This window comes from Bos javanicus, chromosome 8 (genome assembly GCF_032452875.1).
Source record: "Bos javanicus breed banteng chromosome 8, ARS-OSU_banteng_1.0, whole genome shotgun sequence".
NCBI lineage: Eukaryota > Metazoa > Chordata > Mammalia > Artiodactyla > Bovidae > Bos > Bos javanicus.
The window spans coordinates 62476838-62765195 of NC_083875.1; the positions used below are offsets into that span (position 1 = coordinate 62476838).

Genomic DNA, 288358 nt, shown 5'->3' on the forward strand with positions numbered 1-288358 from the left:
CCCTGCTGGAAGTTACGTCAAGATGGCCCTCTGCCTGCCCACCAGAGCCGCTCTGGGAGGGGAGGCACAGCTCAGCTGGGATTGGCCCAGCCTTCGGAAGAGGGCTTTTCACCTCTTTCTTTAGAAGCGCTGCTCTGTGAGCCTGTCTCCTGACAGGCAGGTGGGCCCTCTCTCCCCACAAAGCCTCCTTTCTTTCTGGGCCGCCATCTTGTTCTGGAGGGGCTGCCCAAAAGGCCTTGACTCCTTGGTGCTCAAGGACATTACTGCTGAAGTGGTTGGGGCATTATGGTCAATAATGAAGCCAGCAATGGAGGGAAAGAAAAGGGAAAAAAACCCCAACAGTCCTGTGGCTCTGAGCAACGCAGCCTGTTAGGGGTTGGAGGCTGTGCTCTGAGACAAAATGCTGAGGTGGGATATTGTGTGGCAGGGAGCTTTTTTTTCCCTCTAAGAAATCCAGCTCATTTTCCCCCTCATTAATTGGCAGCAGATGAAAAAAAAAAAAAAAAAGCCAAAACAAAACCCAAACCAACGCCAATAACCTGAATGTGAGTGTTTCTGAAAGGGAAAAGCTGTTTCAATTGTTAGATGTCCAAGAAAACATGAATACACGCCGCCAGAGGAAATGGTCACAATTAGAGGAAGAAGAGGGAGAGGTTCATAAAATTAAGGAAAAAAATTCCTTTTAGTGGCTCCCATCCTGTAAACTGGCTCCTCTGCCGACCTCAGTCCCCAAGGGGAGCTGGAGGTTGGGCCTCCCAGGGAAACTTCAGGAAGATGGAGGCAGGGCCCAGGAATCCCTTAAAAGAGTAAAGGCAAGAACAGAGGATGAAGCAGCCCTGTTTTTCCCTCAGACCATGGGGCAGAGCCTTTTCTGAGGAGAAGTCTGTTCAGTGAGAATGGTCGTGGGCTCCTGTACTACCTGACCTGTGGTTCTTAGGAAGGGCCCTGTAGGAAATCTGGATTTGCTGGTGGAGGAAGGGCTACTGTGAGGTTCATCCCAACGGCCTACTCCGCGGGCTACCTCCCCTGTCTCCAATCTCTAACTGGGTCCTAGGGATCCACTCTCCTTTGGCACCTCTGTTTGGACAAGTGCCAACTTCACTCATTTTCTCACTCACTAGGAAAAAAAAAAAAAAGAGGAAAGCGTGAATCACTTTAGGTACTGTAGTCTCAAAGGATGTTTTGGAAACAGCAAAGGAAAGGTCAGGATTGAGGTGCTGGAGACTAGGCCCAGGTCACAGGCAATGAGGCAACCATGAGGTGGATGGACCTGTGGGATTCATGGATGGGGGGGGCTGGGGCTGCCCGGACTGAGACAAGGACTCAGGAGACTGACCGGGTTGGCTAAACTGGGCAGGAAGCAGATGCTAAGGGAACAGCTTTAGCCATAGCCTGCTAAAATCCACCAGACACCTAAAGGGACACAGCTGGCTTCTAGTCCTGCTTTGCACTGGCTTAACGGGCAACCAGGGCAAGTCCTCTCCTCTCATGAGGCCTCCATCTCCTATCTGAACAGTGAGTCAGGAGCATCTCGAAGGCCTGGCAGGGCTGGTGATGTTCAAGCTGAATTCAGCCCCCTCCTACTTGGGACGATGGTGACCAGACTTCCATTCCTCTTAGCCCACTGGCAGGCTGGACGACATGGGCTTGGTGAAGGTGCTGAGACTCGTGATGTATCTGGACCCCTTGTACCTCCTTCAGGAGGTGAAAGCCATGCCTTTCATGCTATTCCATGAGCTTCTTTTGTTTCTTCCATTGCATTTAACTGTGGTATGGGGGTGGGTGGGTCAGAGGAAAAGGAAAATTAAGAGTAACTGAGCGTCTGCTCTGTCGAGAAGGATCCAGCTCCTGTGAAGGGCAGGGGCAAGATGGCGGTGGAGTGTGGGTGTGTGTGCAGATGTTCCTATCTGTGTGGAGGTAGTGCAGATGACCAAGAGGGCTCCATGTCCCCCGAGAGGTCAGGATTTGCCTTCCTCCAGGAGCAAGGTGGCAGCAAGAGACAAAGAACTGGCCCAAGAGTTTCCTCTGGTTGTGGACTGTGTGAACTTGGACAAATCACTCTCCTTCTCTGAGCCTCCCTTTCCCCACATGTGAAGTGCTCATGGGGTAGCACTGACCCCAGTTAATGGTGAGAGCACTTTATAGACCGCCGGGTGCTGTGCACCTGTGGGGTTAACACAGATTTGCCATCACAGGGTGGCTGTATGCAGAAGAGGGAACGTGGATGCTGGGTCAACATTTGAGGCTACCACTGCTGGAGCCTGAATGCCCCTTCTTGTAGGTTGACTCTCAAGGGGGCAAAGAAAACCCCTCTGCCCTGAGCTGGGGGCTCTGCCTCCTTCCCATGTGCCCAGAGGAGTTGCACCTTGCTCTGGGAATGAAACTCACAGCTAAGGACTTGCCCCCCTCACTGCAATGTATTAAAAAAAAAAAGGGATAAGAATATATATTAAATGACTATTTTATTTACATACCCTATTCATAAATAATTGAATCCTTTTTTGACTGCACAATGATCCCTTGGAGATCTCCTAATGATTACACTGAGTGACTAGAAGTGGATTAGTGGGCTTACATCTGTGTGTGGTCGTGTTCTTCCACCAATATGCTCGCGCGCGCGCGCACACACACACACACACACACACACACACACACACTGACACGCACGCACGCACACACACACACACACACACACACACACACACACACACACACACACACTGACACGCATACACCAGAAGGGAGGTGGGACTCCGGGGCCTTCTGAGCTCTTAAAACACCAGTACTTGGCTCCCAGCACCAGGGGGGCCCCGGTGGGAAAAATTGCGGCCCGGTACACAGGTGTGAATTCCTGACGGCTGGAGAACAAAGAGCCGCGACCCGGGAGCTGCCGCCCCGCCCCTCGGAGCTGCTCTCCTTTGTTCATCCTGGAAGGCATCTCTTTGGATTTGCAAATATTTTAATTCACAGAAACTCGAGGAGGGGGGTGGGGGGTGGGGGCTGGGGTGGCGCACTGGCTGTCCTTCAGTCTTTATCCAGGCCTTCTCCAGCCCCCCGCGAGTGGCGACAGCATTCTAAGACATGCAGTGGTGTGCTAGTACCATACACACGACACAAACTGGACACGGCTGGCAACAGCGGCCGGGGGCCACCGGCTCCACGTCTGCGCCCCGGCTCGGCGGGGCGGGGCTCACAGGGTCCGCACAGCCACGGGGTAGAGGAGGGACAAGTGCTCGGCGCCTTTGATGGGCAGCTTCCTGGTGGTGTAGTAGTGGATGACCTCTGGGACACTGTCGAACGGGGGGCTGTTCTGACCCAGGACGTATTTCTCTTTGGTTTTGGCCAGTTTCATGTGCATGAAGCCTTGGTTGCTCCTGTGAACAAAGCGCAGAGGTTGTTAGGATCCGCAGAATGAGGAAGGCCGAGGCCGCCACGCTGCTCGGGAGGAGGGAGGGGGTGGGAGGGCCGAGGGTCCCTCAGGAGAGCAGTTCCCAGAGAGCCTCTCGCTTCTGCTCTGAACCAGTTTGTCATGAATTCACACTCATTACCCGAGAGAGCTCTCCCTCTGGCCAACCTCCTGTTGAGGTGTGGAAGACTCCTTGCTGCCTGGGACAGACAAGAAACAGCCCTGAGCTGCCCCGCTCCCAGCCAGGAATGGGGCCCAGGCCCAGCTGAAATGTGGCCTCACCCGAGAGCCTTTCAATCCTAGCAGCAGACACGGCTGCAGGAGAGTCGTCAAAACTCAGAAGATTCGAGGGACTTCCTCAGGAAAACAAGCAAACCCCCAAACTTGGCTCCTCTCCCTATTACTGTGCAGAGAATTTAAGCCTTGCCTGGCAGGCACCGTGCTTAAATCCCCAATGCCCTGACAAGTGGGCAGGGCAGCGGTTAGCACCCCCAGTTTACAGTGTGGCAGGATGACAGGTGAATTGTTTACAATCTCCCTTCAGTAATAGGGAACTGTCAGCAGGAAGGGGCTGCTCAGCCTGAGACTACATTTCCCAGCCTCCCTTGCATCCACTGCTGTCATGTGACTAGTTGTAGCCAATGGAATGTGGGGAGAACGTGTGCTCCCCAGCTTTGCCCCAACACTGGCAGTCTCCTCTTGGTGCTTCCTCTCTCTGCTCAGTAAACCCTGCCTGCCTCCTCCAAGGCCCAGCCTGAATGTCTCCTCTGCCAGGAAGTCTTCCAAGTTCCCGCTGGCAGAGCACCTTCCTTCCTCCAACTGCACCGAGGATATAATGCCTCCATCAGCACTTGCCTTCCTGAACTGTAATTACTTATCCATCTTCTCGATTCCCTTGGGAGCTCCAGAGCAGGGTGCAGGCTCTGTGCCCACCGTGCTTGGCATCTGCTGAAACGGGCAGTGGGTGGGTTCCTCGGAGATCAAAGCAGAGCCCTGAGCCTGTGACATGCATGCTGGGTGGGGCGCCACTTCCGCCTGGCCCAAGTGGACTTCTCCCACCTCCCACTGAGGACTCTGACCACATCGGGTCACTAACCCCCAGTCAACCCACCTTTGCTCAGACTGCCCTTTCCCTGCTCACTCAGCTCCAAGCCTGGCCTAGCCACCACACCTGTGGGTGCCTGGTTTCCAAAACGGTCTAAATTTACTGTGTCGCTTAGTGAGAAAGCTGGGGCTCTGACCTCCTGCGCCTTCTCCAGAGCCCATCCTTTGTGAGCAGCCCTAGGGGCCGGCTTCCAGGAGACCGAGCCCATCCCAGGCGAGGCTGAGAGCGCTGTGTGGACGCAGGTGTGCAGCCTCCAGCCCTTCTGAGCTTTGGTTCTCGTTTCAGCTGCTCCCACATCTCTTCCATCCAGGACTGGGTTCTCCTCCCTTACCGGTGCCTGCTCTATTAATGCATCAATTTGGACTCCAGGACCATTTTCAAATGGGCAGAGCAAATGCTTAATGAAGTGCAGGCACTGAGTAATACATCTGCTCATAATAATGTATTTAGAGATGTCACCCTCAGCTTAAAGGAAATCGTTCGGAGAGCAATTATGTTTCAAGAGAGAATAATTCCTGTAAAGAACTGAAATTTAAATCAAGATTTTTTAAGGCTGACAATGTTCTAATTACAGAGCCTGTGGCAAGCTTTGCTCCTCAGTGAAGGGTCATTTCACTGGAGAATTACCTCATCTGAGAAGCAGGAGGCGCACTTGCTTAAGCCGGCGCATGCTTTAAAATACGAGCAACTCCCTCTGAGCCCAAGACTCAGCTACCTGCTACCCACCTCCGTGGAGAGACGGCAAATCTGTGCTGGCCTAGAAGAGTCTGTAACTGCTTGAATTCAGGGCCGAAATTGTATGGCTAATAAAACTAGGGACAGTTAAGAAGCCTTGTAGTCTTGGAGGCCACGTGCTCAGTTTTACCTGGAGAAGGGGTGGGTGGGTATGGGGGCAACAGGGCTGGAGCAGAGGTGAGTGACCTGGGTGGGTGGGTGTGGCCTCAGACACGTCATGCCCTCTGCCTGGGTGATATTTTGGGCTTTACAGCTGGTGCTGCAAAGCACAGGATGTGTTAGATCTCAACAACTAGCTGTGAGCTGGCCTGAACGCCAAAGCTTTCATGGCATTGTGGGTATGAGGTCGCTAGGGGAACTGATTTAGTATCTAAGGAGGTTAAAGAAAATAACTCATATGGGTTAACAGGATATTTTCACACCAGTTGTTGTGAAAACATTCAGTGAGGGAAGTGGGCAGGGATGCTGGCAACAGGACAGAGCCAGAGAAGGAAGCTGAAGCTCTTCTGTTCCCAGATCGAAGGCTCTCAAGGTTACCACATACTAGGAACTCCACACTGATGTCTCCATCTCAACAGACATGGGCAGGCACTGGGACCTCCCTGCAGTCCTTCCTGACTCTCCAGGCCCACTGGTTTTTCCTCTGATGCTGGTATTTCAGTACATACTAGTTTATAACCCTGAGCTGGGCTATGCTGAGGGGGCAGGCGGTCACAAAGTTCAGAGCTCAAGGCAGAGAACTCAGGCCTGTGACCCTGGAATCCAGGGCCTGACTATCCCCCGCAGAGGGAGAAAGGCCCACGAGCTGGCCCTCAGGCTGGAGTTCTTGCAGGAACGGCCCTTCCCCTTGGGCTCATGCACTGCACCCTCTATTTCTCTGGACCTCAGGCTCTCCTTGGGCCCTACTGGGCTGTCTCTACCCACACTGGACCCACGGTAAGGCTAACTGCATGGCCTCTGAGGGCGCTTCTAGACTTAAGGTCCTAGATTCCACGTCTATGAGCATCATCTGCTGCCCATGAGGTGAGGGCTTCCTGCAGGAAGGGATCAAGTCAGCCTCATGCCCCCTCCACTGCTGCTCTTGGCCTCCAGTCCCACTCTCACAGGGCGTTGGCCTGGATGGCTCTCAGGGCTGATGTTTCCTGGGCACTTCCTGTGAGCCAGGCCATGTGCCCAGCACTGAAGCTCCAGACGGGAGGTAGCTGACTGGGGGTCACGTAGCCATCAGCTGCTGTTGCTTCCCTCCCTGGGGGCCTTTCCCAGAACCCATGCTCCTGACCTCAGCGCCATAAGCTCCAAGAGAGGGCCCAACCTAGTCCCCAACACTCCCCATGAGGCCAGCCGGGGGCGGGTGAGAGACATCAGACTCTGAGCAGGTGACTTCTTGACTGCCAGCCTCAGTTCCCACGGCACCCACCCTGCCGGTAACAGTGGATCAGAGCAGCACAGGGGCTGGCAGTAAATGGCCGTCCCGGGGACCAGGGATGGTGTGTCCTGACCGGTGGAGTCCCCCGCCCGGAGGGACCACCATAGAGTTGGTGGGCCCCGAGAGGTGAGCGGGGCTTTCTTTCTGAGACAATCTGTCAAATCCCAACTTAACACAAACGATGGGCGGAGCCTTGTCAACACACAGGCAGGAGGTGTGCTGCAGAGATATATCCTGATCGGTCACAAGGTCCCTACGAGTGAGATGCCACCTAACGACAGCTAAAGATTTAAAAACGGCTGCCAGGGATGATTTTAATAACTGCCAACTCAGAGGAGGAAACCCAGCACAAGATTAAAATTTTCAGAGAATGGAGGGTACATCAGATACCCAGCATGCACAGGGATGTGTGGGGCTTTAGGAGCAAGAAGTAGCCTAGGGACCACGCATCCAGGGCCAGGTTCCAGGCCTGGCCACCTCCCCGTCATGGCTTCTGAGAAAGCATGGGTCCCCGGGGAGCTCAGACAGGCTGCCACCTCCTGCCAAGCTCCTGCGTCAGTCCTGTCTCCTTTGATAGGACATCCTGCGAGAGCTAAGTCACAATTAGGGGTGTCTCCAGTGGGTGACCTGTCTAATGAGTCTTGTAAGGCTGGTGGAGGCTGGGGATGCTGGGGCTGTCAGGGTGTTCAGATCGCTCATTACCATCACAAAAAGCACCTCCTTGTAACCGGGATTATCAAACGTGCCTGGCGCGTCAGGCCTAATAACAGGCCCCACCTCGTCTCATAATCATGGGCTTTAATAAAACATCACTCAGCCCGCAGCTGCTGGCCCGAGCAGGGTGCGAGGCCTCACCTCACGCTTTTAGACCTAATTGCTTGATGCATATTTCATGAAGAATCTTGGGTAATAGTTATGTTAAATCGCTTCTTTTCATGATGAAATGACTTAAAAAATACTTGATATAATATTTATGTGGGAGAAGTCGAGGAAATTGTCCTTTGGGATTAGTGTGTAGGACCTGGTTACAGGAATCCACGCTCAGAGGTGTGATCTTAGGTCTACCTCTTTTGAAAGGTAGTTGGGGAGATGCTCTCTTCATGGAGATGCTCCAGCACATTGTCCCTCAGCTCAAGACCATCCAGGGCTGTCCTTGGGACCCTGCAGAATAAAGGCTGAACCCCACCGTGCACCGATCTGCTGCTACCGGCTATCTCATTTAAGCCTGCAGCAAGGCTGACACTTTGCTCGGTGTAACTACCGTTGTTGACAGATGGGGAAACCAAGGCTGAAGGAGGCTGTGTGCCTCGATGGGCACCTTGGGGCTCACAAGACAGGTACTTCCTGTGGCAATGCTGCCTCCACAAGCAGATGGCTCTGATTCAGCACATCTGCTCTCTGACCTCCAGGGAGATGTCTACAGAGAAAAGTGTCTACAGAGAAGACGTTTTTCCTCCTCATCACACCTCTGAGCAAGCCTCTCCAGAAACACTTGTGAGTGTCTGCAGAGAAGCATGCTCCAAGGAGCTGCTGTGGGAGAAATCACCCAGACCTCCAGTGATGGGGGCCTTCAGGGGAAAGGCACTGGGGTGACATCTCCTGAGGACTTTGCCCGTGCAGGCTGGATCTGCACAAGCTTTGAACTTCCCTCTTGGGGCCTGGGAGCCTGGCAGAACAAATGTGCACAACATGATTGCCACTGCTGCCCTTGGTTGGTGACTGGACCAACCTGTGGCTTCACAAAGAAGCTGGGAGGGCTGACATTATCTGCAAGAACCCCAAGGGCCAGAGGGAGAAGCAATCTGCCTGAATCGCAGGGAGAGGACACCAGGGCTTTCTGAGTCCTTACAGCCATGTGGTGGGGTTCTCCAGCTGTGCCATGCATGGGTGGGGGGCATGAAGGCCCCTTCCAGCTGAGACGTTGTAGGGGTCGAGGGAGCTGGGGGAAGGGGTTTACAAGGTCACACGCCTTCTGAAATCGCCTTCATAGGGACAAGCCAAAGACACATGCACCAAGTTATAGAGCACAAACATCTAAATGTGAACACTGCTGAGCCAAATGACTTGATTTACAACCAAATAATCAGACTTTCAATAAATGCATTGGCAGCGACTAGCCTCCCCAAGAAGCCCAGGCATTTCTCAAGCTCTAAGTTGGTGGCTCAGGGTGAGATCTTCAGTAAATCATGATGAAAAGCCATCTCCAGGGGGAAGGAGCGGAGAAGGCAATGGCACCCCACTCCAGGACTCTCGCCTGGAAAATCCCATGGATGGAGGAGCCTGGTGGGCTACAGGCCATGGGGTCACTAAGAGTCGGACATGACTGAGCGACTTCACTTTCACTTTCATGCATTGGAGAAGGAAATGGCAACCCACTCCAGTATTCTTGCCTGGAGAATCCCAGGGACGGGGGAGCCTGGTGGGCTACCGTCTATGGGGTCGCACAGAGTTGGACACGACTGAAGTGACTTAGCACCAGCAGCAGCAGGGGGAAGGAGAGCTGGCCGATGCCTTTTGCAGCAAGGGTTGTTTTGTGCCACAAAATGCAGCAGGTGGGTCAGAACGAACGCATCGGGGGCAATTTTCTCAGGAGTAGACTAACAAAGTGTCAGACAGGAGGACTGCAATGATCCAGACAGCTGAGGAAGTGAGCCTCACATCGCTGGAGGTGTGTGACTGGGACGGTAATGTGCTTGATGACTTTTGTAATTCTTCTGGTTGGTGTCCCTACATAAGCTTCAGCAAGAGCACACGAAAACTACAAGGGGAGATGTGCATGCAGAGCGAAGGGTGACATGTGAAATGTTTCAGAGCTTTAGGAAGAGGAAAGAGGACTTTCCTAGGAATACGAAGACCCTTTTGTGTTTGAAGCTCATGGGGTTGATGGTGATGGCTGGACTGAAGTCAGATGCCTGGGTCCAAACTCTGACCCCACTTATGTCATTGGCTGGGCAGGTCCCCTCTCCCTGGGCCTCAGCATGCTTGTCTGGAAAAGGTAGAGGGGGTTCCTCCAGCGCTGAAGTTCTCAAGCCAGTGAGAGACGTCATAGGGGCATGGGAGCTGCAGCAGCACTGCCAGTGGGACTGGTATACTCACACAGGGATAGCCAGTTTCCGGGCTTGGGGACAGCACAGTGGCAAAAGCAGGCTTTTTAGCATCTGTGCCAATGGGATGGATGCCAATGGCCTGGGGGGTTGGGGGGGGTGTCTCCTTCTACAGGACAAGCCCCTCCCTACCCATACTCTCCTTGGGGCACTGATTATCAACGGGGCAAGTTTACCTCCTTCCTGGGGACACTTGACAATGTCTGGAGACAGGGGAGCCGCTGGCATCTCTAGGTGGAGGTCAAGCATGCTGCAGAGGACAGAGCCACAGCATAGAATAACCCAGCCCAAACTTCAACAGCGGCAACTCACGGGTCACCAGTGCCTCAAATCCTTCATGTGTGAAGTGGGACTAACAAGAATAGATGTGAGGCAGAAGCGAGAATGTGTCTGTGAAGGAAGCAAGAACACCTGATAAAGGTTAGTTGTCCGGCTCCTCATTCAAGGGCTGAAGATGTGGCACAGAATTTGCCAAAGGGATGCACAGGCTCCAGGCTGTTTGCAAGGACCAAGCGCCCCCCAACCCCCCGTCACTCCAACCAGCAGGTGCAGGGGGAACATGAAGCACCTGAAGGAGGGTCCAGAACAGGGGTCGGGCAGGTGCTGGACAAAGGCAGTTGTTGAGGCAAGCACCAGCTGCTGCGGAGAGGACTTGGAGGGCACAGTGGTTTTCATAGGCAAAAGGGGAGCTGGAAACCTGAGGCCGAGCCAGGTGATGTGGAGAGGGAGATGAGGGGAGCACTCCGGGGTGAGGAAGGTCAGACGACGGCAAAGGGATCACTGCCTGCAGGTCCAGAGGGACCCAGACCTGAGTCTCCCAGGTCTGAGAGTCTCCCAGACTGCCACTTCTGAACTGTGCCTCTCTGAGCCTCAGTTTCCTCAACTGGAGCTTTCACTGCCCACGCGCAAGGACTGTCCTGAGGTCCCAGCTGGGTGGGACATGGCTTTGTTTGCACCCACACACTGCAGGAGCCCTCATAGAAGGTGCTGCCCAGGCTGAGCACTAAGTGTGCCCCCGCTCTGCCTGGTCTGCCTTCGTGGCCGTGTTGGCGGCAGGCCCACCTCCTGTATCGGGGCAGCCTGCCTGGCTGAAGGGGGAGGTCTGGGTTCTGGCCCCAGCTCTGTCACCAGATGACAGTGGGCATGGTGTTTACATCCCTGAGATAGATTTTCCCAAACATCGAGTGGTATTTCTCAACACTCTCAAAAGCTCATTGTTATACACCGGGGTCCATGTGAAAACAGAATGGGAATGATGAGGAAAGAGCCTTCTCTCCTTAAAAAATGCTGGTCTAAGGCAGTACTGTGGGTAGTGCTTTGCAGTCAACATTTCTGATGGACACAAGATGCCAAGCAGAGGCTTTTGAGGCCATGTCTTTCCCTGACTTTACTTTACAGATGACATGAGACCCAGAAAGGGGTGGAGGTTTGCTCCCATTCTCCAGTGAACCCAATATGACCCCCACCTTGTGCCATCAGCCATAGGGCACTACCCATAGCCTCTGTATGCTCTGAGAAGGCAGTGATGCTATACAAGGTGCAGGGTGGAAGTGGGCATGCAGAGAGCGGGAGAGACAGCAATCCACCTATACCCCAGTTCTCACCTTCGTCCTTAAAGCAAGGTGCTTACCCTCATTATCCTATGGACCCAACTCCTTTCCTGGTGGGGCTTTCCTCACTGAGCAACTGATTCATTAGCACAGCAAAGAAGGGGACTCGCCCACAAAGCATCTGATCCAACTCACAGTTTTACTTAAAAAAACAAAAACAAGTAAAGAAGGAAAATCCAGAAGGGTCTTTAAAAACTGCAGACTAAAACAGATCTATTTGCTCAGCAGCCCTGCCTCTAAGCTGAGGATCCATTCTTTCTCCCTGGAATTTCAAAGGCACACACGTGACTCTAAGCCAACGTGGCCCTGGCCAAAAGCCTTTTGCAAATCATGTGAAAGACAGTGATCGGTGGTTTTCAGTGGAAAAGCTCCCAATAAGCCTTGGGGATCTGGGCCACAGTCTCTTCATCTGTGAAATGGGGAGATCTTTATGACGTTCCCTAACCTCACTGAGAGCAAGGGAAAAGAGCCCTGAGCAGTAAGTCGAGACCTGGTCCCACCCCTGCTTCTCGCCCTCTTGGGCCTTGGTTTTCCCATCTACACAACAAAGGGAGAGGCCGAGGTGATCACTGAGGTCCCACAAACTTATAAAACTTTGAAACTTAGCACATAGAAGATGCTCACACCATGCGGTCAGGAAAGAATGACTTCAGATATTAAACAAAACGATTGACCTTCACTGCAGATGCCCCAAGAGTTCCAGGGCTGGAAGAGAAGTGCAGGTTTCTCAAACACAGAGTTTCTTCAAATGTGCCCCGGAATGCCTACATCAAGGTCCCCAGGGATTTTGCTAAGCCTGTGGCTTCCTGGGCTTCTCTGGAACTAGAATCAGCCTTTAACACGCTCTTCAAGAGATTCTGATGCACATTCAAGTTTGAGAACCACCATTCTAGTCCTTATCTGGTGATGCAAAGTCCACATTCACATCTCACATCCAGCATTTTCTTTTTGCTCACCTACAGTGCTGGGCTAGCTCACTCCTTGCAGGGACAACCTTTTTCAACCTTTGATGGCTCTCCCCATGAGAAAGTCCTTCTATGTTCTGAGCTGAATTGTGACTTAGCACAGTCCTGCAGGCCATAGCTGCTCCACCTGCCCTGGGAAGGCTCGCCTGAAGAGCGGGGTATAGAGCAGGTACAGACCTGAGGCTGCTCCTCTCTCCAGCTGTCCTCAGAGGGCAGAAGCTCCTATCCTTTCCCATTCTGGTTCCCCCTGCTGCTCACAATCTCTCACATGCTGGGGCTGCAACTGGACAGTGTCTCCCGTGGGTCTATCCCACTTGGCCGTTAGTCCCACTGTCTGGACACGATTCCATCACCACATGCACACCCCAAGCCTTCGCTGCACTTCCTTCTGGTGTCTACTGACCTCCAGAGTCCACTCTGTCTTCCTCCTCCTCCTGATCCCAAAAGACAGGATCTCATTGGCTTTAGAGTGTTAGTGGGTCAGACAACATGCACCTCTTGACCCAAACCAAAAAGGGCACCAGCCCAAGAACACAAAGAAGCAAATGCCCACTGGCTGTAGCCACACTTGGAAGGTTTGCAAATGTAATTTTGAAAGGTCACTGTCAGCCCTTCGTAATTTGGGCTCTGGAGGGCGAATCCTCTCATGTTGGGCATCCATTCTGGCAGCTTCTCGACAACCTCTGTCCACAGGGTAGAGCGTTCTCTCAAAATTAAATTGCTGGCTCTTTGCTCCCTAATGAAATTGATTTCTGCCTTGATACACAACAAAGCTTTCATTTTATTATTTGGCTAGGGTTTGACCACATTAATTACAGTTTTTTTTCAGCATGGCTGCAAGTAATTGAGTTCCCAAAAGTGACTGACTATTGGAACTGATGGCTTTTTAAAAGCATAACTACCACAGAAGTCAAACGGTCAACTCTCATTTTGTCACAGAAGATTTCTGGGGGGTAAGATTGGAACAATTCAGGACAGGAAGAAGCATTTTTCTGGTTTGAAAATCTGAACTCAAAATGGGATTATGCTCACATTTGGAGACTGCTTTTGAGATGCGGGTGTGCCCGACACATACTACCTCACACATTTGCTGCCTCAGTGGTTTGATCATCACTTGTGTCAGAACTCATAAATTGCCCCAAGTTTTTAATCATTGTTATTGGCACAAGTCTACCTACCTTAGAGGATACGCTGTGGAAGCCTCTTCGAATCAGTTTCTAACACCAGGTACCAGGGATTGCAAAGTGCCTACCTGGTCCTGTGTAAATGCGTTTTCCCCTGGGAGGCTGTGTTCAGCCAGGGCGGGCTATACACCTTAGTGTCAGGTGGAAATGATGGGCACACAGCTACTCTGAGCAAGTTGAGGGGTGGGAAAGAATTGTACAAGACAGAAAGGACCAGAAATGCAGAAAGCTGCGGGGAGAAAGAAAGAGAGCTGACCAGGACTTCAGAGTTTATAAGGCGCATCTTTGTCCACCTGGGCCAAATGTTTAGTCGCCTTGGCCAAGGGGGGCTGACATGGTGGGGACAACTGAAAACTCAAGTTGGCACCACAGGAAGAGGGGACACTGCAGAGACCTCTCCTCTAATGCCAAACCTAATCATCCTTCTCTCTTGCTGTTACTTCCCAGTACGTTATCATCCTTCTAGGCCCTGCTCACACGCCACCTCCTCCAGGAAGCCTTCCAAGATGCCACCAGTCAGACTCACTTTCTTCTTCCCTTATTTATTCCCTGCCACACTTCCCTCTACCACAGCCCTCACCTATTCTTGTCCCTCTGTCTCCCTATCCAGCTGGAGGCCTGGTGCCCAGCGGGAATGCAGCAGTGACACCTAGGCTGCTGACCTGTCACCCCTGCCCTGAAAGTCTGTGCTGAGAATGTGACAGGCTGATCCCCAAACCGCCTGGAGCTGTGAGCAGCGTGTGGATTTTCAAAAGGAAAATAGCAAAAAAAAAAAAAAAAGTTCTAATTAAAGCATTTCTAATAAGCCAGCTTTGCCAAAACCAATTGTTTCTTATATTCCTCCTGGGTGAAGCGATCCTTTTTTTAAAAAGGCATTTATAGTGGCAGAAAGCACCCTAGGCTGGAAGGAGGTCGGCGGCTGCTCACTGTTGGGGGGTGGGGTGTGCTCAGCAAAGGACGGGTTTGAGGCACAAAACGTGTGCATATGTGAGTGTGACACACACTCAGACACAGCAAAACATCATTTTTATAGCTTTAGAATTTGAACTGTGGGAGCAAAGATGAGAGCTATAAAATCTGACATCCCATTTTATAAATCTGCCGCAAATACCAAGAACGTTTATGGAGAAAATGAGAGAAGAAAATATAGTGCTATGGGGCTTCAGAAGGGTAATAACCCTGGATGGGAGTCGAGACATCTGGGCTCCACCAGCAACTCGCTGCGGGACCTTGGGAAGGTCCTTTTCTCTTCCTGCGCCTGTTTCTCTCATCCGAAAGCCAGGGTTTTGACCTGGATGATTCAAGACTCTTCTGGTTGCAAGGGCCTGAGGGTGTGGGGAACAGGAAACCTTGAGATTTTACTGAATGAAGCTGGGTGCTTCAAGCCCCACCAGATGCCTCAAGGAGAGAGCTGGTTATATTTCCTCTGGGGAACATCCAGCTATTTACTTAGCTATTAGCAAAGTAAGACCCCCAGTTCTTCCCTGGGGAAGGCACAAGTTTCTATAAATAACCCCACCTGCATTTATACAGCCACTCGGGAATTTACAAAGAGATCTCCCTTCCACTGTGTCCCTGAGCCTCAGGGGTGAGGCTCAGAGACATGAAATAATTCGCTGGGTGACCCCCACAGCCGGTGGAAGCAGTGGGATTCAGGCCCTGGTCCCCTGGCCCCTGACTGAGTCCTTCTCCATGTTTCTGTCCCTTCTCTGATGGCAGGTACGAGGTCTGTAATCTGTCACCACGGCCTGGGCCTGTAGTACCCACGTGTCCTCCCAAGTTCCCAAACAAGCCATTCCCAGATGGCTTTTGCAAAAATATTGTTAAATAAATCCTATTAACAAGATGTTAGAAATGTGACTGGAAAGAAATGTTTTTCACATTTTGAGACCAGTGCTTCAGAAAGGAAGCTGTCCCAGGGCATGAGAGGCTTCCTGGCAATGAATGGGCATTTGGAACCGCCCCCCACCCCAACCCCGCTCCCCCTCTGCCACCCGGCAGGCGAGCCACACAGGCAGATTTATGTGGCTGATACAAGATAATTAAAAACCAGCTGGAAATGTAATCGGGGTGGCTCAGACACTGCATTAGGGAGCTCTCGGGGGAGTAAAGGGCAATGCTGTGTGCCTGGCTGGGAGGGGAGACGTGGCAGGTCAGGAAGGGAAACCCCAACCCATCAGTGGGCACCTTGGGCGCTGCCAGGCTGGCAGGTGCTCTGGACAACGGGCTGGCAGTGTGAGTGCAGGCACCTCTTGCCTCTGGGTTTGGGGCAGCAATTGGGGCAGGGATGAAAACTCGTCTTGAGTTATGATGAGTTTCCTGGGTTTTTCAAAACTGAGAGTTCCAGGTCTGTGTTGCAGCTGGCGGAGCCACCACTTACCGGCCGTTCAGAAATCGGAACGAGGCCCCAGGCTCCTTGCTTTCTCATCCTCTTCGATTCTACCAAGACATGACCTCTGTTTACTCCCACTGCCTGAGTCCTTCGCCGAACTGTTGCAGCCTCCTCAGCAGCCAGCCCTCCATCCTGACCTGCCTTCCAGATTCAGCGACCATCAGTTGGGGCTTCTGAAAACCTCTATCTCTAAAGTTCACTATTTTCATTTCATCTCCTACACAGAACGTTTGAGGAGCCTCTTGTTTTGCCTACAGCAGTAGCTCCTAATTGCACCATTTCCTTTAAACCTTTTAGAGAAGGCGAAAACATGCTGTCCACTAATTGAGCAGAAAGTTCATTTTCCCTCCATCAGCCCTGAAAGGATGTGAAACCCTCCGTGTAGCAAGAGCAAAGATGCAGACACTCCCCTCCCCTGCTTGCTCTTTGTCTCAGGCTGACACAAATGCTGCCAAATCTCAGGGCCTGGCTGAGAAGCTAGGAGGCAGACAAGCGTCTTCCCCTCTCTGGCCTTAGTTCTGCATGCCTGTTGAGGTGGTCATCATCCTCTGGCCTTAGTTCTGCATGCCTGTTGAGGTGGTCATCATCTTCAGGAGCTGATGAGGAACTGGCAGATCAGAGAGGTTAAGTGACTTACTCAAGGTCACACAGTCATCAAGAGGGCAGCCTGGATTTAACATGAGCTCTCAGCTCTCAGTGATTTGTCTCAGTCATAGTAGTGCAGGATTTTCTCCAGTGGCAGCCTGTATGAACTCTGAGATCCTATCACCGTAAAGGGGAGTGGATGTGGGCATGGACAGTCAGGGCAGGGGACTGAACCACACCCAGCTCTTTTCTCAATAACCTATGGCTGTAACAAAGTCTGTAACAAAGACAGTGAGCTACCACTAACTTACTGCCTGCTGGGCACAGGCCAAGCACTTCACATATATCGTCTCTTCATGAATACCTCTGTAAAACCCATTTTAATAGATGAGGAAACCGAGGCTCAGAGATGTTAAGTCCCTTTGTCCAAGACCATCCTGCTAGTAAGTGGCAGAGCTGAGGTTCAAAAGCCCATGCCAGACTGATCCAGAGCTCATGTCTTCTGCTACACTGAGCTGCCTCTATTCTGGGGAGATGGGGAGGATGTTAGTGATTGGATCTACTGAAAACTGGGTTGCAAAGTAGGCAGCTTCTCTCCTCCTGGTCTGCTGTTTCCTCAGCATGGGCAGCTCCTTACTCTGCCCACTCCCAACTGTCTCAGCCCTCCTCATTCCCCAAGGCCCAGGTCAAAGCCCTTCCTTACCCCACCCTCTCCTGCCATCACTGTCTGCCTGGAATCAGCCAGCTACCTTGTGCCAGTTTGCCTGACCCCCGCCTCTCTTTCTTTGGTATCCCCCCTCCTCCAGCCCTCACACCCACCTGGCAGCTCAGAGAGGTACAAAGTAAGGGGGGCATGGGGGCAAACAGCCAGGAAACTAAGGCCCCGGTCATCGGAGCTGGGCAGTGCCCCGGGCGGTACATACCTGCCTTTCTTGAAGCCCTCAAGGGCAGGCTGGGGAGGAGGGCAAGTGGGTAGGGAAGCCTACCTGTGGGGCAAGAGTCCCACATTCTGGGGCAGGAGGTCATGCTGGGTAGGGAAGCCCACGATGGCTTGGAAGCCTCCACTGTGGTCTGGGAGACCACTCTGGGGGCTCACCCATGGGAGCAGCCATTGTGGAGCTAAGAGGACAAAGCCTCAGACGCCCACTCAATAAGGGGTGCTCAGATGGCAGAAGGAACTGGAGTCCGTGCTCCCTCTGATGATCGAAGGGCGAGCAGTCTTTCCGCGTTCCCCCACCTCTCCCCACCCCACAAACTGTTATTATTTCTTGCTCCTGGCTGTCAGCAGCAACAAACTAAGATTAATCACTTGCTCGCCTGCCTAGACCCAGACATGCCTACTGTTTGAAAACTCTCTCCTTTACCATATAAATCAATGAAGGGAGAGGAGAAGGAAAAACAACCCTAACAGAAATGCGCCCCCCGCACCCCTGAAACACAGCCCATCGTCTCCTCTGGCCCCGCCACATGCACCACCCTCCCAGGAAGCATCTGTTGGGTGAAGACTGGCTGCCCAGCAGTCAGCACAACCTCCCAGCTCCAGGTGGGAACCTGAAGGGCCTCGTTTGGCAATCAGACCAGGAGGCATTTTCTTGATAAATCGTTCCGCCCCCTCCTCCCCACCTGAAGAAGGAGGTGGGGCCTTCCCACTGTCCTTAGGACGGAGCAGAAAGAGAAGCTTGTCCTGACCATGGCGACCTTGACCCGGAAGCAAATTTATGAATCAAACGCTGGACCCTCTTTCTATGGGCACTGGGGGTGGGGACAAAGACACCGGCACAAGTCATCCAGAGGCAGCCACAGCCCAGACACACCCCCAGGGTGTGTGACCCGGTGCAGCCTCGTCCACCATGCTGGCTCTGTGGCAATTTCTAAAGGCTCTGGGAAAGCTGGGAGGAGTGGAGACTGCATATACCGAGTACTTGCTGTCGGTCGGGCCTGCTAGGCTGCGTTAATTTTTATAAGAAGTTCATGAGAGTGGCCTACATAGCTTTCCAAGTGATGATCAGGGAGGTAAATTCATGTGGCTAGAATCACACAGCAGTTAAGAGTGGAGCAAGGATTCGAATCCATGTATCTCACTGGTTGCAGAGCCCATGCTTTTCACTCTTATATCTTTACTTTTTTAAAAAAACAAATTTTGGCCACACTATGCAGCATGTGGGATCTTAGTTTCCGACCAGGGATTGAACCCGAGCCCTTGCATTGGAGGTGCAGAATCTTAACCACTGGACTGCTAGGGAAGTCCCTCCCTCTACATCTTTAAAAGTGATCTCCCACGGGACTCCTGCCCACTTCTTGGACTGTGCTAGCTTTGGTGGCATGTCTGTGGACATGCGAGGGCACAGGGAAGCAGAGTGATGTTCCACCCAGTTCATGAATGGTTCTAGAGCACAGCTCTGGGGACATGACTGCAACCCTGCTCAAAACCCTCAGGAATGCTCCCTGATGTACAGGATAGAGCCCCAATTCCTCAGCTGGATGACCAGTGCCACCTTTCTCCTTGGCTCCTGCCAATGTTACTTGTTATTCTCACACAAGCTCTGCATTTTCCTGTCTCTGTGCCATCTTCTCTGCCTGGCTGTCCTCTCTGCCCTGTCCACAGGGCAGCCTTCCAACACCCTCTCTTCTGGTTCCTTCCCTTTTTCACGGACCTGAGCACTTTCTGCCTTGAAAAGTGAAAAAGTGAAAGTGTTAGTCACTCAGTCATGTCTGACTCTTTGCAACCTTATGGACTGTAGCCCACCAGGCTCCTCTGCCCATGGAATTCTCCAGGCAAGAATACTGGAGTGGGTAGCCATTCCCTTCTCCAGGGGGTCTTCCAGACCCAGGGATTGAGCCCAGGTCTCCTGTCATCTGAGCCATCAGGGGAAGCCCACTTTCTGCCTTAGGTAGCCTTAAACATGTTCTGTGAGTATCTGAGTTACCAGTATAAATGCCACTTCTTCCCCACTTGGGCTATGAACTCCTGGAGACTGGAGCCCAGTATTTGACAAGAAACTGAAGGGACAGAGCTTATGGGCTGAGGAAGACTCTTGAGAGATTGGGGCTGAGTTGCAATCTGATGGAAAGGTCAGAAATGTCTCTTGAGGTCAGAATCTGGGCCACATTTGCAAGGTTGTTGCGCAGTTTGCCTGTGGGGATTTGAAAGCTGAAGGCACCTTTCGAGGCCTCCCTGGGGCTGTGTACCCTATTGGGGATGGCAGCTCAGGGCCTAAAGAGAGCTGGGCTGGGCCCAGGTCAAAGCAGCAGGGGCATCTCTGCTGAGGCCAGGAGGGTCACTCTGTCTGTCCCTGTTCCCAAGCATAAGAGGAGGCCCTGGTGCTCTCCTACGTCCCAGCTGTAAACCCTCCAGTCTTTGAAGTCCTGTTTCCCTCATCTTGTCCAGATTCCTTTGTAAAAACTCATGAAACTAGAACTTGCAAAGAGTCATTCATAGTCCAAAGTGCCTAAAGAACCCTTTTAATGAGTTTTTCTTTTTTTTTTTTTTTAAATCCCTTTCTCCCACTGCTGGCCTTTCCAGACAGGAAACTGTGTAAGAGGGTGATGTTTTCTTGCCAACTTCTAAGAGCTCAACCTTTTGCTTTCCTGAGGCTAGAGTGAGTGTACCAGGGGTCAGTGGTGTGTGCTGGCGGCCAGTGGCCCAGTGCCCTGCTGGGTCAGGCTGGAGATGGGAAGACGGAGAGGTCTGCAGAAGGGGTTGAGGACAGTGTTGAAAAGTGACAAGGCAGGACCTCTGTGAGACTGCTTCATGGTGGGGGCCGCTGCCACGGAGGGATGTGAGAAACTGAGGAAGGCAGGCACAGTCTTGGATTACCATTGGTGCAGGGAAAAGCTTTTGGTGAAGGGGCAGGTGGGTGGCTGCTTGGCCTGGTCCAGGGATCTGACTGGTCCCCACAGTGGGATGCAGACATCATCTCTATTGTCTGTGTGGTCACTTGCAGCTGGGTAGCTGGGTCAGTCGTGAGTCCCCTCTGGGTCTTGGCCTCCTTGGCCACAAAGCCAAGGGACTGGACCAGCTGGGCATCTAAGGTCACTAGAGGCTCGACACTGATGATGAGGGTGGTGATGTCTGCCCTGACCACCCCATAGGGCTGTCCCGACATCAATATGCAGGTTTTCTAAAACTGTGAAGTACTGCGAGTACTCAGGGTGGAAGTGAGGTTTAAGCACATGGCTGGATGCCTGAGGGTGGCCCCATCACTAAGAATTGAGTATCAGCTCCTCTGTGGGGCTTGAGCCCTGCCTAGGCTCTTCTGCATCTCCAGGGCTTTGCCTGGTGTGTCCCCTCTACCTGAGATGCCCACCAACTGTCCCTTCCCAGGGAATACCTACCCTCTCCTTAAGGTTCAATGTACCTCTGCCCTGCCGCTTCTCCAGACCCTCCCACCCTTATGCCAGCTCCGGCCCCCAAGCCCTCTGCAAGCAACAAGGCCCAGACTGGGAGCTCTGCTGCCTAGGCCAGACTGTCCTCACCTCTGCTCCCGCCTCTGCACAGCCTTGTGCCTGGTACCCAGGGCTCTGATAAATATCTGCCAAGGGACAGATGGATGAGCTCTGTCCTCTGGCGTGGAGGGGTGGAGAGCCCTGTCCTCTGGGGCCACAGACCCCAAACTCTCTCTCTTCCCCAGAACACCTTCACAGCAGGACCCAAGGCTCACATGATAACATAGCCAGAATTCCAATGTCAATATGCACTGCAATCCTGATAATGCCACTCCCCACCCCGCCCCTGCCAGGCAGCCTTCGGCATCAGAGAGACCCCAAACCTCCATGGTGGCTGGCAAAGCTGGCACCTGCCCCAAGCAGCTGGGACATTCAGTACCAGGGCAGTTCCATTTGGGGTTGAGGTGATGAATGCCAGGTGTCTCTCCCGGGTTGGCAGCCTGGCTGGTTACTAGGGCTGCTCTGGAAAACAAGCCCAACTTCCCTTAGTAGGTTGCCCTGGCCCAACCCTCCTCCCCAGCCTCCTTTGAGGGAAAGCTGACCAGGTGAGACCACCCCTCTGGCGTTTGGGATCTAATGGCTCTAGACAAGCATGCAAAACTAAACCCTCTACCTTGGCATCTGTGGGCAGAGACCAGTCATCCAGACTGCACTTCCTGATAATGAGAACAGACAGGATGGGTGCAGGAAGACAAACCCGGGCTTGATGGCAGAGTGCTCTGGTCGGGGTCCCAGCACAGGCCCCCCCTGAGCTGTGCCCCCCACCTTCTCCCCTTGCCCGGGAGGTGCAGGGGATCCGGCTACAGTAAGCCAGGGGAAATCTGGAGAGCCAGGGACACTGATGGGCCTCTCTGTCTATATGGAGAACAGCATTGCCTCTCGTGCACAGGTGAGGACACAGGCTCAGAAAGGTGACACGGCTGCCGAGGCCACGAGGTCAGGGAATGGGAAAGCCCGGCCCCTGGACTGTAAGCCTGTGACAGAGCAGGAGGGTCGGGGAAGGGAGCAAACCTGGGACGAAAAGGGAACTACGGCCTTAGAACCTCGACACGCACACTCTTCTGAAGACCCACCTGTGAGCCAGCATTTGCCTCTGTCCGCATGACGGATGGCTCGGGCTCAGGATGCTGGGGAGTGGACCCTGCGGGCCCTGCTGGTGTGAGTAGTTCCCACCCCTGGTTCAAGATCCCTCGTGTGCTCCCAGTGAATAAACAGAGGCGCGATGGGTCCCTGCCACGTGCAGGAATGACTGGGCTGGAGTGGGGCACTCCCACCCCCTCCTCTATGCCTTCAGCCAGTTCTCTAGGGAAGACGCCTCTGGCCTGGTCCCAGATGACGGAATTCCAGGAAGAGTGAAATACACTGAGGAACTCAGAGACGGCCAGTGTGATGAGCGTGTGGAAGACCAGGGAGTGGGCAGTCTATCCGGGTCAGCAAGGAAGGATGGATGGTGATATGGAGTCCCATCTCTGATGTCACTCACCTCTCTCACCTCCTGCAGCCCAGAAAGGCACAGTTCACCTTGAGGCAGGAAGGTGAAGATCTGGAAGCATCATTCATGGGCACCCGGGTTGCTAGGTTACCTCGAACAGTGGGGGCGGGAAGAGGCAGCATGGAGCAGTAGGGAGTTCAAGACCCCTGACCCTGGCAGCACAGCAGCTGTGTGCACCTCTCCCTGCTGTTGCCCTCTCCACTAGGCAGGGACAGCCCTTTGACTTTGGCCGCCATCAGCCCAGCTACAGTTTAGCATACTGAATTCTCCTTGGCTGTAATAAAACCGGCCTGATTCTAAGCTGTCAGGCCTGATGGTGGACAATGAAGTATCCATGTGTCGCTTGCTCTGAGTGCCCTCCCAGAGGCTCAGAAATCCCCTCGACATCCTCCCTGGCAAAGCAGTTGTCCAGCTCCTGGTTGCACATCCCCAGTGATGAGACACTCACCACCTTCTGAGGCAGCTCTGATTCCTGATAGGCTTGAAGGGTTAGAGAACCGTACCTCTTGCTGACCTGGAATCCACCTGCCCATAACGCCCCATCTACCACTTCTGCCCTGATGTCCTTGAGAGACCTGTGGTTCCTCCATGTCCCCACACATCCTCCCTTCTCCAGGCAGACTTCCGGTGCCTCTGTTTCCTGCCCAGGCTCCGCTCTGCAGTTTGTCACGGTCCCTTGCAGGTGGGGTCAGTCATGAGCAGAGAGCCCAGGCCAGTCTCTCTCTGCTTGTGTGCACCGACCCTACTGACCTCATAGCTGGCCTGCACAGGGCTCTCCTGATGCGTCCTGGCAGTTCTCTCTGCATCACCTGGCCTCGAATGACAGCAAGCTGAGTAGAAAGAAAGCAGGCAGCTGCTTGCTTTCTGGTGGTCTGTGCTGGCTGACCATTGCTCCCAGTGGTCTGTGCTGGCTGAAGGACCTGGGTTTATATCTCAGTTCTGTCATTAACTCTTTAAATCCCTCCTCTCTCCCAGTCTCACTTTTCCTATCTGTAAAATGGGTTTTAGTCAATATGTTGGCTTCCATCCAGCAATAGCACTGAAGGATGAAACCCTCAATCAAAAAACCCTTTTCTTATTTCAGGGTCACCTATCCTGAAAGCAACATCTTGTGGATCACAAAGACCCAATAGTTTACAAAGCAACTGCAGGTGATCATGTCAGCAAGATTCTTCCTGGCTCTCTGTGGGGTTCCTTACAACCTTCGTGCGACACATAAAAGAGAGGCTTTCCCAACAGTAGCCAAGAACATAAGGAAAAGGTGGTTCCCACGGGGGCAGCAGGAGCAGTGGGGCGTCAAACACCCAGCCTTGAGTGCTGACCCAGCCCGCCTCGGGTCAGCCCTGGTCCCTCTCTGAGCCTCAGCTTCCTCATCTGCACAATGGGGACAAGATGTTTCTCCTCAAAGGGCTGTTGTGAGGTTTGAAGAAGGGACGAGGCACGCTAAGTGCTTCTACAGTCCCTGGCTCACGGCAGATGTGGAAGCTATTCTTGGATATTTAATATAAATCCTAGGAAAATGCCCCTCCTCTTCAAGGGAGGCAGAAATGGAGAATATAAAAACTTCTCTGTGTCCCAGAAGAATTAGATCAAATTGGAAAAGCAAGGCGTGAAATAACTCATGCTGGCAAGTTTCCCCGGGGGACACTGGCGGGTCTTTCTGCCTCAGACAGCCGGGCCGGATCGCACATCGCGGGAGGCTGCCAAGGGCCAGGGGTGGCCGAGGTTACTCACTTCAGGGAGAGGGAGTAGTCGTGCCTGCTGGTCTGGCTGTTCCGGACAAGGTAGCTACACTCCTTACAGAGGCGCAGCAGGTTCTCAGCGTCGCCCCTGCTGATGGCTCCGTGATACCATCTGCGGAGAAGAGATGGGGTCAGAGTTCAGCAGGGATAGACCCCCACCATTGACATCCTGAAACCCATCTGCCCCGAGGAGGCTCAGCCCCACTGGAGGGTGGCTGTGGCATCCTGGGCCTCGTCACTAGGCCACGTCCCTGTGCGTGCAGATGTCACGTGTGCCTGTGCGCGCGCGTGTTCAGTCACTCATTAGACATGCACAGTGCCTGCTGCATGCAGGTCTTGGGGAGAGTGTGGTACGCAAACCTGGCCTCCACACCGTGAGGCACACAGTCTAGTGTGGATGCCACGAAGGACACGGAGCAGGGTCATCTGGCTTGGAGCTGGCGGGAGGGACTGCTGTCTTAAGCAGCAGCAAGGGAAGCCTTCTGCAGGGGGTGACATTTCAGTATGGGCCTGAAGGAGCTGAGGGAAGATGCCACAAAGGAAGAAGCTGGAAAACAGCCTATTTGGCAGAAGAAAGGCAGCCAAAGCAGGATGCCTGGCATGTTTTGGAAACAACAAGAAGGCCAGTGACGGCTAGAGTGAGACAAAGGGGCGGTGTGGGCGCTGAGGCCTCAGAGGCCCCGTGGCAGGGCTGGGTTGGGGGCCTTGTGTACAAGGGGACTCTGGTCTCTCTGAGAGACACAGAAGCCATCAGAGGGTGCTGACAGGCGGGACACATGCTGGCTCTGCGACATCTGCGGGACAGAGGGCCGGTGCTCGTCACTCAGGAAAGCAGGCGGTGGGGTGGGGTGGCCAAACCAGTGCTCCCGCCAAGTGCATCTGGCATCGACCGGGCACGTGGGAACCCCAGCCGTTCTGCTTCTGGGCAGCACGTGGTGAGTGGCAGAATCTCATGGGAGGGGCGCCATGGCAGATGCCTGGCTAAGGCCCCGAGTGCAAGACCAAAGGGGGACGTGGGTTTTCAAGATTGGAAGAGTTGAACTTTAAGTTTCAGTGGCAGAGTGAAGATCCTAGGACGCTGGTCAGTAGGTGTACTCAGAACAGGTCTCTACTTACTTACATTATGGTCTCTGAGGGATTGGGTCAGTGGGAAGATGGCCAGAGATGTGGTTAGGAAGGGAACCAGAGGTGCCAGTGGTCAAGGATAGATCATGCTTTGGCCGCGGAGGCACAGACCTGGCTCTGCCACTGGCCAGTTGGGAGTCTGGGGCAAGAGGCTAAATCTGAGTGCATCTCAGTTTCCTAACTTAGGGTCACTCTATTCCTGTTTGGGGGTTGTGAGGATTAAACAGAATGATGCACTGAAGGGCTGATGGAGAGCCTGCAATGGGGTGAGTTTCAGCAACTGGCAGCTACCAGCATCAGCCAAAAGAGAAGTGAACTTGCAGACAGCCAAAGGTCACTTCCCCAACTACCAGTATTTCAGGCTGCTGCTGTGTAGACTGCATTTAATTTTATACCTCCCCCAGGTGTATGGCAATGGCACCCCACTCTAGTACTCTTGCCTGGAAAATCCCATGGACAGAGGGGCCTGGTGGGCTACAGTCCATGGGGTCACTAGGAGTCGGACATGACTGAGCGACTTCACTTTCACTTTTCACTTTCATGCACTGGAGAAGGAAATGGCAACCTACTCCAGTGTTCTTGCCTGGAGAATCCCAGGGACGGGGGAGCCTGGTGGGCTGCCGTCTGTGGGGTCGCACAGAGTCAGACACGACTGAAGCGACTTAGCAGCAGCAGCAGCAGCAGGTGTATGGAGGAGCCTGCCTCCGGGACCTGGCCCAGGAGTGCCCTGTGAACAGTACCCGTGAGAGTTCTGGTACAGACGTCCTGTGTGGAGAAAAGCATCACACTGCCTTTCTCTGCACGTTCTGCCATTTATAAGGCAGTGTTCTAAACAGTTAGCAGCAGTGAAGATGACATAATTATAACCTAAAAAAAAAAAACCCAACTCAACCAGCTCTAGGAAAGCAAGGACTGCAGAGTGAGAGAGACGTGAGTATCCCCGTCCAATGAGCTTGTGACAGAGTCACTGATGGCCCAAGAGGTGACCACTCACAGGTCAGACCCGGGGCTGGACATCTGGAGGGGGACTCGCTGAGGGAAAAGGCGAGAGGAAGTGTACACTGCAGACCCACCTTCCTGTCTATACTTAAACAGAAATTAAGAGGATGTGACGCTAGGAACTGCATGGGTTGCCATAATTACAACACTCCCAGAGATGTGACAGGCCAGTGTATGTTTAAGAAAAGATATGTGAGACGTGGTTAGACAAGGATGGAGTTGACTTTAGAGATGAGAGTTAACAGTTTGGCCAAGGTTGTTTTCCAGGAAATTTCACCTGTGTAACACAGCCCCAGTGAGCTGACAAAATGCTGTTCTATTAGCCAAGCAAGTTTCAGCTATTTGAAGCAGAGCCGTCCTCAGGGAAGGCCAAGAAGTAGTCTCCAGGGAGGCGCTGCCTGAGTCCAACTCCCAGAGCACAGGACAAGTGGCTCTAAGAAAGGCGGTGGCAGATGGGCCTCGGGGGTTCTGGATCCTCGTTAAGGGTGATCCCTGGTGGGTAAACAGGATAAGCTGCTGGTTCCTTCCCCAGCTGCTCCAGCCATTCCACATGTAGAGAAAGGCAGGAGACTCGGGGTAGAGGATCAAAGGAGAAACAGGAGGAGTTGGGGAGAGAAGAGGCAAAGGACACTCAACTGGGGGATGGGGAGAGGGCAGACTGTCAGGATGAGGATGGCTACCAGGAGACAGGATGGGCCTGGCTGGCAACCCCTGGGCCCAAGGAGGACCTGCCTGAACTGAAAAGAGAATCCAGGCAGGAGGCCATCTTGGGGATGCACTGGACTTTGTAGAGCTGGCCACTCAGGCCTGAACCATGGGAATTAAGATTAATTAATTAATCTTAATTAATTAATCTCCAATACCCATGAGATCATCCAGTTATTTACTCACCACTTACTATATCCTTGTTCTCAAAGGGCTGATGCAGGCAGATAGAAAGTCAACCAACAGATTCAGGAAACAATTTCAGATAGTGACAACTGCTATATAGGAACTCTGGGTTTGTGATAAGGCAGTGACTGGGGTGAGGGAGGTGCCTACTATGGAATGAATGGACAGGGGGGCAACCCCGAGGAGATGACATTTGACCTGAGAATCTGCACTGAGAAGGAGCCAATCATGTGAAGAGCCAAAGAAAACACGTTCACTGCAGAGGCAGCACCAAGTGCAAAGGTCCAGAAGCAGGAATGAGCTTGGGGTGTTCACAGAGCAAAAAGGTAGCAAGAACAGTTCAGTGCTGTGACTGTGGGAAGTGGGACAGGATGCGGGTGAACAGGAGGCGGGGCCCAGTTCCCCGAGGCCGTGTGGGCCACAGGAAGAAGTCTGATTTCATTGTAAGCATAGGGAAGGCAATGAGAGTTTTAAATAGAGATGTTAAGAGATACTTGCTCTGGACAATTTTACAAAAGGGTAGACAGGCTACCCTGAAGAATGGCCAGAGGGGAAGTGAAGCAGGAGACAGGCGAGGAGGCTTCTGCAGTGGTCCAGATGGGAGGACCTGAGATGACAGGAATGGATGGATTCGGGATGTGTTTGGATGGAAAACTGGAAGTTAGTAACGTACTAGATGCTGGTGTGACACCAATAAAGGAATCACGATGACTTCAGGACTGTGGCTTGGGCAACGTGGTAGATGTGATGCTGTTGGGGTGGGGTGGGGACGGTGGGCAAACTGGGGAGCAGCGGGTGTCCAGGAGATCAGGAGTCCGGTTTTGAACGTGTTAAATTTAAGATGCCCATTCGTCAGCCAAGTGGAGATGCCAAGAAGGCAGCTGGCCGTAGGAGTTAGGAGTTCTGGGAGAGGTGTGGGCTGGGGATGCGAACTGGTGACTCACCACCAGCATCCTGAGGAGACTACCCAGGGAGAGCACGTAGCTGGAAGCCGAGCCCTGGACAGTATAACCTTCAGGTCAGCTTGAGGTGAGGAGCTGGAGGGGGAGGCCGAGCCCTGGACAGTATAACCTTCAGGTCAGCTTGAGGTGAGGAGCTGGCGGGGGAGGCAGAGGAAAACCGGGAGCAGAGAGCGTCTTAGAAGGAGGGAGCCGTCTAATGTGCTGGCTGCCACAGGGGTCAGAAGAGGTCAGCTGGTTACCCGGGCAGAAAAGGGAAGCAGATTGGGGTGGATGAGAGAATGGGAGGTAATGGAAGGGAGAGCGAATGCACTGACTGCTCTGTGGGGACTCTGTTCACCGAGGGGACAGCTACCTATTCACCGAGCACCTATTATGTGCCAGGCACCAATCTAGGCACTGGGCACGCAATGGTGACCCAGACAAGTTCCTGCCCTCATGGAGGTTACATTCCCAACAGGGGCTGGGGTCAGATGGGGATGTCTAGTCAAGATTTATTTATTTATTTGTTTTAAGAAGTTCATAAAGAAGGCTGAGCACCTAAGAATTGATGTTTTAGAACTGTGGTGCTGGAGAAGACTCTTGAAAGTCCCTTGGAGAGCAAGGAGATCAAACCAGTCAATCCTAAAGGAAATCAAGCCTGAATATTCACTGGAAGGACTGATGCTAAACCTGAAGCTCCAAAACTCTGGCCACCTGATGTAAAGAGCTGACTCACTGGAAGAAACCCTAAATGCTGGGAAAGACTGAGGGCAGGAGAAGGGGGTGACAGAAGATGAGATGGTTGGATGGCATCATCGAATCAGTGGACAAGAGTTTGAGCAAGCTCCAGGAAATGGTGAAGAACAGGGAACTCTGGAGTGCTGCAGTCCATGGGGTCACAAAGAGTTGGACATGACTGAGTGACTGAACAATACCACCAAGAAGTTCATGACTAGGACACTTTCAAGTGCTGATGGTAATAATAATGCTGAATGGAGCGGGCGGTGTGCTGCCTCTAGGAGGCTGGGGAGCAGTCAGCCCTTAGTACCTGAGCAGCCTTTCCACTGTCCCAGGAGGGCCAGCGAGTAGTTTGGGTGCCTGGGCAGAAGTGTGACTGCCCATCCCTAACAACCCTCTAAGACTGGGGCACCTGCTCAGTGCGCCTACCTTCCCTCTCCCCTGCACTAGGGTGGGGAGAAGTCGGGAATTGGAAGTGCCTACTAAATTCCGAGGCAGCATCAGCCTGGGTGGGATACAGTGAACCTCTCGGCCTGGGTCCTGGGTCCTGGGTCCTCGGGCTCTGCTGGAAGTGGGATCTTACCTAAGCCCACCACCCTACCTCTTGGGTGATGAGGCAGGCCTCTAGCAAGCTGGAATAATCCCAGGGAGATGAGATTATGGGGAGGAAAAGCCAGCCATGACTCGATTTGGCTGAGGGCCTTTTGGGTGGGAACAGGAAAGGAAAGGCAGACCTGCCCTCACGGGGCTCATGAAGTTCCATCTGGGTGTGGGCAGAGGGGAGGCTGGGCCGCTGACCACAGGCAGACCTGGGTCAGGATGCACGCTGAATAGCTCCCAGGCTTCTCTGGATTATATTTTGTTTGTTGATTAAAAAGCGCACAGTCTGATCAGAAATAAGCAAAACCTGCCACCCAATCTGTGTGGCTGTGAGACGTAAGAGATTAACACGACACCTGCTGGGAGCCTACCCCTCCCCCCTCCCCCCATGTGCTCTGTGCAGCAGGCGCAGGGCTGTCACAAAGGAGGCTGCAGCACACGCTTAAAAAAGGGCACACGAGCGCATGACATCATTCGGAGAACTCTGCATCCTGCTCAGCAAGGGAGCATTTCCTGTGAGGGATGCACTGCCGGCCAGGCGAGACCAGAATCCCCTGGGTGGAGACTAATATAGTGCATGATGCACTCGACAAGGTCTCACAAGGAACCCGCTGGGTGTCAGCTAATCTCCTGGCCTTACTGAGTGCCTACTCTGTGCCGGTCACGTGCTAAGGGTGAGGGAAAATTACATACAAGAGGGAAGTGAGAGGAAGGTGTGGGGTCAAGTCACAGAATTCAAATCCTGCCTCAGCACTCTGAGCCAGGAGATCCTAGCCAAGGCTCCACATCTCTTGGGGTCCTGATTTTCTCATTTTGCAGTAAGATGATAATCCCACTTACCCCACATTTACTTGTGAAGAGGGCGATACACCTGATGGTATGAGCATGGGATCCAGGATGTGCTTTGTTAAGTTCCAGGAGACACTTACTCTAGGGCAGGTATGTGGAACAATTCACAAAGTGAGTGGCAATTCTGGGAGGTGGGATTTTATCCTGGAGGCGATGGGGAACCATGGAAGGTTTCAGAGCAGAGCAGGGACCCAAGACCCCATCAGAGAAAGGAGATGACCATCTCGGTCAAGAGGATGGAGACAACACTGACCAGAATGTTGCAGAGAAGCAGGGGGGCAAGGGGCAGCAGGGATGGGACTCGAATGCTGATTAAAGCTGGGAACTCTCTGGGGGAAACCCAAATCAAGAGTGCCAAGGTCTTGCCCAACTAAGATCAAGCAGATGTGGGGCAAAAAGATCATTCCTGCTATAAACTAAAGCTAATAGGCAGCAGGATTTAGCATGTGTATGTGTTAGTTAGTCGTGCCCAACTCTTTGCAACCCCATGGACTGTAGCCTCTGTCCATGGAATTCTCCAGGCCAGAGTACTGGAGTGGGGAGCTATTCTTTTCTTCAGGGGATCTTCCCAATCCAGGGATCGAACCCAGGTCCTGTATGGCAGGCAGATTCTTTACCACCTGAGCTTCCAGGGATGTGGGGCAAAAACATCACTCCTGCTATAAAATAAAGCTAATATGCAATCAGGCAGGAGGGTTTAATATACATTTAGCTTTTTAAAAGCTCACTTGCTGCATGATGAAACTAGAAAGGAGGATACAAAAGTAAGCAGAACACCATGTGGACGATCCCACTGTCCTTCCTACTAGCCATCCGAAGGCAGGCAGGTGATACAGAGGAGAGAGAGGAAGCACAGGGCCAGGAGTCAGGAGAGGTGTGCTTTAATCCTGGCTGGACAGACTTGACAGCGGCCTCAGCCTTCTATGAGCATCGACAGTGACTCCGTGAACTGGTCACTGAGACTGAGCTTTGCTCCCTGAAGACTTACATTTGCTTCTCCAGTGGCACAGCAGGATCCACTCTCTCTCCCAGGATCCCACAGAACTCAGGGCTCCCATGTTTGATGGGCTTGAAGCCCCCTCCGGGAGCTCGAAGCTGGCGCCGCCGGTCCCGGGAAGGTGAGGGGGATGACTGCCGCTTCTCGCTGCCATTAAACTGGGCTGTGGGGGAGAGAGAAAGAGCACGGTTACCTGGTTACCCAGAGCTCAGCCCAACAAGTCACTGGCGGCACATAGTGGGGCCAGGAAATCAGCACGGTTGGTTGATGATTTACAATTTGCAGGCAGAAGAGCTCCAGGCAATGAACAGACATGGCTCAAAAGTTGTGGGCTTCCCAAACCAGGATGTGAGGAGCCATCACAATCAACTGGTGCAATCGAGGGGCTGGTTGAATCTCCAGAGGCCACTGAGCTCAGCCTTATCCCCAAAGGAACCCTCCCGCAACCTCCATCAAAGGGGCCATGGTACTCCCAGAGGGGGCTCTGCTCCCTAGACAGTTGTCAGGGGCAAAGTTTTTCTTTATTTTGTGCCAAAAACCTGCCTCCAAGTGGCTCCTCTCCTCCTCCATTCTCCTACCTTCCCCCCCGACACAGGGCTACACCGGCCACATCTGCCCCCTTCCTCCTGGGACAACCAGAGAGTTCCAGTTGAGGGGTGTGTTGCATCACAGCCGTCTGCTCCTCTATACTCACCCCACCGTGTGGGCCCTCCACACAGCCAGCCCCGTCCTGGACTAGCCCCCAGGTGAGGCTGGAGTAGTGCCCAGCACAGTGGGATGGGCCCTCCAATGTGCCTTCTTTCCAGCCCTGGACCTGCAGGAGCATCCCTTCACCCCATGGGCTGGGGAGGTACCTTTGGAGGGCAGGACCCTGGAGACACCCCACAAAGAGTGGAAAATACTGAGCTAAAACTGGAGTTACTAGGACATCCCTGGTGGCCCAGTGGTTAAGAATTCACCTTCCAGTGCAGGGGATGCAGGTTTGATCCCTAGTCAGGGAACTAAGCTTCCCACATTCCTCGGGGCAACTAAGCCTGCATTCTGCAACTACTGAGCCCATGTGCTCTGGAGCCCTTGTGCCACAGTGAAAGATCCTGCATACCGCAACTAAATAAATATTTAAAAACCAACAAAATTGGAGTTGCCAGAAGTGTTGGTAGAGACCAGCAGTCCACCTTGCAAGTCATGTCTATGGGCTTCCGGTTGCCTCATCTGAAAACTAGGGATGACAACCGTACCCAACTCGTGGGGCTGTTGTGAAGAGTCTGCCAGGGGATGAACAGCCATCTTAGCAGAGCGCCTGGCGTGTAGCTAGTCTGTGCTCAGTAAATGCTATCATAAAGGGTTGTTTTCATTACTATTATCATGCCTACTCAATATGGACACATACTAAGTACTTCACAGAAGCCTCCGAACTGCCCTAAGTCCCCCTCTGAAGTTGGCCATGACCTGCTGTGTGCCTTGGCTAAGCCACTCCACTTCTCTGAAGCCCTATTTCTTATCATACTGACTGCTGTGGGAATCAGATGAGGGATTACATTTGATTGGCCCAACATATACTGAGTGCTGAGTAAACTGGGCCAGGGCCTGCGGAACCGTGTACCCAAGGCCACGTCCAGCTACAGGCCCACAGACACACAATGCTGGAAATCTCCCCAGCCCCACCCAGCAAGCACGGACGTGGCGAGTCATCCTCCGACCCCAGCTACACAGCAATCAACCTCATGTTCACGGAAGGTGGTGGGAAACTCCTGCCCTGACGGTGGTGATGTGCGGTCTATGGACCACTGAGGATGGTGAATGAACTCGTTGTGCGTCTCAGCCACGGAGCCAGATCATCCATCAGGGCAGCGAAGCATTTCCATCCCTCTGAGACAGGCTGCTCTATTAATCACTACAGAAAACAGCGGGGAGGGGGGTTCCTGCCAACGGAAGGCTCGAGACAGGTTGGACCCACGTGTTTGGTCACTCTCGTGACTGCAGCAGGGTCTGGCAGGCTGTCCCTTCTAGACTCCTGTTCACGTGGGCCAGGCTTAGTTCACAGTTGGGGAAAACAGCACTGAGCAAAACAGAAATCCCCACTTCTGGAGTTCAGGGTCTGAGAGACAACAAGTAAAGTAAGTCAGATCCACAGCATACCGGCTGGGGCTAAGTGCTCAGGAGAAAAGGAAAGCAGGACAAGGCAGGCCTCTCAAAGCACAGCATCTGAACAAATGCCTGGAGGAAGGGGGCAGAGCAGCGTGGACGTCTGGGGGAAGGACATTCTGGGGAGAAGGAAGAACAGATTCAAGGCCCTTGACTTTAGGAATGGGCTGAGGGTGACTGAGAAACAACACAGCCCAGGGCAACTGGAGTGGATTGAACTGGGTGGGATTTGAGCCCCAGGGGAGTGGGAAGGAGCAGGACCACATGGTTGGGGGTTTTGTGGACCCTGAGAAGGACTTTGGTTTTATTCTGAGAAAAATGAAGAGCCATTCTGACTTCTGATGGGGAAAGCTTTCGACCTGGTACTCTTTAACAGGACTGCTGGGCTGAAAAGGGACAGAGAATGTGGGTCTATGGGAACTCTCCATAATTTCATCTCTATTTTGCTGTGAACCTAAGACTACTCTTAAAAAAACAAAAGTTTGTTAAAAAGAGAGAGAGAGTGAGATGGACGAGGAGCAAAGCCAAGCAGTGAGTAAACTCCTGTAGGACGGGCTGGCATTGGAGAGGTGGATGGAAGTGACTGAGAATCGGACTTGTATATGTCTTCAGAATGGAGGGAGAGAGAGACAGAGGGTCAAGGTCACTACTGGCTTTAGGCCTGAGCGTTGGAGGATGGGGCTGGCAAGTCCAGGTGAAGAAGGCTCACAGAAAACCCTAAGCTCTGTGAGAAAACACGACAGAGGCCAAGCCCCAACCTCCAGACGCCCACAGCCTACAATGCCAGGACTGGGGCAGAGTGAGGACCCACCTGGAGGCTCCCTGCCCTCTTCTCTGGCTACAGTTCTGTCCTGTGTCCAACCACGGGGACAGACAGCCAGGTGGCAATGACCTCAAGGCCCTTTTAGGGGACAGGTCCTGCGGTTGGATATCTGAGAAACAAACATCCTCCTCCATCCAGCTGATGAGCTGAGCTTTCACAGTGGTGATAAAGGGGTGATGTTCAGAGCAGGGGCCCCCACACACATGTCACCACGGGCCTTCCCCCGGCTTCCCAGTAGCCCAGCTCCCCAGTCAGAGCTTGCAGGGAGCCACACCAGCCCTCAGGGCAACCGATCAAATGGGGTACCGTCCTGGGAGGGGGTGTGAGAGAGAGGTAAAGCAAGTTCTGACCTGAGCCACCTAACTTGCAAAGCCCTGGATGGGTGACGTTGGGCAGGGGCAAGCACTGGGATCAGGTAGACAGATGAGGGTCTGGTCACCTTTCTAAAGAGCTGGGACTTGATCCTATGAGTGGGTTGAATCAAGGAATGCCATCCTTCAGACTGGGCTTTAAAGACCTCTCTGACTGCTGATGGAGAGAGGGTTGAAGGGTGACCCTGGAGGCAGAGAGATAGGGAAGGTGATGGAGGCTGAATCCCTCAGTGATGACAGGGACATTGGAGATGACTCCAACAGGACTTGACTACTCACGGGGCAAGTTGGGGAAGACTCCTGTGCAATACCGCACTGCGATGGAGATCGGGGCACAGTGGGAGGTGGGGTCAGGGAGAACGGGACCAGTGTGCACTTTCCCATGAAGCCTCCCGTCTGCTAACTTTCTGGTTTGGGGGAATGGAGAGAATGGAGACAGGGACAGTGCAGCAGGCCTCTGGCCCCAAGTGGTGAATGGTGCCCCAGGGGTAGCAGAGTGGGGGTGTGGGAAGGGGTAGGTGGGAGACAAGGTTCTAGGCTTAGTTCTGCCAGAGGCAGATAAGAGTGAGGGACTAGATGAACTGTAAGGCACTTTCACCCAGGACAATCTGGGTGCTCCACTGGCTAAATCGGAATCTGGGAATTTCTGCCAGTATAAAATCCTACTACACACCTCCTGGCCCAGAAGCTAAGAAGAGAGGCATGGAGCATGCAACATGATCATGGAAGGAACGCAGGTTCTCAAGACCAACAACCTGGCAACCTATCTAGTCTCAGGTCTCACCATGCCGCCCTCCAGGCTGTGTTCTTTGTGTGAATCATTAGAACTCTTGCCTTTCTCCTCATCCACCTGACTGACTCCACTTGTTCTTTAGGAGTCACCTCTTCCAGGAAGCCCTCCCTGGCTTCACCCCCTTCCCAGACTCACCTTGATCTCAGCCTCAGTTCAGTTCAGTAGCTCAGTTGTGTCTGACTATTTGTGACCCCATGGACTGCAACATGCCAGGCTTTCCTATGTATCACCAACTCCTGGAGCTTATTCAAACTCATGTCCATTGAGTCGGTGATGCCATCCAACCATCTCATCCTCTATCGACCCCTTCTCCGGCCTTCAATCTTTCCCGGCATCAGGGTCTTTTCCAATGAGTCAGTTCTTTGCATCAGGTGGCCAAAATATTGGAGGTTCAGCTTCAGCATCAGTGCTTCCAACGAATGTTCAGGACTGATTTCCTTTAGGATCAACTGGTTGGATCTCCTTGCAGCACAAGAGACTCTCAACAGTCTTCTCCAACACCACAGTTCAAAAGCATCAATTCTTTAGCGCTCAGCTTTCTTTATAGTCCAACTCTCACATCCATTTATGACTACTGGAAAAACCATAGCTTTGACTAGATGGACCTTTGTTGGCAAAGTAATGTCTCTGCTTTTTAATATGCTGTCTAGGTTGGTCATAGCTTTTCTTCCAAGGAAAAAGTGTCTTTTAATTTCATGTCTGCAGTGATTTGGGAGCCCAAGAAAATAAAGTCTCTCACTGCCATTGTTTCCCCATCTATTTGCCATAAAGTGATGGGACCGAATGCCGTGATCTTAGTTTTCTGATCTCAGCCTATGGTACCCTAATGGCCAGTTTCTTTGTTTGGCTCCCCATGAGCCCCTCAAGAGCAGGGGCTACACCATATTTTCCCCCATTCCCCCAGCCTTAGTACCTGACCACAACATAATAGGTGCTCAAAGAATGACTGAATGAAGAAACTTAATGAGCTGCTGTTTCATTTTACTGGGGGAAAATATCAGTTTTCATACCAGATAAATTGGATAAAACCTAATAACGTCCCAGTCAACACTGCCATTCCCCACTGAATTAATTTATACATTCGCTTGCAAGCTTAATAATATAGGCATATATTTTAGAGGGAACAGGTGGTGATGAATGACAGGCTTAATTAGGCAAATCATTCCACCTAAAATAAAAATATACAAACTCCAAGCGCAGTGATTCAGCAGCACAAGGGAAAAAAAAATGTTAAGAACAAAAGCTCCAAACACAACTGCTTTCATTCCTTCTAATTAAGTTTCTCTTTAATCTGCAATTTTAAAAGGCAATTCTTTTAATTTAGTGATTTTCTGTAAAAGATAAAGGAAGACACAGCCCTCAAAAGAATATCTGCATTTAGAGAAAAAATATACCACCCCTGTGAGTTGTTAGAATGACAATATCTAATTAATTCCACCTATAGGCAATTAGAAACGGAAGTCAGGGTTCTGCTGGAGGGAGGGGAGACTCAGGCGGGCAGGACCAGGCCTCTGGAGCCCTTCGTATTTGGTGCGATGACGGGACCAGAGCCCTGGTGGCAGTGGGAGAGGTGGTCCAGTTAACGGCTCCACCAGCCTCTGTCTCCAAGGCAGGTGAGGTGGCCCTTCATGATGCCCTAGATGTCCTTCCAAAGCTCTGATCTGATGAGATCTTTAAGACCCAGCTCAGATCTCCTGGGAGGCCTTTCCTCCACCCAGGTTAGCCTTTGCTGTTGGTGGTCCCCTCCTACTTGTATTATAGATTTTATATCAATTAGTCCTGAAGTTGGGTCAGTGTTAACAAGCACCCAACTAGCTCTAACCCTCACGACAACCCTGCCATCCTATGGGTGAAGGGAGGGGGTTACCATCTGGGTCTCAGAGCAAAGTGACAGGGACGGCCAGGCAGGCATTACATCTCCCTCATTTAGTCTTTGAAATGACCCCCAACTGTATGATGTCTAGAAGCTTCCAAGGTCTGGCACAAAAGCCTGCCTTCCACAAAACCTCCCCATCCCGCCTTCTGAGAACTTCCCTCCTCCAGTACAGCTCACAGCACTCCACCCTTCTCTTGTAGTTCAGCAAGCCCCCAGCCACTCCTCCCCTGGCAGCCCATGGGGTTCTCTGGGGGACAATACCTATGACTTATTTTCCTCTCCAATATCTTGTCAGCCCCTAAACTGAATACAGTGCTTGGCATAGAGGTGGTACTTAGTAAATGTTTGCTTAGATGAAATAAATATGTTCCTTCTAGATCTGGCTCCTTCCTGTTTATCATTCAGGGCTAGCCAAAGAGATCAGGTTCCCAAATTCCCATAAGCCTGTAAAGCACAGCTCTCTGGGTCCAGAAACCCTTGCTAGCTCCTAGGTCCCCAGGACAGGAAAGGACAGAGAACTCACTCTGGTGCTTGAGGCCCTTGGTGACTTGGTGACAACCCTTCTGGGTTTCACACCCACCCCTCGGCTCCAGTCACAAAGAATAGCTGGTCCCCCATCCCTCATCTCCCTGCTTCCAGGCCTCTGCTCTGCTGTGTCTGCCCTGGAGAATCCCTTTCTTCACTATCTCTGAGTGCAAAAATCCTAGCCATTTTTCAAAGTTCAGCTTTAATGCTGCCTCCTGGGGGCAACTTTTGTCAAGACCACCCAAGGTGGAAGGCTTCCCCTATGGCGCTAGTGGTAAAGAACTTGCCTGCCAATGAAGGAGACAAAAGCAACATGGGTTCGATCCCTGGGTGGGGAAGATCCCCTGGAGGAGGGCATGGCAACCCACTCCAGCATTCTTGCCTGGACAGTCCCATGGACAGAGGAGCCTGGTGTCACAAAGAGTCAGACAGGACTGAAGCAACGTACACGTACGCAGGCCCCGGGAGAAAGGAATGCCTTTCTCCTTTCCTGAACCCCGCCTCCCTGTCTAAGGCATTGTCTGACCCCACCCCAGTCCATATGATACATACATAGGTGTCTTCTCAGAACCAGATGGAGATGAGGCCTCATGCCTTAGCCTCTCCTGAAGTTCTCTGTGCCTGACACGCAGTCCATGGGCTGCAACAAGGCCAGAGGACAGAAGAACCGCAGCAGCTCAGCGTCATGGAGAGGGTATGGACTCTGCAGTTAGGAAGATCCAGCTTTGAATCTTGCCTCTGCCACTACTGTGTGACTTTGGGTAAGTTTTCAAACCTCTCTGAGCCTTAGCTGCCACTTCTATAAAACAGGGCTGACAAGGCCTATACCATAAAGGATTATGGAGGTGATTAGTAAGAGAGGACATACCAAAGCCCAGGCAGGGCCCCTGTACATGGTGGTCCCTTCTCCCCATGGCCACTCCACGCTCAGAGCAGCTCCTTCTCATTTACTCAGGAGGATTGAGTGCCTTGTATCAGAAACCACTTTCTCCAGCCTGCGCTGAAATTCTTAAGGTGGAGGCTCCAAGAAGACAAGACATGTTCTGTTTTTTTAAAGCTGAATTCCCAGTGCCTAGGATAGTGCCTGATGTCAATGCTTAGACTCTATTGAGTGAATGAATCTCCACCCAAATTTATGGTCAGCAGGTCCAAAAAAAAACCTCATTCATCAATCAAGAAAGGAAACTTAGGAGCTGGACTCCCTCCTCAAATCATTTTAAAATAGTTTTGAAAAATGACTTGACCTTTACTGAGCGCTTCCTGTTCACAGGCAGGCATATGTGAGGACCTGATGTGACATTCTCTGACCCTCACAACAAAATGAGGAGGTTGGTGGGATTTTATGTTTTTATGAACGGGGCTTGGACCGGGCAAGTAGACTGCCCAGCAGAGAGGAGCAGGCCATCATGCCAGGCAGGGGGCGCCAGCCCCCAGCCCCTGACGCTGTGCTTTGGGATGAAAGCCCGGGCAGCCTCCCCTCACCTAGGGGTGCTCTAGGAGTGCCTTTCTCTAGGCCAGGCAGGGAGAGAAGACTTGACAGCCTGCCAAACATCCCTGAGTCCTCCGGGCTGACCATGAGTATGGATGTTGGCCCCTAAGGATGATTCACAGGGAATTGGAAGGAAGTGAAGGGGACCTAGGGCCTTGGGTCCCCAGGTGGGGCCTGTGGATCAGTGGCTGCATCTTTTTGGCTGGCCTCCGGCCTCCCCAGTTCTCCAGCACAGGACAGAGTCCCTTACGCAGGGGCAACAAGGATTAGAGAACTGAAAACAAAACTCTGTGCACAGAGCTTTCAGGTGCTGAAGAGGCCTTTTAAGGCCCCATGAGGATGAGGAGGGAACAAATACGGGGCTGACAGGAGAGGCCTGACGGTGTTCCAGGTCTGGTGTTTGTTCATGGATATCCTATTACTTTGAAAACACAAGGGCAGAGAGACCAGAACGAAGGTGCACACAGCACCCTTTCCACACAGTCTAGGGTGCTGATTCCTGCACACTGCTGGCCTTGGCTCTGGCCGGTTTTTGGTAGAGGGCACAGGTGTGGAGTGGGGAGGGCAGGGGTGAAGAGGCATATAAGGGGCTGTAGCCCAGGCAGTCGTGAGCCCCCAAGAGGGGGCAAGGAGGGAGACCCTGCATTGATTTGGGGAGGTGGGGCCCCCATGACCAGAGTCTATGGGAGCTTTCATGACAATGCACAAGCGCTCCTACTTGACTAAAACTCTGTTCCCAACAATGGTCCTCCGCTGCTTCAACTTTCTAAACATATGTTCTGCATCATCTCGCTTGTTCCTCATAGACAAGCATTAGAATTTCCATCTTACAGGTGGAGAAACTAAGGCCCAGAGAGATGAAGCCCCCTTCTCCCCTGCAGTTCAAGAGCAGGCCTCACTCTCTCCTCTCCCCAGGGAGTGAAGGCTGTACCTGCAGATAGGTTGTGAGACAATGGGCAGCTCAGCACATGTTTGGCTGGCTCTTTTAGGATCACCAATAACAGGCCTCTGTGTTCCCCTCACAGGTACATGCAGGCCCCAGGACACCGTGCTGCCATATCTCAAGGGCAGTGCCTGAGAACAGAAGTTCCTTATTATAAGAGGGGGTAGTGGTGACTTCCCGAGAAGCAGGGCATGGGGAAGCCGGTGAGGTAGGCGCCTGGAAGCCGCCTGGGCTCCAGGAATGCCATCTGGGTTCCAGGAATGCTGTCCATGCATGTACACCCAAGCCTGGACTGGGGAAGGAGGGCCTGGCACGAGTGAGCATGCCTTTATCCTCCTAGTCTGCACCCCAAAAGGGAAACATGGATGTGGCTGCCCGGTGCAAAGACCCCACCCCGAGGGCTGCTGCTTGGCTGCAGGAAAAGTAGGGATAAATCCTGATGAAAATGACAAAATGACCTAAATGCAGAGGCCTTTACAGCTGCCAAAGCAAGCCATCTCCACCATCATAACTCATTTTAGAAATGAGAAATGACCAGCTGCGAAAGGGACTGTCCCATGTCAACAGCTAGACTTGAACTTGGAATCCTAGGGGCCTCTAACAAGTTCAGCACAAATCCTATCTACAGTGTAACAGGTTCTCAAAAACAGTAGTGATGATAAAGATACCAAAAGCCAGCGTCCACTGAACACGCACTGTGCCCCCGACTTCTGGCACCAATTCAAATTACCACCTGGTTTTACAGATGACGAAACAGGCCGTTTGACCCAGGTCACCCTGCTAGCAAGTGACAGCCCAGGGGCTTAAATCTAGACCCTGCAGCTCTGCTAGCTCTGGGCTGGGCTCCCTGTCAGATGGAGAATGCCCACTCAGATCTAATGCAGTGTGTCTCCTAACACTTTCACCTGCAGACACCCAGAGACACTTAGAATCAGTCCTGGGGCCTGGGAGAGGGACTTCCCCCATCCACAAGCCTCAGAGGATGTGCAGGAAGCAGGCTGGGTACGTGTAGAAACGAGTCTTCCCTCCCAGGAACCCCCAAACCTCAACCCAGCTGCTCATTATGTTTCTGCTGCTGCCTATCCATAGATGGAATTACAGGAGAGGAACGACAGAAGGGGACAGGTGCCTGGCTCTCAGGGCCCTGCTTGCCACCTACTGACACACCAGTCTACCCACCCACAACCTGGCAGGCAGATTCGCGGGCCAATCCTCCAACATTCAGGGACACACTCTCGGCTTCTAGTTCAGACCAAGGGCAGCAACCACAGCCATCACCAGCCACTCACAAATGCCCCTATTTTGTGCAGGCCCCTCTTCCTCATTTGAAGAGAAGACAGGTGTACAGCTTGAAAAAGTGATGTGAAAACATACCATCTCTGTCTGAGCAGGCTGTGTGATACCCCTCAAGAGAACTTGGGGTTGGTTTTCCTGAGACCTAATTTACTCAATAATTTAATAAATACTTGTGTGTTCGTTACCTGCCAGGCACTGATCTAAGGTGGGGACCTATGTGTCAACAAGGCCCGCCGAGTCTCTGACCTCACAGAACTTAAAACCTCTATCTACATGAAGACCTCTGTCTTGCCAAGCAGAAGAGAGAGCAAAGACATTCTACTAAACCTTTGGGGTTTTTTCCACACAGGAGACAAAGGCACTCGAAGAAGAAACATTTCTATCAACATAATTAGCAGGCAAGCCAAAGCTATGAAACACCAGTGTTTTTCTTTTCTTTTTTTTTTTTTTAAGGTTACTAAATGAATTCATTCATATGTCAAACAGAAAAACCAACTGGAAAAACCTGTCCCTCGGTAACATATCAGCCAAAGGAAGTGAGTGATCCCAGTTCTCTGTTTAAACCCTCCCCCTCCTCTCTGCAGACCTGCTGTTCACACGTGTTAAACATTAATTACAACTGTTACTCATTACATAGCATAAAGCTCGGAGTACCAACACAATTGTTAATTTCCTCCCAGGCCCAAGGCATTCTGGGAAGCTGAGCAGGGGGCAGGAAGCATTGCTGGAGCCCCACTGGGGCCAATGGTGAGGAGGTGGCATGCGCAGGGTGCACCAGGTGAGGGTGGCAGATTCCCCGTGGACTCTTCTGCCGAGGCTGAGCCTGTTTATTCTAAGCACATGAGCATGAGTCACAGCCTTGGTGGGAATAGCGAGCCTGGAGCAGGCGCTGACGCAATCACTGTCACCACCACCACCTTCGGAGCTCTTGTGCTTCACGGTGACAAGTTACCAGCCCAGTACAGAGTGGGTGCAGCGGCTTCTGCCTTAAGAAAAGCCACCTCACCCCAGCACAGGTAAAGGGAAGGTTCAGACCTGCTCGTGACATACTCACAATGTCAATGCAGCAGTGGGGAGAGCGCCTGACTCGACTTCATTAGCTGCGTGGACAGGCTGCTCACCGTCTCTGAGCCCGAATGGTGCCATCTGTGTGATGACAGTGAAACCACACCATCCCTTCCCTTGCAGGACTTCATAGGGTTAACCCACGCCAGCCTCGTAACCGGGGCTCACTGTCTATTAACTTCCTGCCCCTCCTCCATCACCCCCTTACCTTCATGAGATTATCTTAAATTAGCCAACTGAGCTGGCTTAGGGATGACTCACAGATGTTTAGGAAATAGACATACCTGGGACCTTACTTTCCCCTTCCTCTGCCCTTTGAGCCTCACTTGATGAGGCTGGGAAAATGTCAAAACTCAAGAGGGTGCCTGCCAAAGGGGTGACCGACACAGCAATAGCACCCCTTCAGCTGACAGTGACAAGGGAGTACCTGGCTGTTCCAGAATAAACCAGTGCACATCCACAGAGGATGTGGAGGGAGCACAGAGGGGCCCCAGCCCAAACTGGGACGGGGGTGGGGAAGGGAGTCATGTCAAGGGAGGCTTCCTGGGGGAGGTGGCACTGACACACCAAGCCAAGCTGTGATACCCCTTTCCTACCTCCTCCCTGAGCCCAGCGCCTAACATATAGTAAGTACCGAGTGTGCTGTAGGTTCTCAAAGTGGGGTCCCCAGATCAGCAGCCTCAGCAACACCTGGGATCCTGTTTGAGAGGCAGATTCTCCAGCCTCATCCCTGGAACCTACTGGATCAGGAGCTCTGGGGGTGGGACCCTGTAATCTGTTTGACGCTTCTTGCCGGTGACTCTGCCACATGCTCTGAGCAAACCAACCAACGAACGAACATGTCACAGCTAGAATCGAGAGGGGTTTGGGGGAGACTGGCAGTGGGGACCCTCTCATACCTGGGGACCAGTGGTCTAGTCCTCAGGAGGGACTGAATAAAGGATGGAAGAACTGGGTGGTTCACGGTGAGAACTGTTGCTGGAATCGAGAAGGGAGTATCTCCTACAGAAGTGTTGTTTTCCACACTATCCATACCTCTCATTGCCTGCAGTAACTGGGAATGAATTTCATAAATGGGCCCTCTGTGCCCCCAAAGTAGCTTTTTATGCAGTACTGTTTTAATATATAAAATTAAATTTTACTGAATACAGCAAGCCTTCCCTGAGCACCAGTAACCATTCTCTCAGGCATGACCCTTTAGAGTTTATGAAGTCTTTTCAGCCAATCTTCTCCCTTGATCACCACAGAGATCCAGCGTGATAGTTTGTGACAATCCCTGTTTTACAGACAGGAAAACCGAAGCTCAGGAGGCTGAGAGCCTGTCTGAGATCCCACAGCTGGTGAGTGGTGGAGCTGGCATGTAAACTTGGGATTGTCTGACTCCTACTACTGTCCCAGTGGCTCCTGACACCAAGACACTGTGTTGAGCTTTCAAGGGCAGAGAAATTGGCCAAGGAGCTTAGTAAGGAAGACAGATAAGTACTCAAAATAAGTATATTCAGCATTGAGTCATGTCTGTCTTCTCTTTTCGCTAGAAGGCAGGCCCGTTGCTGGCTGAAACCAGGACATTGCTTTAACAGTAACTTCAATGGGGACAAATCTCCAGACAGTGAGTTAAAAACAAAATGCCTCTGTTTCTCTGAAAGATCTTTTTTTTTTTATTTGACTGTGCCAGGTCTTAGCTGCAGCACGTGGATCTTTGATTTTCATTGTGGCATGCAAAATCTTTAGTTGTGGCAAATGGGATCTAGCTCCCTGACCAGGGATCAAACTGGGGCCCCCTGAATTGGGAGCAGGAAGTTTTACCCACTGGACCACCATGGTAGTCCCTCTCTGAAATATCTTAAGGGTGCCCTTCACGCACTCTCTTGCTGCCCAGCACCTTTAGTAAGCACTCTGATCACTTGCTTCTTCTCGGAGGCAATGGCAATCATTAAAAAAGTAGCTTTTAACTGAACCCACTGAATTAAAAAGAAATGTTGATCCATCCTCTGTGTATGGCCCAATTGGCTCTGCCATGAGGTCTCCAGCAGTTCCTGTTCCGTCCCTGGGCCTCAGTTTCCTTGGCTGGACAAGGAGTGGGATGCCGTGGTGTGGGGACCCCTCCCTGTGCAGAGCGGGGGCAGAGGATGACCAACCCATGGGATGGCTCTGGTCATCCCCGTGCAGTCACGAACCTTCTAGAACTTGGGCTGTCACAGGCTCCTCAGCTGGAACCATTTCGAGTGGAAACCTACACCCCAGGCACATATCCTACTCGCTGTAGACACAAGGAGAAATTGGTGATGTTGCCAACAAGGTCATATAGTCAAAGCTATGATTTTTCCAGTAGTCATAAATGAATGTGAGAGTTGGACCATTAAAGAAAGCTGAGCGCTAAAGAATTGATGCTTTTGAACTGTGGTGTTGGAGAAGACACTTGAGCGTCCCTTGGACAGCAAGGAGATCAAACCACTCAATCCTAAAGGAAATCAGTCTTGAATATTCATTGGAAGGACTGATGCTGAAGCTGAAACTCCAAAACTTTGGCCACCTGACGCGAAGAACTGACTCATTTGAAAAAACCCTGATGCTGGGAAAGATTGAAGGTAGGAGGAGAAGGGGACGACAGAGGATGAAATGGTTGGATGGCATCACCAACTTGATGGACGTGAGTTTGAGCAAACTCCAGGAGATGGTTAAGGACAGGGAAGCCTGGTGTGCTGCAGTCCATGGGGTTGGAAAGAGTGGGACACAACTGAGCGACTGAACAACAACCCAGGGGCTCTGGGAGGATGAGGGCTCTAGCACATTACATGCAGTATCTTGCGTGGTGTCAGAGAATTGAGACATCAACAGGGTAAGGGCTTGGATTCTAAGTGGGACTTTATAGGTTCAAATTCTGGCTCTGCAGCTGACTAGCTATAGGATCCTGGGCAACTGTTTCTTCTCTTTGGACTTCAATTTCTGTATCTGTAAAGGGACAAAACTAAGATCCCAGGAGGTGGTTGGGAGGATGAAATGAGATAATACACGCAAAAGTGTTCTGTAAATACCAGCACTACCAGTACAGTGCTCTGTAAGCCTCACCAGGACCCTCTGCAGCAGACACGTTTCCCCAGAGAGAGCACGGAGGCCCCAGGAGAGGTTCTATCCCTGTCCTTCCAGGGGCCCCCACAGATGTGGAGACTCCACATCCATGCCCCTCCCGCCCCCCAGAGCCCAAGTCTGCTTCTCTAGGTTACCCACCCAGTCCTCAGCCCTCTCCCCGTGTGGCCACCTCCTGGGTAGGCTCTGTCCATCTTACAAAGCCCAGGGGCTGGTCAGACCATCTGCACCAAGCTGTGCCACCCGAGACAGCATGGAATCACTCAGGGTACTTCTCTTGCCCCACGCTGGGCAGGGAGTTGCATCAGTGAGGGGTTGGACCTGCTGCCTATAAAGTCTCTGGGGGGTGAGTCAAAGCAGCGGGGGGAACCGAGTCCAGCCAGCTCTGAAGGCAGGGGAGTCTGCTGGGTGGGCAGGGGGCTGACAGCCTGATTGTAAAACTGATAAGGCATCCGTTTTGGAGGTTGGGATCAACCCCCAACCTCAGGCCAGGCATGTATGCTGAGACTCCGGTGCTGGGTGCATGGGGGCAGGGATCCTGGCTGAGGCTATCAGCAGCTTCCCATAGGGAGGGCAGGCAGGAAACCTCCTTCACCTGCTACAGAACTCTGAGCGAAGGGAAGACTATCATTCCCAGGAAGTGAGGACCACCTCAAACCCTGCAATAGCTGTTTTCATGACAACCAGGAAGTGATAATCGAGACTTCCCGAAAGGCTGCCCTGGCTGAGAAGGCCACCTTCTGTGGGAAATGCCGAAGCACCCCTTACAAGAGCCTCCTTTCATGACTGCAATGCAGGACAGTACTGTGAAGGGCAGAAAGCACTTTTGCTTCATAGACTGAATCACAGAGGTAGTTCAAAGGGCTCCCCTTCCCTCAGCCTCCGGCCAGCATGCTGGGGTCCTGATGAAATGAAGCATGGAAGGAGCCTTGAAGTGGGGGGTTGCAGGCAAAGCCCTCCTGATACCAATGCGGCCTCACTCAAGCTTCTGCTGGCCAATTTCAGTGACAGGAAGCTCATGATACACTTTCAGGTGTATCTGAAATTCTTACCACTCACCGGGACCGTATATCCCTATGGCTCCTCCTTGGTAGGCCCACCTCTGCCCTTTGGGGGTGCCCATACTGTACACCTTTGGAAATCTGAAAACACTGCCCGGGTTCCTTCATGCAAGCTAAACAGGCAGAATCAGAATATAAGGGATGGAAAGAGATGATGACAGTTTTGCCCAGTGGATTTTTAGCCCAGTTGCAGATCCTGTCCCCAGGCTCCTGGGGCCCATCACAGCACCCAAGGGCCCAGAGAACTGGGCGGGGCACTTCAAACAGGGGTTGTGAAAAGGAGGACGAGGCCCAGCTCAGCACTGCCTTGCTCCCTGACACCACCAATGACGTGCTAAAGCATGTGCTGCACACTCTACTCATTCAGGCAGGAGGTGGGAGCCACCTTTGTTCCTGAGCAGCCACCCTTCCTGGTTTAGAAATGGGACTCTGGCAGCACTTCAGCAACCCAGTAGAGCTGTTTCCACTCGTTCTGGTTACCCGAGAGGTGGTGCATCCACTTCACTCCACCTACACGGTGGGCTAGGAAACAGGAGGGTGCTCCTCACCTGACAACTTCTGTCTAGATGTGGGGAGGGGATCTGGTCAAAGACTCAAGACTGGTGCTCACAGCATCCCTTCAGCCAAGGGAAACGACTTCCTTCTATGCCCCAGAAATCAGAACTGAGCCAAAAGCTTCTTGGGGAAAGCACAATCAGTATCCAGGGCTTCCCTGGGGGCTAAGCAGTAAATCCACCTGCAATGCAGGAGATTCGATCCCTGGGTCGAATCCTGGGTCGGGAAGATCCCCTGGAGCAGGGCATGGCAACTCACTCCAGTATTCTTGCCTGGAGAAGCCCATGGACAGAGGAGTCTGGTGGGCTACAGTCCATGGGGTCTCAAAGAGTCAGACATGACTGAGTGCCTTAGCACACACCCACAATGAGTATCCACTCCAGAGCAGGACACACAGTTGATGAGGTAAGTGACTTGATGAGACACAGGTGGGGACAGGATTCTGCATCTGCCTCCTAACAGCAGCCTAAGAAGTTGACCTACAATGACACATGTGATAGCAACTCAGCAACAGAAAACCAAATCCAGAATGGAGACCCGTGGCCCAGAAACTTATGTGGGGACCAGTTCTGATCCTTTGTGAAATGTATAGTAGTTCTAAAACCAGCTTTGGGCAGAATTGGGCAAGTTCTGGCCTGAGAGCCTTCTGAAGAGATGATGTCATGTGGGGTAAGTGCTTTTCATTTTAACAAGCCTGAGAATCCCCTGGGGGTCTTTTGAAACTTATTGACTCTGCAGGTCTGGGGGCTTCCCTGATGACTCAGATGGTAAAGAATGTGCTTCCAAAACAGGAGACCCAGGTTTGATCCCTGGGTTGGGAAGGCCTCCTGGAGAAGTGAATGGCTACCTACTGCAGTATTCTTTCTTGGAGAATCCCATGTACAGAGGAACCTAGCAGCTACAGTCCATGAGGTTGCAAAGAGTCAGACATGACTGAGCGACTAACACTTTCACTTTCTGCAGGTCTGGTCTGGGGCCTGAGACTCTGCATTTCTCACCAGTTCCCAGGTGATGTGATGCTGCTGGTCCAGGGACCACATTTTGAGCAGTAAAGCACCAGACTAGACCAAAACATCAGAGGTAACATGACCTGCAAGGTGGTCAGTCCAGGAGAGGGTGAGATGCCACAGCTGCCTGCAGTGTCGTCTCTTGCCATGGCCCCTTGGTGTCTAGAACAGTTGTTACATGAAACGTTTAGCCCTTTAATCAAACTGGTGTTTGCGAAGAGCCACCTCTGGAACAGCATCAGTCCCATTCTAGCTTCTCCCACACCCGGGATCAACCACGCCAGGGGACAGTCCTTGGCTTTCACTGTGCCCAGAGTAGGAAAGGCTGTGAAATGCACTGGAGAGATGTGAGGTGACCAAAGACCTTTCAGTTACCCAATTACTCTCAGCCCTGGCTTTTGGCTGGCACACACCACCTGCCAGACGGGCCCAGCACCCATAGCACTGACTATATGGTGAAAGAACTGCCCCACCAGGGTCACGAGCAGGAAGCTCTGCAGGCCTAGAGAGGCAGCAAGGAAGCCCGTGGGATGCGTGGATGTGCCAGGAGGGCTCAGAGTGATGGCAAAGGAAGTGCAAGACTTTCCCAGATAGGACACAGCTGGGAAGGGCACTTAGCAGAAGGCAGAGATTGCACAGAGTGCTATATCCAGGGAACTGAGCCATACATGCTAGAGTAGTCAGAACCTCAACTGAGGGAATCAAGACAAGTGGAGGGCAGAAGCCTCACTTCTGAACCCCAGAAAGGGAGGAAGGGTCCAGTTGTGCTTGAAAATGGGAGATTCTAAACAAAATGAATGTTAAGAATAAAAACTCTTCCTTTATGACCTTCAATGTGATAAGAGTTAGTCACTCCATGTTTCTTTGTTCATATGCCAAAACTCTTAGAAGCATAGAAATTTTTTGCATCTGACTTTCCCCTTTTAACATTAAACATAAGCATTTTCTGAGGCTGCTATACATAATATACTCTTTGTCAACGTCACTTTGTAGTGGCTGCTCAATATTCCATTTAATCAATGCCCAATGCCGAACATCCAGGTTGTTCCCCATCTCTCATGATCATCATGCCTTTTTCTGTGCTTTCGATCATAAGTTTGGATCCTAAGGACTGAGATTAGGACCAAAGGGTGTGAACATAGCTGAAGACAGGTGACACATATGACATACTGCTTTTCAGAAGGCTGTGGGAGCAGAGAGGCACCTGAATCATTCAAGGGGCTCCGGGCCAGGGGCGAGGTCAGCCCCTGAGGTCAGGACGTGCCCACAGCCTGTGCTCTGTGAACGGGCTTGTGCTGAATGAAGCTGGAACAGGAAATGCAGTGGCCCTGGATGTATGCAGGCCGTCGTAGCTGCACGACAGACTGATTTTCTTCTAGTCTTTAAAATTTCCTTCCAAATTCTTGGCTTCAGTGAACTAGAGCATTACCAACAGGACCAAGACAGAGTCAGACAATGAGATCATCTGGGCTGTCTAGATCCTGGCCTCCAGGATCTTCCTCATCTTTAAAGGGCCCAGCTGCACTAGAAACCCTGTGGCTTACCTGAGCAGGCAGGGACCCATGCACTTACTCCCTTTACACAGGTGAGTGCCATGCAGGTGAGCAGCCTCCTCTGAGTGGGGCCGCTGGCTCCTTACCTGCCAGAGCTGGGATAGTGACCCGGTTCCACTCCCATGGCTGATCGTACTCGTCAGCGGGCCTGTCGTCATCCTGGGGCAGCTTGCTCTCCCGCAGCCGGGGGCTGATCGTGCTCTCTGAGTCCGAGTCCACGCTTTGGCCCTCGGGTTCATAAGGGGTGTCGTATAACTGGATGCCTTTGTGCTGCGACCGGACGCTTTCCTGCCTCTGAAATTCTGCAGTCGAAAAGGAAGGAAGCAGAAATGTAAAGTGTGCACAGCACATGCCTCCTCACCTGGGATCTGCCGGATGATACACATGGGAATTCAGAGCCACCAGCCAGGGAGATGGGGACTGCACAGAACAGACCCCTCAGTGCATTTAACCGCTGCCCTCCCCTTGAGGGCAGTGTCTCTGCTTAATGGCTCAAGGCTTCCTCACAAAGATATCAGGTTCTGGACCAAACAACAGAACCAGAATGCTCCCTGTCACCATCCGCTATCTTCAAGGGCAGAGTCCACACACGAGTGTGATGTCCTGGGTGTGTTCCAACACCAGCCCAGGACACACAGAGCTCTCAGCAACCCCCCGCTTACAGATTGGGGGGTGGTCTTCCCACTAGGGCAGCTCCCTGGTCTCTGGACTTATCATTCTCCGCCTATAAGATGAGGAAAATTAAAGTGAAAGTCGCTCTGTTGTGTCTGACTTTTTGAAACCCCATGGATATACAGTTCATAGGATTCTCCAGGCCAGAATCCTGAAGTGGGTAGCATTTTCCTTCTCCAGGGGGTCTTCCCGACCTAGGAATTGAACCAGGGTCTCCTGCATGGCATAGGCGGATTCTTTACCAGCTGAACTACCAGGGATAAGATGAGGAGACTGGGCCAAATGGCCCTCAAGTTTCCACACAGCTCACATATCCATTTACAGACCTACGAAGCCAAGAACCACCTCCAGAGAACCCAGGGTCGCTGATTTCTCCCCTACAAAGCCCCATGAGTGACCCTTTCCCTGCATTTCTACTTCCCTCAGGGCCTGCCTGTCTCCTAACACGCTGAATACAGCCAAGACACTGGAGAGCAGAGGTCCAGTTTCACTTCTGAATAAGGAAGGAAAGCTCTTAATCTTCTGGAGAGGATGCCAGGGCCCGGCTCCAGTGTGGGCTAGGCAGCGGCCGCCCATCGAGATGAGGCCTCACACAGGGCACGATCCTTTCAGCGACTGCTGACTCCTGAGAGGACAGTGGCGGCTGAATGACAAATGCCAGGATGCTATACTCAGGCTCCTCCTCATCAAAAAAGGGGGCATTTTTCTGGCTTTGATAATAAACACCCCCTGTGTGCAGGGGGACAGGAGGGGTTGCTGAGGCTGCTCTCGGCAAGCAGAGAGGTTTGCTAGTTTAGGCAAACCTAAATTAGCATAATACTGTTTTCAGGAAGGGGTCTCCTGCAGGGCCCGCGAGGGATGAGGCAGGAGAGATGACATTTGAACTGACGGCTCTGACAAGTGGAGGGATAGGACGAGGGACAGGATTCCTTGTGCTAGGACCAGGGCAAGCCCAGGCAGCACAGCTGGAGAAAAGGTGCTCACTACCCACTTTCTTGTTTTATTTGTAAGATATATATATATAGCATTTGCCATTTAACCATTCTTAAGTGTGCAACTCAGTGACATGAAGTACATTCACACTGTCATGCAGCTATCACCACCATCCATCTCCAGAACTTTCTCATCATCCTAAACTGAAACTGTCCCCCACTAACCCCTCCATTCCCCCTCCCCCAGCCCCTGGCAACCACCATTCCCCTTTCTGTCTCTGTGAATCTGACTACCTGGGTACCTCATACAGTGGAGTCATATAAGGTACTTGGCTGGGGACACTTGGTCTTCTTTGACAGTCTTATTTCACTTACCACAATGACACATTGTAGCATGTGTCAGAAGTCCATTTCTTTTTAAGGCTGAATAATAGTGCATTATATGTCTGTTTGGGGCTTCCCAGGGGGCACTAGTGGTAAAGAACCCGCCTGCCAATGCAGGAGACTACGAGAGATGGCAGTTCAATCCCTGGGTCAGGGAGATCCCCTGGAGCACGGTATGGCAACTCACTGCAGTATTTTTGCCTGAAGAATCCCACGACAGAGGAGCCTGATGGGCTACAGTCTGTGGGATCGCAAAGAGTCAGACATGACTAAAGTAACTTAGCATGCATGCAAATGTTTATTTACTGCCTACTTCTGCTGGAGCACCAGGTCCAAGGAGGTGGGAAGAGGGGAGATAGGGCTTGACACAGAAGTGGTGAGGGTTTTGAGAGTGAGCCGTTCAAATGGAGTTATGAGGCGTTCTCCAAATCAGAATTCCAGCACCACAGGGACACAACAGGAACCCAAGGGAGTCACACATCTTGAAGAGCAGTTGACAAAACACATAGATGATGTCAGCCCTTCCTAGGAACAGCATTCTTTAGACTAGGCTTCATGATTCAATACCAGCTCATAGGGCCGACAAAAACTCCACCCTATGCATAGCACCCGATACAACAGAAACTAACTGATGCTGGGCGGTGACCTTTAGTGTTTTAAATTAAACAGCGCTATGGTGATATCTTTCAGTGTCACATCTTCTGGCCTTTTCATACTCATAAAGAAAGCTGAGCACTGGAAAATTGATGCTTTTGAACTGTGGTGTTGGAGAAAACTCTTGAGAGTCCCTTGGACAGCAAGGAGATCAAACCACTCAATCCTAAAGGAAATCAATCCTGAATATTCATTGGAAGGACTGATGTTGAGGCTGAAGCTCCAATACTTTGGCCACCTGATGTGAAGAGCTGACTCACTGGAAAAGACCCAGATGCTGGGAAAGATTGAAGGCAGGAGGATAAGGGGCGATAGAGGATGAGATGGTTGGATGGCATCACTGACTCAATGGACATGAGTTTGAGCAAGCTCTGGGAGATGGTGAAGGACAGGGAAGCCTGGTGTGCTGCAGTCCATGGGGCTGCAAAGAGTTGGACACGACTGAGTGACTGAACAACATCAACACCAGGTGGTATCTCCCAAACTTCACTGAGTTACATCCCAACTTCATGATTTTGCCATTTTCTAGTACCACCTGGGTTATTATTTACCATTTTTATTGATGTTGCCTCATTTTTTAGAGTAAATAAATCCACTTAAAAAGGAAACTTTTAATTACCACCCCATAAACCATAACCTTTTACCAAAAAACAGATGATAAACATAAAAAGAATGAACAAGAACAAAGCCAGCTAGGTAGGTACATCTCCCAAAGCCCAAGGCTTGCTTTCTCTCTGCTGAAAAGGTGAACAGCAAGCACTGGAGAGCTGATGGGGCATGCAAGCAGCAAACCAAGATACCGTCTTTGGCAAATAAGAACAACTTTCTCTTTTTAGAAAGAAAGAAAATGAAAAGTGAAAACCTCACTATGTGGCCACCTAAAATCCTGTCTCCTCTGAGATGTCCCATACTTTGGCAACACATGGCTTTACTGGGTCCCTTGAGTAAAGTGGGATGATTTATTAGTTTTAAGGATGATACTTTCATTTTTATGGGGGAGTAAGAGAGGAAGAGGTTTCCCAGGTGGCGCTAAAGGTAAAGAACTCGCCTGCCAATGCAGGAAACATATGAGACCCGGGTTTGTCCCTGGGTTGGGAAGATCCCCTGGAGAAGGGAATGGTAACCCACTCCAGTATTCTTGCTGGGAGAATCCCACAGACAGAGGAGCCTGGAGGGCTATGGTCCACGGGGTCACAAAGAGTCAGACATGACTGAGCGACTTAGTACACAAGAGGAGAAGAGAAGAGTTATAAGAGGCAGGACTTGGCCACTTTCAGGCAAAAACCAACTGGAAAGTACTGGAGACAACTCTGTAAATTACGAAATCTATCAAGCTATTTGAGCAGTGTTTTGTGGGGTTGTCATTATCCGCATCACTGCCATCCTGGTTCTAAAGACTGCAGTTTCGCTTCCTGTCTTTGGAAAATTCCAAGGGCTTGGGACATTGGGAATGCAGCTGACAGGGACTGACCTAGGAAAACCACCTTCCACTTCGTCTTCTTTCACAAGGAGGATTGACAACCAGTAATATGTGCTCTACAGTATCCAAAGCACTTCGCATGAAAATTCGCCATTTAATCTTGGGCCTCAAAGCAACTCACGGATGCTCTGTGGGCCGCCAGTAATCATGAACATCCTTGCTCATTTTCTGTCTTAGAGTGCAGCTGCAAACAGATATTTCATGAACATGGGTGGGATAAATGAACAACAACTGACAGCCAGAAACTCCTCTTTACCCCAAATTCCAATTAATTTATGAAAGTCTCTGACTGCAGGGTTAAGGTACCTGGAATAACATGAAAAATGAATATAGTCTAGTGTTACACAATATTCAGAAGAGATGGATATTCTACATAAACACCAGCCTAAAAGGAAAACATGTGCAGGGAACAGATTAGCTATTAAATCAGAGGGACTCATGCATACACCTCTCAGACAGGATTTATTGTTCCGAAAGCATCTGTGCCTTACCAAAGCTGGGTTAGTAATGGCATGCAGTCAGGGCAGAGGATGTTAGAATGGTAATCATTAAAACGAGCTTCCCCCTGTATTACATGGTGAATTCAAATTTTCATTAAGGCTCCAACAATAGGGAGCAGTTAAGTAAATTATGGCACGCTAACTGGATGGAATATTAAGCAGCCATTAAAATGATAAATCTGAAGATTATGTAGCTACATGGAAAATTGTGCATGAAATTATGCTAAGTAAAAAAGTGAAATACAAGACTGTTTATGTGTTGAGCAGACCCTATCTCGTGGGTTTTTTAAACAAGTCCTGGGCAATGTGAACAAAGCCCCAAAGGAATTCTACTCCTTGTTTAGGAATTGCTGGATACTGCCATCACACATTTTGCCCATAATATCTAAACTCTGATGACAGCTATGTTGTAAGAACTGATACACGTGAATAAAGTGTGGAAAATCTGATACTGCGTTTAGAGGGAGGAATTATTGCATAATAATTTTTGAAAGTTTTAAATAATGAATAAGGATGCTAGTAAAGAGAAAATGTAATTAAGAGAATCTCACATGAAAGTCAATGTGATTTTAAGCAGGTTGGGTTTATAGGAGCTGTGTGTTTCAGAAGCAGCTGCTTTTGCCTGAGAAAACACCCATGTAGGGAGCATCTCTGCTCCTATTTAGGAAACATCTCCTCTCCTCTTTCCAAGAGTCCCAGGAAGTCAAGTGCTGTGGTACCATGCCAGCCCGTCACTGTCCCCTGCCTAATGACCAGGCCCATCCTCCTTATTACTCTGACTGATCTGTGACGGTCCAGAGACTGATCTGGTAGGGAGCTGTAACCATATGTTTTAACTCACGAGTTATCTGGACATCACCATCTATAAACTCATGAAAATGACCTTTAATATTGGGTGGCAGGCTGTGATTTTATGCCTCTTAGGCAGGGAGCAGAAACATTAAATTGACAGGGCAGGGATTTCTGCTGACCTCTGGAGCAGAAAGGTTTTCAAGTGCAACTACATATGGAGGAAGCACACACACACACAAAGAGCACTTTCTTTAGAATCAGAGACTGTTGAGGAAGGCACCCCGAGCACATTCACCATGGGCATAGAGTCCAGAGGGTGAGGCTGGTGTGCTGGCTAAGAACTGTAGCCCTGAGAGGCAAGGAGGGCCGGGGGTTCATCTGAGTGAGGAGCCTAGGACAGAGCTTGGTGCAAACCAGGGGCCTCCTAACTGGCTCTGAGAGTTTTGAGTTCCCCAAGTCCATGGGCAACAAGTTACACTTTGCTCTGGTGCTCACCACTTCTGTGCCTCCCCCTCACAGCTTTTTGTTTGCATGTTTTTATTTTATTTCCTTTGTCTGTCGGGAAGCTCAGAATTAATTCTGATGCTTAATTGCAATGGCTCGATTAGCTTAGATATGGGTGGATTCGGGTTCACCTGCCCTTCCTTCTAGAATGTGTATCTTGATATCTATTATAGCAGCCTCATTATATACATTTCTTTGTATTACGCACAGCCTCAAATCTGTATTTTGAAAGCAGGTGGATATACATCTAACGAAAAAGACTAGAAGAAAAAAAAATTTCTTTATCTCTTGACCTTCCTTTCAGGAACAGATACAAAAGGGCAGGGCTTGACTTCATCTTTCGGAAACAGTCTAAAAAAATCAGCGCACATTGCTGGTGTACCCAACCTTCTCCAGGAGCATGGATATCCTCCTGTCCTCACACCCAGTCAGGCATCTACTGAATGCCCAGCACGTGAGCAGATCGAGACAAAGCAGAACAGTCCTGGTCTTCAGGACTTGGTCCTCGGGGACAGAGGGTCAGAGCCCCCTACACAGACAGAGGTGGCTTAGTGTCCTCAACAGGGGGCAGATGTGACCCTACAACTTAGTTGGGGGAAATCTGGGAAGGCGTTAACGAATTTAGACATAAGGGCATGCATGGTGGTGTGGCAGGGAAAATGGGTGTTTGATGAAGGACAGAAGCAGGGGCACAGCAGCTGGAACCACGAGGTGAACATGGGGAAGGCGGGCCATCCAGGGGCTCAGGCGGAGAGGAAGCGGAGGCAGGTGGAAGTGGTTCTGGGTGGCCTTGAATGCTGTAGCACGGCACCCCCAGGACTGTCTGAGGAGAGGTGCCCTAGAACCTCTGGGCAGGGTGGAGATGGGTGGGGAGAGGCTGGCACAGACATGCAGAAGCTGAGCTGGAAATGACAGATGCTGGCCTGCAGGCCCCTCATCTCTAATTTTGCCAGCTGGTTTGTCTGAGAATCCACACCAGATCCCAAATCATAGGGTAGCAGAGCTCAACAGAAATATGTGGCCAAGGAGGCCTCCATTCCCAGGCCCCACCATCATCTCTCAGCCCAAGAAACCTCTATTCAGTCAGTGGTGGGCATGCCCGGCCCTCAGGCCTCCATGGTCTAGGACTGTATAATCAGGACAGTGCAACTGCCACTGCCCGGGGCTGCCCCACACCAGCCACCTGGGAGACAAAGTCCAGGCTCCAGATAATGGACAGGTTCAACAGCACAGTGTGCTGGCTGAAACCACGGATCCCCCCAGACGGCTGGGGCTCAAGTTCTGACCCCAGTGGGGGACCCAGAGCAAGCTGCCCCAGTTTCCTCATCTCTGGGGCAGGGGCAATAATATCAGGATGTTATAAGGATTAAACGAATCCATGCACCTTCAGTGTTTAGGACAGTGCCTGGTCCACAGAAGGTGCTCTGGGAATGTTGATTTCATTTCAGTTACCACTACCGGGGCATCTCTGGAATACCATGCCAAGACTCCTCCTTCTCTGAGATCACCCTTCATCCCCCAGAGCCACAGAAGTCCTGCTTACAAACTCTAACAGGCAACCCTACACTGGAAATGGAAGGGTTTCATCACCCACCTATGAACCTTTCCTTTCTGGATTGACAGCTTCCGATTTTAGCTGCTGCTTTGGCAATCTCTTGTTTCCACATGGGAGCTTTGCTCTCAGATCCACTCTTGCACAGAACACAAAACACACAGGGAAAGGCCTGTGCCCAGGAGTCTAATGACTACATTTTAAAACGTCTTTTTATTTTATATTGGAGTATAGCCAACTAACAATGTTGAGATAGTTTCAGGTGGACAGCAACAGGACTTGGCCATACATGCACACGTCTTCTTTCACACCCAAACTCCTCACCCATCCAGGCTGCCACATAACATTGAGCAGAATTCCCTGTGCTATACAGTAGGTCCTTGTTGGTTATCCATTTTAAATATAGCAGTGTGTAAACGTCCATTCTAAACTCCCTAACTATCCCTTCCTCCCATCCTTCCCTTACCGGCAACCACAAGTTCATTCTCCAAGTCTGTGAGTCTGTTTCTGTTTCGTAAATACGTTCTTTTTGTATCATTTCTTTTTTGATTCCCCATATAAGGGATGTCATACGCTATTTCTCCTTCTCTAATGACTACAGTTTATAGATAGGGAACCTGAGGCCTGGGGAAGGCATGAAGCTCTTGGTCCTCTAATTCCTAGACCAGGCTCTTCTTCCTGCCTTTCCTGCTTCCTCACACCTCTTTTATCAGACTGTCTTGGTTGTAATCTTCTGGAGGAAGGGGCAACTTCCTCGGTCAGATCTGAGGTGTTAAAAGTCACACCCAGCACCACAGCCTGAGTGAGGCGTTCCACAGGAGGGGCGGGCGGCTGTTTCCAATTAGACACACAGCCGAAACCCAGCCAAGTTCCGGGCACCACATCAAAGGGAAGGCAGGTGATGCTCTCCTCATCTAAACCGTTACAACATCTGCTAGAGAAAGACCCTCCTCCTAACCAGGGGTCTTCAGGGCTGGGCCTGAATTCAGGGGTCGCCTGGAGACCGAAGTGACAGCATGGGGCAGCAGGGGTCCTCGGGGTGGACGCCACCAGGCAGCAAGGGCAGGGCAGCTGGGAGATGGATCCTGGACGCAAACCCAACACAACGCAGGCAGAGGCCCCGCCTCCTCCTCCATCGAGTCTGGTTTCCGGAGCTGTCGAAAAGCCAGGAGACTGACTAATTGGTGTTCCCTTACCATCTCTTTTCCAGGCATGCACAGAAATACCCCAGAAAAAGGGTGAGCTCTGTGGAGCAGAGGTGTGGAAAAAGAACAATGGTCAAAGCAGCAGGAGCAGTGTGGGCCTGTCACTGCCTGGCGGAACCTGCACTGCCCGCTCTTGGACGCTCAGCCCAAGCTTGAGGGGAAGGCCCTGGTCTGAGTCAGGGAGCTGGGTCTGCTCCCTTCCCCCGGTCATCTGTACAGGGATGGGGGTCTCCCCTGAAGGGCCCTGTTCTGGGGTCCCTGGAGGGAGACAGGCTTGCACACCTGGCGACACCGACTGTGCTTTGCTCACAATTTAAAAGGCCATGCAGGCCTCTCTGCAGGGCTCTCGGGAGCTGCCGGCAATTACGGCTGGCCCCTCAGCCCTGCCCGTCACTCTGTGCTCTTCCGGTGACTGCCTTTGTGTGCAGAGACCTCTTTGAGCTGTATCGCCATCCCCTGTGGAGACTCACTGAGGTGAACTGGCCACTCCGGGGTCCCGGCTGCTCCGGGGCTCAATCAGTACGTGAAGGAGGGCCCATGTAGAGCAGCAGCCTCCTCAGGAGACAGCTCTCTTGCTGCCGTGTCGGCGGAAGATCCACATTCATAAGCAAGCGGGGAACCTGTCTGCTTTTCTTCCTCAGACCCATCATCGAGTCCTCACTGGGTGCCAAGGTGGACCCCAGGCCAGTGCTGAGCACTCACATGGTATGAGACAAGGCCCCTCAACTCCAAAGAACCCATGGCTCAGCAGGAGAACTGGGACACCAGCAACCATAAGCACCGAGTGAAAAACCATGACAAGTTACAGAACGTCTGCTCGTGCCGGGCACCGTCCTGGGTGCTGGCTGCATGGCCTTCCTCAGCCTCATGAGACAAGAGACATGGGCGACTGGCAGCCTCAGAGCCTCCACAGGGGCCAGCCCAGTTCTAGAGTGGTACAGATGCTAGCAGTCCATGGAAGTAGAAAGCAAAGGCAGTCCCAGGGATTTCAAGAATCCTTAGGGAGGAGGTGGCACTTAAGAGGAGCTCAAGTCTTAGTGCAAAGAGGCCCCTCAAGGGCCACAGAAGCCAAGGGACCTCCCTGGGATCACAGACATCAAATGGGGAACCCAGGGAAGAATGTGTGTGTGAGTACTCAGTCGTGTCTGATAGCCTGACTGATAGCCCACCAGGCTCCTCTGTCCATGGGATTCCTTAGGCAAGAATACTGGAGTGGGTTGCCATGCCCTCCTCCTCGGGGATCTTCCCAACCCAGGGATCGAACCCACATCTCCTATGGCTCCTACACTGCAGGTGGATTCTTTACCACTGAACCACTGGGGAAGCCCCTCAGGGAAAAATGTGCTCAAGGAAAGGAGGAAGATTCGGACAGGCGAAGACAGGGCCTCAGGAGAAAGGGCAACGGGGGCAGGGTGAACACAGGCCAAGCCATGGATGGAGCAGAGATGGAGAGATTGTGAGGCAGAATCAGAGACTGTGAGCTATCTGAGCCCAGGGCTCCGGAGGAAAGGATGTGGGGCGTGGCTAGAAAAGGAAACTGGGGCTGGGCTATGGAGGGCCCCGAATGCCAGGAGGAGGGGTAGGAAACTGGAAAATGTGGCCAGCAGTCTTCATCAGGTTTGCGCTTTCAGGGGGAAAAAAAAAAGCCTTTATAGAAGCTGGCAGGAAACACCAGGGCGTGGTCATCAGCTGCTGCTGACCTGAAGGTCTGACCCTCCAAACAATTAGGGCTCTACACGTTCAAAAAGTGGAGGATGCCCAGGGCTCCAGAAGGAAAAATACACTCCAGTGAACAGTTCCCTAAAGGGGAAAAGCAAGCATTTCCACTGGGCTAACAGGCAGAGGTTGGGGTGGAATAAGCACCTTCAGGTCAACCTTGAGGGGCGGGCGTCTGCTGACCCCTGTGCTGTGGACACAGGCTGGGGCCCCCCGGGGACTGCCAGGGGCCTCAGACATTAGCCAGACGTGATCCAGCCATGTGTCTTTTGAGTACTGATGGACTGTACTTACAGAGAGGGCTTGCCAGCCCCTCTGGTGTGATCTTCCAGTCTGCTGGGCATGGCGTGGTCTCAGCTTCTAGAGAGGCCTCAGGCCATAGTCTAATGAGATAAAGCCATGGGGGACAGGCTTTCATGCCAGACCAGCTGGGCTACAGCCCTCACCAAGCACCATCATTTACCCTTTCTCAGGGAACCTCCCAGAGTGAGCCTTGGAGGAGCCATGACCACGCCCAAGCCCCCTCCCTACCTCCCTGATGTGAAATCTGCAACTCAGATAGGCTGTGTGGTTCAGCCAAGGTCTGGGAGACTCAACCCTCAGTAGTATACTTGAAGAGTGCTTAGTGTGTGTGATGTACCAGGGTCTGTGCTAAGTGCGGTGCCTCCAGGTTCTCATTCAATTCTCACACTTCTGTACAGGGGTGATGGCGGTATTACCACTTTACACTTGCTCACACAGCAAGCCAGTGATGGAGGCAGCCTGGCTCCAAAGCTCATGCTTTAACTATGCAGCTATCTATGTCACCTCTCCAACACTAGTTGGTACTCCCTCCCCTCCACCAGGTACAAAATAATACAAACATGTTTGGGTCTGCAGGGGAAGAAAGAAAGCACTGGAAGAAGCGAGTCCTAGCTCCAGCTAACTTGCTCCTGGCTTCACCATGCTGAGTGATGCCAGGCAAGTTACTTCTTCCTTCTGGTTACCAGTTTGCTTTTTAGTCAGGGGGACTCAAGTCATCCTGGATTTTATCTGACAGGTCAACACACAGGTGCCTATAGGAATTGTTAGGAAAGCAAAGGGTAATACCAGGAGGAAGAGAGCTGGCCATTGAGGAGGTATTAATAAACACATTCTAGATCTTTAGAGGGGTGGCCAACACATGCGGCTGGTCCCAGGCTGGCTTGATCTAACCAAGTGGTTACAAACTGGCAATGGTTGCAGGGTGCCAGCCTCCCAGGGCAGAGCCAGGGCCCCCTACCAAGCATGACCCTTCACTCCATCTGTATCTAACAGCCCCTCTTGCCACGTGTCAGGTTTGCAGCCAAATTGGTCAAACCCCACACGCACCCATCTGGTGGAGGCGGCAGTCCTGGGGCTGGTCATAGCTCATGCTGGGGGATGTTGCTGGCGTTGTGCCCCATGCCCAGCACAGCTGTCTGGCCGGAAGCAACTTGCTGAGATCTGGCACACTCTCTGCCCCAGCCTTCCTTGCTTTTGGAACTGCTTCAAGAGAGAAACTAATGTCCCTGGGGACTTGTAGACAACCTCAGCCTTCTGGATGGTGACGATGAGGTTGCCGGCCTAGGACCAGCCGGGCCCTCTGCTCACTGGCTGTGTGACCCTGGTCTACTGCCTCATCCACTGGGGTCTAAGATTTCCTGCAGGTGAGGCAGAAGCCAGTAAAGGAGATGGTCTCGGAGAACTTTTTGCCTCCAGAGTCCTCAGTCTGATTCTATGAAGACTGGATGTTCACACAGGCTTCTTGCTCCACTGCTGTGGCTCCAGCACGTGAAGGAAGAGGGGACATACACAAGAGCACCCATCCTACGGTGGGCAGGTTCCCTGACCTTGGCATCCCAACCACCTTCCAGCAAACCCCTCCCGAATTCAAGCCCAATATGCAGTTAGAATCCTCTGCAGGGAGAAGCTCTACCAACACAAAGTTGTGTTTTCCTGCCTGTGATTAATTTTATGTGTCAACTTGAGTGGGCCACAGGGTACCCAGATACCTGGTCAAACATTATTCTGGGTATTTTGGGAAAGGTCTTTTTGCATGAGATTAACATTTAAATCTCTATGTAAAGCAGATTGCTCTCCCTAACATAGTGGGCCTTGTCCAATCAGTTAATGATCCAAATAGGGAAAGAAAAAAACAAACCAACCAACCCTCTGATGATACAGGGAATTCTTTCTGCCTGACAGCATTTGTACTGAGACATCAACTTTTTTTCTGCATTTAGACTCGTACTGAAATACTGGTTCTGCCTGGGTCTCGAGCCTGTTGGCTTTTGAGACCCAGGAACCACACCATCAGCTCTCCTGCTTCTCAGGCCTTCAGACTTGGACTGGAACTAAACCACTGGTGCTGTGGGGTCTTCAGCTTGCTCACTCACCTTGGGACTTGCCAGCCTCTATAATCACATGAACCAGTTCCTTGTAATAAACCTCTCTTATTGGCCTGATTCTCTGGAGAACCCTAACTTATACCTCTACGAAGAGTCCTTTCTCACATGTCTACCATGTCATCCTAGTACGGGCTGCTTGTCTGCTCCCTTTCTCAAACAGATCCTGCAAAGACTCCGTATCAAAACAGAGAGCCAGGTCCTTATCACAATGCAGAGGGGGCCTGCACTTTTTCTGACCCTGAAGAACTAGGGCGGCAGCCAAGCATCAGCTTCCTAAGAGGAATACGCAGTGCCACGAAATTCCACCCTCAGGAGACCTCACAGTAGCAAAGTCCTCACAAGACTGGTGATCTCGGCAGAGCTCCCTACTTGGCCCAGGAATGACCACCTGCCAAGAGCCAACCCAAACTTAACAAAAAAGACCAACAGCAAGATTCCCTCATTCCATATAGAACTTTCTGATCTGCAAAGCCCTTTGTGCTATTTGGTTCTTATGACCTTCTGACTATAGACAGATTTTAATGGTCAGAGCCAGCATCCGCATTTAACAGGGCAAACAGGAAACCCAGAATCAAAGTGATTTGCCAAAGTCAGAATGAGAAATCTACATGATTCCTACTCTACTCGACTTTTCGACTTTACAATTTCATCTTGTACTTCATGGCACAAAAAAAAAAACCCCAATGAAGTGTTTTTGTTTTGTTTGAAAGAGGAGTGGGGAAGGGGAAAGTGTGTGTGAGGTGCTACATCAGAATTAGGAACCCGAAAGCTACCACCATTGAGAACTGCCTTCAAGCGGCTCTTTCCTGTCGAGAGCTATCACAGATTACGCCATCCATACGACCATCTCAAGAATTTTTGGAAGGAAACATCTGGATAATGAATGCTTCATACCGGGAAATGCAAGAACAGCCCCTCTTGGGGCCCTAAAAAGGTGTCCTGAGGAGACTGCATACTGTGTGAAAGTTGCCATCAACACCTGGAACGCGAGAACAGAGGCGCTGTGTGATGCTGAGCGGAGACAGCCTTCTCCCTGCTGGTGGCCTTTCCCAACCAGCTCCCCGCTGGGAGTCCCCAAGCCCCAGTTCCTAGTTTCTGTTTGGGTTGGGACCCCACGTATTGAACCTTCACTGCGTGTCAGAGAACCCTTACTGTCACTAGCACTTCCCTTCAAGGAGCCAGGAAGGTGCTCATCACTCCCACACGCCCTCAATGTTACTGGTGAGGGTCCCTCAGCCCAGGGACCCTGAGACCCTACCACAGTTCTAGCCATCTGCACACTCAACCCTCACACCCATTGCAGCTTCTGAGGGCTGAGTTCAAGTCCAACCCATCCTGACACATCCTCTGCGGGCCCTTTAACACAGAAGGAGGTTCTACAGACCCTCAGTAAATACCGGTGGAAAGAACAATGTGCAGTCTTTTGCAAATTCAGAATTTAGCACAGTGAAAAATATTTTTAAAACATCTGTTTACCTTAGGAAGGGAACTACACTCATAGACTGTTGGAGGGAGTATAAACTGGAAATGACCTTTCCAGAGGTAAAACTGGTGAATCTGACAGAAATTAAATATCCTTAGGCCTCAAGTTCCACTTCTGAAAATCAATTCTACAGAAATACCCACAAGCAGAAATAAATGCACATGGCTGTTTGCTGCAGAATGTAAGAACAAAAAACTACACGAGTTAAAAGTATATAACTAGGGGAACAACTAAATATGCTGTGTTACAGTCACATTATAGAACCAGTCAAAAGGTTCTAACCAGTCTAAAAGGTTCAGACTAATGATCTTGGACAAGATCTGTGATGCAAAATGATGTCTAGCAGGATAGCATTTGTGTAGGAAAAGAACTGCTGGTACTATGTAGAGATGTGTATTTTTGTAAGCCAGTGGGAAAAGGGCTAAAGGAATACAAAACAAATTATTAATGATAATTCTTGTCTCTGAAGAGACAGTTCAGTTTTTATTTTCTATATGTCTATATGTTTTTCCTACCAGAGCACATGGTTTTTTAATGGAATAGTTAAAAAATCTTTTTAAAGGAAATTTCATGTGCAAACATGGCACTTTATTATTATTGTTTGTGACAGCACTTGCTGAGGGTCTACTTTGAACCAGGCCTGGTACCAGCAGCTTTATGGTAATTGCAGGACAGATGGGGAAACTGAGACTGCACCAGGAAGAACAGGTAAGTGAGGTCAGGGGCGGGACTAGGACTTGTCACATGTGCCTTCATCAGAGTCCATGCACGCTGTCCTTCTCGTTCCCTGCTGTTTCCGGGAAGCACCACATCTGCAGAATTCCTTCACCTCCTACTTAACATTCCTGTGGAACAGGCTTCCAATCAACAGCTTCTGCTTCTGTAACTGTTTTTAAACAATTACCAGTTCGTGTCATGTTTACACATTTGAAGTTTAGGAAATAAGAGTTTGGAGGAGATCATGTTTTGGTTTCTAACACGAAGATGTACATTTTAATTATAACACAGCTCCCAGCTATGCCCCGGTCATCTGGGGAGGCACTCCATGTTTAAAGACACATTCAAGAACTGTAGTTACAGTCTCGGCAACCACAAACAATGAAAGCTTTCCTAAAACACAGCTACAAGGGCAGGCCTGATCACTATTTGGGACCCGTGGTTTCACTGCAAAGGGCCCCCACCCTCTTAGGGGCTTGTTATCTTTTCTTCCAAGTGATGAGTCAAGGTGATAATTCCCTTCAACCAACACTGCTCGGCAAGCGTTGGACCAAAATCAACCTGGGATGTGTGATAGCAAGCAGCTGCCCTTTTTGGGGGAACAGATACTCAGGGAAGCAGGTCTAGACCTCGACGCCCAGCTGCAAAAAGAGGGTGCCTTCTGAAAGATGGCTCCTTGCCAAAGGCATCAGAAGGGATTACAAGCAGCCTGACAAGTGCTTATCCAGAGGAGTGACACAGGATTCCAGCTCCTGCAACACAAGAAAGGTGCTTCGGGAAGTGCAGTGAGATCCTGATAGCAGAAATCCACACGGCAAGTGGGCGAGGGTGAAGGTCTGGACACAACCACCTGCTTCACTGGTTCATTCTTTCACTTGCTCACTCTCCCTACAGAGCCCCTGTGTCACTGGCTGATAGAGAAATGATCAGTCAAGCCTGGTCCTTGTCCTAAAGAAGCTCACAACCTAAAGTACAGTCTTCTCTGGGGTTCTGTAGTTATGTGTCTCACCTGCTAAGTACCACCAGGCTAAGAGGATCACACTTCAGTGGAGAGGCAACGGGGAGCCATCAAAGTCTTCTGAGGCGGCTAAGAGGTGGGCAGAGCCTCAGGTCTGCCCCACCTCACCTTATCCTGTGCCAGGAGGCTGGGCTAGTCAGCCCAGGGGTGTCGTTTCCTCAATGTTAGATTGCATTCTCACTGCTGCCTTGCCACTGCATGCAGGGGGGCATGAACTAAATGATGACAACATATCATATCAACCGTGGGTCCTACTGCAAGTGTTATCTGCGGGGTGCCTATGAGCCAGAATCAAATGCTACAGGTGCCGGAGATGGAAACAGGGTCTGGGGAGCACTACGTGTGTGTGTACTTACATGTACAAATATCCATGCATACACACACGTACACACACATGCACAGTCATGTGCTCACACGCTAGGCCCTCTAGCAGTCCAGCAGGCCCCCACGCCACTCTGGTCAGTAGGTTTTCTCTGCAGAGGTGGGGTGGGGGTGGAGTGCAGAGGTCAAAAGTATTTCCTATCAAGGGCACACGGGGTGAGTGATAGGTGAAGAGACTCTCAATAAAATGACGAGCAGCAGCCCATGTGACAAGAGATATTCTAGGCTTGCTGAAGACTATTCTTCTTCCTTTTTCCTGGAACAAAATAAGGCTTAGCACTTGCTTTTGGATTAAGTCTTAGGACCCAGTGAATGAGCACTGGAGTTGGGGGGTGGAGCCAGAAAGAAAGCCTATTTGAGTGTGTAATAAATTCAAAGAAAAAACAAATTACAGGAAGAAAAATGAACCAAGTTAAAAATAAGATAGTTCCAATGTTATTGCTAGACAGAAAATATAACCCCTGTTAGGCAGGGAAGCCAAAGTGGTATGAAAGAGAAAATATAAAGTTCCCACCTAAAAATAACTGGCAGACTAACACAGACTCACCGTTGAGAAATACAGAATTCCTGAAATGAGCCTGAGATTGCAGTCCCACTCGGTAGGGAGGGGTTGCCACAGTCTGGAATTTAAAGTTCTCTTCCAACTATGAAGCTGGCAATAGAGGACAGACATCAGCTCAAGAGCATTCCTATCTGTTGGCTCAAAGACTCGAAGAAAACTCAGATAAGCTGGTGGGCAAGAGGCAGAACTTGGGCTGAAGGTCAAAAGCCTGGCAGAGCTCATGGCCAGTTAGACCCTGGGCTCCTTGCAGCTTCCACATCTGTAAAGTGACTCAACACTAAGTGCTGACTGACCTCGCTTGTTCATTTATTTACTAAATCACCCCTTTCCATACTGTTCCTTCCTTAAGGCAATGGCACCCCACTCCAGTACTGTTGCCTGGAAAATCCCATGGACAGAGGAGCCTGGTAGGCTGCAGTCCATGGGGTCGAGAAGAGTCGGACACGACTGAGCGACTTCACTTTCACTTTCTTGCATTGGAGAAGGAAATGGCAACCCACTCCAATGTCCTTGCCTGGAGAATCCCAGGGACGGGGGAGCCTGGTGGGCTGCCGTCTATGGGGTCGCACAGAGTCGGACACGACTGAAGCGACTTAGCAGCAGCAGCAGCATGGTTGTATAATAGCAACCCAGTAGCACAGAGAGTAGAAAGCGTCTATGGGATCTGGATGTGACTCTTATGTTCAGGCCACTTCCAAGCTGTGTGCCCTGGTGAGTCTTCCAACCTCTCTTGGCCTCCAGCTCCTCAAGAGCCACAAGACGTCACTCAACCCAATGAGTTACAAGGGAAGAGTACTGTGCGTGAAAACAGTATTGTCTTCCGCCTTCCCTGTCTTCTAGTGTGCTTCAAACCTCGACACTCCTGGAATGAATGCAAATGATTAGCCTCTCACTTCCCGCAACAATGCAGGTGCGTGGTGCATGCATGCTCAGTCATGTCCGACCCTTTGTGATCCCACAGACTGTAGCTCGCCAGCCTTCTCTGTCCGTGGGATTTTCCCAGAAAGAATACTGGAGTGGGTTGCCATTCCCTTCTCCAGGGGATCTTCCTGACCCAGGGCTCGAACCTTCATCTCCTACATTTCAGGCAGATTCTTTACTGTCTGAGCCACTGAAGAAGCCCAATAATGCAGGTACTAAACTCTATGAGACCAACCAGTTGTATCCATTTTGGAACTAGACTGAGCAGTCTTAGGTTCAAGACCTGGTTTTGCCATTTATCAGCTCACAGCCTTTGGGGCTCGACTTGCCCCAGTAGAGCCTCGGCATCCTCTGTTGTGGAGTAGGGAAAATATTAATATCAACTCCACAGGGCTGTTACAAAATAAAACCAGGCAAAGGACATAAAGCCAGCTTATAAACCATAAAACTCTATGCAGACGTTACAGATTAGAGCAGCATATACAGACGTGTGCACACATACACAGCCTTGTTTCTGCCTGACATCTGGTATAAATGACTCGCCATTCCATCAGTTTACATCCACAAGAATACGTCCCATTTCATTTTTCTTTTGTAATTTCAGCCATGTGCCAGGCCTCTCACTGGTGCTGAACAAACAGAATCAACTTCTACCTCACTATTCAATATTTTCCATTTTTATCCCCCAAAGGAAGACCCCTACCATGTGTGGCAAGATTCTGAAATGACATGATCTGATTCCAGGGTTTAGAAACATGACACATTTTTTGGCCTGGCACCTATCACTGAACAATTCAGAAACACTCCAGGGAAAGGAGTGCCTCGATGTTACAGAGAAAGGCCCCAGTAACTGGAACCAACGCTTTCTTCCTGAGTGTTTCATTAAGTACATCATCTGCTCACGTTTGGCGCTTTTCCACTGGCTAGGAACCTACAAAAACTGATGTGGTATGACAGCTGAGTTGGTGCTGCCAGACAAGTTTCCTCACTGGCTCGGAAATGGGGGTGGGGGGGGCGGCGAGAGGGGAAGGAGCTGGGAGGGGTGGGAGTGGCAGCTGTCACATTACACGCTTGCACTTCAGATTTCTCTCACATCCCCCGACAGAAGCACTGGCCACATGACCTCTAGGGCTCCACGCTCATCCATCCCGGAGAGACAAAGAGGCCGTGCCTCACCAGGGATGTCCATCCTCCCGAGGCACTTCTCAGCTCGTCTTCAGGGCAAGCTCTCCTCTAGCTCTGGGCCCGGTACTTCAACCATCTGCCCACCACTGACTCTGAAAAGGTCTGCTGTTCAGTCTTCCTGCCAATTCAGTGGGCTGACCACTGCATCCTTCAGCCGGTTTGTAAAAACGCTCCCATGAAGGCAGTGGTCACTGTGTGTTCCGAGCCTGAGGATCGGCCTCAGCAGGCCTTGTGGATCCTGCTGAGGTGCCTTCGGTTACCTAAGTCCATGTTCTGTCACCCAAGTTCATGAAAATCTCATTCATCCTCACTCAGAGGAAGACTCCGTCCTCCTGGCCTGCTTTCCTCACTGACAAGGTTGGGGACATTAATAGTGGGAGTGACATTGTGGGGGGCAGGGAAGGGGAAACAGAGAGAAGGGTGCTTGAATTTTTCTCATCCGCTCTATAAGGAAGATCGCTGCCATAGGACCCTCCACAGCACTCCCTTACATCTGCCAGAAAGAACGGCTCAAGACCAATTATTCTAAGAGCCAAATCATCATCCCAGGCAGACGTCTTTCAACATCCAACTGGCTCGCGTCCAAAAAGTCTATACAATAGGTCAAATCATTCTGTTTCCTGGGGGTTTAATTTGCAACTAATTCCTCTTGCAGTGTTCACCAGAAAGCTCCCACTGTTTGAAACGAGATGTGCCGGGTACTTTGTGGAGATTGTTCTACGTGGTGGGCAATCTGACATCGCTGTTTTGAAAAATGCCCGAGCTGGAATGACCGCAGCCATTCTGTGTGCCTGCAGCCAGCCATGGCCACAGGTGGGAGCAGACGCAGGGTGGGCCACCTGTCCACAGGCTTGATTGGCTGGCTCAGTTTTCAGGGGGATCTGAAGCCCACCTCTGCCCTCATGCCCTAGAAGAGCTTCCCAGGTTCTTGTCTGCACTGACAGCTTTTGAGCTCAGCTGGGGCTCCCAGGGGAAGTCTGCTCAGGAGGGAGAAGGAGCACGTTGGGAAGAACAGCCTTGAAGGCTAACTAACTGCATGGAGGGTCCCTAACCCAGGCCCCGTGGCCTGGCTGTGTGATTACGTGCATAGGGGCCAAGATGGCAGAAGCCTGCTTTAAGGACTTTAATAGTGCAGCAGTTCTTTAAAAAATATTTGGCACGTCAGCTAACACTTAGGTGAGAGCCTGAAACATTCATTTCTACAAACACCAGCTGGCTCCCCATCCTCTGAACGCTGGGCACGTCCAGAATCACAAAGTTAGCACATGCACTTTGTCAGGCCTGCTCCCTACCCCATGCCCCCAACCAATAATCACCTCTCCTTTAGGCTCCCCGAGGCCTTCCAGACCAGGTTGAGCTCATCTTCTTCAAGTGCTGCCCTTGGATACCTCGGGGAGGCATTCTGCCCCTCTGCTGCCCACTCCGGCACTGATGACCCAGCCTATTCACGCGTCAATCAATGCAAGGCCTCAAGACATTTCTTCCAGCGCTGGTTTTAACTGCCACAGGATTCTGTGTCCCCAGCTTCTTATCCTAGACTTAGTTTTCCGACTTGACCTCAGTTTTAAAGCAGAGGCTCAATGGGCTCAATCTGTGTGCCCCAAGGAGCCCACTGACCACCTGGTCCCAGTAGGTGCTCAACTGATACAGGGGAAAGATAAGCTGATGGCTGGGGGTGGATAAAGGGTGGGTTACAGTTAACTCCCAAAAGTCACTGAGGTAAAGCCCAAACTCCTTTCAGGGGTTCAGAAAGCCTCCTGGAACCTGGCCATCAAGCACCTGCCAGCTGCCCATCTTCCCACATGCTCTCCACAAGCCTTGAAGCTGCAGCCACACCAGCCACTCAGGACTGCTCTCTTCACTCCCAGGGTGGCACAGGCTGTGTCTCCCCCTCCCCCACATAGCACCCACCTCTGAGCTTCCTCAGGGCCCAGCTAAGCACCCATGAAACCACTGGTGGGTCCTCTCCTCCCAGCTGGCTCATCTGTCAAGACTTGGGTCAAGCTTCACCTCTTGGGAAGCCTTTCCTGCCTCTTTCCCTTGGAACCCGAGAGATCGTGCCATCTGGCGAGGACTGCCACCCAACGAAGTGAAGTCCAAGACACGTCGGTGCCTCCCAGGGTCTCATTTATGTCAGTGCTGCTAAATGACTGGTACAAGGACGAAATGCTCCTGAAGTCCTGCCAGCCCCCGCCCCACCCCCCGCCACAGCCATCTTTTTGTGGCTGACCCTAGAGGCCCAGAGGGCAATGTCTGATGCCACCGTCCTTTGGCCCCTCTAAGGCCCACAAGCCCTCAGGATGGTTTCTGCCTGGTATCCACGCAGCATAACAAAACCAACATGGTCAGGAGACAGGGAAGCCATCTTGCCACATTTCACTGGGGCAGAGCTTTTTTCCCTTGTAAAGTGATGCTCCGCTCACCTGCCTTCTTGCAAAGGGAAACATGTAAAGGGGATTTAGTGTTCCTGTTGCTCTGAGATCTCACCACTACGGTTTCAAGGCACTAGTGACCAGCAGCTGGCTGCTCGGTGGGACGAGGAGGCAGTAGGGCCAAGGTCAGACCAGACTGTCACCCCACCAGCCTGGACCTCCAGACCACAAACGGCTCCATAAACTGTAAACTTCCCTGAGCCGCAGACACTCCAGGGACCCGTGATATCTCCCCCAGAGTGAGGCCAACTGTTTTCTGCATCGCCTGTTTTCATATTCAGGAGAGTGTGTGCTCCGACAGCCCCAAAGTCATTATTTGTGTGCGAGTGCTCATTTTTCAGGGACAAACAGGAGCTCTAAGAACCCAACTGACGATTACGTTTGCAGCATCACACCAACTTCAAAGGCAAACCTCAGACGTGTGCAGAGGAAAGGCCTGTTTTCATCCCATTTTGACAAGCTCTTCCCGAGTGCAGGGTCCCACGCCAGACTCTGAGGGATGACTCAGGCCTGGTCCAGGCTGCTGGAGGAAAGAAGGGCTCAGTTGGGACCCAGAGCAAGAATAGGAAAGAGGGAGTGGAGGCACTGTTTGGGTTCCGGGGTTGGGGGGCGGGGGACGTGGGGCAGGGAGCCAGGGGTGGCTCCTGGAAGAAGGAGGTTAAGGTGAGAACTGATGCAGGAGAGCAGAGGTGTTGCCTGGAGTCTGGGGTCCCTGGGAGGGGCTGCGTGCAGAGGGAGGCATGGCTTGTGGAAGACCTGGAAAGCCTGGGTCTGTGGGGCTCAGTCAAGGTGTTTGAACAGGGGAGTAACATCATCGGGCCATGTCCAGGGAAACCATCTGGAGACAGCAAGAAGCAGGGATCTGGGAAGGGTGTGTGGGCAGGCTCGCCTGTGGCCCCTCACTTGATCCTCGACAGGTCCTTCCTCTCCCTGAGAGCTCCCCTGATGTGTGCCCTGGGGACACGTGGGACTCAGGAGCTCAAATGCCCCTCCTCTTTACGGGATGATGTATGTGTAAAATGACAACCTTTTAAAATGTATATTTTAAAAGATTTTTTTAAAAAGTAGGCATGGTGAAATCTGCTCCATTTGGAAGCAGGCTTCTCTGGAAAGATAGCCCCCAGGATCTCTGGTGTGGCTTGAGCTCTGGTCTGCAGGGTGAAACAGGCCATGTGGAGGTCTGGTGGTGACTGGTGACAGAGAACAAAGGCTGCAGCCCTGCCTGCAGTGCCCAGGAGGGCATCTGTGCGGAGTGTCGAGTGCCAGGGCCAGGGGGCTCTGTGGAATTCCACCCTGTCTTATTGCTGCTACTGCCACCACCAATGGAGATTAGCACTTTAATCTCCTCGTGACCAGGTCAGAGCTTTGACTTTAGAGATGGGAAAACTGAGGCCCACAGGGGCAGTGCCTTGCCCATGCTTAAACCAGGCTGTGGAGCTGGGATGAGCTCCAGAGTCCTTCAGCTCACGATCCCCCACCAAACCACAAAACGCCCTCTACCCTGGCCCTGTCTAATCCAGTCACTCACAGATTTCTAGCTCTGTGAAACTAACAGGCTGAGTCTGCAAGGCTGTTCCCCTGCCACTGACAACTGCCAGAGGAGGGGTTTCTGCTCCTCTCTGCAGCTCCCAGTGCTCAGGACTTGCAAGGGGGATGGTGGGGATGTCAATAAGATACCAGAATGGATGTCCATGCCCCTGCAGCAGAGGCAGAAAAAGAAGGAGGCAAGAAGTCAAGGAGCGTAATGCTGCTGGAAGACCAGACCAGAGTGCCAGGAATTGAAAGAGACCTCAGGCTAAAGTGAAGCCTCTCAAACCATGGGACCATCTGTCCCAGAGTCATGGAGCCAGCTATTAAAAGGCAGATTCCTGGGCCCCAGTGAGAGTGTATATTGGTGCAAGGCCTGGGAATCTGCATGTGCAACATCTACCTCCCCTGGCTTCCCCATGTTGACTATGACACAAACTGACGTTGGAAGGCCCTGAACTCACATCTTCAAGGCGGCCTGCCCCTCCTCTTGACCCAGGGTGGCGGGCAGGGTGTTGGACTGACACTCTTCATGTTTCAGAGATCAGCAGAGATGAGGGGCCTCTTGGCCTCCGGAGAGCAGACCTGGGGGCAGAGAGCGTGGGTGGGTGTTCCATGGAGCCTTCATGTTTCCTGCACGCTCCTGCCCTGGTGGACCTGCTCTGAGGCAAGCGGGATGCTGTCTGCAACATAGGGCTAACCTGTCATCTGGGGACTCTAGCAGGGCTTGTCCTCCAGAGTCACTGCAGGCTGCCCTCATCACACCCCTCTAATGTGCAAGGTACTTTGGGCCAGAATGGCTTCTCTTGCCCCGAGTGCCCCAGAGGACCAGGGGTGAAGAAGCTCCTGAAATGAATCATGGAAACTGGACTGTGTGTGCGGAAGCCAGGCTTATGGTCAGGTACTGGGCTCCGGTCCTGGTTTCCTGTGTGTTTTTAGGAAAGTGCCTTAACCTCTCTGAGTCTTCATAGCCCCGCCTACATAACAGGGATAAACACCACATGTCCTGTCCTGTCTACCTCCCCAGGGTGACATGAGAATTAAAGGAGCATGGATATGTGCAGGTCAACAACACAAGGGCTATTGTTAGGTGGTTTTTTGCTATTCTTTTTTTAAGCATTAGGAAAAAGGTGTGTTCTTTTCTTCTAACGCTAGAGATCAAGTCAATGTGAGGTAAGCTGGCATTTTTTTTTTCAGCAGTAGGCTTCCACCTGGCTGGCCACTTTCTCCAGGAAAAGAAACCAGGGCTCCTTGTAGACAACTCTGAATGGGCCTTTCATAATTCTGGAACCCCAAGTGCGTGTGTGCTGTTTATGTCAGTACTTATAAAGGGAAATGGAACCACCCTTGTCAGGAGAGGAGATAATCGTCCAGTATGTCTCCCTGGCAGAGGCACTGTTGTGTAATTAAAGATGATAATTATAGCTCCGCGTCTAGTGTCAAACCCAGGGCTCTTTCCAGACGCAACTGAGCCTCTCCTCGTGCTGTGTGAGCAAAAACACACAGGCTGTGGATGGGAGGGCCCAGGCAGCCCTGTCCCGGAGCCTTGGGCGGCTCCTGTGTGGCCAGTGCTTCCGGTGTGACCTGGAAACTTTGTCCAGGACAGCGGGGTCCTCTGCAGTCCAGCCTCACCGCAGGATGAGAACAGGTGTCTGGGGACATGGTCCCCAGACCTAAGAGCAGGAAGGAGGGCCGGCTGGCTCCAGAGGGAACCCAGGTTGGTTCCCTTGGAGGGCACATACTCACTGGCACAGAGCTCTCCCCTGGTGCCCACCAACAGTCCTCCGAATGCTGCCTTGAGCACTCAGTCTCCTCCTCTGTCCATGGGATTCTCCAGGCAAGAATACTGTTGTGGATTGCCATGCCCTGCTCCAGGGATCGAACCTGGGTCTCCTGCATTGCACGCAGATTATCTGGGCTTCCCAGGTGGCGTTAGTGGTAAAGAACCCACCCACCAATGCAGGAGACACAGAGACTCAGGTTTGGTTGGTTTGGTTGCATGGAACCCTTGGGCTTCACAGCCTCCCCAGGACCTGGTGCCCACAGCCTGGAGTCCATTGGAAGTAGCGCTTCATCTGAAATCTGCCATCCGTTTCTAGCTGACTTTGACCTGAACTCTGCGTGGTGTTATTGGAGACCGAGGTGACTCCTTGGTCTCAGCCTCAGAAAGAGAGTCTGCCCTTCTCCTGGGAATGTTCAGGACTGAGGCAGGGTAAGAGGCTGGGGCCCAGAGGGCAGCCGGCAACTTTCTCTTTGCACTGAGAGCTTCGGGATTTACAGCAAATCTTTGTCCAGATGAAAATTAGTTTCAAGTCTAGGGGGCACACAGGCTGTGTGTATTAATAACAAACAAACCCTTCCTCCTAATTTCTGGGTGCAAATTATGAAAATCATAAGAACATTGCCTAGTTTCCTTTGAGGCTCAACTCAACAAGATTCCTTTGCATGAAAGCCTAGGCAAAGCTTTGGTAGAGGTGGGTTGCTGAGCTGGGGTGGAGGGGGGTTGAAGGCGGGGTAGAGGCTGGGGAGCCAAGAGCCAAGGCGACTGCCTTGGGTGGGTATCTTTCACAATTCAGAGGCCTCCCTGCTGCCTGTGGGCCAGTCCTGCAGCTCCTCCTTCCAGGCCTCCTTGGCACCTGGGCTCAGCCACGCCCCCGCTGCCTCTACTCCCACCACGCTTCCCAGCCCAGCCACCAGGTAGGGGAGTCTGTCCTAACCCATGCCACCCCCCAGCCCAAGCAGACCAGTCCATGCCCTCCTCTGTAGTCGCCAGGGATGCACGTCTATGCCCACATCTCACATCCTCAACCACTGACGCAGTTCCATGGCACGGGCCACCTCCCCCTGGAATGGCCTTCCAGGGGGCAGGCCCAGGTGCCTCCGAACTCCCAGGACTACAGGAGCTCCACAGGTGCTGGGCAAAACCCTCTCCTCAGCTTTACCCTGAAGGGCGGGGCTGCCCCTCCTCTACCTTATCGGTGCTGACACCACCCACCCTACCCTCCAACCAACCCTCCCCCTTCCCCCAAGAGCAGCTGGGCCAGCACTAACCCTTTTCCCAGCAGACTGTCCGCAGAAGCAGCTCTGAGCTAGGGAGTGGGAATAAAGCCCTAGAAGAGGCCAGGGAAGGCGGCGGCGGGGCTGGGAGGTGCGGGGTTGGTGTGGTCCACTGGCTGTTTTTCAGTTCTGCTGGCTTATGCAGTTGTGTCTGGAGCACTGCAGCCCCCACTTTCAGGTGTCTGCTTCTTGTCACTGACGGGGGTGGGAACTGACCCCCACAGATCCATCCAGTCTGACCTGAAAACTGTCGATCCCTCTCCACCAACCTCAGCCCAGGGTCCTCCACCTGCCCCCCACCCCTGCCTGGCTTCTGGAACACAGCTCCCAGGATGCCAGAAATCTCCTTCATGGCCCCTGGTTGTTACTCAAGGTTTTGCTTCTGGGCTTCCTAGCCAGTAAAATGGAAACAGCCCCAGGTACTGCCTCCCTGGGCCTTAGAGAGGGTGAGGAGGGTGCTCTGCAGGACAAGGTTCCTGATGGAAGGCTGACCGGTCAGTTCTGAATTAGAATGAAGCTGGTGGGTGGGATGGGAGGGCTTCGGGGGAGGGCGAGCCTGAGCTGGCAGGCTGGGCTGGGGTCAGAAGGTGAGGCAGAGCATGAGCAAAGCACTGAGTTAGAGTTGGAGCCCAGTGAAGAAAAGACGGACAGGAGCAGACTCTCCCCCATCTGGCACTGTGCCAGGTCCGCTGGCTGGCAGGGTCAGGTGGGTGAGGCCAAAGATGTCCCTGCTTCGGCAAGCAGGATGCTGGTGCTGAAGAAAGGTGTGAGGAAGGCTGGTCATGTGAGGGAGACCAGGGTTCAGACACTCGGGCGCCCAGCTAGACAGGGAGGGGGAGGGGCAGCTGGTGACACCCTGAGCCAAGGGAGGGTGACAAGGGCAGTGCAGAATGAAAGGCCTCCCAATCTGGAGGACACTGCGGTTGGGGCCTGGGGACACAAGTGTCTGTGCTGGTCCCCGCATACAGACCCAAGGCCTGGGAGTGAATCTACAGAGGCACAGGCAGCGGGCTGAGCCCAGTATCAGAGAGAGGGACAGGAGGGGGACCCAGTGACCAGGACCAAGGGGTGAGCTGGCCAGGGCGTGAGACCCAGCTCTGGACCTGGAAGCCTATAAACTTGGAGGGAGAGTTTACCAACTGTTTCACAACATTCCACCCAAACCAGCACATTCTGACCTGGGGACATTCTTCAACAGAAAGTTCCAGGCCAGTATCTCAAGCACTGGGTGCCAATAGTCTGACAACAAGACTTCCAAGCCCTGTGGTCCCTGTGGTCCCTGCCCTCCAGGGGCCCCCAGCCCAGCAGATAAATTACAAAGCAATGTGGTAAGCTCTGTATCAGTGCGATTGCACAAAGAGTGATTGTGGAGCCCACAGAGGGGCTCAGGCCCCAGGAGGTGACCCCTTCTCCAGTACATCACTTTTCAGGTCGCCAGGTACAATTAGAAGCATGCATTCTGGAAAGGAGGGAAACGAGACATTTTATTTATTTGTGCTCACACTGCCAGTTTCAAAAAAGGACCAAAAAGGAGGCAGAGTACCATGAAAACACACAGACCAAGCTAGGTGAGAGTTGAAAGGCAGGATTCCCCAGGACGAAGAAGAAGGGTAAGGAGGTGGAGGAGGAATAGATCTCGGGCACCTGCCAAGTTGTCCCACAGACAGAAAGTTTGCATCAAAAAAAAAATGCAAACCCATTGTTACTCAGCATCCTTCCCTCGAGCGGCCAGGCACTGACCCTGCAGGGAGAGGGGGCCTGGAATTGGGCACAATTCCAGGGAGCCTCCATGACTCAGCTTTCCCATCTGCAAGATGAAAATAATGGCACTGCTTCCTCCCGGGTGCCTTAAGGAGATTCTCGGCATAATCTATAAAAGAGCCCTTTAAATACAGCACTCTGTCACTGTTACAAACTTGCAGAAAGCCAAGCTGAGCCCTAGTTAGAGGAGGGTACAATTAATTAGTCAAATAATAGGGTGTGAGGGCAAATCACTAATCTCCCTCTTCAGGCTTTTGGAGGGGCAGAAACTCCGGTGGGCGGTCTCCTTGGGTAGGCCCTGTCAAGCAGCTCCAAACACATGGAACGCAAAGGTGCCACATCTGAACCCACTGAATCTTCCCCCGAGAAACTTCCTCCCCTTCTTGAATATGACAGTCCCCATTGGGTAACTGACACGTTCATCCTCCCACTCCCCAGGATCCCAGCTCCTCCCTCCCTCTCACCCACTGCACCCGACGGGCAAGCTCTTCTATCCCATCCACCTGCTCCCACCCACAGCACCCCACAGCCCCGGCCCTGGCTCCAGCCTCAGCCCCCTGGCCTGGATGACTGTCGCAGCCACAGGACCAAAGAACCAGTTGCCCTGCCTCTTGCTTCTCTTTGCTCTAATCCATCCTCCGCACCCAGGTGGCGTGACTTCCTAAACGGCTTCCTAACCTGCCCAGGATGGGTGGTGTTTCCCCACAGCCTCCGTGCTCTGCCCACACCCGAGGTGCGCTGCTGGGTGGATAGGGGATGAAGGAGCTTTGCTGCCTGGCGTCTACTTCTGGACAGCACTCCCATCAGTCTCTGTGCCTTCAGATCTTTTAATGTCTCTCTGGAATTCGAAAGGGCAAGAGGCAGGGGTGGGGAGGTGAGCTCCTTAATTTCACATTCCCATTCCTTCATTTCCACCTTTGGGAGGATGCCTATTTCTCTCAGAGCTGCCAGGAGACAGAGAGGAATTAGGTGCTGCGTTCCTCGGGTCTGGAACCTCACACCTATGAGGCTGGTGCCAGCACACAGGATGGGGCTTGCTGCTCTGAGAAAATTCATGACAACCCCTAGAGTTCGTGCTCCTGCCCTGAGGCCAAGAAGAGAGAGGAACACAGCAGCCAGCCCCTGAGCCAGAGCTGTGCCCCTCTAACCCCAAAGACAGCACTGAGACCATCCTGCCTCCTGAAGGTGGCCAGGGCTCTGGAGACAAGTCTCCATTCTGCCCTTGACTCTGAGAAAGCCGTTGAGCTGCAGTGCCCAGAGGCCGCGGAGTGTCTGCGAAACAGACCTCCCAGGACCAGAGTTCCCAGAAATGAGTTTATGGGAATCACGGTTACGTAACACTCCCCTTTGATCCTGCACCCAGAGCGAAAGCTTCACAAGAACAGGGACTCGGCTTGTTCACCACTCAACCCCTAGAGCACAGAATGGTGCCAACGCACAGTGGATGCCTGCAAACATCCATCCAATGAACACACGCATCGCACATGGCTCCCTGACTCAGCCCTTGTGACTTCAGACAGCGGTTTCTTGGCAAAAGAGAAAAAATTGTTTATAGCAAGTAGCTGTTTACTGTTTGCTTTCTTCCCATTCATTGATTCTTCACCTAGACTTGTTTCCTGGGCTCATTCATTCACCTGGTAAATAGGTACTGGGCCCAGAGATGTGAGGATGGGTAACACCCAGTCCTCACCTTCAAAGAGCTCTCAGCCAGGGAGGGAGCAGAGGGAGGAGGCACCACTGGAGACCCCAGGGCGCCCCGCAGCACGGAGACAGAACTGATCTCCAGGGTAGAACAAGGCACCAAGCGTCTCCTGCCCGACTCCCACCCAAGGTCAAGCCAGCTCCTTCTCTGCCGCTCCCCCCCCACCAACTCAGCAACTGGTTAAACTGGGACTTCCAGATCTGTCACCCTTCAAGGAGGATGTGATGTCTCTGGGCTCCTGAGGGGGCCCCAGCATGTCTGTCACCCAGCCCCTCGTCCTTGGAATTAATTAACAGCCTTACACATTCAATGACTATTTACTGAGTCCCAACTTTGTGCCACATACAACTTTAGCTACTGAGGTTACAGCAGGAACATAGCGGACATTTCTGCCCTTGTGAAACCCACATCTTAGTGGCAGACAGACTATAAATGGATGAAGTGTGTTAAATAGCAGAGTTAAGGAACAAAGTCAAGCAGAGAAGGAGAGGCAAGAAGTGTTGCAGATGGGTTGAAATTTAAGGTAAGTGGCCAGGGAAGGCCTCAATGGGAAGACGGTTTCGAGTCAAGATGTCAAATGTGGCTCTGCTTAGCGCCCCCTTGCCGTGCAACCCACCCTGGTCTTCAGGAGCCCTTCCCACCCCTTCCTGTATTCTCTTTTCAGTGTCATTCTGCTTGGCCTGTTTCATACTACAGACACCAGTGTTTGAGTCCTTGTCAAGCTCCCCATGCCACCAGGGGCCCCTGGAGGGCAGGGGCCGGGGTCTGGCACACAGCAGGAATGCCATCAGTGACTGTCAGCTGTCCATGGCCTGTCCCAGTCCTGTCAGAACTTTCCTGAAAAGCTGAACACGCTCAATGTCAAGGGTCAAAAGGGCAAGGGGCACTCGGGGTAAGAGAAGAGGAAGTGACTGCCAGTGTGGGCCTGCTGGTCACCACGGGAACCTGAACTTCCTGCTGTCCTCCTCAGCAGGTCCTCTCCCCACCCGGCCTTCCCAGTCCTGGAGCTCAGCAGGTAAGCAGCACTGGGTGTGTGTGAGCTGTGCTGTTTCTCAAGAACATGAAAGTCATTGGGTGACTAATCCAAAATCTATTTACACTTGATTATCTCTTTCCTGTCTGGTAGGTAAGTCATTCTGGTAAATGATAGACCAGCCAGGGAACTCTGCACAGTCCATGACCAAGCCTTCTATCTGTCAGGCAGGAGAGTGCCTGGGCAGGTTTCCAAACATTTCAAAACCAGGGCAGGAGCCCTGTGTTAGAAGTCAGGAGACCTGCTCTCACACAGCTTGTGGCTATGTGACTCTGGCCAGCTTGTGCCCCTCTCTGGGCCTCATGTGGAAAGAGGATGCTCGGCAGAAAGACTGCTCTTTAAGGGGAGTGCTATCTGCCATCCCCCAGCCGGTGGAGACCTGTGACGCTCCCCCTCCCCAGGACAGGTTGGAGCCTGAGGCAACTAGGAGAGCAGGCAGACGGAAAGGAGCATGGGGCTTGTACCGGGTGAGGGGAACGAAGGGTGTGGAGACTGTTCGGATAGCCGGGCTGTGGAGGAGGCCAGGTGAGAAGGAGAGACGGGTGCACAGACATCCTGGGAGCAGAGTCCACTGCTCCACGGTGCTACAGAGCTAGGAAGGGCCTGGGCTCAGGGGCCCAGACGGAAAGGCCCTTTACTTGCCCACTACTAAAAGGACAGGAAAATGGTGTTGCCTCAGGCTATTATACAGAGAATAGATAAACAACAAGGTCCCACTGTATAGCGTAGGGAACTGTATTCACTACCTTGTGATAAACCATAATGGAAAAGAATATTTAAAAAAGAATGTATAGGTGTGTATAACTGAATCACTTTGCTGTGCAGCAGAACTTAACACGCTGTAAAGCAACTATACTTCAATTAAAAAAAAAAAAAGGGGGGATTGCCTCAAGTGGGAGGGCAGGGACGACAGTGAACATGTAAGGAGGGCAGGAATCTCAGGCAGGAGGCGGCCCCTCTCTCTGATGGCCAGGCAAGACTCAGAGGGCACCTTCTCTGAGAAGCATTTGCTAGTGTTTGGGGATTTCATTCTGGGATTCAAGACTAACAGCTCCAGGAATGGCATCTGGAGGTGGCCATCCAGAGGGTACAGACTTGAAGCTCCTGGGACGGTGCCATGCCAGCTCTTCCTCACAACCTGGCAAGACCTGGGCTGCTGCTACGAGGAGGGCAGTGGCGGCAAGGTGCGGGTGGGGTTGTCAGGCCTGCCCAGGACAGCCAGAGAAGCCCACTGTGACCACAAAGGCAGGAAACCTAAGGGCTTATAAAGACCCTCATTGAGCCTAGGGAAGAAGGCAGCATCTGGTTTTTCAGATGAGGCAACTGAGGCCCAGAGAGGGGAAGCAACCTGCCTCAGGTCACACAGTACACCAGAGCAGAGCCAGGGCTAGAGTCCACATTCCTGCCTCCTCCCTCCAGAAACAGGCCGCCACTGGAATACAGAGACTTGAAAGTGGTACACAACCATCATTCTCTCAGAAAGCACACTGCCACTGGAAGAGGCCACGCCAGAGGATAAGAAGATATGAAAGGATGACCCCACCTGCACCTCCACCTTTAAAATCAGTGACCTCCCTGGCAGTCCAGGGGCCAGACTCCCACACTTCCATTGCAGGGGGCACGGGTTCGATCCCTGGTCCCGAATGCCATGGCCAAAAATAAAAGTAATCAAATCAAATCAGTAACTGGCTTTACCTGGAGAGTGCCCATGAGCACATGGAGTTTAAAAGGGCATAAGGCAAGTCGTGAGCAGCAGGGCTCTGTGTGAAATGGTTTTCTTTTAATTTCCTCTTATTATGCTATAAAGTTGATTTTATAATAAAAACATGCTAAGGACTTTTAAATGTATAATTGCTTACATATTAAAAATTATATGAAATGCTTTCAACTAATGCTTATATGATTCATCCTGTGAGATGACACTTTGAACAATTTTATATAGGATGGGGGGTGGGTGGGGGGAGTCAAACCTCAAAATGAGGCCTAAGTAACTGTAAAATTCCCAGTTATTTTTGCAGACCCTCTGGGAGTCCAGGACAGATGTAAGTGCATTTTAGCTAAAGGCAGGGGCTCCAGGGGGTGCTGCTTTTCCTGGTTCTGCTGCTTACTTAACCTTTCTGAGACTCAGTGCTCTCATCTGTAAAATGGAGATGATAGTAGTACTTAAATCTCATAGGTTCCTTGGGAGGACTAAATGAGCGCGTCAGGGAAAGGGTTTGGAGCAGCGCCTGACACAGAGGAGAGCCCTCTAAAAAAACAAACTCCCACCTTCCTTGTCACCACCATCACCGTGGGCATCTCTGAGAATTCCTGGGGTTGAAGGCCTGGGGAGGAAGGATCCCGGGTGAGAAATATTCTGTGCCTTTAGGGTAACAAGGGCCTGATGATCTCATCCATCTTTACATGCTCTTGCCCCGTGCTTTTCCTATCAGGATCCTATCAGAAGCCTCATCTCCTGCCACTCCTCTCGGGCAGAGAGTTCCCACACCTCCATGCCTTTGTTCAAGCTCTTCCCTCTGCCTGGCTGCCAGGCCCAGCTCTCACCCCCACCATTCTCACCTCCCACCCACCTGGGATGGCCCAACAGGAAGCTGCTGTCTCTGCTCTGAACTCTTGGAGGTTTACAGCTCACCTCCACGCACCAACCAGCCCTGGGGTCCATGTCTGTCTCCATGCTTCACAGATATTCCCAGAGGCAGAGGCAGTATTTGCCTAGGCTACATGGTCCAGATGCCTACACAGCAGGGCTTGGCAAAGGCTCCGGGTACCAAAGTACTGCAGAGGACCTGGGAACCAACTGCTCCAGCGTCCTGCTTGTTTGGCCACCCACTTCCAAATGGGTTGGAGTTAGAAATGCAACCTACTCCAGCATTCTTGCCTGGGAAATCGCATAACAGAGAAGCTTGGCGGGCTACGGTCCATAGCACTGCAGAATCGGACATGACTGAGCAACTGAGTATGCATGCATGCACTCCAAATGGGCAGGGCCCCAATGGGGACTGGTCAGAGAATTCAGCAGCACAGAAAACCACGTGAAGGACCAAACAGGCCCTCTGCCCCCAACATCAACGATCTCAAGCACATGTACGAAGTTTGTTCCTCCACCCAAGACTCACATCAGTGTTACATGCCTTGTTTTACAATGCGGTCCCCAACACGCTAAGCACCCTGGCCCACACAGTCACCCCAGTGGGCCTGACTCAGCCCAACACCCTTCCCTCTGCATCAGTAGGTGTCTCTGTGCATCTGGAGCTCTCAAGTCCCAGCATCAAGCCTCAGGGAAGAAGGAGAGAATGGGCTGCAAAGCAGGGTTTTGGAGAGGGGTGGCATGATTCTACCAGCTCAGTGGGAGGTTTGGCCTGGGGACACTAAAGGTAGACACAGGGGCAGGATGGACATCAAGAAGTGGTATGATCCTTCCTCTTCAGCGCACACATGGAAAAGGTCAAGACCAGAACCTGACCTCAAGGGATGGGCCAAGGAATAAGAAAAGGGGAACCAGGACTGAACAGTTGCTGTGAGTCAGGCTGGCACTGAGAAAGGAAGCTGCCAGCCCTAACCAGATCCTCTCCTATTCAGAGCTGGTCTCAGGTGCTCCCTTTGTGGGACTGGTCCTAGGTGTCTAATGACAGGGCAGGGCACAGTGAATCAGGACACCCTGGAGCTCAGGGCTGGCACAGGCCTAAGAGGTAGCTTGAACCAACCACACATCTGAGACTTCACTACTTTCATGTCCTCTCCCAGTGCTGGTTGTCTTGCCTCTGCTTGGATGCCTCTAGGGATGGGTAACTCAGTACTTCACAAAGTAGCTTCATATTTAACCAGAATGTTTTAAAAAGTCTCAAAAGGATCATGACCTTTTTGAGCTTCAGTTTCCTCACCTATAAAAAGGAAAGCTGGGACTGGGTTACTAGCTTTCCAGGGGGGTTCCATAGAGCCCTAGGTGTTAACTCCTTAACACCTAGGTGTTATCTCCAGAGCTGCTGTTGGGGTGAGAGAGGTGATCAGGACAAAAAGTGAGGTCCAGGCATACATGGATTCTGAGGCTCCATGGAGACCTGACCTCCATCTTGGAGCCACAACCTAAATCCCATGGATGACACTAGGGGAGCCGACGGGAGAGGGTGAGCTGAAGCAGACAAGAGGAAAGTGGGTAAGAGGAGCCCCTGGAAAAACAGGCATGCTTCTCCATGCACTCCATCCTAGCTACAGCCAATGGGGTGGCCTGAGTTCTCCGTTCACCAAATCATACCTCCCACAAGCTCTCTACCGCTTGCTGCGTGGTGCCAAGACTGCGGAGAACAAAACCTTGCCAGTTAATCATAGGCCCCCTACTCCACATGGGCCATGATGAGGAGGCTGAAAATCAAGCTGGACAGACCCTACGTAGCTGTTAAACAGGGTGTTGGCAGACAGCACCCCCAACTGACTACCTGGCTATGTTGCCTTGGAGCAATTACTTAATATCTCTGTGCCTTAGTTTATCAGGGGAATGGGCACCTACACTTCAAAGAGTAATGGTGAAGATCTGACAAGAATTCACACCAAGTGCTATAAACAAGTATGAGAGAACTTGGCAATGGCTGCCACTGCTGCTGCTGTTATTACTGATCTATCCTTCCTTAAACCGGGAAAAACAGAATCACAGAACGTGCCACCCAGGGTCAAAACAGCTAGTTCACAGCCAAAAGCGGCTACAAGTACTAGTGACTGTCCACTCTAAGGCACCTGCTTCTCAGTGAGAAACTGAGGCCCACTTGGTGGCAAGTGACCATCCCAGATCTGCTTGACATCAGCCTGGTCTCCTTTCAGACCAGTATAGAGAGGCACGCCATCTCAGGCACAGAGGCCGTGCTCATCCCAGGAGCATTATTCTTACATAAAGAGACCTGCCCCGTTACTAGAAGCTATGTGCACTCACACACATAAATATTACAGCATCAAAAAAAGAAAGGTCACCCTAAAAGGTCGAACGTAAACTTGTTCTGTGCCACCCCTTGCTGGGCTGCCATCCCTGGCACCCACCTCTGTCACCTCCCCTCCCATGCGAGCTTCACGGCAGCTCAATGAGCTACTTCCTGGAACACTTACACGGTGCTGGCTAACCCAGCCCCCAGCCCCGCCATCAGTCACTGCGGTGATGGTGATGTTACACACAAGGAATTCCAAGTCAAAGGAGCTGCTGCAAGGTCATTACACCCAGAAAATGTCCAGTTTAATCACCTATTTCCTTAAAAACATAAAAACGTGGGTAAATTTGAGCATAGTCTCCAAGGTACGAAGAAAGCACGGAGCAGAAAATAGAAGGATGCTTCTTTGGACAGAGAATGCCTGAGATCTGAACAGGTTTCTGGTAAACTCAAACTGCCCTGCATTGGGCCTTGCCCCTGTGGGTGTGCCTCATTAAAAAGCCAAAGTCCCTCAGGACAATTCCACCTGGCAAATCAGCTCCTCACCGCTGCGGTCCACGACAGCACCCAGGAGGAGCCCGGCTCCACTCCAGAGACGCTGAGCAATTGCAGACTCTCCCCAAAGTCTGGCTCGCAGCAGATGCTCCCACCCACCCTTGTCAGCTCCCCGCCCCCATGTTCTGAAGATGCAGGTCTGGATCTGTAATGCCTTCTCCCTTTTTTGCTGGTGGGACCCCAGGGAAGTGACTTGTCCAGAGCCTCCATCACCTGTGAAATGAGACAACACTTCCTTTGCAAGGACATGGTGAGGCTTAATGAGTATGTATGTCAGAGCGCCCACAAAGGCTCCTCTGCCAAGAGAGATCAGGAAGATGGGAGAGGGCATAAGAGGTGGCCCTCGGGAGTCTGACCAGTTGCTTCCTGACTCAGCCCTTCACAAAGCAGCCTGGTGTTCTGGAGCCTACACAGGTAGCCAGAGAATTGCTTTCCGTGAGCAGGAAGAACATGAGGCAGAGTCCTGGAAGCAGGGCCTGGACTGATACTCAGATTCTTCAACAATTATCCTAGAGGGTCTCCACAGCCCGAGAGAAACATTCAACTCAGGCCCAGCATGTGCTAAGAGCTCAGTAACTGGTGCTTCCTTTCCCTTTCTCCTCCTCCTCCCCCTCCTTCTTCTTCTCTTCAATATGTTCTTTTATTTTTTATTTTACTTTTTGGCCACACCACATGCAGGATCTTAGTTCCCCAATCAGCGGAAGCACAGAGTCTTAACCATTGGACTGCCAGGGAAGTCCCTCCCTTCCTCCTTTAAATTCAGAAGGAATCAGGAGAACGTGCTCAAAAACATGAACACCAAATAAACAATAAGAGGGTCACAGAAGGAGGCACCTGAATCCCAAACCCTAAGACATATGGGGCACCGACTCAACAGGCTCAGAATTCAGGGCCACCTGCCTGTGGTCTGCAGTACATGGTGCCCCTGCTCACATCACTGTCCTGCTCAGGTTAAGAGCAGGCCAACCCACGAGCGTTCTTCCATACCTGGACCATCCTCCTGAACCAGGGGGCCCCTCATGGAGGGGTTCTCCCCTGCTTGTGATCTCCCTACCACCCGCCCATGCCTGGGGTCTGTCAAGATGGCTGCTATCTGATATCTCTTAATTCTTTAAAGATGCTCTGGAACTTCCCTGGTGGTCCAGTGGCTATGATTCTGTGCTCCTCAAGGCAGGCGGCCCAGTTCGATCCTTGGTCTGGGAACTAGATCCCACATGCTGCAACTAAGGATCTCACATGCCGCAACAAAGACTGAAGATCCCGCATGCCACAATTAAGACCCGGTGCAGCCAAATAACCATTTTTTTTTTTTTTAAGATGTTCCAAGTATTATTCTGGTGAAAACAGACCCCCCCAGGATACCACATACCCGGCCACATTCTTCTGGGCCCCACACTGCTGCTCTGACAGGTTTCATTATCAAGGGCCAATAGGAAAACAGTTATAGGAGGAAAGTCTCTGTGTTTCCTATAAACCTGCCACAAAGACCATGGTGCTTTAAGCTGCTTCCTGTCCTAAAACAAAGATTTTCTTGGATGGGGGCAGGGATAACTTTGTCCCTAAAGACCTAGTCTGCCCCCTTCTACTAAGTAATAAAAGCAAGGTAACCCTGCCTGTTTCTCTTATTGCCCTGGATGCTAGGAAGCTCCAAGCTTTCCACCTCAAAAGCTGTATCTTTTTTGAATTAGAAATTCCTAAGGGAAACTCCCCCCACCTCCCCACTTACTTCTTGATGAATTCTTGATGAATTGTACTTAGTACCCTACTATCTCTGGACAGTCACTGTGCCCTGCTGGGTTCTTCCTGAGGTCAGTGAAACCTGAACAGATAACCTGTGGTAAAGATTCAACACAGTGCCACCGCCCCAACCACCACCTCCAAAGTACACATCTTCCCCTGCAGAGGCTGGCTGGTGACCATGTGACCCATCCACCTCCCCGCAGAGTTGCAAGTGTCTGTGCTTACCAGTCATGATCCTCTGGGCCTCATAGGGCTCCATGTAGCCTGCGCTCTCTCCCTTTCCTGTTTTGCTTTTGAGATCATTCTTGGCATCAAAGGGGTCCGAGTAGTCATCAGCGATGGTCACCTGTAGAGAAGATGGCAAGGGTGTGAGTCCACCTGGGGCTTTCTACTTCACTTCTGTTCACAGCCAGGCTTTGCTTCAACAAATATAAACCGAGTCTGTGCCAGGTGGGCAAGGAAGGGGAGGTGGAGGCAGGAGTCTGAACTGGTGCCCACCAGCAGGGAGCTCTGATTCTTGCAGGGGTAACAGGGAACCCACGTTGCTGTGCTCCATCCTAAGGGAGGGTCCTGGGCCTGCACAGGTAGGATGGCTGCTCCAGGCACAGTGAAGTGAGAACAGAAGCACAGAGGCAAGAACCTGGAGGGCGTCTTCGGGGGATGTGACTTGCTTAGAGTAATGGAATGAATGTAGAGGGAGGAAAGTTGGAAAGGAGCTCGCAGAAAGCCCAGAAATGCTGACATGCTCCTGGTGCTGGCTGAGGCATAGAAGAGTTTGTCTCGAGATAATTATGTCCAGCGTTCCACTTTCCCAAATCTGGAACACAACCATGCCTTGGATAATCAGACAACAATTCGGTGAGATCAACGCTCTGCAAAGATGACTGAGGCCCCAGCCGGGCCCAGTGAAAACACAAGAGCAGCTCGGGGATGGCCAGACAGACTGCTAAGGGCAGCGAGGGCCTTGGAAGCCACATATCAGAAGACTCTCCTGTGACAGATGAGGAAACTGAGGTCTAGAGCGGGCGGGGGCTGAACCGAGACCCTTGGCTGGTTCCTCTGCCTCCTTCCTGGACTCCTCATTTGTCTGTATTCCAGAAAACAACGAAAGTTCCACAACAAACAGAGCAGTCACCTGGAGCCAGGTGGTGGGGGCAGCCAGGGGAGTCCCCGAGATCATAAAAAAATCTGAGTTTTGAATACTTCAAAGCTTTCTCTTTTCCCAGGAGAAAGGTAAAAATTCCCAGTTGCATGCTAAAAGCAAACACAGCAACTTTTCTTCTCATTGGAGGTGCCCCTTGGGGCACCCTCACCAGAGGGGAAAGCACAGGTCCCTTTTCAATGCATCCTCGCTCCACCAAAACTCACTGTGACTTGGGCTCCTTTGGTCCCACATCTAGCAAAGGGCACGTCCTCAGCCTCCCAGCCAGGGCCACCCAGCTGCCTCTTTTGGGAGGAGGGGGGCAGGTTAGCCTGTCTCTCAACCCTTGGGGTTTCATGAATTGTTATTTAAATTGTAGGTTTAATTAGAAACCACAGGAGCCTCCACTCTCACCCAGCTCCTGGAATGTAAGGCATTTGAGGGGCCTGTAAACCCAGGGGAAGGGAAAAATCCCCCTTTGTCTGCCGGGTAAGTGGCAGTTTGTGGCAGCAGCCCTGGCCGGGTGAGCAGAGTGACCTCCAGCTGCCCGGAATGTGATGCCCACGTTAGGACCGCGGGCAGCTGCCCTGTCACCAGCATGTGGCCAGGACGGCCGGCGGGAGGCATTGCACACAGCAGTCACTGCTCCCTGAACAAGGGCAGGCTTATCCGTGAAAGACCCAGGGCTGGGGCACCATCTGAGCATGTGCGGGGCCCGCTGCCACCGCTCCGAAGCGGCTGTGGGTCAGGCTCTAGTCCCAGTGGAGGCGCTTCCAGATGCTGACATTGTAATTGTGGCCTTTCTGGGGACTCCCTGAGCTCAAATGACACGGGCAGGGAGAGATGGGGGAGAGGAGTGGTAGGGCCTTTCATGTCTTCCATATGATATTTCTACTCTACCATTTGCAGAACACATTAGGGAGAAAATTAGACACGTGAACCACTGTCCTACAGAACAGCTCAGATGCAGATCTGGGGTGCATAGGGTTTTGTGTCTCAGAATTCAAATGATGAACCTGCTGTGGATGACATGTAATCTCATTTCTCTCGTCCTCGCCTTCCTTGCAGTCTCTTTTCTTCGTGAACACACTCCGACTATTCTGCAACGAGGAAGGGAGCAAATATTTCCCTAAGAGAAAAAAAATCACTTTGGGGGGATTAGCTGGGGAGGGTGCTCGGCTGCGTAATCTAGAAATCAACATTCCAGCTCCTCCCGGAAGTGCTCAGTAATTTGCAAACACGGAGGCAAGAAGGATACAAACCAAATCTTTGTTCGCCCTGGGACGGGAGCTCTGGGAGGCCTTCGGTTCAGCAGGCGCTATCTGTATTTTCTAATTAAAATGAGATCTGAGCTCAGGCTGTCATGGGGGCCCTCAGGCTGCCTGCCCTGCTTGCTTCCGTTTCAATAAGAATTTACAAATCCCGAAACCAGGGAAAGCTCCTGGTCTCTGCTGACATATGGTTCTAGTTATACCTGCTGACAGTTTGAAAATCCTTCCGTTTACAAAAAAACAGTTTAGAATTCTGTTAGTTTAAGAAGCAAATCGGAAGGTTCCTAAAAATGTATAATATTTAATCAATTTCCTTTCAAACTTCAAAGTAAGGTTGGTAGAGGGGAGGGAATTTGAGGTTTAAGCAACGTGAAACTCGGCAAACACTAACTGAGCTGTCTGACCTTTCACAAAATCTTGTCCTGGTTTTTGGAGTAAAAATTTAACCAAGAGTTAGGAGAGTTGAGTAGGGAGCTTAGCCATGCAATGTGCCACCGGCCTCAAGGGTGGCCACTATCCAAGCTGCCCAGGGACACCACGCTTTGCTTTAAAATGCCCCTGTTAGTGGACAAGTACCTTAAATCTAATTAAACAGTTCAAGCAAAAGGGAGCCAACCGGGACCCCTCTGTAGGTCAGGCCACTCAGGTATACAAGAAGCTTTCCGTGATTTTGATCTTGAATAGGCAAACACCCAACAGGGCACTGGACCCTTCAGATGGCCAGTTTGCCTTACACAGGCAGGTGCAGAGCTGAGAGGGGAAGCCAGGCCACTGGGCCCACCACTCCCCAGGGAGGAGAGCAGCAGAAGGACGGCTGTTGAGTGTGGCTGCCTAACTAGATGTGGCTGCCTAACACGTCGTCTTTCATGGTTTTGGCCTCCTGGGATGGGTGTACTGCCTGCCCCTCTCCGAGATAAGAAGCCAGGTATGGCTAAAACCCAGGCAAGCCTTTTCTTGCTTTCAAACAAAATTGGAGAGTCCCAGGTTAGCCAGTGGCCCTGAAGGACTTTCATAGGTTTATAAAGCGGTGAAACTGGAGCGGGGCGGGAGCGAGGTGGGGAGGGTGGGTGCTGTCCTCAAGAGCCCTGTCCCAACCTCCCGTTTTTGTACATGGCCTACAGCAGTCCCTGGCGGCTCAGACAGTAAAGAATCTGCCTGGAGTGTGGGAGACCCAGGTTCGATCCCTGGGTGGGGAAGAATCCCTGGAGAAGGAAATGGCAACCCACTCCAGTATTCTTGTCTGGAAAATCCCATGAACGGAGTCTGGCAGGCTACAGTCCATGGGGTTGTGAAGAGTTGGACACAACTGAGCAACTTCACTTTCCTTGCCTTTCCACAGCAGTCCAGAGGATTCTAGAATCCCAGCACACTCAGTGCCCCTCTGACAGGGCTCTGGAGTTAGCTCCACAGGCCTCCTTTCTGCTTTGCACACACTGCTGGGTGGAACTGGTCCATCCCTGACAGCAGTCTGAAGCCTGGGTTTTCGCGAGGATTTAGTTTCATGATGGGAGGTAGTCTTTCAATTCACCCCCAAAGGGAAGCACTAGAGGAAAGTGGGGGCCTCCACTTGGGCACAGGCCCACGTGCTTTAACGAGACAGTGGCACTTGTATGGAGAACCGGGTCCTCTCTCTCCACAGGCTCTGGGTGGAAAGGTAAATGGTAGAGCCACTGTGAAGGCTAACTTTGGGCAGAATCCACTAAACTCCAAAAAAGCACGTGGTTTGACCCAACAGTTTCACTTCTCTGTATTTATTCCCAAATGTGCACAAGGGAGACTTGGGCAAGGATGTTCACTAAAGCAAGTAATAAAGAGAAACTTCAAGAACCTTCTATGTCCATCAATAGGCGAATTGCTAAATAAACCGTGCCAGTTTCTACTAAGGAATATTATGTTTTAGATTAAAAAAAAAAAAAAAAGCAGTCACTCTAATGCTATTGCACCAACACTGCTCCATGATATAGCTTTGAATGGAAAGAAAGCAGGTTGTAGAATGATAAATACAAGATGATACCTATTTATGAAAATTAAACAGAAACTTGTATCTCTATTTGATGTAACAAAAATGTCTGGGGAGACAGACTCTTCAAACTGACAATTCCTCTGGGAGGAGGGAGGGACTAGGATGGGGTGATGAGAGAAAATAAAAGGAGACTTGTCTGTAATATTAATACATTTTTCAAACAAGAAAAACTTATTACTCAATTATATGAAAAACTAAATTTTCCAAAGCACTCCTCTTCACAGGTTATTTTTGGTAGAGGAGATAAACTACTTCTTAAACTAGCCTGAAGATAGGCGTGGCCTGGAATCCTTGTTTTATAAAACCCAGATTCTTAGCCCTAATAACTTGTATATTTAATAAGTAACCCAGGTGATTCTTATGAGTAAAGTTTGGGAAACCTTAAGTTAGAGCCAGCCCCCTCGCCCACCAATCTAAAGCTAAGCCTCTCGATATGACTTTGGAATTCCACTTTTCCCAGATGTTTCTCAGCCTTGTTCAATAAAGTGAAGCAAGAAGTCAGTGTAAAATGCAGCTCTCTCTTGCTTTCTTCCCTGGGGGTCAAGTGGAGTAAGAGATGATCCAACACGCCTTGATCCATCTCCAGGATCCAAGACGCGGGAGTGATGGCATCCTCTGTGCAATCCTGAGGGCTGGTCAGATTGAGCAACATGCCTGAGCTGGGGGGAGGCCAGATACTGCCCTGCCCCCTGAGGGGAGCCAGGGCTGAGGCTGGGCCTGGCTGTGAAGATGGGCAATGCTCTCTGTTCAAAGCATAGATCCTATCAGAACAAGACTGCTGTTCAAACTCTCCAGGAAGGTTACCTGGCTCCAGGGAGGGCTGGTGGGACTGTGGAGAAGAGCTGAAATGTACAGGTATCCCTGCTAAAAGCACTCAAGCCTACTGAAAAGAAGGGACACGAGACGGGCAGCTCTACCTTCCAGGACGGGGTGGCCTGTGCTGTCCCCACTGACCCACAGGCACCTCCTCCAAGCCATACAGGCACCTCCTATGCTCTGCTGCCTGTGAGAACTGGCAGCATCGGGCTGCCCCAGCTCAGCCACTTGCGGGATGAGGCAAGACCAGTTTCCACCAACCTCCGCTGCTTTCCTCTTCCTGGAAAGTGAGGGGGCGGCAACCCATGAGGCTCTGTGTCCTTTCCAGGCACATGGCTTTTGTCTGCTCTACTCTAAAGCAAACTGCGTGTGAACACACCTGGGAATGTTCTACATGGTCCCAGTTGGACCATTCCTTATCAATTTATTCTTAAAACTGTGCTAGCTTTCTTCATGGTTTGGGGGTCATGGATCTCTTTGGGAATCTGATAACTGATAAAGTTGTTGCTCCCTCCATCACATTCATATATGCCTGCAAAATGTCAGGCACTTCTCAAAAAGGTCAGGAGCCCCAGATTAAATGACTAAGCCTCCCCACTGCCTTTGGACCACTTTAAAGAACAACTAAGGGGCTTCCCTGATGGCTCAGTGGTAAAAAAAATCCGCCTGCCAATGCAGAAGACATGGGTTCGATCCCTGATCTGGGAAGATCCACATGCAACTAAGTCTGTGCCACAACTACTGAGTCTGTTCTCTGGAAGCCTGGGGACAGCAGCTACTGAGCCCATGAGCTGCAACTACTGAAGTCCGAGTGCCCAGGAGCCCGTGCTCTGCCGTAAGATAAGCCACCGCCATGAGAAGCCCGCTTACTGCGACAAAGAGTAGCCCCAACTCGTGGCAATTAAAGAAAAGCCCATGTCGCACAGAAGACCCCAAAAATCAATCAATCAATCAATTTTATTTTATTTATTAATAAAGCCAAAAATAAATAAATAAGAGAGGTTCAACATCCCTGGCTGAAAATACAGGCCAGAGTATGACTGGCCTGCCTTTGGACTGTGCAGGGGCAGAGGGGCCATGGACAGCCTGGGGTTCTGTGTCTTGGCTTTCCAGCTTGAAACCCAGGAGCCACGCGGGCAACCTGGCCCTCCCCTCCACTCTGGGGGTCAGGAGGGCTCCTTGAAGGTAAGTGAACAGCATGCATGGCAGCAGCAGCCAGTGGCTCCCTGTTTATGCCCCCATCAGGGGACTGGCAGGCTGGAGTCCTGGTCTTCCTCTGGGGCCCACCATGACAAGCCTGACATCCTCAAGAGGGAGACTCAGTTGCCATGCTGACCAAGAGATGGCATTAACAGAACAGGGATTTGGGGGCCTGGAGAGGGCTTCCAATGATGAGGGGCTGCCTGGAGAAGAGGAGGTAGACAGGTGCTCCACACAGACCCAGACTATACAGGAGTAAGCTCGATGAGTCAGGAAGGACATCTAACAGCCAGTGAAAGGAACAGCTGCCTGGGAACTGGAGCTCCTGCCATTCAGGTGCCCAAGCAGAAGCTCTAAGGTGGCTGTCTGGTTTGGGTAGAGGTCAGAAAACTGGATACCACCTGTCTGTGCTCTGTTTGTTAGTGCAGCTTCAGCTGCTCCACAGCAGAACACCGGCTTCAAGGAATACCTAGCTGGGTGGCTGTCTGCACAGCCCCAACCATGACCAAGATGGGTGGTATTTCCAAAGCCCCAGCAGCAGGCCAGAACTGTGCAAAAACACAGAAAAACGAGTGGCTCCACAGAAGGGACCCCCACCAAGCAGAAACGTCCCAGACAGAGCATTCTGGCCCGAGCCGACTCTCCTTCACCCTTGCGGGTTAACTTTGACCAAGCTTCTTTTTATCTCTCCAAGCTCCAGCAGTTCTTCCGTGAAACAGGGCAAAACTATTTGCTTTCTCAACTTTATGTGAGTTTCGCGAAGAGCAAATAATATCATGACTTGGGGACATGTCAGTAGTTTATAAAGAATAGGCTATGGTGGCACCTCCTGGGAGCCCGGGATCAAGCTGGGGTCTCTGTCCATGGGAAGCTGAAAATCTAGTCCGAAAGACAAAACAAAGACCCAAGAAGAAACCCCAGAAAAGGCCCCAGTGATGATTACAGAGAGAAAATTGGCTGCAATTAGGCATGACAACAGCTGTCACATTTCTCAACCACAAAAAGAAAAATGTTTGTGAACGATCCTTTTTTTCGCCTTTTATGCTTTGCGGAGGATGCACCTAGTCCAGGGACTTGGTTAAGAGGTAGAGAACCTCCAGGCCACCCTCCATGTGCTGAGATGGCAGCGTGCTCTGGGTCTATGCCCACGCCCAGGGCTCCGAGGGGTCCACAAAACAGGCTGCAACACACACAGGGCTGTGGGGACACCCCGCCCCCATGCGGAGATACAGGCAAGCAGTCCCTGCTCGCCACTCCTTGTCCCTGGCTTTGACCATCATAGACCACCTCTACCTACAGGCACACCAATAAATCATTTCTGACATGGTAAGAAAATTAATTTGGGGAAGATTAATTAGCTACATTCAGGCGTTCAGCTGAAACTCCTGGAAATCAGATGGTGGGGAGAGTGCTTTTCCGCACCGACCTAGGACAGATTCCCTTTCTCTCCTCTAAGGTCTGACTCAGCCACGCAGAGTCATCTCGAAGTGCTAGGCCCCTCTTTCACTGACGGAGGTCAAGGGTTCTGCCCATAAGGCTGCAGGGGCGGGAGCTCACAACCCTACGGTTCAGTCATTCAGGACAGTTGTCACTATCCAAGCAGCCGCCATCCGTTTCTTGGGTGTTTTGTGGTAAACGCTTCTTTACAGACCAGCCAGTTAGCTGGCCCGCAAGTCAGGAGGCGGTGGTCTCCACTGGTCTTTCCAGTCCTGCCCCTCCCAAGGCCACAGCTGCTTGCCTAGACACCTGCAGGCTCCAACCTGTCAGGAAAAATGCATTCCAAATTACAGCCTTCGTCAGCGCCTCTCCAGCCCTGCTTGCTCGCCTCCCCCCTCCTCTCACATGCACACCTCGCCCTCCTTCAGTTTCACCCCATGGAGAAGGCTGTGGGTCCTGGGTGGGAGGTTGTTGGAGTGGAGCCTGGCCTGGCCCTCTGTTCATTTACCCCAGAACCTTGCTGTTATGTGGTAGGGACTGGCTTCTCAGCATCTCTCAAGCAGTGGGAGGTTCTATTTTGAACTCAGAGATAGCTCAGTCTTAGTATTTTTTCATTGCTTTTAGCCAGAACCTACAGACAGAGAATCCAGTGCCTCCCTCCTGAGGACAGAAGCACCTGGGGGTCTGCAGAGTCACTACATGTGGGGTCAGAGTTCAGAGGGCCTCGGGAGACAATCTAGTCCAGTGGGTTTCAAACTTTTATGTGTAAAAATTGTGCAGAGGAAATCTCACACGGAACCCCAACATTTTCTACTTTCCATAGCCTGAAAAGCACGAGTGCACTGGGGAGCAGGAGGTCTTGGGGAACGGGGAGTGAAGGTCAGTGCCAGAAACAGATAACCAAATGTTTCTTCACTCCCAGCTCCACATGATTCCCGTGATACCTGGATGCCTATCTAATTTTTCTCTTAAAGTCTTTCTTAAAAATTTTGGGGCATATTCACCACAATCATGCCCCAGGAAAAACACACTAGCTCCTCTCACAAGAACCTTCATCCATCCCCACAGACAGTTCCTTGTGGGAGGCAGCCCCAGGCCAGGCTCAGTCCACCTGAGGATACCCACTGGGCATCACTTTGTCCTCCCCTGAGCTCTGGCTCAGCACGGCCCAGCCCTCCTGCAAACCCCAACCACCCGCACCCACCTTCCCAGACAGTCCTCTCTCCCAAGCTTCCTGCTCAAGAGGGGACAAGTGCTCCTCCTGGGTTTGGGGCTACTGCCTAGAAAGCACTCTGAGACCAGACCCAGGACAGGAAGGCTAAGATGGGGATTTTCTTCTTCCCTGGCAGGGCTCTCTAGACTTTCCATCATCAGGAGCAGGGACAGGGGACGGTTCTGAAAGTCAGGCACCTCTCGGGGCCTTAGGCCCCTCGTCTATAAAATGACAGCGGGGTGGGGATAAAATGATCCCATCTGCGTGATATACTTACAACGGGGCTGGCACATGGCGAGTCCTGAGAAATGTCAGTTCTGATGATCATCATCTCAACCCATCATCCAGCCTGATGGAGTCCCTCCTCTTACTGAGGAGGAAACTGAGGCCTGGGGAGGGAGGGGAAGGGTCTTGCAAGTCACCTGGATGCCCAGTAACAGAATGCTCATTAGCAGGGTGACAGAACCAGACTCCTGGCAAATCCCAGCCACACAAAAACCTAAGTCGTTTGGTGACCTACATACATATTTATAGCCGCCTGCTTCCAAAATGGGTTTTAGATGGCTGAATTGGAGTCATTTTTTGGTCCCATCCACTGTTCTCTTCCCAAGGAAGGATCAGGCATGCCCGTGGGGCTTTCTCACGGTAACAGGAGGCTGTGTCCAATAAGAACAACTTCTCCAGTGGACTCAGAAGAAAAGTATGTAAAGCAAACGCAGTGTGCAAAGGAAAAGTATGTAAAGTAAAGAAGCCAAGGCCTTTCCCGAGGTCTCTGGCACTTCTGAAAACCCCTGGAAACCAGGCCTCCATGCTCCACGCAGGGCCCAGGAGAAAGCAGGAGTGGAGAACAAGGGGGCTTCTCCCACCAGCCTTTGCTCTGTGCTCACAGCTGGATCAAGGGGAGACGGGGCCCAGCCTGGCACAGCGCATTTCAATAATCAGCAACAGTGGTGCAGGACCGTACTAAGTGAAGGGTCATTCTCTCTGAATGCAGCCCATTAGGATGATTCATGCACTTTTCCAACCTGGGAGCCGCAAGGCAGGCCAGGCCCCAGCGCCTCTAAGATGTGAGCACTAAACAGCGGCCCCTCCGCCACCCCCGAGTCACTGCCTTTTTATGGAGGACATGCAGCATCGGCCATAATTACCACCACCATATTTGCAAGTTTCCAATTATATTCAGCTTAATAATGGGTGCTCAATAAACGGTGATTCACTTTTGAAAACAATGCCATGTTCTCAAATCCTTCAGCAACCAAGCCTCAATTAACTCTTTCTCTCGGGCAGTCCTCTAAGTTAAGCAGCTGTCCCTGAAGCCCAAAGCACTTTTTCTTACATGTACTTGGCCCCTCCTAAGGTATGGGAAAGTTACCAGGGACAGAACATTGCAATGTCATATCTGTCTCTGTTACCCTGTACTCATGATGTGCTCTTTGCTGGGAGGCAGACTCCGGCGGGTCCTTCCATAAGGCAATCAGCCCCTGGGCACAGCAGGGCCCTCACAAGATGCGCTGGGCAGGAGCAAGGGTGGGCGGGGATGTACAGGGCGGTACTGAATTCAGGGACCCGAGCTTCAGTGCTTTCTGGCTTCTCCCCAGGTGTGGCAGTCTGGGCATGTCTCTTCCTCTTCTCTGAGCCTGAGCTCTCGCCCCTTCACTGTGAAAACATCTTCCTCCAGGGGTGGGAAGAAACTGAGTCAACGGACCGAGGGATAACACCATACTGGCATGGGCGAAAGCAGTAGAGAACCGGGAAAGGATGTTGTTCCCACCTGAGATGCCACAGGCCAGGTATTTTAGTCTGGGTTCTCCCAGATGCAGAACCGGAAGCCAGGACTCAGGTGCAAGTGGTATATTTGGGAGCTGACACTTAGGAAGGATGGGGAAACGGGTCAGGGAGGGACAGCAGCAGGAAAGCTGGGTAATCAAGTCAGCTACCAAGGTGGACCACCCAAACTCCACCCAATTTGGAAACTTTTGAACACTGTCTACATAATCCTACTGTTCAGAATCATTTTACCAAGGTGAGGAGGACAGGGGAACCAGACACCAGCTAACTCTGGGAGGGCCCTTTGGAAGCTGTTCTTGAGCCCTGACTTCTGGGCTGCCTCACGAGTGTGGGAAGGATGATCACCCCATTGCAGGTCCTGCACAAAGCCTCGGGGAGAGATGCAGGTACAAGCTAGCTGGAGGAGGCTGGACTGGTGAGCAGGAAGGAGGAGGAGGCTGACAGCATCCACTGCCGGGGGCCAAGAAGAGCCTCACACTTGGTGAGTTTACACGTAGCTGCAGCAACAGGCGGGCCCATCAGATGGCCCCAGACTCCTGTCCCACTTGGCCCCTAGCCTGCCCACACCGCTGTTCTCAGAATTTCAGGTTCCTCATCCACGCAATGGGAAGAAGGATCTCCAGGTCCCATCCCCTCCAAGCATTCTGAGCAGAGAATAATGGCTTTGAAAAGGTGGTGGAAACTGTACAGACTCATGGAAGCAGGCCGTCCCTGGAAGCCAGCTTCCCTAGCACAGGCAGTGTTCCCACACAAAGGCCCTGGGTCATTTTCTCCTGGGCGAGGGCCACCGTTCCAGAGAACAAGTAACCAGCACCTGGACAAAACCAAATGGGGACCATGATGGGCCACTAGTCCCTTCAGAGGCCTGCAAAGTCACCTGACAGCTTGAGGGAGGGCTGAAGCTCCAGTGCAGTGGGTGGGCTGGTAGAACACGTGAGCACCTGGAAAGGCCTTGGGGGCCACAGACCCCAGCAGGGTGAGCCTGTGTGCAGAGGGGCCACAGCCCCCCTTGACTGGCTGATGGAGCACCAGACCACTGCAGGACCCACACTTCATCCACCCTGTAGCTGAGGACGCTGGCAGCCCGTGCCGGCGCCTGACCCCACAGGCAGAGAAGTGAGTGGCCTGCAGTAACACTGTTCTCAGCAGAGTCTAAAAATGCACCTCCTTGGTGCAGACATCTATGGCCCAGACCACAACCAAAAGTGCAGAAGGAGAAAATTCTGAACCGGCAGCTGGAGTTCTGACTTGTTCCTGGATGAGGTGAGCCGCTTGAGGGCCCCTACTATGCAGCCAACAAAAGAGGGTAACAGAATCTTTTCAAAATTTATTTTTGATTGATTTATTTTGGCTGTGCCGGGAGGTCTTAGTGGCAGCATGCGGGATCTTTGATCTTTGTTGCAGCATGCAGGATCCAGTTTCCTGACCAAGGAACCAAGGCACCCTGCATTGGGAGTGTGGAGTCTTAGCCACTGAATACCATGGAAGTCCCCAGAATCTTTACTGGTTAAAAAAAAGCCTTATCCTTGGCACTTCAGCAATTGACAAAAATCTGATTTCAACATAGAAACTAGGAAGATTCAATTTTTCTAAAATATAACACCAAAAAAAAAATAAAAGAGAGAGAGTGAGAGAAAGAAAGACATATATTTAAGTACATTAAAAAAAAAAAAAAGGACTGCAGGACTTCCCTGGCTAGTGGTCCGGTGGTTAAGACTCGAGCTTCCAATGTAAGGAGTACAGGTTTGATTCCTGGTCTGGAACAAAGATCCTACATTCTGTGTGGATCAGCCCCCCAAAAAGGGGGGGGACTGGAAGGAAATACAGTAAAATAAGCACATGTGGGCATTGCACACTTGCTCCCTCCATCCCATCACCCATGGCTCTACAAGACTTCTCTCTGATTAGGCCCTCTAGAGCCCGGGGGGTGGACTCGTGGACTTAGGACCACTGAGCTGTCCAGGCTCATGGACACATTTTCCCCATTCTCTTTGCTCCTGGATCCCCTACCCAGAGGCACCAGATTTGTAAATATGTGAGTGATTTCAGGGAGAAGGCACTGGAACCCCACTCCAGTACTCTTGCCTGGAAAATCCCATGGATGGAGGAGCCTGGTAGGCTGTAGTGCATGGGGCTGCAAAGAGTCGGACATGACTGAGCGACTTCACTTTCACTTTTCACTTTCATGCACTGGAGAAGGAAATGGCAACCCATTACAGTGTTCTTCCCTGGAGAATCCCAGGGACGGAGGAGCCTGGTAGGCTGCTGTCTATGGGGTCGCACAGAGTCGGACATGACTGAAGTGACTTAGCAGCAGCAGCAGAGTGATTTCAGACCTGCAGCCTTTGCCCTGAGAACCCCAAGGTGAAGCCACAGTGCCCAAAGCTTTCAACACAGGGTGGTTCTATTGGCTCTGCCCATCTACATCCCAATGCTCAGTCCCAGCCTGGCATAAAGGGGGCCAAGTAAATGCTAGATGGGTCAATGAGCTAATGAATCGATGGAGGGTTTGTTGGGCCATTCCTCTCCAGGGGGAAGCCTGAGTTCATGCCTATAAGGGGCCCCTTATGCTTAGGGTACTAGAAACAAGCATATTTTCACTCAAGCACCTGTACACTTTCTGGCTGGGCCATCAACAGGCTGCATGACCTTAGGCAAGCTACACAACTTACACTCTGTCCCGAGTTTCCTCATTTATAAAGTGGGAATAATACAAAGATGTACCTTAGGAGATTGTTACAAGAATTGTGTCTTAAATATTTGTCAAATGCTTGGAATCATGCACATAACACAAGGTAGACATCATTTAAGTGTTTAGTAAATAAAATAAGTAAATATATATACACACGCCTAGCATACGCACCTGCACTCAGACGTGAATGTACAGGCATGCCCATAAAGGCACAACGTCCCCAGCCCCCCACATGCTCCAGGAGGCCAAGGACCTCAGTTTTTTGTTTTTTTCCAGATAAGCTGTAAGGGTCAGACGTGCCCTCTACCACAGCCAATGGTCAAAGAGAGAAGGGCTCTGGTCTGCCCTAAACCAAAAAAAAAAAAAATCCAATGAGCAAAGTCCAGTCAGGGTACTGACCGACAGCCGTGGCTGTGAACCTTGACCTTGCATGTCGGCTCAGCTATCTGCCTGAGCCAGCCTCCTGTGACAGGTGACCCCAGCCCCCCTGGTCCTCAGTGATGTACAGTATCTCTCCCTGGAGATATGGCACCACCAGAACAAACACTAGCAGGTGGGATGGCAGGAAAAGCCCTGGTCACCAGTCCACCTGTCCAGCCTTCTTCCTCCAGGTTTATAAGGCATATTTCAGTTTTTTCAACACTGTTTTAAAAAATCAAGCCCTCCTTTGGATTTCAATGGTCTGGGATACATCCGCTACTTAAGGGGGTTTGCTTTTCCCACCACTTACTCCAAGGGCACATTCCAGACCACAGAGACCTGGTCTCTATGAAATGCCAACACGATGCAGGACAGTAACCTCATGAATCAAGCCGGAAGTGGCCTTAATTACTGGTGCACATTGTAAAATCTCCTTCCAAACAAGGTCATAAATCCCTTACTACTGGAAATGTTCTATCCTTAAAGAGAGGCAAAGGTTTCTTGAACAGACTTATCAATTTCAGAATAGTAAACTTTGATCCACTGTGTGAATCAAGCGATCGCGGAGGCTGAGTGCCTCTCTGACAAGGCACCATCAGGAGATATCCCCAACATGATATCCCGCCATCAGCTTTCTCGCTTCGCACACTTCTCTGCCAGGAAGTGAGACCCCGCTCGACTCCCTGGGACGACCGCCTGGAAATGAGGTCTGCTGGTGCCAGGACCTGAGAACCTAAACCAGACCCTCCAAGAGCCTGAGGGTGCTCGAGGGTGAGAACTGTCAAGAGGCTCGGACATGATGCTGAGGATGGAGGGAACACCCACTGTCGGGCAAGACTGAGATTTTAACACTGTCTTATTTCATCCTCCTAATTATATTGTTTTCAGATGAGATAAATCAAAGCCCAGAGAGATTTCCTAGTTTCTCCAAGGCCTCAGAGCACACGAAGTGTTGCAGGTTTCAACTCTGGCCAGCCTCCCTTCCAGTCTTTGGCTCTTCTGTGACACCCACAGCCTGCCGCCTGAGTTTCAAAAATCCTGGGTTCCTTCCCGACAGCAGAACGAAATCTCTGAAGGGAGGTTTGAAAGAAAGAAGAGGAAGCTCTGCCAATTTGGCTCAGATACACACCAAATTGGGCAAGGGCCACCCCGACACTCCCTCATCAGCTGGGTGCTGGAAGTCTCCCTTCCTCTTCCTCGGCCTCCCTGTGACTGGAACACACCTGCAACCTGCCAAGGCCACACCTGGGGAAGCACCGCTTCCGCCTGGAGCCATGCTCTGTGGCGGGCTTCTAGCAATTACTTTCCTCCATTGCTTACTGCCTCCTCCATCCTGCCCAGGATCCCACCTCCTCCTACTCCCCACAACCTACCACCAAAAATAGTGCAGGCATGTCCTTACACTAGAGGCAATGAGCTCCAGCGTTGTTCTGAAGGTGTTCACAGCAGCTGTGAGGCAGTAGAAAGATGGGGTCCCACTTCTGCACACAGAAGCATCAGTCAGCACAGGATGGGGATAAGAGCCAGAAGGTGAACCTGAACACAGGCCCCTGCTTCATTAACAAGAATTAATAAAGGGCTGTATTAACTTTGCCAACAAACGTCTGTCTAGTCAAAGCTATGGTTTTTCCAGTAGTCATGTATGAATGTGAGAGTTGGACTATAAAGAAAGCTGAGCGCCAAAGAATTGATGCTTTTGAACTGTGGTGTTGGAGGAAACTCTCTTAGAGTCCCTTGGACTGCAAGGAGATCAAACCACTCAATCCTAAAGGAAATCACTCCTACATGTTCATTGGAAGGACTGATGCTGAAGCTGAAACTCCAACACTTTGGCCACCTGATGCGAAGAACTGACTCATTAGAAAAGATCCTGATGCTGGGAAAGATTGAAGGCGGAAGGAGAAGGGGACGACAGAGGATGAGATGGCTGGATGGCATCACCAACTCGATGGACATGAGCTTGAGCTAGCTCTAGGAGCTGGTGATGGACAGGGAAGCCTAGGATGCTGCAGTCCATGGGGTCACAAAGAGTTGGACATGACTGAACGATGAACAGTTTGGGGAGAAGGATACGAACCCCAGAAGGATGTACTCCCTGGGGACATTTAAACCATCACCCCAGCCAACCAGCCAATCTGAAAGGGCTCCACTTGAGTGGTGGACCTGAGTGGTCCACCTGAGTGGTCTGGCCCCACTTGCCCTCTCCACAGTTCCGTCATGCCCATCCTCTGATCTGTGAGCAACAGGTCTAAACGGATGGCCCTGAGCTCCCCATCATTCTGGATCCCCTAATTGGAGCTGTCCTGACCTGGCGGCGCTGGCTTAGGGACCAGCTTGAGTGAGCTGCTGCCGCTTTCCCAGCACCCCTGGCCAGCTGTGTCAGCTTGGTGAGTAAGGCAGGGAGGGCCCTCAAAGGCTGCCCACAGCCCCTTCCACCCAAGAAAAAATTTGCTCTAAAATATCGACACCCTCCCCAGAACTGCCTCCCGGATTTAAAAAGGGGAGAGGTTGCTTGGCTTTAAAAAGGAAATTGGATTCCCATTCATGAACTTCCCACACCAGGACACCTAACAGGTAAAACGGGTTCTGCCATTGATTAATGAGCTGGGGTAATAATGGGGCTCACCCTTTTGCCATTAAGAATATTAACCTCGTTCCTGGCCCAGGGATGTCATAAATCCAGGGCCCACGGAGCTCTGTCACAACCACACTACACATCTGCCAGGTGAGGGGGCTGGGTGCATGTCTCTAACCTCCAGGGTAAGCCAGGAAGGGACAGAGCCCTTTGGGAAGCCCACAGACACTCCACCAGGCCAGATGTGGGCAGAAGGAGAAATAATGCCATAACTTGCCATAGATATGCAAGAACCCAGGAGTCTCAGCTGCCTGGGACCTTTATTAAGGTGATGCATGTGCTCGCATGGTCTAATGGCTTCTCAAAAGCCAAGCTGCCCACTGGGGGCATTGACAGTGGTGTGACCTTATGACTTCCACCACCAGGGAGGAACTGTCTCCTTCCATTCTGCACAAATCTGAGGGATGCTGGAAAATCACGTTCAGCTCTGGGCCCTGCACTTTAATTAAGAGCTGCCACCAGGATGATAAAGAGCCCGGACTCCATGTCTCATGAGCATAATTAAAGAGACTGAGAAGTGTGTATGTTCTAGATAAGATTTAGGGGCATGTGTGCGCAGTGCAGGATGGATAGTTAATTCCTGGAACCAGATGTAGACATGTTCTGTGGGGCCAGAGATGACAGAATGAGGACCAACTGGTGGAGGTTACAGAAAAGATTTCAACTCAAGGTTAGGAAGACTGATCAAACACAGCTGTTCAAAATAGCACAGGGTTATTTTAGGAGGCAGTGAGCTGCCTGCCATAGGGATCTCTGGGCAGATCTCTGCGTGAGCCAGCAGGAGGACCTAGACGAAGACCCTCTGCCACTGGAATCTCTGCTCCTTCTGCGATTTTTATGGCACCCCAAAGCAGGGCACTGGGGGTGGCAGAGGCAGCAGTTGGTCCAAGCTTTTAGAAGTATAACCCCTTCTCTCACTTCCTCAAGAAGCCCCCCAGCTTGAGAGCCCAAAGGGTGCTGCTCTGCAGTACAACTGGCTCATTTCCTAAAAGTATGTGAGGGTGGGAAGATACACAAGCCTGCCCGCTGAGAGACAGCGTCACCATCCAGGAAAGAGATGAGACATATCTCCAGATTGGGACCAGGTCACTCAGTGGGGGACGGTCTCAGCCTAAGCTAATCAGTGCCTCTTCTTCCAACTGATGGGCTGGGACTGACCCGGGCCACTTCTGTTTTGGAATTCAGCAATGCCTGTGGTGATCTAGAAGGGGATAGAAGGACAGTGTCTGCCCTCAAAGAGGGGAAGAGTCTAGCGAGAGATGTCAGCAAATTTCTTCTCTAAAGAGCCAAACAGTAGATAATATTTTGATTAGCAGGACATACAGTTTCTGTGGCAACAACTCTACTCAACTGCCACTGTAATGCAAAAGCAGCCATATGTACAACTAAATAAATGTGCACAGCTGGGTGCCAATAAAACTTTATTTCAAAAAATAGGCAGCATTTGGATTTGGCCCAAGGGCTGCAGTGTGCCCACCTCTGGGCTAGTCCTATGGTTCTCAACAGGCTGTGCATTAGAATCCCTTGGGGAGTTTTCACAAAGCACCAATGCCTAGGTTCTGCCCCAAATAACATTGAAATGGTGTAAGGTGGGGTCTGGGGTCAGTGTTCTCTAAAAGCTCCCCCAGATGATGGTACCATGCAGTCAAGACTGAGAATCACTGATCTCTAGCAGAAGAGAAGTACGTGAAATCCCACTATAATCTCACAATAATCCATAGGATTTCACAAACCCAGCCCAGGTGATGTGACTGGCTCAGGCTCATAAGTGAGTCAAGAGGCAAGGAATCCCAGCCCATGAGCTTTCCCCAGCACACAGCACACAGCATGGGCTCACACCCCCAGCCTAGTGCTTGGGATGCAGGTGCTTTCTAGCACACGACCCACAATTCCAGGAAGACAAGACCCTGCAGACAGAAATCAATACCAAACACGTTCGCAAGACACACTCTAATGATGAAACCGGGCCCTCTCCCCAGACCAGCCTTGATGACCTCGGACTAACAGGGGAAGAGAAATTCCCAAACAACTCGTTTGTCTGTTTTTGAGAAGCAGCATTTTAACCAAATTTTAAACAGTTTATTAGCATCTGGGAAGAACAAAAGGGGACTATAAAAACTGTGTTTCCTCAACCCTAACAAGCGCAGCCACAGGAAACTCTTTACCAATGACACCACTGAGGACCTGCCAAAACGTGCTGCCTGCCTGGAGCTCTACCCACGCAGGACTGGGGCACAAGGAACCCCCAGAGCCCTGGGGAATGTTACAAGAGCTTGGATGAGGCTGGGCGGCCACTGGCAGCGATGATCTCAGCATCGACAGTGCAAACGTACTTGGTAGATGGGGCAAACCCAGGCATCCCTGGCCTTGCAACAGCTCTGTGGGTGGCCAGAGAGCCTCTGAGCCCCAGACCTCCCCCTTCCACTGAGTCATGGGGTCAGTCAGGGGCTGGAGACAGCAAGGATGGGACAAGCATGATCATAAGACAATAAATACTGAGAGCAGAGACCAGGGACTATGTGCAGCTCTTCTCATGTTCCCAACAACTCCTGTGGAGCAGATTCACACGTTGTCCCCATTTTGCAGATGGAAAAACTGAGCAACCAAGTAGCTGAGTAATGTGTCCACAGTCACCATGGCAGCAGGTTAGAGTCAGAATTCAAACCCAGCTCCTCTGTCCCAGATTCTGGCTCTCAATGTTATGCTCCAAGGACTTAAAAGAGACTCCACTAAGGCAACTCTTTTCCTGCCGAGGTGATGAATCACAACCAGAGAGAGTAAGGGGCTGGCATGGGGCCAGACATGGGGGCCTGGGGCAAAACCAGTTCCATGTACCACCCTTTCTCTCTGTAGAGAAGGGTCCTGCCAGTTTCTCCGAGGATAGGCTCACTAAGTTGCTGAGGGCCTGCAGAACTGGAGAAAAAGTCAGCTTGAGGGCTCCTGTCTGCCAGCCTGTGTGAAATAAAGCCTGTGAGGAGACCCCACATGACTCAGAATCTTCTGTTCCACCTGCGTGGTACAGAGGCCTGCTTGTCAGCCCCTCACTGTCCACCATCGTCCACACTCAACTGCAGGAGTCACCAGCCAGCTTCCCAGTCATGGCTCTCTGCCCCAGTGCCCTCCAAGGACGCTCCATTCTCCAGTTACTGCACGTTCAAACTCTACCTAGGCTCCAAGGCACAGTCCTGGAGAACATGAGCTCTGGAGTTATAGCTGAGCTCGCATCCTAGCTGTGTCACTTTGGGAAGCTTGTTCAACCTCTCTGGGCCTCAGTTTCTTCATCTAGGAAGTGAGGAGGATAATGGAGCCCACCTCAGGCTCGCAGCAGTTCATCATGGTTCAACCTGCACGTACCTTCCTCCGAGAAACTCCCCCTCCGTGGTTAGACGTGAGCTCGCCCTCCTCTGAGCCCCCTAGTTCTGTCTGTACCCCCACTCAGCCCCCAGGGCTGACTCTGGGGCAGGTCCCGTGCTGGGCTCTGGGACAAGCAGAGTGAGACACTACTTCAGTCCTCCAGGAGTTTGCAGACCAGTCTGGGGGACAGACGCAGGCTCGCAAATAGCTGTGAGGGCTAAGAAGTGACATTTCACATCCTATGACACTGTAACAAGAACTTTTTTTTTTTTTTTAATCTGGCTCACTTCCCACTGACTAAAGGCAGTTTCACTGATGAGCTGTATAAGAGTTTTAAAAAATCAGGTCAAATCACAATTGGAGAATTCCAAATGGCTCCCAGAATTTCCCCCTTCCTTTACTTCACAGTCTGGATTTAGCCATTCAGGTCCCTCCTTCTCCACCTCTGTACCCCCCATATATGTGTGCCCAGGCCCAAGCGTTCTACGCACACTAGGGCTTGGATGCCACAGAACAGGGTGGGTGCGTAGGCACCAGGCTTGAACGGATCTCCAGACTCAAGAGTGGCGTTGTTCTATTATAAAGCAACGGACCCAGGAGCCCCAGTAACCAACACTATTTCTATGTGCACTGCACTTTACAGTACATGGCAGAATGTCACTTGCTCTTCCCACGAAGTCATCTTGCCATGATTACTAAGACCTCCTAAACTGGGGTTCTAGGTCAAGGTTTATGCCTACTTATCTTTCTGGTACCTGTGTTTAACACAGCACCCAGCACATACTAAGGTGCTCAATAAGTAAAAAAAAATTTACAAGCGGGGAAACTGGTTCAGAGAGATTAAGAAACTTGCTCAAGGTCACACAGCAAAGGAAAACAGCCAATCTGCCCAAGGGCAAGGAGAAGCTGAGTGTAACAAAGCAGGACAGTGGGCAAGGGGCCATCCACCAGAGGCGGGTGAATGAAAGGTAGAGTGGAAAAGGCAGATGAAGCTCCAGGAAGGGAGTGTCTGACCAAGAGAGAACAAAGACAGGCCCTGGGAGCAGGATGAGAGGGGCCAGAGGAAGTGAGGGGATGGAAGTTTCTGAGACAGACTGTCAGCCGTGAAGAACAAGTTTCCGAACTCCTGAAGCTTATCAGGCAGGCCGGGCTGACAGGAGGGTGTGACAGCCCTGGACGATACAGCACAGGAAAGGGTTCTTTATAGTTGGCTTTATTCTTTTGAAAAATGTGAATAATTTGTTATTAGAATGATGAAAAGCTATCTTAAGATAAAGTGCTCTATCAAATGTCAGGCCATTTAGACCTCCAATACAGTCCCCAAACCAGGCAATGGGAGTCTTTAAAAATTTCAAAACTATTCCTGGCTTGTCACTGCATCTAAATAAGAAAATGAACAAGCTAGGCTCTTTTACCAAAAAAAAAAAAAAAAAGGTACACTTTAAATGATAAGCCCAAGAGAAAGCCAAGTGCAAGACTTTATTATAGCCCTGGAATCACTCTGTCATCAGCCTATTTGTGCTACTGCAGATATCAAGGCTTTAAGATCCAAAGAAAGGGGGTCATGGCCCCTGGGCCAAAGACTCCATCCTATTTTTGCGGTCCAGAGGTGTGTGAATGAATGGATTCCATGATTCTTGGCTCAAACCTCCTGATTTTACAATCCCCTGTCCCTCCCCCATCTACAGAGCTGAGGTCACAAAGCCACAAAGTTCCCTTGTAATGCTACTTCCTGTAGATGCCCAGTCTGGCTTTCTGAACAACCTCTTTAATTTGACCGTACAACCCACAGTTGTCCAGAAATGACTTTGATACAAGAAACATCTCAGGCAAGCTCAGGCACCTCGCGAGTCCAAGACGTCTCTGGCTTGGGGCCTGCCATCAACCACTCGCCCTGGCAGGGGCTATGCCCATCAACTTGGTTCCAATAGCCCAAGAGCCCCACCCCTCCCCTGCCCAACCCCAGGGTAGCTCAGGGCTGACTGGAGCGGGAGCGAGGGAAGAGGAGGAGGAATTCCACCAGTGGCTTCTGACAGAGGGTCTGGCCTTGCCCTGCTCTCCACAATCCCTGGGCCACCTTCTTACTCTGAGCCAGAAAGGCTGATTGGGGTTCTGAGGTCACGTTGTAATGCTGCACCACAGACAGGAGTGTTGATAGCAGCCTGAGCCTCACAGAGTGATTGTTCTCAGAGGACAAGACTTACTATCTGTCCTCAGAAATTCCACCCTCTCCTCTCCTCCGAGTTCTCTCCTTGGAGGCTTAGCTCCCTCAGAGAAATGCAAAGAGTGACTGAACTTCCAGGTTCCGAAAGGCAGAGAGAGCCAGGAGAGATTGCGGTTCCCACCTGGGCCGCCAGCTGGCAATGTGACTGACCTGGGTGAGGCTCAGCTACTTCTCAGGGAAAACAGAAACCATGGTCACCTGAGGGCTGTCTCAGGTGGGAATGAGACCACGTGTGAAGCCACACAATGATTGGTAAGGCTGTTCTCACCGAACCTGACTGCAGAAGGGTGGCCTGAGACGTGCATTAGCACCTACGGAGTGGGAGGAGGGTGGAGATGGGGATGCAGAGGGTACTTGCCCACAGGCTCCAGCCACTCTGCTTAAGGAGGTGAGATACGGTCACCAGAGGGAGCGGGCAGGCAGGCGGTACTGGTGGGGGTCAGGTGGCCTCCTGGAGGAGGCGCATCTCCTGTGGGCTCAGGCGGGAATGACTGCACTTGAGGTAGGTGGATCAGTGGTAAGGCATCTGGAGGGGGCGTGGAAGTGAGGGAAGGAAGAGTAAAGTGACCAGGCTACACTGCTGAAGAGGTTGTACGGTGGGCGTATAACAAAGACACGTAGAAACGGAGTTTGGGGCGGAGGGGAGTGGATTGAGGGCTCCGCTTTGGGGCTTTACTGTAAACAGAACGTGTTAACATTCTGAAGCAGAGGGGTAACCAGCAAGGGGAGGGGTGATGGAGTGTGCAAGCCGGGAGGGGGATGCAGCTGTCCCAGGGAAAGGAGACAGTTTGATGTAGAAGATTCCTGCTCCACAGGTGCTTAGCGGGCAGTTAACTTCCGGAGGACCTGGCACTTGGGAGACTGGAACAGATGAGAGCCTATGACATTTATCCTCACTCAAAACCTCTCTTAGAACCTCCAGCCAGGGATGAAAGGCCTAAGTCCAGTCATCACCAGGTTCACTGTTTTCTATACAATCAGAAATAAGCCCTTCATGCCTGATACCCAGAAAGCCCTTTTCGCTAATCAGGAACCTTCATTTGCCTTTGTCCACAAAGGCTCTATTTGCACTCTTTCCCCTCACCATGCATACAGGTGAATCCATCACCCAGCCAGGAGCTCTGTACAGGGGAGGGGCAGTCACATCACCACACACTTACCTGTGAGGCAAGTCAGGTCATCACAAGCAAGGCCCAGAAGTATGACCCATGGTGGGGGCTGGGGGGTGGGGGAGCAGAATAAAGAGACCGTGTCCATGTTCTGCCAAGACGCAAGATCTGAGCTGAACCTGTATTTGCCAGATGGGATGGAGTGGTGGGAGGGAAGATGGGCATGCTAGCCTTGGAATAGCCAGGGGCAAAGCTCAGAGGGGTAAAAATTCAGTGAGTTTAGGTAAGGATGTTCCTGGCATATCAGGAAAAGGACTGGGGGACCACCTTGTAGGAGGCCTTGAATGCCAGGTTAAAGCAGCTCCACATTACACCAAAGGCAATGGGAAGCCATTGGAGGTTCTGAGAAGCCAATGACCAGGTAGGAATCGTGCTTTTACTGGAGTGACACAATGTCAGCTGTCCCCCATAACGGGGTGGTAGGTGGGGCTGGTACGGGATGCGCCAAGGACAGCAGAGGAGACAGAGTTATGGCAGGAGCCAGCTAACTGCCAAAACGTAGCCGGCTGAAGTCGGCTTGCAAACATACTTGTTAAAAATAGTGCTTTGGGCCTTAGTGGAAACAACCTCATTCTATACCTATTTCCTTTCTCGTTCTTGAATATTCTCCAGAGTGTCTGAATACGCATCTCATGAGGAAGTCATTAGCAGAAGCTCAGTCTGTTCTAATTATAAAACAGGCAAGGAGTCTGCTGAGGCCAATGAGGGGCTCATGCCCACGTCTGGCCTCACAGAGACACTAGGGCATGGGGTTAGAGCAGGCCCGGGGGTAGCACCATCAGGGCTCAGATGCCACGTCTGTCCTCTGCTGGGTTGTTACGCACGTTACTCAAATTCCTGTGCCTCAGTTTCTACTCACTGGGGATAATAAAAGTACCTACTGGGAACTTCCCTGGTGGCCCACGGTTAAGAATCCACCTGCCAACGCAGCGGACACAGGTTCTATCCCCAGTCAGGGAACTAGATCCCACATGACGCCAAACAACTTAGCCTGTGCTCTGCAACAAGAGAAGACACCGCAATGAGAAGCTTGTGTAACGAAGAGTAGCCCCAGCTTGTAGCAACTAGAGAAAGCCCGCTTGCAGCAACTTGAAGAACCAGCGCAGCCAAAAAAAAAAAAGTACTCACTGACAAGGTTTGTCACAAGAATGAAGCAAAAAAACAAAAAAGCTTAACACAGCACCTGGCACACAGTAGGAACTTAACATGTATTAAGTGAAGCCAAAAATCACCCACCATCTTCAGCTGTCTAACTGCAAACCTCATCTCCTAACTGTGCCAATGCCCTTAAATTACTGAGGACTGTGCTGAGTGGTGAGTAATACGCTGGGCTGGGAGTGGGGAGGCCCAGCCCTATTCGGAGTAGGGTGGGGGGGCCTCCCTGACCTTGGCGGGTGGTGCTTCAAGCAGTTCACTTCCCCATCCCTAAAATGGGCACTGGAAATCCCCATCCCTACCTCCCATGCCCTCTGTCTCCTGGAGCAGCTGAGACAATACCAGTGTGAGGGCCCAGGGCAAACCAAGTGCCCGTGTGAGGGTCAGCACTCCCCTGCTCCACAGGAGTGGCCCTTCCGTCTTGCCCATCTGCTGGCTTGCCTCAGGAGTCACTGTGACAGGCTTTCTCAAGGCCAGCCCAAGCAAGCAGATGTCACAGCCAGAACAGCAGGGGCTCATTTCCAGCCTGGCCAAGCATGGGCTTTCCTGGGGTGAACAGGCCCAGCCTAGATGTCCAATTCCTGCTAATTCTCACCATGGGCCAGGCCCTGGGTTTTCCCTATGTCCCTGAGTGACAGAGACACAGCCAGGGGTCCCTCAAACCCATTACTACAATACAGAACCACCTGGCTAATTCTGGCCAGGCCCTCAGAGCCACTCAGAGGCCCCCATCGACCAGATAACCCACAGCCCTACCTGTTCCAACTGTGTGCTCCAGCCCCATGACTTTCCCACCAGACCCTAGCTGTACTTGCTGACTTCCACGACTTTGGTCAAGCTGTACCTTCTGCCTATAGTTCTTCTCAATCTTCCTGCAGCCACTTTTCAGGGCCAGACTGGAGCCTCCCTCGCACGCCCCCCAGTATCAATGCCCCTGTGACGCTGATAGTTTTGCTGTGTGGTGGAACGCTCTGTGCCTGTGGCCCTGCCCCCCAGCCTCTCTACCTACTCCACAATGCCCTGTTCTGCATACTTCACCATGCCCACACCAGGGGGCTCACCCAGTACACAGGTAGGGACCTGAACCACTGAAACAGCCCGCTATGAACAAGGTAACGGTTCTGCACACTTAGATTTCAGGGACTGATGTCTTTTTTATTTTTTTCAATTGGAGGACAATTGCTTTACAATATTGTGTTGGCCTCTACCACACATCAACATGAATTAGCCACAGGTATACATATGTTCCCTTCCTCCCGAACACCGCCCCACTCATCTGCCTCCCCGCCCTGCCCCTCTAGGTTGTCACAGAGCACTGGGCTGAGCTTCCTGTGTGTGTCACCCAGCAAATTCCCACTTGCTATCTGTTTTACATATGGTAATGTATATGTTTCCACGCTCTTCGGTCAAGTTGTCCCACCCTCTCCTTCCCCCAATGTGTTCACAAGTCTGTTCTTTATGTCTGCAGGACTGATGTCTTAACTGCATTTCCCAAGCTAAAAACAATGAGTTGCATCTTTCCTGGAAAAGTGGTCTCTGGGGGATGAGGGGGTGAGAGCACTTAGCTGTGGGGCCAGCTGCCTTCAGAAGGGAGAAGCCCAAGGTGACCCAGCTTGGGAATCCAGAGCTGGACGAGCAGAAAGAAATCAAGAGGCCATGGTACTCCCTGCTCCCCTGCCACAGGAACCATCAACTGAGTCAGCAAGTCCTAGGAAGAGCCGGTCGGCTGCCTTTAATCCTCCCAGAACACGCTAGCATCAGGGAAAGCTCAGAGGGGCAGACCTTGCGTCAGGGCCGCAGCCCCTGTGCTGGAGCCAGCAAGCCAAGGCGGTGACATGGAGAGGCAGGCAAGTCCTGGCTCCGCCTGGCAGCCCACTTCAACCTGCCACTACCCATGAATTACAGGGAGGAGGCTGTGGCCAACTGGCTTCAAGGCCGGCCCTGCCTCTCAGGCACAAGGAAGCGCTTTGTGCAGCCCAACACCTCATTATCTGGCATCTTGGCCACACCGGAAAGGGCAAATAATGGGGTAAGCGTGACACATGTTGCACAGATGCCCCTCCCTGCACAAACCTGTCTTTGAGTCCCCACTGCCTACAGAGCAAGAGCTCAATTAACTCCTTAGTAAGGCATTTGTGGCCCTTCCATCTGGCCACAACAAATCCTTCCAGAAAAACCTCCTTCTAGTCTAATTCACTTATTCATTCAAAAAATATTTGTTGAGCACCTAGGTGCTGGGCACGATGCTGAAAGAGCTGAAGGATCCCTAAATCCTACCGCCCTGAGCCTGTGCAGATCACATGCAGGTCCCCAGCTGAGAGCTCTGCCTATGGAAGGTGCTCAAGGTTAGCTACCTGTTATGATCATCACCCCTACCTGTCCCTGAGGAGGGAGGAAGCTGCTCTTCCCACATGCCCACCTACCTGCCCTCCAGTGTCACCACCACACCAGAAAGGTGGGCACAAAAGTTACTCTGACTGTTGGAGGCCCACCAGGTGCCATAATTTAGAGTGTGCTGGCTGCTCTGGGGAGCACTGGGCTTTGGGGGTTTCCCTGTGCTGGAGTCACAGGAGGTTGGAGACTCTGAGGGGTTTGGAGCACACTGGATCCTCAATCAACCTCACTGAGGCCACTCATCTGACATGCATTTCTGGGTTCCTCCAGGTCGGGCCCTGTGTAAGGTGCTCCCACTGAGAAGGATGAAGAAGGTAAAGGTTAAAGGTACACAACAGGTGAGGGGCATGGAGGTAAAGTCCTGGTGGAAGGCAAGTGGCTTCCAACCAGCTAGCCAGGAGTCATGGAACAAGAGGGAACCTTTCACAGAGGTAAGGGTCAGCTTGAACATCAAGCTATGAGTAAAGACATGGAAGCTATGGAGACTCTTTAAGCCATGACATGTCTGGAGTCACTTTTGAAAGACAGAAGATGAAGGACTCATCTGGGGCTTCCCAGGCAGCGCTAGTGGTAAAGAACCCTCCTGCCAATGCAGAAGACATAAAGAGATTTGACCCCCGGGTTGGGAAGATCCCTGGAGAAGGAAATGGCAATCCACTCCAGTATTCTTGGCCTGGAAAATCCCATGGACAGAAGAGCTTGGCGGGCTACAGGCCATAGGGTCGCAAAGAGTCAAATACAACTGAAGCGACTTAAAACAAAGGAGTGGCCAGAAAAGTCAAGACTCAAGCACTGTGGAATGTCAGGGATGGAATTTTTCTTCTGACAGCATTTGAAAAACCTGTAAGAGTAAGCAACTGGACACCCCATCAGTTTCTTACATCTTTATAGAGAGCCAGACAATACAACACGAGATCTCACACAGGACTACACAGTTGGAGGGGAAAGTAATACACTTTTAAAAGACATACTTTTTGACATGAGAATGTGGGCTACTTCTGTGCAACTAAATATTGATGAAAGCTCTCATAGCATCTTTAGGTCAGAGACAGCTTGCAAGAAATCCACGAGTATGGGGAGGAGCGGTGGGTGGGGAACTTCCATACAATCAGGAGGTCAAAACATGTACAAAACACAGAAGGAACAAGTCAACATGGGCTGTGATTATGAAGAGATGTGCCTAACATTTTATGCCAGAGGTCGGCAAAGTTTCTCTTTATTTATTTGTTTGACTTCGCTGGGTCTTAGTTGCAACACATGGAATTTTTTATCTTCACTGCAGCAAGTGGAATCTTTTTTTTTTAGTTGTGGCATGGGAGATCTTTTAGTTGAGACATATGGGATGGGATCTAGTTCCCTGACCAGGGATGGAGCCCAGGCTCCCTGCATGGGGAGGAGGTGGAGGGGGTGGCCACTGGACCACCAGGGAAGTCCCTGCAAAGTTTTGTTTTTATGAATACAGTTTTATCGAAACACAGCCATGCCCATTCATTTGTATATTATCTACGGGCACTTTCTAACAAAGAAAAAACTGAGAAGCTGCATGTTGTCCCTCAAGCCTCAAATACTTACCACCTGGCCCTTCACAGAAAGTTTGCTCTGCGTGGGAATGGACACATGCAAGCAAGAACAAGAGCCCCCCACCCCTACCCTGGGAGGAACAACCTTGTCCCCAAAGCCCCTCTGGGCTCCTCTCTGAGTAGGGCCCCTGGTGAAGGCCACACACTTCTTTGAACATCTTAGGGTGGTAAATCTTCCATCCTTTAGAGTGTATTTGATTTTTGGAAACTGCCCAAGGCTTTTCAAACCAATTCAGGTGAAAAGGTGGGTGATCACGCCAAGGAATGAAACACGAGAGCTTGCCAAGGGCAGGACGCGTGCCTTAAACACTGGGTGAAATGAAATGGTAGTGAGAAATGTGGTTTCATTATAAAGTTGCATAACTTTATTTCTTGTGTCTTGTTAATTGGGGACAACAGTCATCTGATGTTCGGGCCTCAGCCAGATAGTAAAAGACCTCTTACAAGACCAACCACATTCCACAGGCATCTGCAGTCTGGGATGGCTGTCCTGAGAAGTCTTTTACTTCTCCTAAAAAGACCAAGCCTGGTAACAGAGAATGCTTGGCCATTACAAATGGAGACACTGTTGCCCAGAGAGGAGATGGGACTTGTCCAAGCCACCCAGCCATGGAGCCTCAAGGTTTAATTCATCCAGAATAGTTAGAGTGCTTCAAGTTCTGAGTTAAAAGTTTAAATCAAAAATGTGTACATGCTGAACCCCTGGTCTCCAATGAGACAGGAATGTCAATAAAAACATGGAAATTTGACAGGCCTTGGCCATGTTCCCTGACCTGAGTCTGTTTTCTTATACAAAAAATGGACAATAATCTCCTTGAAGAGTTCCTGGAAGGATTACAGTTTAGTGATGCACCTAAAACACTCAGCAGAGTACAACATACAACGGGTTCTCAATACAAAGTAGCTCAGAATCTCTGACGCAAGGGCAAGTGCAATGGCAGCAACATTCCACCATCTTTACCCACAGTGGGTGGGCACACACACCCTCCCATACAGCAAACTCCAAGACTGCACAGCTTCAGTGGGCACCTGCCCATGCATGGCCTCATTTGGCTCGCCTCCAGCAAGGCAGTTTACAGGGGGAAACTGCCATCTGCCTCTGGAGGAGCCATGTTCCCAGCTCGAGGGAACCGTCCCCTCTTTCAGGGACTAACTCCCATCAGCAGGACCACAGTTGTAAACACAGCACAGACAAACAGGGACCAAGAAACCAGAGCAGATGAAGAGCAGGTAACTCTGGCTTTTGGAGGAGGCCAGGATCCATGTCTTCTGAAGGGGCAAGGGAAAATCCCCACACCTCCCCTGGTGAAATAATGCCAGTAAATCCCTCCACGCTGGCCTCTCTCCTCACGTGTAACAGCCAAACATGCCAGCGGGAGCGAAGCAAGAGAGGGTATGCATCGCGGCTTCCGGTGCCTGGCTGCGCAGTTCTGATAACAGGGCTCTGCCCAGGCGAGGGCTGTGACCACAGACACAGACAGACGATGTCCTGATCCGGCACCAAGGGCCAGCGCTGGCACCATCCAGCAAGACTGGTGAGCTTATATAACAAAGGGCTTGTCATCACTTCCTGTGAGCCTCATCGCCCACATTCCAACACAATGAGACGCTCTCTCTGCCCTGGCTTTGAAGTTCAACAGCTCATTCACAAGGCTGGGCAGAGCTCTGCTGGGAGGCAGAGAGCCTGCACTGGCTCACCTTCCCATTCCCCTGGCCCTTGCCATGTCGTTAGTTTATCTGGGGAAAAAATGTGCCTTTGTGATTAGTGTTTGTTTTCAAAAACTGAAAAATATCCAACCTTATATGACAACTACTATTCACACTTGGGTCTATTTACTTCTGGCCCTTTTTCTACCTTTGTAAGTGGGAATGGAGTAGAAGAAGAATACAAGTATTTGGTTTTTTAATATCCTACTTTGAAAAAGTCTTCTGTGGTGAGCCTTTCCTCCACAGAAAGGTCTTTGACCCTTTGCAGTTGAGTTACTCAACCCAGCTTTGGATAGCCGCATTCCTTTCCACCATATGCGTGTGCCTTTCCCACAGCTGGATATTTAGGTGATTTCTACTCTTTCGTTTTTCCAAATGCTGTAGGATACTGGTAGCTAAATCACTGTGACTCTCTCCCTAGGGTAAACTCCTAGTGAGGCCACAAAGTAGCAGCTTCTCAGCTTCTCTGTGTTATTCCCTCAGTTTCCCATCACTCTTTCTGACCGGGAACCAAGTCTATAACATTTTTGAGGCAACTATGATTTATAAGGTCCTTGTGTATGTGTGCGCACAGGCTAAGTTGCTTCAGTCATGTCTGACTCTTCTGTGAGCCCACCAGACTCTTCTGTCCATGGGATACTCCAGGCAAGAATACTGGAGTGAGTTGCCATTTCCTCCTCCAGGGGATTTCCCCACCCAAGGATCGCACCTGCATCTCTTACATCTCCTGTATTGGCAGGGCAGTTCTTTACCACTAGTGCCATCCAGGAAGCTCCATAACGTCCTTTTCAGTTCAATTCAGTTCAGTCGCTCAGTTGTGTCTGACTCTTTGCGACCCCATGAATTGCAGCACACCAGGCTTCCCTGTCCATCACCAACTCCTGGACTTCACTCAAACTCATGTCCATCGAGTCAGTGATGCCATCCAGCCATCTCATCCTCTGTCGTCCCCTTCTCCTCCTGCCCCCAATCCCTCCCAGCATCAGAGTCTTTTCCAATAGTCAACTCTTCGCATGAGGTGGCCAAAGTACTGGAGTTTCAGCTTTAGCATCAGTCCTTCCAATGAACACCCAGGACTGATCTCCTTTTGGATGGACTGGTTGGATCTCCTTGCAGTCCAAGGGACTCTCAAGAGTCTTCTCCAACACCACAGTCCTTTTACATTGGGCTTACTGACTGACCTCATGATAGGGATGAACACCCTCATTTAAAGATGGGAAAATGGGCTCAGGGAGATGAAATGACTTGCCCAAGGTCATAGGCCCTCAACTTGAACCCAGACTAAGCCTGAGCAGCCACTGCTCCTTCACTGCTCCACACCACTTCTCTCAGGCCCCCAGGCCAGCGTGACAACAGGCATGACAGGCGTAGTTTACAACTGAGTGCACAGTGATCTACAATACACACAGCTTGCTACAAATCCCAGGGTCCACCTGTCTATGCTTGTCAGTCTTGACCACCCAACCACAGATCAAAGAAGGGAAACATCCATAGTTCTTCGACCACAGGGTTCAAGCGGTCTTTTGTTCAGCAATGGGGAAGGTTCGTTTTTACCACTAAAGAACTAATGAGTAGAAAATGGCTACTAGTGGCTGCAGGGATAAACTTGATAATGGCAATCCAACTCACTTCTTCCTGATTTTCAGCCGTGAATGCAAGATGACCTTAGATTTAACATTCAAACAAATCTTTGAAATTCATAAACACAGATCTTCTAAAGAAGCCTGGCTTCTTCCTAGGAGGGACACTCTGATTTCCCTTCTCAAATTTTCTTAAAGAAAAGTCTGGGGAGCACAGGATGGCATGAATTTATTTCATTTCAGTACCCTTTGCAGATGTAAAATCTCTTTCCTACCTATCTGCAATGTCCCAGACAAAATGATCCTCTGATTGAATGAAGGCATACAACTGATATTTACTTGCAGGATAAGAAACGTTTGAGCACAGACAGAGCTACGTCTGCTGAACTTGAAAAAAATTGCAGTGCTCCAAAGTACCTGCTATGTTGTAGAAAAATAGGTAAAACCAGAAGAAACCATCAAAAGCCACAGGCGTTATGATATTTTCTGGAATAACCATTCCCCAAAGGATCTGACATGTATTTAAAAAAAAGGCATTTCTAGGAGAGGAATTAAATAGTTGTGGTGTTGTTGTTTAGTCACTAAGTCATGTCCTACTCTTTTGTGACAACATGGACTGCAGTCCACCGGGCTCCTCTGTCTATAGGATTTCCCAGGCAAGAATACTGGAGTGGGTTGTCATTTCCTTCTTCAGGGGATGTTCCCAATCAAGGGATCAAATCCTTGTCTCCTGCATTGGCAGGTGGATTCTTTACCACTCAGCCACCAGGGAAGCCCAGTACTTTCCAACAGAAAAAAAACAAAAACATGAAGAATGTTCCCTCACTCCCATCCACTGATTTCTTACTTCCAAACTCCTTATCCAGGGCTCCTCTGTAAGCTGTCACTATGCAATTTCTGCTTTCTCTGGAGGTTTCATGTCTGATCATTTAAAGGACTCTGAATACAAAGGGTTTGCCTGGATGGAAAAGAGTTCCTCAGCTTTTTAAAAATCAGGCTCACTTCTGCCTCAGTCTGTGTGTGATAAAGAACCAGAATCGAGGGTGCAGACAAAATTCGACCCCAGACACAGGCCTGGGGTGGGGCTCTGCACTTTGGCAACGCCAGGCCCAAGGCCTGCACGTCTGATCCGGGCCTTGACAGTGTTGTCAGCTGTCCTGCGGGTGATTCGGAAGTGATGACACCGATTCCCACCATCTTGTCACTTCACAGTCACGCCACAGATGGCTTTCAGACGGATCCTGAGCCCTGCAGAAGCTCAGTGAGCAGGAGCCGAGTGACAGCTGAATTCCCCAAGCGTGTGCCCCAAGCATGTGGCAAGAGCCCCCTGAGCTGGCCTGATGGCACATTATTCCTAGATCTTATTTACAAAGCATCTCTTCGGGAATTGGGAAGCATGCTCTGGGCCAGAGGGGCCCTCAGATTCAGCAGTGAATGAGAGAGGAATTGGCCAGGGATCCTCAGGGGGCCCTTCAACTGAGACCAGCAACATCTTCATCTTCAACAAGGCTAATGTTTCTTCCCCCCAGGAACTCAAAGGCTCCTGAGCACTTACTGCTTCTCAGATCTCCTCCCATGGGGGACGTCCTCTGAAGGTCAGCATCCCAGTGGCAGCCAGAGTGCTGGTGCTCCCGTGTCCCTTTTGCATTCCTTTCTTCTAAAGGCTCTAACTGAACCAGCAGCAGCTTTACTGTGGCTCCTTTGACCTGCTATAGTGTTTGCCTGGACATCCTGGGATGCCTCCAGCTCCCCCCCAACCCCTCCCCTCAGGGGCTGCCATCAGATGGGAGAGCTGAATTTTGGTTTCAAGGTCAGGTGACTATCTCTGCAGTGCCCCAGAACAAACACTGAGCACTCCCCTACCTCCTTCACCATGCACAACTTCCCTCAACAAGTAGCTGAGGTGCTGCCTGGTTCATATAAGATCTCTACCCACCCAACTTTCTGGAAAGGCATGCGTGGAGATGCACCTCTGTTCCTGACCCAGGCCCCGGGACGCATGACCCATTTGACTCTGACAGAATGTGCACAAACACTCTGCTGGCCTGGGTTATTTACAAACTCCACAGAGGGCACATCCCAGCTACTGATGACAGTGATTCAAAGACTCTATTCCCTAGACTCAGTTGATTTCCTTCCATTGACCATTGTCATCTGAGAGCCCCTTGAAGCATCAGTCACAGTAGTTCATGGCTGAAGGATGCAGACTGGGGCCAGGCCCTTGCTGCCTCTGCCTAAAGCATTTGATGTCCTCTTAACAGGGCTTCAGAGAAGGCAATGGCACCCCACTCCAGTACTCTTGCCTGGAAAATCCCATGGATGGAGGAGCCTGGTAGGCTGTAGTCCATGGGGTCGCTAAGAGTTGGACACGACTGAGCGACTTCACTTTCACTTTTCACTTTCATGCATTGGAGAAGGAAATGGCAACCCACTCCAGTGTTCTTGCCTGGAGAATCCCAGGGGCGGGGGAGCCTGGTGGGCTGCCATCTATGGGGTCACACAGAGTCAGACACGACTGAAGCGACTTAGCAGCAGTAACAGGGCTTCCCACCCTTAGACCCCACACTCACCCTCTCTAATCTGTCCTCTCTAATTCATCTTCTTAAGATACGAATGTCACCTCCCTGGCTCAGATGGTAAAGAATCTGCCTGCAATGCAGGAGACCCGGGTTTGATCCCTGGGTCTGGGTTGGGAAGATCCCCTGGAGAAGGGAATGGCTACCCACTCCAGTATTCTTGCCTGGAAGATTCCATGGACAGTGGAGTCTGGTGGGCTACAGTCCATGGGGTTGCAAAGAGTCAGACACGACTGAGCGACTAACACTTTTCAAGAAGCAGACAGATAGGTCTCCCTGAAGCAGAGATCGGATCTTATGCTCCACCATCTTTCACTACCCACAGAGGATAGGCCCAACTCTGCTGCCCGGCCCTTCAGGCTTTCTGACACCTGGCTTCATCTCTCTCTTGTATCTTTTCTGTCTTCTCACAGCCTCTTTTTTATTCACTATGGACCACTCACAAGACCCCTCCCAGGAAGTCCTCACATCCACCAGTCTCTAAATATCCAGATCCTCTGTATCCAAGAAGGCCTGCCTCATGCGCCCCCTCCTCCATGAAGTCTTTCTGATGCTCCTTTGGCAGCATTATCCCGAGAAGACACATGGAGAGTACCTGGCCCAAACCAGATGCTTTATCATCAGTAGAGAGTTACAGCTTTCAAGTGGTCTGGTGTCATGGTTTTGGGACCACCAAATAATACAAGAACTGACCTCTGTCACTGTTCTCTATAACTGTGTAGCACAGAGGTTATGGGCAGACAGAAGCCAGACTAACTTCCTGGGCTGGACACCTCCATCTGCAGCTCTGCCCATTACTAGCTATGCCACCTATGACAAGGTACTTATAAAAAAAAAACAAAAAACACATCTGTTTGCCCCAGTTTCTCCATCTATAAAATGGGACTCCTAATAGAACTTGCATTCTGGGGTGTGTCACGAAGTTCAGTAAGTTAATATTCGTAGGCACTTAGAAAGGAGTGGTAATCCAGGTAGATCCAGGTAGTTATTACTTCTACTGTCCCACTACAGGGAATCATGGGTCAACCACAAACTGACTATCAAGGACAGGGTCACTTTTTGAGGACAACCTCACCAGGCCAGAAAGGGAAGTCCCACTAGCTTGACTGTGGGTGTCGGAAGCCCAGAGTTTGAGGCTGGGCTCAGGTCCAGAACAGTTTGTGGCCCAAAGAATTCATAAAGTTCTTTCCACACGCCAAGCATTGTGCTTAGCCATTTAAACAAATAATTTTATTATGACCTTATGTATTGCCCCTGAACCTTATCTCCAGAATGTTACCTCATCTGTAAAAAGGCGATTCTAATAGGACCACCTCAAAGACCAGCCCTGAGGATCACGCACAGAAACTGTTCCACAGGTGCGAGGCACAGGGTGAGCAGTCAGGAAACACCACCTATTATTATCACACCCACGTCAGGACAGATGGGGCATTCCAGGCCTGAAGAAACTAATCACTTGTCCCAAAGTACTAAGCTTCTGAGACCAGGAGCCACGATTAGCCCAGACTTCTGACCCCACAGCCAGTACTCATTTCACATCGCCACAGCAGACATCACTAGGGTCCTGCAGTGCTTGAATCAACAGCTCTGGGCACCTGTGGTGGGTAGTGTCACTGGTTACCTCCACAAAAGGCGAAGAACCCGGACCAAGAATACTGGGCCCCCAGCACCACCCCACTCTCACCTGGGCAGCTGCTGCTCCGCTTGCTGTTTGCTCAGCACTGAGGTCCTGATGGCAAGATGCCCCTGGCCCCTGCTCCCCGGTAACATACTCCTGCCTGCTGCTTTATTGTTCTCTTTGCCTTAAGAACCACCCCCCACCAACACCCCCGCCCCACTGCCCTGCTCCTAATGCACCTGGGAATCGAATCCAACCATGCTCCACATTCAGTCACACTACGGCATGATTAACTCCTCAGTGTCGACCTCAGCCCACCCACTCAGAACCCGCTCTGCGGCCTGCCACTTCCTGCCCAGGAAGCTCCCAGACTGGGGTCCACCAACGCCCTCCACACTTGTGATGCTAAAGGGTACTGGCCCTCAGCAGTTGGTGTCCTGGCTGGGAATCCGGCTCTGTGGGGAAATAGTACAGCCTGCAGCTTCCGTCTGCCTTTGAAGATACGATCACACATCTGAGGGTCGTCATGTGGAAGACATAAGGTTAGACTGGTTCTGCTTGACCTCAAAGAGCCCAAGTAAAACAATAGCAAAATCCACAGAGAGAAACAAGTCAGCCAGCAGAGTGCCCATAAACACCAGGTACTCAACAAACCTGTACTAAATTGGAGGGGATAGCAGAAAAAACTTGAAGGCCCAGCTGTGCAAAGGAGTGTCTGGTTATGTGACAAATCCTCTCATCACTGCACATTTTCAGGCACAGGTGTAGGAGGGTTGGACTGGGTGATCTCCAAGCTCCCTGGGAACCCCAAACCAAGTCTAGGATAGTAACTTGCAACTTTAGCTCCACGGCAGAATCATTGGGGGACCTTTCAAAACTACTGATGTCCAGGTTCTGTCCCCAGAAACTGTGGGGTCATTAGTTTGGGGTGGAGCCCAAGCGACTAAAACTTTTGAGAAATGCTCTCCCGGTGATTCTAATAGGCTCAGGGCTGGTCTAGGTAGAGCCTGTTGACGTGGTGACACCCAGCATAGTGAATCAGGCCGATACTCTCAGCTCCTTAGAACCATAGAGATGTTATTCCGTGTTCAAAAATCTGCATTTTTTCCCCCCTGATTTATTCACCATGAACGCTCCTGGGTTTAATCTGTTCTGTCAACACCAATACATTAATGTCACAAACCCCAAGGCAGACACTGCAGAATGGATTATCCTGACACTGGCCTGAGCCAGGAAAAGAAGAACGTGCCACAGAGATTGGGAAAGGTTCTCTCACTAACTGAAGACATAAGGACTTCTGGGTTGAGGGGACAGAAAAGGCTGGGGGTGGGGAAAGAACTCTGTAAATTCATGTTACTTGCACTGGAGTTGGGTGGGTGTGAAAAAAAATTTAAATGACTAAAATAATATAGTCCCCCCATGCCACATCTTTAAGTTCTCCCCATCCTTCCAGTGTGAGCTCGGCTACTTAAGGTCTGTGCTAAAAAATGCCTGCTGCATGAATGACTGAATGGTATGCACTTTTCTCACAAACATCACCACTGTGTAAAAGCTGAAACAGACACACTCAAATAAGGCTGCACAGGCAGGGCAGACAGTAAGTGGCTGCCCCAAAATACATCTAGGCAGCCAGCCCCCTGGTCCTTGAGGGGGAAACTGACTCCAACAGAGGTGAGGCGAAGGTTTCCTGGCCTCATCCCAGAAAAGCTCTGGCATCAGATCTGGCATCCAAAGTGAAAGCTCTGGCATCGGATCCAGCACCCAAAGTAAAGTGCTATTACCCGGTTACTTTCCTAAGGTGTCAGGAGTTGAATGTGTAATAAGTGCACGGGTATCTACAGATGAAAAGTGTCATTTTATAAAGACAGGTGAAATCATCATTATCATAATAGTTGATGAGAACATAACACAGTCAGCGTTGAGACGGAGTCAAAATATTGAAATCTAAAAAGGCAACCCGAAGAAATACAGAGAGCTGATAGAGCAAGCACGGAGGAGAGGATGTCCAGACACAGACTGGTCATTCAGAAAAATAAAATTACCTACCTTGTACTCTGAAATCAAACTCCAGATTAAAATGTCAATGTTAAAAAAAGAGAGAAACCATCAAAGTACTAGAAGAAAGTACACTGGAGTACAGAAAACTTCTGTAAGCAGCACACTGGCTACACTGTGTTAAGCATCAAAATGATCCAGGAATAGAAAACAAATAATTCAGTGTAAACAACCAAAGCAATCACTGGATACAGGGCTGAATGGCAAATCACAAACTTGTAAAAAATATCCTGCAATCTAAGTGGCAGGCAAGGGACTGCCATCCTTAATCCACAAAGAGCTCGTATAAATCAATAAAATGATAAACCCTATGGCAGAAACGATGGACAGATAGAAGCACACAGTTTTGGAAAAGAGACACCCGTGGTAAACATGCATATGCACTAGTAACCCAAGAAGCTGCAAATTAAACTAAACTGCATTACAGTAAAGCAGGCAAAACTTGTAAGGCCTTTCTAGAATACAATTTGAAAGCCTGTATCAAAATGTTTATCTTTCTACTCAATTCTCCTCTGGGAATCAATCCCAGGGAAATAATCACAGACTTATTTATGCAAAGAATTAAGTTACAAAGATGTTCATTACAGCACTGTTAAATTAGTGAAAACTAGGAAGAGCCTAAATAGGCAAATAGAATACTATACAGACATTAAATTATTGCTGTTGAATGTTTAAAACAATGTAGACATCTTTCCATGTCATTAAGTGAAAAGTAGATAGATACACACAATATTGATTTTTGTGAAGGAAAATACATACACACATAAAGCACTGAAAAAGGTTAAATGGAAAAACAGTGAAATGTTAAAGCTGTTTCTTTGAATTGTAGAACTGAAGTTGGTTTCTATTTTAGTCTTGCTTATCTGCATTTTCTATACCAAACCTTGTCTTAGTTTTGTTGAAGGGGGAAGAAAAAAGTTAACACAGAGTTAAAACAGTTAACGTTGGTGGTGGTTTAGTCACTAGGTCATGTCCGACTCTTGAGACCCCAGACTCCTCTATCCATGGGATTTCCCAGGCAAGACTACTGGAGTGGGCTGCCATTTCCTTCTCCAGGGGATTGTCCCAACCCAGTGATCGAACCCACGTTCTCCTGCAATGCAGGCGGATTCTTTACTGCTGAGCCACTGAAATTTATTTTAAAAATCCAAGTTTACTGTTCTGAGGAACTGCCCAGAACACAGGCAACTGGCATCTGCCCCCCACAGGAGGGCAGGTAGGGGCCGCATCATTCTGAGAATGCCACGCAGGCCCCAAACCACATGCATGGCTTTGGAATGCACTGGGGGGATTACAAGGCTGTCTGGCTTTCTGAGAGTGCAAGTCCCAGAAAGCAGAGAAGCTTCACTTTGAAGAACTTTTGGGACATTTTTATTTTTAGAATTTAGCCATGGCCTGGAGAAGCCAGGAAAGTTCCATTCCTCCTACTTCTGTTTGCCTCTCCCCGATAGCCCACGTTCTGGTGAGCCCCAGACAAGAAAGAACTTTCCCAGCAATCACAACTACCCTGCATTGAAATGTTCTGCTGAGCAAAACAGGCACGCTCCAGCCTCATATTCACCCTGTCATCCTGCCCTAGTGCCGAGCTCATTGGAGAAGGAAATGGCAACCCACTCCAGTGTTCTTGCCTGGAGAATCCCAGGGACAGGGGAGCCTAGTAGGCTGCCGTCTATGGGGTCGCACAGAGTCGGACACGACTGAAACTACTTCGCAGCAGCAGTGCCGAGCTCAGGCAGACAACACGGCAGGTGGCCTCCTTGTTCAGAGAATTGGGGCAATTTTCAACCAGGAGAGGTGGCCCTTTACACCCAAGCCCCTGCCTCCTCCTTTTATCACGAGCAATTCCACTAGGCAATCTGGAGGCTCTGGTCACAGCTGCTTGAATCCAGCAGGGCTCTCTTCCCTATCTCAGTCACTGCAGACAGGACCCCTTCTGTCTGGGATGCCCCATGTGCACCCTCCTCTGGACCCAGCTCCCAGATGAATTCCTCTTCCTGGTGGTTCTTCCCAGCCACTGACAGAGGCTACTATGCTTCAGAGCATTTATGGCTCTTAATCCCGGACTCACTTGCTGCATCAACTCTGGCTGGACTGTGACTGCACCGCCGGGGTCCTATTCGTCTTGGCTAATGGCAATTCATCCTTCTAAACGCTCAAGTTAAAACCTGGAGTCATCGGCGACTCTCCTCCCCCATCAGATCTCATACTTCCTCTGTCAGGAAACCCTTTAGGACGTGTCCTGAATCCAGTCTCCTCTCATCACCTATCACCAGCGCCCCAGTTCCTGTGGCTGAAGGTCACCTTAGTTGGCCCTCTAGCTGGTCTCCTTCTATCTATTCTCCACGAGGCTGCCAGAGTGATCCTTTTGAACCCCAAAAGCCAGATCATGTCATTGCTCTGTTTAGAACCTCCACTGACTTTCCATCTCACTCAGAGTTAAAGCGAGAAACCCTTTTAGCGCCTCCAAGACCCAAAGCTCTCAGCCTCCCCATCCCAACTCATGTCAGACCTCTCATCTCCCCACTTCCTCCCCACCTGCTCCACTCAGTCATGCGATCTCCCTGAAGCAGCCAGGCGTGCTCCTGCCTTGGACTTGTGCCCTGACTGTTCACTCTGCCTGGAATGTACTTCTCTCTGTGAGCCGTGTGAATCATACCATCACACCCTTTAGCAAAGCCTTCTGAGCATCCATTTGAAGCAGTTCTCCACCCCAAACTCAGGCCCACCCCAGATTTATTCTTCTCTACACTCTACCCGACATACTATATTTGCTTGAATCCTCTCCTGAGAGGGCAAACTCAGGGGAACATGAATGTTTATGTTTTGTCCATACTGTAGCCCCAGCATCTAAATAGAACAATACCCAGCAGGTAACCTACTCTCACGGAGAAGGCGATGGCACCCCACTCCAGTACTCTTGCCTGGAAAATCCCATGGACGGAGGAGCCTGGTAGGCTGCAGTCCATGGGGTCTCGAAGAGTCGGACACGACTGAGCGACTTCACTTTCACTTTTCACTTTCCTACATTGGAGAAGGAAATGGCAACCCACTCCAGTGTTCTTGCCTGGAGAATCCCAGGGACAGGGGAGCCTGGTGGGCTGCTGTCTATGGGGTCGCACAGAGTCGGACACGACTGAAGAAGTGACTTAGCAGCAGCAGCAGCAACCTACTCTCAACAATGTCTGTTGAATGAAGAGAAAGGACCTGACGTGGCCTCTCATGGCCCAGCTGAGGACTTGGAGTCCAGCCTGTAAGTGAAGGCCCAGCAGTGCACCAGAAGTACCCATCTCCCCACCAACCCACCCACCTATCAAATCATTTTTCCACTCACTGGCCTCGGGAAACCCCTTTCTGACCATTACTCTAAAGTTTCGCTTGGAAAACTCAGGGCCTGAGTCATTCTCCAGGGCTCTGACTAATTCTCGCTCCATCCCTTGAACCCACCTCCAAGATCCTCCCTCTACAGCATAATGGGAAATCCAGAGAGTTCCCCTTGGAGAAAATGGAAAGGAACTGAATGATTTAGAGGAAAATTCAATTCTTCCTAGCTCATCAGTTGAGAAAGCGCAAACTCTCAGGAAGCCAGTGCCTCCGAAAGTGAAACATTAATAGAAATATTACTGGAAAATACCAGACAGGAAGAGAAGGAAAATTCCATTGTGGAAGCAAGATCCTCTGTCGACGTTCTTTAATGGTCTCAATAACTTGCTTCAGAATCAAAACAGAAAGAACCGGAAATCCATCAGGCTGTCACCCTTCCTCTGGACTGGAGCTTTGGCCAAAACATCTCCACATCACCCTGGCACAAAGGGCATTAGACTCAGAACACAAGGTCAACAGCCTGGCCGCTGTGTTGGCTAGTACCTGCTGTGAGGCAGGGCAAGCTCCATTCCTTCTGGGACCCTCAATATTCCATCTGTAAAATGGGGGTTACAGCACCTTCCTCAAAGAGTGACTCTGACAATTAAGTTAATTATGGGTGTGAAAGATTCTTTTAAGCTTTGGAATACTTATGCAAATGTAGGAATCTGTAGGTCCTACAATGCTAACAGAGGAGATTTTTATAAGAGTTTAAGTCTAGCCACAAATAAGGCAGAGAAAATTAAGGCATGAGATTGTGCAGCCTGAGGTGCTATGGCACAGTGGTTCAAAACAAAGACCCTAAATCTGGTTTCAAGGCTCACCTCTGCCATTTACTGGCAAGGTGACCTTAGATAAGTTACTTAACCTCTCTGCCTCAGCTCTCTCATATGTAAAAGGGGAATGACAGTAGCATCTACTCAAAGGACTTTGGTGAGCAGTATGACTAATTCTGCTCTTGTGGAACGCTCCTTCAACTCGAGTGACTACTCTTTCATGATTCAAGTGCCTCCTCCTCCAAGAAGCCTTCCCTGCTTCCCTCAGTTGAAATGAACCTCCTCCTGACCCTGCTTCTCCTTTGGTTCCATGGAGTCAAGGCTCTGCTCAGGACAGCTTCTGTGCCAGGATGGCTCCCAGCTCACCCACACCACTCTGTTTACAGATAAACTGCCACACAGAGCTGTGTGGTCCCAGTGTCCTCACCAGAAGATAAGCTACTTGTGGGCAGGCACTACCCCTCCCCTGGCTTGTCCCTGTTACGCACAAAGCTTCTGACAGTGGCCTGCATATGGCAATTTCCCAGTCAACACAAGCCAAGCAAGGTATAAGGCAGGCAGGGTGGCAGACACCACTGGCAGCCTGTCTCCATCCTGCAAGAACAGCCCCTCCGCTCAGAGAGTGGGCGGAGATGCCACCATCAGCCAGCCAGCAACCCAGCTTTCTGCTTCAAAGCCACAAATCCCAATTTATTTTCTAGGGCACCGCCTGACCTCTCCCTTTGCCACAGGCCACTACCACTTGGCTCTCCCATCCCAAGAGGAGAAAGTCAACCCCAAGTGAAACTGTCCAAGGGAGCGCCTGACCACAGGCATGTTCAGCTTTGCTCAAATGACCAGAGGAACGCACACCTTTTCAAGTTTGCCTTTTAACCCCTACTTTATGGGTCAGAAATGCTTTGGGGTTGGGGAGAGGACGATATCAAGGCTTGGGGGTTAAGTCTAGGGAAATCAGTTATGTTCTGAGGTGGTCAGATTAGAAGACAGTCATCTGATTTCCTTCGAGGACACTTAGGTTCTTTGTTGACAAGGGCCAAGGTATTGGGGTTTTGTGGGGGTTTTTTTCCCCTTAAAAGAGCACACATGCAGTCTCACCAATCCTTCAATGAGAAGACATGACAGTTACAAGACACACGTTTTGTGCAGCTGTCCCTTGGGAAGTGCCAACTCTGAGCATGGAATTTCTCTATGAAATAACTCGGGTGCTGCATTAACATCTCATTTAGGGAACTCAGAGTGAGATGAGGGAAGGGGAGAGAAAAGCTGGCTCAGGGGCCCCTTTGGGGACCACCAAAGCCCAGATTGAAAGAGATGGGAATTGGGAGGGGGTGGTATAAGAAGAGGAACATTAAGGGGAAGAGGAGACATACAATGCACATTTAGTAAATATCAGAGCTTTACTATCTCTATCTAAATCACTGAAAGGAGTTGAACAAATTGATAAAAAGCATACAGACTTGTAATTCAGACTGAACAGGTGTAATCCTGGCCCTGTCACTTAGTAGTTTTGTGACATTAAGCAAATCAATACCTCTAAGCCTCAGTTTCTTTATCTGTGAAATGGGGCAATAGTACCTATGGTAGAGCAATAGCACTAAACTCCCTGATTAATGGCCCGCCTGTATCCCTACCCTCTGCCACAGGACTTCACAGCTTCCCTTCTCTCCCTGAATACTGACTGGCCTTATAACTTGCTTTGGTCAACAGAAAGCAGCAGAAGGAACAGTAGGCCAGTTTCTAACTTCAAGAAACTGTATGGGCTTCTGCAATTTCTTGGAACCCTGCCACTATCATATGAACAAGGCTAACTTGCTGGAAGATGAGAGATCACATGGAACAGAGCCGAACTGAGGCAGCCAAGGCCATCCTAAACCAAACACGTAAGACAGCCCAGCTAGGACTGGCAGGGCTACATACCCACTCCACACTGACCATAGATGCCTGAGTGAGCCAACTGAGGCCAGAAAAACTACTCAGTTGACTTGTGGGTTCATGGATAATAATAAAGACTTAACATTTAAATCAGGGGTTGGAAATTGCAGACCACAGGCCAGCTGCCTATTTTTGTTAATAAAGTTTTATTGGAACACAGCTATACTCTTTAGTTTATATATTGTCTGTATGCTTTCAAGCTACAATGGCAGAGTTGAATAGTTGTGATGGGGGCTGTCTGGCCTACAAGCTAAAATTACTCACTAACTGATTCTTTTGCTAACCTCTGGTTTACAACCACCGACTTTGGAGTAACTTGTGATGCAGCAATAGCTAACAGATACAGTACCTAAACCCCTTCTAGGGTGACTGTGAAGATTAAATGATCAATTAAGTGGTCAGCCTGAAGCCTGGAGAATCTATTTCTTTTCTGAGGAATCTATGGGAAAAACTGGATCTGATATGCAGCATTTCTCTCACACTACTTTCAAGGGACAGGACTTCAAAGTGTTCCAAGCCAAACCACAGCTACCAAGCTTGGTCCTTACTTTTTCAATCAATTACCTTCTAAGAACTGGAGAATGTGGCTATTAACCAAATGGAAAATGACTCTCAGCTCATGCTTCACCCTGGCTTCAATGAAGCTACACATCAATGATTTGATGTGAAAAGGACACAAAGACCCCAATTCCCAACTCCTCCAAAAGATACATGAGACATTCTCTTGTTTCGCAGCTCCAACCTCTCTCTACAATTCCCCCACCACACCCACCTTTCAGAGCCTCCATCCATTCTCTTGGCACCAGCTTCTACCTGGAGAAGCTCAAATGCCACCACCTCATGAAAGCCCTCCTTGAATTCATAGACAGAGTTGTAAATTCCTCTCAGCCCTCTGCACACACTGCTGTTCTGGCATGCCTCATGCTGTGACACTGCCTTATTACCCGACTGTCTCCCAGACTAGACCTTAAAAAGCTCATGTTCAACTGCAGACTGAGAAGCTTCCCTCAACTCGCCACCACTTATTCTCTGTGAGGTCCCCCCTGCCTCGTATGCTGCTCAGAAACTGTTCCTGAGTATTTAAAAAAAAAAAAATTTGAACATGATATTATTTATTTCTTTGGAAGCATGTTATTTAACTCAACTCTGTGGATGCTGACAAAATACAAAGTGTTGGTACACATCGGCATGTATTTAAACTTGGGAAACTGATGTCATGGTGCATCTCGACTTTCTCAGTTGCAGTGGAAACATTTACTTAATTATGATAAAAGAAACAAGACCTCAGCAGAAAACCTCAGTGGATAACACTTGTCTGGCTGCACATAAGGAGACCTACCAAGTTACTGGCCTCTTTGTCATCATTATTTTTTTTTATAAAGACAACCTGAGGGAATAATATTTCCACCTACTAAAGTTTTGTATTTTCTTTCCAGGAGCTCAAGTCCTCACTGTCTCTCACTGGGACTATATTGTAATTGCCTCCCAACTCCAAACCCATCAACCCCAGCCTGGGATGCTCCTCAACCATGGCTCTGAGTCTATTCTTTTCCTGATTCAACAGTCTTCCAGGCTTTCCCTGTGGGGTCCAAACTCAGGCCTCCACCTATCTCACACTGTCATCTCTCATTTCCCAAGTGAGGCCCACTGCAAGGAAGCTTTCATTTCCAAAAACACTCTCCACATTAAGGTTTTATATATGTACATGCACACACACACCAACACACAGACATACATGCATGCACACACAGATGCATGTACACAGCACATACACCTAAGGGCTCCCATAGGCTGCAGTCAGCCTTTCCTTGCGCTGAAATTCCACTTCCATCCCTAGATCCAACTCAAAGCTGCCTCCTAGGTGAAGATCTCACTAAATTCCCGAAGACAAAAACACTGGGAAACAAATGATGAAAAGGTGACGGGTGTCAGCAACCTTCAGAGGCTTAGGCCAAAAATTACTGCCAAGTCTTTTTGCAGCCTTTATTCCTTCCTCCTAGCTTGTCCTTGTACTGAGAGATCTCTGAGCGCAAAGTATGTGCTGGGTAAAAGCTGGTTAAATTGAAAACAGACTCTCTCTTCCACGTGATTCTAAAAGGGAAACTACCCTAAACTGGAGACTGGCTGGTAGCAGGGTATATGTAGCCAGGTGTGCATGTGCCCCGGGATTCACCTAGGAGAACAGTGTCAGAAGGGGGCACAGGTACTGAGGGGGGCAGAAGGGCCCCCAAGATAAAGGTGGGTGGGAGGTGGCAATGGAGGCCCTGAAAGGAGGATTTGTGGACACAGCTCCTAGTCCCACGCCACAGTAACTTCCCAACATAGGCCGACATTAAAACACAGGTCCCCACACAGCTGGGGCATTCAACAGCCCTATGGGTACTTGTTCTATTCCCTAACAACTGATAAGAGGAAGCTGGGCCAGAGATTAAGTGGGCTGGAAGTACGTTTTCCTGGATCCATGGGTGAGGGGCAGAAGGCGGACTCTAGTGTGTTCAGGGCTGGACCTGCAGTGTCCCTGGCTTCCAAAAGCTGTCTGGCTGCAAATAATGTGAAAACCAGGCTACTGCCTGGCTGCTTGACCAGGAACACAGGGTAGGTATTGGCCCGGGACTAGGTGGCAGCTCCACAGAGATCAGAGATGAAGAGGGCACCCGGAGTCTCTGCATCCCAAAGCAGCTCCAACCAGAAGACCCAGAGGGAGGGTTATGAAGCCACTGTTGCGTAGGTGTGGTCCCAGGATCAGCTGCAAAAGATCACCTGAGAATTTGTTAAAGATACACCTTCTCAGGCCCGATGTGTTTTAACCAGTCCTCCACGTGCTGGTTTGAGAACCACTGCATAGTATGACCCTCCCTGTTTCTTCCTCTTACTCGCTAGAAAGAATATCTGGCAGTTGCAATCCCTCTGACTCTGAAGATGGCAACAACCTCTTAAAAGATCAAAGGGCTCAAAGTCACAATCTAGTAGGTGAAGTGCACTCCAGAGAGATCTTTTTTAAAGAAACCATATCTGCTCATATGATTCAACAGCTAAATCTCCTTGCTGTGCTTAGGTTACAAGGTTCTCCCCGACCTGGGACCTCCTGCCCCTCTGGGGTCCTGCCCAACTCTAACCTTTCAATTCCTGCCACAAGGCCTTTACCTTCAATCCCCTAAAGCAGGTTCTCTTCTGCAGCCAACCATAACAGTGGTCCTCCCTGGCCACCTCCCATTAAGCTCTGCCATCACAGCACTCATCATGTACACCGCAGCCTGAACCACAGTAGTCACTGGACCCTGCTCCAGGGCCCAGCAGAGGGGAGCAAAGAAGAACTGTAAGAAACATCTGGTGGAACAAAGCCAAGTTTTCAACACACTTAACACTCCAGCTATTAAACTTAGTGTTCCTCAGTATTTGAAATAGTCTTATTTATAGTTAGGAAAAAACATTTACTAAAGTTTTGAAAACCATAAAGAAAGATTCTAGTGAGTAGGCAGAACCACAAGCAGCAGGAGAGAAAGGAGATTTGCCCACCTGGGAGGTGGTCATGGAATAACAAGGGAATGGTGGGATCTCTCTGGAGAGAGGCTAGGCTATCCTTCCATTTCCAGAGACTCCAGGTTCTCCCAGATCAGCACCTAGCCAAGCCTGGGCCACACAGAAGGCAGCAGGGAGCCTCTCTGTTGTTTCCCTTACAGATGGACCACAAACCCATAATCCTGGGGGCTCCCAGGGAAACCTCCTCTGCCCCCAAGGCAGCACCAAGGTGGCCACCCAGCTCCTAGCTCTTGTCATTTAGGTGTGGCACCCCAAGTGCTTAGGAAGCCCAGAGTCCATGCAGATGCATCCCCAGACTGGCCCCAGAGGGAAGTGGAATCCGTAAGTTACCCATGCTGCCTTCAACAGACCCAGCAGGAGGTATGCTAGGGGGACCTGGGACCCTGGGGAGAGGAAGTCAGGCAGAAAAATTCAGGAGGGGCACCAGCTTACTTCTCCTGCCTGGAAAACAAAAAGTTCCCTTCCCAAGCACCATCTGGGAAGTAGGGGCCTGTCTCCCTCCTGTCTGGAAATCCAGTCCTAAAAAAAACGCAAACTCTATCAGTTTCCCCCAGCCCACATCTGGGTGAAAAGTTTACCTTTGGGAGAAAGCAGGGCGGTGCCGGGGAAGGAGAGGGACAGCAGTCTGATAGCCATCACAGGGCACTGGGCCTCAGATGTAATGAAAGCACTGCCTTCCACCAGAAGTAGACAGAACAAGTATTATTTTATGGGGGAAAGGAGGGTGTCACAGGAGTGTGAAGGGGGAGGAGAGGGCCCAGTCTGGCTGTAATTAACTAGACTGCTCCAAAGGTCCGGGGGATCAAGATAGTCTCATCTGTTAGGGAGGAGAGTGTACAAAATCGTCCCCCTCATCCTTGGGGCTATAAAGGGTTAGGTCAGGAAGGAAGATGAGGATGGGAGGGGTGGTCTCCTTCCAGCTGGCCCGGTAGGCGGACCCCTCCCGGGCCAGGCTGGAGGAACTGACAGGTCGAAGTGGAGCGCTCTTGTAGACCAGCGCACTTCAACCGGAAAAGCACGCGTGGGGGTTGGGGGGTGGGGGGCGTGTTTCGCTGTACAGCTCAAGTACAAAAGGCTGCCCCATTTGGAAACCTGGCGCGGGGGGTGGGGCAGGGCAGGGCATTTAGAGGGATTTACATATATCCGTTCAGAGACAGCCGGTCTGGATCTGCCATCGAAAATGTGTAATATCCGGCGGGTCCCTTCCCAGCTCTAGACCTCAGTTCCCATCTATAAAGTCAGGGGCGGGTGGAACGGGGGTAGACAAGAATAAACACTGTTCTAAATACGTGGAGAAGGAAATGGCAACCCACTCCAGTATTCTTGCCTGGAAAATCCCATGGACGGAGGAGCCTGGCGGGCTACAGTCCATGGGGTCGCAGAGTCAGACATGACTGAGCCACTTACACTTTAAATACGTAAGGGCTCTGACTCTCTGACTTTCCTCCTCGAGGGGCTGGTTGGCTGTTTCTTGGACCAGGCTGGGCAGAGAGCTCTCTGGTCAGGATACTTCCAAAGAGGGCACCTGGCTGTGGGTTCAGATTGAGGACCTTCGGGAAGCAGCAGCGTTAAGAGGCTGTGTCAGGAGGCCAATGATTGGGGACAAAGCGCGTGCAAGGAGGCAGAATTTGGTAGCATCGTGGGAGGCCTGACCTCGGGTCCTAGCCCGAAGTGGATGTAGGAACTCGAAACTAGAGCGGTGCCTCAGTTTCCCCGTGCGCACAGTGGCTCTGGAACCTCTACTGAGGCCAAGGGCGCCTTACCTTGTCCTTCTTGCCGGCACCGCTCTCCTCCGCGGCCGAGGCGCCGCACTTGTTGAGCAGTTTCTTGCCTCCGCAGGCCGTTGGGCTCCAGGTACGGCCGCCGGAGCAGGCGCCCCCTGGGGGGTCCCCGGCACAGCCCGCGGCGCTCTCCACCTTAATAAGGCGATGCTTCGGGGAGATGTAGCGCACTTCGGCCGGGGTGGCGGGCCGCCGCTCGCTGCTGCTGCGGTAGAGGTGCGGGGAGCCAGAGGACGAGGACGAGGACGCGGCGGCGCCCGCGCCGGAGGAGGCGCAGCAGCAGCCCGCGGCGCCCGACGCGGACGAAGCGGAAAAGGCGCGCTGGCTCCCACCCGGTTCCCCGCCGCCGCAGTAGTCCAGGCGGCACATGGCGCGCAATTTGCGCAGCGACGAGCCGGGCCCGTTGTAGGGGTCCTCAAAGTCGCGCTCCTTCTGTGCGCGGTAGGCGCGGATCAGGTCGCTCGTGCTACCGCTGTCGTCGGGCAGCGATCCCGACGAGGCCGAGAAGCAGGAGGCGGCGGCGGTACCGCAGGACGCGGAGGCAGCCGCGGGGGCCTGCGGCACGGCCTGGGGGGGCTGCGAGGGCCGCTCGCCTCGGCGTCGCTGCTCGCGGTAGTCGGGCCGCGGCGGTTGCGGGGGGCTCTTGGTCTTGCTGTTGCCCAAGCTGAAGTACTTGTTCAGCCACTTGGCCATGGCGAGAGGCCGCCTAGGGCCGCGGCGCGGGAGCCGGGTCCGCCGCCGCGGCCATTCGGGGGGCAGCGATGCCGCCCAGGTCCCTTGGCGCCCCGGCCCCGGCCCCAGCGAGGGGCGTCCGGGGCGCCCGCTCCCGACGCCAAGTTCAAGTTCTCTCCGCTGCCTCCTGCCGGCCGCTCCCCGGCTCCGGCAGCTGCAGCACCGCCCTCCGCCTCCGCCGCGCGCCGCCGGGGCTTTGGATCTCCTGCCCCTTGCGGGCGCGTCTCATGGGATCCCCGCCGCGGCCCCACGGATAGCGAAAGGCCCGGGCGACCCCCCGCTCCTCAGACGCTCTGGCCGTGCGCTCTGCCACGGAGCGCGCTCCTGTCCCGTCGGAACCGCAGCCTCCGCCTCGGCCGGAATCCGCGGCTGCTGCTGGAACTTGTCGGGGTCCTCGGCACCCCCCCCCCGCCCCGACTTCTTCCTTCCCTTGAGCGCTGGAGCGAGCTCGGCCCTCGGCCGGCGAGCAATCGGGCTGGAGAGCAAGCGAGCGATGGAGGGAGGGAGGCAGCCGGCGCCCGCCCGAGCCCGCGCGCCCGTGCCCGTCCCGGCGGCGCCTGCCGCTGCCGCTGTCGCCGCCTCCCGAACCGCCGCGTGTGTGACACTCGGGCCGCCAGAGCCCGCCCCGCCCCGCGGCCCCGCCCTCTCCGGGCCCGCGCGCGCCCCGCCCCCAGCCCGCCCTCTCAGACCCCGCCCCGCCCACCCCCACGCGCCCGGCGGCCAGACCTCGGCCCTGGCCCCGCCCTCTAGCGCCCCGGTTCTGGACAGCAGCAGCTCTCCCCTTCAGCACGCGCCACCTCCTGCGGCCGCCTCGGCGCCAGCCCCCGGGTCGCGCCTGAGGGCGCCGGGGTCCCGCGGCGCAGCCGGCCCCGCCTCGCTTGCAGCCCGCCACCGCCTTGGGCGAGAGATTGCCAGCCTAAACCTGCAGCGCGTAGAAGCCAAACCTTCCCCACCCCGGCACCCGAGCGTTGTGTTCTCCAGGGATCCCCACTTTAGGGGACAAGGGGCATTTTTAGTCTACGGCGTGACCCTCTTAAAGGAAATGTGGTGCCGAGACCCTTAGGAACAGGGTGTCTATTTTCTGCTTAAACGGACGAAGACTTCGGTTCAACCCTCTGTGCCAGACCATCGGAGGATTATTTATGCAAATGAGCGCTTTAGCCATCCGGACGACGAATGCGACTTGGATCGTCTGCAGGGGCCTGGCCCCTCACCAGTTGGAAAGCCAAGCTAAGGGGAAATCGGAATGTTTGCTTACCTTTTCACCTCTGAGGAAGTCTTGGCTTTTACCCTGATCAGTGTCAACCTGGCAGAGCTAGCTGTGGGAATGTTTAATGCCTAAAATTGTAGGAGCTAGCAACACTCCATTTAATCCAGGGCCCTCATTTGACTGATGGAGAAATTGAGGCTCGGAAGAAGGTCACTCAGGTGGGTCTGGATGTCAGTTCCTGGTCTGGTGGTGCCAAAATTGTGTCATTTCCACTCGTCTCTACTTTGCAATTTAAGATCGTCCTCTGATTATTAAAATGAGGAAACTGAGGCTGAGGGAGGAGCACAGTTCGCTCAGGAAGGCTTTTCCTGAGAGGAGCATATGTTCTGTGGAGACGAAAGAGTTAACTGCCTCTAGAGCCGGTGCTCCTTTGAATTTGGCTGATCAAGCCCCAGACTATGACATACAGTTAAGGTGTAAGACTGAGAAATTCTCAAAGAATGCTGATTTATTAGGGTGATAGTCCAAATCATTATCTCCACTTGCAACCTGCATATTACAGATGGGCTTTGGGGAAATCTGTTTCCTGTATCCTGCAGGAAAAGCAGGACCTTTTAGGGCAGGGAGCAAGGTCAGTGGCTTCTCTGGCCAGGACTGGAGGTGGAGGTCAAACTCGCAGTTTGAGGCTCTTGGGTAGGTAGGGCCTCTTCCCCTGCCTAAGGCCACAGTGGGGAAGTGGCAAAACCAGGAGTCCAACTGGGATCTTACTCTGAAGCCTGAGCTCTGTCCACTCAGCCACCCACAGTAATCCAATGGAATTGACTGCAAACTGTCCCTTCAGGATCAGGCTATTCACTCTTCCCTCTGGTGAGACAGGACTATAATCATCTATGAGCCAGTTAAATTTTACAAACCCAATATATGACACACAGCCATATATTACCAACTACACAGCCCCTTCATTGCCTGAGATCTACTTATTTGGAATTTCATAGGAAATAATCTAGGATGTAGGATGTGTGTGTATGGTGTCTGGGGATGGTGGGAGGACCCAGAAGTTGACCTGGACTAAAATGTTTATTTTAAATGTCCCTAGATTTAACTATCTCAAATTACCCTTTAAATCATTCCTCTACTTTATAAGCACTTAATTATCCCGCAAGTAAGGGAAGCTTGAAGAGAAAACCTGAAAGGTGAGGATATCCTCACTGTGAATCCCAGCTTTCAACCAACCACAAATCCTCTCCTACTCCCTCCCTTCCTATCTCTGCTTCCAGGTTTAGGAAGGAGGAATGGTCAGATGCTGGCAACAGGCCAGGCCACCCTGGGCAAGACAGGCTTCTCCAGGATTTAGAAACTTGTTCCGTGCATGTGGGTTGCATATGGAAGAATTATCTCTGCCTTTTCCAAAAGTTTAGGAAGAGAAGTTATATTTCACAACTTATTTTTTCCATTTCACTTTCAGTGGGCCATGGGGTCAGACCCACTTTTCCATGTGATGTCTCTGCTGGGGTATAATTTGCAAGCCAAAATTATTGTAATGCTATAGTATTATGCCAAAAACTTCCAGAGCACTTGTGTATCTGCTTAGCCCCTACACATTCTGTATATAATTAACCCTCCTCAGCATCCCTACAATCTGGTATTATTCCCAGTTTACAGATGGGGTAACTGGCCTAAAGTAGTATTTATTTCAAGCAGGCAAAAAAACCACATGGGTGTTTTTCTTTGGGAACTAATAGCGACATCTTACAAAACTCAGAGTCAGAAATAATCACTGTGAAAAGAAACAGAAAATTTCCTGAAAGATGATGTTGGAGAAGTACTGTGTCAAATGGCTAGAGGAGAGGGGAACTTGTAAGAAAAGGATCAGAGCACTACAGATGGTTAAGCTAGATAGACTCTTTTTAGAAAGCCAGTGACCCCATTTCACAGGGAGAAACCTGGGACCAATGAAGAGAAGAGATTGAATCAGGAGGCACGACTGGGATTGACACCCAGTCTCTTTGGTATCACAAATTTAACCCTATGCTTGTCATTCTTGTCCTTTTGTCCTTTAAATCCCCCTGCCTGCCTCCTTGTCCCCAATATTCTTATTGGAGGGGTTGGGTATGTTCCTGTTTCTGTTTCTGCCCTGTTTCAATTTCTCAGTTTTCTCTGCACCATCAATATCTGGAGGTGTGCTCTGCCATTGGTAAAGGCCTGGAAAAATGGTGCCACCAACCCAACAGATTCTTCTACTTTTTCAGTTCATTTCATCAAATGTTGCTGTGTACCAGCCCAGGAGTCTGAGCTAGAAGCATGGATTCCAGAGTCATGAATCCTCAGTGAACATCTGAAACAAATCCCTGTCATTCTTGACACCTTTTTTTTTTTTACTCCTGCTCCATCCAACCATCAGCAAAGAATATGCAGAATCCTACCATGTTTTACCACCTCCACTGCTTCCATCCTGGTCCAACTCCTTTATCTCTTGACCGAATCATTTCAAGTATCTCTCACCCATTTCCCTGTTTCTTTCTCAGAACAGCAGCCAGTAATCCCATTAAAAATGAATCTGGGGAGTTCCCTGGTGGCCCATTGGCTAAGACTCCATACTCCCAATGCAGGGAGCCTGGGTTTGATCCCTGGTCAGGGATCCCACATGCAGTAACTAAAAGATCCTGCATGCTGCAACTAAGACTTGGCACAGTCAAATAAGTAAATAAAAATAAATATTAAAATTTAAATATTAAATATTTAAATAAATATTAAAATTTTAAAATGTATAAAAAAATGAATCTGATTATATCTCTCTTCTCTTCAATGAGTAATGAGTTTATGTGCTCAGTCATGTCCAACTCTTTGCAACTCCATGACTGTAGCCCACCAGGCTCCTCTGTCTGTGTGATTTCCCAGGCAAGAATAGTGGAGTGGGTTGCCTTTTCCTTCTCCAGGGGATCTTCCCAACCCAAGGATTAAACCCATGTCTCTTGCATGCAGGCATTCTTGACCCGCTGAGCCATTGGGAAAGTCCTCCCCTCAAACCTCTCATCAAATCCCCATTTCCCTAAGAATAAATGTCAAAATCCTTATAGTGGCCCATAACACCTCAGATGACCTAGTTCTCTTAAATTCCTGACTTCATCTTCTACTGTCCTCTCTCTTGCCCCAAACAGGCAGCCTCTTTGATATTTCTTGAACCTCTCTCAGGTTGAGCCTTTGCACTACATCTCTGCCTGGAATGCTTCCTCCAGCTGGCCCCTGGTTCAACATTTGCTCCCTTCTGGTCTTTATTTAAATGACAGTTGCTGTGAGACCTCGCCTAGGTACCATATCCAGAGTTGTCCCCACTCAACACTTTCTATCCTCATCTCTACTTTACTTTTCTGAGTATTACTCATTCCCTTCTCACATACAACATATTTGATGTACCTTTCTTGTTTATTCTTTATTTTCCCCCACAATGGGGAAGGCATCTTTGCTTTTTGTTCTCTGTATAACTTCCGTGTCCAGAGCAGGGTCTGACACATAGTAGACTTGTGATAAATATTTGTGGAATGAATGAATGAACGTGAGTGGTTGATTGTGGCGGGTAGAATGGCAGAGGGCTAAAAGTACATCATCTCTCTGCCTCAGTCCTGGTGCTCCTGGCTTGGGCTTTGGTCTGGAGGTGGGAGCATGTCTGATTTGCTGCATTTTTAAAGCAAAAATGCTGGAGTGTTCTGTTCGCAGATGATGTCTCCTCCTTGGAGGAAGCAGAACGAGATTCGTCCCTGTTTTCCCAGCATCTGCAGGGGCCTCCAGGAAGGTTGTGGAGTCCAGGTATCCCTTTCCACACAAGTCCCAGTCATCCTGACACACAAGCCTGTCCGTGGTGTCGCTGAGCCGGCTCTGTTGTTCTCTCCACCTCAGGTACAACTAATCTTAGGAATCTCATTCCTGGGTGAAAGATAATCCTCTGTATCTAGATTAAAGGCTGTGTTTTGACCATTACTGCGCATTGAACATTGAGCCGACAGTTTAATTGAGCTGTTTACGCCGCTGCCTTGATCTCTTCCCAGAGAATTTACAACTAATTCCAAATGTCTCTGTGAATTAAGTGGGCCTCTCCCAACATTCTCTGCCTGTTGTTTGCCTGTGCCAAATCCCACTTGTCCTTGTGTTACCCAATTATGGTCTCTCGCTCATAGCTGTATCTGGCCGGGACCACTTCCAGCCCGCTTCCTCCCTGAGATGGCCATTAGTGACATGCCCTGAGAATGACTATACCCCAGGACAGCCTCTGTGGTATCTGCAGCAGTAGAAAGGGGGGTGTAGGTGAAGACTGGGACAGTAGCAGAGAGGACATAAATCAGACTCAACCCTTTGAAGTCACCTCTAGGCAACTGATAATAACCCCCTAACAAGAGAAGGGTGTAAATGTCTTTAGCACAGTTCAGTGTGATGGAAGGAAAAGAATTCTAGATGGAGGTCAAGACTCCTGATTTCTTAGGCTGGCTCTCTTCTGACTTCCTATATGACCTCTGGGGCCTTGGTGTTACTATTTATACAATGGAAGCTGGCAGATCATTGTTTCTCATTCTGTGTCATGGAGCATCTAAGGGCAGAGTTGCCAGAATTAGAAAAAAACAAAATAACAATCGCAAAAATGGACATCTATGCGATATTTGGAATACTCCTATAGTAAAATATTATTTATTGTTTATTTAGAATTAAAATTTAACTGTGAAATGAAAGTCACTCAGTTGTGTCTGAAGACTCTTTGTGATCCCATTGACTGTAACCCACCAGGCTTCTCTGTCCCATGGAATTCCTCAGGCAAGAATATTGAAGTGGGTTGCCATTCCCTTCTCCAGGGGAGCTTCCTGACCCAGGGATTGAACCTGGGTCTCCAGCATTGCAGGCAGATTCTTTACCATCTGAGCCACAGGGGAAGCCCCAAATTTAACTGAGTGTTCTATATTTTATCTGGTGATCTGAGATAAGTGTGCCCACAGAAGATAAAGGGGGCTCCCCATGCCTAGTGCAGCCTCTACTGATGAAATGGACCAGAGCAGACTTCTCAACTCATGCTGAATAGAATCACCTACAAATCTTATACAGTGCCTGATGTCCAATCTGCTGTTGTTTAGTCCCTATGTCGTGTCTGACTCTTTTGCGACCCCATAGACTGTAGCCTGCCAGGCTCTTCTGTCCGTGGGATTTTCCAAACAAAGAATACTGCCATTTCCTTCAGGGAATCTACCCGATTCCTGAATCTATGCTTCTCCCGCTTTACAGGCAAATTCTTTACCACTGAGCCACCAGGGAAGCTCCACTGACAATGTCTATATTTCAGACCAGTTAAATCAGAATTCTGAGGGTGAACTCAGGCATTAGTCTATCTTTTTTTTAACTCCCCAGACGAGTCCAACGTACAACCGAGTTTGAAAACCACTGAACTGGAGCAAGGTTTCTTAAAATGAGGTCCCTGGAGCTTTTCTGGTGGTCCAGTGGTTAAGAATCCACCTTCCAATGCAGCAGAGACATTTTAGATCCCTGGTTAGGGAACTAAGATCCCACATTACACAAGGCAACTAACCCTATGCACTGCAACCAGAGAAAGCCCACGTGCTGCAATAAAGACCCAATGCAGCCAAAAAAAAAAAAAAAAAAGGCTGACGTCCTTGGACCAGCATCAGCCTCACCTGAGAACCTATTAGAAATACAAACTCTGATTTGCAGAACTTCAGAATCAGAAACTGGGTGTTGTGGCACAGCAAGCCCTCCAGGACCTCTGCTGTAACTGAAGTTTTAGAGCCAGTTCAAAAGTTCCTTTGATGACAGTAGGGCACCTGATCAGCAAGTGGGTGCTAGGAAACTGAATTAGTTGACTTGCTTTGCAGTGATGCATCTTAATGGAGAAACTGCCTGAGCTCTGGCAATTGCAGCCTAAATTATGGCGTTTGCAACCTACCAAATACAGTGACTGTTTCAGTCTCAAACTTTGGTATGACAGCAGTCTTGGAGGCTACCACACCTGGCAGCATGTCAGGTTGGGCCAGGAAATGCCATCAGTGGGCCGGAGAAGTCTGAGGGCATAAAATTCTGGGTCAGGGAGAAGAGGCTTGGAGCCTGTGGACAACGAGGAAGCAAAAAGTGTGACAGAAAAGAACCAGACAGGGTCAGAGAGGCCGGAGGTCAGTCCAGGTCCCAGGGAGGCCTTGAGACACAAGGATAGCTCCAGGGCTGGTTAGACTCAGGCACTGCTTCTGCAAGGAGCCTGGGCCAGGGCAGGCCAGAGCTGAGCTCACCCGGAGGAGGTGGGGAAGGACTGCTGGTTTTGCTTTGTTTTAAGAAGCAAGTGATGATTCAGACCAGGACAGCATTTTTCTGCTGCCGGGGAAGACTAAAGTATAGCCCACAAGCCCCGGCAGGCCTTTGTCTCTCTCTGTAGGTCCCGCAGTCCCTGGTTGATCTGTTTTGGGGGTGCCAGGTGTCCAGGATGTGTGACTCTCATGTCCTGGAGAGAATTCTGGAGGGCAAGGAACAGGGGCTGTGCGCAATGTATTGCTGCCCACTCCCAGGGTTCGCTCGGAGAAGGCAATGGCACCCCACTCCAGTATTCTTGCCTGGAAAATCCCATGGACGGAGGAGCCTGGTGGGCTGCAGTCCATGGGGTTGCTAAGAGTTGGACACGACTGAGCGACTTCACTTTCACTTTTCACTTTCATGCATTGGAGAAGGAAATGGCAACCCACTCCAGTGTTCTTGCCTGGAGAATCCCAGGGACGGGGGAGCCTGATGGGCTGCCGTCTATGGGGTCGCGCAGAGTCGGACATGACTGAAGCGACTTAGCAGCAGCAGCAGCAGCCCAGGGTTCGCTGACATCAGGCAAACATTAGGCCCTGAGCAACTGTGTGTGGAATTGAATCCAATAGAGATTCAACAAAGCCGGGGGTCTTAAATATGAATTATCACCTTGGGCCTTAATAAACCACACTGATGAGGAGCCACAGACATCCCACATGCAAAAGGGCACTTGTCACCCCTGGAGTATCATTGCAGACTCTCCTCCCAGCTGGCTGCCTGCCTTTCTCACTTCTCTCTGCTCAGCACCCTTCCTATACGAGGCCCCGCTCCACCACACTGCAGGGAACGTTTGAAAAACAAGGCATACAGGCAGAAAACACTGAAACCGCCCAGGTGACACTTACCTGGGTTCTAATGCCAATGACTTTGTGTGCCAAACTCTAAATCTGAGGTCTTTAATCTGATTCTCCTTATCTCCATAATACACTTTGGAGTTCCTGAAAAGGTACGTGCGTGTGTGCGTGCTAAGTTGCTTCAGTTGTGTCCAACTCTTTGCAACCCCATGGACTGTAAAAGGTATGATGTTACTTTAAGTCCTACAGTTGGGAAAGGGATTTATTTCTTCAGTGTTAAACTGCACACACACATGTTCTTCTGATGCAATTTTCATCCTTTCACTTTGATTGTAATATTTAAAGACAAATTTTAAAAGTCACTTTCTTTCCATGCATAATTTTCTCCTGCTACATTTTATTTTTTTCTGGAATGAAAGCGGTTGCCATGCTGCCGTGTGAGACTTTCCTAGGGGGTGCATTGTTCTTAGCCAGAGCCAAGAAAGAGTTAAAGTTGTAAAGGACAGTCTGTCTTCTGTCTCAGTTTGAGGGTGGGGTGGGGGTGGAGACTACCCAATTGTCTGTCCTTCTTTTCCCCTCCCTGGGGCTGAGTGCAGGATGTTGAATCTCCCAAAATAACTCGGACCCTGTGAGTAAATGCCTGCCCAGAGCCTGCTTGGAATAGAAGATTCTCAGGGTCAGAGAAGAGCTTTCCCAGTTAAATAATCTGATCTCCTGGCTGGAAGAGAGAAGGGCCCAGCACCTTCCAAACCAGATGTCCACTACCAAGTCGTCACTGGACCACAGGAAAACCAGGTGACCGCTGTCAACTCTTTCTCCCAGGTGGCATCCCACAGAGGACTGTCCCCAAGGAGAGGCCTGCAAGGCCAGTGGGAGACGTCCCATCAGATCCTGGGCAGAATCTAAGTGAGCCTCTACATCACTGGAATTCCTGGAGATTTGGGGGTTTACATGACACTGTAGGGTCACCGCTTACTGCACATGCCCAGAAGTGGCAACTGTTGGTTTTTGTGGTTTCCCAGAGTCACAGTGAGTGGACGGGCTCCTTCTGTCCGGGCCTTGAGCCCCCTCTGATCCCTCTCGTCCCAGAGTTCAGACAGTGAAGGACTCAGAACAGCATGTCATTCTTATACTTTGAGTCTGGAGCTAGCAAAGCCCAGAGAGAAACATTGCTTTCCTTAGTGTCCTGCTTTTATCTTTATGCACAACTCCATTCATATTTCCGTTTGTTCCCGTTTGTGGACGTTTTTGTGGCAGACATAAACTTTTAATGTTATTATTAGGCTCTAACCACAGGAATCCACTTCTCCAGTGGATCAATTTAGCTATAAAGTGGCACGTTCACCGTGACCACGATGTGGGTCAGAGGAGCTTAAACTCTTAAATGTGCCTCAGGGTCACCTAGAAACTGTCTTAGAATTAGAATGTGCTCTGGCAACACACTGGCGAGAAGCTGACTCAGAGCCTCAGGGGCCCAAGAATCTGCATTTTTATATGAACCACAGCCGATTCTGCTCAGATGGGCCAACTGTCCCACTTTGAGAAGCTCATGGCTAGTCTCTGAGTTCTGATCCACAGTGTAAACCAGCAAATCGTGGGTAGAGGCATTTTTGACTTTTGTCCCCAAGATGCGATGTTCAGAGGATTGGACTGCCTGTCTCTCATGCAATAAATGTCCCTGCAGGGTGCCATGTCACCTCAACTGTGCATTCTACAGGACACACAGTTGTTCTTATTTATACTGAGCAAATCTCCCTCAGTGGCCAGTATAACGGATTCCAAGAACTGGGGCTTAGGTAGGAGGTAGGGAGGAGAACAAATGTGAACACAGAACACAAGAGGATGCTGTGCCCAGCTGAGGACCTGAGCACTCAGGAGTCCAGGGCCAGTAAGTGCTGGACTCAGGTATGTTTGACTTAAAGCCCTCCTTTTTTCTATTCCTTGGTTGTTGTTGTTGTTTTAACTGAAATGGGTGCATTTTCAAACTTTTTCAACTCTTTTTTGGAAAAATTTCAAACTACAGAAAAATTGCAAGAATAGTACAATCAACTCCACAGACCCTTTAATTGTTAAGATTTTGTTGCATCTGCACTCTATCTACTGTTGACAGAAACACAAAAACCAAAACCACTTGACATGAGAGCTGTAAGTTCAGTTTCATTTGGGGACTTAATGAGGACTATATCCCCGGAGATAGCTTCTCAGATAGTTCTGAGGAACTGCTCTGAAGAGGTTGTTGGTGGTGAGGGGTGTGGGGGGGAGGTCATAGGATTTTGATGAAGAGGATGCATGCAATTGAGGACACATCTCTGCAGAAGGTTGCTGCTGGTCACAAGGAGCAAATGTCTCCATCAAGGATTAGAGTGCTTTTCTAGCTATGAGAAGATGTAGGAAATCAGGTTCATAAAATTTCCTCCTGAAAATATCTCACTCTCTGAAGGCCTGTTCTACCAGTTTTCCAAGATCAGAGTGTCTCATTCCTGATCTCCATGCTGAGCTCCTTTCAGGGTGTGTTAAAGGTCAGTGACTGCAGTGGCTAGTAACTTCATTCTTGTAGAGCCAGATGGTGAGCAACATTTTTTAGTTTTATCTGTCCATGCATCTGTACATCCATCTATCAGTTATGCTAATCCATTTGAGAATGACTTGGAAGTATTTGATTTACTCTCAAATACTTCAGCTCAACTCCAAAGAGCAACGGCATTCTTCCACAAAACTACAATAAAATGATCCCACTTGGGAAGTTTAACATTAACACATTACTATTTGATATCTGGTTTACTTTAACAATTGTTTATAAAATGTGCTTTATAGTATTTTTTTTTTTATTTAAGCATCCAATTCAGGATCATTCATTGTATTGAGCTGTTGCATTTCTTTAGTATCTTCTCGTCTAGAGCTTGGCTTTCCAGTCATTATTTTTTGTCTTTTATAACACTGACATGTTTTAAGAGACCAGGCCAGTTGTTTTGCTGAAATCCCTCCATTTGGATTTGTCACATTGCTTCCTCATGATTATAATCTTCTTAAGGCTTCATGTCAGCGGGACAAAGGCTTTGCCCTTTTGATTATTCTCCACTGCCTCTCACCAGGTGAGGGTCAAAGTTGGCTTTTTGTGCTGTTATAAGGACCAACATTGGAAGAAAAGCAGCATAGTGTGGTGGAAATGAGTGCAGGCCTCGATGAACAATAGAACTGAGTTCAAGTCCTGGTTCTGGCCTCTAGCTGATTTACCTTGACATATCTGTCAATATTCCTGGCCCTTGTTTTTCTCAATTGTAAATAGTTCCTGCCTTGCAGGGTTTTATCTAACATAAATGAAAAATTTAGCAGGTTATCTGATGTATAATGAACTATAATTTTATAAATGGCAGCTATTATTAAGTCCTTAAATGTGACATACCAAAATACCTTATTTCCTTTTTCAACACATCTTTCAGATGCACCTTTTTTGTGCTTTCACCTCTCTCCCATTTTAGGGCATCTCTGTTGTCACTGTCTCCTTTCGGTGCCCACACCCTAACTTGTCCCGTAGATGCCACCACTGCTTGCCCTATAGTGTGGCCCTTGCCCTCATATTCGCCTGACTCCCTGTTCCCTCAGTGCCTGAAGTCTGCATGCCTGGCATTCAGTGCCTCCCATCAGCTCACCTCATTCCACCCACCCGAACTTGCCTCCCACTAGTTTTCACAGGGAAATGTGGCTGCTCTTGATTGCTAGCAAATTCTTCCTCTCCTCTGTCATCAGAGTTATAGATCCTACCCTACGCTCCACCCTTGGGGTGTATGCTTGTATCAGTTAGGATATGGTCATAAACAGGAACTGCTCAAGGTATTTTAAGAAGGAGAGGACTTAATAAAGGACATTAGGTCCTTAAAAAATCATTAGAAAGTCTGGACAAAGGTCAAGGAAGGCCACTAGCTTTTACAGACAGGAATTTGAAGGAGCTCAGGAAACCAGTAGGAATGATCATAGCTGCCTCCCATCTTGAGGCCTGAGATTTTCAGGAAAATACTTAGAGACCACTGCAAAATGTCATGTCTGCCTAAGCCCAAAGTTTGACAGTGCCAGAGGAGGGAAAATCTGGCTTCTGCCTTATTTTGCCTTTCACATCTTGATAAGTGCTTCTTCTTGAAGAACTGCTGTCTCTGAAGGCAGGGATTCTGGGACGTACCCCTCCCAGGCTTCTAGCCCCTTGATAAAGGGAAGAGCATAGAAGGGTCAGGCTTCCCCGGTGGCTCAGCTGGTAAAGAATCCACCTGCAGTATGGGAGACCTGGGTTTGATCCCTGGGTTGGGAAGATCCCCTGGAGAAGGGAATGGCTACCCACTCCAGTATTCTTGCCTGGAGAATCCCATGGACTATATATCCATGGGGTCACAAAGAGTCGGATGGGACTGAGTGGCTTTCACTTCACTTTATAGAAGGGTTATTTCCTCCATCACTGGGCCAATGGAAGTCTCCCCTGGGGACTCTTCTGATGGAACTAGTGGGGAAGACTTCTAGGGTCACAACTAGAAGTGCATGAAACTGGTTACCTTGAAGGCTATTGTCCCTGACTTTTAGAGGAAACCAAGCTACGGAGAAGGCAATGGCACCCCACTCCAGTACTCTTGCCTGGAAAATCCCATGGACAGAGGAGCCTGGTGGGCTGCAGTCCATGGGGTCGAGAAGAGTCGGACACGACTGAGTGACTTCACTTTCACTTTTCACTTTCATGCATTGGAGGAGGAAATGGCAACCCACTCCAGTGTTCTTGCCTGGAGAATCCCAGGGACGGGGAGCCTGTTGGGCTGCCGTCTATGGGGTCTCACAGAGTCGGACATGACTGAAGTGACTTAGCAGCAGCAGCAGCAGCAAGCTACGGTAGAAGAGAATGAAGCCCTCAAAGAGTGGAAACGGAGTGAAAAGTGGAAAACATAGGTGCGGATGGAGGGAGAGGGAGAAGAACAGGAGGAGAGAGGAGAGAGAGCAGTGGCTGCGAAAGCCGATGACACTGGGACACTGTGTCAGCGCTGGGCTTGGCCATACCCTTTGCCACTGCTGTCCATGATCGTCTCAATCATTTCAGTTCAGAAATTTCCTTTTTGTCTAAGCTAATTTATGTTGCTGTTACTTGCAACCAATAGGGTCCTAATGAATAGCAGAAAAGAGATTAGTGAACATTACAGAGTCAGAGGGCAATGTATGCTCTGCAAAGTGGTAGAAAAGTGCTAACAGCACCCAAATAAGATAATAAGAGAGTTTATCTCTCTTTAGTCTTTTATCTTGGAAATATTGTTTTAGCCATAATTTTTTTCTTGGCTGTTACTTCCAGAATACTCTTCTTTTTTTCCTTCTTGTGATGCTATGATTTATAATAAGAAATATATATATATTTGGTCTTTGTCCTGTTCCTGCCACAGAGCTCCTAAAACCCTTGGAATATCTTTAAGTGTTAAGAGCACAAAAGTAAAATGGGTATCTTTTGTTATTCTGAAAAAGCTCCTTTCAACCACATCAGAGTTTATGTTAATGAGGTGACTTTTGAAAAGCTCCTCTGGCTGGGGACTGGTTGCCAGAGGGACTAACCAGGTGATTAGAGCATTGAAATTTTCAGCATCCCCTTCCTGAAAGGTGAGAAGGGCTGGAGGTTGAATTAATTGTCAATGACAAGAAAATGGCAACCCACTTTAGTATTCTTGCCTGGGTAATCCCATGGGCAGAGGAGCCTGGCGGGCTATAGTACATGGGGTTGCAAAAGAGTGGGACACAATTTATTGGCTAAACAACAACAGCAATATTTAATCAGTCGTGCCTATGTAGTGAAAACGCCTTAAAAACTTGAAAGAATAGGGTTTGGAAAGCTTCTGGGTTAGTGAACACATTTGCAAAGGCTAGTGTCCTGGAGAAGGCATGGAAGCTCTGTGCTCCTTCCCACATAGGCACAGTGTCCTGGAGAAGGCATGAAAGCTCTGTGCCCCTTGCCCTATGTCTCTTCCATCTGGCTGTTCCTGAGTTATAATATTCTTTTACAACAAACCAGTAATCTAGTAGCTCCTGAGTTCTATTTGCTGTTTCTAGCAAATTAATCAAACCTGAGGAGGGGTAGTGGGAACCTCCAAGTTATGACTGGTCTGTCAGAAGCACAAGTAACTGGACTTGCAATTGGCCATCTGAAGGGTTGTTCAGTCACTCAGTCATGTCCGCCTCTTTGCCACCCCATGGACCATAGCATGCCAGGCTTCCCTGTCCATCTGAAGGGGGAGGGGTTCAATTTTGTGGGACTAAGCACTTAATTTGTGGGATCTGATGGTGTCTACTGGTAGAGTCAGAACTGAGTTAAATTGCTGGATACCCAGTTGTCACAGAATTGCTTGATGTTTGGAAAACCCACACATCTGGTGCCAGAAGTAGTGTAGTGGTAAAATGAGGTTAAAGGAGACACATAAGAGTATTTTCCTTTATTTTATTTTTGGCTGTACTGTGCAGCTTGCAGGATCTCAGTTCCCCAACCAGGGATTGAACCTGGGCCATGTCAGTGAAAGCCCAGAATCTAAAGCATTAGGCCACTGGGGAACTCCCAGGAGTGTTGTTTCTTTATACTTTTGTTTCTGAAATATTTCCTGTCTTCTAAACATTAGTTCAAATCTGCTATCTCCAGGGAGTCCTCAACTATTCGACCTCATTTCTGAATTCTTGAAGTTCTTGGCACAGAATAGTTGAACATTAAATTATTAAAAATTTTCTGTGTGTTTTGACTCTTTTTATTGATTCTGAACTCCTCAAGGTCATGGGCTACATCTCACATCCATTCTGCAATCCTCCATCTCTAGGCTTATCACCATTGACCTGTGCTCAACTAATACCAGGGAGTTGATGGAGTGATTGGACTGATTGCTCAATGAGGATGCTGAAGTTCCCATGGGCAATAGACTGGAAGAGTAGGCGTGGAGGAGATGAATCCTGTCCAGGTGCCAGCCATCCAGGAATAAACAAGCGTTTCCAGAAAGAGTAATCAAGCTGACTCAAAAGTACTTGGCACACAGGTGTGGACCTTGAGTCCCAAGCAGCGCACCTCTTGTGGTGGCCACAAGGGGGCGGCAGAGGGCACAGTCCAGGTATCAAGCTGTAGATAATGGCGCCTGGTCAGCTAACAGCCCTGCTGGGAAGGAGATATTGGTCTAGGTGATTTGCACAGGATAAAGTGGGCTTCTTATTAGAAGACCTGAAAGCAAGGTGCCTAGACCAAGCTGGGAAAGCCAGAGGATGAAAAAGTGGTTGGCAGACATCAATAACTAAGAATACGAGCTGAATTCTCCAAAATCAAAGCAGTGAGTGATCTTCAAAGATATCTAGATATTCTGCTAAGGATCCAGGGATTACCTCAGTGTTTTGGCAGAGGAAAAAGGACATCCAGGCATGTTATCATGGACAAGAAAAAGTCCAGGGGCAAGGGGAGGTAGTAGAGTCTCATCTCAAAGCCCCTAATTCCTTAGCACCTGGTGAATGCTATTGCTGTGTGACCTATGGGATGATCCACCCCTCTCTGAGCCTCCAGTATCTCTTCCTATACAAAGAAGATTGGTGTCTAGAGATTCAGAGACTGGCCCTGGTTTTGCACTGGTCTCTACCACGGCCAGGGATCCTTCTAGTTTAGATGGTCTCTGGATTTACAAGAACAAAGAAGTTCAGTTGCCTACAAAAACCTTTATTACCGTGTCTGTGGCTACTTGTTCTCTTTAAACATTTTGATGGGCCCCATGGGACCAAGGCTGTTTCAGTACCTTTGTAGGAGCCAAGCAGTCTAACCTTCAGAGGCACCACCCCATGTCATAGTACATACCAAAATTCCCCCAATATTCCACTACGAATGCAATTATTTTGCTTTAAAATAGTCTTGAGGGCATTTTTAATAATTCTGTTTTCAAGATTCTTTTGCCCATTTAATTTTCAGTGACTGTGATTTCTGAGAAATCATTAGGGCAGTTTTAGGGATTCCTTGAAGTAAAATAATCCATTAATTGTTTTCAAATACTGTATAATATTTCTACAGATACCAAGTTGAACAATTTAGGGAGTTGACATAATAACTGTATTTCATGGACATGTAGTTAAATTTCAATTTTGGAATTTTCATTTTGTATCTTGGAGTTGATGAGAATGTTTGTGATGTGCAAGGATTTTTCTAGGGCCTTAAAAGGCTTGCCTGTCCTCAATCCTGTGTCTGTGGCACCTGATGAATAAAACCCTCCTGCCTGCAGCAGCTGAGACAGGGTTGGGGGCAGGGGTGGCTTCTTTCAGTGATTGCGTTTTGTCTTGTGTCTTCTGGCCTGGGAGCCTGAGCACGCTTTGAGTGCCTTGACGAGAAAAGGACGCCTCCTCCCACTTCCCTTTAATCTCAGAAATTTCACTGTTACCGTTTCTTTCAGCCTAGTCAGATAGGCAGGCTCCAAGGTGGCAAAGTCTCCCTGCTCAGGGATTTTTGTAGAGCGGCACCTCCCAGCCCTCCCAGACAGACCACATTCAAGCCAAACACCATCCCCATTGTCAATGCTTCCACAGAAGTAGTTATCTCACAAATGGCAATATCTCGCCAGAGAATTTGTTTTCTCTTGCTGATAATTTCTCTCCATAAACATTTTTGAGAGAGATGAATAGGTGTACCTTTCTGGAACAGTGGGCAGATGCTGGGGCGTGAAATGACTTTGTGAGGCATGTTTTATGGATGAGGGAGGGGACAGTCCTGAGATCCATTTTTGTTTCCCCAGCCTCCAACTTGGTTGCGGATGGCCAGGTTCCTCTTCTGCAGGTGGTGATTCTCTTCGCTCCACTGCTGCGCACCTGAAAATTTAAAGGCCCAGCTTCGGTGGAAGCTACAGAGAGAGACTCCCAAAGTGTTGGCACAAAAGGCCAGTAACACTCTGGGTCCACCATGGAGCCCTCGGTCCTCTTGGGACATTTCACAGCCAGGCGTACAGTCTACAGATACTCTGTTATGCTGGTATTAAAAGTTTTTTCCTGTCTCTTTTTTTTTTTTCTGTCTCTAACAGCAATGAGGGGAATGAATTCTTTTCCATCATAGAGTTAATGAATCTCAAATGAAAAAAAAAAAGAAGACATGATCTCAGAAAAATAAGGAAACTAACATAAAAACAGCAAACCCTGTGACCTTTAACAAAATGAACAAATGTGGGATTTTTCCATCCTCTCTGTCTGGGAGATGGGGAGGGTGATTGTTATTAACAAAGTGGCACCAAATGATTCACCAACAGTTCACCAGAGTCTCGCTGGAGCCCGGAGTCAAGAATGCCAAGTGACTCAGGAAGGTGGCAGACCACACACGGGTGAGGTGGGGACACAGCATACATAGGCCCAGGGCACAGGCTTCCAAAGGGCTTATTTTCTCCCCAGGGTCAGGATGCCAGATTCAGCCAAAATAATATATGGCGCCTAGTTATATTTGAATTTCAGGTAACAAATAGTTTTTTAGTATATTTGTGACATCCTTGTGCTAAAAATTTTAATGTTTATCTGAAATTCAAATTTAACTGAGAATTCTTAGTTTTCCCTGGCAACCCTACCTCAGGGACACAATACTTCTCTTCATTTCCCAAGTACGTACCTATTTCTAGGTTCAAGCTCCGCTAGGAAGAGTCTCTCTCCAGCTCAACATCTTGAATTTTGTGCTGTCTTACAGTGTTCAGTTCAAAGACCACACTTCTATGAAGACTTTCCCGCTAAATCAGCTCCTCCTTCCTCTCTGTCCCCTTGCCCCAGATTTTATTTCCTATTTTGGTTTATTTTTAGTTGCTTGTAAGTCTGTTTCTCCCACTTGATGGGGAACAACTCAAGGGTACTTGGTCTAGATTCTTTTTTCTCATGGCCCCAGTATAAACTTTATATAGTAGGTAGTCTGAATATTTGATGAGTGAACAACCGTACCTAACATACTGTGAGTGCTGACCATACGTGCCGGGCTTGGGTCTCAGCATTTTACATGGACGTAAGTCCTTTTCTCTTTGAGTAGCCCTTTGAAGTAGGCATTATTTTTATTTTTACTTTAGAGATGGAGAACTGGAGGCACAGAGAGGATCATACAGCTAGAAAGGGGCAAAGCTGGGATTTGAACCAAGATTGTATAACTCCAGAGTCTGTGCTTGTAACCTCTACGACATACTGAATGATTAGATGAACAGAAGAATGTGTGGAAGAGCAAGTGAAGGAATGCACAAGCAGAGGCAGCAAACAGGTATTAAAAATCTGGAAGACAGAACAGGTGGGATCAAAGTGGGTGATGAAGAGCAGAGGCTGGAGGGGTTAGAGAGATATCAAGAAACTTCGAACGAACCTCGATGAATCAGTGACTTGCACTCGGAAGGCAGTGTGCAGTCCACAGTGGGTGGAGCTGATTTCTTCCTGTTTCTGCTTTGGAAATCAGTTCTTTCCCATGCCTTCCATATCTCTGCAGGGGCCTGACTGTAAGTCTTTTTCTGCTGCACAGCCCACTTCCCAGCGTGGAACCTACCCTCTTCTGTCTTAGGAGGCTCAGCCCAGACAAGTTCTGAGGCCAATCCTTTCTCCTCCCCCTACCCCACCCCTCCGGGGCTCTCAGCTGGAAGTCAACAGACTCTTCATTCTTGGGCTCCAGTCCCTCCGTGTCTGGTGCACCTCTGCCTGGCTCTTGCCTAAGTGTGGCCTGTGTGTTACACGGAGGAACCGACAATCCAAGAAGGGTGATGGTGAACTCGAATGAGCGCACTGCCCAGGTTATTATAGTGATGTAATAACCTTTCCTCGTCAAGTCTGTGGACACGGTAGATAGTAACTTGCTAATGCCTTCAACCTAGTTATTTATTTATTTTCACAGTGGCTTTTTAAAAATAAAGGTTCTAGTATTTTATTTATTTATTTTTATATATTTTCTTGGCCATGCCACATGGCACATGGGATCTTTGTTCCCTAACTGGAGATCCACCTCCATGCTCCCAGCTTTGGGATACAGAGTCTTAATCACTGGATTTCCAGGGAAGTCCTTAGTCTTTTTCTTTTTCTTTTATTTATTTATTTAATTTCAGCTTTATTTGTTTTTTACTTTACAATATTGTATTGGTTTGGCCATACATTGACATGAATCCGCCATGGGTGTACATGTGTTCCCCATCCTGAACCCCCCTCCCAGTCTTTTTGTCTTTAGTTGTGGTTAAAAAACAACAACACATAACATAAAATTTACCATCTTAACCATTTTTAAGTGTACAGTTCAGTAGTGTTAAATATATTCACACTGATATGAAACTGATCTTTAGAACTTTTTCATCTTGTGAAATTGAAGCTCTATACACATTAAATAACTTTCTTTCTCCCTCTCCCCCCCAGACCCTGTTAACTACCATTTTATTTCTATGTCTATGAAATTTACTTCTCTACATACCTTTTTTTTTAAGATAGCCATTAAAAAAAAAAAGATTGATTTATTTATTTTTTGGCTGTGGTGGTTCTTCACCGCTGGGAATGCTTTCTCTAGCTGTGGTGAGCACAGGCTGCTTTTGCGGGGAGCAGGGCTCTAGCACACACAGGCTTCAGTAGTTTCAGCCCACGGGCTAAGTAGTTGCAGCGCACAGGGTTCGTTTCTCCGAGGCATGTGGGACCTTCCTGGGCCGGGGATTGAGTCATTATCTCTTGCGTTGCAAGGCAGATTCTTAACCATTGGACCATCCGGGAAGCCCTAGATACCTCTTGTAAGTGGAATTGTGCAGAATTTGTCTTTTTGTGACTGGCTTACTTCACTTACAGAATGTCCTCAAGCTTCATCCATGTTGTAGCCTGTGTCTGAATTCCCTTTTTTTGTTTTCAAGGCTGAAGAATATCCCATTGTATGTATAAACCACATTTTGTTTATCCACATATTCTGTTGAAAGGCATTTAGGTTGCTTCTCTATCTTGGCTTTTGTGTATAATAATGAATAATAGGTGTACAAACATTTATTCCAGTCCCTGCTTTCAACTGTTTTAGATATATATCCAGAATTTGGATTGCTGGATCATATCATAGTTCTATTTTTAATTTCTTCAAGAAACTCTATACTGTTTTCCATAGCTGTTGCACCCATCCCATCAACAGGGCTCCAGTTTCTTTAATCTTTATCAACACTTGTTGTTTTCTGTTTTGTTTTTTGATAGTAGCCATCTTAATGGGTACAAGGTTGCCTAGAACCTAGTCTTTATTAGGAGGCTGTGTTTCTGAAGTGCCTGAGGACATTATTCACTGGCACTGAGCAACGGGGAAAACAGCACAGAGCTCTGGGCAGACGACCTGATAACCTGCAGATAGAGCATATCATAAATTCACCAAAGACTTTGTGACTCTGGGAAAGTTATGCAAGCTCTTAATTTCTATCTGCCCACTGGGGACGAGGCTTTCTTGATGACTTAGCCTCCTCCCTCCTTTCCCCAATGTTTGCTCCAGGAAAAGACAGGAAGTGAGAGATGGGAAATGACTCGTAAGATAAGCACCTTCATCTCAGCTGCCGTCACCCTGAGTGCATTTTTTCCTGTCTTTTTTTTATAAAAACAAGTCATAATTATTTTTTTTAAAATTAGCTCAGAAAAGCCTTAGAATCAAGGAAGTATTTATCCATCCCTTCATCACTTGGAGGCAACCCCTGATAATATTTCAATCTGTTTCTTGTGTTTTTTTTTTTCTTAAATTAGGCAAACTTCTTTAATCTTTGAAAGTCCCTCTTTTCCTAGAGATGAGCACCTCATTTTCACAGCAATCAAAAGCGAAGTTAACTGAGCTCTCAATTTCTTAAATATATCTTTCTTTGTGTTATTTCACGTCTTAAATGTGTCACTTTGAGTGAAAGGCAATTAATTACAGTGGAAACGCTGCTTAGAGACGTCTTATGAAATTGTGTTAATACGTGTAGAGAGAGGGAAAGGAAGGGGAGAGGGAGCTGATGGGCAAAATGACTAGTCTAGTTAAATGGATAATTTCCTTCCCTTTCAAGTTTCAGAGTGGAGGGTCTCTTTATTTATGAAAGGATCAGAAAGTTATTACGTTTGTCCCAATTTGTCAAAATCAGTAAAACTCCAGCGGAAAAGCAAAGTTGATCAACCAGTAAAAAGGTAACAAACAACAAAAAATATTTTAAAAAGAACACTATCCGTTCAGGAGAAAAATCTGAAGATATAAAAAAGATGTAGTGTGGGACTTCCCTGGTGGGCCAATGGTTGAGACTCTTCACGTTCAGTGCAGGGGACAAGATTTCAGTCCCTGGCCAGGGAACTAAGTTCCCACATGCCACATGGTGTGGCCAAAAAAAGGAAAAAAAAAAAAGGAAGGAAGGAAAAAGGTGGAATGTGGGAGAGCCTGGAAGGTAAGGCACTTTGTTAGGAATTTTTGACCTCAGGAAATTGTGCTTGAGGATCTTCTGGGCTGGTGTTGTCTAAAGGAATTGGGCTGAGGCACTATAGGAGACCTAGAAGTTCCTATCTTGGTAGCTTGGCCTGCCTGGGACCACTGAGGATCGCAGACCTGACTCCTAGGCTGGTAGAATAATGCGTGAGAGGAGTTCAGTACCAGGCACAGAGGAAGTACTCAAGAACCATTCTGTGTAATTGCTGTTATCTGGGGTGGAGGAGGAAGTGAGCTTTTGGATCTTCTTGGCAATGTGCTAGGGGTCAGAAAGTGTCATACTTGGAAGGCAGGCAATGGTGGCGAGCGGCCTGGTCCTTTATCTTCTTTCTGCATACGTGTGTGTTAAGCTGCTTCAGTCATGTCCGACTCTTTGCGACCCTATGAAATGTAGTCCATCAGGCTCCTCTGTCTGTGGGGATTCTCCAGGCAAGAATACTGGAGTGGGTTGCCATGCCCCCTTCCAGGGGATCTTCCCTACCCAGCAATTGAACTTGCCTCTCTTACATATCCTGCATTGAAAGGCAGGTTCTTTACCACCTGAGCCACCTGGGAAGCTCAACTTCTAATTCCTCTTTAATCTAGGCTTCCGGGTCCTGGTTGGGAAAGGCATGTGTGCATATATGCGTGTGTTGGGCATGTAGGATGAGGAAGGCTCCAGGAAGTGGAAGAGTCAACTAATATAATTAAGCTATACACCAGACACCACATTCTAAGTGTTAAAAAGCCAAAAGGCACCAATCTTGCAAGAGAGGTTAGGTAACTTGACTGCACGTTTGGACCAGGCTCGTCTGTCAGAACCTAAAGCTTGAGCAGAGAGAGACATTCTCTCCATTTTCCATTTTAGAAAGATTTTCTCCACTAAGTTTCAAGAGTTCAAGTTTAACCTTGCCGTGGGTAAGGTTGCAAGAGGCAGAAGTTTTCCCATTTGGGGAAAATCAGATTTGGGGAAATCAGAGGCTCTCCAGCTTGGGATGTTGAGGTTTTCTGCCAGTGACAAGGAACCGCACCATCACTGGCTCCCATTAGCACTGAGGGCCTCTCCCCAAAGGGGCTGAGTGGGCTGTCCTGATACAGGCGTGCCAGAAACCTCCTCCTGGGCCATGTGGGAAACCAGGCAGCCCACAGCCCCTGCCTGGTCTGATGCAAGCCCTGGGTAGGAGGGAAGCAAGCTCCAGCCTGCAGGCCAACCCTGGCACACAGTGGGGCAGTGGGCAAATAGCCATCCTTGGCGCCACTGGAGCCAAATTTCTTGCTAAGTGGGCTTCAGTTTCCACACGCTGGTACAGCATAGGAGCCTGGGAGTGTAACTTTGCCATCAACCATGATGCTGAGCCAAAGAGACCCCAGAGAGTTAGCACAGTGGGTGGAAGGTATGGCACGGACACCGGGCTCTCGGGGACCCAGCCCTTCCTTGGGGAGTGTGTTATACCATCCACCCCCAGGACCTGCTATGATGGGGTATGTCACACGCCATCCCAGGGTGGAGGTGGGCTTTCATCACCTGTGCTACCTGTGAAATCTTAGAATTTAGACTAGGAAGGCTTTTGTAATGATCTCCCATTCTTGTTCAGCCTGAATCAGGAAAGGAGGTGAACTATAATTAATAGATCTTTTTTTTTTTTTTAAGAAACAAGACATTTTATAGTGTGCTTTAGAAAGATTTACATTCAAAATGATTGTAGTTCTTAATTTATATCCAAACCAATGATAATTTTTAATATTTTGGCTAATGGAAATCTTCAGTTATCAGTAAATTTCATTTAAGTGGAATGGAGAGTATCAGATTTTGCTGGGTTAATGGTAAGAGTCACATTTACTGAATGTTTACCATATCTCAGGCCCTACTTTAAATGCTTTACTTGCATTAACTCCTTTGATCCAGGTAATAGCCCTGTGCAATGGTATACATAGTCTTGCTTTACGAAGGAGGAAACTGAAACACAGAGGAGTTTAGTAACTTATTCAAGGTCACACAGCTCATAAGTGGCATACTTGGATTTGAACCCAAGGAGTCTGGCTTCTGAGCCTGTGTTCTTAAAGCACTGTTCTAAAGTGTCCCAAATAATAAAGACTTTTCTTTGGACATTTTACTAAGTGATCATTTACGTAAAGTTTTCATGGGAATTTTCACAGCAACAGTTCAGGGGTCAAAACAAATTGGGAAGACCAGAAACTTGACATCTTAATCCCTTCCTGCCTCCCATGCAATATTACAAATGAGAAAATGAAAGCCCAGAGAGATGTTAGTGACCTATCTAAGACTGTACCATGAAATCTAACTGGAAGTTAGAACTTAACATCCAAGCTGGGTATTTCCCAACATACCATTCTTGGTGATTTTTTTTTTTTGACCCCCCCGACCAGGCACTGAACTTGTGCCCCTTACAGTAGAAGCATGGAGTCCTAATCACTGAAAGCAGGGAACCAACCAGGGAATTCCTTATCGTTCTTCTGAATGATTTCTGTGTCAGTTTCTTAGAGTTCTGAATTCTGCCCCGACCCCCTCTTTTTCTCTCCTCTCTTTCACAGCCCAAGTTCTTGTCAACCAGAAAGTGTCTATGCTTTCCTCTCCTGTACACATAATCCCTGGTTCTGATTCCAATACAAACACTCCTGGGCTCCCCCATGTCTGTCCTGCCTGTTTTGCAGGGGCTGTGTCTGAAGGAAGAATACAGAGTCTATTTTCCTCTTAAAGTCAGGGTTGAAACAGAGTGGCCAGGAAAGGAACTTCAAGCGGTAAGGTCCAGACCACATGATTAGGTGATGGACACCAGGGCCTGGGGACAACGGCCACACCCATCACCCCATCAGCTCCTCCCTCAGCTATTTATCAAATCACTAACTATGCTGAGATGCCCCGGACTCAAAAGTACTATAAGAAACAAAGATTTAAGTGTCATGGCTAGATGTTGGAAATACTGGAAGAGTTCTAAATTAGTAATCAGGAAGCCTGGCTTCCAGGCTTGGCTCTTCCACTAACCAGCGGTGTGGCTTTGGGCAAGTTGACATGCCTCTCTGGGCTTCTTGTTTCTCATATGTTACATGGGTTAATGAGCTGCTTGTCCAACTTCACAGGATTTCTGTGAAGCTAGACTAAGAGAACAACAGTGCTTTGGAGCTGACAATACAGTGTGAAGATGCAAGGAATTATTGTTGTTACACTGAACTAGATCCAAACGGCCCAATGCTCCGGATTCCCTGCCCTGATGAAAAATAGTGGCACGAAAGACTTTATTCACTCTCATCTACCATATAGGGACTCGTTCCCTGGAAGGGATTTGGGAAGTAGAAAAACAGAGCCCAGTCTGGGGTTGCGTCCAACTCCATGGATTAGTTCTTTGGGATACCGTGCCAGGAGTCAGGAGCCAGGGCTCTGGACACCACCTGTGTGCCCCATGAGGCTCTTAGCCTCTCTGTGTCTTGGCTGGTTCTGAAACTCTGATGCTACATTGTCAGTTTGAATTCAGGGAGTTGGATCAACTCTAGGATCTGGGGAAGGAGGAAAATGGAAAAATATGCCTAGTAAGTGCCAGGTCCTTCCCACGTTATCTGTCCCCTTTCATTCACTCAGCCCCTGATTGTGCCAGACTCTGTGCTAGAGGCTGGGATCAGCTGTCAGTAATCAAGACAGACCCAGCTTTCTGGCAATTCTGATGAAGCAAAAGAGACAAGCATAAAGCCAAAGTTCACACAAATATAGAGAGAAAATTGTGAGAAAGGATAAGAAGGAAAATAACTGTTGGGGAGACCAAACCAGCCCATTGTGGAGCTGAACTTGACAGAAAACAAGAAGATGGCCAGCTAGAAGGGGACAAAAGAATATGCCAAGGGAACAGGTGTGAAGGTCCTTAGGTTGAAAGGAGCATGGTATGGCCCAGAGACGGAGGGGCACGGCAAGTGTGACCAAGGAGCAGTGAGCACGGGGTGGACTGTTGTTGGTGTGGATGCTCAGAAGCTGACCAAGCCCTTTCTTATAGGCCATGGTCAGAAGCAGAGGTCTTGATCCAATTTTTGAATGTGAGCTCTGCTGACCTAGGTCTTCTGAATACAATTAGAATTTCTTGTTTTCTGGACAATCTGACTGATCACATTCAACAAATTTAATAAACATTCACTGTCCTGTGCCCTAGAAAGATAGGACAAAACAGAAGCTTTGTCTCTGCCCCTTGTGTTGCCATCTGGAGCTCAGGCTGGGTACAGGGCAGCGGGACAGGGCTACTTTATTAAGTAGCCATAAAGCAAGAGAGTCCGAGATGAGTGCCACAAAGGAGGTGCAAGGTCTAAGGTTCAATGAATAGAGCTGACAGGTACTTGTCATGTTAATGGCCACATCTTTGAAATGCTTGTCACACCCATTGGGAGAGTTTCCAGGAAAAAGTACAATTTCAACTGAGCCTTGGACAATGGTAGGACTTAATATTTTTTTCCAGTTTAAAAATAATATGTACTTCTTAAAGACAATTTGAGAAATGCATAGACGAGTAAAGAAGATAATTATAACCACATTTAATCTGGAGAAACCATTGTTAACGTTTTAGTGAGTAACCTTCAAGGCTTCTTACCTGCGTTTTAACAATGCTGAAAACACCATGTAGCTATAACTTGGCAGCAGTCCCTTTTTTCATTTTATGTGTCGAGTCTTTTCCTATGTCGTTAAATATTCTTCAAAAACATGATATGGAATGGCTGTTCAGTATTCGATTTTTTGGATTTGTGTAACCAATTCATTATCATCGGATATTTTGGTAGTTTCTAAATTTGTTGCTACTATGAATAATGCTGCAGTGAGCATCCTCAAACATGAAACCTATGACAGCACCTGGGTATTCCCTTAGGGCAGATCCTGAGGAATAGAATTCCTGAGGGAAAAGGCTGTGAAGATTTCTCTGGCTTTGGATTCATACTCCCACCAGTAACATAAGAGCTTTCCTATCTCACTGCACATTTGCCAACACTAGTTTCTGATTTAAATCCTTACCATTTTGACTCGGGAGGGAGAGGAGCTGTGTTCTCTTGCTGTTTGAGATGATCCTGACCTTAGCCAGCAGAGGAGGGGGAGTCGAGAGGTGGGGACGAACACGGAACAGTTTGAGGGAAGTCCTGGTAGGTCTCCTCCCCAAGCAGCTCTTCAGAAGCGTCTGGAGTGTAAGGGAATCACACAAAGGTTGCCTTGCTATTAACTCCTCCTCTGCTCTCTGTGGCCCGTGAATCAGGATATTTCACCCAGAGGACAGGTGACTGCCTGAGACACTATTTGTCCCAGGATGCACCCAGAAGGAAGTTCATCTTGCCCATACTGCTCCCCTATAGAACAGATCCCCCACCCCCAAATTTCCCCAGCGAGGGGAGAGTCTACTTTCAATCTCCATAAAAAGTGAAATAAGGTGAGGTGGGATGTGGGAGTAAAATTTTTTTGGCAAATGCCTTCAAATTTAGGACTGTATTTATAGACTCCTAGAGGAGCATAAATTAGTTCAACTCTTTTGGAGAGCAACTTGGTAATCAAATTGTAAAGTATGAGTACTCTTGAACTCAATCATTTTACTTTAAGAATGTGTCTGAGGAAATAAGGGGCTTCCCTGGTGGCTCGGTGGTAAAGAATCTGCCTGAGAATGCAGGAGACATGGGTTTGATACCTGAGTTGGGAAGATTCCCTGGAGAAGGAAAAGGCTACCCACTCCAGTATTCTTGCCTGGAGAATCCCATGGACAGAGGATGGCAGGCTACAGTCCACGGCATTGCAAAAGAGTCGTATCTGTTCAGTTTAGTTTATTTGCTCCGTCGTGTCCGACTCTTTGTGACCCCATGGACTGCAGCATGTCAGGTCTCCCTATCCAACACCAACTCCTGGAGTTTACTCAAACTCATGTCCATTGAGTCGGTAATACTAGCCAACCATCTCATCCTCTGTTGCCCCCTTCTCCTCCCGCCTTCAATCTTTCACAGCATCAGGGTCTTTTTCAATGAGTCGACTCTTCGCATCAGGTGGCCAAAGCATTGGAGTTTCAGCTTCAACATCAGTCCTTCCAATGAACACCCAGGGCTGATCTCCTTTAGGATGGACTGGTTGGGTCTCCTTGCATGCAAGGGACTCTCAAGAGTCTTCTCCAACACCACAATTCAAAAGTATCAGTTCTTTGGTGCTCAACTTTCTCTATAGTCCAACTCTCACATCCATACTTGACCACTGGAAAAACCATAGCTTTGACTAAATGGATCTTTGTTGGCAAAGTAATGTCTCTGCTTTTTAATATGCCATCCAGCTTGGTCATAACTTTTCTTCCAAGGAACAAGTGTCTTTTAATTTCATGACTGCGGTCACCATCTGCAGTGATTTTGGAGCCCCTCAAAATAAAATGTCTCACTGTTTCCACTGTTTCCCCATCTATTTGCCATGAAGTGATGGGACTGGATGCCATAATCTTAGTATTTTTCTGAATGTTGAGTTTTAAGCCAACTTTTTCACTCTCCTCTTTCACTGTCATCAAGAGGCTCTTTAGTTCCTCTTCACTTTCTGCCATAAGGGTGGTGTCATCTGCATATCTGAGGTTACTGATATTTCTCCCAGCAATCTTGATTCCAGCTTGTGCTTCATCCAGTCCAGCATTTCTCATGATGTACTCTGCATATAAGTTAAATAAGCAGGAGTACAGCCTTGATGTACTCCTTTTCCTATTTGGAACCAGTCTGTTGTTCCATGTCCAGTTCTAACTGTTGTTTCTTGAGCTGCATACAGACTTCTCATGAGGCAGGTCAGGTGGCCCAGTTCCCATCTCTTTAAGGATTTTTCACAGTTTGTTGTGATTCGCACAGTCAAAGGCTTTGGCGTAGTCAATAAAGCAGAAGTAGATGTTTTTCTGGAACTCTTTTGCTTTTTTGATGATCCAGTGGATGTTGGCAATTTGATTTCTGATTCCTCTGCCTTTTCTAAATCCAGCTTGAACATCTGGAAGTTCATGGTTCATGCACTGTTGAAGCCTGGCTTGGAGAATTTTGAGCATTACTTTGCTAGCATAAATTTGTGTGGTAGTTTGAGCATTCTTTAGCATTGCCTTTCTTAGGGATTGGAATGAAAACTAACATTTTCCAGTTCTGTGGCCACTGATGAGTTTTCCAAATTTGCTGGCATATTGAATGCAGCACTTTCACAGCATCATCTTTTAGGATTTGAAATAACTCAACTGGAATTCCATCACCTCCACTAGCTTTGTTCGTAGTGATGCTTCCTAAGACGCACTTGACTTTGAATTCCAGGATGTCTGGCTCTAGGTGAGTGATCACACCATCGTGATTATCTGGATTGTGAAGATCTTTTTTGTATAGTTCTTCTCTGTATTCTTGCCACCTCTTCTTAGTATCTTCTGCTTCTGTTAGGTCCATACCATTTCTCTTCTTTATTGTGCCCATCTTTGCATGAAATGTTCCCTTGGTATCTCTAATTTTCTTGAAGAGATCTCTAGTCTTTCCCATTCTGTTGTTTTCCTCTATTTCTTTGCATTGATCACTGAAGAATACTTACTTATCTCTTCTTGCTCTTCTTTGGAACTCTGTATTCAAATGGGTATATCTTTCCTTTTCTCCTCTGCCTTTCACTTCTCTTCTTTTCACAGCTATTTTTAAGGCCTCCTCAGACAACCATTTTGCCTTTTTGCATGTCTTTTTCTTAGGGATGGTCTTGATCACTGCCTTCTGTACAATGTCATGAACCTCCATCCATAGTTCTTCAGGCACTCTGTCTATCAGATCTAATCCCTTGAATCTATTTGTCACTTCCACTGTATAATTGTAAGGGATTTGTTTAGGTTATACCTGAAGGGAATGGCAAACCACTTCAGTATTCTTGCCTTGAGAACCCCATGAAAAGTATGAAAAGAGTTGTATACGGCTTAGCAACTAAACAACTTAACAACAGCAACAACTGAGAAAACAAATAGATAAGAATGCAAAAACGAGTGCATAGGCTTGGGCATGGAAGGAGGTACTGTTGATATTCATGAAAACAACCTGAGTGGGTATCTTCTCCATGCCTAAGAAATAGAGACATTTACGTGAGAAATTTCATGCGAGTCTGAGTTAAAGAAGGGGCTAATGCCAGCTAAGAAAAAAACTATCTGGAGACTATCTGCAGGATCCCCTGCCCAACACCCAGGAGGTGCCCCTCCTCCCAGCATGGCACCTAATACGGTAGTCACACAATTCAGGAAGGGTACCAGGCTGGCTCACTTCAATCTGCGCCCATAAACAGGGAGAATAAGTCATTCTGCCAGGAAGGTGAGGGTCCTGTTAGGCTACAGTCCCTCCCGGTCCCTCTCAAGCTGCTAACATGACCAATAGGAGAGCAGTTTGTTCATCCTGAACTGAAACATTCCAATAGGGAATGGAATACCCCCTTATCAGGTGTCTTTCATGAGGTTAAAAACAATCCTAATCAGGGGACCAATTAGACTAAATGTCTATTCTGGAAAGAGATACATCACAAAGAATAAAAGAAAAAAAAATATTTAACTTCAAACGACATCAGGCTTTGAGAGGACATCATTTATTCATTACAAAAAGCATGCAGGGACCCCCACCCTGTGCTACAGTGAACAAAGCAGGCACAGTCCCTGTCCTCATGGAGCTTGCTTCATGGGGGGCAGTAGGTAACAAACGAAGAAGCAAGACATACGTGGTGGCTATGTGGAGTGCCTGAACAGAGACCTGATGTGACCTGATTGCAGGCAAGGGTGCTGTAGGCAGAGGGCATGAGTCTTGGAACAAAACAGGGGCCAGCGTGGCTTCTGTGCGGGGCAGGGAGAGTAGTGTGGGCTGGGGGTGGGGTAGGGTGGGTCACGAAAGGTCTGATTCAATCTGAAAGCAACTGACAATTATTTGTTCAGCTGCTCAGTCATGTCCAACTCTTTTCGACCCCATGGACTGCAGCACACCAGGCTTCCTTGTCCTTCACTATCTCCCTGAGTTTGCTCAAACCCATGTCCAAGGAATCGGTGATGCTATCCGACCATCTCATCCTCTGTCGCCCCCTTCTCCTGCCCTCAATCTTTTCTAGCATCAGGGTCTTTTCCAATGAGTCAGCTTTTCGAATCAGGTGGCCACAGTATTGGAGCTTCTGCTTCAGCATCAGTCCTTCCAATGAATATTCAGGATTGATTTCTTTTCGGATTGACCAGTTTGACCTCCTTGCTCTCCAGGGGACTCTCAAGAGTCTTCTCCAGCACCACAGTTTGAAAGTATCAATTCTTCAGCACTCAGCCTTCTTTATGGTCCAACTTTCATATCTATACATGACAACTGGAAAAACCATAGCTTTGACTATACAGACTTTTGCCAGCAAAGTAATGTCTCTGCCTTTTAAGACACTGTAGTTGTAAATAGGAGAAGAAACAGATGACTTTTTTTGCTGACCCTTTCCAATTGGGCACAACAAGGGTCTTCCTGTCTGGTGTCATCCAAGCCCATAGAATGAGAGGAAGTTCAGTTCAGATGCAAAATTTTATTCTTTTCTTTTTCAAATTTATCCTTTAATTGAAGGAAAATTGCTTTACAGTGTTGTGGTAGTTTCTGCCATACAAGAATGCAGTTCAGCCATAACTATACGTATATCACCGCCCTCCGCTCAGCACCCCCTCTAGGTCTGCACACAGCTCCAGGCTGAACTCCCTGTGTTATATAGCAACTTCTCACCAGCTATTTGTTCTAGTCAAGTAATGGACAGCTGCAAGCCTATATTCTAGAGTACATGCTTCCCCAACGGGCTGAAAGATGTCTAGGGGACTTTATCAGGTTATCAGTCAGTGGCGAGGGGGTGGAGTTCTCGTGAGGCAAGAGCAGCTATACTCCTCATGCTCCAGGTCTGAGTGCTGGGTGCAGCGTCTCCGCACATGGCTCGCTGCCTCCATTTTGAATTGAGTGTCGTGTGCAACTTCTGCATGTGGTCCTCCGTCGGCACAGCCATTTTGCACTCAGAACTTTGTTCTGAGGCATCAGGTGCAAGGTCTCTGCTGTCATCCTGTGAGCAAGTGAAACTAGACAAAGAACAAAGGAAAAAGGGGTTAGACTTTTTATCCAAATTCTAGGGGTTGTTTTGGACTGTGTTGCTCTGCATATGGGATCTTTGTTCCCCTGCCTGCAGCCACTGCTGCTAAGTCGCTTCAGTCCGACTCTGTGCGACCCCATAGACAGCAGCCCACCAGGCTCCCCCGTCCCTGGGATTCTCCAGGCAAGAACACTGGAGTGGGTTGCCATTTCCTTCTCCAATGCATGAAAGTGAAAAGTGAAAGTGAAGTCGCTCAGTCGTGTCCTACTCTTTGCGACCCCATGGACTGCAGCCTACCAGGCTCTTCCGTCCATGGGATTTTCCAGGCAAGAGTACTGGAGTGGCTTGCCATTGCCTTCTCCTACCAGGTATTAATTAAACCTGGGCCCAGTGCAGTGGGAATGTAGCATCCTAACCACTGGACCACCAAGGAATTTCCTGCAAATTTTATTATTTAATGGGCTTTGCCAGAGATAGTTTATGCTTATTGTTATTGTTGCTTTTTGAGTTTTGTTGTTTGTATTTTTAGTTTACTAAGTATTTTTTAAAAATTAAGATATAATTGATAAACTATAAAATTTACCCTTTAGAGTATAAGCTGGTGCAGCCATGGTGGAAAATAGTATGGAGGTTCCTTGGAAGACTAAAAATAGAATTACCATATGATTTATCAACTCTACCCCTGGGCCATATACGCAGACAAAACTATAATTCAAAAAGGTAAATGCACCCCTATGTTCCATTCACCCCTTTGTTCATAGCAGTACTAGTCACAGTAATCAAGACATGGAAACAAATGTCTATTGACAGAGGAATGAATGAAGAAGATGAGGTTTATATATACAGTAGAATAATATTCAGCCATAAGAAAAGAATGAAATAATGCCATCTGCAGCAACATGGATGCAACTAGAGATTATCATACTAAGTGAAGTAAGTCAGAAAGAGAAAGACAAATACTGTATGATATCACTTACACGTGGAATCTAAATGAACGTATCTACAAAACAGGAACAGACTCACAGATACAGAGAACAGACTTGTGGTTTCCAAGAGGGAAGTGGGAGAGAGAGGGATGGAGGGGGAGTTAGGGGTTAGTAGATACAAGCTATTATATACATTTAGAATGGATAAGCAAGGTCCTCCTGTATAGTACAGGGAATGGCATCCTTTCTCCTGGGATAAATCGTAATAGTAAAGAAAAAACATTTTTTTAAAAGAAATACATATATATATATGTATGTATGTATAATAACTGAGTTACTTTGCTGTACACCAGAAATTAGCACAACATTGTAAATCAACTATACATCAATAAAAATTTTGAAAAATTCACGCTTTAAAAGTGTGCAGATGTTTCTATCGTATCACATATTTGTGAAGCCATCCCCATTGTTTATTTCTAGCACATTTTCATCACCCTGAAAAGAAACTTCATATCCACTCACATAACTCTCAATATCCCACTCCTGTCAGCCTTTAGCAAACACTAATCTACATTTTGTCCCTATGAATTTACCTATTCTGAATATTTCCCAGAAACAGAATGATACAGTATGTGACTTTTCTGACTGGCTTCCTCCATTTAACATGATTCCAAGTTCATCCATGTTGTAGCTCGTATCAGTACTTCATTCCTTTTTATGGTCAAATAATACTGCAGTGTATAGATACACCACATTTCTCCTTTTCTCAATTGATGGATATTTGGGTTGTTTCCACATCTGGGCAGTTATGAAGAATGCTGCTATGAGCATCATGTATGAGTCTTTGAATGAAGAATATATGAACATATGGTTTCCCTGAATAAGTGTTCCTTGGATTGCTGTAAGACTTTGATTAATTTTCAGAGTTCAGAAAAAGTTGATTTTGACAATTTTTGCCAATTTTGACAATTCTGTCAAACTGTGTGTATGGAGAGGATTTTTGGAGATCCTTACTCTGCCATTTTGCCAATGTCACCCTGAATCACTTCATTTTAAACCCTATATTAGTATTTGATGAATCAAAATAAACTGAATTTTAAAGGTAAGTGACCCCAAAGGTTGTCTTCTAAGACCTGCCTCTGTTTTTAAATTTATTGTTTCTGATGGGCCAAATGTTGAGTGAAATAAGAGGCCAACTAAGCGAGTTAGACCTTCAGTCAGCCTCTGGGTAGGGCTTCAGGGCTGGGAACAGTGCAATTGTGTTTCTTGATGAGATGGCCGTTCCCGCAGAGCAAGCTGCTGCCATGGGGGATGAGTGCCCTTGGCCAGTGGGAGGAGGCTGGCTTGTGGCTCTAACTGGCTGTAGGACCTTGTTCCAGGCTTCAAACCCCCAGCTTTATGATTTACTGTGATCGGGGGTCCCCAGAAGCCACAAGGATGCTCCACTCTGGGAAGGCCAAATATTTCCAAGTTTTTATGGCAACTCTTGGGGACTCTTGGTTGTTAAATGGGGACTCTTGGTTGCACATGAGGACACTTTTGCACATCATAACTTCTGTAGAATTTCCTGTTCAGATAGATTGGGGGTATTGTCTGGCAGCAGCAGGATGTATAAGTTGACTTCTGTAAGTTGACCTCTGTTGTTCCTTGGGGATGAGGTATGGTCACTTCTCTTGGGTTGGCAGGAAAGCAGATTATTCATGCCCATATGGAAGATGGAGGAGCTGAGGCCAGAGCAGGGCCAGACTATTTCAGCTGCCCCTCACTTGCCTCGAAGTCCTCAAAAGGGCTTGGCTGGAGCTCTTTGTGTTCCAGTTTCCAACTGGTTTTTCCTGTAGATGGCCCCATGGCAGGGTGGAGTTTATGCAGGTCAATATCAAGTCTTACTCTTGGAGATAAAAGTCCAATTGCAGAATTCTGGCTCAGTAGAGATAAATGAGAGAAGGGCCAGGTGATGGAGTTGATGGAGATGAGTGGGAAATATGAGGGGCTACCCTTGCGGGCCAAGTGGATCTCAGGATGTGCTAATGAAATAATGTCTAGAAGGAGGGATGTTAAATTTCTACATACTCTGGGTTGCATCATACTTCCCTGGGGTTTTGTGTCCTGGTGTATGTCTAAGGTAGCGAGGGCATCCTGGGAACTATATTGTGTTAGAACAAGTGAAGTATTAGAAGCTGTCTAGCTAAAGGACAGATTCAAGGAACATGGTCTGTAGATCTCTAATGGGCTGTCCTGGGGCAGAGAAAGCCAGTTAGAGAGACCCCCTTGAGGCCCAAGTTGGGTTCAATGGGGGAAGTTGCAGGGAGGTAGCCTTAAGCTCAGCATTGAAAAGACCTCTGTAACAGGTTGAGTGTCCACATAGGTAAGCGTGGGTTCAAGTCTGTAGGCAGTAATCCCCCAGTCAGCCCAAAGGGGCCAGAACAAGAGAGTTCTAGAAAGTGTTCTGTACCACATCTGAAATAATGTTCTCTTAAAAACATGTTGTGGAGAAGGCAATGGCACCCAACTCTAGTACTCTTGCCTGGAAAATCCCATGGGCGGAAGAGCCTGGTAGGCTGCAGTCCATGGGGTCGCAAAGAGTCAGAACGACTGAGCGACTTCACTTTCACTTTTCACTTTCATGCATTGGAGAAGGAAATGGCAACCCACTCCAGTGTTCTTGCCTGGAGAATCCCAGGGACGGGGGAGCCTGGTGGGCTGCTGTCTGTGGGGTCGCACAGAGTCAGACACGACTGAAGCTACTTAGCAGCAGCAGCAGCAGCAAAAACATGTTGAAGCTGGGCATGGTCATTGTACCTTCAGATCTAGCCTTCCTACATTCCAGATCTCCAAAGGGATGTCCCTAACCCCTCCCCGCCACCCCCATCCCCCACCAGCTTAGCATCAATCAGAAACCAGGCATTCTCCTAGACTTCTCCCCTTCTCCCACTCATGTCAATAGATCAGTCAATCACCAGATTCTGACAGAGACAACCTCAGGCTAGCTCTTGCATCTGGCCACCTTTCTCTATCCCACTGCTGCTGTCTTAACTCAGATTTTTACCATTTCTTGTCCCGTCCTTTGTTACAGATTCGTATCTGTTCAGGGGTAATCTTAACTGATGATCCTTAAATGCAGTCTGATCATTTTAGCACTTTGAAATATTTACCATCTCTCCATACTCTCAGGATAAAGCATAAACAGTTTAACACGATATTCAACCCACCTTTCTGGGATCACTCTTCTCCAGGTGCTTCATGCTCCAGCCACATGTCATGACCACCCGGCCTTTGTTTATATCAGCTTTTTGTATAAAGTTCTCTTTCCTGGCTTTTTTTTTGCTTGTTTGTTTTTTAGGTTTTCAGAAAGATTGATCAGAAAGTGCAGAGTTCTCACACACACACACAACCCCCTCCAGTTTCCCCTGTTATTTACATCTTGTGTTAGTGTAATATATTTTCCCACAACTAAGGAACCAATGTTGATACATTATTATTAAGTCCATAGTTTACATTAGGGTTCACTCTTTGTGCTGTACATTCTGACAAATGCATGATGACATGTTTTCACTATTACTATATCATACAGAACAATTTCACTGCCCTAAAAAGCCCCTGTACTCTTCCCTTTAATCCCTCAAAACCAGGTCAAAATCTATCCATCTTTTAGGATCTTATGTAGATACTACCTCCTCCAGGAAACTTTCACTAATTCTATCGACTGAAAATATTTACTCTCTTCTCTTAATAATCAGTAGCATATATGGCACATCTTTTCCATCCTGGGTGCTATACCAATCCTCTCTCTCTCTTCCATATACCAACTCTGCTGGATAGATTCTAACTTCCAGATGAAGAAACAGAGGCTCCTTTATTGAAATGACGTGCTTAAGACCTTACAACTAGCAAGTATGAAGACTGAGATGTGAACCCAGGTCTGTTTGTCTCCAGACCTGCCAAGAGGCCTTTTCAAGTCCTTGACCTCATTCACTGTTTGGTTTCCACCCTGGACTGAGAATTTGAGTTCAGGTGCAATCTCTGGGTCCTTAGAATCCAGCATAGAGCCTAAAACAGATCAAGGTTTTAAGGTAAATGTGAACAGATTGAAAAGTATTTTGTTCATCGGAATTCAAAAATCCAGAGTCTTTGGTCTGTCTGCAGGAAAAATTTGCCCCATTCACACCAGCAAATGCTCTGGGCTGAGCCTCTTGAGTGAACCTGTTAATTCCAGTGACAATCACCTGAAGTTGTGTGTGAGTCTGTTAGTGCAGGAGGATCCCTCTCCCCTACTCCTAGGACACTCTTAGGAGGGAAATGGACTCCTTTCATCTCAGCCTGGAGAGGGCTGGAGAGGCCCAGCCTTCCTGCTGGGCTCTGCTGGAGATGGGCCAGGCCCCGAGTGTGCTCACGTGTGTGCACTTGAACTCCAGCATCTTCTCTTCTTCACGATCACACCACCAGATGCGTAGTTCTCTCTGCGAATGCAATTTATATGTCTGAACATGAACGGAGGATTTGTGAGCCTTCAAGGCTGGGGCTTTGGAAATTACCTCGGCAGGCCAGGGCTGCTGGGTAGAGACCTAGGGTTTTAGGAGACTTTGGGGGAATTATTTTCAAAGGTGCTGAGGCTCCTCCTGGTGGGAGGAAGGGCCATCCCCATTCCACATCCTCCCCCAGGCCCTTCCTAGGGTCCGTTTTGAAACAAACCCAATAAGACTTTCTGGTTTAACAGTGATCACGAGGGAGCTACACAACGTGGCAGAACAAAGGCTCATTTAACAGGTCAGCTGGGCAGGGAGTGAGGGGAAACGGGAGCGGGTCGAGCCTGGGCTCCCGTCCAGTATTGGGCACTCACCAGCTGGAAGCGTCAGTAAAGTTTTAAATCTCCGCCTCAGTGCCTACCTGAGGAAGTTGAGAGGGATAAATAATGTACACCAGGAGGCTGTCTCATTTTGCAAAAAGACGCAGGCTTTTGTATCTGCAAAATTTGTATGGTCTCAGGCAAGCTATTTCACCTCTCGGAGTCTCCTTTCTGTTATTTGTAAATTTGGAAATAATAATGGTTACCCTGCAGGGTTGTTTTTTATTATTATTGTATTTAATTTTTCGGCTGCAGCACATGGGATCCTAGTTCCCTGACCAGGAATCACACCTGCACCCTTGTGTTGTAGGTGCAGAGTCTTAATAACCACTGGACCACCAAGGAGGTCCACTGCAGCATTGCTTTGAGGGACTAAATGAGATAGTATGTAGGAAGTGCCCAGAGCAGCGCTGGTACCTAATAAGGGTTCAGCATCAGCTGCCTTCTCTCCCTTTGGCATGTCAGTCACGCTCTCCCACCCACTCCAGGGCCTCAGCCACCACCTCTGTCTGAAGTGCTCCTCACTCACCTAACACAGTGCTCCAACCCCCATCATCTCTCTTGACTGACAATCCTGAGTCGATTTTCTCCCCCTTGCGGGGACCTTATTGCCTTCTGTTCTGCCTACAAAAGGCTCTTTCTGAACCGTTTTGACCATGTCTTTTTCCTGCTTATAAAACCTCTTACGACTTCCCTTTGTCTACACGATAAAACCTAACCTCCTTTCCACCTTTCACCTTTCCAGTCTTGCTTTATCTTGCTTTAAGTAGATGTCATACTGCTGTATCAGGTCCAGTGACTGTGGCTCCCTGTTTTAAGCATCTGTTATCCCTGTTTCTTGGGTGTCATTGATCTTTCTCCCTCCCAAGTTGAGGATGGTTTCTGTACTGAATTTTGAAGATGATGATTTCTTGACCTAGTTTAAGAAAGTATTCTATGGAAAAACAAAATAGCAATTTTTTTCTTTATACCTCAGAAGCCACCTGAGTTTTGCCATGGATTTATTCACTGTTTTCCTATGAGCCAGCTGTAGAAAGATCAGAACATCCCATTTCTTTGTAATTTCCCTGTGCTGAGTAGCAGGCCTGGAAAATGATAGATGCCTAAAATTGATCAGGGTAATCGATGCTACGTGAAGTATTTACACATGATGGATGTATCATCTGCCAGATGTGAGTCTTGGCAACGGCTTGCTTGTTTATAAAACCCCAGAGATCTCATTTGTATTAGTGACTAATGTTTGCACATGGAGCTGTTTGCAGTGTTTTAGAAATGACTATTTATTCGACATGCCCACCTTTCTCCTTTACTTTCCCATTTATCACAAGCCTTGCTGCTCTTTCCTACATAACAAAATTAGGGTTTTCTTCAACCTTCTTTCTCCTTGACCTTGCTGATATATGGGGGTGTTTTCACTTTGCATTTCCAACTGGGCTTCCATTTCCCCTCTCCCTCTAATTAAAAACTTATGTGTTGTTGGTATTATCTCCTGAGGCTCTGACTACTCATTACCCATTACTGTACCTACAAATAAACTCTAACACCCCTCATATGGCATTTAGAATCCTCCCCAACCTGGCCTCTGCTGATCTTTCCAGCTGTATGTCTTACTGAGGATCCCAGCATTGGACAGGGATATTCTTGTAAGTGACAGAAACACAGCCTGCCTGACCAGCTTATTCCCACAGAAGTATTTATTGAAAGATCCCTGTCTATGAAGAAAGATCTGCCTGAATGAGCACAGTTCTGGGAATCTCAAAGACAGGAACCAGGGTCTCCAAGACTGTCATTACCTACCATAACGCCATTTCTGCTTCCTCTCATTTTTGCTTGTCTTACGTGTCATTCTCTCCTGCAGATAGCTTTTCCTATACCTGGCAAGCAATAAGGCCACTGTCAGCTGAACTCCTCAATCGGGAAAGTACACCTTTTCCCAGTTGCCCTGGGGGAGGAACTCTGAGTGGCCTGGCTTGGGCCCCTTATATTCCTGGGTGAGTCTCACTAGCTGGGGCATGAGGGGTGATAACTGGCCCAGCTCGCATTGCTGGCCTGACTCTGAGGCCAGGAGGGCAGTGCTGGCTCCTAGATAAAGGGAGTGGGAGGGTGCACTGGGCACACAGAACTCCATGGCTGCTGTTGCTGCTGCTAAGTCGCTTCAGTCATGTCCGACTCTGTGCGACCCCATAGACGGCAGCCCACCAGGCTCCCCCGTCCCTGGGATTCTCCAGGCAAGAACAGTGGAGTGGGTTGCCATTTCCTTCTCCAATGCATGAAAGTGAAAAGTGAAAGTGAAGTCGCTCAGTCGTGTCCGACCCTCAGCGACCCCATGGACTGCAGCCTTCCAGGCTCCTCCATCCATGGGATTTTCCAGGCAAGAGTACTGGAGTGGGGTGCCTACCATTCCTATTTCCTGGACTAGCCACGGTGTGTGTTCCATTCAGTAACAACCAGCGCTCTGTGCCAGGTTCCTAGCCCTCTGTCACCTGAGCTCACAGTCTGGTGGAGGAAACAAATACTCAACAGGTCATTACAATGCAGAGTGTAGTGTGCGGCGATAGAGACAGACTCAGAATGCTGTCAGAGCACAGGCGGGAGGCCTTGGACTCAACCTGTCTCAGTCAAGGAGAATTCTTTTGGAAGAGTGACAGGAGCCTGAGAATACCAGATTCTTACAGAACAGCAGGAGGCAATGAGGTAATGAGGGAGGGAAGGGCATTCCAGGTGAACAACTGCGTGAGGGCCCAGAAGTAGAAGGGATTCGGAAAGGAGGAGCTGTGGTGATGGTGAGGGGGGCGGGGGTTGGGAAAAGCGGGTAAGGCTCGTAAATGCTCACTTCTGGCTTTGTCTCCCCTTCTCCCCCTGAACTGAACTCCAACTTTCGCCTTCAAGACGAACCTCTAAAGCTGTCCTGTCTTTGAATCTGGAGGTAGTGAACTACAGCTTATCACAGCTTCCTCGGGGACTCTGCAGTGTCTCAGGAGCCTCTCTGCTAGACTTCTGTTCTGCCTCCTTTCAGTCATTTATTTACATATCTGAGGTCCTTTATCGCATCAAAAGACCCTTGGATGCAGTAACCATGCCCTAAATGTCCTTCTCTCTCACACAGCATGGCTTAGCACAGGTCCTTGTTCATTATCCAAAAAATAGTTCTTGAATTGTGATCACTTGGCTAATTGGGCATTTTCCCCCCTTGGGATCAGCTAGCAAAATTCTATTGGCTTCATGTGAGTAGAAAGAATCTTTAAAATTATCTATCAACATTTCATCAGCATAGCCAGTGTTTTTTTCCTTTGCCAAAACAAAAAGAGCTTTATAGATTTTAGTGATTATAAAGTTGATACATATGCATACATATAATGTAAGTAATACATAAAAGCGTTAGAATAAATTTAAAACTACACAAGATTCCATCTCCCAAAGGCAACCACTGTTGATATTTCAGATAACAACTTTCCAGACATTTCTCTATAAATCCAGCTGTAATTAACATATCACTTTGTAAGAAGGTAGTTCAAAATACAACATAAGCTAAGTTTCAGAGTTATAAGTTTAAAATAATTTAATAGTTGAGTAAAATGTTTTTTTCTAGATTATCTAAATGAATTCTTGATGTTCTCTGAGGGATTAAGCAACCACTCAATATTTGTTTTGGAAAGTTCTACCTGCTCTTTCTCATTGAAGTATAATTTACATACCATAACATTCACCCTTTTAAAGTGTATAATTCAGTAGATTTTAGCAGGCTCACAGACTGCACAACTCTCACCAGAACATTTCATCATCCCCTATACCCTTTAGGCCATCACTCTCCATTCATCTCTCGCTTTAGCCCCTGGCAACCACTAGTCTCTCTATCTCTATGGATTTGCCTATTTTGGACATGTCATAGAAATGGAATCCTATAATGTGCTGTACTTGGTGTCTAGTTTCTATCATGTAGCATAAGTGTTCAAGGTTCATTGCGTTCTAACAAGAGTCAGTAATTCAGTCCTTTTTAAGGCTGAACAATATCATATTGTATAGATATACCATATTTTGCTTATCCATTCATCAGTTGATGGACATTTGAGTTGTTTCTACTTTTTGGCTATTATGAATAACATTGTAGTGAACATTCATGTAAAAGTTTTTATCTGAACATATGTTTTCACTTCTCTAGGTAGTATACCCAGGAGTAGAGTATATGGTCATATGGTAACTCTTTGCATAATGATTTAAGAAACTGCCAAACTATTTTCTAAGGCAGTTGTATCCTTTTACATTCCCACTATCTATGTATAAGTTTATGATTTCTCTACACCCTCAACAACAGTTGTTATTGTCTGTCTTTTCTATTATGACCATTCTAGTGGTCATAATAGAAAAGACAGTGGGTATGAGGGGCTTCTCCAGTGGCTCAGCTGGTAAAGAACCTGCCTGCCAAAGCAAGAGATACAAGAGATGTGGGTTTGATTCCTGTGTCAAGAAGATCCCTTGGAGGAGGAAATAGCAACCCACTTCAGTATTCTTGGGGGCTTCCCTGGTGACTCAGTTGGTAAAGAATCTGCCTGCAATGCAGAAGACCTGAGTTCAATCCCTGGGTGGGGAAGATCCCCTGGAGAAGGGAACGGCAACACACTCCACTATTCTTGCCTGGGAAATCCCTGGACAGAGGGGCTTCAGTTCAGTTCAGCTCAGTCACTCAGTCGAGTCCGACTCTTTGCGACCCCATGAATCTCAGCATGCCAGGCCTCCCTGTCCATCACCATCTCCCGGAGTTCACTCAAACTCATGTCCATCGAGTCGGTGATGCCATCCAGCCATCTCATCCTCTGTCGTCCCCCTTTCCTCCTGCCCCCAGTCCCTCCCAGCATCACAGTCTTCTCCAATGAGTTAACTCTTCGCACGAGGTGGCCAAAGTACTGGAGTTTCAGCCTCAGCATCATTCCTTCCAAAGAACACCCAGGGCTGATCTCCTTCAGAACGGACTGGTTGGATCTCCTTGCAGTCCAAGGGACTCTCAAGAGTCTTCTCCAACACCACAGTTCAAAAGCATCAATTCTTCGGTGCTCAGCTTTCTTCACAGTCCAACTCTCTTCACAGTCCATACGTGACCACTGGAAAAACCATAGCCTTGACCAGAGGGGCTTGGCAGGCTACAGTCCATGGGGTTGCAGAGAGTCAACATGATTGAGCCATTAACACCTTCACTTTGGGAGTACTCTGGGGGCTCAGATGGTAAAGAATTTGCCTGCATTGTGGGAGACCCAGGTTTGAACCCTGGGTTGGGAAAATCCCCTGGGGAAGGAATGGCAACCCACTCCAGTATTCTTGCCTTGAGCATTTAATGGACAGAGGAGTTTAGTGGACTACAGTCCATGGGATCGCAAAGAGTCGGACACGACTGAGTAGCTAACACACTCAGTATTCTTGCCTGGAAAATTCCATGGACCAGAGGAGCCTGGCAGGCTACATTCCACCAGGCCACAAAGAGTAGGACACAACTGAATGCACGTGAGTGCTCAAATACACACGCATACACACACACACACACACACACACACACACAGAGTGAGTATGAAGTAGTATTTCACTGTAGTTTTGATTTGCATTTCCCTAATAATTAATAATATTCATGTGTTTATTGGCAATTTATATATTTTCTTTAGAGAAAGGTTTACTTCTTCAAGTCCTTTATCCACTTTTTGTTTGGGATATTTATCTTTTTATTGCTGAGTTTTAAAAGTTCTTTAAAAATTCTGGATACTAGACCTTTATCAGATACAGGATTTGCAAATACTTTCTCCCATTCTGTGGCTTATGTCTTTAGTTTCTTGATACTATCCTTTGAGAAGCAAACATTTTTAAGTTTGATGAATTCTAATTTGATATTTTTCTTTTGTGGCTTGTGTTTTAGGTGCCATTCTAAGCAATCACTATCTAATACAAGGTCATGAAGATATACACCCATATTTTATTATAATTGTTTTATAGTTTTAGCTTTTACATTTAGATATTTAGTCCATTATGAGTTAATTTTTGTATGTGGTATGAGAGAGAGGTCCAACTTCATTCTCTTACATTTGGAGATCTTGTTCGAGGACCATTTGTTGAGAAAACTATTTTTTTCCCCATGGAACTGTCTTGAGGAAAATCAACTGATTATAAATATATGGGTTTATATCTGAACTCTCAATTCTATTCTATTGATCAATAGGTCTACCCTTATACTAGATCCAAGTCGTCTTGATTAGTATAGCTTTGTAATAAATTTTAAAATTAGGAAGTATAAGTCCTCTAACATTTTTCTTCCTTTGCAAAATTGTTTTGTCTGTTCTGGATCTCTTACATTTCTCTATGAATTTAAGGATTAGATAGTTTCTTAAAAACAAACAAACAATCCAGCTAGATTTTGGTAGGGATTGAGTTGAATCTATAGATTAATTTGAAGAATATTGCTATTTTAAGTTCATGAACATGAGATTCTTTGTATTTATTTAGCTCTTAATTTCTTTTAATGATGTTTTAGAATTTCAGTGTGTGGATCTTAAATTTCTGTCTTGAATTTATTCCTAAATGGTTTATTCTTTCAGTACAACTGCACATGGAATTGTTTTCTGAATTTCATTTTTGGATTCTTCATTGCTAGTATACAGAAACAGAACAGTATTTTGTATATCGATCCTGTATCCCACAATCTCGCTGAATTTATTAGTCTAAAAGTGTGTGTCTGTGAATGTCTTAAGATTTTCTTTATATAAGACCAGCCATCTGATAGTTTTACTTCTTTCTTTCCAGTCTGGATGTCTTTTATTTCTTATTCTTGCCTAATCGCCCTGGCTAAAAACTCCATTACAATGCTGGGAAATATTAAGAGAAAATCCTTATTTTGAGAGAAGGCTTTCCGGCTCTCACCATGAAGACTTTTTCTCATTTTAATGTTTGGCAATTTCTTCAGATAAAAATCCTATTTCCTAAAAGTTTTCAGATTATCTGCATTTAAAATGTCTGGAGAGGCGGCTCTCATGGAGGCAGCTAGCGCGAGGCTGTGGAGCTGCCCAAACTAGCAAATAATACAGTCAGGATGGCTAAAGGTGATCCCAAGAAACCAAAGGCAAGATGTCTGCTCATGCCTTCTTTGTGCAGACATGCAGAGAGGAACATAAGAAGAAAAACCCAGAGGTCCCTGTCAATTTTGCTGAATTTTCCAAGAAATGCTCTGAGAGGTGGAAGACCACGTCAGGGAAAGAGAAGTCGAAATTCGATGAAATGGCAAAGGCAGATAAAGTGCGCTATGATCAGGAAATGAAGGATTACAGATCAGCTAAGGGAGGCAGGAAGAAGAAGGACCCTAATGCCCCCAAGAGACCACCGTCTGGATTTTTCCTATTCTGCTCTGAATTCCACCCCAAGATCAAGTCTACAAACCCTGGCTTCTCTATTGGAGATGTGGCAAAGAAGCTGGGTGAGATGTGGAATAACTTAAAGTGACAGTGAGAAGCAGCCATACATCAACAAGGCAGCGGAAGCTGAAGTATGAGAAGGATGTCGCCGACTCTAAGTCTAAAGGGAAGTTTGATGGTGCCAAGGGTCCTGCTAAAGTTGCCCGGAAAAAGGTGGAAGAGGAAGATGAAGAAGAGGAGGAGGAGGGAGAGGGTGAATTAAAACAAACAAACAAACCTGTTGATCTGTCTCCTTGTGAATACCTTAGAGTAGGGAGTGCCTTGATTGACACACTTCTCATCCAAGAGGTGTCTGTTGCCCTCATTATGTTTAATTACCCAGTTGGATCATGATCATTTGTAGTCTCTCAAGGTGCTCTAGCAATTGTCAGTGGTTTACATTAAGTGGCCATGGGTGTCCAGAGCACCTGGAAACTGTTTCAAAGTTGTGCATATTTCCAAACATTTTTAAGGTGAAAAGGCTCTTGTGTTCTCCTCACTCTGTGCACATTGCTGTTGGTGTGACAAGGCATTTAAAGATGTTTCTGGCATTAAAAAAAAAATTTCTAAGGTGGTGTGTTAATTCTATGGTCATTGGCTAGAAATCCCGAGTTCCCAACAGTACATATATATAGTCTGTAAAAAGAACAAAGCAACCGAGACACACTCTTGATGCTCCTTGCTTGGTATGGAGGCTGTGGGGGCAATGCCTTCTGGAGGGGCGGTAGCTCAGGGCCTGCACTGTGGGGCTGGACCTGTGGACACTGCAGTGGGCATCCATTTAGCTTCAGGTTGTCTTGTTTTTGTATACGGTGACATAGCATCCTGCTGCCATTCTTAGCTGTGGAAAAGGTGGGGTGGGGGTGGGGGGTGGGGGGGTGGTGGCGGTGGTCAGCAAGCATGAGAAGTGTTTTGGATCCTTTTTAGTTGAAGTGCGGTAGTTTTAAACTGGTGTGTGTGTGTTTTTTTTAAACAAACTGTAGAGCTGTTCATTGTCAGCAAAGCCAAGAGCCACTGCACCAGTGGAAGTTCAAGAACCTTCTGTACTAAACACGATCTGCAATGTTGTTATTTTTTTTTTTGTATGTTTAGAATGTTGAAATGTTTTTGAAGCTAAATAAACAGTATTGCATTTAAAAATAAATAAATAAATGTCTGGAATCTCGAGGCTATAGCCTTGGTACTGCTGCTGCTCTCGCTCCAGGGTCTGCTTGATGACTGCCTCCTAAGAGCAGTGCCGCCCCCCACCCTGCCCCCGCCGCCGGTCCTTGATGCAGCTCTGTAACTCAATCTGCTGCAGCTCGCTACTGAATCGATTCAGATACCTTTCAGTTAATTCACAAGCATCTCTCTTTGAATATCCCACTTTTTTGAGGTTCAAGATGGTTTTGAAACCACTGCAGTTTTTCACCAATAAGGTTGAGATCCAACACCTTTTCATTCTTCAGTTTTCCCTTTTTTTTCTTGTTTGTGGGCCTTTGAGTTGCTTTTTTACTGTATGTATGGATGACTTTTTTCTTGTCTTACACTTTTTCCCTTTGGTGCTTTAGGCTAAAAGAAATGTAAGTTAAAACTTCTGGATTTATTTGGTGGTTCAGTGATCGAGAATCTGCCTGCCAATGCAGGGACACTGTAAAAATACCTGCTGCAGGAAGATTCTACAGGCCCCGGGGCAACTAAGCCCACAAGTGGCAACTATTTAAGCCTCTGGACCTAGAGCCTGTGCTCGTGGTAAAGTCCTCATGGTGAGGGACCGCTAGATCTCCAACTCACATGCCTGCACTCATCTTCCGTGGCAGCGGCAGTTCACAAGGTGACTCGCTCTTTTTTAATTCACTTTAAAAAAATTTCTCTTCTTCAGTTGAATCATCTCAATTGACCTAACTGCAAGTTTGCTGATTCTTACTTCTGCCTGCTCAATTCCACTGTTGAGTTCCTTTAGTAAATGTTTTTATTTTGGTTATAGTGTTAATACTTTTCAACCTCAAATTTCGATTTGGTGTGTCTTTATAATTTCTATCTCTTTATTGTTATTCTCTATTTGCTGAGACAGTATTCTCATTCTTTTATTTAATTCTTTAGATACTGTTTCTTTGCCTTCTTTGAACATAATTGTGTGTGTGTGTGTTAGTTGCTTAGTCGTGTCCGACTCTTTGCAACCCCATAGACTGTAGCCCACCAGGCCTCTCTGTCCGTGGGATTCTCCAGGCAAGAACACTGGAGTGGGTTGCCATTTCCTTCTCCAAAAGGAACTATAGAAAGAAAGAAAGTCAAGTCGCTCAGTCGTGTCCAACTCTTTGCGACCTCATAGACTGTAGCCTACCAGGCTCCTCCATCCATGGAATTTTCCAGGCAAGAGTACTGGAGTGGGTTGCCATTTCCTTCTCCATGAACATAATTAAAAAGCTAAGTTAAAATAACTGGTTTCCTCAGGTAGAGTTTCTATTGATTGCTTTTCAATTGAAGCATATTGTATCATATGCTTCACTATATGACACAGTCTCTCTTTTTCTTTGCATATCTTCTATTTTTTTGTTGTTATTGAAAACTGGACATACCTAATAAAACAAAAAGCAACTCTGGAAATCAGATTTTCCCCCCATCCTCAGAATTTGTTTCTGCTATTCCCTGGAGTGTGTCAGGGCACATTTCCTGATATGCCTTTGTATATCTGATTGTTTTAGCCCTGCCCTAACTAGAGCTCTCATCTGCATTCTGACTCTCCCTTCTGAGTCTTGCAGGCAACCCAGGCACCTACAAATATTGGGATTTATTGTTACCCAAGATTCCTCTGTGGTCACAGCACATTTTCACACGAGACACTTTGGATTAACTTCAAGATTTGTCTGGACATTTGGCTGAAAACTTCCTCCAGCTTTGGCTTCTGTGACAAAGACTCTATTTATTCTCCCTCTACCTCTTTCTGCTCCTCTTTGACTCTTTACTGGGCTCATCGTCTTGCTTGGGGTTTGCCATACTCTCACTTTTCTCTTTCTCCTCTCTCCAAATGTATCTAGTCTTCTTCAACTCTCTCCTCTCTGTAGCTCTTCCATGATGAAGTTGGAATGCAGTGATAATGAGAGTAAGCTTTGGAGTCAGCCAGACCTGGGTTTGATATCTGGCTTGGACATTTACAAGCTGGGGAATCTTGGACAAGTTTATTTACAGCTCCATTTCTCAGTTTCTCATCTATCCAATAAGGATAATAATTATACTGCCTCAAGGAGTTTCATGAGGCTTAAAACCTTCATGTGCTCATGATAGAGTAAGTGCTCAAAAAATTAGCTTTGGGGTTCTACCGTCACTTAGACTCAGTCTATCCAAACCAAGCTCATAATTTCACTCCAAATAAACCCTTCTGTCTTCCATGCTCTCCAGCCCTCTAGTCTCCTCACTTTGTGAGTCACCTGTAATCTGGACTTGTTCACTAAGATGATGACTTCCCACATGAATCTAATATCACCAGAGCTTTTGAATGCCCAGTTTTTTGCTTTCTTTATTCTTGGAGCATCATTCACTTAATCCTGCTAACTTTTCTTTCAAAATATCCCTCCCCCTATCTTTTCTTTCTGCCTTCACTGACTTTGCTCTAGCTCCACCCTCATTGAACTCTGAGTGGAGTGACACTCCCTGATACCACAGCTTCCTATCTGCCTCACAGGAGCTAGATTCCAGGCAGCTTCCTGTGGTCCCTGTGGCTCTTGTCCTTTTTTCTGGCAAGGTGGAGCCACACACTAGCCAGAGAAACTATGGGAGGGGGTTAACTGTGGGATTTGAAGGCAGGAGTTCTTGATTCTAGACGAAGCTCCGCCATGGACTTACTAGAGAACCCAGGCAAGCCCTTCATGTTCTTTGGATCTTGGTTTCCCAATCCATGCAGTGGGGATGCAGAATTGAACTGTTTTGAGTGCTCCTGCCAGCTCTGATGTATGCTGATTTATCACATGTGATTTCTTTCACACGCCAGGCTCGTTCATGGGGCTTCTGAGATATTGTTCTTCATTCTTTCTCTACTTTGATAGACTTGTCTTCTAAGGCAAACTCTCCTTTGCCAAGTTTTATGCAGACCTCATTTCCTGCCCCTGACTCACTCTTGGCTTCTTCCCCTCCCCTGTAGCCTAGGGTGTGTATGCTGATACACAAATTTACTCTGATTGTTGGCGCAGCTTCTACTTCTGTTGTCACTTGGTCTTTCCAGAGAACCTCTGCATTATGCCTCTCCTATTCCATCCAGCTGCTACACTGATACATACAGGACTTCCCTGGTGGCTCAGACGGTAAAGTGTCTGCCTACAATGCGGGAGACCTGGGTTTGATCCCTGCGTCGGGAAGATCCCCTGGAGTAGGAAATGGCAACCCACTCCAGCATTCTTGCCTGGAAAATCCCATGGACAGAGGAACATGGTAGGCTACGGTCCAAGGGGTTGCAAAGAGTAGGACACGACTGCATGACTTCACTTTCACTTTCGCTACACTCATGGCCTGTGGGCTCTTTCTAAAGCATAAATTGGAACTTGTCACCACCTTGCTGAAAAACCTTCTGTGGCTCCGTACATCCCCAGAATAAAGTTTATTTCCTGAACCTCCTTTCGTAGGTTCCCATGCTCCTCTACAGTCTGAACCCAGCTGTTTCTCTGTTCAGTTGTTTCTGAAGGAATGGTCCTTCCAACTTTTACTCTCTGTTCCCTCTGCCTGGACTGCACCTTTTCCCAATCCAAAGAAGGATTGCATACTTCTTTGTCTGTTGAAATCCTGCTTACCCATCAGGTCTCAGATCAGCTATCACTTTCTTGTGAAGCCTTTCATGATGTCTTTATTCAAAGCAAAGCCCTATTGCTTTCGGATCCCCCCAGGATGTTACTCATCCAGTAGAGAAGAATCACTTTCTTCTTCATATTATAATAAAGGCAAAGACAGTGTCTGTTTTAGGACAGGTGCTTGGCAGATATGGTCTTCACTGGTGACTCAGACAGTAAAGAATTCACCTGCAATGCAGGAGACCTGGGTTCAATCCCTGGTTTGGGAGGATCCCCTGGAGAAGGGAATGGCAACCCACCTCAGTATTCTTGCCTGGAGAATCCCATGGACAGTGAAGCCTGGAGGGCTACAGTCCATGAGGTTAACAAAGAGTAGGAGATGACTGAACAACTAAGCACACACACACTTGGCAGGTAGGTAGTGCTCAGTAAACATTTGTTGAAAAAGTGAATAATTTTTCTCAGGTTATCTGGCTTTAGACTCACTCCCCAATCAGGCTACTTGAGAGGCCACCTCCAATTTGTCTATCATAGAAAGATCTTCCCAAAGGGCAGCTTGGTTTATCTGCTGCCGAACCCAACTCCTGTTCATCCACATTTAAACAAAGGAACAGGAAGAAGCAAGGATTAGTGCAAGATCCGCATCACTGAGTGCAGAGACACCTACTAGCATGGGGAACTCTGGTGGAATTCTCTGCCAGTGTGCACAAAAGCAAGTGGTTGATGATGTCCACAGCCAGGATTTGCATTGGTTGAGCTGGGGAATCTGAACATTTGGATCCTTCCAAATACTAGGTTGTCAGAGCTAGAGCTGGCCTTCGAGATCACCATGTCCAAATAGATGCAGAAGCTAAAGCCCCATGAAGGCTTCCCTAGGTCACACAGCAGGTTGGAGCAGGGCTGAGAAAGAAACCCAGGGCTCTCACTCCTAGGTCTGAGCTCCTCCCTCTCCACCAGGCTGTGAAGTTTTGTAAGAATTGTTGTAACTCCTGAATGTCTTATTTCATGAACAGGGATTTTCTTAGAGCTGGATTAATATGACCTTGAAATGGGCACCAATGCTTTAAATTGCAAGAGCAGAAACACTCATGGATGAGTAAGAGAAAGAGAGAGGGAGAGGGAGAGAGAGAGAGAAGAAGGGTGGGAGAGAAGAGGCAGACAGAGAGAAATACAGAGGGAATGAGACGTGGACAAAGAAAGAGACAGAGACAGAAAGAGAGAGAGATGAAAATGATCAATGATCGACAGGCAAAGAGGCCAAAAGAGAGCCAGAAAGAGACAGTGTGTGTGAGACAGAGGAAGCAGAGATGGTATGCTAACAGAGTCCTCCCTCTATTCTGCCTATCTCCTCCCTCTACCCAGCCCTGGGAAATGCTTCAAAGGTGAATACAGCTGTTTTCACTTTGGGTTCTCTGAGGCTCATAGGATGACATGGCCCCAGACATCCTAAGACTTTTTTATTGGGAGCTGCAGCTTCAGCTCTTTGGGTGGCATATGCATATGAGGTGAGGATTCAAGAAAAGTGTTGGGGTTTATCCAGTAGCTTCTTCCAGGTTTCCTGGGGCTGCAAAAAGAGCTCAGTGGAGCAGGGATGTCAAGAACTCTGGCTCTGGTTTGGGTTTGGCACTGCCTGGCTGGGTGTCTTGAGGTTTTCAACCCAGGCTTTGGACCAGCTGATCCCAGAGGGCTTCTAGTTATAAAATTCATGACTGAGCCTTTGGATTTAAAGATAAATGGTTCTAGCTCTTCTTGGATGCTCAGCCATTACTTTGGAATTGTGTTTGCCATCAAGGATGTGAAAAGAGAAGGATTATACATCTAAGGAGACAGACTCCACATGTTGATACCTCCAACAACAACAATAACAACAACAAAATCTTCTTGGTAGAAATGTTAAGTTACAGACCATCAGAGCTGGAGGAGCACCAGACACATCTTTATTAATTTATTCATTGCTCAGATGGGAGAGAGAGACACAGAAAGCCATTACCGAAGTAGAAGCTACAACTTAGATCTACTGGTTCCCAGCCATGTCCCAGGTGTCAGACTAAATGTTGAGTGGCAGGGGGTGGGGGAGTTGGGAGAACACAACTGGGGTTTCATTGGCAATGAGAATAGCCAAGGTGCCAGAAACATCCCCAGATTTTGGGTTGGGCAGCACTTCTTTACCCTTCCCACTCCACACTCTAAGTTAGGTCGTTATTCAGAACTTGTTGTATAGTCCCACATCATTGCTCTAGGAGCTGAGAGGCAACTGGCTGCACACTTACCCTTCATTCACAAAGTACTCCGACTCGCAGCTCCTCTGTCTCAAAGCCTTGCCAATTGTTTCAGCACTATCTTGGAGGAGGTTGCTTCAAGCTTTGGAGAGTGCTTGACAGTGGCTGAAGAAGGTAGCAGATGGGATAGTTGGGAAGGTGAAAGGGATGTTAAAAAGATGAAGGTCATTAAAACCTTATTTACATTACACACCACAAATCACCAAGTGATGGACCTGACTTCCAAAGGCATGCTGGGGCTATCTTTTTCTTCATTCCCTTACTTATTCATATACTTACTCATTTATTCAGTAACAAACCAACCAGTCATTATTGATGTACATGTCCAGGAGTGTTGATGGTGGTGGAGGTGGGTGGCATTGGTGGTGGTTGGTAGTGGTAAGGGGTGCTTTTACCGGTGGGTGGTATTGTTGAATGTTAGCAATTGTGGAGGCACTGATGTTGTGGTGGTAGTGGGTGGTAGTGATAGGTTGGTAGTGTTGGTAATGATGGGTGCTGGTGATGAGAGATGGGTGTTATTTGTGGGGGTGTGTTGATGGGCAGTGGCGATGGCAGTGTTGTTGATGGGGTAACAGTGGTGGTGCCGAGTGGGTTATGCTGGTGGTGAGGGGGTAGTAGTGACAGGTGTGTTTTAGGATAAAGGTATTTTTAATGGGGGTAATGGTAATAGAGATTTGTTGTTTATGACGATCATGGTTTTGGAGATGGTGATTGTGATGGTGTTTTTTAAAAATAATTTAAAAACCTTGTTTATTTTGGCTGTGCTGGGTCTTCATTGCTGTGCAGGCTTTCCTCTGGTTGTGGTGAGCAGGGGCTACTCTCTAGTTGCCGAGCTTGGGCTTCTCATTGCAGTGGCTTCTCTTGTTGCTGGGCATGGGCTCTTGGGCATGCAGGCTTCAGCCTTTGTGATTTCCAGGCTCTAGAGCACAGGCTCAATAGTTGTAGCACGTGGACTTAACTGCTTCTCAGCATGTGGGGTCTTCCTGGACCAAGGATTGAACCTGTGTCTCCTGAACTGGCAAGTGGATTCTTTACCACTACCAGAGAAGCTACCAGAGAAGCCTTGTGATGGTGTTTTTAATGATGATAATGAGGTGCTGTTTTGAGGGGTAGTGATGGTGTAGGCTGCTGTCCATGGGGTCGCTAAGAGTCAGACACAACTGAGTGACTTCACTTTCACTTTTCACTTTCATGCATTGGAGAAGGACATGGCAACCCACTCCAGTGTTCTTGCCTGGAGAATCCCAGGGACGGGGAAGCCTGGTCGGCTGCCGTCTATGGGGTCGCACAGAGTTGGACACGACTGAAGTGACTTAGCAGCAGCAGCAGCAGCAGATGGTGGGTGAGTGGTTGTGACTGTGGCAGTATTGTTGACGGAGGTTGTATTTTCTACTGCTGTCACAAGTTACCACAAATTTAGTGGCTTCACGCAGCACAGAATTATTGCCATATAGTTTTGTAGGTCAGAAATCCAATGTAGGGCTCCATAGGTTAAAATGAAGGTGTCAGCCAACTGAGTTCCTCTCTGGGGGCTTTGAGGGAAAAAATCTGTTTCTGGCCTTTTCCAGCTCTTAGAGAACACCTGCATTCCTTGGCACATGGCCCCCTTCTTCCCTCTTCAAGGCCAGCAATATCACAGCTCTCCGACCTTCCTTTTATTGTCAATCTCTAACCACAGCCAAGAAAGAGTCTCTGTTTTTATATACTCAGTGGTTAGATTGAACCCACACAGATAACCCAGGATAATTTCCCCATTTCTAGGTCCTTGTCCTTAATCACATCTAGAAAGTTCTTTTGCTATGTAGAGTAATATATTTATAGGTCCCAGGGATTAGGCTGTGGACCTCTTTGGAGAGTAACTGTTCTATCATAGGACTTAGAGTCGTGGGGGTGGTGATGGTGGTAGTGATGATGATGCTGGTGGTGGTAACTCTGGTGGGTTTTGTTGATTGGGGTGTCAGTGATAGTGTAGTAATGGGGGTGGGTGACAGCGGTTGTAGTGATAGGGGAAGAGGTGATGGTGATGATGTTCGTGGGCAGTGGGTGTGATAGTGTGGGCAGGTGGTGGGTGTGATAGTGTATTTTTGAAAAGGGGAATGGTGGTGGTAACAATGGAGATATTGGAGGTGGCAAGCTGGGCAGTGGGGACAAATCACCCAGTTTGGTTCTCAGTGTACTTGTAGTCTGGTTGAGAAGAAGGTGTGACCTGGCTACAACACCGTAACTGCAGATGTACAATGCTCAGGGATGTGGAGAGGGAAATGAAGAGCTCTGGGGCCTTGGAAGAGGTAGAAGTTTGTGCTGGTTAGGGCTTAGGAAGTTATTCCTGGATCCTGAAGTGTAAGTAGCCATAATTAAAGAAGAAATCTACATAAAATAATAGTTTTATTGCTTTTATATTTGTAATGACTGCTAATTCAACAGAACCAAGACATATAGAAAAGTACAAATAAGAAAATTTTAAATTAACCGAAGTCTCACTTCCTAGACATAATGATGGGGGAGACACGTCATTTTCACATTCGGAAATGGAGGTTTAGAGGTTCTGGACTCAGGACATTCCCTTCCAGATGGAAGAAGCAGTATGAGTGATGGCCTGAAAGTGCCAGAAGGTAGGAGTTATTCCAGAGTAGCTGTGCCCATCAGCAGGCATGAGGATCCTGCCTTCCACTGGGGAAGAGAGAAGGCACATGGGGCAATAAAAGTGGACATCCTTCTGACAGAGTTGGACAGGGGTGGCTGGGGTGAGGGTGGAGCAGAATGGGCTCTCCCTCTCCCTGTCCTTCGTCCTGTGACCCGCCTGGGTGAGCAGATAAGCTTTGCGGATCATTGTGTTCTGTGTGTCACTCCCAGGAGCATATTGAAGTGTATCCAAGCAGGTTGCTGCAGCATCCCAGTGAGCAAGGGAGATCTGGAAAGGAACAAGATCGTAGTCCTTTTCTCTGCTCCCTTTGCACCAACCCCTCCGCTTTTGTGCCCATAAACAGAGCCTCCCAGAATCCCTGACATTTCTGTTTATTTGTGGATCTGTATGATGTCAAAGGAACATGCTTAGCAATGACCTTGGGGAAAAAGATCTCTCTGGGTCCTACTGAGATTAAGAGTTACTTGGAAGTTTTCAGTGCGGTTTGAGAGCAAAAATGTGTCAAAATTTTAAGAGCCTTTAAAAAAATTATACATTTCTTTTAAATTATTTTTGAGAGGACAGCATCATGTGGCATGTGGGACCTTAGTTCTCTGGCCAGGGATCAAACCCACATCTCCTGCACAGAGTCTTAACCACTGGACCCCAAGGAAATCCCTTAAGAGCCTTTTAAGGGTGATCAATACCAGATCTTTCCAGCCCTTCCATCCGTGTTATTTTATAAGTTGTGACAACCTTTTGTCAAGCAATATCTTCAGTGAAAATCCAACATGGAGAAGCCTCCAACAGAAAGGAGGCTTCTCTGGTTGAAGCAAAGGAAGAATTTCTTGCCTAGCTGAATCCTCGATCAACTCAACCCCAGCCAAGGATTGAAGTGTGAGATGGGGATGATCACATTTGTCTTTCAGGGCTGTAGGAGGATAGAATGTGATAATGCATGTAAAGCTCCCAGGATGATGTATGTAGAGCTTCTTGGCACTGTTCTAAGGCCTCCGCATGATATCTCATTTGGTGCTCCAAAAACAAACTCTTCCAAGGCAATATTATTATCCTACCATTTTATACATGAGGAAAATATATCACAGAGAGGGTATGATTTGCCCAAGGTCACTCAGGTCCCAAGTAGCAGAGCTGGCATTTGATGCAGGCACCATTGTGCCAAGACCCACAACCAACAGGGCCCTCTCCATTCCTGAAATCTCAGTTGTCACATCTCACTCCCTGGCTACAGCTCCCCTCTGCCCTTGCTCTTCCACCTTAGGGACACTTATAGGTGCTTTTATATCCTTTCCAATTTCACCCCCTTCTATTAGCCCTTCTTATCTTCACTTTATCATCTCAAATGCTTAGATTCATACTGGCAACCTCATCTGCCTCTCTGAGCCCCAGACCTACTACCACATCTGGTGAAAATTCGACTTCACCTATCTGGAATGAGACAAAAATCTCTTTTGAGAGCTAGCTACTTTGGAACCTTAGAAGGACTGTCAAAGTCTTCTTCCAGGTAAAATTGCTCCTTTGCTCAGAGAAGCTCTTTTAAGAGCCTTTAGGTGCGACACAGGGGTGGGTGGAGCTGGGGCTGTTCGGGGAGGTTACTCTCAGGTCAGGCCCTGTGTACCTCTAGGGGCCTACTCACAGTGCTTCTACATAAATGGGACTCAGCACATTGTGGAGCGTGTCCTGCTCCCTCCCGCCACCTGCACCCATAAGAGCCTTATCGGGAGAGATCACAAAGGATGCTTTTCAACACTACCTCTGGAATATGAGAGGAAGTTATACTCTTATCTTAAAATCCTCAACCATCTGTAAAATGGATTCCAGTGTCCTTACTCTGGACTCAAGGTCCTACAAAATCAGGTCCCTGCCTATCCCATAGGATCACACAGCTCCACCCACACCAACTTCCCGTCTCCCCGAAAACACCAAGCATAAGACAGCCTCAGCCTCTGCCTTTGCACCTGTGTCCGCTCTGCTGGGCCACAGACCCCTAGATCCCCAAACAGCCTGCTCCTTGATTTCATTGTCTTTGCTCAAATGTCACCTTCTCAGAAAGGCCTCCCCGACCTGCCTAGCTAAAATTGCATACTGTCACTTTCTAACTCCTCACTCTGCTTATATGTCTCTCAAGCCCTGATCATTATCTGATGTCAAAGTATAATAAGAGTCAAAGACATAACTGTCACACAAGCATCCAGTGGGATGTGCCAGTGATTTATTTAACTCACAGTGAGGGTATCGACAGGATGACAAAATTGGTTCAAAGAAAGTATGAGAAACTGATATACGTGATCAATGGAGAAAGAGAGCTGGAATAAGTTTGCAAAGTTAAGATACTAAGTTGGTTAATGTCCTATAGCACAATGAAACTGCAACCTTCCTCCAGACAGAGGAAAGGGTACTTTCCCATTTGCATCTCTGCTGGACAAAAATCACTTGCTGCTTATCAATCTTCTTTAAGTTAGCATTTTACTTCTTAGAGTCTGGGTCCTAATCAATAGTAAATAGTAAGTCAAACAAAAGTTAATTTCCTAGAGCAGTGCTGTCCAAAAGGACTTTCTATTATGAAGGAAACATTCTGTTCAAAATAACTATGCCACCCAATATGATAGCCTCTCATGGGACTAGTCAGCTCTTGAAATGTGGCTGGTGTGACTGAGAAATAGAATTTTAATATTTAATTAAGTTAAATGAAATATCAATAAATTTAATCAATATATTAAATAAACCTTATGTCTTTGTATATACCAATGTAATATATAATAATGCAATATAAATAAAATATGATATAAATAATTTAATATGATATAAATATAAATTACATGTAAATATGTGATTTATTACATTAAATATATTTCATTAATTAATATAAAGTTAACAAGTTAAAATTAAATTTAGATGTCCACCATAAATTTTAGTGGCTACCCTATTGCCCAATTGGACAGCACATCCCTGAAAAGTCAGATGACATCTTGTTAGACAATGCTGTAGCTGAAAGGGAGTTATTTTTGTACTTTGAATAATTTTTATTAATTTTGACATCATATATTTGCTTTTGTCTTCTGTCCCTACTAGAAAGTAAGCTTCAAAATAGTGGGCACTTAGTGCTATTTTCTGCATGTCCCCAGTACATAGGAGGGGTGCCCAGAGCATGGAAGTCAAGTAAATAAGTAAATGTAAGGAGGCTGGAGTCTTACCAGAAGCTGAAGCAATAAGGGACTCCCCATAGTATGTCTGGCTGATAAACTTTAGCAAGAGCGATGCCTGATGTTTAATTTTAAATTGTCTTCTTATTCCATAAAGTAATATATTTTCATGACCCTCAGACCTTCAGTGAACTTACATGGCTCTAATGGTTAATGGTTTTGGGTGGAGGTGGGGATAAGGGCTATGGGGAGAGGGCCAGGCCTGGAGGCAGGTGATGACATGCTGGGGATAAGGAGGTGGTTGATTTGGGTGCAGACAGGTAGCGCTAGAGTGGACAGAGGACTCCCCAGAGAAATGGGAGCACCTCCTGGGGATCCTAAAAATACCAAGGAGGACCTCAGGCACCATGAAGTTAAAGAAAGATGAATCTAGTTACTTACTTTGCATGATGTATTAATATTAGAGTAAGTGACCTGTAGACCTGTGAAGAGTTTACTCTGGCTTAGAGGGTAAAGCATCTGCCTGCAATGCAGGAGACCCAGGTTTGATCCCTGGGTCGAGAAGATCCCCTGGAGAAGAAAATAGCAACCCACTCCAGTATTCTTGCCTGGAAAGAATCGGACACGACTGAGCGACTTCACTTCACTTTTAAGTGACCTGTAGTAACAAATGTCTTACAATCGCAGTGATTGAACATCAGCAAGGTCTCAGGACAGGGTCCAGATCTTAGAGGACAAGGTCTAGTGGGAGTAGAACTAGACCTTGTAGTAGAACATCTATTTACATAGAGTGAGGTATGGTTGATAAAATTCACAAATCACTTTTTCCATCTTTGGGCTGCCTTGGGGCCTACGTCTAAATGGGAAAGTGTTTACTCAGGGAATTTACATGGGGTCCGCCAGGAAGTTCTGATGCTCTGGGTGCAGAGAAGCTGGGAGACCACAGCTCCCCTTTCTTATGCCTCCCCTTTCTTGACCCCACGCATTCCTCCACTTTTGGCCAACCTGAGACCACACAGCTGACTCTTAGATCAGCTGAGTTGCCTGCTCTGCTGGCTTTCCTTTTCTGCCCAAACCCCTCTCGCCCCACTTTTCTGAACCACCTAAAAGATGTGGCCTGTCTCCTGAGGATGGGAATGGTGGCAGGGTTGGCATGGGGAGGTGGCACAGGTCTCATCTGTAAGGCACCCTGGCTGCCCATGGATGGCTGAAGATTATAAATGGAATGAAAAGGACTGTTTCTCTCTCCTATTCAGGATGGTCATCAAATGCACTGGTACATGTGATTATGAAGTTATCAAGCTGTACCATCCCTTTAAGAATAAGACCTGGAATCATTACTGGAGCTCCTCCCAGAAAGACAGAATGTCAGATATGGAGGGTTCTCACCTCTCATTATACAGAGACCTGGGCCTGGGGAGGGGATGGGACTGCAGGGGGCCCACAGCAAACAGGGAAGAACTGGGCCATGAAGCAGGGACTCCTATCTCCCAGCCAAGCACTTGTACTCCCTCCCCTAATCTCAAAGCCTCCCTCCAAGGTGCCTGTTTTATGGACTTGTCCCCTGGTCCTCCCTGCCCTTCTCCCTACCGTCAAAAGTGCCAAGATGAAGTGGGATAGGAGACACAGTAGAATGCAGAGAAATGCCTTTTTAGGCTGCAGGGGCTTCCATTCTGGGACTGGAGCTGAGAACTTGTTTATGAGGGCCTTATCTCTGGGTATGGGCCCCCCATGTCACTCTTCTGTCTGGACTGAGGGGCTTGGGTGGGGTGGCAAGTACTGGTTGCAGGCTGTGCCTGGGACTGGGATCCCAGCCTGCCACGTGGCTCCGTACCCCTGATATCTGTGCTCTATACTCTCCTCCCTGCCTGGGAATTCCCTGTTACCTCTCCCTTTCCATGTAACAGGGAAATCCACCAACATCAGAGTTAGAAAGGTCCTGAGAAATCTTCCAGCCCCCCTCATTTTGCAGCTGGAGAAAGAGAGGGGAAGGGGTTTCTGCTTGGCTACATGGCCAGTAAGGGCAAAGCTGGGACTAGAGCCTGAGGTTTCTGAACCAGCCAAGAGTTATCTGGTGCTTTATGTTGCCTCCTGCTGATTATCTTGTCTTGTCTCATCTTGTCTCATCTCATTAAGGATGAGGGGCTAGAGAGGCAGCACTGAGATGGGATCCTTAAATTGACTTTTGAAAGCTCTTGGCTTGTATAGTGAGTGTATCATCTGAGACAAACCCTTCCCCATTCCCATGCCCTCACCCAAACTCCCTCCTGGTGGCTCCTCTGTTGGCCAGGCTGTCTGTGTGGGGTTTCAGGACAAAGACTGCACAGGAGAGGAGTGAGTAATAGTGAGTATGCTACTCCTCTGGGCTTGTGCTCTTGGAACAAAGGAGGATGGACAGGCAGCCCCCAGTTAGGATAGGTCCTTTGGGATTTCATGGAATTCTGTAGAAGGGAAGGTAGAGGGAAATTAGAGCAGGTGAAGAAGGAGCAGAGACATGGTTTAGGCCTCTTGTTGCCCCAGCCAGTTGAGGAGTTTAATGGCACCTCTTCCTATAGGAATTTCTCCAAGCTTGACTTCTGGATTCCCTAGGAGAGAGGCAAAACTCAGAATGTGCTTGGTTCACTCAGTCAGGATGCTTTTGGTTATCACAGAAACCCAGTTCACATAGGTGTAGGACAAGGGGGAGAGGAGGTTATTGGGAAGAAGCTGGACTTTTCCAAACCACTAAATCATGAAAGTCCTTTCTCACCTCTTACAGGTTCACTTCAGGGACACGGGAACTTGAATGCAGCCAAGCCCCACCTCCCATCTTTCATCTCCACGTATCTGTATGTCAGCCCTGTTCTCTAACAGCTTCTTCCATGTTAGGGGACACAGCACTGACCATTCTCCAGGGTCCCACGACTCAGAGCTTTGCTATAAGGGACAGACAGCTCCTCTTTCTTTGGGTCCAGTTGGGGGAATCTCCAGGAGGACTTAAACCATCCTTGGGTCGGGGGAGAATCCATCGACGGCCTGAACCATTATGGTGCTGGGATCTGTCTTCAGAGAACACAAACCATGGTGAGCTAAGGGAACCTCCTTCCAGGAGCCTATACCAGTTGATTTCTTCTGAGTGTTTGTTGATGTTTCCCATAAGCCATACTCAGGTGAGGCTGAGCTGTGAGCAGCCTCAGATTCAGGGCCACTGCAGTTGAACCCAGTAACAAAGCAGAAGGCAGAAAGTGCTCCAGGGCTAAAAGAGACAGAGGTGGTGCTCTGGGTTGAGAGCAGTTTTAGAATCAGAGAGAGCAGAATACATAAAAACTTTGAGGAACCAGGAACCTCTAGTGTATGGGGCAGGTAGCATGAGATGAGGCTACAGAGTTTCAGATTTGACCTGGAGGCAAGTGGAGACTACAGAGGACAGGAAAGTGACAGGGTCAGACTTGCATGACTGCCTGATGTGGGTTAGTGATTTGTCTGGCATAGGGTTGCTGAGTGGCCTGTTTTGGGAACTCGCTTTCAGTGATGTGTAGAAAGAAGGGACTGAGGTTGAAATCAGAAGAGGAGGTGGGTTGCAGCCTTGGGCTTCTCCTAGGATGGCCTCAGCACTCCTGCACCATTATGGAAAAACTGTATTAGCATAATTGAGCACCTTTGTTCTGTTTCTCCAAGGAAAGGGAAAAGGAATTGCTCTGAGAAATTAAATTAATCAACCAAAGAAACTGCTTTTGGTCAGATTCTAACATCTCACTTAACTTTCCTTCCCTGGCCTTGGCTCTGCCATCAGCTTGTTGAGGTAGGCAGAGTTAGGTTCTGTCCTTTAGGGGCTGGAGTAATCTGAAGTTTTGGCCAGTCACTGTGGTGAGGGGGGAAGTCTTGGCGGCTTGGTTGGGTGACAGGAGAGCATCTGAGGCTCTGGGGATGGGGAGGGCAGGGAACGGTCAGACACATGGCCTCCCCTTATAGGGATTCAGGTGTCTGGGAGTCCCTCCTGGGTCAGAATAAACAGAGCATCTTCTTAGAGCATCAGTTGTCATCAGAGATTTTAGAAGAGAAAAATCATGTATCATTTTTATATTAAAGTCAGATGGATATATTATGGAGTAAAATGCACATTTTGAATACTTTAAAAATTTTTGGTAAAATACATGTGACATAAAATTGACTGCCTTCACCATTTTTAGATGTACAGTTCAGTAGTGTTAAGCATATTCATATTGTTGTGCAACCGATCTCTAGAACTCTTTTCATCTTGCAAAAAGGAAACTCTGTACCCATTAAATTAAAACTTCTCATCCTTCCCTCCCTGCAGCTCCTGGAAATCACTTCTGCTTGCTGCCTCTATGAGTCTGACTACTCTAGATACTCCAAATAAGTGGAATCATACAGTAATTGCCTTTTTATAAATGGCTTACTTCATTTAGTATAATATCCTCAAGTTCCCTCTGTGTTATAGCATGTGACAAGATTTCCTTCCTTTTAAGGTTGAATAACATCACATTGTGGGTTTCCCTGGTGGCTCAGGGGTAAAGAATCTGCCTGCCAATGCAGGAGACATGGCTTTGATTCCAGGGTGGGGAAGATCCCCTGGAGAAGGAAATGGCAAATCACTCCAGTCTTCTTCCCTGGGAAATCCCATGGACAGAGGAGTATGGTGGGCTACAGTCCATGGGGTATCAAAGGAGTCCAACACGACTTAGTGACTAAACAACAAGAACAACATCCCATAGTATGAATAGGCCACACTTTGTTTATCCATTTCTTCATCTGTGGAATACTTGGGCTGCTTCTACCTTTTGTGAATATGCTACTATGAACATGGCTGTGCAAATATTTGAGATCTTTCTTTCAGTTCTTTTGAGTATATTCCCCAAAGTGGAATTGCTAAATCATATAGTAGTTCTATTTTTAATTTTTGAGGAACTACCATACTGGTTTGCACACTGGCCGTATCATTTTACATTCTCATCTCAGTGCATAGGTCAGTTTCTCCACATCCCAGTCAACCCTTGTTATTTCTGGTTCCTTTTACATAGTAGCCATCCTAATGGGTGTGAGGTGGTACCTCATTATGGTTTTGTGCAGACATTTTTAAAAGGAAAAGAAACATCTTGCCTCTGATGGCTACTTTGCGCCTCACCCTCAGGGCCTGGGACTAGTGCATTCCAGCTCAGCCCTTAGGAACTTTCAGATCAGAGGCAGAGAGAGCATCCAGGCCTGGACGCAGCATGCTGTGTGGGTCTGCAGGAGTCGCTGCCCTTCCTCCTTCCCGCCTGCTGTCCATCTTGCTCTCATAGCTTAGAGGACAGGATAGACCGCACGTAACTGTGATGCGCAGCAGGATGAATCCCTTTTGAGGAGAGTCAAAGCATTAGGCTCGGAGGATAGGGCAATCCCTCCCCTCTGGGGATATGCAGGGAACAGCTTTATGGAGAGGTGATATCAAGCTGAAGGTAGAGAGGATTTTGCAGGTAGAAGGAAGTGGCATTAGAGTTTCTCCTTTTATTAGGAGCAGGTTTGAAGGATTTCAGTGTCTCCACACCTTCTTGCCTTCCCCATCCCTGCTGGCCAAACTGCCCTTCCTGTAGGTCAGGGGAGCCAGTGTCTTCAGGCTCTTTCTCCAGCCCTCTCCTCCAATGTGGCATTTAGCCCTGCAGATCACTCTCTTTTTCTTGAAACTCTCTCCTTGGTTCCTCAACACCTGGCTCTTTCGATTTTTCTCCTCTTCTCAGACTGCTCCTCCCTGTCTTCTCTGATATTTCTTCTAGCTCCTGAAGTGTTTCTAAGTGCGAAGGCTTGGCAGCTTTCAGTATGATGGGCTTGTGCAAACCTGCCATCAGGATCCCAGAGCAGGGGCTGTCAGTGGTTGAAGGGGTGACCAGCCCGTGCATTTAGTCTTGATTCCTGGTGTCCCCGGAGGAGTCCCACTGTGTCCTGTTGCCTCTCCTGCCCTAGATAAAGTAGCAGCAGCAGCTCCTTTCTGGTTGAGTTCAATTGATTTAAGCTTACACAGGCACCTGGGCATCTGGTTAGGGGGACAGCAGTAGAGGACATCAGGCAAAAGCTTCAGGCGTCATTCTTGCATCTAGTCTTTTGAAGACATAGATGAATCTTCCTGGCCCTGCCCTTCAAGAGGAGAGCCTGATTTGGTAAAAGGCAATGGCAGTCACTGTGATAGGCGGTGTGAGAGAGAGGTGCCCCATTTTAGTGGGAGCTGGAGGAAGAAGATATCCATCCAGCCTCAGGCAAGGCTTCAAGTAGACTTGACAGCCTCCCTGGAGAGATAAGCTCTGTGAACACACAGTAAAAAGGCAGTATGTTCTCAGAGGCATTAGAAAAACAAACGAATACTTTGGGTTTCAGAATAAGAAGATGTTTTCCCCTATTTGGTCATGAAGTTGTCACAAAGACATCCTGGATGAGACAGAGATTGAGCCACACCCTGGGAGAATGGAAGCAGAGAAGAGGTGGAAAAAGAAGGATGAGGTACAAGAGTCAGAAAGGCCCTAGGGGCAGGAACCTGTGCATTATGTCCAGGAAATGGCATGAATCTTGCATGACGGGAGCATTTTGGTGACGGAGATGCACAGAAGATTCTAGAAGAGAGGTGGGATGGGGTGGGAAGTGTGCAGTGAGTAGCAAGTCACTTCTAATGACAGAGTTGAGACTGCCATTAGCTAAAAGTATCAGGTTTGAGAAAAGTGAAATCCAATCTGTGTGGACTCATTAACAATGATTTCTAGGCCAGTGAAGTGGGAGCAAGTCTAACCTTTCGGAAAGCAGTTGCTTGAGGCATCAATGCACAGCTCCTGTTCAGTGGACCCTCAATCTTTCTAAGGATGCCATTTTAACCTAGTTTCCTGGAGCTTGTACAACTGAATATTTGATGTTTTAACAATTGAATCAGAAAACCTCAAACAGGGTAGAAAGAGCTGTCATTTTAAGCTTCCTGTTGGCTCAGTTTTTGCCTGGGTGTCTAGCGGCTGGAGAGGCTGAGAAAAGAGACACAGATGGAGGAGCAGGTCTGCTGGGGGAGCGGGAGGCATGTTTCGCTCTGGCCTGAGGTGCATGGTGATTCCCAAGTGGGGATTTCCAGCAGACTGTTGTGTTTATGAATGTGACGTCTCGGGTATAGATTTGGAAGCGTATTAGACAGGGTATTTCTAGTTGTGAGAGACATAATCCTAACTTTAACTACATGAAGCCAAAAAGGCATTTTTTTCCCTTTGCTCATGTAAGTGGAAAGTACAAAGGATGGTTGGCCCTGTTAGATGTGGCTGCATTTAGGGGTTCAACCATGTTGTTAGAGCTTTGTCTGTCTGTCCACATTCTCAGTTCTGCTGTCTCAGCCTCTTTCTGCAGGGAGCTTCTCTCTATCAGACAGGTTTTAGTATCACCAGTGGAAAGAGGCTAATTTCTTCCAGCAGCAAAGTCCTTTGGCCAGGACTAGGTATGAATAAGGGTACTAAGCACTGGGGCAGAGGGAGGAGTGATATTATGATTGGTATTTCCACTCTGGTCATGTGGAATGGGGAGAGAGGAATTCTCCAAAGCAGACATGGGGCACTGTTGCTGGGGATGCATGTGGGCCAACGAATGCTACGGCATCCATGGGCTCTGTCTGGACAGCTTCATTGCACAGGTGGTAATTCTGAAGCTAGAGGAGTGGATGAGATCATCTTGGGAGACTGTGAAGAGACAAGAGAAGACAACTAAGGCTCAACCTGCCCAAGTTCAGGGTAACGTTAGAGGCAGAAGACTGGCCCTTAAGAGTCTTCCAGGAGCCAGGACAGGCAGTAAGGGTCTGCTGCTACTGCTGCTAAGTCGCTTCAGGGCAGCCCACCAGGCTCTGCCATCCCTGGGATTCTCCAGGCAAGAACACTGGAGTGGGTTGCCATTTCCTTCTCCATTGCGTGAAAGTGAAAAGTGAAAGTGAAGTTGCTCAGTCGTGTCTGACTCTTAGCGACCCCATGGACTGCAGCCTACCAGGCTCCTCCATTCATGGGATTTTCCAGGCAAGAGTACTGGAGTGGGGTGCCATTGCCTTCTCTGAGTAAGGGTCTAGATCAACGCAAACCCCAAGAGGAGACATTTCGAGGAGGAAACAAGGATTGGATTCACTGCAGATAGCTCCAGCAAATCAGCAGTGGAAAAGTGTTCATGATTTAGCAATTAAGCCACTGATGAGCTTGGAAAAAAGCTAAGGAGGGGTGGGGTAGAGCTTGGGGCTATGAAAGGAACTAGAGAGTGAGGGGAACCAGAGAGATTGGTGCATTTTTGCTTTGTTTTTGTCTTAATGAGGAGACACTTGATCTTTTGTTAGTGCTTAAGGGCAAAGACCCCACTCCAGTACTGTTGCCTGGAAAATCCCATGGATGGAGGAGCCTGGTAGGCTGTAGTCCATGGGGTTGCTGAGTCGGACACGACTGAGCGACTTCACTTTCACTCTTCACTTTCATGCTTTGGAGAAGGAAATGGCAACCCACTCCAGTGTTCTTGCCTGGAGAATCCCAGGGACGGGGAAGCCTGGTGGGCTGCTGTCTACGGGGTCGCACAGAGTTGGACATGACTGAAGCGACTTAGCAGCAGCAGCAGCAGCAGCAAGGGCAAAGAGTTGGACATGACTGAGCGACTGAACTGAACTGAACAGAAGGGAGGGGTTAAAGTTTGGGGACAGGGAGGAGATGCTGGAGGAGATGGGCAGGGCTGGAACTAAGGACAGAGGCAGCAGGATTGCCTTTGTCTCCAAAAGACCTCCTGCACACAGCCATGCTACAGGAGTGCACTATTTATCTTTTAAAAATTGTTTTGGTGACAATATTATATCATATGAATTTCCCATTTGCCTTACAGTGTTTATACTTATCTTTTAAAATTAATTTTTTAATTACAAAAATAACATTTGTGTATGATAAAACAATTTAAATAATTCAGAAAGGAATAAAGACGTAAAATAAAAGTCTTCTTCATTTTCCTTCAGGCTGCCTTCCTCAAGGTAAGTGCTTTTTAAAGTTTTCTCAGGAATTCTTCCAAAAACTTTTCATGCATATGTAAGTGTATATGTGCATATATTTTAAAATAGACACGTGGGATCCTACAGTGCATTCTGTTCTGCCCCTTGCTTTTTTAACCCAATGATGTGTCTTAAAGATACTTCCTCACCAGCATATCACTGGTGATATCACTGGTGAGATCACTCTTTGTTCCAGAAGCAGGATGGTGTTCTATTGTAGAGTGGAGCAGGGTCTGTTCAATCAGTTTTCCACCACATGAATTTACTGTTGTCTTCAATCTATCACCATTAGAAATAATATTTCAGTGTACATTTTTACTACAGGTATCTGTACACTGAAAGAACTATATTTGTCCATTAAATTCCTAGGAAATGAATTACTGGAGTATATGCACTAGTGGTAAAGACCCCGCCTGTCACAGGAGACGCAGGTTCAAGCCCTGGGTTGGGAAGATGCCCTGGAGGAGGGCATGGCAACCCACTCCAGTATTCTTGCCTGGAGAATCCCATGGACAGAGGAGCCTGGTGGGCTGCAGTCCATGGGGTCACAAAGAGTCGGACACAACTGAAGCGATTTAGCAGGCATGTAGCACGCAGGCAGCACACATGCATAACAACATATACATTTAAAGAGAATGTATATTATTAAATGGGATTTTTGGAGTACACACGAGAATATACTTTTAAAAGAGTGACAAGGCTTCCCTGGTGGCTCAGTGGTAAGGAATCCGCCGCAATACAGGAGACACGGGTTCGACCCCTAGTGCAGGAGGATCCCACGTGCCTCGGAGGAACTGGGCCCCTGCTCCACAACTATTGAGCCTGTGCTCTAGAGCCCAGGAACTGCAACTACTGAAGCCTGTGTGCCCTGGAGCCCATGCTCCACAGTAAGAGAGGCCACCACAATGAGAAGCCTGAGCACCACAGCTTGGGAGTGGCCCCTGCTCGCTGCAACTTGAGAAAAACCCGTGCAACAGTGAGGACCCAGCATAGCCAAAAATAAATGAATAAATTAAAAAAATTAAAAAGAATGATAATGACAAATAGGAATTCTATAGATTAAAAAAAAATAATTAATTTATTTTTGGCTACGCTGGGTCTTTGTTGCCGCGCGGGCTACTCTCTAGTTGGCGGTGCTTGGGCTTCTCATCGTGGTGGCTTCTTTCGTTGCTGAGCACGGGCTCCAGGGCGTGTGGGCTTCAGGAGCTGTGTCACATACGCTCAGTAGTTGTGGCTTCCTGGCTCTAAGGCACAGGCTCAATATTGTGACGCATGGGCTTAGCTGCTCCGTAGCATGTGGGATCTTTCCGGATTAGGGATTGAACCCTTGTCTCTTGCATTGGCAGGTGGACTCTCCACCACTGAGCCACACAGGGAAGCCCTATAGATGTTAATATTTCAAAACTTGAGTCAAAGATACACAGATGTTTATTATATTCCTGTCTGTACTTTTCTGTGTGTTTGGATAGTGTACACACACACACACACAAATATTTATACTCCCATGAACAGTAAATGAGCATGCTTCCATTTTCTCAAGAGGACATTAACAAAATTTTTAATCTTTGCCAGTCTGAAAAATGAAAAATGGTATATCTCTATTGCTTTAATTGCATTTATTTAATGACGAGGGTAGCTGATCATTTTTCAATGAATTGCTTTTTCCATTTCTAATGAGTCACACTCCTTTAAGGCCTACAGAATATTTCATTGTATGTGTCCTAATTTACTTAACTATATTCTTATGAGTTATTTATGTTGTTTCCAAATGACTGTGAACATCTTTGTATATAAAGCTTTTTTCTCTTTTATTTTCTAGACTTTTTCCTTTAGTGTACCATTTCAGAAGATGAATTGCTGGTCAATAATGTGGACATTTTTATGCTTCAATACATATTGTCAAATTGCTTTCTCAAGGGACAATATAATACATAGTACCCCCAATTTCATTATACTCTTATCAGATTGGGTTTGTTAATAAAAATTAATTTTTGCTAATTTTATAGGTAAAAATAGGATCTTAATTTATTTGCATTTTATATTACCAATGAAGTTTAATGTTTTCTTTATGTTTGTTAATTAAATGAATTTCACTTCTCCAAACAATCTGTCCTTTTTCTCGCTTCACTTGCTGGATAGCACATCCTCGTACAAAGAAAATGAAATTATGTGTTATCAGGGAAACCCTTATTTCCTCAGATTATCAAGTTAGCCTCTTGCATTAGAACACAGGGGAGGCAGTGGCTGGAAAGGCTTGGACTAGTGTGGCCTGAGCACTGCAGGGCCAGGACTCTAGGTATAGTGGGTGCAGAGAGAGAGGTGAGAAGGAATTTGTCGGTTAGGATAAAAATTCATGGTCAGCATAGAGAACATGCTGGACTCGGTGTTCACCTCTGAGCTTCCCGGTGGAACTCTGGGTGGACTGGGTAGCCATGCCTGTGTTTCAGAATTCCAACCAGGTCATCGTTTCTGCTTGTTGAGGCCTTCTCCCAAGGCCAGTGCTGCGGAGTAGATAAAAGATTGGAATAAGGGAGGATTATGCAGAGTACATCATGAGAAACACTGGACTGGAAGAAACACAAGCTGGAATCAAGATTGCAGGGAGAAATATCAATAACCTCAGACATGCAGATGACACCATCCTTATGGCAGAAAGTGAAGAGGAACTCAAAAGCCTCTTGATGAAAGTGAAAGTGGAGAGTGAAAAAGTTGGCTTAAAGCTCAACATTCAGAAAACGAAGATCATGGCATCCGGTCCCATCACTTCATAGGAAATATATGGGGAAACAGTGGAAACAGTGTCAGACTTTATTTTTCTGGGCTCCAAAATCACTACTGATGGTGACTGCAGCCATGAAATTAAAAGACGCTTACTCCTTGGAAGGAAAGTTATGACCAACCTAGATAGCATATTCAAAAGCAAAGACATTACTTTGCCAACAAAGGTCCGTCTAGTCAAGGCTATGGTTTTTCCTGTGGTCATGTATGGATGTGAGAGTTGGACTATGAAGAAGGCTGAGCACCGAAGAATTGATGCTTTTGAACTGTGGTGTTAGAGAAGGCTCTTGAGAGTCCCTTGGACTGCAAGGAGATCCAACCAGTCCATTCTGAAGGAGATCAGCCCTGGGATTTCTTTGGAAGGAATGATGCTAAAGCTGAAACTCCAGTACTTTGGCCACCTCATGCGAAGAGTTGACTCATTGGAAAAGACTCTGATGCTGGGAGGGATTGGGGGCAGGTGGAGAAGGGGACGACAGAGGATGAGATGGCTGGATGGCATCACTGACTCGATGGACATGAGTCTGAGTGAACTCTGGGAGTTGGTGATGGACAGGGAGGCCTGGCGTGCTGCGATTCATGGGGTCGAGAAGAGTTGGACACAACTGAGTGACTGATCTGATCTGATCTGATTGTTACTGTTACCAGTTATTGTGTGCCTTCCCCCAGCTTTATCCAGATAGTTATCTACTTATTTATACATATATATATTTTTAGAAGTTTATTTTATATTGAACTATAGTTGATTTATAATGTTGTATTAGTTTCAGATCAGACAGCTATTTATTGATAGTTTCACCATTATTGAACAATCTTTGTCAATTAATTTAATGTCTAGAGTTGCTTTAATTCTTCTTTTATCACTACTTTTTATATATAGAGATATTTTTATCAGCTTTCATATTTAGGTATATATATAAATTATATTTATATATCCATACCATTTTATTACTTCTTTTCATATCTGTGTGTGTGTATGTGTATGGTGTGTGTGTGTAGTCTCCCCAAAAGAGAGACTGTTCATATTCACTTTATTTTCCTTTTAGGATGTTAATTTTATTTATTTCCTAATAATCTTTATATATTAAAGTTATGAGATTGTCATTTTTAACTAACATTACTTCTAACTTTTTGCTTATCTTCCAATTTTATTTTTTTTCACTGTTTACTACTGAAATGCACAGAGTATGTTATGTTTGATGAGTTTTGACAAATGCATATACCCGTGTAACCCACATTTCTATCAAAGTATAGAATATTTCTCTTACTCCAGAAGGTTTCGCATAACCCTTCCCAGTCAATGCTCAGCCCCGGCCTGCTCTGCCAAGGGCAACCACTATCACCATATATCAGTCTTGCTGTGCTAGCATTTCATGTGAAGGGAATAAGAAGTGTGTACTTTGCTGTCTGGCTTTTTTCACTCAACTTGAAATTTAGCCATGTTGTTACTGTTGATAACACTTTGTTCCTTTTTATTGCTTGGTGGTATTCCTTTGTATGAGTAGAGCATGGTTTATTCATTCTCCTGTCCACTGACATTTGGGTTGTTTCTAATATTTAGCTATTATGAATAATGCCCCAATGAAAATCCTTGTACCAATCTTTTTATAGACATGTTTTTATTTTTCCTGGGTAAATATCTAAGAATGGAGTTGCTGGATTATATAATGTGTATATTTAACTTTTTTAGAAACTGCCAAACTTTTTTTCCAGAGTGATTATACCATTTTACACTCCTACCAGCAATACTTGAGGTGCTAGTTTCTCCACATCCTTGCCAATATTTGCTGTTATAAGTCTTTAGTGGGTTAGTGGTGTCTTATAGTAATAATAAGTTTCACTTCCCTAATGACTTAGGTTATTGAACACTTTTTCATGAGCTTATTAGCCATTCATATAATAATAAATATGACTTAGTGACTTAAAATTTAATGTAGTCAGGTTCATTCATTATTTTATGAATTTTAAAGCTTTTACATTCAGAAATTCTTTTAAAACACTACCAAATATTTTTATTTATATATCCTTTTACTACTTTATTGATGAAACACCTAAATGTTAAACTCTTTTTAATATACCTATAATTTTTTTAAGTTGAAAGGAAAGTATTTGTCCTTATATAATTAACCAACTGAACTATATATTAAATAATCACTTCCTTCTTTATCCCCTTATTTGATTTACTATATTTATCTTAAACCAATCTTTAAATATACTTGGATATATTTCTGCGCTACTGTGTTACAGGTGCTTTTTCTACTCATAGTATACTTTTAACAATTGGAGTTTTAGAGTTTAATTATCAAGTGAGCAAGTTAACTTTCATTCCCCTTTATTTCATCAAAAGTTTCTTAGCAATTCCAATCCATTTATTTGTCTAATCTAACTGTGTTGTTGTTGTTTAGTCACTAAGTAATGTCCAACTCTTTTTCGACCTCATGGATTGTAAACTGCCAGGCTCCTCTGTCCATGGGATTTCCCAGGGAAGAATACTGGAGTGGGTTGCTGTTTTCCTTCTCCGGGGGATCTTCCCAACCCAGGGATCGAATCTGCAGTTCGTGCATTGTAGGTGGCTTCTTTAGCACTGAGCCACCAGCAAAACCCCTGAATCTAACTATAGCAGACTGAATAATAGCCTCTCAAAGATGTCTGTGTCCTAATCTTTGCAACCTGTGAATGTTACCCTACATGGCAAAGGGGATTTCACAGATGTGATTAATTTAATGATCTTGCTATGGGAAGATTATCTTGGATTATCCAAATGGACTCAGTATAATCACAAGGCTTCTTATAAGAGGGAGACAGGAGTAGTGGAGAGAGAAGATGATGGGGACACAAGCCAAGAAATGTAGGCAGCCTCTAGAACCTGGAAGAGCTAAGGAGCAGATTATCTCTTGGAGCCTTCAGAAGAAACAAGCCCTGCCAACATCTTGATTATTCCTTAAGCTTCACCTCAGTCTTCTGACCCTCCAGAACTGTAGGAGAATAAATTTGTCTTATTTTAAGTCCTTACATTTGTGGCAATTGCTATACCTGCAACAGGAAACTGATACACTAACTTAACATTCCTTTTAAAAACTAAGTTCTAATTGTTGTTCTTAGATTTGATTGGATTGTGTTTTTGTTTGGATTATATTAAGCAGAGACTTTAGTTTGGGAAGGACTGACATTTTTAGACTATTCAGACCTGCTATGCAGACTGCTCCAGAAAGGTGCCCCCACAATTTCTACCCATTGACTGCTATCTTTGTTTGGGTTCCCCAGAGGTAGACATGAATGCAAGCAGTAGGGAGAAGGGAAGGCAGGGGGGGAAGGCAGCCAATAGAGATTCATCAAATGTGCACCTCTGGGTTCCCTAAATATTTTTTATTTAATTAAATTAATTTATTTAATTTATTTTTTGATTGCGCTGAGTCTTCATTTCTGGGTGAGAGCTTTTTCTAGTTGTGGCAAGCAGAGGCTATTCTTAAGTTGTGGTGTGTGGGCTTCTCATTGTGGTGGCTCCTCTTGTTGCAGAGCACAGGCTCTATAATGTGCAGGTTTGTGGACCTGCAGCAAGTGGAATCTTCCAGGAGCAGGGATTGAACCCATGCCCCCTGCATTGGCAGGTGGATTCTTAACCACTGAACCACCAGGGAAGTCACCCCAAATCTTCTTGAGACAGCAAATGTACCACCTCAGCCTTGGGAATGGAGGGATATCAGGGTGAAGAAAGACCTTCAGACCTGGTGATAGCAGCAGATGGATACTGTCATCGTTGTTGTTCTGTCGTTCAGTCGTGTCCAGCTCCTTGCGACCCCATGAACTGCAGCATGCCAGGCTTCCCTGTCCTTCACTATCTCCCAGAGTTTGCTCAAACTCATGTCCATAGTGACTGGCTATTAAGGCACTCACTTTTTTCCCTGGGGCCCAGCGTCCACACATTTCCTGCTCCCTCACATGGAGGCAAGGTTACAAAAGGGATCAAGCTGGTCTAACTCTGCACAGGACGTGATAGCCAGACAGCTTCCCAGGGGAGGTGAGCTGCTTGTCGAGTGCCTAAGTAGCTGTAGCAAATGATCCCTTCACCCTTCCCATTGCGATAAACATCTGGTTTCCGGTGTCAGCGTTTGCATCTCTTTTCCCAGGGGCTTATCCTACTGGCCAGAGCCCATGGGAGATCAGAAGTGCCAGAGAACTAAATTTCCTTGCCAGCAGCTTCCAACTAATGACAAGGGGGTTAGGTAGAGAACTCTGATCCCGAGTGCCCCAGCGAGTTGACACTGGACCATGCCCACTTATTGGCTGCCTTGCCTTCCCTGCCTTCAAAAGGTGCTTCCTGGGTTCATCTCCCAGATATGTATTTATGCCTGAATTCTTGTCTCATGGTCAACATCTGGGAAAATTCAAGTAGCACAGTAGGCAATGGACCTAAGTGGCCAGAAGGGTGAGATGGAGGCATTCCAGGTGTGGGAATCAAAGGCAAGCCCCTTATAGCTGAGACATAGAGATTCTGAGCCTAGGGTGTCAGCTGAGAGGATTTTGACCTTCTTTACACTTGATGTTTTTATGGCTTCCCGACATGATATTTTTATGCCTCCATCATTTTGGTGCTTGGCTGGCTAGTCACTATGGCTGCTCTTTGGGGGTCTGGCTTGAGACTGGGATCCTAACAGTGGTTCTGGCTACGGGGCTAGCCCATTTGAAGGGTAAGAGTATATGGAAAGTCATTCAGTTTCATTGAGGCAGCAGGATCCACAGGCCACCTAGACTTCATTTTGGCAGGAGAGATAAAAACAAAGGCTTCTGGTAGAAAGAACTCTCCATTCTGGAGGATTTAATGCATTCCCAGGAGGAGAAAAACATCAGTGGAGAGTGAGCTAGTGCTCCAAGGAAGACGTTCCGCTAGGCCCTCCCTGGTAACCATGGGGATGGAGGAGAGTGGGAGCCAGGCAGGATCCATATCCCATAAAAATGTTGGCGGCTGGATTGCAAGATGAAGGGCCTGCAGATACCCTCTGACACCATATAATTTATGGGGTAATCAGAAGTCCTCCTGAAGGGCTGTGAGAGAAGAGGAGCTGTGATTCAGAGCTTTCGGGCCTTGAACATTTAATGAGGCACTGGGAGCCCATAAAGATTAAGATCAGAATGATTTGCCCATTTAGGGTGCTGATTTTATCTTAGCATTGCCCCTGAAGGATACCACATCTTCTCTGAAATGCCTGTAAGTCTGAATGTGGAAATCAACAGCCCAGAATTTGCGGGGTATCTTGTAAAGATATGGTCAGGGGATGCTGAACTCCTGGAATTTCTGGATGCTGAAACTCTTCATTTTGACACTGGAAGCTGCCTACTGCCAAGAAATTGAGAGAACCTAAGAATCTCAAGCTGGAAAAGCCCTTACAGAAAAGGATGCTGAAGTCCAGAGAGGTCAGGTGACTGGTTTAAAATCACACAGTACACTAAGAACTGTTGGTACCAGCTATAAGATCAGGTGGAAGAAAAAAGAACCTTCAGTCTGTATAGGGGAAGTAGCTGGCATGATTCCTTTTTAGAAGGCAAAGAGCAGTCTACAATGTGCAAAAGGCACAAATAGTATCTTTTGGGGCTTTAAAGCTCAAACATTTAAATTGGTTTCCTAAGTGCAAAATATGTATTATAACATTTTCAGAATCTCTAATGGTTGGTTGAGCAATTAAGAGACAGCTTATTAATATACAGTGACTGACTCATGAAACTGATTTAAAATGGCATCTGTGTGCTTTTAAGCTGAGACGTTTCCAATGTCTGGAGACATAAGGGTCTGAAACAAGATGCTGCAGGAATATTCACGGAATCAAAGGATGAATGAGACTTGGCCCTCTGAAGGGGACCTGGCCCTGGTCAGGGAATCTTAATTTTTTTCCCTTTCTGATTCTAAAGTTTATTGTAGAAAATTGAAAAATACAGGAAAATATGTAAAAGGAAAAAAAATCACCTATTAACCAGCCCTTTCAAATATTCCCAGAAATAACATTCTTAACATTATGATATATTTCCAACAAGCATTTTTTTTTTGGTATACATGTATTTTTAAAAATTGTATTTAAAAATCTCAGCTTTAAGAGATTTGCATTTTGCCTTGATTCTAACTTACTGTTTAACAGTCTCCAAAGAGATTAATTTAGGTAGCTGCATTATATTCCATTGAAAGGTTGTGGTATAATTTATTAACCTCTTTCTAGGTCATTTCCAATTTTTCAATATTATAAATAACACAATGATAAACATCCTGGTGCATAAATCTTGGATGCCACCTCCGACTGAACTCAGAGTCCATTTCCAGTGATGGGAACTATCGGACAATCCTCACCCTCCCTGCATGTCTGGCCCCAGGGGCTTCAGCTCCAGTAGGAGAGAGATAGGGTGCCATGGGGGCACAGCTGACTGTACTGTACTAAGCTTGACACCATTAAGCACATACTTTTTATTATATTAATTATTTACATGCTTGATAAGGTAGCTCCTGCATTAGTTGCATTGCCCCAGGCTCTGTCCTGCCTTCTAGGAATAGCTCTGCCTGGTTGCACCATGTCTAGTGACCCCTGAGATCTGGGGTAGCTCCTCAGAGCCCCAAGGTCCTGCAGACCCAGTCTGAAACCTGCACCTTCTATCCATTCCAGGGATGCCACTGTTGACACCACTTATGCTGCTGTTACTTCTGCCAGCTGCTCTTGTCCCCTGAGTTCTCCCTGCTCACCAGGTACCATGCTCAGTGCTTTATGTGCATTAACTCACTCAGTCCTCACAGCCTTTTGGAGGTGGTGCCTGTCATCATCCCCATCTTACAGATGGGAAAACTGAGGTTCAAGGGTGTTAAGCCCCTTCCCCGAGGTTATAGTCCATTTGCCTCCAGAGCCCATGCTCCTATCAAGCACACATACTGCCTCTGCGAGCTCCTTTTGATGCCTCAACACACACAATAGTGGCAAGACCCTCCCACTATTGGCTTGTGCCCAGCCCTCTGCAACCCATTATCATATCCACTTGCACTACAAAGAAGACTGAGAATGGGGCCTGTTTAGGTTATGATGCTCGTTCCATCTGGGACAGCCATGGGTCTGAATGACTGGGTCTGAACAATAGTGTGAGTCAATAGCTGATAGACGCAGATCGCGTGTGTCTACCCTGACCCACCGTGAGCCCCGCTTGATGTTCACACTACCTCCCCTCTGTGGCACAAAGCTATTGGCAGCTTTCTCCTTTCCTGCCATCTCAACCCAGGATCACAATGAACCCCCAAATAATTCCTGGCAAAGACTAACCAGGAATTGAATCTAGGCTTCTCAGAGAACTCTGGCCAGGGAGATCTGGGTCCAGCTCCACCACCTACTGCTTCTTGAGCCCAAGCTTCCTTGTCTATGAAACGTGAGGCTGACTACCCTCCTCCTCTTTATCAGGACTTTGGGGCTCAGAGAGATGCCCGATGAGAACATGTTTTGTGAACCTGGAGTCTTGCACTTGTAGAAGGAAGCCCAGCTGTGGCTAATGGAATGAAGCTACAGGAAACGGTGTTCACAAATAGACGGAGTCCCGCAGATCTTTAGGGTAATACCAAGCCGCCCTCTTTGGGCTTGCAGAGCTTGGTGATGGGCCAGCGGTGACCCCTGTGCCCCTCTTTGACTTTAAGTCTCCTTATCTGAAAAATGGAGTCATCCTACCCACCCCAGACGAAAGTCGTGAGGATGAATGGAGACAACAGGCAGGAAGGTCTTAGCACTACCCCAGAACCTAGTAGGAACGCAGCAAGTGGGAGTCCCGACCTCTTCCTCCCTTTCTCTAAGATTCATTCCCAGATGGAAATGCCCGAGCAGGTGACAAGCCCCTGGGGCTGTGGGAACAGGTGTGAAGGTCAGTGGCCAGGCCCCCAGGCAGGCCCTGGTTTAGGCTGGGTGTAAAAGCAGCGGCTACACCAGGGCTGTGGCTACTGTCCAGCGGGCCTGGGGGTTGGGGGGTGGGTGTCTGGAATGGGAGCCTGGAGCTCTTTTGTCTGTTGCTCCCCAAATCTCAGGAACCCTGAGAGATAAGGTATTAAATCTTCAGGATTTCTGCCTTCTAAACTCGGGAGAGGGGTGGGATGTGAAAAGGGAGAGAATATTTGGTTTCCTGTCCTGGTTCTGCCACTGACTCTGTGTGACCATGGGCAAGCCCCTCCCTTCTCTGGCACACAATTTCTGTACCTGTGAAACAGGTTTGGTTAAATGTGTGTTTAGCAGTTGTGACTCACAAATCTGTCTCCCCCACTTGGCTCCTGGAGATGCTTTGCCAGTGTCTAAGTCTTGGGTGTTAGTGGGGAAGGGATGGGCCTGCAGCTCACGGGTGGCCACTGGCCTGTGAGATCCCCAAGGATAGAGACTGTGTCTGATCCATCTCGTCCATGCCCTCCAGGGCCCTGGGGCTGCTCAGTCGTGTCTGGCTGATGAGGGAAGGAAGGCCTCCTGTGGCGGAGTGGAGGAAGGCTGGCCACCCAGTGTTGCCATCTGCCTGCCCTCCCCCATGACCAGTCAGGCTCCAAGTCTGGGGGTGGGGGTTGTAACTGTTGAGGGGACAGGCAGGTTTTATATGATTTCATAATTATTTCCCCGTGTAGTGGGGTTTGTCTGGGTGACACTAGACAAAGCACACAGGGTTTCTGTTACCAGCTTCCAGATCTGTCTACTTGGCCAGGCTGGGCTTCCAGAGGTCAGGGGCCTGTTGGATTCCTCTCTGTGTCCACAGTGTCTGTACACGGTCTAGTACAGAGGTGGTGCCCAGTGAATAGTCAGAGAACCTACTTCACGGCTGGACTCCCTCTGACTCCATTTAAACCTTCATTTGATAGCCCCTTACTAACTGTCAACAAGAGCCAAGTCCATGGTCAGGCTGTCCTGTGGCGGGACAGAGATAAACCTGACTCCTGATCCTCAAGGCACCCCCAGTGTAACTACGAAGAACTAAGTGAGCAACATGCAGGAGGGGTAATGGAGGACAGGGCTCTGTGAGCACAGAGAGAGAGCACATGGCCTGGCACCTGAAACAAGCTTCTGAAACCACAAGCCCTGGAGCCAGCCTGTGTGTGTTCACATCCTGGTTCTGTCCTCTCTCAGCTCTGCAGCCTTGAACAAGCCATTTCATCTCTCTGGGTCTCAGTTTCCTCATCTGCCAAACTAGTACCGCAAGTAGTGCCTTAGAACAGTGCTTGGCAGATAGTGAGTAGTCAATAAATATCAGCTGAAGGAAGACAACAAGCAGCCAGCACTTCTTAGGACAGGAGAGGGACTCAACCTTCTCCCCACAGTTACCAGGACTGTATGCTCCCTGGGTGTCTCTTCACAATTCTGCAACCCAGTTTTAACACTGGGTGTTAAAAGTGGGGCAAGGACTTGCCCTGGTGGCTCAGTAGTAAAGAATCTGCCTGCAGTGCAGGAGACCATGGTTTGATCCCTGGGTCGGGAAGACCCCCTGGAGGAGGGCATGGCAACCCACTCCAGTACTCTTGCCTGGAGAATCCAATGGACAGAGGAGCCTGGCGGGCTGCAGTCCATAGGGTCGCACAGAGTTGAACACGACTGAGTGACTCAGCAGCAGCAGCAGCAGTAGCATATAGCCAGTGGCAGAGCCATGACTGAATACATGAGCTCCTACCTCCCAGCCTGAAGGATCGTCCTCTTTTGCAGGTCACTTCCCTTGTAAAAACCCCATGTCTACACGCTTGGATTGATCCCTTAAGGCCCATGTGAAATGCAGCTGGATGCTCTTCAAAATTTGGCTCAAAAGGGAGTGTGCAAGCTGGCTTTCACTGATCATTGGACCAGCCAGAATCTTGCTGGTCTTCTAGGAATTTAAAAGAGTTTCTCTTTTTAAGTGAAGTGTTTTGGTTGGCTTTTGCCATTTAAAAACATATCCAGGGAAGAGTGATCAAATAGCTTCTTTTCCCTATATATGTCATCTGAATAAGATGGAACCTGGACTGTCCTTTTTGAAAATTACCTGCTCTCCTTCTGCATCCCTTCTCTTCATGTTCTCTGCCAGATTTAAGGCCTTTGTGAGCATCTCTCCACCTGACTGCTCTTCCAGGATCCATTCATCCTCATCTGTTTTGGGTGTTACTGTATAACCACCTCTTCCCTGTATCCTGGCATATGGTTTTGTACTTCCCATTTCCTTCTCTACTGAACTGAGGTGTATTTAAAAAAATCTACTTATATCATTTCCCTATTCTAAACCTATGGCTTCCCAGAATCTTCAGGGAAGGGACCATAGTCCTTAGATTGTCATTTAAGGTCTTTGGTGATCTGGCCTCAGTTTACCTATTCAATTTCACTTCCCTTCTTCCTAGACACAAATTCTTTATCCCCTATAGATAAGTCATGCATGCATGCTAAGTTGTTTCCATTGTATCCAACTCTATATGACCCTATAGACTGGCCTGTAGCCTGCCAGGCTCCTCTTTCCATGGAATTCTCCAGGCAAGAATACTGGAGTGGGTTGCCATGCCATCCTTCAGGGGATCTTCCCAAGCCAGGGATTGAACTTGCGTCTCTTGCATCGGCAGGTGGGTTCTTTACCACTAGCACCACTTGGGAAGCCCCAAAGAAAAGTCAGGGTGAAACTAATTACCCAAACCTCTGAGGCTAAGAAGATCGCTGTCACTGATGTCACGTTTCTGGCAATCAGGGCTTGTCTTAGTTTCCTGTGGCTGCCCTGACAAATTACCTCAAATTTAGTAGCTTAAGAAACAGAAATTTATGCTCTTAGAGTCTTAGAGTTAGGAATCTAACTTGCATCTTATCAGACTAACTCCCATTCTCTTGGGATGCTCCACGTCCCTGCCTCTTCCAGCTGCTGGTAGCTGTGGGCAATCCTTGACTTGTGGCTGCATCACTCCAAACTCTGCCTCCAAGGTCACGTTACCTTTTCTGGGTCAAACATCAAATCTTCCTCTGCTTCCCTCTCAGGAGCTTCCTTATGATCACATTTAGGGCCCACCTGGATAATCTTCTCAACTCAACACCCTTAACTTAATCACATCTGTGAAGCCCCTGTACCATATCAGGTGACATTCCCAAACTCTAGGATGAAGGCCTGGGTATCTCTGGGCTCATTCCTCAGCCAACCACAGAGCTCAGAGGGAACCAGGCTGCATCTCAACAATTTTCTCATGGATGAGACAGACTTTTTTTCTGCCACTCTGAAGATTGTTACTTACTTGCTATGTGCAGTTTTCTCTCCTTTTAGCTTGGATTTTGTGGGATGGAGGTGATAAGAATTATTTCTTTAAAGTGCACTGGATTGGATTTTGGCTACCACTGGATATGCAACAATGGAATTATTGAGAAATTAATTGGTATCTTGTTTTGTTGACTCCTGTGGGCTTTGCAGAAGGAATGAAAGTATTTTCTCCCCAGGCTCTACCATAACTCTGTATATCTCTACCCAGGGAGGAAATGGTCTGTTTTTCCAAAGGTCTGGGCCTTTTCCTTCTTTAACCATTCACTGGGGAAGGAAGTAGGTTTCCTGGTGTTCTCTGGTCAGAGTAGAGAACTGGCCTCCTGGAGGTTAGCTGAGGATCTCCTTGAATGGGGATGGTTACCCTGGGGCATCTGAGGACAAGGTGTGAGGTTTGGTGCGCTGGGAGTTAGGTTACACTGTCTGCCTGTTTCCCTTCCTCCATTCTCTACCCTATGAAGGGTGGTGGAGTGGTGGGATTCTAATAGCCTGAAGAAGCCTGAATCTCACCACAACATGGCTCCTAGGGGTATGGCCTGGGGTGGAGATGTCCGCATGGAAGCTAGGAACCCCTGGAGTCTCAGCATAGACTGTCTCTCCACCTGATGGGTTTTCTTGGGGCAGAGGGGAGTAGGATGACCAGCAGAGTGACCTGACTGGATGGCCACACAGGCCTGAGCAAAAACACAGGCAGCCATGACCATGAGGGGCAGCAGCCCCAAGACCAGGACTAGTAAACCTGGGGGCTTCCTGTACCATCCAAGGGAGGTGGAGGGACTTCCTGTTGACCATGGACATGTGTAGGCAAATGGGCTTCAGTATAGAAAGCATGACATAGTCCCTGACCCCATGAGCCATGGAGCAAATCTCAGGCCTGTTATCCATGTGGGAGGTGAATGGGGCTAGCAGGCTCCCTTTGAAGCAGAGTGGTGATTCATGCCGGTGCAGCAAACTAGAGTCAGATGCTGTCAGGCGCAGCTGTGCTCTCCAAGGCCTCTCCGTTGGCTGGGGCCGATACAAACAGCTGTGAAGACATGGTGCAGAGTTTGTGATCCTGAGACTAGGACAAAGAGCTGGAGTGGGGGTGAGGGGTGGAGAGGCACGGGGCAAGGGCATGGTTATATCCCTAGCTGCTAAAATCAGAGAAGGCTTCCTGCAGGAGGGCCCATTTCTGCTGAACCTCAATGGAAGAGAATTTTGGCCCAGGAGAGACAGACTTGGGAAAATGATGTCCCAGATAGGGGACAGGAGTGGGGTGGGAGCCAGAGGGAGTATCCAGAGCATGGGCCACGTTACAGGGTGACAGGAGGGAGAAGTCAGGGCAGGGGGTTGGGAGTTGGCTTTGGAGGGAAGTGGATGCCAAGCCAAGGAGGCAACAAAGGGAAGCAAGAGTGTTGTGACCAGTTCCAGCGATGACTAATGCTAAAGCTGGAAATAGCCTGGCCGGGTGTCACTTTCTGGAGTGTGGCACTTGGGAAGTCACCCTCTAAGGCATAGCTGTGGTTACCTGGCTGTATGGCCTTCCTCACCCTGGCTGTCATCTATGAGGGACTCTCTCTTTCTAGGTTCTGTGCTATATACAAGTATCATTTCCTTCAATCCTCACAAAAATCCTATGAGATAGATACTAGTTCCATCCTCATTTAACATTTGAGGGCTTCCCTGGTGGCTCAGCGGTTAAAGTGTTTGCTTGGAATACTGGAGATCCGGGTTCGATCCCTGGGTCAGAGAAGATTCCCTGGAGAAGGAATTGGCAACCCACTCCAGTATTCTTGCCTGAAGAATCCCATGGAGGGAGGAGCCTGGTAGGCTACAGTCCATGGGGTCGAAAAGAGTCGGACACGACTGAGCGACTTCACTTTCTTTCACTTTCAAGCAGAAAGAAGTCAAGTAACTTTCCCAAAGTCTCCCGGATCATTTTGGCAGGACAGTCGAGCTCCCAGTGGAGCTTGGCATCAAGGTGCCAGGCCAGTCAACAGTACTAAGAACAAAGGTTCTGAGCAAGTACCTGCTCTGACCACTTTGAACAAATGGAGAAACCGAGGCTAGGTGGAGGCGGACCAAAGTCACCCAGTAATTAGAGGCAGAGCCGGAAACCCAGGGGCCCGGGCTTCTGGGCCAGAGGTCTCCCTCAGGAGTGGCCATACCTGAGGATGCAGCAAACAGATAGGATGCCTGGACGTGGTGCTGGCCAGGGTCCAGCCCACCATCTTCTATCCATTCCTGGCCCTCAGCCACAGATATGTTTGTGAGCAGAGCCCACAGAGACTGCCTGGGGACACTACTTGTTGGTCTTAAGCTAGTTTGTGATTCAATTTTTCAAGATATTTATTATGTAATTATATGTATATATATATGTCTGTACACACAGAAAGAAACCAGTATTTGCGATGTATATGTTCATGGCAAAGCATAATAGTAAGATTAGCACCTGCGACCCACTACTGCATTTGAAATCAGAATCTTCCTGGCCTTCTTGCATGTGTCTGGATGCATCTTCCCTGTCTTACCTCCTTGCTACCCCCAGGCAAGACCATGACCCAGATTTTGGTGTTTGTCATTTCCTTCCTATATTGTAGTAGTTTTAGCATACATGTATACATTCCAAAGCCATATGTTATTTACTTTTGCCAGCATTTGAACTTCATAAAAGTAGCATTATAATCTATATTGTTGTTTAGTTGCTAAGTCGTGTCTGACTCTTTTGCGACCCCATGGACTGTAGCCTGCCAGGTTCCTCTGTCCATGGAATTTCCCAGGCAAGAATACTGGAATGGGTTGCCATTTCCTTCTCCAGGGGATCTTCTCGACCCAGGGGTTGAACCTACCTCTTCTGCATTGGCAAGTAGATTCTTTACCACTAAGCCACCAGGGAACCTCTATATTACCTTCTATGAATTCTTTTCTTTTTTTTTTTGAATTCTTTTCTAAACTCAATGCTTTTTCTAAAATCCATCTATATTGATGCACGTAGCTATAGTTAACTCATTTTCCCCACTGTATAATATTCTGTTTTATGGAATGCTGCATATTATTGATCTGTTCTTTTACTGTTGGGTATTTAGTTTGATTCTAGTAGTTTGCTATCATAAATAATGCTGCTATGACCTTTCTTGGACATGTCTCCCAGGGCACATGGAAGAGTTCCTAAAAGACATACCTTGGAGTGGGACTTCTGGATATATATAGTATGTGAACAGTTAACCCTATTAGCTAAAGCGAAATCAGCAAATGCTATCTGCCTGGTGTGCTTCCCTTTCTCTTTTACCTTGTGGTCTCCCTCTAGTGCCCCCTATTGGCAGAAGCTAAGAAGGTTCCAAATAACCAAGCCCAGCAAAAACAAGAGTCCCGGGTCCGGCATTACAATGCAGGATTTGGAGGAGTGGGGTTGGAGATGAAAGGCATAGCAACTAATTTATAGATGTGTGATCACGGTGTTTACCGGATAAAAAACAACAAGGCCAATGTGGCCCAAAGGTCGTCCGTTTAAAACCTCTTCAATGTAACCTGATCTTTGCTCATTTTTTCTGCCCTTGCCAAAAGGAATGGCTAATCTTTTCCCAAACATGATACCCTTCCACCTCCAAGCTTTTATTTCTATTTCTTTCCATCTCAGTTTCCCTCTTTGCCTGGATATCTTGCTCCTTGTTCTTCTTGGTGCTGAAAGCCCATAGCAAATGCTGTGTCTTTCGTGGCTTTTTCTCTGATCTCTCCGGTGGAGGTAATAAAAATATCCTTCCCTTGGGTTCCATGGCCTGGTGTCAGCCCTCTGTCTGGGCAACAAGCACCGTTTCACTCAGCATCACAGTTGTTTGGTTTGTGAGTCATCTCCTCACTCAGAATTTTTCTTAACATTAAAAAAAGCAAGGCAGCATTATGATAATAGAGAAAATAATCACTTAATATTCTACTGCTGGCACAGTTTTTACCACTTCTGTGTATTCCTTTCTTGTTTTTCTGTCTGTGTGTTTTGAATAGGTAGCACACCTGTAACATCGTAGCTGACTTCTTTTTTATCCTTATTAGGTCAAAAAGCTTTTCTCTCCTTTGTTTCTATAGTCTTCATCACAGTTTCTAATAGCTGTGCATCATTCCAATGTGTGTTAATAACCTTTTGGCTCTAAGTGACAGAAACTCAGTCTAAATGGGCTTCAGCAGAAAGGGGATCTTCATGCAGAGTATACTGGGATCTCACGGTAACCAAGGGTAGGCTTCTGGCTGGACCCTGGGGACTCCCAGAAGAGGGTTGCAAATACCAGGAGGTGTTGTCCTACGTCTGTGTCAACTTCATTCTTTCTTCCTTCCCCAGCTGATCTGCTCTCTCTGATTTTCCTCCACATGGAAGGAAACATCCACACACCAGGCCCAAGCTTTATCTGTGATAGTCCAGCCAGCTTTTGAGACTGGTCCTTCTTTCTCAGGGGCAGACTCCGCTTGTATAGCTGCTGCTGCTGCTAAGTCACTTCAGTCGTGTCCGATTCTGTGCGACCCCATAGACAGCAGCCCACCAGGATCCCCCATCCCTGGGATTCTCCAGGCAAGAATACTGGAGTGGGTTGCCATTTCCGTCTCCAATGCATGAAAGTGAAAAGTGAAAGTGAAGTCGTTCAGCCGTGTCCAACTCTCAGCGATCCCATGGACTGCAGCCTACTAGGCTGTCCCTACTAGGGACACATTTTACCAAGGTCAGTCATACTTGAACAACCAGGTGGCTGGTGTAGAAAAGGGATCCTGGTAACAGAATCCCATGGTGAGATTTTTATATTTCCTCCGGATAACTGCTACAGTAGTCATTGCATGTATTAGCATATACATTTTTTCCTTATTTTGAATTATTTTCTTTGGTCTAATTCTTAGAAGTGAGATGACCGGATCATAAAGTTCATACATTTTTATATATGATATTATTACCAATGGGATTTCAAAGAGTTATTCAATTTCACTCCCATTGTGTGAGAGAGCCATTTCTTTGTACCATTGAGAACATTGGGCATTATGACTGGAAATGGATTTTTTACTATTTTAATAATCATAAAAAGATATCTCTGTAATTTTTATTAGCATTTTTCTGGCTACTAGTGAGACTGAAGATTTCCCCATATATTTGTTTTATTAGAGCATATTCCCTTTTGTAAATTATCTTTTCCTAGTTTTTCGCATTTATCTAGTGGCATGTTAATTCTGTTCAGATTTAATTGCTTCTTTTTTGTGTGTGTGCATTTCACTTCTTCTACCTTTTTCTACCTTTATGCATGGTCTAGCTTATATTATAGTTACTTGTCTGATCTTTCTTATTGGACTATGAGCTCCTGGTGGACAGAGCCAACCCTGAGCACTAGCCTAGCATGGAATCCTAGTAAAGCCCTCAGTGATGGCTAATTGGATAAAATAAGCCTGTAGTTATGGTCTCCATTATGCAGAAGTAATTGTTCAGCCTGAGTGGTGAGCATATAGGTTACAAGGATGTAAGAAACATACGCTTCATTCATTTAGACTGAAGATCTGCTACTGCTACGATTTAGGATGCCTTGGAGCCACAAGACAGTGGAGAAGAGAATTAAACATCAATTAGACAGCTGTGAGAAATCCTACTTATCCTACAGAATTCCAGAGAGTTCTATGAGCTCTAATAGGGAAGGAGCATAGATCCAACATTAAAGCAAAATCAGCAAACTTTCTGTAAAGAGCTAGATAGTTTTAAAATTAATTTTATTGATTTGGCTTTGCCTGGTCTTAGTTGTGACATGTGGGATCTTTTATTAATAGATGTGACATGCAAACCCTTAGTGGCAGCACCTGGGATCTGTTTCCCTTACCAGGGAATGAACCCAGGCCCCCTGCATTGGAAGCGTGGAGTTTTAGCCACTGGACCACCAGAGAAGTCCCTAGATAGTTTATTTAAGGTCTTTCAGGCCATATACGGGCTTCCCAGGTGGCACAGTGATAAAGAATCTGCCTGCCAATGCAGGAGCCACAGGAGATGTGGGTTGGATCCCAGGGTCAGGAAGATCCCCTGGAGCAGGAAATGACAAACCACTGCAGTATTCTTGCCTGGGAAATCCCATGAACAAAGGAGTCTGGCAGGCTACAGTCCACTGGGTCACAGAGAGTCGGACAGGACTGAGTACACGTGCACCGACAACGCCATATACGGTTTCTGTCACGTAGCCTTCCTTGTGGTTTTCTTTCTTTCTTTCATAGCTCTTTAAAAATGTCAAAACAGTTCTTAATTCAAGGCCATGCAGACACAGCTATAGGTTTGATTTGGTCTGCATGCAACTGCCAACCAGGTCCAGACTCCAGAGTTAAAGAGCACAATAGCTGGAAGAACCAACTTCCTCATTACTATATAGATGGGGAAACTGAGTCACAGAGGGCCCAGTGCCTGCCTGTGGTAAGATGGGCAGCTAAGGGCTTTGCTTGGACTTTGGCAAGGTCCTCTCTGCCTGTCTTCTGGGATAACCTGCTCCCTTCCCTACTTTTGTGCTGGGGCTGGTACTGTCCCCGGAGGTTAGAGGGCAGTCTGTTAACAGAGTAAGTACCCCTCCCTGAGGGATATCTCTTGTCCCTCCCGCCATGGGATTCTTTGACCCTATGTTTTCCCATTGAATTGGGGTTGAGGGTGACAGAAAAGATGAAATGGCAGCATGATTAATTAATGCATGTGTATCCTGAGGCTGAGAATTTTGTTGAGTATAGAAGTATGTCCCTTATTACAATTGATTTTTACAGGGAAGGTGACATTCTTTTCTCAACTGAATCATGTATGGGGCAGCAAATGCTAAATATAATTGCTTCTTCTCTCCTGAGATAACTCTCCTGATCAAGTACACATAGCGACAGATGGGACCTGAAGCTGCTGGCTCAGTCTCCAGAGGTTTCGGCAGGCTGAGGGCCTCACTGGCCTCAGTGTTGGAGGGGCTGTGGGGCTGTGGGGCTGTGGGGCCTTCCCTGCCCTCCCCTCACTATGCAAAGGGAGACAGACCAGAGGGCCATCCTCCTGGAATTGTCCCTGGTGTTGTGTTACTCTAGGGCCACAGGCCTGGGCGTCTGAGGTGTGCACTGCCTGAAAGGGCAGGCCTCGTGGGAACCAGCACCTGTTCAGCCACACATCTCTCCCGGGCTCCCATCTCTGCTATCAGTGGGCTGTTTCCTGCAAGTAACAGGTACCACCCTCCCCAACCCTGTGCTCTTACCATTCTACATAGGAACATCTTGATACTCCAGTTTGGGATGGGTAGAACTTGAAAGCATTGAGGAATGATTTGATTTGATAATCAGATCATGAGTTAGGGGGCTAAGGTTCATACTGCTTCTGCAGCATGACCTTGGGTGAATCTCAGCCTCTCTCTGGGTTTCAGTTTCCCCTTTGGTGCTAAGAGAGCACTGACTTTGTTTTTCTTTTTTACACTATTCCTGGCAGCCTTGCGATGAGGCTGACTGAGGATCAAGTTCAGCCCTGAGGACCACCAGAGTGCTCCTGGGACAAGGCTGCCCTTCCCCCATGTGGCCCTTCTCCTGCCTCCATGGTGTCTTTGGGCTTTTCTTCTGACTCCTCTCCTCCTACACTTCTGCCCCACTCATGATCCAGCAGGGCTGTCTCCCCTCCTGGCCTTTGCCCTCTTCCTAAAATGCCCTTCCTCCCCACTTCATAGGATAGCTCCTGCCAGCCTTGCTGGGGTATGCCCTCCTCTGGAAAGGAGCCTCCACCGAGTTCTTGCTCCTCCTCCCATGCTGGGTTGCGGTGATGGGTGTTGAGGGGAGGTTACCACCTCCCCAGGTTACCAGTCCCCAGCTCTGATTCCTCTTGGTACCCTTGTCATGGATCTGGACACCAGGCAGGGAGAAAGGGTAGACCTGATGGGGGCAGAGCAGGCACAGGGAGCAAAAATAGACAGTTTATGGAATGACTGAACTATGTTTTATTTTCTAGAGAAAGGAGGTGCTGGAGCCCTGTCTGCCTCCTTGCCTGCCTCTCTGCCCGCTCCTTCTCCTGGGTCCAGCACCCTAAGCTCCAGGGATCTAGGAATAGTGACTCATCTGAGGAGCCTGCATGCGGACATGAGAGCAATGGGAGGAGGCATCTCACAGGCTGGACAGCAGTACCTCTGGCCCCTCCTGACTGTGGTCAGCAGGTCACTGGGCACTCCTGACCACTCATAGCTGTTATCTTGTGCTGTTTCCCCTAACTTTTCCAGGAGGACCCAGCAGTAGGATCAGGACTCCAGTGGGAGAGAAAGGATTCTTTTGGGGGCCATGAGATAGAACGAGCCCTGGCCCTAGAGTTAGGGTTCAAGTTCAGCTCTGCCTTTGCTGGGTGACTTGGGCAAATCCTACCCTTCTCTGGGCCTCAGTCTCTCTTCTACACATTGAGGAGGTCAGAAGGGATGATATCTAAGACACCTCTCAACTGAAAAATGATGCAACTCACATCCTGCAAAGGAGGGTAGAGGTGGAAGGTACTCAGTGGCAAGATGACAAGTACTCTGGTGATTCACTTATCCTGAGGCTGTTCTGGGAACGAGTTGCCACAGATGAGCAGGAAGACGCAGCATAATTCCAGCAATCTGAATGGAAAGATGTGGAGATAGCCACATACTGGCCATGATAGCAACACGTGGCATTGTCATGCCTGGGAATGAACTTCTGACCGCTGCTGACATGGCATATCCATAACTGTCACTCAGGAGACGAGTCAGATGTAGTATTCAGGGCCTGGGTGTACATGTGAGTGCTTGTGAATATGTATGTGTTGGTGAGTGAGTTGGTGTGCCTGTGATAGTGGCCCTCTGTGTGGACATAGGCCACTGCTTGTGCATGAGAACTTGTGTGCATGAATGAATGTGAACTGAGTGTGTATGTGTATATTGAGGACAAAGCCTTTCAATTAGCTTGGCTCTATCCAGACACATCAAGATCTACTGTTTCTTTATTTTCACATACCTGTGTGCATGCACATATACACATACCACACCACACCACACACACACACACACACACACACACACACAGCTTGAAGGAGTCAGCTTCAAGCTGGTACAGACAAATCCCCAAATGCCTGTCTCAGAGTGGTAAGTCACTTTTGACATGAACCCATTTGCAGTCTAGGTTTTGAAATGCACAGGGAATAAATTCTCCTGAGATGGCCAATTTAATCAAATGATTGATGTGGAACAAACCACATGTTAACAGATTATTTCCCAGCTTGACCACTTATTCAAGACAGTAGCCAATAAACAGAGCTGATGTTAGAATTCTCTAGCTCATCTTTATCTTCTTTTCCTGCATTTTTTGGTTCTATTCTCTTCTTCCCTCCTTAAATATCTATCAAACTCCACATCATAAAGGGAATTGAATGGGATGGTTAAAAGTTTCTACTTAATTCTCTGGTTCACAAGAAACCCTTGGAGTTTTCTGGATGAGTGAGGAAAGGGTTCAGGGCTTTGGGCACTTGCTGTTTAGTGGTTTGGATCTTGGCCTTGAGGAGATGGTGACTGGCCTCCTTGAGACCTTTTTTAAGGTGATGGCCATGGTGATGGTGAGAACTGCTGAGACTTACATGGCTCCTGTGAGCTGGGCATCGTTTCAGTTGTTTCGAATCCATGAACTCCTTTACCCTCCGCAGCCCTCAGTGATAACTGCTGTTATTATCCACCCTTCCTGGATGTGAAAACTGAGGTCCAGAGCAGTTAGAAGACTTGCCCTTGGCCACACAGCTACCAAATCAAGCCAAGATTTGCATCAGGAAGTTGAGCTTCATAATGCACACCCTTTGCCATATACTCTCCTGTCTCTTAGGGTGCAGGGGGGACAGAGGGAAGAATTTGGGGGGCATGAATAGGCCTTATGACTGCTGGGGTATGTGGGTAAGGGAGAGGGCAATTCTGACACACTCCCAGCTTTCTGGTTTGGGCCACAGAGGACGATGGAATGATTTGATTCAGTCTCTAAGGTTTCAGGGCCTGCCTTGGCCTTGGCCTAGCGCCGTGGACCTCAACTCCGTTAAAGGTGGAGTGTCTGGACACCATTGTACCCTTTGTAGTTCCCTGGAAAAACTCAACACATTTATCATGCAAATGAGAACCAGAAACAGTTTACCTGTAGGAAACATGGCTCTGTTCTATGTGTGCAGAAACTGTAGTAAAAACCATACGCTCATGGAAAAGTTGTTGAATTTGCAATTTTATTCTGTTTCCCATTAATATTCATTACTCTGTTTGCCATTTGTTCACTTGTTTTTGTTGAAAAAAATCTTTGCTCAAAAGTAGACAGGCAGTTGCAAGTGCTAGTTTTAAGAAAAATGTATCAAATGAAAACTTTTAATTCAGAAAATTCTCCCCATGAACTTAATGTTATTATCATTATTTAGAAACCATTGAGGAGATGACCCTTTCCAACGCCCAAAGCACTGAAGTTAGAAAACTGTGTCTAACTGTCTTATTTTCTGTAGAGAATGAACCCCTGGAAACAATCTCCTTAATTCCCTGGTCCTAACTCACTGTAGGTGCGAAGAAAGTTACATTAACAGTAACAATTTAAATTCTGCTGGTTCTTCAGTCTATCTCTTAAATTCTCTCCAGGTTGTTCCCTGAGTGTTTAACATGTGTTCCTACAACGGGATATAAATAAAGATGGTATATAAACTTTAAAGAAGTGCCTTTAAAAGTAGGGAGATTGTTCTCCTTTACTACTTTTTGCTTGCTGGAAGGTAGGTGTAATGGCTGGAGGTCCAACAGTCACATAGGATCATGAGTCAACTTTGGGAATACAGTGTAGAGTAACAAGTTGGAAGCAACATGGGTTCTTGATCTTGTGGCATGCCATACTAGCTCAGTATTTCTTATTGCTGGACTTCTCAAAAGCAAGAGAAGAATAAATGTTTATCTTGTATAAGACACTAATTTTAGGGTTTTTCTTTTCTGCAAAGCTGAACTTTAACTCAAGCAATACTGATGCCAAAATGGAACTTATTATTCTCAGTCCTCCTGACCAGAGCCTCTCTGAGTCCATGTTGGAGGCAGGCAGTGTGTCTCTTCCCAGATCTGCTGCTTACTGTCTTACCTGGGCTCCACAGCAAAAGGTCTTCAGCTCCCCAGAGTAGCCCTTCTCCATACCTTCTTTTTCTCTCCTTGCAATGTGTTATTCTAGGCTTCTCATACTTCGGTGTACGTGGATCACCTGGGGATCTGTTAAAATGCAGATTCTGATTCAGTAGGTCTAGAGGTGGGGCCAGACAGTCTGCATTTCTAACATGTTTTCAGCTGGCATTACAGCTATTGGTCCAGACCAGGATTTGAGAACTAGAGCTGTTAGAATGCTCGGCTGTGAGCTGCTTGCAGGCGTGGAATCTCACCTATTTCCACAAGCTTGGTGCAAAGTAGACGCTCAGTGTGTGTAGAATGACTGACAATAATAGGCCATTAGTATGCAAGATGCCAAGAAATCCTGTGGAAAGGAAACTGACTCTCTGTTTACTATGCATATCTCAAATTTATTTTCACTGCAACCCTATTTTCAAAAATACCTATTGATGTGCCATGGAAATAGTGCTCTGAGAAACCCACTTCGACTGATCCTGTAGCTAGAGTGAGGCAATTTCCATATGGGACCCTTGTATCCAGGATTCTATTTGGGTGTCTGCTCCAGCAATTAGGAGAAACTGTTTCAGCTCAGACTCCCTGTATCCCTGAGGGCCTGCAAACTCCTAGAGGGGACATATTTGAATCCATTAAAGCATAGGTGCCTGGTGCTATTGCCACAGTGTTCATTTTTTCTCTTCCCCTGGCAGTGCCCAAAAGGCCTGTAATCCCCTCGGGGATATGGAGAGCTTGAGTTGTTTGCCAATTAGCATGTTCCTGTGGATTTGTACAAATGTCTTTGTTCCCAGGCTGAGGCAGGGAGGAAGTGCTGGGGAGAAAACTGAAGGAGTTTGAAGGTGGGGAAACTGGCTGAGTTTTCCTCCAGGGATGATGTTGACTAGGTGACGCCCTAGAGCTTTTTCCTGTAAAAGAACTGTCCTGGGCTCTGGCAGGTCTGTGTTGCCAGCTTCAAGGGACAGAAGGAAGCTAGGAGGTGGGGCTTTGTCATCCCTCTGTGGGAGCTTTCTCAGAGATGCAGGCCTGGCTGCCCAGGAGCCCCAGGAATAGTCCTGCAGCCCCCAAGGAGAGATTCACAGGAGCGAGTTGTGGGGTCTACAGAGCTGCACCCCCTGAACTCGGGCACCCAGCGTTTCACCCTCATTTTGGATCTTAACATCAACTCTGGATCAATAAGGAAAAGCCTATTCACTGTTCTGTTACCTATGTCAAAAGATATGTCCCCTATGAAATAAAGTCATAGGAATAGAGAGACAGACATTCTTTAAAAACCGTAGAATGAGAATTTTTTTTAAAAAAATTAAATGAAAAAGGAATTAATGAGAAAAGGAAACTCTGTGATAGAAACTAAAAATGTAATCACAGAATTAAAACTCACTATTAATCCCTTGGTGGGATTAAAGAACAGAGCTGGTGCCGTGAAATATTAAATCAGTGCTGTAGAGGTCAAGGTTGAAAACTCTCATCAAAAATTCAGAGGTAAAGATAAAGAAATTAAAATGACTAGAGGAAAGTTTATAGGTATGGAGACCAGAGAATAAAGCAGTGCCAAGCAGACATTCCATGCTTGTGTGGGTGAGATTGGAGAGAAGCAATCATCCAGCAGACAAGAGAACGCCACACAAATCCTGAGTGTGCAGCTCAGAAGAGATCCACATATGCCAGGCAAACATCACTGAGATGGAACAATACCTAGACATCTCACAAAATGTTTGAAGGAGAAGGATTTTAAAAATCCTACAAGTATATGCATAGAGGAAGAAAAATCAGACAGGCTTCAGATTATTGTTGCCGTCAATTTCAATGGAGTACCTCTATACAGTTTTTAGAATAATAAAGAAAAAGATTGCAATACAATTGTTTGATACCCCACCATGGTTATTTAATGTTTGAAGTCTCAACAAAGATACTCTCAAACAGAGAACCTGAAAAGTATTAAAATTGTCAAAAGATGAAGCAGATTTAAGAACTGAGAGTGTTGAAGCCACTCCCTTGTACAAGCCACTCTCTTGTACTCCCTGTACAAAAGGACAGCGAACAAGTGCCTGTTTAACAAAGAAAAAATACAAGTTGTGAAAGTGGCACAAAGCAATGAAAGTTAAAAATATTCTCAAAAAGAGGCGAAGAGGACTCGGGAAGTAGATTTACTCTTGTCTGATATTTAGGAAAAATGTGGATTAAAGAATAGTTTTTAAAAAATTAAAAAGTTGAATTATAGACAGAATATATATGTCATATATATACATAACAGAAAATATATTAAAATGTATAATAATGAGATGTAATGTAATATGTACATATGTTTACACACACGTGCACACACACACACACACTCCCCCTCTCTCTCTGGAAGACAAAAAACAAAGACTACATGGTCCCACACCAAAGAGCAAGGAAGTATTACAATAATTTAGGTATTTCAAGATCTACTGTCTCAGTAACTTTCAAACAATCCAGTATTATTAATTATAGTAACTGCACTGCACATTGCATGCAGTGACTTACTTATTTTATAATAGAAGGTTGTGACTTTTGACAAGGAGAGTAAATCTTAAAAGGTCTTATCAGAAAAAAGAGATTTTAATCATCTTTAGGTGATAATATAATATACTAAATAAATGTTACAACAATTAATGTAAAGGTATTACATTTCTGTAAGATAAAACTTTTCATGCTGTCTATAAGAGAAACTTTCAAAACAAAGTGAAACAGGAATTAAAAAGCAAATGGAATCCAAAATCCTTGGTATGTACCTAAAAGCTGAAAGCACGAACTAAGACTTATGTTCACAATAGTGAACACCGGGCGGGAACAACCCAAGTGTCCATCAACAGATGAATGAACAAACAACATGTGGTGTGTAAATATAAAAGAATATGATCTCTACTATAAAAAGGAGTGAAGTTCTGATACATGCTCCAACATGGATGAGGCTTGAATTCATTATGCTAACTGGAAGAAGCCAGACATAGAAGAACAAATACTGTATTATTCCATTTACACGCGTTACCTAGAATAAGCAAATTCATAGAGACAGAAGGTAGATTAGAGGTTGGCCAGTAGATTTGGTTTTGGTAGTGCCTGTAAGCTGGTTCCTGTGCCTCCATCATTCTTTGAATACTTCCTTACTTTCAAGCATGACAAGATGTTCCAGGCTCATTTGTACTTTCCCTTTCTAAACCCTGGACATTTCTCCAAGGAGTCCTTGTTCCTTTCAGTGAAGGCTAGTATTAAGAAGTCAAGATGTGAGTACTGGGTATGCTTATTGCTACTGGAGTGTTGCAGCTCCCACTGCCTTCATTGGAATTAGGAAATTAGCCTGGCCTCTCAACAGTGGGGTCCCAATGGCTCTCGCTTGGTTGAATGTGCTAGAAAAGGGGGGACATGCACCAAAGGAGCTTTTTTCTCAACTTCTCTCTATAAATGGAACAATTCTGACAAAAGCTTCCATTTGAGTCACCCTCCACCCAGGAGAAGATTAAAACCTCCTTGATCACTGTCGGCTATTGACAACTCCACCTACCTATCCTAAACCTGTTAAGCTCCATTAGGGGCCTTACACTTGCCTTGCCTAAACTCTTTTCTCTTCTAGTTGATGTTCACAGAGCTAAGGCACAGCAGGACCCAGGCCTCTTCCCAGAAGGAGTGGGATGTGGGGCAAGGGTGAGGGTCACCAGGGAGCTCATGTCCCTCGGCCTGTCTTCATTCCAACCAGAGACCAAGAAAGGAAAGACATTCCAACTCTGGAGTTTCTGCTGCTCGCTCCCAGTGCAGGGAAGCTGCTGGCATATGGGTGCCTGCAGCACAGCCAGGGCTGGGAAGAAGCTCAGATATTGCAAATCCCGAGGGAAACGTGACTTCAGAGTTCTTTTCTAAGAAGCAGCCCTTTTGCTACCACAGGGAGGTACCTGCGGACAAAAATTATTTCTTTCATAGAAATAGTCCTTCTCAGTCTCCCTTTCTTATCACCAGAAAGAACTGAGTGATTCCCAGAGAGGGGAGGGCAGGAAGAGGAGTCCTGTGAACTGGGGAGCAGGGGATGCCCTTAAGCCTGAGTACCCCAGGAGTCATGATCCCCTTCCTCCCATACTTCTGAGGTCTTGGATGTGCTCCATGCCATGTCATCATTGATATGAACCTTCCCAACTGTGCCATTGCATGGGTCCGATGGTCACTGAGAATTTAGACATCTCACGCCTAGACAGGGACCTACTGTGCCTTAACAAACTGCTTTTCCTATACGCTGTAGCTGGGAGGGTCCTTCTCTCTCTCTCAATAACTTTATTAAAAGATAATTTGCATACCATTCAATTCACCTCTTAAAAGTGATTTGAGAAATAGCATTGAAACATGTACATTCAGTTCAGTTCAGTTCAGTCGCTCAGTCGTGTCTGACTCTTTGCCACCTCATGAATCGCAGCACGCCAGGCCTCCCTGTCCATCACCAACTCCTGGAGTTCACTCAGACTCACGTCCATCGAGTCAGTGATGCCATCCAGCCATCTCATCCTCTGGCGTCCCCTTCTCCTCCTGCCCCCAATCCCTCCCAGCATCAGAGTCTTTTCTAATGAGTCAACTCTTCACATGAGGTGGCCAAAGTACTGGAGTTTCAGCTTTAGCATCAGTCCTTCCAAAGAAATCCCAGGGCTGATCTCCTTCAGAATGGACTGGTTGGATCTCCTTGCAGTCCAAGGGACTCTCAAGAGTCTTCTCCAACACCACAGTTCAAAAGCATCAATTCTTTGGTGCTCAGCTTTCTTCACAGTCCAACTCTCACATCCATACATGACCACTGGAAAAACCATAGTCTTGACTAGACGGACCTTTGTTGGCAAAGTAATGTCTCTGCTTTTGAACATGCTATCTAGGTTGGTCATAATTTTCTTCCAAGGAGTAAGCATCTTTTAATTTTATGGCTGCAGTCACCATCTGCAGTGATTTTGGAGCCCCCAAAAATAAAGTCTGACATTACATTACCATATGTGAAATACATAACCAGTCCAAGTTCAATGCATGAAACAGGGCACTCAAAGCCGGTGCACTGGGACAACCCAGAAGAATGGGATGGGGAGGGGCGTGGGGGTAGTTCAGGACAGGGGGACACAAGTACACCCATGGCTGATTCATGCCAATGTATGGTAAAAACCACCACAATATTGTAAAGTAATTAGCCTTCAATTAAAATAAATAAATTAATTCTTTTAAAAAATGTGTACAATTCAATGGTTTTTTAGTAAATTCATAGATATATATAACTATTGCCATAGTCAATAAGAAACTCAGCCCTAAGAAACCACTAATCTACTCTGTTGCTGTAGATTTCCCTAGCATGGACTTCTAGATAAAAGGAATCTATAGTACACACAGTGTTTTGTGACTGGTTTCTTTCACTTAGTATTAGGTTTTCAAGTGTTGTCCATGTTGAAGCCTGCATCCGCACTTCATTTCTTCCACATTCCTCTTGAGAGTAATAAGCAGGCCAAGTGTGGATCCATGGAATAGGGGACTATCTCCAGAGGCCCCCACATTCAGACTTGTGGTGAATGTGGCTCATTTCAGAGCATTTCATTTGCTTCCTTCTTAGGCTGTTGGTGGATCAAAGACCCTTAACTTCTCCCAGAAACATCCTGCCAGTCTGGTGCAGATTGTCTTTGTACTGTACATACAGGTTTCTGCTCAAGGCTACCATGGTTACCACCTTGATCTTGCCAAAGGATATTGGCTGGTTCCAGGTGTTTTGAATGTCCTCAGCCTACTATAACTCACCCTGGCAATGAAAAGAATCAAATAGTATGTGTAGGTGCCTGACCCTGGTGGGCTGTAGTTCATGGGGTCGCAAAGTGTCAGCAGTGTTTGAAGCAACTTAGCATATACCTGCGGAGAAGGCATTGGTACTCCACTCCAGTACTCTTGCCTGGAAAATCCCATGGATGGAGGAGCCTACAGTCCTCATGGAGGTGAGCTACAGTCCACGGGATTGCTAAGAGTTGGACACAACTGGGCGACTTCACTGTCACTTTTCACTTTCATGCATTGGAGAAGGAAATGGCAACCCACTCCAGTGTTCTTGCCTGGAGAATCCCAGGGATGGCGGAGCCTGGTGGGCTGCCGTCTATGGGGTCGCACAGAGTCGGACACGACTGAAGCGACTTAGCAGCAGTAGCAGTAGCAGTAGCAGACACTTCCGAAGCTCTTCTGTGGGGTTCCAAGTCTTAAATTTTTCTTGGCAATCTTAGCTAAGGAAACATTCTTGACAGGCTTGGACTTGAACATAGGCTACCCACACTGTAACAGAGGTTTTAAACTTGTGATAGGTTGGCCTGGACTTTTTAAAACTAGAAGTAACCAGAAAGCCACATGATCTGTCCAAATGTCAATATGGGGCAGGAAGAAGAGATTAGGCAGAATTTGTTTGAAAGTTAGTGAACGGACAGAAATGTTTATGCCCTGCTGACTTCAAACTGTTTGATAAACTGGTTCCAAACTTAAGATCCTAGAGGCAGAAATCCCAAATGAAATAGTGGTCAACCCAGTGGTATCTTATACTTAATCAGTTTTATTTTAAGAATGTAAAGATGATTCAGATTGGTAAGTGCATTGATTCAACTGATCACAACAGGTCAAAAGTCTTGGCAGTAGTTTGGAAACCTGTTCACACAAGGCATTTTTATTCCTCTAGCACAAGCACCAAACAGAAGCCAATGGACACAGGTGGTGTCTGTTTGCTGCTTTGATAACCCAAAGATGCCATTTGATTTTGGGGGTGATGACAAAGGTGTTTCATGTGACTAAAAAGCCACCTTGCTTCATTCTGTAGCAGCAGAGGAAGTTCAGCTGCGGGTGAATGATTTCTTGAGTGTGGAAGAAAGTCCCAAAGTTAAGGTGACAAGAATTGCACTTGAAAAATTCTTCAGGCTCCATCTATAATTCTCAGTGTAGTTTTACAAGGTGCTTCCAAGACCAGGAAAGGGAAATTGCTGAATACTGTAAACAGCAATATATATATATGTATATATATATCAGTTCAGTTCAGTCGCTCAGTCATGTCTGACTCTTTGCCACCTCATGAATCGCAGCACGCCAGGCCTCCCTGTCCATCACCAACTCCTGGAGTTCACTCAGACTCACGTCCATCGAGTCAGTGATGCCATCCAGCCATCTCATCCTCTGTCGTCCCCTTCTCCTCCTGCCCCCAATCCCTCCCAGCATCAGAGTCTTTTCCAATGAGTCAACTCTTCACATGAGGTGGCCAAAGTACTGGAGTTTCAGCTTTAGCATCAGTCCTTCCAAAGAAATCCCAGGGCTGATCTCCTTCAGAATGGACTGGTTGGATCTCCTTGCAGTCCAAGGGACTCTCAAGAGTCTTCTCCAACACCACAGTTCAAAAGCATCAATTCTTTGGTTCTCAGCTTTCTTCACAGTCCAACTCTCACATCCATACATGACTACTGGAAAAACCATAGCCTTGACTAGACGGACCTTTGTTGGCAAAGTAATGTCTCTGCTTCTGAATATGCTATCTAGGTTGGTCATAACTTTTCTTCCAAGGAGTAAATGTCTTTTAATTTCATGGCTGCAATCACTATCTGCAGTGATTTTGGAGCCCCAAAAATAAAGTCTGACACTGTTTCCCCACCTATTTCCCATGAAGTGATGGGACCAGATGCCATGATCATTGTTTTCTGAATGTTGAGCTTTAAGCCAACTTTTTTACTCTCCTCTTTTCTTTAATTCCACTTCACTTTCTGCCATAAGGGTGGTGTCACCTGCATATCTGAGGTTATTGATATATTTCTCCCAGCAATCTTGATTCCAGCTTGTGCTTCTTCCAGCCCAGCATTTCTCATGATGTACTCTGCATAGAAGTTAAATAAGCAGGGTTACAATATACAACCTTGACATACTCCTTTTCCTATTTGGAACCAGTCTGTTGTTCCATGTCCAGTTCTAACTGTTGCTTCCTGACCTGCATATAGGTTTCTCAAGAGGCAGGACAGGTGGTCTGGTATGCCCATCTCTTTCAGAATTTTCCACAGTTTATTGTGTTCCACACAGTCAAAGGCTTTGGCATAGTCAATAAAGCAGAAATAGATGCTTTCCTGGAATTCTCTTGTTTTTTCCATGATCCAGCAGATGTTGGCAATTTGATCTCTGGTTCTTCTGCCTTTTCTAAAACCAGTTTGAACATCTGGAAGTTCACGGTTCACATATTGCTGAAGCCTGGCTTGGAGAATTTTGAGCATTACTTTACTAGCGTGTGAGATGAGTGCAATTGTGTGGTAGTTTGAGCATTCTTTGGCATTGCCTTTCTTTGGGATTGGAATGAAAACTGACCTTTTCCAGTCCTCTGGCCACTGCTGAGTTTTCCAAATTTGCTGGCATATTGAGTGCAGCACTTTCACAGCATCATCTTTTAGGATTTGAAATAGCTCAACTGGAATTCCATCATCTCCACTAGCTTTGTCCATAGTGATGCTTCCTAAGGTCTACTTGACTTCACATTCCAGGATGTCTGGCTCTAGGTCAGTGATCACACCATCATGATTATCTGGGTCGTGAAGATCTTTTTTGTACACTTCGTCTGTGTATTCTTGCCACCTCTTCTTAATATCTTCTGCTTCTGTTAGGTCCATACCATTTCTGTCCTTTATCAAGCCTATCTTTGCATGAAATGTGCCCTTGGTATCTCTAATTTTCTTGAAGAGATCTATCTATACACACACACACACACACATGCACACACACACATATATTTACTGCAATATATATATAAAATCCAGTGAATGTGAGGCCAGAGGTTATCAGGGCAAACACGGACATGGCTTCTAGACATCTCAAGGCCACAAGTGATTTTGCTGCTTGATTTATAGACAGTTCTATTGTGATATAATTTACATACAATATCACCAGTTTTAAGTGCAGAATTCAATGGGCTTTTGACAAATATTTTCAGGTGTGTGATCATGACCACGATCAAGGTATAAAACTTTTCTGTGCCCCTAAAATTTCCTGGCGTTTCTTTACAGTCAGTTGTCTTTGCACAACTTCAGTCATGAGCAGCCGCTGATGCATTTTCTAGTTGTCTCTGCTATGGGTCCGGACCTCCCTCGGAACATCTCTGCCATCTTCAGCATTCTTTTTTTTTTTTTATTTTTAAACTTTACATAATTGTATTAGTTTTGCCAAATATCAAAATGAATCTGCCACAGGTATACATGTGTTCCCCATCCTGAACCCTCCTTCCTCCTCCCTCCCCATACCATCCCTCTGGGTCGTCCCAGTGCACTAGCCCCAAGCATCCAGTATCGTGCATCGAACCTGGACTGGCATCTCGTTTCATACATGATATTTTACATGTTTCAATGCCATTCTCCCAAATCTTCCCACCCTCTCCCTCTCCCACAGAGTCCATAAGACTGTTCTATACATCAGTGTCTCTTTTGCTGTCTCGTACACAGGGTTATTGTTACCATCTTTCTAAATTCCATATATATGCGTTAGTATACTGCATTGGTGTTTTTCCTTCTGGCTTACTTCACTCTGTATAATAGGCTCCAGTTTCATCCACCTCATTAGAACTGATTCAAATGTATTCTTTTTAATGGCTGAGTAATACTCCATTGTGTATATGTACCACAGCGTTCTTATCAATTCATCTGCTGATGGACATCTAGGTTGCTTCCATGTCCTGGCTATTATAAACAGTGCTGCGATGAACATTGGGGTACACGTGTCTCTTTCCCTTCTGGTTTCCTCAGTGTGTATGCCCAGCAGTGGGATTGCTGGATCATAAGGCAGTTCTATTTCCAGTTTTTTAAGGAATCTCCACACTGTTCTCCATAGTAGCTGTACTAGTTTGCATTCCCACCAACAGTGTAAGAGGGTTCCCTTTTCTCCACACCCTCTCCAGCATTTATTACTTGTAGACTTTTGGATCGCAGCCATTCTGACTGGTGTGAAATGGTACCTCATAGTGGTTTTGATTTGCATTTCTCTGATAATGAGTGATGTTGAGCATCTTTTCATGTGTTTGTTAGCCATCTGTATGTCTTCTTTGGAGAAATGTCTATTTAGTTCTTTGGCCCATTTTTTGATTGGGTCATTACTGCAGATTCTAAGTGCCTCCACCTCCTTGAACTCTGATCTGTTCTTCAACTCAATAGGCTTGCTGGTCTCAGTTTTGATCCCCCTCCCTGTGCTGTGGCTTGGAAATTCCCTCTGCGCAGACAGCTAGGACAGGTGTAGCCTCATAGGTGGTTTTTCCTGAGACCAAAATCACAGTCCTGTATCCTGTGTGATATGTGTATGAGACATTTTTGCCTGGTTTTTAGTTGTTTAGCCTAGGATGGCAATTTCTTAAGCTATTAATTCTTCACGAGCAGAAGTGGGACTGCTTTGACTCATAGTTTACTGTTTGCGCAATGATCTCATGTTACCTGGAGTCACCAGAAGGTACAGTCAGGCTGATGGCCACTCCCTTGTGGCAGGTGTACAGTTTCAGCTAAAATGGAAAAATTGTGTTTCCAGTTTGGAATCCATTGCCTCCTCAAGGCATGAAGAAGTATACAGATATGTTTTAATTTTGCCCTAAAGAATAACGGCAATAGAACAATAGCTATCATCCAGCAAGCATTTATTATGTGCCAGGCACCATGCCAAGCACGTTTAATATCCTAATTTAATCCTCAAACACTGTGAATTAGGTACCACCTTTATTCTCTTTCACAGATGAGGAAACTGCGTGTGTGTGGTAATGGTTTGGGACACACTAGAGGCCACCTGGGCTTTCCAGGTGGTGCTAGTGGTAAAGAACCTGCCTGCCAATGCAGGAGACTCGGCAGACGTGAGTTCAATCCCTGGGTCGGGCAGATTCCCCTGGAGAAGGGAATGGCAACCCACTCCAGTATTCTTGCCTGGAGAATCCCATGGGCAGAGGAGCCTGGCAGGCTACCGCCCGTAGTGTCGCAAAGAGTCAGACATGACTGAAGCGACTTAGCGCACATGCAAATGCCACCTATTCCGTCTTCTTGACTAAAATAAAATTTCCAATCATTGACCCCCCAGAACTGTAAAAGACATTATATAAAGAAGAATTAAGAGAACTAAACAGAAGTGGTTGGATTTTTTCACTTGTATCTCAAATAATTCTGTTTTTGCCACTAATGACCCAGAGGTCCCATTTGATGCTTTAGTAGATAATACTCCTTCACATCTGCAGCCAGTTAAAAATTGGGTCAAAGACACTTATTTAAAGTCACCAAAGTTGTCAAAAATAAAGCCCACTAGACCTTATTACTTGTACTAATGTTAGGTCAGATCATAAAAGGAACATGAAAGGTAAAGACTAAAAATGTCACCCTAGCCAATGCCTTCTGGAAATTTGCCAATGCAGGGACCAACCCCAAAGAGACCTAGACTACTATCTCTATGTACAAAGAAAAACCCTATCACAGGCGTTATTAAAATATGAGAATTGATGGAGCAATTTTGATGTTGGTAAAAAATTATGACACTAAAAATATTTTCAAATATCCTTGTGAAAGGGACCATAATTTTCTCATGTATTAATTATAAATTAAGCACTATCAGTCTCTGTCTCAATTCTTAATGAGTATTTTTATCTGAGTTCATTTTTATTGAATCTCCCATGGGAGAAGAACGCTGGATCTACAGATATTTGACTAGGGCCCATTTATCATGGGCCATTTGCTGTGGCCATAAATTTTGTGGTTGAATGACAATGAGTGAAGAAGGAGTAGAGCAAGAAGTGGATTGAGGTTGAGAAATAGGATGGGATTAAAGGTGGGTTTACACAGAAAACAGTTTGTACATTTTGATACAGTTCAAAATGACCTGGTAAAAGAACCATGTTGAAATGTCTTTTGAATGAAAATAGCAACATTAAAATGGACTGCTTCACTTATATGCCCATCAAAACCCTCACCTCAGCTCAGAAGATTCACAAGCACAACACACATTGTTTTGGTTTTTTATGCAAACCCTAAAAGCTGTGATTGGAATCCTGGGTTGTGAGACCAATGTGCTGAACCAAGATCCTGAGCTAGTGAGTGAACCTAGCTGGGCACTTAATTCCCACTGAGGTTTTGATGTCCTCAGTTTATCACTTAGGGAATGACTCCACCTAAGTGATACACACTTTGTTTTGTTTTGGGTTTGTTATGTGTGTATGTGTGCCCATGTATGTAATAAATGGAGATAAATAAAACTTTAATGAAATCTGCAAAAGGCAACCAATTAGTAATGGTGATATGGAACAAATGAGAACAGTAAATACTAGTGTCATGTTGGAAATGTGATTCCAGAAATCATGAGCCTACATATCTGAGTTCATTATTTTGGTGATTCAGAAGTATTTTGGAAAGTGTGGCATAATGGCTGATTTTTCTTTCTTGTATATGATACACTGTTGTTTAGTCGCTACGTTGTTTCCAACTCTTTTGCAACCCCATGCGCTGTAGCCCGCCAGGCTCCTCTGTCCATGGGATTTCCCAGGCAAGAATGCTAGAGTGGGTTGCCATTTCCTTCTCCAGGGGATCTTCCCGACCCAGTGACTCAAACCTGTGTCTCCTGAATTGGCAGGTGGATTCTTCACCACAAAGCCACCTGGGAAGCTCATATAGTAGATAGCTCCATTTTTGCTGAGCACATGGCTTCCCAGAAGAAAGACTACGTTTCCCAGACTTCTCCACAGATAGTTAAAAGAGTTAATAAAGCTTTGTAATAAAGTTCTCTCTATGGGGTATAAGTCATGTGTGCAACTTGGAGGTTGTGCCCTTGAAGGGAAGAGGCATGTTCTCCCCTGGCCCTTCTAGCTGGCTGGAATATGGACACATGGTGGGTCATTTTGAACCAGGTGAATGAGGAAACCCCAGGATGACAGAGCAACAAGAGAGAGGAAGCCTGGCTCCTGACAACTTCACAGCCAGGACTGCCATCCTGCCCAGACTTACGGTTTCTGACCTGTTTCTTAACTAGCACTGTAGTAAGTCAAGGATCCATTGTAATTGTTTCCATGCTTGTCTCCATTACCAGGCTGTGAACTCCTTATGAAGACCTCTCCCCATATTTCCAGTTCCTCACTGTAGCCCCAGAACTACTCTGGGTCCTGGCACAGAAAAGGCCCTTGTGAATGTTTATCGAATGAATGAATGAATGAATGTTCTGTGATATATACCAGCTTGTGACGGAAGTCGTGACAGATGTGTCAGAAGAACTGTGGAGGAAGAGCCACCTCCCATTTGAAATGTATGTCTAGGAATTTCTGTTTGGCTGCTTGTAACAGAAAACCCAAATAACAGTGACCTACAGCATAGTCATTCATTTTCTTCACATGGTGAGGGTTTGCGAGTGGGTGATTTCTGAACTGGGTCTAGTGCCATCAGGCCTAAGTTTCTGCCAGTCACTTTGCCTCTTCCTCATGGTGCCAATATAGTAGCCAAACTCCAACCATCATGTTTATGTTCCAGAAAAGCAGGAATATCAAATGGTGAAAGGGAAAGCTAGCCAAGCCTGTCCCCTCCTAAAGGGCTCATGCTGCTCCAGATCTGCAGGGACCAGGACAAGAGTACGAAGGGAGACCCAGCTACTATATGTTTGTCTATTTAAAAGTTGTTAATTCAAGTCAGCAGACTATTAAATAGCATATCTTCATCTTATTGCTTTGACAAAAATACCTTCAAAATGACAAAATCTAGAATATATGTCGTTATAATTTTTATATGACTGAAAATCAACAAAATACCAAAGATGAATTTAATTATGACTGAATATATCTGTGTATTCTTTTGATGAGCTGGCAAAGTCTGAATGAATAATAAAATCAAGGTACACACAATTCATAAGTTATTATATATTTATTCCATATTGTTTTGGCTTTCATCTCAACAAAATTAAATAATTATGTTATTATCAAGGTTTTCACAAATTTGTATTCTACTAACAGTAATGATCTAATGATCTAAAGCAGAGGTTGGCAAAATATGATCTGCAGGTCTGTTGCCTGTTTTTGTAAATAGAGTTTTATTGGCATTCAGCCAGACTCATTTTTTACATGTTGTCCATGGCTGTTTTCATGTTACAGTGTTAGAGTTGAAGAGTTGTGACAGAGACCATATAGCCTATAAGCCTGAAATATTTACTCTCTAGTCCTTTAAGAAAAAGTTTGCCAACTCTTGATCTAAAGGATTAAAACATAAAATGTAATTGTAGTGAAAATATACAGAATTTGAACATATTTTTATTAAAAAGTGTCAAAAATAAGTGAACATAGGGAATTCCCTGGCAGTCCAGTAGTTAGGATTCTGTGCTTTCACTGCCAAGGGCCCAGATTCAGTCCCTGGTAGAGGAACTAAGATCCTGCAAGTTGCAAGGTGTGGCAGAAGAAAAAAGAAAAAGACGATGGCAATTAAAAACAAGTGACCATAAAAGCCAAAGAATTAAGATCATTTTTCATATACATATTCTAGAGAAGTTTTTTCTAAAGAAGTCATCAGTTCAGTTCAGTCCAGTCGCTCAGTCGTGTCCAACTCTTTGCGACCCCATGAATCGCAGCACACCAGGCCTCCCTGTCCATCACCATCTCCCGGAGTTCACTCAAACTCACGTCCATCAAGTCGGTGATGCCATCCAGCCATCTCATCCTCTTTCGTCCCCTTCTCCTCCTGTCCCCAATTCCTCCCAGCATCAGAGTCTTTTCCAATGAGTCAACTCTTCACATCAGGTGGCCAAACTCTACATTAGCTGGAGTTTCAGCTTTAGCATCATTCCTTCCAAAGAACACCCAGGGCCGATCTCCTTTAGAATAGACTGGTTGGATCTCCTTACAGTCCAAGGTACTCTCAAGAGTCTTCTCCAACACCACAGTTCAAAAGCATCAATTCTTCAGTGCTCAGCTTTCTTCACAGTCCAACTCTCACATCTGTACATGACCACTGGAAAAATCATAGCCTTGACTAGATGGACCTTTGTTGGCAAAGTAATGTCTCTGCTTTTCAATATGCTATCTAGGTTGGTCATAACTTTCCTTCCAAGGAGTAAGCATCTTTTAATTTCATGGCTTCAATCACCATCTGCAGTGATTTTGGAGCCCCAAAAAATAAAGTCTGCCACTGTTTCCACTGTTTCCCCATCTATTTCCCATGAAGAAGTCATAATTATTTAAAATTAAAAGGTAAAATATAAATTATAATTCATGTATAAGAGCAGTATTATTTAAATGCATTTATTTTATTTTTAAAAATTTAGCTAAACAAATCTTATTAAACATCTTATATTTCTATAAAAATAAAACTTGGCACTCTGTCATTCAATATCCACATGACTGCTGAGGTTAACACCTCATATCATGTTTTGTGTCTGCTGCTGCTGCTGCTAAGTCGCTTCAGTCGTGTCCAACTCTGTGTGGCCCCATAGACGGCAGCCCACCAGGCTCCCCCGTCCCTGGGATTCTCCAGGCAAGAACACTGGAATGGGTTGCCGTTTCCTTCTCCAATGCATGAAAGTGAAAAGTGAAAGTGAAGTTGCTCAGTCGTGTCCAACTCTTAGCGACCCCATGGACTACAGCCCACCAGGCTCCTCCATCCATGGGATTTGCCAGGCAAGAGTACTGGAGTGGGGTGCCACTGCCTTCTCTAGACCTACACATATACAAATTTGAGAGTAATATGAATTGTTGAGTATGGAAAAATGTTCTTAAGCTGCCATGTACAACTGCTATGAACAGGGGGCAGTAATAGTAATAGTGAACTGCTAATAGTGAGGACCCCCCAGAAGGGGACTGAAACTGGGAAAGGAGCAAGGAAATGGATGCTTGGCACAACAGGGAAGTAGGGTACTTTGGTCTGTTAGGATATGATATTCATGCTATGTACTGGGAAGGAATTAACAATTTTTCCTGTTACCTAAGCTCTTCTGCCTTTGATCCTTCCTGATTTCAGAAGCAGCATTCATCTCCAGGGTCATCAGGCACAGGCACAAAATTTCCAGACTCAGTATCGCTTCAGGGAAACAGGGCAGGGGGTGTGGAAGTGTATTTCCCTGGGGCCTGAGTGGTGTTTGTAATAGGAACAGATGTCTAGGGCACAGATAGCTTGTGTCAGTGTTAAGCACGTGATCTCAAATGATAGAGAATGTCTTTGTGTTCATTAAGAAAAGTGTGTGCTTATACATGCCTGTGCATGTATGCATAATATGCAAGGCCTACTAAGTCATGGGGCCCAGAATGGGGTCTGAGGACAGACAATACTAAAAAAGCTTTCTTGGAAATCCACCCAAATAACTTCTGCTTACATTTTATTGGCCGTAACTATATGCTTTGTCCATTGATGGCTGCAGTGAAGCCTGGGCACATTGTAAGCTGGAAAACCAGGGAGAAGGGGAAAAACTATAATGTTGCCTGTGAGTAGTCTCCGCTACACTGCCCTCTCCTCTCTGCTCTATCTGGCCTTGACCTCCTCCAATATCTTTTCCCTGCCCACATACACAGGTCCTCCCTGGAGTACCTCTGTCTCTATGTCACTCAGCTCAAGCTCCCTGCTTGAGGGAGCTTCACTCCCAGCCAGGACTGAAATGCTCTGGACAAAGAAACTGAGAGTGGGAAACCCCAGGGGGCTCCTCAGTTCTCCCCCAAGCAGCGCCTCCAGAAGCACGTCATTGTCTGTGAGTTGTCACAGAGCTAACTGGCATGAGCAGTGCAGGGGCCAGGTGCCACCTGCCTCCATGCTTCCTCTTCACCCAGGTGTGGAAGGACCTTATCACCGACTAGTTATGGGCTATTGGCCTCTGAAGAGCTGCCAGAGGGTTTTGCTGCATTCCTGTAGATCAGCGAGCTGTGTCTCTGCAGGAAGATGAGGGCCCCACTCAGGCCAACCACAGGGATCCAGCTCCAGCTGGGGGATGGAGGTGGGGGCCTCCGTTAGTTCTCCTCCCCTCTGGGACCCTGCCCCTGTCAATGTTAATGTAATAAAGAGAAGGAGATTTGGAGGAGCATGACTCAAGTCTGGGAAGGAAGGAGATATCTTTTTACATAATTTGTTACTGGAGGCATGCCAAGAAGAATCACATTTTGTGGGCACAGAAGTATGCCAGACTTCAGGTATTTTACCCGAGGCTAGATCACAGTGATCTCACCTTGCTCCCCTTTACCCCTGAGACTTGGAGCATCCGTTACTCCACTGAGTGCAAAACTCAAGCGAAGTAAGTGGTGACTGACAGCTGAATCTGGAGGCTCGGATTTAGAATGAAGCAGGAACTCTGGTGGAAGAAGTGGAGCTCAGAGGAACCAGGAACTGTCGGGGAGAGAGTGGGCATGTGTCGGAGGTTGGCTGTGGATAACCCACATGTATTTGCTTGCCGAGGCAGTGGTCAGGCCACTTCTTTCCTTATAACTTCCTCTTTTTTTGGCACCTGCAATCCCTGAGATGCACATGTGGGCATGGCAGTGAATTTCCTGGGTGTCTTGATAGGCAGCCTTTTCAGAAATATTAATAGATCTATGTATGTGTATGTATGTAAATGTGTGTAAACCCGTGTTGATGGGCATGTCCGAGAGTGAGTGTGCAAGTACCTGTGGGTGCCTGGGTGCAGTCAGACCCTCTTGCCTTCCTTGTGACTCCCCTCTATCGATTTCATCTTTCGCTCTGAATGCACATGCGGAAGAGCTGAGGTCCCTAAACTGCCGCCACTCAAAAAAATGAATGTACAGAGCAGCAACTCAAGCCAAAGCCTCAGGGAAGCAGCTTTGCAAGCTGAACACCCTGCAGAAAAATAAGCCAAAGAGCTCGTGCCAGTCAGTGGCTGGTTTTCACTTCACACCTGGGAGACCTGCCAGGTGTCACTGATGAATATTAGTGAAGCACAGAGTGGCCGCAGACCTTGAGGGGCTAGGGTGGAGGTAAAATGAGCTGGTTGGACAAGTAAAACAGGGAGACTTTTCTCATGACTTCCTGGCTACATCTTGTGCAGAGGAGCCAACAAAGGTCTTGTTATTTCTGTAGGAAAATTGTGTTGTGTGTATAGGTTTAAGTATGTGTGGTATCAGTGTAAGTATGCGTGTGTGCACAGAGTATGTGTGCAAGTATAGGCATATGCATGCATGTGCACACATGAGTGCGTGAGTATGTCTGTGTGCATGAGTATATGTGTACACACATGTGCATGGGGATGCACTCTAAAATACGACAATTGTCATAAAGGGTGCAGGACCCATATCATGCTTTTAGCTCGAGAGTTCATACCAGCATCCATGCTTGTGAATTCCCTGAGGTTACATGCAAAAATGTGTTTTTGTGTGTGTGTTTCTTCAAACAAAGCCCTGGTTTCCCTTAGGTTCTCCACCTTTCCAGATGATGTAGGACTGTGATAGGCAGAATAATGACCTCCAACATCCTGATCTCCAGAACCTGTAAATATGCCATATTATGTGGCAAAGGAGAATTAAGGTTGCAGATGGAATTAAAGGTGCTAATGAGTTGACTTTGAGATAGAGAGAGCATCTGGACATCCAAGTGGGCCGAATGTAGTCACAAGAGTCCTTCTAAGTGAAAGATGGAAGCAGAAGAGGCACGCGAGAGTAGCAACATATGAAAAAGACCCAACCAACCATCATTGGCTTTGAAGAAGGAAGGGGACCATGATCTGAGGAATGTAAACGGCCCCTAGAAACTAAAAAGGCCAGAAAACAGATTCTCCCCTAGAGCCTCCAGAAAGGAAGGCAGCCTGCCCACACCTTGATTTTAGTCCAGTGAGACTCATTTCAGAGTTCTGACCTCCAGAGCTACAAGAAATTAGTGTTGTTTTAAGCCATTCAGCACAGAGTCGAGTCAGACACGACTGAAGTGATTTAGCAGCAGCAGCAGCAGTTCAGTTCAGTCTAGTCGCTCAGTTGTGTCCAACTTTTGTGACCCCATGGAATGCAGCACACCAGGCTTCTCTGTCCTTCACCAACTCCCAGAGCTTGCTCAGACTCATGTTCATCGAGTCGGTGATGCCATCCAGCCATCTCATCTTCTGTCGCCCTCTTCTCCTGCCCTCAATCTTTCCCACCATCAGGGTCTTTTCAAATGAGTCAGCCCTTCGCATCAGGTGGCCAAAGTATTGGAGTTTCAGCTTCAACATCAGTCCTTCCAATGAACACTCAGGACTGATCTCCTTTAGAATGGACTGGGTGGAACTCCTTGCAGTCCAAGGGACTCTCAAGAGTCTTCTCCAACACCACAGTTCAAAAGCATCAATTCTTCAGTGCTCAGCTTTCTTTATAGTCCAACTCACATCCATACATGACTACTGGAAAAACCATATCTTTGACTAGACAGACCTTTGTTGGCAAAGAAATGTCTCTGCTTTTTAACATAGTGTCTAGGTTGGTCATAGCTTTTCTTCCAAGGAGCAAGTGCCTTTTAATTTCATGGCTGTAGTCACCATCTGCAGTGATTTTGGAGCCCCCAAAATAAAGTCTGTCACTGTTTCCATTGTTTCCCCATCAATTTGCTGTGAAGTATGGGACTGGATGCCATGCTCTTAGTTTTCTGAATGTTGAGTTTTAAGCCAACTTTTTCACTCTTCTCTTTCACTTTCGTCAAGAGGCTCTTTAGTTCTTCTTCGCTTTCTGCCATAAGGTTGGTGTCATCTGCTTATCTGAGATTACTGATATTTCTCCCGGCAATCTTGATTCTAGCTTGTGCTTCATCCAGCCCAGCATTTCGCATGATGTACTCTGCATATAGTTAAACAAGCCAGGTGACAATATACAGCCTTGACAAACTCCTTTCCCGATTTGGAACCAGTCTGTTGTTCCAAGTCCAGTTCTAACTGTTGCTTCTTGAACTGCATACAGATTTCTCAGGAGGCCACTCAGTTTGTGGTAATTTGTCACAGCAGCCACAAGGAGCTAATACAAAGACTGTTTCTTTACTTAATCATGTTACTTCACACTTCCAGGCCCTGTGCTGGCCTCCCCAGTCCTCCTCATGACTCTGGGGATGTGCCTTGCTCCTCCCCTTGGAGCAGGAAGGAAACTGGCTCAGTTAGGAGAAGTGGCTTGCTGAAACTCATTCAGATGTTAAGTGGGGAAGGTCCCTCATATACCCAAGGTTGGCAAGGCATGGATTTAGCCAGGAGGCAGTGTGGAGCAGTGGGCAGAGCTGCACTGGCAATGGGGAGACCTGTGTCTTAGCCTAGGCTCCATCCTAACTTATTGTAGGACTTAGGGCAAGTCACCCACCCCTCCCTGGGCCTCAGTTTCCCCATCCTTAAAGTGAGAGAATTGTAACAGAGAACTCTCAATCCTGAGGCTCAATGACTCCAGGCAAGAAGATATATGTGTATATATATATACACATATGTATGTATATACATATTAAAGCGGCTTATTAAGACTCTAGGAACAACTAGAAGGAGGAGGCACTGCCCTTCCCCACCTCTCACATCTTATTGCCTGGGACCAAAGCAGCTGGATGGGGCCCAGCAGTGGTGGTAGTGACCCTGCTGAGGAGAGAAGAGAGTAGAGTAACTGGTTGTGTGTGTTAGTGGCTGAGTCGTGTCCAGCTCTTTTTCGATACCATGGACTGTAACCTGCCAGGCTCCTTTGTCCATGGGATTTCCCAAGCAAGAATACTGGAGTGGGTTGCCATTTCCTTCCAGGGGATCTTCCCATCGCAGGGATCGAACCTGTGTCTCCTGCTTGGCAGGCTAATTCCTTACCACTGGGCCACCAGGGAAACCTGGAGTAGTTAGTCAGGGTATGAAATTAGAGCGTGAGAGAGAGCAGGTAAAGGGAAGAACCCCAGGTGTCTCCCCACCTCCAAAGTTCCTGAGATGCCACCTGGGATTATTCTAGTTCTGCAGTTTTGATGGTGAGGTTGCTTTCACGAGCAGGCATATGTACTTAGGAAATGACTTGATTTCCCAGCGATTCCCTGTGGCTCAGAGAGTAAAGAATCTCCTACAATGCGAAAGATCCAGATTCAATCCTTGGCTTGGGGAGATCCCCTGGAAAAGGGAATGGCAACCACTCCAGTATTCTTGCCTGGAGAATCCCATCGACAGAGTAGCCTAGAGGGCTACAGTCCACAGGATCATAAAGAGTTGGACACGAATGACACTTTCACTTTCACCTGCTCCCAGGGTTTGGTGGTCTCCTCCCAGTATCAGACAGATAAAGAGCCTGGACTTGGAGTCAGGAGGCCTGAATCTACCAACCTGCCTGGTCATTGCCTCTGTGGGCTGTAGGGAGGACCTGTGAGCTACGGAGGTGAGAATGATTTGGCCTTATGGGAGCCTATTGTTCCTGAGCTCTTTCCCTCATTCTGGAGAACCATAGCCCCCCATGTATTTTACTCATCAAGTGGCAAAGAAGACAGCATACAGCTTATATAGTGTCCATCCACCCTTGGACCTGGGCCTAGCACTCCAGTCTCTTGCTACTCCCAGGGTGGTTTGTGGCCAGCAGCATCTGCATCCCCTGGGAGTGTTTTTGTTTTGTTTCATTTTTTAATAAACGCAGGGTCTCCTGATCCATGTGCACACAAGTGTGAGAAGCCCTACTGCAGAGACTATAGCTCTGCTCCCCTGGTCCTCCCCAAAGGTGATGAGGACCACCCAGAACCCAGGCCCTTTCTGGGCCTCATTCTGGCTCTCTCCACCCTGGGATGTCCTGCCCAAAGAGACCAAGCCTGCATGCAGGACTTGTACTGCCCTCTTCTGCGAGGCTGTTGTACCTCTAGCCCCAAGGGATGGTCAAAGGGTGACCGTGGGAGTAGGAAAGGGGTTATGGGGGTGTGGGGTGGATCTTTGGCATGAGGGCTTGAACAAGAACCTTACATGGACACAAGATCCTAACTGTTCAGGATGGAGTAAGGCAGGAGGGTAGAAAGAGGGGAGCAGGTACTGCGGGCTGCAAGAGTCCTCTTTTTACTAGTCCTGGGTTCTTAAACTGTCAAGAGTGGGCCTGTGCAACTTTATAAAATAATTGTCCTAGCAACGGATTGGGTACATATCTGACTGTGACAGTCTATGAGTTGATTTTTAAGGTGGGGGTAATTAAAAGATTTCTTTGAAGAAGGGGCATTGGAGCTGGGCTTTGACAGATGAGTAGGAGTTCAGTTGGTTGAGAATGAAGGAGATAGAACTATGTGAGCAAAGATGTGGAGGTAGGGAAGGATGAGGCATTTGTGGGAAAAGATGAACTTTATGCTGGACTATTTTTACTTTGGGACCAAATCATGTAGGAGAGGAGTCTGGGGACTCCTCGAAGATTACGAGCTGGGAAACTGCAAGGTAAGGACAGCATTTTAGGGGAAGTTTTGGGTGGAAGCATGGGGAGTTTGGGGGAGGGATACGAGCAGCAAGGGGCTTCCCTGGTAGCTCAGCTGGGAAAGAATCTGCCTGCAATGCTGGAGACCTGGGTTTGATCGCTGTTTGGAAAGGTCCTCTAAAGAAGGGAATAGCTACCCACTCCACTATTCTTGCCTGGAGAATTCCATGGACAGAGGAGCCTGGCAGTCTACAGTCCATGGAGTCGCAAAGAGTCAGACACGACTGAGCGACTTTCCCTTCACCAGCAGCAAAATGCTGAAATGTTCTCCTGTGGCTCCTCCTTCTAAATTTCTTGCTGCTAAGTGGACAGCATAACATGGATCACAGATCAGAGTGTGAAGATTTGCAGACCCCACACCTACTTTCTGATCCTTTATCCAGATCCAGGAAATTGGTTGAGAGAATCAGGGGAATGGCTGGGTCATCAGCAGACCCTCAAAGCATCTTTGAGGACTATTGCAGATTGCTCTGTCTGTATTGGAATATTAATGCAAGGGGAGAGGTCACATTTGTCATTAATCAAGCAGTAGCGAGAGCAAGTGCAGGGAGCTTGCACTGATTCTGAACACATCAAACAAAATGGCGCCCAGCAGCCAGCGATAGCAGCCTTGGAGAGGCTGGTCAAATTGGATTAGCAGATCAAATGTCTGTTCTAATGCCTGAGAGATGGACGAGGCACATATTAAATGGTCCACAGGCGGGCATGTTTCGAGTACTTAATCAACCCTTCACTTCCCTCCTCCAGGGATGGGGGAAGCCTCAGTGCCACCCATGGTGAAAAATTACCCATCCCTGCAGGATCTCTCCCTGCCATTTCCACTGTACAATGTACATGAATTATAGAAAGAGTTCAGGGAAGACAGTGTAAAGCCAGCTGGCAATGGAAAATGCATAGGTCTGGGATCAGGAGACCTGGGTGCGGGTCCTGTTTCTCCACCTGCTCACTATGCGACTGTGGGTCTGTCATTCCCCTCTCTGGGCCTCAGTGCTCCCTTCAAGGCCTCCTTGCTTTTATGAGCTTGAAACAGTTCTCTGAGGATGCTTACAGGAGGCAGCAGGCAAAGTGGCTTGTGTAGCCAAGTGGTTTTTCTGGGGTGAAGATTTGCTCTGGGTGCCCTTGGGTTTTCTCTTTGTGACTTGAATTCAGCCTCAGCCTACAGGGTAGAAAGCCACTTCCATCCTCTCATCACTCCCCTTCCTCTTTTCTCAATTAAGAGACTTAAATTTTAGAGCCAGAGAGCACCAAAGAAGCTGTCAGGGCCCCTTTGTCAGAGTCCCGGAGTCATCCCTTTCTATTCTTTGTTAAGATCTCCTCCAGGGTGGTTTTTGAGCTGGGATCCCCCCCACTGCTCTTACCTAATGATGAAACCCTTGATTAAGCTCATTTTCCTTCTCAAAGGAAAAACTAAAGGTAGGGGGAGATGGTCCCATGTTAGACTTTGCATCAAGGCCCATTATGCCAGCTACATGGTGACCTTGACTTCAATGGCCCCAGGCCCATCCTTCTATGGTTCAGAAAACTGAGGCCCAGACATGGGAATGGCTTTACCCAAGATCCCAGGGTGAGTTTGCGTTTGCTGTGGAGCCAGGGCTGGTCCTCTCCAGTGCATTCCTTCCTCCCCTTCCCCATAGACCTGCCCACCTAAGCCAAGGGTGGGGCCCCCACTGGGCCTGGTTGGCAGAGGACATAGTCACAGTGGAGCCCACCGTGCTTACCTAGAATGTCTTTCTCTCAGTCCTGAGCCCTGAGATCCTTTCTTGGTCACATGGATGTTCCCTTTGCAGGCTTCATATGCACCAGGAGAGTACAGTTTATTCCTTTCCTCCCAGAAGCATTTCCTACAATTAGAGTAAGCACTCCCACTCCACCCCACAGGGACCCACCAGGTTCTAGGAGGGTCTACTTTACTTCAAGGAAGCTTAGTAAGCCTCCTCATAACTATCCTTATTAAGCACCAAATATAGACATTAAAGAAAGCAAAATAAAATCTGGGGGGGGGGAAAGTCCAATAAGCAAATCCCACAAACTTCTAGTGAAAATTTGGGCTCCATCACTCTAATTCTACTACCCATCAGTGGGCTTCCCTGGTAGCTCAGATGGTAAAGAATCCACCTGCAATGCAGGAGACCCTGGTTGAAGCTCCAATACTTTGGCCACCTGATGCAAAGAGCCAGCTCATTAGAAAAGACCCTGATGCTGGGAAAGATTGAAGGTAGGAGGAGAAGGGGACGACAGAAGACGAGATGGTTGGATGATACTCAAAGGACATGAGTTTGAGTAAGCTCTGGGAGATGGTGAAGGACAGGGGAGCCTGGTATGCCACATGCAATTCATGGGGTTGCAAAGAGTCGGACACAACTGAGTGACTGAACAACAACAACAACAATCCATCAATGCTGAACCTCATCCCGCTATCATCACCGCAATTCAGTAGAATGCTCCTTTCAAGCTGGCCAGAACATTTTTTTCAGGCAGTCACGCATTTTTACCTTGATGATCCTGGTAGCAGTAAGAATGGGCCTCATCCTTAACTCTACTGATGGGGTAGCAGGCATGACCTCCACCATCAAGCCTCTCTGACTACACAAGAATAATGAACAAAATAGTTGGATAGGGGAGTGAGACAGCATCCCCCTTCGTCTCTAGCCACCCCTCCTTCTGCCTTTAAAGGATCAAATGGAGAGATGACTTATTGCCTCAGCAGGTTGGGGTGGCCCTGCTCCCTGTCCTTTCTGGTAGGAGCCTATTTCTTAACTGATTTATTTACCTCCCTGGCCCTTTCTTCATCTATCTGATTAATAGTTTAGTTGGGGGTTCTTAGAAATTTACTTTCAATTGTTACCATAGCAACCAGCTCTCTTGCACAGGATCCCATAGAAAATGCATTTTGGGCCTTCTGAAGGAGCTGGGTTTATAAGGATCTCAGCATATACCAAGGCAGAGTGGGCACAATGATGTTCTACAGATATGAGCAAAAATTATGAGCAAGGATATGAAATGGTCTCGCTATACCATTGGCACCAAATTGGGTGCCTTCCCTCTCCCCTTTTCTTGTCTCTCTTTCACTGGACAACCCTCCTCCTCAATGTTCTCTTCTAGGTCCCCAGAAGGTTAGTTCCCCATGGGACAAAGGCAGGACCAGTACATGGAGATCATGGGGAGGCCCATCTTTAATGGAAGAATTTGTAGCAGGCAGAACCATCTGAAGATCCACTTGGCCACCTTGGAAGGCAGTATTCTCCCCATCGCTGGAGGTGTGTGAACAGGACCTGATGCAGGGCTCTAGGGAAGCTTGCACGGGGTGAGGGGTGGCATGTGTGGAATCTCTGGGTCCCCTCCGCCCTAGGATGGGAGAGTTGACTTGAGCCTGCTTGTGAGTCCAGCTCTCACCTTCCCCCAAGCTAAGCAGAATGTCAGGCTTGAGCATTTTAGCTCCTTGGGCACCTGGAGTGTCTTCTGGGTCCTCATAAACTCAATGCCTAGCACCTTGCCTGGCCCATGGGTGAATGAATGAATTCCTTAGGGTTTTAGTAAGTGTATGGGCAGAATCTACTGACTGTTTATGTGTTCTTTAATTATGATAATACAAATCTACACTTTAAAGCATGGCCAAATAACAACTTGAACCGGAAACAAAAGAAAAATGACATTGCTTGTAAAACTCCATCTCTTATACTGGAGTCATTCTCTGAATTACAGCTGAAGCATGAAAGTCTTTGTCCTCTGCAACCATGTGGTAATGAGGAAGTTATGTGGTGTGGGGGAAAGCTCTGCCCAAAGGGACAGGAAAACCCCTTTGGACAAGTCCCTTACTCTCCCTGTGCCTCCATTTTCTCCTCTCTGAATTGGGAGGAATGGAAACCATCAGAACTGACCAGCTGCTTTTCACTTATGGCTGACTCTGACTAATGGGTAGAGGCTGCCCGCGGTGCTGTGTACAGGAGGATTCAGTAGTTTCTCAGCTTAGCCAAAGAGTGTGCGGTAATAGATTAGCAATGTCTGCCCTGGGCACCAGATGGGAGGTGGGCAGACTGTGTGTAATATATTTTCCACCCCTGAAACAGGTGATCCCAGAAGGCCCTGATGGCTTCAGATGCCAAGACTTAATGGTTCTAAGTCATTTCCATCATTTCTCTGCCTTCAAGCCAAACTTATTGGCTCTTCTCTACTCTTGAGTTTGTAAAATTATGAGAAAGTTGAGTGTCTACTGCTGCAAAACTTTGTTACATTTTTTATTCTAAATAGACTAGTCTGTGGAAGACCTCAGAATTAGTTTGTAAATGATGCAGATTTGTGGAGAAATGCAGGATTTAGATTCCCAAGGAACACTCAGTTTACAGCAGCTTGCAGGAGAGCCATCTGCAGTGGGGGGACAGTTGAATTCTTTGGGAAAGAGGACAGTGGATGGGCTACTGCAAGGAGTGGATGGAATCAGGTCTGTGGGCATTTATTCTGGGTGCACAGCTGTGTTCCCAGACTGAAATTTTTCCTTGTTAACAAGTGGCCATAACCTGCAAGAGATTGAGATCTGGCTGCCTTCTTGGATAAAATACCCTCCACTATTTTCCCCCAATATCCTCTCTGGCCTTATCTACCTCCTCTCTCTCTAACGCCCACCCCACCCCCCAACCCTGGGCTCTAGTTACACTGTCCTCTGCACCATTCCCACTTTTAATGTCTTTTCTTAACTCTATACTTTTGCCAGCGCTGTTTCTGGCACCTGGCATGTTTTCCTCCACCCAGCACACTCCTAATGTTAATAGGAATTAACATTCAGCCTTAACATTCTCTCTGAGATGCTTCTCAGCCTTCTGGACCATGTAGAGCCCCTGCATCCCCATCCCCGTCTCTGTGTTTAGACTGGCAGTGTTGTCTGGTTTCTTGGCAAATCCCTACTTTGTTTGGTTCTGGGTAAGCCTGGACTAATGGCATGAGACGTCTAATGAAATCATTTTGTGATAGAAAATAAAGATGGCTTAATTCTCTGATGACAGCAGGAAATTCAGTTTCTGTAAGAGCTCTCCCTGAAAGTTCACCCCTCAGCCGAGGGCTGCTTGAGGGTGTAGGATGGATTCCTTTGGCCCTTGTACAGACCTCTCCTGAGGTCTAGGCTATGCTGACGGATGGCAGGGGGGCCCTATGGCTGGGTTGATGTCATGAAGGGTTTCATATTTCATCTTTTGATGCTATCTCCAAGGCAGGTTATGTGGGTTATATATCCCATCACAGAGGTAATCTGACCTGATGAAAGCAGAAAATACTCAGCCAACAAAGTAATATTTGCATCTCATTATCAAACCACACCACTTGTGGTTTGCTATAAATTAATATGCTTTTAGAATAAATGTGTGATTATCTTGTGATCAGCAATTATACTGCATTGCCTTTTTCTTTGATATTAAAAGTGATAACCTAATAAATGTAAAAATTTTAAATATGTCACCATTTGTGTAATTGTTTCTTGATATCTTCATTTACTAGTATATAAAGCACCTCAACAGAGAAGGCAATGGCACCCCACTCCAGTACTCTTGCCTGGAAAATCCCATGGACGGAGGAGCCTGGTAGGCTGCAGTCCATGAGGTCACTAAGAGTCAGACACAACTGAGGGACTTCACTTTCACGTTTCACTTTCATGCCTTGGAGAAGGAAATGGCAACCCACTCCAGTGTTCTTGCCTGGAGAATCCCAGGGACAGGGGAGCCTGGTGGGCTGCTGTCTATGGGGTTGCACAGAGTCGGACATGACTGAAGCAACTTAGCAGCAAAGTACCTCAAAAACTGAAAGTGGCCCAGGACTCTTTTAGCCTCTAAGAAACCCCACTTGTTTTAGGTTAAGAAAACAAAAGCTGTGGAGAGACCTTCATCCTGGGACACAGGGCACAGCTGAAAAGGTGGCCGCCCCTCACCCATCATGCACCGCACTTTCATGGGGAAACTGGTGCTAAACCATTCGTAGACAACCTGCTTCTGGGTCAGAGTTTACTGTGATCTACTGAAAGTCAGTCCTCGACATAAGGGTTTAAAAACAAGCAAAAACTAAAAATGTAAAAAAATAATAAGAAATTAATAATAATAAAAAAGATGAGAAAACAAAGCTGTGTGACTTTGGGCAAGTTGCATAAACTGTCTTCATAGCCTCAGATTCCTCATCTGCTCCACTCATAAAATGATGAAAATAACTCTGCCTTGCAGAGTTTCGATGGTGAGATAACACTGCACGGAATCCATAAAGTAGCCAGCAAAGTTTCAGATACACAGAGTCCCCAATAGATAATAGGTACCCAGTGACTGGTAGTGGTGATTATCATGTTTTTATGGAACCTTATTTCCAGCTGCTTTGATGCAAAATACTCCTACATCTGTTATCTATTACTGTATAACAAATAACTTTACAAATTTGTGGTTTAAATTAACAGCCATTTATTAACCTCAAGATTCTGTAGGTTGGCAATCTAGGTTGGGCTCAGCCAGCAGGTTTCCTAGACTCAGCTGGCATTCCTCCTGCTTCTGGGGTCAGCTGTGCTGACTTTGCTGACTTTGACTGAGCTCTTCACATGTTTGGGGACCTCTGCTGGGACAACTGAGCTGACTCATTAATCTATAGAAGCCTCGTGTGGACTTGTTCACATGGCAGGGACAAGAGTCTCAAGAGAGTGGCAAGGATAAAGGCCTCTTGAGGCTAAGGCTTCAAATAAGTACAATGTCATCTCTGCCACAGTCCATTGGTCAGAGCTAGTCAGTCTCATTTGGTGGGGAAACAGGCTCCATGACTTCTTGATGGGAAGAGCCACAAAGTCACATCTGCGAAGCAGCACAGATACAAAAAGGAAAATAATATGGGGGTCACTTTTGCAAACGATCTACCATAACTCCCCCCTTTTTAAACAAAAACCAGAGCCTTGAGTTTATTCCCCATGTGCTCAAGTGAGCAAGTGGGGATGATTTCTGTTCTTTTCCACTGTCTGATTCAAGCCTATTTTTAGATCTAGCCTAATAAAATGAATTTCACACCTGGCTTACTAACCCACCAACAAATACTTAGTTGTTATCAATGTTTGGGAGAAACACCTAGGCAGCTGGGATTTGTAGTTTCATTAGCTCCAAGCACAATAATTGTTAATTACTTGCTTTATTTGGTTCTGTTGCATTTGCCAATAGTCAATTATGTTAGGGTTTCTTGTGATCAGTGGGGCTTATCCAATATTGCAGCTCAGCTCTGTTTTTGTCTCAGAGATGTCTTTTCCAAGAGGGTTAAAGAAAACTCTTGTTCACTAGTTTATTGAATATTAGCCTTTATCTGCTTATTTCAAAGGCTCCTTATTCACTGCTGAAAGTACCAAAGTGCTCAGGCTGAGCTCTTAGAATTGAACAAAAGACTAAAGATAAGCCTCCCCTTTGCCTGATCTGGCTAAATCCTGGTACATGGAATAGAGGAAAGAGCAAATCGTGGGATCCTGGGGTATTTGTTTAGCTCAGGCCTGAATCTCTGAAACTGCTGTATCCCCAAAGCAAAAAGGAAGATATGGAGGCAGGAGAAGTAACTGGACCCAGATGTTGCAAGGTTTCACCTAGACTTTATGCTTCAAGCTACAGGAGACCAGTGTTGGGGGTTAACCGTGAGAATGATGAATCAGCTTTTGCCACATAAGAAACCACCCCAAATTGCAGTGACTTAACAGTTAGTATTCATGACTTACCCATCTGGAGTCAACTGGGGGTGGCTGGTTCTGGCTGGGCCTTGATGAACTGGTTCAGTTCTTCGCGAGCCTCTTATCTTCCTCCTGGGACCATCAGGCCAGCGTTGGCATGTCTTGCTCATGGCAACGGCAGGGGCAGAAGAATGCAAAAGGAGATATGCAAGGCATCTTGAGGGCTGGGCTCAGAACTGGCACTTGTCACTTCCACCTCACTCTGTTGCCCAGGGGACATCAATGGCCTAGTCTGGATTCAAAGGTATGCACCAGCAACACCCTTCACACTGTGGCCAGGAGATCTAACACAGAGATCTGATCGCATTGCTTGTGCCAGAGTGCACTGATGGACGCTATTCCTCAGTGCTCCCTATGCTCGTGACTTGCCTCATACAATTTTGCAGGTGCATACCTTTGAATCCAAACTAGGCCATGTGATGTCCTCTGGGCAACAGAGTGAGGTGGAAGTGACAAGTGCCAGTTCTGAGCCCAGCCCTCAAGATGCCTTGCATATCTCCTTTTGCATTCTTCTGCCCCTGCCATTGCCATGAGCAAGACATGCCAACGCTGGCCTGATGGTCCCAGGAGGAAGATAAGAGGCTCACGAAGAGCTGAACCAGTTCATCAAGGCCCAGCCAGAACCAGCCACCCCCAGTTGATTCCAGATGGGTAAGACATGAATACTAATTGTTCAGTTCAGTTCAGTCGCTCAGTCGTGTCTGACTCTTTGTGACCCCATGAATTGCAGCATGCCAGGCCTCCCTGTCCATCACCAACTCCTGGAGTTCACTCAAACTCATGTCCTTCGAGTCGGTGATGCCATCCAGCCATCTCATCCTTTGTTGTCCCCTTCTCCTCCTGCCCCCAATCCCTCCCAGCATCACAGTCTTTTCCAATGAGTCAACTCTTCACATGAGGTGGCCAAAGTACTGGAGTTTCAGCTTTAGCATCAGTCCTTCCAATGAACACCCAGGACTGATCTCCTTTAGGATGGACTGGTTGGATCTCCTTGCAGTCCAAGGGACTCTCAAGAGTCTTCTCCAACACCACAGTTCAAAAGCATCAATTCTTCGGTGCTCAGCTTTCTTTATAGTCCAACTCTCACATCCATACATGACTACTGGAAAAACCATAGCCTTAACTAGATGGACCTTTGTTGGCAAAGTAATGTCTTTGCTTTTTAATATGCTGTCTAGGTTGGTCATAACTTTCCTTCCAAGGAGTAAATGTCTTTTAATTTCATGGCTGGAATCACCATCTGCAGTGATTTGGGAACCCAAAAAAATATAGTCTGACACTGTTTCCATTGTTTGCCCATCTATTTCCCATGAAGTGATGGGACCAGATGCCATGATCTTAGTTTTCTGAATGTTGAGCTTTAAGCCAACTTTTCACTCTCCTCTTTCACTTTCATCAAGAGGCTCTTTAGTTCCTCTTCACTTTCTGCCATAAGGGTGGTGTCATCTGCATATCTGAGGTTATTGATATTTCTCCCGGGCATCTTGATTCCATCTTGTGCTTCTTTCAGCCCAGAGTTTCTCATGATGTACTCTGCATAGAAATTAAATAAGCAGGGTGAGAATATATAGCCTTGACGTACTCCTTTTCCTATTTGGAACCAGTCTGTTGTTCCAAGTCCAGTTCTAACTGTTGCTTCCTGACCTGCATATCAAGAGGCAGGTCAGGTGGTCTGGTATGCCCATCTCTTTCAGAATTTTCCACAGTTTATTGTGATCCACACAGTCAAAGTCTTTGGCATAGTCAATAAAGCAGAAATAGATGTTTTTCTGGAACTCTCTTGCTTTTTCCATGATCCAGTGGATGTTGGCAATTTGATCTCTGGTTCCTCTGCCTTTTCTAAAACCAGCTTGAACATCTGGAAATTAGTGGTTCACATACTGCTGAAGCCTGGCTTGGAGAATTTTGAGCATTACTTTACTAGCGTGTGAGATGAGTGCAATTGTGTGGTAGTTTGAGCATTCTTTGGCATTGCCTTTCTTTGGGATTGGAATGAAAACTGACCTTTTCCAGTCCTGTGGCCACTGCTGAGTTTTCCAAATTTGCTGGCATACTGAGTGCAGCACTTTCACAGCATCATCTTTCAGGATTTGAAATAGCTCCACTGGAATTCCATCACCTCCACTAGCTTTGTTTGTAGTGATGCTTTCTAAGGCCCACTTGACTTCACATTCCAGGATGTCTGGGTCTACTAATTATTAAGTCACTTCAATTTGGGGTGGTTTATTATGTGGCAAAGCTGATTCATCATTCTCGTGGTTAAACCCCAAAACTGGTCTCCTGTAGCTTGAAGCATAAAGTCTAGGTGAAACCTTGCAATATCTGGGTCTAGTTACTTCTCCTGCCTCCATATCTCCCTTGTCACTTTACACTTTAGCAGTGACCCCCAAATGGCTTGCAGTTCTTCAAATGCATCATGCTGGTTTCCATGCCTTTGCGCCTCATTTGCCCATGCCTGGAATGCTCTTCTCCTCTCCTTTGTCTGCTGGGAAAACTCCTATACAGTTGTCAAAACCCAGCTCAGGAATTGTCTTTTCTAAGAAATCTCACTGTACTCTCCTCTGTGGTAAATCATCTTCACTTCTGCAAGAGGTTTGGACTCAAATTTGCTACCATGTGACATAATATTATGATATGGTCTTTTTATTTTGTCTTTGCACATTTTTGCCATCTATTAGACTGATTCACTTGAGGACTAGGGTAACCCTCATTCATCATTGTATCTCTGTGCTTAAAGCACTGTCTGGTTCCAACAATGCTTGATGACTAAAGGAGGTATTAGGATCCCTCCTAGCTCGGGGAATTGCCCACAATGGGAAGATGGTTATTTCTTGCTTCCTTCCCACCTACCCCCACTCTCACAAGGTGGAATTTACCTATATTGTGTCTCTGCACTGAGGTTCTGACTCCACTGTAGGGGGCGCTCAAGTGCTTGGTGAACAAATGAGTTCTTGGTCCTGTGGGGTCCCTCCCCACTAGGCTATGAGCTCCTCCAAGGATGAATTTGGCTTTGTCTACCTCCGCGTCCATTATGTAGGCACTGAGCCTATACACAAGAAGTTTAAGAAAATCCATTTATTAAAAATATTTATATTCCTGGAATACCCATCAAGTGCCAGACACTGTTCTGTGTGCTGCTGTTAGGTGATGGCCAAGATAGACACAGGTTTCCCACCTTCATGCATTCCAATTGGGGAGACAGGAAAAAGAGTAAATGATTTCTTTAAATATGTTCCCGTGACGGTAGGAATTTTCTTTGCATTTGGAGGTTTTTGGTGAGTAATGTCCAACTTAAAAAATTAGCCATTTGTGAATAGTGCTTGGGATGCTGAATTTCAGGGCATCTCAAAGAGAGAGCAGTTAGTTGCTCTCCAGAAAAGTGAGCTCTGAGATAACAGCTAGAGGTCAGCGACGGCTGATGCTACTTCAGTGGCCAGGGTGAACCATGAACAGAGAAGTGGTGATGGTGTGAGGGGAAGGCTGCTTTGTTTTGAATATGAGCCCCTGTTCTGCATGGCTCTAGGGCACATTCCAAATCGCAAGTGCTGATTTGCAATCGAGCTGTTTTTCACTTGGACAACCTTATATATTGTGCTCCAGGGTGAGCAGTAACGGCGATGTATTTACTTAATGATATGGGGGAGGCCAACCAGTAAATAAAATAATTACAAAGTGTGACAAGCACTTTATAAAGGAGCCTGAGATGAAGTTTCAGGGGAGGCAAAGGCCAGATTATGTGGAGCCTTGAGACTGTAGTGAGGGCTTGGGATTTTAATACAAGTGCATCGGAGACAAGGGAAGAGACAGGATCTGACTCATGTTTAAAGAATATCACTTCTGCTGCCGTGTGGAGTAAATTTTTATTTAATTTAACCAATTGTTTCTGGAGAGCATCCCAACAAATTGGCTTCTAGTTCTTGAAGCCATCACCTCCCCTTGCTGAATTTCACTACCTCATAGAACTTGGAACCCTAATTTTTGAAGGAGACAAACATTCAATTTCTGCTTTGGATTTGCATTAGAAAGAGACCTTAATTACTCTGATCTCTAACACCTCTGAGAAGCTGATTTGAGCTTTTCAGATGCAAAGAGTGTTAATTGGCTGAGGGGCCCAGCTGAGCGGAAACCCTCTGCCACCAAGTGGGTAGGGAGAATGAGGCTGGGAGATGGGGAGGGGGCTTAGAGAGACAGAAGGGGATGCCTCACATTTGTCAAGTTGCCTTGAGGTCTGCAGAGGGGAACAAGGGGAATCAACACACAGCAGTTTTCTCCTTGTCCTTCAAGGTGCAACTCACTCCCACTTACTCCAACAAGTTCCCCCACCCCGTCACTGTTTCCCCAACCCCAGGACTCCCCACCTTGCCCCCAAATGCTTCCTGGGTGGCCAGTGCCTCCCTGGGATCCTGGTTTCTAATCACAGCACTCCCCCTTGTATTGGACGGGTCGGTTAATAGGGCAGCTCTTCCACTCAGAGGACAAAGACCCATCTCATGCAGCTCTACATCTGTGCATAGCTCATAGTGGGTGCTCAGGAAATGTGAAATGAATGAATAGAACAAATAATAATCATAATGTTAATAATAACATAATAATAGAAACCATCATTTATACAGGGCTTCCAGTTTCTATGGTGTTTCCCTGATGGCTCAGACAGTAAAGAATCCACCTGCAATATAGGAAACCTGGATTCGATCCCTGGGTCAAGAAGACCCCCTGGACAGGGGAATAGCTACCCACTCCAGTATCCTTGCCTGGTGAGTCCCATGGACAGAGGAGCCTGGTGGGCTACATTCCATCAGGTCGCCAAGAGTTGGACACGACTGAGCAACTATCACTTTCACAGTTTCCAGTTTTTATGCCATTAGTCTCAGAGTTAGAAGACATTTAATCCTGTTCTCCAGTTTTTGCCAGAATACATGTCCTGTATGAATCACTATTTATAATTGTAGATTTGTGGGATCATTTAATATTTACCACCTCATGAGAACAAGATGCCAGTCTTCTTTATTCACCACTTGATCCGCAGTGCCTAGGCCAGCATCTGCCATATAGAAGCTCAATAAATATTGTTGAATGAGTGAAAGCTTGCAAACCTCAATTGTCAGGGAGCTCACTATCTCTTGATAGTCTTGTCCATCTTTGGCACCCTTTCTTGTTAGTTGTTCCTTTTATTGAAGCTACATTTGTTCCCTGGAGCATCTATCTATCTAGTCCTGACTCCTGTCCCAAAGACAGCTTCCTCTTCTAACCTGAGGCTGGAAGGCTATGACCTATAAATGTCTCTTCTTTAACCCCCTGTTCTTCCCTGGGTATAGCACAGCCAGTTCCTCCCTCATATTACTCAGCATCCAGTCACAGCCTTGTCCTGGTCTTCCAATCTGGACACAGTCCAGATTGTCCTGTTCCCTCTCACAGTAATAAGATGTATGTAAGGATGGGAGTCTCATTTCCCAAATTCTGAGAATTACATTTTTATTAGTGCAACCCTTTCAATGTGTTTACCTCTACCCTATTTAAATCAAGAGACAAGGCATCTGATATGGAAGGTGGGTTGACCAAACGAAGTCTTTTTATTCCTTTCTACAGGAATAGAAACTGGTGATGGTAGACATACAGTGTTCCCTAAAGAACTTTTTTGACTTTTTGGTAGGTTTGACACTTTTCATAATAAAATGTTGGAAAGAGGAAAAAATTCAACAGAGTAATTAAAATGGAATACTAAAGATATTTTAACTCCAAAGAAGATAAAAGAAAAAAAAAACAGTAAAATAAAATAGTACAAAAAGAAAGTAAACAATACAGGGGCTATTGTAAAGGTGGCCATATAAAAAATAATACTATATGTAGAACTAAATATTTCACTTAAAGGCACAAGTTTTCAAACTGGTTAAAAGAAAAATGGTTAATTAACTGCTGTTTACAGGTATCTGCTTTCTGTGGACACTGCTGTCTACAAGTGAGAGGAAGATTGAAAGTAAAAGGATAAAAAAGATGTACTATACAAAAGCACTAATTACAAGAAGGCTGGAGCAGCTATGTTAAAATCAGACAATACAGATGTCGAAGCAAGAGGTTTAATCAGAGATAAAGAAGTAAACTTCCTAAAGAAAAGGTGGTCAGTTCATCAGAAAGACAAAAAAAATTAATTATGAATATGGGCAGAAACAGACCTTCAAAATACATGAAGGAAAAATTGATGGAGAAAAAGATAAATCTACAATCATAGTTTTTACTCTCCTTGAAATTGGTACAGTTACTAGAACAATAATAGGATATAAAAGATCTCAACATTATCAAGCACTTTGACATTCAACAATGTAGAATACTTATTTTTGTCAAGTGCCCATGGAACATTCATCAGGATAGACCATATGCTGGATCAGAAAATATCAACAAGTGTTGATAAATTAAAAAAAAAATACAGAGTATGTTCTTAGATTACAAATAGTGATGAATATAAAGGTGTAGATTAAGAAGCTCAATGAGCTCCAAGAATAAGAAAAATGAAGAAAATGACATCAAAGCGTAGCATGACATAATTGCTCAAAAGCATTGATAAGGAGAAACTTTAAAGAGCAACAAGAGAAAAAAGACATGTACAGAGAACTCAGATGAGGACAATAGCAGATTTCTTATCAGAAACAGTATAAGCAACAGTGTCTTTGGATTCTGTATGATTTAAAAAAAAATCTGTCAACCCAGAATTTCATAGTCAGCAAAAATATTATTTAAAACCATTGGCAAAATAAAGACTTTTTAAGGCATATACATACTGAGGGAATTAATCATTAGTACATCCACACTAAAAAAAATTCCTAAAAGAAGTTGATTAGACAGAAGAAAAATGACACCAGATGGAATTTTGAATCCACAGAGAGTAATGAATAGTGTTCAAAATGGTAACTATATGGTAAGTATATGCAATATATATTTGTATTATTTTAAATTTTCTTAATGATATTTTACTGTTAATATGAAAATAACTACAATGTAATGTGAGATTTATAATATATGTAAATGTAAAATGCATAAAACAGTAGCTCAAATGTTGGCAGTAGAGAAATGGATGTATACTATTGTAAAAATCTTATAAATTAAATTATATATTACTTGAAGGGAACTGTGATAAATTAAAGATGTATTCTATAAACCCTAAAGCAACTACTAAAACAATAAAAGACAAAAAAGTGTTATAGCTAATAAATCAACAAAGGTGACAAATGGAATCATAAAATAATTAATGAAGAAGAGATAGGAAAGGAAGAAAAAGGGAATAAAGAATAGCTGAGTAAAACAGAAAAATAACTAGATGATAGATTTAAACCTGACCACATCAATAAGCACATGAATATAATAGGTCTAAATGCCTAAACCAAAGGGAAGAGATTACTAAGTTGCATAAAAAAGCAAGCCCCAACTATATGTTGCCTTTGAGGAAAACATTTTAGGGAATTCCATGGCAACCCACTCCAGTATTCTCGCCTGGAGAATCCCGTGGACAGAGGATCCTGGTGGGCTACAGTCCATGAGGTAGCAAAGAGTTGGACATGACTGAGGGACTAATGATATGCAGATGACACCACCCTTATGGCAGAAAGTGAAGAAGAACTAAAGAGCCTCTTGATGAAAGTGAAAGAGGAGAGTGAAAAAATTGGCTTAAAGCTCAACATTCAGAAAACTAAGATCATGGCATCTGGTTCCATCATTTCATGGCAAATAGATGGGGAAACAGTGGCTGACTTTATTTTTGGGGGCTCCTAAATCACTGCAGATGGTGATTGCAGCCATGAAATTAAAAGACACTTACTCCTTGGAAGGAAAGTTATGACCAACCTAGACAGCATATTAAAAAGCAGAGACATTACTTTGCTGACAAAGGTCCATCTAGTTAAAGCTATGATTTTTCCAGTAGTCATGTATGGATGTGAGTTGAGAGTTGGACTATAAAGAAAGCTGAGTGCTGAAGAATTGATGCTTTTGAACTGTGGTGTTGGAGAAGACTCTTGAGAGTCCCTTGGACTGCAAGGAGTTCCACCCAGTCCATCCTAAAGGAGATCAGTCCTGAGTGTTCATTGGAAAGACTGATGTTGAAGCTGAAACTCTAATACTTTGGCCACCTGATGCGAAGGGCTGACTCATTTGAAAAGACCCTGGTGCTGGAAAAGATTGAGGGCAGGAGGAGAAGAGGGCGACAGAGGATGAGATAGCTGGATGGCATCACCAACTCGATGGACATGAGTTTGGGTGAACTCCAGGAGTTGGTGATGGACAGGGAGGCCTGGTGTGCTGCGGTTCATGGGGTCGCAAAGAGTCGGACACGACTGAGCAACTGAACTGACTGACTGAGCGACTAACACTTTCACTTTCACTGTAGTTTGCCAACCCTAGTTTAGATATTTTTCGCAATATTTGTGCTAATTCTCAGCTCAGTCATGGTTGAGGAGCAGCAGTCCCACAGAACTGCCTTCTAGTCTTTTATTTTACAATGAATGAATGAGATCAATGAATGAAGTAGAGAAAGATGGTGTGGCTGGTGGGGTAAGGTTGGGGGGCAGGCACAAGGAATGGGCCTGCCCCCATAATAGGGCTGATCACACAGAGCAATTTCAACACTCAGGGTCACTGCACAATGTTCAGACACGTCTTTAGTTGGAGGAATGCTACTGGACCTGGTGAATGAAGGGCAGAGATGCTGCTCAACATCCCTCAATGTGCAGAATGGCCTCCACAGCAAAGAAGTGATCTGGCTCCAAACATCAACAGTGCTGAGGTTGAGACACCATAACTTAAGCATGACAATTTAGAAAGCCTGTTTAGGGACTTTCCAGTGCTAAGACTCCATGTTCCCAATGTACGGATCCCAAGTTCAATCCCTGGTCAGGCAACTAGATCTCACATGACTCAATGCAGGAGACCGAAGTTTGATCCCTCAGTTGGGAAGATCCCCTGGAGAAGGAAATAGCAACCCACTCCAGTTTTCTTGCCTGGAGAATCCCATGGACAGAGGAAACTGGTGGGCTATAGTCCCTGGGATTGCAAAGAGTTGGACACTACTGAGCAACTAACACCAGTGGTTAGGACCCTGCACTCTCACTGTGAAGGCCCAGCTGTGATCCCTGGTCAGCGAACTAGAGGATCCCAAAAGCCACATGGTGTGGTCCAAAAAAGATATTTTTTAGAAAATATAAAGACACAAATAGGTTAAAAGTAGATTGATGGGCGGTGGGGATGGGGGGGGGGTGAAGTCTATGCTAATGCTAGTCAAAAGAAAGCTAGAGAGATTATGCTAATATCAAAGTATATTTCAGGGCAAAAAATATTGCCGGAGATAAAGAAGGTCATTTTATGATTATAAGAGAGAATCAATTAATCAAGATAATATAATCCTGAATGTTAGGTGAATAATAATAAAGCTTGAAAATACATAAAGCAAAAGTAATAGAACTAAAAGGAGAAATAGAAAAATAAAAAATTATTGGAGATTTAAATAATCTCAAAAACTGATAGAATGGGTAGACAGAAAATCAGTGGGAATGTAGACAAACTTGAGCAACACTATTAAGCAACTTAATCCAAATGACATTTATTGAATACTCCTCCTAATAACAGCAATAGAAGAGAGCAAATGAAACCCAAATAAACTAAAGAAAGTGAAAAGTGAAAGTCACTCAGTCATGTTCAACTCTTTTCAGCCCCGTGGACTATACAGCCCATGGAATTCTCCAGGCCAGAACACATAACGTAGAAAAGCATTCTACATTGTAGAATGTAGAATCAATGAAACTAAAAGCTGTTTCTTTGAGAAGATCAATAAGAATGATAAACCTCTAGTTAGACTGGCCAGGGAAAATAGAGCAAAGATACATACTTCTAACATCACGAATAATAGGTGGTATCACTATAGACTCTCCAGATAATAAAAGGATAAGAGAACATTTTGAACAACTTTATGCTGATACATCCAACAATTTAGATGAACTGGACAAATTCCCTGTAGGACATAAATTGCCAGAGCTTACTCAAGGAGAAATAGTTAACCTGAAAAACCATCTGTCTATTGAAGAAATCGAATTTCAGTTCAGTTCAGTTCAGTCCAGTCGCTCAGTCGTGTCCAACTCTTTGCGACCCCATGAACTGCAGCACGCCAGGCCTCCCTGTCCATCACCAACTCCCGGAGTTCACTCAGATTCTCATCCATCGAGTCAGTGATGCCATCCAGCCATCTCACCCTCTGTCGTCCCCTTCTCCTCCTGCCCCCAATCCCTCCCAGCATCACAGTCTTTTCCAATGAGTCAACTCTTCGCATGAGGTGGCCAAAGTATTGGAGTTTCAGCTTTAGCATCATTCCTTCCAAAGAAATCCCAGGGCTGATCTCCTTCAGAATGGACTGGTTGGATCTCCTTGCAGTCCAAGGGACTCTCAAGAGTCTTCTCCAACACCACAGTTCAAAAGCATCAATTCTTTGGTGCTCAGCCTTCTTCACAGTCCAACTCTCACATCCATTCATGACCACAGGAAAAACCATAGCCTTGACTAGACGAATTTACAAGTTATAAAAACTTTCTTATGCTGGTGAATTCTACAAAACATTCATGAAAGACAAAATAACAATTTAACACAAATTCTTCCAAAAAGTTTTAAGAGTAGGGGAAAAAGGGGACGAAAAATTTTCCAATTCATTCCATGAAACCAGCTTTACTCTGATGCCAAAAACTAACAAAGGCATTATAAAAAAGAGAAAAACAGTTCAATAATTCCCTATGAACACAGACTGAATCCAACAATAGATTAAAAGGATAATCTGTTAGGACCAAATAAGCTTTCCCCCAGAAATTCATGGTTGGTTTAATTTTTAAAAGTTAATCAATGTGATTCACCATATTAACAAACTGAAAAAGAAAAACATTATTATCTCATAAATACTGAAAATGAATTTGACTAAGTCTAACATCCATTCTTGATAAAAAAAAAAAAAAAACTGTCAGCAAACAAGTAATGAAAGGACTTGCTTACCCTGATGAAGGACATTTATAAAATCTCAATAGATTTTTAACATTGTACTTAATCGTGAAAGACAATGCTTTCTCACTAAGATCAGGAATAAGACAGAGATATCCTTTCTTGCCACTTCTGTTAAACATTGTACTGGAGTTTTAGCCAGTGCAATCAGGCAAAGAAAAGAAATGAAACATCCAGACTGGGAATGTAAAACTGTTTACACATAATGTAATCATCTATACAGAAAATCTATTGGAATCTACAAAAAAGCTACTAGTAGTAATAAATTAATTTAGCAAAGTTGCAGGATAATGGATCAATTTATAAAATTAAAAGATGCTTGCTCCTTGGAAGAAAAACTATGACAAACCTAGACAGCGTATTAAAAGCAGAAACATCACTTTGCCAACAAAGGTCTATACAGTCAAAGCTATACAGTAGCTTTTTTCCAGTAGTCATGTTCAGATGTGAGAGTTGGACCATAAAGAAGTCTGAGCACCAAAAAATTTAGGCTTTTAAACCGTGGTGCTAGAGAAGTCTCTTGAGAGTCCCTTGGATAGCAAGATCAAACCAGTCAATCCTAAAGAAAATCAATCCTGAATGTTCACTGGAAGGATGGATGCTGAAGCTGAAGTTCCAATACTTTGGCCACCTGAAGAGTTGACTTGTTGGAAAAGATCCCGATACTGGGAAAAATTCAGGGTAGGAGGAGAAGGAGGAAATGGAAGATGAGATGGTTGGATGGCATCACCGACTCAATGGACATGAGTCTGAGCAAATCAAGGGAGATAGTGAAGAGCAAGGAAGCTTGGATTGCTGCAGTCCATGGGGATGCAAAGAGTTGGACATAGCTTAGAGACTGAACAACAACAATGTGTTCTATAATATGCATGAGCAACAAACAGTTGGAAAAAGAAAATTTTAAACTTACCACTTAATTGTAGTATAAAAAGATATAAAATACTTAGGAATAAGTCTGAGGAAAGTTGTGAAAGACTTGTACCCTGGAAACTATAAAATATCACTGAGAGAAATTAAAGAAAACCTAAAAAAGAAAAGAAGTTGGAAGAACCAATTTTGTTCAGAAATCAGTTCTCTCCAAATTGTGGTCTATAAATGCAATATACCCCCAATCAAATTCCTAACAGGACTTTTTGGCAGAAATTGATATGTTGATTCTAATATTCATACTAAAATGCACAGAGTCTATAATAGCTAACATAATTTTTGAAAAAGAAGGACAAAACTGGAGGGCTTACTCTACATGAAAGCAAGACTTATAAACATATAGTACTAAAAATCATGATTTTGGCATCAAAGTAAATAGATAAATGAGACAGAATAAAGAATCAGAATACAGTCCAGAAATATAAGTATACTGACAGCTGATTTTTGACAAGGGTACAAAGGAAATGCCGTGGAGAAATGGTAAATTTAACAAAGGCTAGAAAAACTGGATATCCATTTTTTTTTTTTAAACAAGACCAAAACCCCAAAGATGGATTTATATTTTATACTATATACAAAAATTAATTTGGTGGATCATAGAACTAAGCGTAAACTCTAAAACTATAATTTTTTTAGAAGGAGGCATAAGACAAAATCTTTATGACCTTGGATTAGGCAAATATTTCTTAAATATGTCACCAAAAGCACAATTCACAGAAGCAAATTTGATAAATAGGACTTGATCAAGTTATTGTTATGAGAACAAAAAGGTAAACAATAGACTAGAAAAAATATTTGTAATTCATATCTGACAAAGAACCTATATCCAGAATGTAGAACCCTCAAAACTCAGTAATATGAAAATTAGGAATCCAACTTAAAAATGGACAAAAGAGTTGAACAAATGCTCAATGAAAGAAGATATAGGGGTGGCAAATAAAAACATAAAAAGATGTTCATCATTAGTGCTTATCAAGGAGATACAAATTAAAAACTACAATGAGATATTACTCATTGGTGTTGAATATAATACCCTCTGGCTTGAATATAAAATGGTACTACTATTTTGGAAAATAATTTGGCATTTCTTCTCGTTTTTTAAAAACTATTTATTTTTGGCTGTGCTGGGTTTTCATTGCTGCTCAGGCTTTTGTCTAATTGTGGCGAGGGGGTGCTACTCTCTAATTGCTGTGTGCAGGCTTCTCACTGCAGTGACTTCTCTTGTGGAGCACAGCCTCTAGGGCATGTGGGCTTCAGTAGCTGTGGCTCCAAGGCTCTAGAGCACAGGCTCAATAGCTGTGTTTACTGGCTTCGCTGCTCTGAAGCTAGTGGGATCTTCCCAGATCAGGAATCCAACCCATGTCTCCTGCACTGGCAGGCAGATTCTTTACTAATCAGTCATCAGGGAAGCCCAGTTTGGCATTTCTTAAAAAGTTAAACTTATATCTACCATATGATCCAGCCATCCTACTCCTAGGTAGCTACCCAATACAAAAGAAAGCACACGCCTATTAAGACTTGAGCGCAAATATTCACAGCAATGTTATTTATCCGTCAACTCGTAAATGGTTAAATAAAATATGGTACCGTCACACAATGGAACACTATTCTGAAATAAAAGGGAATGAATTATTTCTACAAACACATGTATCTATCTCAAAATGAATCTTAGAATAATTATGCGTAGTGAAAGAAGCCAAACAAAAAAGTATATTTATTATATGCCATTTATAAAATCTTAAAAAAATGCAAGCTAGTCTATAATGACAGATAGCAAATCAGTGAGGATGGGGTTGGGAGGGAGGGATTTTGAAGAATGAGGAAACCTTTGTGAACAATGAATGTACTCTCTCTCTTGACTGTGGCAGCTTCATGTGTGTTGTGGATCTTAGACTTATCAAATTTATACTTAAAATATGTACAGTTTATTGTATGCCAATTATATTTAATAAAACTGTTTGAGTATATTTGAGCATTAGTAAGATAGGCATACACTCACACACACAAAATTCCTGAGTCCTGCCCTAGGTCTACTGATGATGTGGGCAGGAGGCCTATGATCACAGTTTTGCAGTTCTGTGTAGACTACAGAGGCCCCATCAAGGCTGAAAGGAATTCCTGTGACCTGCTAGGTTCCCCTCTTCTTCTCACTGCCTCCTGTGAAAGCCTCACCTCTCCTACTCCCTGTCTCATTCTCTGACCTCTAGCCAACCCAGCTATCTGAGGTTCCCTAATGGGTACATGCAGTTATGACCTTGAGCTCTTGCAGACACTTCCCTACCTGGAATACCCTTGTGCTCTTTTTCAGTAGACTAATTCCTACTTGTGTTTCAAAACCCTACTCAGGAGGCAGCTCCTCTGGGAAGCCTTCCTAGCCACTGCACTGTCTGTCTGAGGGTCCCCCACATATGCTTTTTACCCTGGGGACCTCTCTGAACTTTCTTTTCTTGATCTATAAAACGAGCTTAAGAATAATACTTATCTTGAAGAGTTGTTTCGAACTGGATGAGCTAACAGAAAAACTATTTCGTATACCTCTTGGTGTATATTAGACTTCAACAAATAGTGGGCACTGTCGTCATGACCATTACTGTTATTTCTCATCACTGGTGTCAGAGTCCTCGGAGCCTGTGCTGCTTACTATCCAGCACCTTGGTGACTGCTGTGGTCTTCCACCTCTGGATGGTGACTTCCCTGAGTGTGCCGCAGATGTTCACTTAGTTCAGCCCACAAGGATTTGTTGAGCACCCTCTGGGTGTCAGATCCTATCCCAGGTGCTGGGGACAAAGATTAGGAGGAAGAGAATGAACAGCAGAAGTGCAGGCAACGGGGAAGTGCCAGAGGAGAGTGTGAGGGGCACAGACTTCTGAATCATCTGCTCTGGTACATGTAGCTGTGTGGTGTCAGACAAGTTTGCTAACCTCTCTGTTGTTATTTCCTCAGCTCTAAAATGGGGATGAAAGATTACCTATCTTACTAGGTTGATGTATCATTTTACTGTAACAACACATATGTAGTTTTGCTCAAATGAGCTGGTATCTATAAAACACTCAAAACAAAGGCACTGGAATTGGCCATTAGCAGGGAATCCGAGGTGTGGAGAGAGTTGTTTTAGAGAAGGTATCAGCCCAAGTGCGGAAGTGGAAGAGTGAGTGAAGAGAAGAAAAATGTGATTTTGAATCCTATAGCTCTACCAATTCTTAGTGTGTTATGGGGAAATTTCTTAGAATCTGTGAGATTTAGGATTATCAACTGGGTTGATTCCTCGTTGATACAAACCCACTGAATTAGGACTAAACAAATAATTGTTGCCCTCTATTCAATAACTATGTAATGGATGATGAGAAAGGGTGAGACAGGGAAGTAGAGAGAGCTCCTGAGAGCTATTTGATAGGAACAGGAGGAGAAGAGGGCGTGGTAGAGGGTGTGCAAGGGTACTGAGAGGAGTGTTATCAAGTTGAGGAGAAGGTTCCCGCAGGAGGGAAGTGACTGCAGATACAGGAGAGAGCAAGGAGGACAGAAGGACAGAGCGAGGAGGAGGGACTGCATGCATGTACCATGGGAGGTAAGGGGTGGTCGTTGGTGCTCCTGCTGTGCATGGTCTCATCTCAGTGGAGAAAACTTGGCGGTGGAGGGTGTTGGGGAGGGCGGGAGAAGTGTGAAACAGCTCTCGAGAGTGTGGGGGAGGGTTACACAAGACTGACAGGCAGTGCTAAGCAGAGACCAGAATTTGGATGACTGCCAGTCTAGGGGACTGGGGAAGGGAGGCTGATTCACCTGCAGCTGCAGCCACTGGGTGGAGGACAGAGAAGGTGGAGGGAAGCATTGCTTTAGGATTGGGAACACTGGTCAGAGGGCCAGCTTGTCTCTGCTTGCTTGGGACTGTCCTGGTTTTAAAACTGAAAGCCCTACCTTCCAGAAACTCCCCCAGGGTGGTTGGTCACCCAAACAGGCAGGCAGAGTGGTGACAGCCTGGGTATCCAAGGGCTATGAAGTTGCCGGTTTCCGGGATTAGTGCCTGGATGGAGGGCTGTGCAAGGAACGGAAACATAACCTGGACACTCAAGATATGGCGTGGGGGGTTGGGAGGGAGGTTAAGGGCCTAGAGGTGTCACTCACCTGTCTTCCCAGGGCCTGAAGAGTGCCTGGTTCACTGCTGAGAGTCTAAATACTTCTCCAGAGACTGAAAAAGCAGACATTTACACGCTACTTTTAATTTTTTGCCATAGCCACACAACTTCTGCATTAACTTAATATTCTTCAAAATCAGCTCCCTAGTAAATATGTCTTAAAAGGAAATGATTTCTACCCTACATGGATTAAAAACAAACCACACACACTGCCACCAAACAAGTGTTGGATTCTAACTGGATCTGCCGCCTGAGAGAGGATCTGGGTCTGAGAATGCTCCTTCTCAGATAACCTGGGAGGGGTACCAGCATTAGGGAGGCATTTAAGATGTGTTGTGCCAGACAGATAGTTCTGCTCAGGGGGGATGGAAGACTCCAGAGGGACGCAGAACTCCTGGGGCACTCAAGTCTGTGTCCCTTTTCTACCTAGAATCATCTTGCCTACCTCATTTTGAAGAAGCTGTGGTGAGGTAGTGAGACTGCTGGTCCTCTAGATAGTCTTGAGAGTCAACAACAGCTGTGCATTTAAATACCGAGATGTCACTTTGGTGACATTTCCCATGTATAGATTCAGAGAACGTCGCAGCTGAAAAGATCCAGGAGGACTGAGCTGATCTGATGCCCCTGTCTCATCCCCACCTGCATTTTTCCCCCCAGAGGTAGAAACTGAAGCCCCAAGAGAACAAAGACTTAACCAGGGCCATGCAATTGGATCGGGGACTCACCCCTGCCCTCCCAACTCAGTCATCACCCCAAGTTGGCTGCTTTTCCCAATCCTTCCCCATTTTGCCTTCAGAGACAATTTTGTTTCTTAATTTCTGACTCCTTGTCAGCTGTGATTAATGAGGAAGCCTCCCACATACACGACTTTCAGCTGTACCCAGTTTACGACAAAGATTAGACCATTTAAGTCAGAATAATGCTATTTAGCAAAACTGGATTTACAGCTGGCAGAAATTAAGAAGATTAATTTAAAGGTTAAAAAAAAAAAAAGGAGGGGTGACAATCACAGATCAACACCTGAAAAATCTCACTGCCTGTACACATCCCTAATTGAGAAGTATGTGGAAGATTCCATCCGTGAAATTCAATTATCATGCAAGCCAGAGGAAGCAGCTTCCCTGGGGAAGAAACGAGGCAGCCCAAATCAAAACGACTCCACCTGTCTGTTTTCATGTCAAAAAAGTGAGAAAAACCTGCCTTGGTGAAGGTGAAATACTGACGATATGCATCAACATTAATCAAAATTTCCAGGGTCCCTTTCTGTAATGGGATTATCTCCCTAGCTCTTCTTTCAGAGGTCAGCCCAGAAAAACCTCCCAGGCTCCACAAAGTCTCTGGATACCATACCAAGGACAGAAAGGGTGCCACGGGCACCCCTTTCCTGTCATCCCCCTTCCCCCCAGCTTCCAGGCAAGACTGGATGGGGGCTGCAGACAAAAGGCACTCTCAAGCCCCCACACCTCTTCCACTGATTAGGGGCTTCTTAACCCAAGCAATCAGCAGAGAAAACTCGAGACAACTATAATGATTACAAATAAGCCAATGGTAATTGACCCGCCTTTTAACTGCAGGGAGAGGGGGTGGGGGTGGCAGATTCGACAGCACTTGCTTTGTCTCTCAAATGGCTAAGATACACCCAGGAGCACATTGCAACCCTGATCTGCAAAAGGGCTGGACGAAATTCCTTTTCTGTTAACTGTTTTGAGTGGTCGGGCTACAGTTCTTAGAGTTTTGCGGTTTGAAAAGTGCTTTCACATTCATCAACTCAGGAAACCCTGAGGTACTGTCTCCCATTATATATATAAGACCAAGGTTAAGTGACTGACTTCAGCTACTTGAAAGATAGTGATTGGATTCCAATCTCACATATGTTTGGTGCTATGCTGGTTAAAACAGAGGAAGGTGCAGTCTCTTTAGAAGCTCATGATTTGGAGGGAAGGACTAGACACAGACTGGGGAGATCATCACTGAAGGTCAAATGTGATATGATCATCAGAGCCAGTGCTCAGGGAGAGGTCAAGGATGGAAGAGCCTGCATAATGAAGAAAACATCCCCAGGGACAGGGGTCAAGTCTGTCTCTATTACCGCTGTAGCTCCAGTGTCTGGTCATAAATATACTCACAAAGTAGGTTTCAAATTATGTCTTGAATAAATGAATGAATGATGGTGATGCCTCTTGAGAGGGATGTAAAGAATTTGAGGGACTTGGAGGTGAGCAAGTGTGATGTGAAGTCATTGACCAGGGGAATGGAACATGCAAATTGTAGGATATAAAAATTACAATAATATTGGGTTTGATGAATCTGTGCTGAGTACAGACAAACTGGCTGATAGCAATGTGGTTTTGCTAATCTACTGAAATCAGCAAATCTTTGCAGCATTGTCTCATGGAGGGTGACAGGCAGGTCTCTGGTTCGTGTGTATCCTCTTCTTTCAAAGTCACTGAGACCATTGCTTCAAGAATCACCTGTGCCTCTTCCAGTAACTTAGAGCTTCCAAGTTAGTTCTCTCTAGGGATGATTTTGAATTCTAGTGGCTGGTCCCAGACTACAGCAGGACTTAGGGGAGAGGAGAAAATTCAACGGGAAGGGAAAAGGTCTGTGTTTAATTGGAGACTCGTGTTATTTTCAGTGTAATGAAAATCCATGAAGACAGCTCTTTCTGCTGACTCTCTTTCAAGTCCTCAGAACACTTATGAAGGGAACGTCTAGTGTCAAGGCAGACCCTGGTGCTACCCAGGATAAGCTTGCCGAGCTGGAGGGGATGGAGAACGTAGTCTCCAACCTAAACAATGATCTTCACATTTGTTGGAGATAAGGGGGCCCAAGGGGCTCTGGGTCAGTGTGAGAGTCAACAACTTTCTAGAAGCATGAGGCAGTGAAGCAAGTGTGCCTGCTTCTGACTTTCAGGTTCTCATTTCCGCCTCCAAGCTATAAATAAGAAGGGGTTTGTCAAGCTCTGATCAGGAGGGTTTTGTGGGAGAAATCTGATGTTTCTTCTCCATTGCAATTCCCCTTCATTTCCAGCCTCTGACCTCCATGGAATGTACTGTCTCCTTTGCCCTCAGCATCTGGTTAGATTCAGTCTAGGGAGGCAGCACAGGAGATGGGAGGGTGGAAGACAGAAGAGGTTAGGTATTTCTTGCCCATTCCTGTCCTGCTCTGGCATCATCTCTGTGGCAGGGTCTGGGTCCCTCCATGACTGCTTCCAGCAGGTAGCTTCAGCTTCAGCTCTTACGAGACTCTGCGAACACCATTTCTCCCCTCTACCCCTCCAGGCCTTGGGGTGGAATGACTCCTACTGTCATGAGTCTCTGGGTCCTTCACCATCCTATTCACATCCCTGCACATGATCTCTTTGCCAGAGTCTCTTCAGTGAAGGGATTTAGGGATCTTGCTGCCAAGATCCTGACTGAGAGGAGATTTCAGGCTGGAGGTCAGGGTTCCTGCCTTGCTCACCTCTGGACTCCTCTGGTCTGATTGCAGAGCCTGGTTTTAGCACCCTCAGGAAATAGATACAGAAGTCTTTATTCTTCAGGAACCTATATGGTTTGAGAGAATCCCTGTCCCCCACCTTCTCCCTCATTTCTCAGACTGTGAGGATGGCCCTTCTTCTGGGCTGCTTTGTGAAAGGGAGCCTGGGCACGTCAGGATGGGAAGTGCTTACACCTCCAGGGCCCTCGGCTTAAGGTCTTGGCTGCTGGTCCGGGTGGGCAGTGCCTCTATGTTTCACCCTCTGAAGCCCTGCCGTAGGGGCTCCAGAAATGACAAGTACATCACGTGGCTCATGTGGGGCAGCTGAAGAAAACTACAGGGTCAGTGAGGAGAAATTCCTCATTCTACCTTTAAGAATATCATGTCCAGGAGGAACCTGGTTTCCAGGAGAAGAAACAGCTGACTTTTAGGATGGGCTAGACCTGAGTTTGAATCCTGGATCCTCCTCTTACACCCTGGGTGGCTGTGGGCAAGTCTCTTGGTTGCTGAGTCCCTTTCCTCATATGTAGAATGAGAGTGAGAATAGCCACCAGGCCCCAAGGTTCCCATGAGGATTACACATGGTATAGATGGAAAGGGCTGGGGTGTGGGCTGGTCCTATGACCCACACGTGCTCATCCTCAGATCCTCCCCACTCGCCTCCAGTGCTCCTGGAGAAAGCAGTTTCCCCATCTCCACCTTTCTCTCTCTCTTACAAAATGAACTTCATAATTCTGTGCTTCCAATACAGCCTTTTACGTTACAATCAATTCAAACCCCCAATCCCTAATTCTGAGGAGGATCCAACGGTCCCTGAGATTTCTCTAAATTCTCAGGGCACTTCTTTAACCATCTTCACCTTTAGCTCTGAGTTAATCTGATTTCTGGATCATCCTTTTCTCTCTCCTATGTTGTTTCTTTCCTGTGCTGTTAATGAGATGCAACCCTTTCCACAAGTGTTGCAAAATCAGACTTCCCCAGAAGAGAAAAAAAAGCTTGCATTTTGCTAGTGCAGGCTCTGGGCTTCAACTCCTCAGTACGTGTCCTTTATTCTCCCCTTCCTCCTGATTGTCCTGGGAGCTCCAAATTCTCACTGTTGTGCTGAGCTCCACAATCTGGGGTAGCCCCTGCTCCCCAGTTCTGCTGCAGCCACCTGTCCTGCCTGAATCTCTCCAGTTTACCCAGGAGAACAGAAGGGTATTTTATCATGTGCTCCCCTCCCCTTTGAGTAGCCGCCCATGTACTCAGTACTGTTTTCCATCCGTGACATAACCAGGGTGGGGTGCTGCGAGATCTAAAACCTCTGCCACCAGAAAGACCCCCTGCTGTCTCTTTCTTCTACCTGTGCACCTCCTCAGGGTGCAGGGACAGAGATGGAGGGGAGCTGCCCTTCCCAAACCCCCAGTCCTGGACTGGAGCCCTAGCACTGTCATTCAGGTGCTGGGGACCTTGGGATGTTCTAGGCATGAAACACTCTTTTGAAAGCCTGCCTGGAGAATTGTTAGCATAGGCAAGCCAGGGCTGAAGGTAGACTTCTGTAAGAACGTGTGGTGAGACTGGGGCAGAGGGGAAAAGCCTGGGAGCCAGGCCACAGGCATCACCCATCATGCGTACATGATGGGTGAATGCACACATTCACCGCATGCAGTCAGGTGCCCTTTGAGCGCATGACCTGGAGACCGTCTCTGGGCCCCAGGGTCCTCACTGTCAGGTGACACTGTGGGGCTGGGCCGCCTGGAGCCCCAGCCCAGCACCCTGAGCCCAGCGAGCTGGCCGGAGCACTGGCATCCTGGCACAGGAGCCGTGAACACGTGCTGTCATGCAGAGCCTGTGTTTTCTCTTGATCATGCTTTCTCTCACCTTGTCCTTGTGTCACTGGATAGGAGCCCATCTGTCACACTGAGCCATCTGCTTCCTCTCCTGCCATCTCTCCTGCCCAACTCTAAGTAAATTAAAAAACAAAGAGGCAGGAAGCCGCTGACAGCCGCATTTATCCTCATCTCTATGCTTGGCAATGGGAGCCGAAGGGCCAGCTTTATGGGTCTGAACTAAAGATTAGTTCAGGCTGGTGAGAAGGGAAGAGTCCCATGGTTGTGACATCCTGACCTGGGACAACACCCCAGGTGGCGTGAATGTGGGCTGGGGCTGAGGAGGAAGGGATTGAGGTCACATGAGGGCAGTGGCAGGACACGAGCTTCGGAGCCAGGCAAAACTGGTTTGCTGCTCAACACTGGAGTTTGGAGAGCTCCCGTTCCAGCTCTGCCTTATCAGTTACTGACCTCATAGAGAGACTAAGCGAGCATCACATAGATTGATAGCAGGCATACACCAGTGTTCCAAAGAGAGCAGGTATTTCTGGAGACTCAGGGTAGGCAAGAGTGAGGATGGGGTAGGCAGGGAGCCCCTTGTCTAGGAAAAGGCATTAGGGAGGAGTTGGTGATCTGAGGCTCCTTTGTGGGCCTCAGTCTCCACATCTATAAAATGGGACTAGGACCGCTGGGCCAAACCCTAGGAAAAGTTTATAAGGAGCGAGAGAAACGGGACAAACCTGGAGGATGTGTAGGTCAGAGGAGCAGGAGACCCAGCCTGGGGACTGCTGCTGTGGCTTCTGATGGGATGGCTCTGTGGCAAATTGTGTAACTGTTTCCCTTGTTTACTGCCCTCCTTGTGAGATCATGAGTGCCCCACCTCACTGACATCGGATTTGGCCACGTGACTTGCTTTGCCACTGAAACTGAGGGGAAATGCCATATGCCAGTTCTAAGTAGCAGCTTTAAGAGCTGTCAGATACTTCTGTTATCGTTCTTTCCCTTCTTCCATGGGACTAAAGTAAGGTGTTCTCATCTAGTACGGATCTTAAAATGAGAATGGAATGGAAAAGAGCCAGAGCTGACCCACAGTGGATATGTATGTGAGCTGGAAATAAATATTTATTGTGAGTCAATGACATTTCAGAGCTGTTGGCAAAAGTTGACTGATTTAGCCCCTTTCAAATGCAAGCTGGTCCCAAACCCCATCTTGGAAAAGGGATGCTGCCTGCTCCTGCCTGGGTTCCTGCAGTCTCTGGTTTTCTCTATCTATGACTCTCTCTGGGTCTCAGTAATTTTGCCTGAGAAATGATTGGTTGTGGACAGTTAGGAGTCAACTAGGGAGGGGGAGAATGGAGAGCAACACAACTGTGTCATCCCAGCTAGAGACTGTTTCTTCTGCTTGCCGGTAGGAGCCCTGATACTTATAATCACCTCCAGAGAAGGCAGAGTAGCATCTAGAGCCAGACCAAGCAAGTTGTCAGGGGAATACTTTCCAGGCATGCATGGTTCTATCTTGAGGAACAGTCTGGGGAATAAGTTTACTTATACTACCAGGAATTTTTTAGTGCCCCTTATAAATTACTGCCCAGAGAGCTGGTTTATTCCTTATTCTGGTTCAGAGCATGGCTGGCCCCATTCTCAGGAGGAAGGCATGTTGGGATGGAACATAGATGTGGTTTGAAGTGGATCCAGTCACACAGAAAAACCAGCTCCCATTCTGGGCATTGGATGGGGGGGCATCTGTCACAGCTTTACAGGGGTCAGTCCCAGAGGCCCCCTTGAGATGATATCCTTGCTTTTGAAGATCAGTCAGGTAATGTTCAATATGGTGCTGGTAAACCAACTGTATCAGGATCACTTGAGAAGTTTACTGAAAATGCATGTTCTAGCATCCCATCTACTGAACCAGTGAAGCCTGAGGATCTTCATTCTGATGTTCTAATCCAACACCTCAACACCATCGCAGATGGAGAAAGAAGAAGCTGAGTCTTGTGACCCTCAGGTACTCACTAGCCCCTCTGCAGCCCTTGAAACAGATCCCACCCCTCCTAGGCAGGAAGGTATGATCCAGGTGGACTGTCAGCAAGTCCAACCTGATGGGGAGGGGATGCTGCTCCTGGAATAACACTGCGATGTGTATGGAATTTATAATCTGGCTATTTCAGCAAGTATTTGTGTACTTTGCTGAAAGCTGCATTTTCAGATCAATTCTGCATGCGTCTCTTTCAAATTATTATTGTAAGCTTGCAAAATTGAATTTATTACTGATATAAAAATAATAAGCTCAGGAATCATTCATTACTTTACTTTCTATTCTCAGGAGTCAGCTCAGTTTTTGAAAAGTCAGGAAGGTCCACAATAACCCCAGGTTTCCTAAGTAAGGGACCTGGGATGAAGTAGGAGCTCAGTAGAGGGACAAATTGGGGGGACATGGGACATACTGATTTTGTGGTGCATGTGGAATCACCATAGGCATATTGGCAGGCAAAGGCCGAGCAGGTCTAGAGCTTAGGAGAGAGGACTGGTTTGAAAGCAAAAAGTTAAAACTTTTAGCACAGGTGAGATGGTTCAGAGACATTGTTTTCTATGATAAATGAGATCAGGCATCCTCAGCCCCTTTGCCTGTTAACAGAAAACAGGGGTCGGGTAAGGAAGGAACGGGCTTCCCAGGTGGCTGAGAGGTAAAGAATCCACCTGCCAATGCAGGAGACTCAGTATCTATCCCTAGGTTGGAAGGATCCCCTGGAAAAGGAAACGGCAACCCTCTCCAGTATTCTTGCCTGGGAAATCCCATGGACAGGAGCCTGGTGGGCTGTATACAGTCTATGGGGTCGCAGAGTCAGACATGACTTAGCAACTAAACAACAGGAACAGGGAAGGAAGGGTGAGCGGTGAGAGGCTGGGACAGATGGTTTATAAATTTCATCAGCACCAACATTCTGCTGCTCTGTGCCACAAACATTTGTGAATTTAATTCAACAGACCCAGTCACTGTGCTAAGCACAACTCAATCCATCCACTATTTACAGATACCCTTATCCGGCTGCCCAGTCACACCAGATGACCTCCAGGTCCCAGAAAAACTAGATCGTTTCACAAGGCTATATCTTTGGACATGCTGTTCACTCTTCCTGGAATTTCACCCTAGGCTTTCTCCCCTGAGAAATTTCTCCCTAACCTTCACTTTAGCTTTAATGTCACTTCCTCCAGGTGCTGCCTGATTTGTGCCTGCATCAAATCTAGCCCTTCCATCTAATAAACACTTAACAGAGACACACTGCGCTGTCATCACTGACCCACAAGTGTCTTCCTCAATAGGTTGTGAATTCCTTGGGGCAGAGTCTGTGTCTGGTTTATCTGAGGACCTAGGACACAACACGTGCTCAACAAGTGCTAAATTGCTGAAGCAGTTAGCAAAGGCCCCAGTGTCCACAGGAGAGCTCAACTGGAGGGGTTATTATTCAGAGGAGTTATTATTCAGAAAGGTTATTCCTCATAGTCCCTGACTCCCTGCTCCCAGGTGAGGACCCTCTTTCCCATGGAGAGTCCTCAGAGAATCAGTGTGTCATCACTTCAACACTACTAAGTGTACAGCAGCCAGTGCCACCACCAAGAAATGCCTCTGTCCTCAGACAGTTTCCTGGATCCTAGGCCTTTTTCAATTCATCTCATTTTCTCAAGCCTGCTGTGTGTTGGGCTTGACTCCTAGGAAGCTGAGATAGACCAGATCTATTTCTTGCCCTGGAGAGTTCACATTCAGGTCAGGAGTTAGGCTCAAATGACTTGTAAACAGAGCTCTGGAGGTTTGATGGAGGGAGGTCCCCACATCGGAGGATGTCGTTAGGCAGGGTCAGGGCAGGGAAGGCATCCAAAGCAGAGGGAGCAGCATGAACAAAGTCTTGGTATAGGGAATGGTTATTTGGCTGGAGGGGAACCATGTGAAGCAAGCGGCTTCAAAGGTAGACTGGGGCCAGCTTACAGGAGGAAGGGCCATCAATGCTAAGAAAATACATTGTCCACGGGGCTCCCACATGTGGTTATTCAGATGTGTACTGTACAAAGCTGTCATGTCTTAGGGTGCCACTTCTCTTGTAAGCAGTTTAATTATTCTGAAATTAGAAAATATTATTATTATAAATTTTTTCACTCTAAATATGAGTAGCATAAATATTTTCATGACAATTTTCTGGCAGATGGAAGTAAAATATCTTGTTCTAACCAGGTTGATACCTATTGTTCCAATTCTACTTTTGAAGAAGAAATGTGTCTTATAATCAAAAAGCCTAGTTTGTAACAATTAGGCTGCAGAATGCAAACTCAGACATACTCTAAAAATACCCACTTTTCATTTTCTTAATACCAATTTGACACGATGTTTTCTGTAAAATTACTAGTATAAGTAAAAGGATGCAGGAACCAAAATCAGTATGCAAAATGCTTTAAAGCATCAAAGGAAATAAAACATTCCTTGAGGAAAAATTAAATGATGATGTTTAAGAAGAATACGTTCTTGATGCTAAACAAATTAGAGACCAATGATGCCAACTTCTCTAAAGAGGGGAACATGAAGAAAAACAATCAGAAAAAGACTCAATTTAACATGAATCCATGATTAACCCATTTGCGACCCATATAACATTTCAAAGTCGTTTTCTTTTTAAAAAGAAGAAAGTTTTGTAATGCTGAAAAATATCATGGCCTTTCATTCTTCCAAATGACATATGTAGTTTGAAGAGTTGTGATGAGCTTGAACAACTGTAACTCTGTGAAAATTTACAACAAATTGATCGCTATGCTATTGATGAAGCATCGATCTGTGAGGAACTAAAACCTTAAACTGCTTTTAAAGTCTCCTTTTGCCACTTAGCAATACACTTGAATCAGTAATTTACTGGATGCTTTCCTGAATATTTTTTGCAGCTCTCAGAATATATTTAACTTTGACAACATTGGTTGCCAGTGGAGAACATAGCTTCTTGAGATTAAAATGTATTCTATCCAGAATCAAGACCAGAGTATGACCATTGGGTTTGTCAAAAAGATATTAAAACACAAAGACAAAAAATAACAGGAAAGATGCCACATAAGAAGCGGGAGATGGGTGCTTGCCTCATCCCTAGGTAAATTTTATAAAAAACAATTGGTCAAATAAATATGGATTTTAAATTACTCAAGATTTACAGTGGGTCAAATCTAATGATCATTTCTAGAGAAAACAAGATATGTGGGCAAGTAAGCATTAAAATGATCATAAATACTTTTTTCTGTGAAAGAAAGATGCCTGTCTTGGCTTGTGCTGTGCTTGGTTGCTCAGTTGTGTAGCCCACTGGGCTCCTCTGTCCATGGGGATTCTCCAGGCAAGAATACTGGAGTGGGTAGCCTATCCCTTCTCCAGGGGAACTTCCCAACCCAGGAACTGAACCAGGGTCTCCTGCACTGCAGGCGGATTCTTTACCAGCTGAGCTACCAGGGAAGCCCATGTCGTGGCCTATATGTCCATAAACAGCAGAGGTTGGTTCATTTGGGGAAACTGGTGCCAGGGGACTGGGAAAAGCGAAGCAGGAGGGGAGGTCCCTGTTATGTAGTGGCATCTGCTGTGAGCACCTGGACTCCATCTGGCTGGGACCCTGAGGAACCATGAGGAATGCACGCCATGGGGCGGAAGAAGGGAGTATTTCTCCACTGGGGTCCATGCCCCTTGGGTCAAGAGTTGTTACTCTTGAATTACTCTTGAATTAACCCTCTTGTACTTCAGAGTTTGAACATTTGTCTTAATGATCTCTGTGGCCACATCAGAAAAGTCCTAGAGCAGAAAACAGAAGACACAGGGTAGTTCTCAGGTGACGTTTCAACAGGGCTTTTTGCCTCAGAAACAGCTGCAGTAAACAAGTGGCTAAGAAGGGTGAAGTGGGGTAGGAGATATATCTGATACAATGTATAACAACTTAAGAACAAATGATTTTAGTGTACCTCTAATTATTGTGAATAAAAACTCAAATTTTCTATTTACTTTGACCTTTTAATTTTGGTTTAATGAACACATGGTACACAAATCTTAGGTGTACAGCTTAAGTATTCTTTTATATTCTAAAACTGATTTATTTAAAAAATGACTTTGTTGTAATTATTAGTTTTAAAAAGTAAATAAGTGAGTGATAGTCGCTCAGTTGTGTTCAACTCTTTGCAACCCCTTGGACTGAGCCTGCCAGGCTCCTTTGTCCATGAAATTCTCCAGCAAGAATACTGGAGAGGGTTGCTATTTCCTTCTCCAGGGGATCTTCCCGACCCACAGATCAAACATAGGTCTCGTTGCAGGTAGATTCTTTATCATCTGAGCCGCCAGGGAAGCCTACTATTAAGTGACTTTTCTAAGTATAAAGACAGGTCAAGTTAAAAAGTATCAGCAGATACAAACCTGACTTTGTCTTATAATCGACAGACAATACATTAGAATATGTAATGAATCCATATACCTTTTCCAAAGGAAAGTAACAATAAGATTATAAAATATAAAAGTAGCTGCTGCTGCTGCTGCTGCTAAGTCACTTCAGTCGTGTCCAACTCTGTGCGACCCCATAGACGTCAGCCCACTAGGCTCCTCTGTCCCTAGGATTCTCCAGGCGAGAATACTGGAGTGGGTTGCCATTAGCAGAAGTAGCAATAAGGTTATAAATGACAATCATCAATCAGATGAAATAATTTAGATGGAGTTTGCCTCTCTCAAGATGGGAACTGGGCGAGTGATCAGGAAGGAAATACAATGTGCTTTTAACTTTGTATGAAAAATAAAGTTCAGTTCCACACTGCTGAACATAGTTCTGTTTTTGCTAAATAAATCCTCTTCTTCAAATTTCTATCCGAATTAGTGTACCTATTTAAAACTGTACTTGGGTGAGGGGCGGCTTGTTCTAATTTGCATTAAGGTGCCTATGGACTTCAGTGGGGCCTCTGAGGGACAGTGCTGTGTGTCTTAGGTAGGGAGGACACTGCTTCACCCAGTGGGTGAGACTTGGATAATTGGAGCCAAATTGACTTTTTGTAATTGAGTGCTTTTGAAGACTCAACTTGGAGAATTTGACATTTTAAGGGTCCTTATAACAATAAGGGGACATTTTAAAATCAGGGAGTCTGTATGCTTAGCTTTTGGAACATTGAAATTCCTTCCATTCCTCCCTCCCTCCCTCCTGG

The 288358-nt window shown here is 47.6% G+C and overlaps 1 protein-coding gene, 2 long non-coding RNA genes and 1 pseudogene across 3 annotated transcripts; 2 read left to right on the forward strand and 2 right to left on the reverse strand.

Moving 5' to 3' along the window:
• Positions 1 to 2445: 2445 nt before the first annotated feature.
• Positions 2446 to 137929, reverse strand: SHB (SH2 domain containing adaptor protein B). Its single transcript, XM_061425716.1, has 6 exons — positions 137124 to 137929; positions 87930 to 88050; positions 50008 to 50223; positions 31324 to 31495; positions 24185 to 24304; positions 2446 to 3374 (listed from the first exon to the last, which is right to left on the reverse strand). The coding sequence occupies exons 1-6, from the start codon at positions 137832 to 137834 to the stop codon at positions 3191 to 3193; spliced, it is 1524 nt and encodes a 507-aa protein (XP_061281700.1). The 5' UTR covers positions 137835 to 137929; the 3' UTR covers positions 2446 to 3190.
• Positions 79918 to 82177, forward strand: LOC133252788 (uncharacterized). The gene is made up of 2 exons (XR_009738079.1): positions 79918 to 80481; positions 81919 to 82177. It is a non-coding gene; the product is annotated as an uncharacterized LOC133252788 (long non-coding RNA).
• Positions 137930 to 182480: 44551 nt separating the features above from the next.
• On the forward strand, positions 182481 to 183452 carry LOC133253430 (high mobility group protein B3-like; annotated as a pseudogene).
• Positions 183453 to 264430: 80978 nt separating this feature from the next.
• On the reverse strand, positions 264431 to 282029 carry LOC133252789 (uncharacterized). Its single transcript, XR_009738080.1, has 4 exons — positions 281908 to 282029; positions 281220 to 281301; positions 275872 to 275935; positions 264431 to 264847 (listed from the first exon to the last, which is right to left on the reverse strand). It is a non-coding gene; the product is annotated as an uncharacterized LOC133252789 (long non-coding RNA).
• Between the last annotated feature and the right edge of the window lie 6329 nt (positions 282030 to 288358).

What these genes read in the sequence shown, in the direction of transcription:
- SHB (XM_061425716.1), bottom strand. Translation starts at nt 137,834, where the DNA reads ATGGCCAAGTGGCTGAACAAGTACTTCAGCTTGGGCAACAGCAAGACC. An exon ending in CACTATCCCAGCTCTGGCAG is followed by an intron (nt 31,496 to 50,007) that starts GTAAGGAGCCAG and finishes TCTCCCCCACAG; the next exon opens with CCCAGTTTAATGGCAGCGAG. An exon ending in GACTACTCCCTCTCCCTGAA is followed by an intron (nt 3,375 to 24,184) that starts GTGAGTAACCTC and finishes CTTTGTTCACAG; the next exon opens with GAGCAACCAAGGCTTCATGC.